The sequence below is a fragment of the Stegostoma tigrinum genome, chromosome 9 (genome assembly GCF_030684315.1).
Source record: "Stegostoma tigrinum isolate sSteTig4 chromosome 9, sSteTig4.hap1, whole genome shotgun sequence".
Classification (NCBI taxonomy): Eukaryota; Metazoa; Chordata; class Chondrichthyes; order Orectolobiformes; family Stegostomatidae; genus Stegostoma; species Stegostoma tigrinum.
In genome coordinates, this window is record NC_081362.1 from 15,370,196 (window position 1) to 15,582,947 (window position 212,752).

A 212,752-nucleotide genomic window follows, 5' to 3' on the forward strand; every position below is an offset into this window, starting at 1 on the left:
CCCGCTCAGTGTAATGACAATAACACAAACCCTTCAGTGTAATGATAATATCCCACCCCCACCTCAGTGTAATGAGAATATCTCACACCCCACCTCAGTATTAAGGCAATATCCGACTCCCCCCAGTGTCATAACAATATCCCACCCCCTTCAGTGTAATTTACAATATCCCTCACCCCCGCTCAGTGTAATGAAAATATCCCACACCCCCCCTCAGTGTAATGAGACCATCCCACGCCCCTCAGTGTAATGACAATATCGCTCATCGCCCCCCCAGTGTAATGAGACTATCCCACGCCCCTCAGTGTAATGACATATCCCACACACACCCTTAGTGTAATGACAATATCCCACACGCAATCCACTCAGTGTAATGACAATATCTCACACCCCACTCAGTGTAATGACAATATCCCACCCCAGCTCAGTGTAATGACAATATCCCACACCCCCGCTCAGTGTTTTGACAATATCCCACAGCCCCCTCTGTGTAATGACAATATCCCACACCCACCTCAGTGTAATGATAATATCCCACACACACAGCCTCAATGTAATGACAATATCCCACAGACCCCCTCAGTATAATGACAATATCTCACATGCCCCTCAGTGTAATGATAAAATCCCGCCCCCACCTCAGTGTAATGACAATATCCCACCCCCACCTCAGTGTAATGACAATATCTCACACCCCCCTCAGTGTAATGACAATAACACAAACCCTTCAGTGTAATGATAATATCCCACCCCCACCTCAGTGTAATGACAATATCTCACACCCCACCTCAGTATTAAGACAATATCCGACTCCCCCCAGTGTCATAACAATATCCCACCCCCTTCAGTGTAATTTACAATATCCCTCACCCCCGCTCAGTGTAATGAAAATATCCCACACCCCCCCTCAGTGTAATGAGACCATCCCACGCCCCTCAGTGTAATGACAATATCGCACATCGCCCCCCCAGTGTAATGAGACTATCCCACGCCCCTCAGTGTAATGACATATCCCACACACACCCTTAGTGTAATGACAATATCCCACACGCAACCCACTCAGTGTAATGACAATACCCCAAACCCCCCCACAGTGTAATGACATTATCCCACCCTCCACCTCAGTGTAATTATAATATCCCACCCCCGCTCAGTGTAATGACAATATTCCACACCCCCCCTCAGTGTTTTGACAATATCCCACACCCACCTCAGTGTAATGACAATATCTCACACCCCCCTCAGTGTAATGACAACTTCCCACACCCCCCCTCAGTGTAATGACAATATCTCACACCCCACTCAGTGTAATGACAATATCCCACCCCCCACCTCAGTGTAATGACATATCCCACACACACCCTCAGTGTAATGACAATATCCCACACGCAACCCACTCAGTGTAATGACAATATCCCACACGCACCCCACTCAGTGTAATGACAATATCTCACACCCCCCTCAGTGTAATGACAATAACACAAACCCTTCAGTGTAATGATAATATCCCACCCCCACCTCAGTGTAATGACAATATCCCACCCCCACCTCAGTGTAATGACAATATCCCACCCTAACCTCAGCATAATGGCAATATCCCACCCCCCTCAGTGTACTGAAACTATCCCACGCCCCTCAGTATAATGACAATATCCCACCTCCCCAACTCAGTGTAATGACAATATCCCACATGCCCCCTCAGTGTGATGAAATATCCCAAAGCCCCCCTCAGTGTAATGAGATTATCTCACACCCCCCTCAGTGTAATGACAATATCCCAAACCCCTCAGTGTAAAGACAATATCCCACCCCCCATCTCTGTGTAATGACAATATCCCACCCCCACCTCAGCGTAATGACAATGTCCCTCCCCCCTCAGTGTAATGAGTCTATCCCACGCCCCTCAGTGTAATGACAATATCCCACACCCGCCTCAGTGTGATGACAATATCCCACACCCCCACCTCAGTGTAATGACAATATCCCACCTCAGCTCAGTGTAATGACAATATCCCACAAGCCCCCTCAGTGTTTTGACAATATCCCTCACCCCCTCTGTGTAATGACAATATCCCACACCCACCTCAGTGTAATGATAATATCCCACACACACAGCCTCAATGTAATGACAATATCCCACAGACCCCCTCAGTATAATGACAATATCTCACACGCCCCTCAGTGTAATGATAATATCCCACCCCCACCTCAGTGTAATGACAATATCCCACCCCCACCTCAGTGTAATGACAATATCTCACACCCCCCTCAGTGTAATGACAATAACACAAACCCCTCAGTGTAATGACAATATCCCACATCCCCCCTCAGTGTGATGACAATACCCCAAACCCCTCAGTGTAAAGACAATATCCCACCCCCCATCTTAGTGTAATGACAATATCCCACCCCCACCTCAGCGTAATGACAATATCCCTCCCCGCTCAGTGTAATGAGTCTATCCCACGCCCCTCAGTGTAATGACAATATCCCACACCCGACTCAGTGTGATGACAATATCCCACACCCCCACTCAGTGTAATGACATTATCCCACCCCCCACCTCAGTGTAATGACAATATCCCACCCCCCCAACTCAGTGTAATGACATATCCCAAACCCCCCTCGGTGTAATGAGAATATCTCACACCCCTCTCAGTGTACTGACAATATCCCAAACCCCTCAGTGTAATGACAATATCCCACCCCCCATGTCAGTGTAATGACAATATCCCACACCCCCTGTCTCAGTGTAATGACAATACCCCAAACCACCCCTCAGTGTAATGACATTATCCCACCCCGCCACCTCAGTGTAATGACAATATCCCACACCCCGGCTCAGTGAATTGACAATATCCCACCCCCACCTCAGTGTAATGACAATATCTCACACCCCACTCAGTGTAATGACAATATCCTACCCCCCATCTCAGTGTAATGACATATCCCACACCCGCCTCAGTGTAATGACAATATCCCACGCGCACCCCACTCAGTGTAATGACAATATCCCACGCCCCTCAGTGTAATGACTGTATCCCACACCCCACCTCAGTATTAAGACAATATCCCACCCCCACCAGTGTCATGACAATATCCCACCCCATTCAGTGAAATTTACAATATCCCTCACCCCACCTCAGTGTAATGAAAATATCCCACACCCCCCCTCAGTGTAATGACAATATCCCACACCCCCACCTCAGTGTAATGAGACTATCCCACGCCCCTCAGTGTAATGACAATATCCCACACTACCCCCTCAGTGTAATGAGACTATCCCACGCCTCTCAGTGTCATGACAAAATCCCACACCCGCCTCAGTGTGATGACAATATCCCACACCCCCACTCAGTGTAATGACATTATCCCACCCCCCACCTCAGTGTAATGACAATATCGCACCTGCCCAACTCAGTGTAATGACATATCCCAAACACCCCTCAGTGTAATGAGAATATCTCACACCCCCCTCAGTGTACTGACAATATCCCAAACCCCTCAGTGTAATGACAATGTCCCACCCCCCCGTCTCAGTGTAATGACAATATCCCACACACCCCCCTCAGTGTAATGACAATACCCCAAACCCCCCCACAGTGTAATGACATTATCCCACCCCCCACCTCAGTGTAATTACAATATCCCACCCCCACTCTGTGTAATGACAATATCCCACACCCACCTCAGTGTAATGATAATATCCCACACACACACCCTCAATGTAATGACAATATCCCACAGACTCCCTCAGTATAATGACAATATCTCACACGCCCCTCAGTGTAATGATAATATCCCTCCCCCATCTAAGTGTAATGACAATATCTGACACCCCCCTCAGTGTAATGACAATAACCCAAACCCCTCAGTGTAATGACAATATCCCACCCCCACCTCAGTGTAATGACAATATTCCACCCCAACCTCAGCGTAATGGCAATATCCCACACCCCTCAGTGTACTGAGACCATTCCACGCCCCTCAGTATAATGACAATATCCCACCCCCCATCTCAGTGTAATGACAATATCCCATTCCCCGCGCTCAGTGTAATGAGAATACCCCAAACCCCACATCAGTGTAATGACAATATCCCGCCCCCTCAGTGTAATGAAAATATCCCACACCCCACTCAGTGTAATGACAATATCCCACATCCCCCCTCAGTGTGATGACAATACCCCAAACCCCCCCTCAGTGCAATGACAATATCCCACGCCCCTCAGTGTAATGACAATATCCCAAACCCCCACTCAGTGTAATGAGATTATCTCACACCCCCCTCAGTGTAATGACAATACCCCAAACCCCCCCTCAGTGTAATGACAATATCCCACCCCCCTCAGTGTAATGACAATATCCCACACCCCCACCTCAGTGTAATGACATATCCCACACCCACCCCTCAGTGTAATGACAATATCTCACACCCCCCTCAGTGTAATGGCAATATCCCACACCCCCCCTCAGTGTAATGACATATCCCACACCCACCCCTCAGTGTAATGACAATATCTCACACCCCGCTCAGTGTAATGACAATATCCCACCCCCCATATCAGTGTAATGACAATATCCCACTCCGACCTCAGTGTAATGACAATGTCCCACACCCCCCCTCAGTGTAATTAAAATATCTCACACCCCTCAGTGTAATGATAATATCCCAAACCCCCCCTCAGTATAATGACAATATCCCACCCCCAACTCAGTGTAATGATAATATCCCACACCCACCTCAGTGTAATGACAATATCCCACCCCCACCTCAGCGTAATGACAATATCCCACCCCCCTCAGTGTACTGAGACTATCCCACGCCCCTCAGTATAATGACAATATCCCACACCCCCCCCTCAGTGTAATGACAATATCCCACATCCCCTCTCAGTGTAATGACAATATCCCACCCCCCTCAGTGTAATGACAATATCCCACACCCCCACCTCAGTGTAATGACATATCCCAAACCCTCCCTCAGTGTAATGAGAATATCTCACACCACCCTCAGTGTAATGACAATATCCCAAACCCCTCAGTGTAATGACAATATCCCACCCCCCATCTCAGTGTCATGACAATATCCCACCCCCCCTCAGTGTAATGAGAATACCCCAAACCCCACCTCAATGTAATGACAATATCCCACCCCCTCAGCGTAATGACAATATCCCACACCCCCCCTCCGTGTAATGACAATATCCCACCCCACCCCCCACCTCAGTGTAATGACAATATCCTACACCCCCCACTCAGTGTAATGACAATATGCCACGCACCCCGCAGTGTAATGATAATATCTCACACCCCTCCTCAGTGTAATGACAATATCCTACACACCCCCCCTCAGTGTAATGAGAATATCTCACACCCCCCTCAGCGTAATGACAATATCCCAAACCCCTCAGTGTAATGACAATATCCCACCCCCCATCTCAGTGTAATGACAATATCCCACACGCACACCCCTCAGTGTAATGGCATATCCCAGACCCCCCCTCAGTGTAATGAAAATATCTCACACACCCCTCAGTGTAATGACAATATCCCAAACCCCATCTCAGTGTAATGACAATATCCCACACCCCTCAGTGTAATGACAATATCCCACACCCCCCCTCAGTGTAATGAAAATATCCCACACCCCCCACCTCAGTGTAATGATAATATCCCACACCCCCTCCCCGTGAAATGACAATATCCCACACCTGCTCAGAGTAATTACAATATACCACACCCTCCTGAGTGTAATAACAATATCCCACACCCCCGCTCAGTGTAATAACAATATCTCACGCTCCTCAGTGTAATGTTAATATCCCACACACCCCTCTCAGTGTAATGACAATATCCCACAGTCCTTCCTCAGTATAATGACATATCCCACACTCCCTCCTCAGTGGAATGACAATATCCCACACCCCCCTCAGTGTAATGACAATATCCCACACCACCCCTCAGTGTAATTAAAATATTCTACCCCCTTCAGTGTAATGACAATATCCCACACCCACCCTCAGTGTAATGACAATATCCCACACCCCCCCCCTCAGTGTAATGACAATATCCCATAACTCTTCAGTGCTATGCAACGACAGTCTACACTTTCCAATGCTTTGCACTGTTTGTTTTTCTTCGAAGACTCTTTATTCAGTCTGTCTGGTGGATTATCACAGTACAGTTACTTGTAACAAATGTGAAAATTCAGAAGGACATGACATAAATTTTCATTTTGTTTTCGATTAAAAGGGAGCTCATGGGAACCTCTCCCTTTAACAATAATTACCGCTTTCAAAAAAAATGGAAGACATCACATTGATATTATGTGAACAAAATCATGTTCCTGTTTCACTTCTGCGGTTTCACTCTTTGTTGTCAGTAATCTCTCAAACTGATTGTCCCCACTGTGTTTCCTGTTTATTCAGCATTTTACAAATCTCCTTATAAAGTTTCAATTGAGCCTGCTTTCCTCTAATTCTAAACAACCATGTTACACTGGAAATAAAGGACACCAAATGTGGGAGCATTGATGGGGAAAGGGAAGGGACGAGGAGCTGTAAGATTGTGTTGAAATGATGGTGCTGAGTTTAGGGATTTATCAAGGTCTCAGCCACTGCTCGTCTGAAATGTTCAAATCTTAACAAGAAAATCCTAAGCATAATAGACAAGCGATAGTCAAGGAACTACGTAGAAAGGGAGCAGGAGATATCTTTCGGCCTTGCTTTCTCTTTACTTTCTCATGCCGGGGAAACCTGGATTGTGAAAAGTTAACACAAGTGTACAACCCAATCTATTTATTGTGAGATTCCATGAACCAATTGGATCATCAGTCCTTGACCTTTGACACTGAGATTCAATTAGATAATTGGCTGCTTATCAAATTAGTAGGTTCCAATTGTTCGCACTGTCCTTTTTTTCTCTCAGAAGACCGTTCACTCGATCTGGTGCATTAACGCAATACAATTACTTATAAATAATGTGAAATTTCAGAAAGATATGACATAAATTATCGTGTTGTTTCCTGATGGCTGCCCTTAATAGTGCCCTGTTGCTTGCCATACAAGTTCTTAATGATAACCACATAAAACTCAACGTTGCGCTATACTGAGGGATATCACAGGGACCACCACATCCGAAGCTTTGTGGAACATAAATACTTGAAAATATGGTGAAAGGCATTTTGAGAAATCACAAAAGTGATCGGAGTTAAAGATGCACAGGGACTCATTTCTCAACAACTTTATTTGTTAGCTACATTTCAGAATTCAAGACCTTGGTCACACTTTGGTTTCAATTTCCTTCTTCCTCTCTTGTACTATCGGCATCTGATTTAATAAGTGGAGATCAATGCAGTCTGTATATTCCATGAACTCAAGAGTGATCCATAATCCAGTGCAGTGTTCCCAAAAGAAAGTCTCTAAAAACCTGTAGCTTACTTTAGGAAAAGAGAAAAAAATGAATCAATGATTGGCCCAGTACCCTGTGTTTAAAAGAATGCATCTCACCACCCCAACTCCAACTTATGTGAAGCTATATATATTAAGCAGTGGCTGATTCACCTTAGTTTAGTTGTGCACTATAAACATTTACCAAAGCATTAACAAGTTCACATCAGCAATTACGGCTTTCATTCAGTTTTTTAAAACGTAATAATTCTGTTCAAATAAAAGGATAAATTTGAGGTTTACCAACCCACACGTTAAATTGTCAAGCATTTGAAGCACATCCCTGCTTTTCCAAACCCAGAAGCGGGTTTTTCCTCCAATTCCCAGTGTCGTCTTGGTTTGGGCTTACTCAAAATGTAACAGGATTCAAAGTGCACAGCCCTGCAGTGCAGTCTTTCACTCCATTTCTCCAAAATGCAAACCAAATCATCCAGCACACAGCACAAAGCTTCTCCAAACATTTCACATTTTGGAATTTCAGCAACTGGTTCATGTTTTCTTTTTTGCCATGAAGCCGCAAGACATAACACTGGCAATTTAATTAAATCGTTATTTAAATAAATAAATAATACACTTTTCGAATAGGAACGAATGAGGCTTGTGAATGGCTGTGTTTTTTTTGTAAATCATTCGTAAGATGAGGGCGTCACTGATGTAGCCAGCATTTTTTGTGAATCCCTAATTGCCCAGTGACACTTAAGAGTCAACCACTTTGCTATGGCTGCGGAATCACATAGTTACAGTCATAGTCAGTGAGTTATACAGCATGGAAGCAGACCCTTTGGTCCAACCAGTCCATGCTGACCATAATCCCAAACTAAACTAGTCCCTCCTGCCTGTGCTTGTTCCATATCCCTCCAAACACTTCCTATTCATGTACTTATCCAAATGTCTTTTAAATGTTGTAATTGTACCCACATCTGCCCTTCCTCTGGAAGTTCATTCTACACACAAACCTCTCTCAGTGCAAAAATGTTGCTCCTCATGTCATTTTTAAACTCTTTTCCCCCTCACCTGAAAAAGATGCCCCCTGATCTTGAAATCTCCCACTCTAGGGAAAAGATACCTGCCATTCACTCCTCATGAATTTATGAACCTCTACAAGGTCACCCCTCAACCTCCTACACTCCAGTGAAAAAGGTCACAGCCTATCCAGCCTCTCCTTATAGCTCAAACCCTGTATTCCTGGCAACATCCTGGTAAATCTCTTCTGAACCCTCTCCAGCTTAATAATATCCTATCTAATAACTAGGCAACCAGAACTGGACACTGTACTCCAGAAGGGACCTCGCCAACATCTTATACAACTTTGACATAACATCCAAAGCCCCGTACTTAAGGGCTTAGCAATGAAGGCAAACATGCCTTCTTAAGCATCCTATCTAAATGTGATGCAAACTTCAAAGAATTATTTTCCTGAACACCTGGATCTCTCTGTTTGTTCAGTATCACTTCCACTGTATTTGTAATTTCACTAAGTTCCTCTCTGTCAACCACCCCCTTGTTTACAGGTATTACTGGAATGCTTTTTGTGACCACAAAAGTTTGGACAAAAGCAAAATACTGTTATTTGCAATACACTGTTCACTTTTCCTTAATATTTACTATTAACTCACCATTCTTACTCTTTGAAGACTAATACTCACCTTACTTACTCTTTTCCTTTTTGAAATACCTGTAGAAACTCTTGCTATCTGTTTTTACATTCCCAGCTAGCTTCCTCTCTTACTCTATTTTTTTTTCCCAACTAAGTAACCTTTTCATCATTCTCTATGGTTCTCTATATTCTGGCCAATCATCTGGTCGAACACTCAGTTTACTGCTTTTTCTGTATGTTTGATGCTTTTCCTAACTTCTTTAGTCAATCACAGACAGTGAATCCACACTTTAAACCTTTTCATTACTGTAGGAGTATACTTACTGTGAAGGATTTAGTATTTCCTCCTGGGAATTCAATGAAAGGAAAAGTTTTGGTAAACAGGATAGGTGGAGAGTATAGTTCAGTTCCATTGTAGAAGGTCCAGCTGGAGGGCAACTTCTTATCTGACTACCAGCATTTGAGATATTTAAGAAATCACCTGTAGATGTAATTGATTTTCTGCTGGGGTAAGATTTGGCAGGAGTGAAAATTATATCTTTGCTTATAATCAGAGAAATCCCAGATTAGTTTAAAGAGATGCAAGAGTTTAGATTAGATTAGATTCCCTACAGTGTGGAAGCAGGCCCTTCGGCCCAACAAGTCCACGCCGCCCCTTGGAGCGTCCCACCCAGACCCATCCCCCTATAACCCACACAGCCCCGAACACCACGGGCAATTTCGCATGGCCGATCCACCTAACCTGCACATCTTTGGACTGTAGGAGGAAACCGGAGCACCCGGAGGAAACCCACACAGACACGGGGAGAACATGCAAACTCCACACAGACAGTCGCCCGAGGCTGGAATCGAACCTGGGTCCCTGGCGCTGTGAGGCTGCAGTGCTAACCACTGAGCCACCGTGTCACCCCGTGCCATACCAGGTAAGGATGGTAATTTCCTTCCTTAAAGGACATTAGTGAACCAGATAGGTATTCATGGTCATGGCTATTCTAAGATTTTTAATCACATATTTTTATTAGATTTGATCGCACCATCTGGTGTGGTAGGATTTGAACCCAAGTGTGTGTGTTTGTCTGTAATCTCTGTGTGTGTGTGTGTGTGTGTGTGTCTGTGTGTGTGTGTGTGTGTGAGTGAGTGAGTGGTTCTGTGTGTGTGTGTCTATGGGACTGGGGGTGAGGGAGGAAGTAAATGGTGTTCTGTTAATAATTTGTTTCTAGCACAATGTATGTGGGGATGTCAGCTAGCTCACTTAGTTAGATACTAGAATGCAGTGCAGAGTAAAGCTGAGAGTACAGGCTCAAACTCTAATGCTGGCTGTAACAGTTCATGGAGGCGTTGATTCCTTACCATATGTCTGTGGAGTGATTACCCTCAAGCTTTATATAACACATTGACTGTCTGTCTCTCTCTCTCAGGGACAGAGACACCTGTGCGGGCTACAGCTAATTACCTCAACACAGAGTAGTTATGGATGTTTGCTTGCTACGTTTTTTTCAAGACTAAGGTGATAAGTGAATCAAAAGAAAATGGAGATGGGAACATGGAGTTGAGCTGAAAGATCCGTCAGAATCTTACTGTATGGAGGTGCATGTTCGAAGGACTTTACAGGTAATACATGTTCCTATTTCTTATGTAATTTACACCGTTCACTTCAATGTTCCCAAGGGTCTTTTATTCCAATGCAAGGAGGTGAAATGTCACTTGGAACCAGTTACTTTACTGTTTTTCTGAGGAGTAAGATTAAGGAGAGGCAATGAGTTTTCTGCACTTCATCTCACTGCATCAAAACATCCTCGGTGCTTTTACCTGATTTCTTCTTTAAATTATGTAGAATATGTATGTTACAGCGAAGGAGGAGGCTATTCAACCAATCGTGTCTGTGCTGGTTCTCTGAGGCAATAATTCGCTTGATGCAACTCAACCCCAATTCCACCTCGCCCTGCCAACTATCCAACTCCGGGTGGAAAAGACCCTGCCTCCACCATGCTCTCAGGCACAGCATTCCAGTCCCAGCCACGCACTGAGTACAAGCTTTTGCTTCAAGTCACCATTGTTTTTTTTTTTGGCCAAACACTTTAAATCTCTGCCCTCCGGCTCTCAATCCTTCCACCAAGAGGAGATGCTTTCCCACCCCACATCCTCTCTCCCGCCACCCCTCTCTACTCCGTTCAATCTCTTCAAGCTTTCAAAAACTTTTATCAAATCTCGCAACCTCCTCCTCTCCAAAGAGACCAGTCCCAACATCTGCAATCTTTCAACGCAGCCAAAGTGCCTCATTCACGCAAGCATTCCTGTAAATCTTCTCTACACCCTCCCCAATGCCTTTGTACCCTTCTGGAAGTGTGAAGAAGTGGGCACAATATGCCAGCTGAGGTGGAACCAGGGTTATACACAGGGCTAGCAACACCTTTTTGTTTCTTTATTCTATGCCACTAATGATAAAGCTCTGGGTGTCATGTTCTTTATTAACTGGTCTCTCAACCCATCCCATGCTGCGCTGTTCACCTCAATCCTTTTTATGATCATGGGTCCCACACTCTACTCATTCTCTGAGTTTAAAGAAAACGCCTTCTTTTGAATTAGTGATAATGGGAACTGCAGATGCTGGAGAATCCAAGATAATAAAATGTGAGGCTGGATGAACACAGCAGGCCCAGCAGCATCTCAGGAGCACAAAAGCTGACGTTTCGGGCCTAGACCCTTCATCAGAGAGGGGGATGGGGTGAGGGTTCTGGAATAAATAGGGAGAGACGGGGAGGCGGACCGAAGATGAAGAGAAAAGGAGATAGGGGGAGAGGAGAGTATAGGTGGGGAGGTAGGGAGGGGATAGGTGACCTGATGACAGTGAACTGATAAGGCATCAGTAAACAATTTGCTTCAAGGCTCTTGCTATCTTACCAGCTGAATTACCTCTACAACCAAATGAAATGTTCTTCAAATGAATTTTAAGATTTAGGAGTATTCTTAACAGTTTCAACAACCTTTCTGAAGAAGGGTCTAGATCCGGAACGTCATCCTTCCTGCTTCTCTGATGCTGCTTGGCCTGTTGAGTTCATCCAGCTCTACACCTTGTTATCTCAGATTCTCCAGCATTGGCAGTTCCTACTATCTCTGAAACAACTACAGCCCCCATTTCACTTAGCTTGCTCGCTCTCCATTGACGCTACCTGACCTGCTGTGACTTCCAGCACTTTTTGTTTTCACTCCATTTCACATATGTCAGACATGACTTAGTGAGACGAAAATCATGCTCTCTACTCAAGGCCTGTTGGTAATGGCTACAGTACACTGAAGGGAGCGCAAGGTGCGAAGGACAGACATACAGCATACCTTTTAAACCATCTATTCAACTTAACTTCATTTGATATACAAATGATTTCTGACTGGGGAATGGTCTGTCCAGAACGCAGATCTATCTATGCCAATGCACTCACCAGATTCTGCAGAAGTCAAGTGTTTTGCTGAATGGCTTAACACAGATGTCCCAGTTCTGCAGGCCCTCAGAGCAACTGAACACTTATAACATGTCATTATTTAACGTTCTGTGCTCAAATTAATGAAATGAAGTGAAGAAATGCAGAACCAATCAAACTAGGGCACAGGCAATTCCAGCTGAATTATCCCCTACCCCGTTCACTGACTTAGTTATGCTGACCTTGGGTACCATCATTGAGTCATAGAGCTTCACAGCACTTCAGTCCACTGTGAATGCTCCAGTTATCAAGCTCCTATCTACTCTAGTCCCAATTGCCAGCACTTGACCTGAAACCTTTACAATCCAGATTTCAAATGTTCATCTAAACTCTTTTTAAATGTTTCCATGGTTCCCACCTCTGCCCCTTTTCAGTCAGCGAGCTCCAGATACCCACATGCCTCTGGGTGAGCAAAAGAATGTCCTCAAATCCCCTCCAAACCCCCTGCTCCTTACCTTAAAACTGTGCCCCGTAGTTAGCGATCCATCTCTTAAGGGAAAAATATTCTTCCTTTCTACCTATCTATGCCCTCATAATTTTGTACGCCTCGATCAGTGCCCCACTCCCCACCTCAGCCCTCTCTGCTCTAAGGAAAATGACCCTAGCCTGTCCAGTCTCTCTTCATAGCTGAAACACTCCAGTCCAGGCAACATCCTGGTGAATCTCCTCTGCACCTTCTGTAATGCAATCATGTCCTTCCTCTAGTGTAGCGATCAGAACTATGCACAGTATTCCAGTTGTGGCCTAACTAACGTCTCATGCAGCTCTATCATAGCCTCTCTGTTCTTGTATTCAATGATTAACCAATAAGGTATGCCATGCACCCTTTCAACCACGTAATCCAAATGTCCTTTTCTATTCAAGGATCTGTGGACATGCACACCAAAGTCCCTGTGACCCTCTGTACTTGCAAAGATCCTACCATTCAGAGTGTAATCCCTCTCCTTATTGTACAACTCAAAATCCTTGACCTTGCACTTTCCAGACTGAAATCCATTTGCCACTGGTCTGCCCCTCTGACCAGTCCATCTAGATCATCCTGTAGCATAAAGGTTTCCTTCTCAATCTGTAGCATACCTCCAATTTTTATTGTCATCAATGAACTAATGGATCAAACCTCCTGCATTCATATCCAGATCAGTAACATACAGGACAGACAGCAAGAAACCTGTCATCTGTCAAGAAGACCCAGCATCAAACCCTACGGTACTCAACTCAACACAAGCTTTCAGTCACAAAACACAATCTGCGGCCTTCTGCCCACTGCCACCAAGCCAATTACGGATTCAATCTTGCATTGCTATGTTGAGCTCCAAGAATATTGTGATGCCAGTCCTGTTACTGCATAATAAAACACATTCGGTTTTATCCAGCCCAGTGGTTCTCAACGTGTGGTCAACAGATGGTACACAGGCAGGCTCAAAATGTAGGCACAACAACACGACAGCCAGAGCTGTCCAAGAGAACAGGTCAGATCCCTCACTCCCAACACCCAAGTGGCATCACGCAATGCCAGGCTGGGTGCCATATGCTTGGCTCAAGTGGCCGTCAGCAACGTTCCACAAGTAAGATTTATTCCTGTCTAAACATTAAACTGCAATGTCAGATTTTCAACAATGGCTGAAAACAATGAACAGGAACCAGATGAATGTGGGGCCACACTTGAAGCGGAACTCCATGGTTTGGAACCACTTCACTGATGCCTCACCAGTAACAGTGCCCTTCTCTCCAACCATGGAGAGGTGATGGCCTCGTGGTGTTACTGCACTGTTAATCCAGAGGCCCAGGTAATGTTCTGGGGTCTAGGTTCGAATTCCACCACGGCAGACAGTAGAATTTAGATTCAATAAAAACCTGGAATTAAGAATCTAATGATGACCATAATTCCATTGCCAATTGTGAGAAAAAACCCATCTATATCACCAATGTCCTCTAGGGAAGGAAACTGACATCCTTAACTGGTCTGGCCTACATGCGACTCCAAACCCACAGCAACATGGTTGAGTTTTAACTGCCCTCTGGGCAATTGGGGACAGGTAATAAATGCTGGCCCAGCCAATGACATTCTCATCCCATGAAGGAATTAAAAAGAAAATTACCCGCTCCAACGTAGCAAGTGAAAGCTGCAGGGGGTGGGACAGCTGGGTGGTCTGTGGGGAGATTTAGTTCCACCCAAGCGATCTGTGGATGGAAAAATCTCAGACAGCACAGACCTAAGCAGGCCCGAATTAAACTCTCACCCATATTTCCCCAACTACCACATCACACTTCAGCCCTCTGTACTGGCATTGCCCTGCAGAAGGCGATTTGTGCAAAGTTATAGGACACTGGAAGTGGGTCAGGCCGTCCAAAATAATTCCACTTTGGACCATGAAGGAAAAGTTTGTCATTAAGTGAGTAGGCTACACTTCAATCCACCCAGTCCTAAGGATGCAATAACAGTGTCAAGTACACTTAGAGTCATAGAAATGTACGGCAGGGAAACAGACCCTTCGGTCCAACTTGTCCACACTGAGCAGATATCCTAAATTAATCCAGTCCTATTTGTCAGCATTTGGTCCATATCCCTCTAAACCCTTCCTGTTCGTATACATATTCAGATGCCTTTTAAATGTTGTCACTGTACCAGCCTCCACCACTTCCTCATTCCATACATGTACCACCCTCTGGTCCCTTAGGTCCCTTTTGAATCTTTCCCCTCTCACCTTAAACCTATGCTGTCTAGTTGTGGGCTCACCTACCCTGGGGAAAAAGACCTTGACTGCTCACCCAATCCATGCCCCCCACGATTTTATAAACCCCTATAAGGTCACCCGTCAGCCTCCGACACTCCAGGGAAAATAGCCCCAGCTTATTCAGCCTGTCCCTATAGCTCAAACCCAACAACCCTGGCTACATCCTTGTCAATCTTTTCTGAACCCTTTGAAGTTTCACAGCCTCTTTCCTATAACCTGGAATTGAATGCAGTATTTCAAAACATTCACCGGAGATATCTACCCTGAAGAGTAACCAAAGTAACCCTTCATTTTCACTGATCATAAAATTGCACTGAAACAATATTTAAAGTCAAACTTGATGCATTTTCCTAACTGTAGCAGCTGTAATTGAAATATATATTTAGTTCTTGGGACTGGTCAGGCTAATAGAGTCTGAAGGTCTTAACCTTTATCCAATAAAAACTATCAATAGTGCACCTTAAACTAAACGCTAGTCACAAGTTGGTTTTGAGGTCGTTTATCTTTCTCTCCAAGAAATGATTATATAAATGATGAGTCAGACATCACTAGAGAAATCACTTCACATCAGGAATCCTGAAGTTGTGTCACACTTACAGCGGTCAGTAGATCAAATATTTATTTTAATTTATTCCACTTGAAGAAATGAAATGACATTTACGGGACAGATGCACACTGGCTTCAACAGACAACATCACAGCACGGTACGGAAAGGTTCAGATGTGGAAAATTAACCCCCTTGAAGGAAAGCTTTGACACAACCTGTTGTCTTAAAATAGATAAAAGAAGTGAGACTTTGAGGATACTTCAGAAGATCCCACCCCAATAAGGAAGGCCATGTCAAGGAGGCAGCAATTAGGTATCTGTCCTCCCTCTACCCATCTCTGAAGGAGGAGAGTCAAAGCTGTCGACAGCATGGAAACAGGTCCTTCGGCCCAGCGAACCCATGCAGCCCAGTTTTCACAATTAAATTAGTCTCGTTTGAATGCATTTGGTCCCGAAACCTCCACACCCATCCCCTCCATGTACCTATCTAAATGTTTCTTAAGTGATGAAATTGTACTTACTATATCTGGTAGCCCATTTCAGACACTCCCCATACACTGTGAGAAACAAAATTTCCCCTCTGGACCCTTTTGTATCTCTCGCCTCTCACCTTAAACCCATGCTCTTTCATTTTAGACTCCCCTACCATGGGGGAGAAGGCTATCTGCCTTATCTATATCTCTAAATTTTATAGACCTCTATAAGGTCACCCCTCAGTCTCCTACCTCCAGGGAAAAAAGACAGCCTATCTGACCTCTCCTTATAACTCAAACCTTCGAGTCTAGAGTAAATTGATTTACTTCAGCATTGCCAAAATCTGCAAACCTCAGGACTCCATATCCAACACTAAACGCAATTCTGTGGTTGGGTAACATTTACTAAATAGTCCTGACTGGGCTGGTTACCCTGGAAACCAAGTGAAGACAATCATTTGGGGCTTGCGTTTGAAATAATCGTGTGTGCCAGAAGCTACATGTATTCACAAGGGCGCTGTTAGTTGTGGAATACATCCACATGTTATGCATTTTTTAATAGGAAAAAGTTATGGAGACAGTGCTGCAGTGCCCATGGCAATGACCTAACCAATCAGTCTACTGATCAGATCGGATCTGATGTACAGCCTAATCTGAGTCTATTCACCTAACTAAGACTGACAATTCCTGCTGCATTTCCATCCCAGTCATGGTAGGACCAATTAGCTTCTGTTCTCATGCTGTATAAATTGGTGTTCCCTTTCTAAATTTTGTCTCCTTATGTCACAGCCCTGAAGAGAGCAAAACAAAAAGCTTTGACTTTGCTTCTCCTTTTAGTAACAAATAAGTTCTGTACTACTATCCAATTAATTAATTTCCCAAGAGAATTGAGAAGAAAAATAGTGGCTGTTAGGGTCTTCTGTTGAATGAATCTATTTGGATCATTTAACCACTTGCAGACAGACCTATGACCTCCATGAATTCTCTTGCCTACCACTCCTTACCTGCCATTGGTAGTTGCATCGTAGCTGTGTATTTCTTTGGGCATCTCCCACTTGGAAGGTGTTTGGTACGCTTGCCTTTATTGGTCAGTGCACTGAGTGTAGGAGTTGGGAGGTCATATTGCTGCTCTATAGGACATTGGTTAGGCCACTTTTGGAGATACTGCGTTCAATTCTGGTTGCCCTTCTATACGAAAGATGTTTTGAAACTCAAAGGATGCAGAGAAGATTTACAAGGATGTCGCCAAGGTTGGAGGGTTTGAGCTATAGGGAGGGGCTGTACAGAACCCCTACAGTGCAGAAACAGGCCCTTCGGCCCAACCAGTCCACACTGAACCTCAGAGCATCCCACCCAGATACATCCCACATAATCTCCACATCCCTGAACACTACGGGCAATTTAGCATGGCCAATCCACCTAACCTGCACATCTTTGGGCTGTGAGAGGAAACCAGAGCGCCCAGAGTAACCCAGACAGACACGGGGAGAATGTGCAAACTCCACACAGTCAGTCACCCGAGGCTGAGATCAAACCGAGCCACCATGCTGCCCTACTAGGGTGGGGCTATTTTCCCTGGAGTATCGGAGGCAGAGGGGTGACCTTGTAGACATTTATAAAATCATGAGGGGCATGGATAGGGTGAATAGCGAAGGTCTTTTTCCCAGGGTAGGGGAGTCCAAAACTAGAGGGCATAGGCTTAACGTGAGGGGGGAAGATTTAAATGGGGTGAAAGGGGTAGTTTTTCACGCAGTGGGTGGCGTATGTACGGAAGGAGCTTCCACAGGAAGTGGTGGAGGCTGGTATAATTACAACATTTAAAAAGCATCTAGAGGGGCACATGAATAGGAAGGGTTTAGAGGATCAAATGCTGGCAAATGGGATTAGATTAATTTAGAATATTTGGTCGGCATGGGTGGACTGGACCGAAGGGTCTGTGTTCATGCTGTACATCTCTCCGACTCCATGATCTCCTCATTTACAGTTTCCCTTTAAAATTCTTTGACACAGAGCCCTCCTGCTTTGGCCTGGCACCCACTGGCATCTTATTACCTGTGTGAAGATTTGGGAACACCTTTCTACCATTAGGCGCTTTACGAATGCAAGTTATCATTGCTCTCACTCCGGTACCTAGTGAACTGTCTTCTCTGATTGGAAAATTTCCTCTCTTTGGGAAGAGAAATATTGATTTGACCGAGGTATATAAAATCATAAAAACCAAAAGAACTGCGAATGCTGTAAGTCAGGAACAGAAACAAAGTTGCTGGAAAAGCTCGGCAGGTCTGGCAGCATCAGCGGAGTAGAAAACAAAGTTAACGTTTCGGGTCTGGTGACCCTTCCTCAGAACTGATGGTGGCTGGGAAAATGTCAGTTTATATGCAGAAAATGGGGAGGTTGGTGGGGAGGGAGTAAACGATAGGATAGAGCCCAAACAGAGAGAGAAAGACAGTTGGACAAAGCAGTTGCTAACGATCAGGCTGGGAGGGTGAGTAGTTGTTAAAGGGGACTGTAAGTGACTAACAACAGGGGGCCTGTAATGGCAGGCTATGTGGTAACAAGGCCTGGTGTGTGGGGTGGGGGGGTGCTGGGACATGGGAGAGTTTAGGCCCTAAAATTATTGAACTATTGAATTAAAATCATGACGGGGTTCTGGGCCAGTAAACTAATGCGACATACTTTCCTTTCAGTGAAAGGGTGAGGGGCTAGACGATCCCAATTTAAAACGATCAGAAAAAAAAACGAAAGAGCCAGATGAAGGAAACCTCTTTGGGGCAGCAAGTGGTTAGGATCTGGAATGCATTGCCTGAGTTCACACACTTCTCATCCCCTTCACCCAGTGGTACTTCCCCTCCTTAAAACAAAAGATTCCCCTTGCTTTTGGTCTCCGTCCTCTACATCGTGCTGACAAACTGCAATGTTTCCTAGCACTGGCAGGATTTCCCCCCGGCTTAGCCAAATGCAATCACAGTACCTGCTTGGTCATTTTCATGTCTATCTCCCGTGCCACTACAGTTCAAACTGGGCAGGTAAAGACGGCATTTGAAACGAGATGGTTTCAAGTCCTCACTGCTCAGCAGTATTTGCCAGATGGTTGTTTTAAAATAATTAATTATGGGATGTGGATGTCGCTGTCCTTTGAGAGGGAAGTGTTGTTGCATTGCCTCACTGCAGTCAATATTTGTTTCTAACAAATAAAGTCACAGACTTAACATTGACAGTGAGATTTAAGAGATTACTTTTCCATTTGCTAGTAACTTTATCAAAACATTGGTTCCTCAGAGCAAAGTCCACTCGCGGAGTATAATTATCAGATTTATGAACGGATCCCTCATATATTAGAATTGATCTTCCTCTGCACCTTCTCTGTAGCTCTAAAACTATGTTGTGCATTCTTGTCTATTACCCTGATTCCTTATGTAAGGTATTATTTGTCTGGTTACATGCAGAAGAATGCTTTTCACCGTCAGAAGCAAAAACAGAAGTTGCTGGAAAAGCTCAGCGGGTCTGGCAGCATCCGTGAAAAAAAGAATCAGTGTTAACGGTTTGGGTCCGGTGACCCTTCCTCAGAAGTGATGGTAGCTGGGAAAACATGGGTTTAAATGCAGAAGACAGGGAGGGGGATGGGGTTGGGAGTAAACAATAGGATAGGCTCCAAACAGAGCGAAGGGCAATTGGACAGACACGGGAGTTGATAACGATCTGGCTAGAAGGGAGAGTAGCTGTTAATGGGGACTGTTGGTGACTAACTGATTAATAGTGCATAATGGCAGACCATGTGATAACAAGGGCAGAGGGGCTGGGACATGGGAGAGTTTAGGCCCTAAAATTATTGAACTCGATATTGAGTCCAGAGGGCTGCAAGGTCCCCGAGCAGAAAATGAGGTGTTGCTCTTCCAGCTTGCATTTACAGTGCAGCAAGCCAGAGACAGAGAAGTTGGCCAGGGAACACGGTGGTACGTTCAAGTGGCAGGCAATGGGTAGCTCAGGATCTTTTTTGCGAGCGGAACATAGATGTTCTGCGAAGCAGTTACCCAGTCTATGCTTCATTTCCCCAACGTACAGGAGATCACATTGTGAGCAGCGAATGCAGTAGGCTAGATTCTGAGAAGTACAGGTGAAGTACATGTTTGGGCTCTTGTATACTGGGGAGGGAGGAGCTATATGGGCAGGTGTTACACCTTCGCTGGTTACCGGGGAAGGTGCCATAGGGCTGTGTGGGTTTGTTGGGAGTGAAGGAAGAGTGGGCCAGGGTGTCCTGGAGGGAACGGTCCCTGTGGGAGTCAGGCAAGGGAGGGGAGGAGAATATAGTATCTGGTGGTGACATCTTGCTTTTAACTGTACCTTGGTGCTGTGACAACAATAAATCAAATCAAATTAAAATTGCCAGGGCTCTCTACTCTATCTCTGGGTCTTGCTAATTGTTTATTATTGTATAAGATGATTGGATGCAGCAGCAGAAGTAGGTCATCCAATTTATTCAGTCTGCTCTGCTATTTAATGGGATTGTGGCTGATCTGATAATCCTGAGCTCCACTTTCCTACTGTCTCATCATTTGGGGGAGGTGACTGGTGGTGGGCATCACACCTCAGGGGAGGGGAGAGGTTGAGATGGAGAATCTTGCAGTTGATGCTGGATTTGAACCCAGGCTGTTGGGATCGCTATGAATTGCAAACCAGTCTTCCAGCCAACTGAGCTAACCCTCCCCCCACCGATAAAAAAGCTGGCCACGTCACCTTTGAATGTATTGAATGGCCCAGTCTCAATAGCCTTCTATGACAAAGAATTCCTCAGGTTCACACCCATCTGAGAGAAGAAGTCCTTCATCATCTCTGTTTTAAATGGGCAACCCCTTACCCTGAGATTATACCCTCTGATCCTAGGCTCTCCCACAAGGGGAATTACCTTTCAGCATGTACCCAGGCAAAGCCCTGATGATTCTTGTATGTTTCAGTTAGGTCACCCCTCATTCTTCTAAAAACTCCAATGAATACAAGCCCAACCTACTCAAGCTGTCCTCATAAGACAGTCCTTCCATATGCTAGAATCAAAAAACTGGGCAGGTAAGAGCTGGGTGATAGAGCATCTGAGGTCTATTTGTGGACTTGTCATTAATGCTGCACAGGAGGAGAACACAAAAGAACCCCTATAGTGTGAAAGCGGGCCATTCAGCCCATCAAAACCAAACTGACCCACCTCCCTACTCTTTCCCTGTAATGCTGCACTCCCCATGGCCAATCCACCCTAACCTGCACATCTTTGGATCGTGGGAGAAAACCGGAGCAAACCCACTCCGACACAGGGAGAATGTGCACACACCACAGAGACAGTCGCCCGAGGGTGGAATCGAACCAAGAGCCCCTGGTGCTGTGAGGTGACAGTGCTAACCACTGAGCCACCGTGCCGCCAAAGCATGCAGTTCAATATGTTGCTCAAAGCACAGAAATGGCAGATGAACCAAAGCCAGCCTGAGGAAAACGGTGCTTTCAGCGGTGAGTGGTTAAGATCTGGGATTTACCTGGCACAGTGGTTTGGTCATCAACTAGGGCCAACAACACAGGGCAGCAGAGCTGGCAAGGTAAGCAGCACCTTGGCCTGCTTCATCACGAGTTGTAATCCAAGAACAGAAGTGGTTGGCAATGGTGCAGTTTAAGGATGCGAACAGTCTGCAGTGCAGTAAAATGCATTATCCACGTTACCTTAGTTGAGGGTCTTATTTTATGAAAATCACCAAAGATTGACCACTTTAGGCCAGACCTCGAGCTACCAAGCGAGTCGTAGGTTGGCAGCTCAACTGAACATTAGTGCCACTGGGCGGGTGAAGGATGTTGCCGGTATGACACCTACCCAACGGTTCCAGAAGTCATAGAGATCGACAGCGCAGGAAAAGGCCCTTCAGCCCATCAACTCTGTGCCAAGTCAAACGCAACCAGCTCACTATTCCATTTTCCATCGCCTGGCCCATGACCTTGTATGCCTTGGCATTGCAAATGTGCATCTAAACACCTCTCAAACGTTTGAGGGTTTCCACCTCGAACACAACCACAGGCAGTGAGCTCCAGATTCCCAACAAAAGGTTTTTCCTCACATCTCCTCTAAACCTTCTAGCCCTCACCTTAAATCGATCCCCTCCTCTGTTCAAAGAGGCCTGCAGGACAGAAAGAAAATTCACTCCAAAATGGCAGGATCCAAGCACATGACCTCGAAACTCCCATTTAATTACACAGTTAGCAGACTAACACAGATACAGGACACATTCGGGAGTGAATGCTGCAGGATAAATACTGTCCTAGTTACTTACTTCATTTAATAAAGTGTTTGCTGCTAATTACTTTGATAAAACGTGCAATAAAGGACTGCAAAACAATTTCCAAACTGTCAAAGCCTCAACTTTACCCTAAATTAATTCACATAAATAAATCTTTCAGGCAATGCTTGCTCATAAAATCAGCAGTCCCAAGGCTCGCTAATGTTTTATTTAATTATTTCACACCCAACAGTTTATTGTTGAATGATTCTTAAATTCAATCAAAAAGACCTCCGTTTCAAATCTTTCTTATTCCCCTTTATTCATTAACAGGATGAGGGCATCACTGGCTAGGCAGCATTGATTGCCCAGGGGGCAGTTAAGAGTCAACCACATTGCCGTGGGTCTGGAGTCACTTGTAGGCCCAGGCCAGGTAAGGACGGCGGCTCCCTTCCCTAATGGACATTGCTGAATCAGCTGAGTTTTTCCCCAACAACCAATTCATGGTCATCATTAGATTCTTAATTCCAGATTTTTTTTAAATTGAATTCAATAGTGGTGGGATTTGAACCTGCATCCCCAGAATGCTACCTGGCTCTCTGGGTTAACAGTCCAGCGATAATACTGCTAGCCTTTCGCCTCCCCAGTCACTAAAGGGCAGGGAATTGTGAGACAGAATAAATGGCAAAAGGCATTAAGAAATTATGTTGGACCATAATATTGTAGAATTCTTCATTAAGATGAAACATGACACAGGTGATTCTGAGACTAGGACCCTGAATCGAAATAACACAAACTACAATGGTTACAGAGATAGTAGGAACTGGCAATGCTGGAGAATCTGAGATAACATGGTGTGAAGCTGGATGAACACAGCAGGCCAAACAGCATCAGAGGAGCAGGAAAGCTTGAGAAGATAGGGTGAGAGGAGACAGGCAGATCAAAAAGGTGGGGTTAGAGCCAGTGAAGGTGGCCTGGTTCTGGATCATCAAGTTCCTGCACTGCAGTGTTGCTGTATACTCTAATACTCTGCAGCTGGTGAAGATTTAAGGAGCGATCCCCAATTTATCATAGCCAGGTCACAACCTCATACCATTGTAGTTTGGGATAACACGGTGTGAAGCTGGATGAACACAGCAGGCCGAGCAGCATCAGAGGAGCAGGAAAGTTTGACGTTTCAGGTCGAGATCCTTCTTCAGAAATAGGGGAGGGGAAGGGGTTCTGAAATAAATAGGGAGACAGGGGAGGCAGATAGAAGATGGATAAAGGAGAAGATAGGTGGAGAGCAGACAGACAGGTCAAAGAGGCAGGGATGGAGCCAGTGAAGGCGAATGTAGGTGGGGAGTTATGGAGCTGATAGGTCGGTCCATGGAAGACAGACACATCACGGAGGTGGGATGAGGTTACTGGGTAGGAGATGGGAGATGGGGCTGAGCAAAGCGGTCCCCAAGCCTCTGCGGAACACCTACACCCAGTTCACAACAAACAAGCACACCTCCCAGTCGCAAACCACTTCAATTTCCCCCCCGACTCCTCGGACGACATGCCCATCCTGGGCCTCCTGCAGTGCCACAATGACGCCACCTGAAAGATGCAGGAACAGCATCTCATATTTCGCTTGGGAACCCTGCAGCCCAAGGGTATAAATGTGGACTTCACAAGCTTCAAAATCTCCCCTCCCCTGACCTCATCCCAAAACCAGCCCAGCTCGTCCCCACCTCCCTAACTGTTCCTCCCACCTCAAGCCCCAACCCCATCTCCTACCCACTAACCTCATCCCGCCTCCGTGACCTGTCCGTCCGCCCTGGACCAATCTATCACCTCCCTAACTCCCCACCTACATTCACCTTCACTGGCTCTAACCCTGCCTCTTTGACCTGTCTGTCTACTCTCACCCTATCTTCTCCTTTATCCATCCTCTATCCGCCTCCCCCTGTCTCCCTATTTATTGCAGAATCCTCTTCCCCTCCCCTATTTCTGAAGAAGGGTCGCAACCCGAAACGTCAAACTTTCCTGCTCCTCTGATGCTGCTCGGCCTGCTGTGTTCATCCAGCTTCACACCATGTTATCTCAAACTACAATGGTATGAGGTTGTGATCTGGCTACAATGAATTGGGGACCGCTCCTTAAATCTTAACCAGCAGCAGACTATTCGAGTATACAGCAACACTGCAGTGCAGGAACTTGATAATCCAGAACCAGGCCACTCAGCCCATCATACCTGTTCTGCTATTCAATTAAATATCTTAACTCTAGCTGCTCACTGTGTTTCTGTAACCTTTAACGATGCTATTGAATAAAATCTTTCAGTTTACCAAAATCAAAACTTATTGTCAGTGAACATCTCTTGTTTATTAAAAAAAAAGCTGATGACAATCTATGGACACTAATAATTTCCAAACTAAAGGGCTTTGACTCAAAGCAAAATTACCAGTCAAAGATGATTAAATTGTTGTTGACCTGGTAACTCGCCTGTGGCTGTTGTGAATCTTAACTGATAACTGAAACTGACAGAAAAAAAACGGGGTATTACATTTGCCTAAATGTTGAACCTGCCAGGAAGGACCTTGCGGCTTGCATTACTCATAAACCGGCTAAATATGATGACTGCTCGGCAGCTTCACAGTAAGGACCGTGGTCTCAAAGCAAATACATGCTCCTTTGGCTCCTTGGTTTGTAGGAGCACTTGGTGAGCTGAGCAAGTCAGATCAGGAAAGCCCCAGCTTCCATCGCTGGCCTGGCTCTTCAAAGTATCGTAAATGCTGTTCCATCTCTTTCCCATGTCAACATTCACAGAAATGATGCACAGAACTGAGAGGCTTCGCTTGTCAGGGAAGACTGAACAGGCCCGGAATTCCTTTCTCTGCACTAGAAAGGGCTAAAAGGTAGCCCGGAGAGGACCAGAGCTGTTATCCGAGGAGGAGTATTCGCTAGCGCGGTTGGGGAAGGTTTACATTAAAATGGCAGGGGAATGGAAACCTTTACAGTGAGACAGAATAGACCAAAACCTCAAATGGGCAGACCATATCAGAAACAATGCCATGAAAGTAGGATTCCTGGGAAGTATACAAGTAGCATTCTGGATTAACACATTGAGGAGCCAACTCAAGGACAGGCCTGGGTTTTGTCCAATGAGAAAAGAATAATCTTCTCCCTCGGGGAAGAGTGTCCATAATATTACAGAATCCTTCATTAAAATGAAACATGACACAGTCGACTCTGAGACTAAGGACTGGAATCTAAATAAAACAAACCACGATGGTATGAGGTCGTGTCCTGGCCACAATAAATTTGGGAACGCTCCTTAAAGGGGTGATGGTGTCTGGCAGACATTTAAACAGTGCATGGGGGGACTGCAACAATTATTCAGTCCTAGATAACAAGGTGTTGGGCTGGATGAACACAGCAGGCCAAGCAGCATCAGAGGAGCCGGAAGGCTGACGTTTTGGGCCTAGACCCTTCTTCAGAAATTATTCAGTCCTGCCTGGCTCATAAATAAAATGTGGCAAACAAGGAAAAGTAGAGACAACATTAGATCCAAAGAAGGGGCATTCAAATTGGCCGAAAATAGCAGTAGATCTGAGCACTGACAGCAGTGTTTCAATTTCAGCAAAGTAAATGATTAGGAAGGGAAAATTGGGGATAAGAGTAAGCTGGCAGGGAAGGTATAAACTGACTGTAAAAATTCCTATTGATAATGAAAAGAAAAAGATTAGTGGAAACAGGTGTCATCCCTTATAGTCAAAACAGAGGAGATTATAATGGCGAACAAAGGGATTGCAGACCATTTAAATTGGGGGTCTGTCTTCCCAAAGAAGGACATATATACTATCCAAAACACATTGGGGATCACAGGGTCCAGTCAGAGATAGCAACTGAGAGAAATCAGTACGAACAATGACATGGTGTTAGGGAAATTGTTGGAAGTGAAGCCTGATAAATCCCCAGGCCTCTACATCCCAGGGTACTTAACGAAGTGGCCCTAGAAATTGTGGACGTATCTTTCACGATTCTACACACTTTGGAACAGTTCCTATGGATTGAAGGGTGACTAATGGAACCCCTCACATCTAAAAAAAAGGAGACAGAGAGAAAACAGAGAATTATAAACCAGTCAGTCTGACATCAGTGGCAGGGAAAATGCTCAGCCATTATTACAGAACAGCAGAGAACTTGGAAAACAGAATTTACAAAAGGGTAATCATGCGCGACAAATCCATTGAAATTTTCTGAGAATGTAACTCGTAGGGTTGATAAGGGAGTGCTAATGGATGTGATTTACTTGAACCTTCAAAAGCCCTTCTCAATCAGGCCCCTCTCAATCTTCTCTGCTCTCAGGAGAATAACTCCAGTCTGTCCAATCTCTCTTCAATAAGTGAAACTCTCCGGCCCTGGCAACATCCTGGTAAATCTCCTCTGCACCCTCTCCAGTGCTATCCCATCGCTCCTATCATGTAGATTCCAGAACTGCACGCAATATTATAGCTGTGGCCTTACCAATATTTTATACAGTTCCAGCATCACCTCCCTTCTCTTAAACTGAGTGAGCAAATGCATGGCAGATGACTGATAATGATAAACGTGATGTTATCCACTTTGGTGGCAAAAACAGGAAGACAGATTACGATCTGAGTGGCGGTAGACTGAGAAAGGATGAAGTGCAATGAGACTTGGGTGTCCTTGTACACTCAAAGCATGTAGCTGCTACAGGCAGAGTCGACCAGTACCTTTATTCCGAGCTATTATTGGCTTATCCCTCTGGATTTCTAAATCAGGTCTATATATTCCTTCATTCAGCTGCTCAAAACAAAAATGACTGATCCAGAATAAGTGCAAAGTGTTTTTGCTCAAGGCACTTAAAATAAAATTCTATTCTTCCTTATGTTTGACCTAAGTTGGTCATGTTGGTGCCAGCATATTGTAAGTGCAAGCCATTTCTAGGCCAACAGCTTCTGCACTACTGAGGCTTGAATAACAAAGGGAGGAGTGTGTGTTCAAACAGGCTGAGCTCTCTTAGACATGTGATGGAAGATATACAGGCAGGCAGATAGGCAGACAGACACACGCGCGTGCACAAACACATACACACGCGCGTGCACAAACACATACACACGCACACCTAAAGTGCAGGGGGGTGCTCTGAAAGCTCATGTATCTGAAGCGGGAAACTGAGAGACAGCCCCTTTTATATCCTACAGATAATGGGAACTGCAGATGCTGCAGAATCTGAGATAACAAAGTGTGGAGCTGGATGAACACAGCAGGCCAAGCAGCATCTTAGGGGCAGGAAAGCTGACATTTCGGGCCTAGATATATTCTGGTTTACTTCTCATTGTCAATGCCAAGTTGGGCTTGTAATTGGATTAGCTCAAGCTTACCTCACCTGCTCCAGTTTTAAATTAGAGTAACACAGCTGATGGCTCGATATTTAAGTGTCCCCTCTTACAATGCATTTTCTCTTTGTCTGAATTCAGAAAACCCCACAGGGCTAATCCTGCTTGCCCCGCAAATCCCTCTCTGAGCTAGAGTTGCTGGGACAGCTTTACGGTCTGGGTTGCTGGTTTTGTGGAAACACTGCTCATTTGAGTCAGCCTTTCTCAGCTGTCACGGTTAAAGCGATGGGCCAGCTTGTGGTGATGGTAAACGGTGGCAGGGCACCAGAGATCTGGTGTTAACACTCGGACGAGGAGGCTGCATAACAGAAACTTGCTGCTATCAGTCAAGTTCAAACTGTAGGCTGGGCATAAAGTGCTCGGGAGGACTAATGGTAACATACGGAATGGAATGAAATCAGAAGACATACAGTGGAAGAGCAGATACATACCGGTGTTCCACACTGTACATTTAGGGCTCTCTTTCTGATGAAACATCTCCATCAGCACCACTGCTAGCACTGGGGTCATCTTTGCTGCGTGAGGCACTTTTCTCCTTGGTGTATTCTGAAGGTACTTTAGTCCTTGTCTTTTCCTTTCGCTGCTGCTGTTTTTCCAGTTTTGTCAACTATAAGTACACAAACAGAATCTTCATTCGATAAACATAATGACACCATTGTCAGCAACAGCTTGCTGTGATTCCAGGCATCACCCGCTCCTCCCTAAAGAGGCAGGTGGGAGCTCTGGGGATTCCTGCAGCGCTCAGGCCTGCAGTTGCCACGGTGATTGCCTTCCAGACCACACCCACCAACACCCCCTCCCCAACTCCCCCACAGCCCATCCCCACCAACCTCACAGAAAGTGAAGACACCATTCGAACCATGTGGCTCGCTCTGCCATCTAAACAGACCGAGTCTTCTTCGATTCTCTCCCGCCCCGTCATCATCAACAGCAGCGACTCGTAAACCAGTAACACCCCACGATCTGCAAGGACATGGGCAGCAGGGATACGCCACCACCTCCCACGGTCTGCTTTACACATCACACCTATCGTCGCTGGATCGAAATCCTGGGCCTTCCTACCACAGGGGCACATGTGGACCAGCACATTCTCAAAGGCAAGCAAAGGGGAAGGGGTGCTGGATATTCTGGACTGTTCCATCATGGCCGAAAGAGTAGAAAAGCAGTTACAATACTTAAACGGGGGAAAGACTGCAAATCTCAGGTTGTAAGCCACTCGGTGTGAAGTGTGCTGCTGTAACGAGTGATGAGGAAGGCAAATGGAATTGCTGTCATTTATTTCACGGGGAATGGAAAATAAAAGTGTGGAGGAGTTGCGTCGGGCGTTAATGAGACCATATCGAGATGTGGTTTTCTGACCTGAGAAAGGACACGAGTCTGAACAATGAATGCTGGCCAGTCAGCAGGGCCCGTGCTCTACAAGTGAATAAAAAAAAGTAACTCCAACAGAAGCAGTTCAGAGAAAGTTCACTCGACTGATTCCTGGGAGAAAGGGCTTATCTTATGAGAATAGATTGGATCTATATCCTTTGGAAGAATGAGAGGCAATCTCATGGAAACATTAAGATCCCGAGGGGATATGACAGGGTGGATGCCAAGAGGAGGTTTCCACTTGTGGGAGAGTCTACAATCAGGAGACACATTTTAAAAATTTAAGATGGAGATAAGAAAAACCTTTCTTTTTTTCTCTCAGAGGATTGTTGGTCTGTGGAATTCACTTCCCCTGAGAGCAAGGGAGGCAGGGTCACTGAATGACCCAGGGCTTCCAATTACCATCTGGAACAGATACCTCGAATAGTAATCATATCAAAAGGGGCCTGGTTGATTTTGCATGTTTTTTTTATAATGGGCAGTCTTGCCCAAATGCCCCCATCACAGCCTGCTGTTCAGGCCATAACACAGGCAAAGCTACGCTGTCCATGATGCCCCTGAAGGGCAGCACCCAACGCTCTACAGATGAACATAGAGAAAAGTGTATTGAAGTATATCTGTAAGTGTTACATAGCTTATCATATTTTCAGTTCCTTTTAAAGATCTAATGCTAGTTTTATTCATCAATTGTAAATGTAAAGGGTTTTAAATTTCTTTTAATTATTTAATGTTATCATTATTGAGTAATTTTAAGTGCAATTAGTTCTCTTGTTCATTTAAACACTCAATGTTGTTTAAAAGTTCCTGAAGGATGGGTTTGGATGAATGAGTTCAGGTGGTAAGGGGTTCGGGGGTGAGGTTTGTGGCTAAGGGGTTGGGGTTGTCAGAACGGCAGATTAGGAATGCTGGTTGGTGAGTACTGTGGCAGCTGGATGTGTTGGGGGTATGGGGGGAGTTGGAAGAGATGGGGTGTTTTTTTGGGTCTGGGATCCATCAGCTGTTTTTACAGAGTTCAGGAGTGGGGTGGTTAGTTTAACAGTTAACCAAAACTTACAGTAGATTTTACCCCTCTAACTCTTCCTGGGTAACTATTGAGCTAAGTACATTGAAACAGATCAAAGACTCCAAATCTAATTCAGAGTTAGGGACCATTTTGGACAGGGTTCCAGGCATGAGGAAAATGCTTATCAAACATTTTCTGGGCAATTCCTTGTGGAATTAGCTGGTTTGGGACTTCCACGTTGTCGTGGTGTATAACTCCAGTCTACACTGCTGCGATGATAATCTTTCTCTCAGAAGGTCTGGGCCAATGTTTTTTAAGGACAAGTGAAATGTTTGATGACATGGACATGAAAGGCTATCAGGGGCAAGTGGGAAGGTGGAATCGGAATCATTATTGGATTAGCCAGGATCTTGTCAAATGGCAGAACCAGACTGAGGGGTCAAATTGCCAGCTCCTGATCCTAATACATAATTTTTTTTATAAAAGTCTCTCTACTCACTTCTCAGTCAGGAAGTATCCCAATTCCCTTAGCTTTGGTTGAACAGAAACATTATTTATTGCACTGGACAGCAACCCATTCCATATTAATTATTCACAGGTTACATTTGGCTTCGATTGGATGGCATGATGGCTCAATGGTTAGCACTGCTGCCTCACAGCACCAGGGACCCAGGTTCAATTCCAGCCTCGGGTGACTATCTGAGTGGAGTTTGCACATTCTCCCCGTGTCTGCATGGGCTTCCTCCAGGTGCCCTGGTTTCCTCCCACAATCCAAAGATGTGCTGGCTAGATGGATTGGCCATGCTAAATTGCCCGTAGTGTTCAGGGTTGTGCAGGCTAGCTGGATTAGCCATGGGAAATGCAGAGTTACAGCGATGGGCAGGGGGAGGTGTCTGGGTGGGATGCTTCTCAGGAGGTCAATGTGGACTCAAATGGCTTGCTTCCACACTGTTGGAATTCTATGATTCTCCCATCTTGGTGTTGTACTAAAGACTTCTCAGAATCTGATCACTGATTTCCTTTCTCAAACTTCTAATCATTTTTGTTTTGAGAAGAAACTTGGCTTCTACCTTTACCACCAAAGATAAAGTCATCTATCTCTGGCGATCAGGATGAAGAACTGGGAAACAAGTTATGGTATTACAGACATTCATCAGTTCAGGTCATCAATACAAGCCATTCACACATGGTGAGCAACAGTACCTCAAGAAACAATTCCCCATACTGGTAAAACTTCTGGTTTCTACAAATAAAATATAGTGAGTCAGATTTTGTTTTAGCCGAGTATCAGAAATTTTTTTGGTGACAGTTAGAGCTGCCTGTACTTTGTAGCTACAAAACTTTTGTCTGTGAAGTTAGTTGGTGAATTGTAGGCAGGCAGAACCAGGCTGCACATCAGCAAGTTCTTTCCAGTTGAAATTGCAAAATTAAGAAATCAATACTCTATTTCCAAAGGTGGAAAATGAAGTCAGTTGCCCCACCAAATTTGGTCTCTTTGGAAAACTGTGATAACTGTTTCAGTTGCTTTTTGTCAGTACATTTACACTCAGTGCAACTGAGATAAATAAGCAAATGCAAACAATGACAGGGTTAACAGTACGCTCTTCCTGAATTAACTATTTGTACAAAAGTTCACGGATATGATCACTAATAATTCCTGTGGTACAACATAAAAATTGTCATGCAGTATTTCATGGTTTTAAAAAAATCACAATAGAAGGAAAAGAGAATTATTTCAAGTATACTGCAATACAATCACGATCATTAATGTGTCATTGACATGATGATATTGAAACATATTGAGTTGGATATACTGTTCAAAACACAGCAATAAGTGAAACATCTTAAGAAATGGCTTCGTTTGATACCAAGCTGAGAACCATCCCTAGCTAGGAACAGAATACTTTCTTGAACCCTTTTGAAGAAAACCTTTCTGGACAGTGTTGAAGGCTTGTTGACTGTGCACCAGGGTTCAGGTTCCAGGATATCGGGATCGTGAGCTTCTTCTGCTGTCACAAATTTATGCCTGGATTTCTGTCTCCAAGATTGACTGGGATTCAGAAGAAATGTTTGTGGCTCAGAGTAACATTGAACCTAATGCTAACAGAATTGCCACCTGCAAAAACCCCAATCTGTACACCATGGGGAGGGACTTGGAAGAACAGACATTGATCCAGACCTTGTCAGTTTGTGTTGCCACGCAGCTTGTGGTCAGGGTTCATTTCTGCTGTCCAAATCTTGTAGATGTCTCCAAACTTTTTTATTGACACCATCATATATGTTGCTATTCTCTTTATGTGCACCTGCTGCTATTTCAGACTAGTCCTTCCTTCCTTCACAGTTGCTTGTATATGACAGCTGATATCAGGGTTACCGTAAGCCCATTAGATATTGGACCACAATTAGGCCATTCAACTCATCTAGTCTGTTCCGCCATTCGATCATAGCTGTTATGTTTCTTAACCCATTTTCCTACCTTCTCCCTATGACCCATGATGCCCTTAATGAGTGAGTACCTGTCTTAAATGCACTAATGGCTTGGCCTTCTGAGGCAATGAGTTCCACAGACTAACTACCCTCTGGCTGCAGGAATTCCTCCTCATCTCAGTTCTAAAGTGGAGTCCTTTCACTCTGGGTCTGTGCCCTCAGGTCCTGGTCTCTCCCACTGCTGGAAACATCTTCTCCATGTCCACTTTATCCAGGCCTCTCAGTATTCTGTAGACTTCAGTCAGATTTCCACTCCCCCTAATCCTTCCAAACTCCAACACGTATGAAATCCCCAACCGCTCCTCGTATGACAAGCCCTTCATCCCCGGGATCATTCTTGTAAACCTCATCTGGACCCCCTCCAACGCCAGCAGCTGCTTTCTTAGATACGGGGCCCAAAACTGCTCACAATATTCCGAATGTGGACTGACCAGAGCCCTACACAGCCTCAGCAGTATATTTCTGCCCTTGGTTACATTATTATACGTACACGGTGGCTCAGTGGTTAGCACTGCAGCCTCACAGCGCCAGGGACCCGGGTTCGATTCCCTCCTCGGGCGACTGTCTGTGTGGAGTTTGCACATTCTCCCCGTGTCTGTGTGGGTTTCCTCCGGGTGCTCCGGTTTCCTCCCACAGTCCAAAGATGTGCAGGCTAGGTGGATCGGCCATGCTAAATTGCCCGTAGTGTTCGGGGGTGTGTGGGTTATAGGGGGATGGGTCTGGGTGGGATGCTTCCAGGGGCGGTGTGGACTTGTTGGGCCAAAGGGCCTGTTTCCACACTGTAGGGAATCTAATCATACCGAATCCATACCCATTATACCATATTCCCAGCCTCTGGGTAGTCAGAAATCAGACCTATAAACCAAAATGCCTACTGGAGTCCACAGGAGGCCACTCCCACTAACTCCACAGGAAAGATCCAGGAAATTGGAACTTCCAATGGCCAATTCCCAGTTCCACCAGGATAAGATCTAATTGAAACTAGGGAAAGTTCCAATATACTTACCTGGACTTACATGCTTACCCCAAAAATGTTAAAACAACGGCTAGTGCCTGAGGGAGTACATAATCACCTATGTTAATTGCCACTCTGACTTCAACCAACAACCCTCTCCCCAATGGGACCCACCTCCTGACTCACCCCAGATGTGATGTGACTAGCCACCAGCCCCGACAACACATTCTGTTCTGTCCCAAGTACCACTCCTCTTGAGATTCAAACCACAGTCTTTAATTCTTTACCCTGCTCCATCCCTCTGGAAAGCTAAGGGTGGAAGTGGAAAACAGAGGTGGAAAATTTGCAACAATGATACTGTGCTTTTATGCAATATTTATTCTGATGCTTTCCATCAAAAGCTGATCTGAGTGTGTTCATTCATGTTTAAGAACAAGCTTCTAGAATTTATTTTGAGAGGGATAGAATTAATAAGTAGGTAAGTTATGTTAAGCCAGCAGTGAAATTTGGTTAGGCCACCTTTGGAATGTTGTGCACTGTTCTGGCATTATGAATAAGGAGTAGAGACACTGGAGAGACTGCAAAAAAAAATTCACAAGTATATTCCAGAAATGCAAGGTTTCGCCTACCAGAAAGGGTGAACAGACTGGGTCTCTGTCACATAATTGAAAAGGCAGCGTGGTGGCATGAAATTATGACATGTTTTGATAGATTGGATATGAGGAGAGAGGAGCAAAGCTCAAAGTCATCAATATAAGACATTCACCAATAACTCAACGAGGAATTCAAAAGGAAGTTCATCACCCAGAGAGTGGTGAGAATGCAGAAGTTGCTACTTTGGTGAATGATTGATCTGAATAAGGAGGAAACATTGAAAAGAAGACTAGATTAGCAGAGGAGCCAGAGAGGAAGGAAGGAACAGGGGTCATGCTGTTAAAGCTGGATGAAGAAGAACAGATGGGGAGTTCGAGTACAATATGGGCTAGTTGGGCTGAATGTCCTGTTTATAAGCTGTATGCTGAATATAATTGTGTATATATTATGTGATCCACGTTAATGGGAAGAGCAAGGAGATGTAACATGAGTGTGTGTTCCAATTTTGAAAAAGGAGACAGGATCAGAGAGACCTGGGGCTGTTTATACGCAAAGTTGAGGAGGCTGTTAATAAAAATCACATGAGATCCGTGGCTTTAGTAACAGAGTACAAATGAAAGAAATGTTTGCAAGGGACTGCTTCAGCCTTTGTTGATGCAGTATGCTCACTACACTGTGCAAAAGGTTTCAGGACCTTGGAGAGGATACATAAGAAATTTATTAGAATGGTGCTGGATATGTGAGACTTCAGGTATGTGCAGTGACTGGAGAAACTAAGGTTGTTCTCTTTAGAACAAGGAAGGTGAAGGGAAGATATGACCAGGTTTTTAAAATCACAGACAGTTTTGATAGCATAAAGTCAGAGAAATTGCTTCCAGTGGGAGAAGGATCATTGACAAGAGAACACAGATTGAAAAGATAGACAAAACAGGCAGCATAAGTGAACTTTTATGAATACACACAGCAAGTTGCTGGGATCTGGAATGTGCAGCCAGAAATCAGATACACAATTCACATTCAAAGGAGAATTGGGTGAATATTTGAAAGGGAAACAATTTACCAGGCTAGAGGTCAGAGAGTATGGGAACAGTATAAGTATATACCTCTGTCAAGGAGCTGGTATGGACATGATGTCCTCAATAGTCTCCCTTGTGTTCACATTCTATGCACAATTATGCTGACTTGTTTTTTGAAGATTTATTGCAGCTAGCAGTCAGTTTTAGCACTACGAAACTGGAGGTGTTCAGCAATTATGCTAAAATAAATACAGTCTTGACACAGATAGCACCAGGGACAATCACATGGCGCGTGGTGAGAAATTAATAACGTCAGCAATCTACAAAGCCTGAGGTTTGACCAGAGTTTGAGTAACTGAAGTTGATCTGTTGTGTCAGGAAGAATGGTTGAACTGAATTTTGAAATCCAGCCTAATTGTGAGTCACTTGTTGTATTTATAGCGTCATATAATATTTGGTCATGACCACTGAATTAACCAGACAGATGTGACTTACATTGCAGACATGGCAAAAATATTACTTTGCTCACTTGGTCATTCAACTGTTCATCTGTCAAATTGCTTGTGTTCTCTAAATCCAAAAATATTTATTTAATAGGTATGCGACTACAGATGGGGAAAGACTAGTGACGTTAGGAGTGCTCTCCTCAGGGCAGGGAAGATCTAAGAGAGATTTAATACAGTTGGCCAAATAATGAAGTGTTTTGAATCAGTGACTAACTAGAGGACACAGAATTAAAGTGACCGGCAGAAGAACAAGAAGGTGACACGAAACAACGTATTTTAGTTTTATATGCAGCGAGATGTGTACATCTGCAAAGAACTGCCAGAAGGGAATGGATGAGTAACTTTCAGAAGGAAAATTAGTTAATTCTTTACAGCACTGTAGGAGAAAAAGCAAGACAGGGAGACTAATTTGAAAGTTCTTTTGTGGAGTCAGCACAGAGTTCAATGCTCTCTTTCTGCACTGTAATTCTGCTATTTTGGTATTCTGATAGTAAGAACATTCCCAGTTGTAGATGAAAGACAACCTTCAGAACTTTTCTGACCTGCTTTTGCAAAAATAAATCCTCCACTGAATCAATCACCACAGCAACATAAATAACTTCTATCCGGACAATCAGGACACTGAGAGTTCAGCTTTAAATACTGAAATTGTTGGCTTGACTTTGCAAATCGCTCTCATCTTCTTTCTGCACACTTGGCAAGCAAATGAAAGTGCCATTCACTCAGCAGAGTGCAGAGTTCCCAAATACTCCAAATAAGGTTAACAGTTGCTCGTTAAAAAAAAATACAGGAAATTGCCAGATACATTGTTAGATGCAAGAACAAAACTCTCACAATCAAAGGTTGTCCATTTTCCTGGAGCAGCTTGAGTATTTGAGGACTTTCCAAATGCATTTATAAACAGGAACAGGCCATTCGGGCCTCTTCCCTTCAAGCCTGCTCTACCGTTCAATTAGATCCTCACTGAGCTGTGAGCTATACCTCAATCTCATTGACTCTGCTTTGACCCATATCTCTAAAATGCCCGAAGGTATTAGAAATCTGCTGATCTCTGTCTTGAACATTTCTGGGGGACAGAAACCCAGGTATTCACTCAGTTTGTGTGAAAAGCTGCCCCTGACATTTCTCCAAAATGGTGTGCTCTCTTGTTCAGAATTCTGCCACCAGAGGAAATGGTCTCTCCCCGCTGATTGACTGAATCCCTTCAACTCTCCAAAAACCTTGGCGAGATTGGCCATTAACAATCTATGTTCAGGGAAATGTAACCGAGCCTACTCCATCTCTTATCATAATTTAACATTTCGAGGCCGAGTGTGCTGATGATTCCCGGCTTCCAATGACTCCCAGTCTCGAGGTGATTCCAGAACAATCTGCCAGCCTCATGAACCTTGAGGCGGAGCCCAGTGCAGTTAGGAGCCAAGGTCCAGCGCCAACAGGTGTCTAAATACCAGCATGGTCTGTTTTGGAAGGGCGTTGTTCTGAATCTTTACTTCTGTAATACTGGGCCTCTTTATTTCTCTATTTTTCTAACATGTTGTAACTGAAGGAACTGTACTTAGGTACCTTTGTACATAAGATACAGCTTTTCACTGTACTCTTTTGAGTAATTACGACAATAAAGCTAATTCTAATTCTACTATTCTGATGAATCTACGTTGCGCCCCTTCCACGGCCAATAGATGGTCTCTGAAGAACAGTGTTTAAAAAAGGGTGCACAGTACTTTAGTTGAGCCCTAACCAAGACTCTGCATAATCAAAGCATCATCTCGTCTCTAATAGCAATAAACATTAAAGAAATAATTTTTAAAAATAAGGCCCACGTTTCAACGGAAGACAGAAATGTATTCACTTCAGTACGCGGTATCAATAAAACATTTAATGCAAATGAGATAGAAGTCCTAAACCTCTTGAATAAATCCTCAGGGATCAACGGTACTGACCCCACTGTCAAGCCAGTCTATTTGCAAAGCCCCATCAGCATGAGGAAGTCAATCAACATGAGGGAAATCTCAATAAATTAGGAGCAGACCAAAGTGGGAGTGACACTTCAAGTGAATGACAAAACAAACATAAACAACTACAGTTCTATCAAACCTACATCAGAAAAGAGAATCAACAAACAGGAGCAAAACAAAGAAATCCCTGTGCAACAACACCCTGATAAGGAGTAGCTGACAAAGCTCTGTCTGACCATCTCCTGCCCTGTTTTGAAGAATGCAGTGCGCAAATTAATTGTGGTTAAACATTTCTTTTAAACTCATTCGTGGGATGTGGGCATCACCTGCCAAGACCAACATTTACTGCCCATCCCAAACTGCTCTTGAAAAGGCAGCGCCGAGGCCATCTTCTCAAACAATTATAGATACAGCTATAGTCCTGAACAGGGAGGGAGTTCCAGGGTTTTGACCCAACAACAAAAGAACCGTGAATGTGCTCCAAGTCAGGATGGTGTGAGGCTCAGAGAAGAATTTGTAGTTGGTGGTTTCACCAAATCACAAAGAGCCTTTATCCTCCAGATGGGAAGTGGCTAGCTTGGCCCATCATCGACAAGGCTGTAGTGGACGCCAGCTGAGTTTCGGTCCTGTTCGAGAAAGCGAGGTTTTGTAAACAGTTAAGGACTGTGTTGATTTGTTCAAGGGATTTCAGCGTTGCTGGCGAGACCAGCATTTTGTAATGAGCTGCTGCACTGAACCACTGCTGTCCATGTGATGTTGCTACCCTGAGGCTGTTGTTATTACCCAGTGACAGTGAGGGAACGCTGATAGAACTCCAAGTCAAGATGGTATGTGACTTCTAGGAGAACATGGAGGTGGTGGATGTTTGCACATACCTGCCATCCTCATCCTGCTAGAAGGTAGTGATTGCAGGTTTAGAAGGTGCTGTCGAAGGAGTTGCAGCATTGCATCCTATTGATGGCGCTGCCACAGTGCGTTGGTGATGGAGGAAGTGATGCTGAAGGTGGCAGATGTGGTGTCAATCAAACAGGCTGCTATGACTTTGATGATATCCGGCTTCTTGAGTGTTTTTGGAGCTGCACTAATCCAGGCACTTGGAGAGTATTCCGCTTGTTTTTCTGCATCATGAGCAAACTTCAGGGAGTCAGGAGATGAATTACTCAGCAGCACAGTGGCTCACTGCTGCCTCACAGCGCCAGGGACCCAGGTTCAATCCCACCCTCGGGTAGCTGTCTGTGTGGAGTGTGCACATTCTCCCTGTGTCCGCCTGGGTTCCCTCCGGGTGCTCCGGCTTCCTCTACTGTTTGGACTGAAGGGTCTGTTTCTGTGCTGTATGATTCTATGTGTGGGTTGAGTGGACTGGCTGTGCTAAATTGCCCACAGTGTCCAGGGACTGGCAGGCTGGGTGGATTGGCCATGGGAAATGCAGGGTTACAGGGATAAGGGTCGGGCGGGGGTGGGGGGGGGAGGTCTAGGTGAGATGCTCTTCAAAGGGTTGGTGTGGACTTAGTCGGCTGAATGGCCTGCTTCCACACCATAGGGGTTCTATGATTCTATTTAAATGTTGAGAGGATGCAGAAAGATACCCGAGTGCATGAAACACAAGAGATTAGTGCTTAGGTGTGGCAGTTATGTAGGAAGTTAATAGCATTTGATCATTTATCCAAGGTGGAATATAGAAAAGTGGAGAGGTTATGTTGCAGTTAGAAAGGGCACTGGTGAGACCCTCTCTGGAGTGTTGTATACTGTACTGGCTTTATTAAATAATGACAGATGTCAATGCATTGGACGCAGTTCACAGAAGTTTCACTAAACTAATACTGACAGTCTATCTAACAGGGAAAGGTTGGACAGGGCATGCTTATACCCTCTGGAGTTTTGAAGAGTAAGAGATGACTTGATTGAAACATGTGAGGTCCTGAGGGGTCTCGGCAGGGTGGATGTAGAGAGGATGTTGACGACGGTGGGAGAATCTGCAGCTAGGGAACCACTTTACAGAAAATAAGGAGTTGCCTTGTTAAGACAGTGATGAGGAAATCTATTTTTTCTCACTGAAGGCTATGTCTTTGGAACTCTCTTCCCAAAAGGAGGTGGAAACAACATCTTTGACTATTTTTAAGGCAGAGATAAACAGATTCCTGGTGAGCAGGGAAGTGAAAGGTTACTGCAAGCAAGCGGGAACATGGGATAATCAGATCGACCATGGTCTAACTAAATGGCAGAGCAAACTCGAGAGATCAAGTGGCACTATTCACCTTGTAATTTATATGTTCAGTGTCGTAAAACCCATTTGGTTCACTTTAGGAGAAGAAATCTGCCCACTTTACCTGGTCTGGTGACTCTGTGCCCACAACAATATGGCTGCCTCCAAACTACACTCTGAACTGACCTGACAAACATTACAAAACTTAGCGAGAAAAGCAAGCAGCTTAGCTTCCATTGACCTCGGTACCCAATTTAGTCTAACAACCGGGTATTTGTATGAAATTTAAAGAGATATCTTACTGAGACATCAGAAATATATCTTAAAGCTAACATTTAAGGTTCCTCCATCACCGTCATCCCTGGGAGCTCCTGTTCCACCATCCTGTGGTATCCAGTCAGGAGTGGTCGGTCTTGGGAATCCTCAACCTTGACTTGTGTCCCAAAATGTCACATGGTGCTTGGTCAAGCAAACAAAATAAAAATTATTTGGAGGAAGCACTAAGAGTGGCAAGAGCAGAGAATGTATTTCAGGTTGGTACATCAATATCTGCTTCACTACTAATTGTTGAATCATAGAGGCACACAGCACAGAAATAGACCTATCGGTGCAACCAGCCCATGCTGACCATAATCCCAAACTGAACTAGTCCCACCTGCCTGCACTTCGTTCATATCCCTCCAAACATTTCTTATTCATGTACTTATCCAAATGTCATTTAAACATAGTAACTGTGCCAACATCCACCACTTCCTCTGGCAGTTCATTCCACACATGAACCATTCTCTGTGTAAAAAAATTTGCCCCTCAAGTCATTTTTAGATCTTTCTCCTCTCAGCTTAAAAATATGCCCCCAGGTCTGAAATCCCCCACCCTAAGGAAAAGATACCTGCCATTCACCTTGTTTACAGCCCCCATGATTTTATAAACCTCTATAAGGTCACTTCTTAATCTCATATGCTCCAGTGAAAAAGGTCCCAGCCTATCCAGCCTGTCCTTACAACTCAAACCCTCCATTCCTGGCAACATCCTGGTAAATCACTTCTGATCTCTCTCCAGCTTAATAATGCCCTTCCTATAACAAGGCGACCAGAACTGGACACAGAATTCCAGAATAGGCCTCACCAATGTTCTGTACAACCTCAAATGTTGTTAAAGACATTGCCAGGCTAGGACTTCAGCAGTTGGTGCGAGAACTAGCACAAGAGCAAAACCATCTTAATCTCATCCTCACTGAACTCCCTGTTGCAGATGAATCTGTCCTCTAAGAACTGTTATGACCCACTTGTGAATGTGCACCAGTTCCCCAGCCTCTCCTGGTGTTGCCACATATGTTACCGGTTTAATCAGAGAACACAAAGCTCCCAGTTTACCTGCCAAATAGAATCAGGCTAATAGAATATACCATTTGTTTTCCTGAACTATGAACTAACAACAGTACAACTCTACTATTTTAAACCCCTGCGTACACATACAATCAAATAAACACTGGTGTCACAGATGAAGGAAATAAAGTACCAGGGAAGTACAGTTCAAAAGCACCAGTCCACATGATGAATAGATTTTCTTTTCACTTCCCAGGACCTTCTGCTATCCAATCCACTTCCTAAATTCTTCTGATTCTTCATAGGAGGCACAGAGCAATGGCACACTAATTGTACTGTTTCTTAATTACTGGTTAAAGGCACAGCTTACAGCAACCGGTGGGACAAAACAACTGTCTTTCTTTAAGTGTCAGTCATTTATACTGCAAAGAGATAGAGACAAAGAACCTGAGATAACAAGGTGTAGAGCTGGATGAACACAGCAGGCCAAGCAGCATCAGAGGAGCAGGAAGGTTGATGTTTCAGGCCTAGACCCTTCTTCAGAAATGGGGGAGGGGAAGGGGGCTCTGAAATAAATAGGGACGGGTAGGGGGTGGAGGCAATGATAGAAGATGGATAGAGGAGAAGATAGGTGGAGAGGAGACAGACAGGTCAAAGAGATGGGGATGGAGCCAGTAAAAGGTGAGTGTAGGTGGGGAGGTAGGGAGGAGATAGGTCAGCCCAGGGAGGACGGGCAGGTCAAGGGGGTGGGATGTGGCTGGCAGGTAGGAGATGGGGCTTGAGATAGGAGGACGGGATAGATGGGGGGGAAGGACAGGTTAGGGAGGCGGGGACAAGCTGGGCTGGTTTTGGGATGCAGTAAGTGGAGGGGAGAAAACCTGTCCCCTCCCTAACTCCCCACCTGCACTCACCTTTCCTGGCTCCATCCCTGCCTCTTTGACCTATCTGTCTCCTCTCCACCTATCTTCTCCTTTATCCATCTTCTACTCGCCTCCCTATTTATTTCAGAACCCCCTTCCCCTTCCCCATTTCTGAAGAAGGGTCTAGGCCCGAAACGTCAGCTTTCCTGCTCCTCTGATGCTGCTTGTCCTGCTGTGTTCATCCAGCTCTACACCTTGTTATCTCAGGTTCTCCAGCACTGCCCTCTGGACAATTGGGAATGGGCATTAAATGCTGCTTAGCCAGCGACCCCCTCACCCTGTGAATGAATAAAGGAAAAAAAAAACAACCAGCAGCTTGCCATGAGATGAATCTCACTGTGTAAACACAACCCAGCGCCATGCCAAATTATCTCATTTTCCCCCATATTTTGCAAAGCAATAGTGTAAACACAACCCAGCGCCATGCCAAATTATCTCATTTTCCCCCATATTTTGCAAAGCAATAGTGTAAACACAACCCAGCGCCATGCCAAATTATCTCATTTTCCCCCATATTTTGCAAAGCAATAGTGTAAACACAACCCAGCGCCATGCCAAATTATCTCATTTTCCCCCATATTTTGCAAAGCAATAGTGTAAACACAACCCAGCGCCATGCCAAATTATCTCATTTTCCCCCATATTTTGCAAAGCAATAGTGTAAACACAACCCAGCGCCATGCCAAATTATCTCATTTTCCCCCATATTTTGCAAAGCAATAGTGTAAACACAACCCAGCGCCATGCCAAATTATCTCATTTTCCCCCATATTTTGCAAAGCAATAGTGTAAACACAACCCAGCGCCATGTCAAATTATCTCATTTTCCCCCATATTTTGCAAAGCAATAGTGTAAACACAACTCACAAATAGCTTCAGTAAAAGATAACAAGGTGCGGAGCTGGATGAACACAGCAGCCAAGCAGCATCAGAGGTTCATCCAGCTCCACACCTTTGTTATCTCAGATTCTCCAGCATCTGCAGTTCCTACTATCTCTGAAATAAGTTTCAGTAACTTGTCTTTAAAATTGCAATAATTGCACAGTCCTTGGTTTTAGAACAGTCCTTTCCCCCTTTTCATAAAATCTGTAATCAAGGATAAAGATCACTAAAAAGATCTATTACTTAAAGTATGCACAGTCCTTGCAGAAATGAAGACTCGTCTTTACAGTGAGGGCACTATCCATTGTATTGTGGGGAACTAACACCATGCAAAATGGATATATTTCAAACAGATCTAGCAGCTCTAAACTGGGAACCAATGAGACATCATAGGCCATCAGTAATCCACCACAACCTGTAAACTCATGGCCCTGCATATCCCCTCACTTTACCATCACCACCAAGACAAGGCTTAACCCCATTTCAATATGGGAAGCATTCAAATAAGATAAAGTTACAACATGGGACTATTCGGAAGCCAAACAGCAAGCGCTACCTGCTAATAAACAGAACAAAGTGATTCCAGAATCAACAGATGAGATCAACGCTCCATAACCTTGCTACATCCAGTCATGAATAGAAGGACAAGGAGGTTCCACAAACATCCCCCATCCTCGATGAGGGGGTGGGTATGGAGCAGGAGTCCAGCATGTTAGGGCAGAAGGTAAGGCTGCAGCATTTGCAACTATCTTCAGTCAGAAGTGCCAAGTGGATGGTCCATCTTAGTTTCCCTCTGAGGTCCCCAGCATCACAGATGATAATCTTCAACAAATTTCATTTGCTTCATAGGGCATCCAGAAGCAGTTCAGTGCATTATGTGCAGTGAAGCCTACAGCTCCAATGCTCAACTCTTGTGGCTCCAAAGCTATTTTGGCTTTCCAGTACAGCTACAATCCTGCCATCCATCCAACAATATGGAAAATGGCTATCCTTTAATCTAACCTGGCCAATGATAGAATATAGAACGTTAATCATAGATCATAGAACATTACAGCACAGTACAGGCCCTTTGGCCCTCGATCTTGCACTGACCTGTGAAACCAATCTGAAGCCCATCGAACCTACACTATTATTATCCGTATGTTTATCTAATGACCATTTAAATGCCCTTAAAGTTGGTGAGTCTACTACTGTTGCAGGCAGGGCATTCCACGCCCTTACTACTCTCTGAGTAAAGAACCTACCTCTGACATCTGTACTATATCTATCACCCCTCAATTTAAAGCTATGACCCCTCATGCTGGCCATCACCATCCGAGGAAAAAGGCTCAATGTCCACCCTATCTAATCCTCTGATCATCTTGTATGTCTCCATTAAGTCACATCTTAACCTTCTTCTCTCTAACAAAAACAGCCTCAAGTCCCTCAGCCTTTCCTCATAAGACCTTCCCTCCATACCAGGCAACATCCTGGCAAATCTCCTCTGGACCATTTCCAATGCTTCCACATCCTTCCTATAATGCGGCGACCAGAACTGTACACAACACTTCAAGTGCAGCCGCACCAGAGTTTTGTATAGCTGCAACATGACCTCATGGCTCTGAAACTCAATCCCTCCACCAATAAACACACCATTAGCCTTCTTAACAAACCTATCAACCTGGGTGGCAACTTTCAGGGATCTATGCACATGGACACCGAGGTCTCTCTGCTCATCCACACTGCCAAGAATCTTACCATTAGCCCAGTACTCTGTATTCCTGTTACTCTTTCCAAAGTGAATCACCTCACACTGTTCCGCATTAAACTCCATTTGCCATCTCTCAGCCCAGCACTGCAGCTTATCTATGTCCCTCTGTAACCTGCAACATCTTTCCGCACTGTCTACTATTCACTTACTCACAAACTTCAGCATGATGTTGGGTGTGGTGTTAACAATTGGCACTAACAAGCTGCTCACCAATGCTCAGTGGGTCCCACCAGAATTGGTCTATTTTATAGATGAAACGAGAGGTACTGCCCTGAATATTAAGGTGGCATTCATCTTAAGTTGTGCGTGCTAGGTGGGTTGGCCATGGGAAATGCACCGCTACAGGGTAGGGTTGGGTCTGGGTGGGATGCTTTTTGGAAGGTCAGTGCCAAATGGCCTCTTTCTGCACTGTAGGGATTCCATGACTTGGGACTCGGTGCCCACAAGAGGAAACAATCGATGATGAGAAATGGGAAACAGACAGGCACTTGAAGTAAACAAATCCACATGGATATGCATTGAGTGGGGGTAGTGGTTCTGGATTACTTAGCAGAGTGATCAGGCCAAACTGGCCTCCCCCTGTAGTGTAAACATCCCTGTAAGAGGCAGAATGATGTCAGTACAGGAGTCAATGCGATGACAACACATTGTGCGATTGGCTGAACTTGGCTTGAAAAGGACCATTTGCAAAACAGTCAGGGGTGATGAAACGTCACCAGCCCAGCAGTGGATCGCAGTGTTTAAACCATGATGGATAAGCTTGGCTTAGAAGGAATCAGTGACACAAACTTCAAAGATACAACTGCCATAGGACTGAAGTGCTGGTGACAAGGGAAGTAAATGCATTGTTGCACAGCAATTTATTATCAAGGCACGCTTCTGAGGCCTGAAAAGTTTCCATGGTAACACGTTGATTTACTTGCTGTAGGAAATAGGGTGAATTTTACTTGCAAGAGGAATGTTATAACATTATCCAACAGTTATCAGACTGTACTGTGGTAATCACAGCAATAGTTGATGAGGCTTACCACTGTATGAACGGTATCCATCACAACAAAATATGAATATCTGACTTGATTTATTCCAACCATGAATAAACTGCACTTGTGCAGAGTGGGAAGGTTCCTGGAAGTGGGAAATCTCTGGGAGGAAAATCGACGTACTCAAATATTGCAGCATCGAGACTGATGTTTTTGTTCCAATGTAGGTATGTCCAGTGTTGGAAGAAATAAAATGTTCGACAATCGAACAATCACTAGACAATACAGTGCCAATCACAGTCATTTAATCCACATTTTATTCTGCTCTACAGAGTCTAAGGCCAGAGGTCTGCTCTCACTGATGAAGGGACACTGACTGAGCCAGAAATGAGATAAGCTTTGCTATTGGAACCTCTTGCTACAAAGCATCTGGGAACTGTCTCCCCTGTATTCACAACACTCATGACATTTCAATCAATTCCTTGCCTTGGCCAGACAATGGTCACTCCATAATTCTCAGCAAATAGATATTAACAGCAGCAGTTTTGATAGCTGATTTAGTCTGTTGGGCCATCCCTGATCTTGTGACCTCTGTCAGCGCCTGGGCACACCCGAGTCATCAGCCAATCGGGATTTGGACACCAGGAGCTCTCAGTGGATTGGTCGGCTTGGCCTGGAGCCTCCATCAGGAATGGGAGCCTCCTCGCTGGTGTGCACTCAAGGAGTTTAGATCGGGGACAGATGCATCGTTCATGGATAGTTTCATTCTGTCGCCATCCCTACGGTGGTTTGGAGGTAGGGAGAGCGTTTAACCAGGTGGGACAGTGGTAGGTATGGACTCTGCTTCCTCTCCAATTAAGTCAAGGCAAAAAGGCCCCTGGATGGTCTACCCACTCTGCTGCCAACTGAGCTGCATGAGTGGGCAACGAATGCCTGACTAAAGGTCTCTTCCAGCAGCCATCGATATCTATTCGAAGATGAGATATAAATGCCCGCCAAGGGTGGTGTTGGCCCAGTGGTATTATCACTAGGATATTAACCCAGAAACTCAGTTATTAATATGGGGACCTGGGTTCAAATCCTGCCAAGGCAGATGTGGGTTTTGAATTCAATAAGATGAACTGTTTTTCACTGGGGCATACGAGTTTGAGGGGTGGCCTTACAGAGGTTTACAAAATCATGAGGGGTACAGTTCAGGTGAATGGCCAGTGCCTTTTCCCTAGGGTGGGGGATCTCAAGAGTGGGGGCATCTTCTTTAAGGGGAGAGAAGAAAGATTTAAAGTCATGAGGAACAATTTTTTTTACACAGAGATTCATGTGTGGAATGAACTTCCAGAGAAAACTGAGTGCAGATACAGTTATGAAATTTAAAAGGCATTTGGATAAGTATATTAATAAGAAATGTTTGGAAGGATATGGGCGAAGCCCAGGCAGGTGGGGCTAGTTTAGTCTGGGATTATGGTCGGCATGGGCTGGTTGGGCCGAATGGTCCGTTTCCATGCTGTATGACAGTACGTCTAATGATGACCATGAAAGCATTGCTGATTGTCTGGAAAAGCCCACATGGTTCACTAATGTCCTTAAGGGAATCTGCCATCCTTAGCCAGTCTGGCCTACATGTGACTCCAGACCCACAGCAATGTGGTTGACTGTCAACTGCCCTCTGGGCAATTAGGGATGGGCAATAAATGCTGGCTTAGCCAGTGATGCCCTTATTCTGCGAGCGAATAAAAAAACTTTCACTTGACAAGGTGGAAAAGGTGCCGTCCCTGTGAATCGGGACTCAGCGGTTGGGGGGGGGGGGGGGGGGTGGTGTGCGCGGCGCGGTGCTGAGCTCCAGGATTTGGACCCAGCGACACTGAAGGAACTTTGACCTAAGTACAAGTCAGGAGGGCTTAGGGAACAGCTTCCCAGGTAGTGATGAGCCCGAGTTCTGCTAGCCTTGTCCTTGTGGATGGCAGTAGTCACAGATTTGGAAAACGTTGTTGAAGGAGCTGCAGGGAACTGCTGCAGTGCATCTTGCAGATGGTACACACCAATGATACTTTGTACCAGTAGTGGAGGGAGTGAATGCTAAAGGTGTTGAATGGCGTGCCAATCAAGAGGGCTTCTTTGTTCCTAGACGGTGCTGAACCTCTTGCATGTTGTTGGCACTGCACCTATCCTGGCACGTGGAGAGTATTGCATCGTCTTCCTGGGGAGTCAGGATGTGAGGTACTTGCACAAAATTTCTTGTCTCTGGCCTGCACAATTAAGTCAATGCAGCAAACGCGTAAAGATCATTTCAAAGATAGCTTACAAAGCATTAAAGACAACATTACATGTCTTTGCTACCTCTAGATCATTGTGCTTTCATGTCCTGTTTCTCACCTTGCTATGGCCATCATCCCCATACTGCTACTCCGACTGAAATGGCCTGGTTTGTACAGTTAAATTCCACACTATGGAACACATTTACCCATTGAAGGAGTGCGCATGGTTATTATTGATATGTATGACATGCAAGTTGGCTAAGACAACACAACTGCACATTAGAACAGTGTAGATTTTGTGAAGAAGGGATAATCTGACTTCTTTTTTAAATAGACACAGAATCTTAAAAGGCGGTTGCAGGAAGTCACATGGCAGCTTGCTGATTGACTACAGCCAAAAAGCAGACAGATTGATGTCTTTTCTCAGCATCAATCCTAAAAAAAGAGGCATTTACAAGTCAATCAGTCCTTACACAGCAATACAGATCCTCCTAATGGCGTCAGAATTCAAAGTTTCAGCGAAGACCAGAAGGAAACCACAGGGAATTCAGCACAATTGACATGCTCTTGTAGAACGATGGTACATCTAAGTTAGCTGAGGAGCCATTTTGCTTTAGATATTACAAAACAGACTCTGAGATGCTATTTTGTCAGAATTCCAAAAGACAGGCAGCATCAGAGAGGGTTCTCAACAGGGAAGACCAATTAAACTGTCCTGAGGAAGGGTCACCGGACCCGAAACGTTAACTCTGTTTTTGCCTCCACAGATGCTGCCAGTCCTGCTGAGCTTTTTCAGCAACTTTGTTTCTGTTCCTGATTTACAGCATCTGCAGTTCTTTTGGTTTTTACACCATCTAAACGGTTAATTGCTGAGTTACACCACAATCACTGGAATTAAAATAAAGATCCCTCACTTCCTCCCAGAACCAGTTCTTCTCAGGCCACCTGGACAAGTCAAAATCCAGCTATTTGACTACAGAATCCATCACAGCCACAGAATTCTGACTTCAGGTTTTTAAACCCCTCACTTTGGAGTGAAAATCTTCAGGATGTTTACATTTCTGCAACGAAGACAAACTATTTGTGGTGTCATTTTTATAGGCATCTTTTATCCATAAATACTTTTAATCCTTATATATAAGTACACTTTAACTAATAACCATCACTTTTGTAACTTGATTAACTATAGGAAATATATTACAAATTTGGAGAGGGTTCAGAAAAGATTTATCAGGATGTTGCTGGGAGTGCAGGGTTAGAGTTACAAAACTAGGCTGGGATTTTTTTCCCCTGGAGTGTAGGAGGTTGAGGGATGACCTCACAGAGCTTTACAAAAGCATGAGGGACATAGATAAGGTGAACCGCAAGGTTCTTTTTCCCAGGGTAATGCAGTCCAAAACCAGGGTGCATACTTTTCAGGTGAGATGAGAACGATTTAAGAAGAACATGAGGGGCAACCCTCCTTACACAGAGAGTGGTTTGTACGTGGAATGAACTGCCAGAGGATGTGGTGGGTGCAGGTACAGTTACAACATTTAAAAAGACATTTGGGTAAATACATAAAGAGGAAGGTTTGGATGGAAATGAGCCAAATGCAGGCAAGTGGGACTGGTTTAGTTTAGGAGCATGGTCAGCATAGGCTGGTTGGACAGAAGGGACTGCTTCCATGCCGTACTGACTCTATAACTTACAGCAGTAGTTTTGCAATCAGCAATCCTCCAAGTTTGTTTTCTGCCATATGTTTTTAAATTTGAACATTCAAAAAACGAAAAAGGATCTAAAGGAGCGACATAGATTTGCAGTTCGTAGATCAGCCTGCAGACAGGCCTGGTGTGGTTTTGATTCAAAGCTGGATAAGCATTTATAATGCAAGCCTGACTTCTTCCGAAAGGCGATAGAAGAGGAATTGGGGCATTATTAGCAAAACAAAAGTGAAAGGGGCATGTCATTTTAGAAATAAGAAGGAAGCAATGGACAATCAGTTAAAAAATAATATTTGCAAATTTTGTAGAAAGAACCTCAAAGCTGTTTAAAAAGATTGAGGCAACGTTGCGATGGAGTCTTCTTTGAATCAATAGCTTTACAAAGCGTATTTAAAAGATTCAGTCAATACTGGGACCAAGATTAATTGCTTTCTGACCAAAGGCACTAATTTCATTGCAACTGAAGAATTGTTTATGCAGTCAGGGTGATAGAGTGCAAAAGTGCTAAGATTGTACTGGAGTTTGTTGAAATTCTGACCCACTTACCCAAAATAAAGAATTCCAACCAGGCAAATTCATAATTAAGAAAGTACATTGAATTCAGAAGATAGAACATTGCTATGCAGAATAAAGCGCTCTATGTTCCTGCATTTTATAAATTGTCAATGTCTGTCATTTTCATGTGGTTCAGCGATCTCTAATATATTTCTACTGAGTAACATTTCGCCTCCTGTTCCTCAATTCTGACACATTGATGTAACTTTTTTACCATGTCCTGAATTAACTTTGTAATTTCAAGTTCCACATCTTTGTTACTGTTCTCCTATCAGGTCTATAAAGCCCTTTCTGCAGCAATTGCTATTCCTTCAATAAAAGGTAATGGGCCCAGCCCTTTCTATGCAAAACCTCATCCATTTATACAATGTGGTGATCCCAGCTGATGACATTGTCGGACAGTTTCCAGACTGAAAATGGCTTGATAGATCCTTTTTTTTTCATTTAAACACAGTTTCTCACCGAAGCATAGGCATACAATGTTACCAATTTGGTTTTAACAATAAAACTAAAGATTCCAAGCAAAACATGCGAAGTGAAAATAGAACAGATCCAATTTATTGATATACGGCACAATCTTAAAAAAGCTTTTAAAGGGTGGCATAGTGGCTAGCACTGCAGCCTCACAGTGCCAGAAGCCTGGGTTCGATTCCAGCCTCAGGCAACTGTCTGTGTGGAGTTTGAACATTCTCCCTGTGTCTGTGTGGGTTTCCTCCAGGTCCTCTAGTTTCCTCCCACTACCCAAAGATGTGCAGGTTAGGTGGATTGGCTGCGCTAAATTGCCCGTGGTGTTCAGGGATGTGTAGATTAGGTATGTTTGGAGAATGGGTCTGGGTGGGATGATCTGAGTGGACTCGTTGGGCCGAAGGGCCTGTTTCCACACTGTAGGGATTCCAGAATAAACACACAGTAAATGTGTAATCCCATTAATCCTAAAACATTCCCTTATAGATCTGAAACAAGCCTCCCTGCTTCTATCTTATCTACTCCCTTTATAATTTTACACGTTTTTTACACGTTCCTCCCCCCGCCAGCCATTCATCAAAATTCAAACGGTTGTGGGGCTGGAAGAGATAGGAAAGATTTGGAAACAAGGATTGAAATTTTAAAATCAGTTCAGTGCTTAACGGAGCGCCAATGTAGGTCAGTGAGCAGAGTGGTCCTAAATGAATAATGTACACTGTAGGCTAGTGAGTTAGGACACGGGCTGCAGAATTTACTGGGACCGCACATTTACGCAGGGTCGAACATGGGAGACTGGGAAGGATTGTGACAGAACAATAAACAGGAAAAGAAGCAACAAGTGAAGGTTGCAGCCCCAGATGAGTCAAGGCTAGGGTGAAGTTTTTATGTGGTGTGCCAAGGTTGAAAAGGGTTATTTTAAACAGGGCAGGAATATGTAGTCAGGAGCTGAACTCCAAAACCCAATTATGCAAAATGTCTAGATTTGTCTCAGATAGCTGCTGAGAGACGAATGGAGTCAACTGGAGATAGATAAATCCTTTTGAAATGCTGTCTCTGCTGTGTACATGAAATACCATTTGTTCACAGCTAGCTCACAAACAGCATGCGAAAAAATAAGCAGTTTTTTTTTAAAAAGTGATGCTCATTGAGGACTACATATTTAATAGCGGAGTTCTACCACCTGCCCTTCTTCTAAACAGTGCTGCAGCATTTTTGCAGCCAGTTCTGAGGACAGCGTTACTTTTTATCTAAGAGAGACAATAGGAACTGCAGATGCTGGAGAATCTGAGATAACAAGGTGTGGAGCTGGATGAACACAGCAGGCCAAGCAGCATCTTAAGAGCAGGAAAGCTGACGTTTTGGGCCTCGACCCTTCATCAGAAAAGGGTCTAGGCCCAAAACCTCTCCTTTTTATCTAGCTCTCTATCAGCAACGGGCGGATATAATAATAAAATTTCTTCAGTTTTGCATTATAGTAAGAGCTAACGGCTGCAAGTTGCAATTCATCAGAGACGTGGTTCAGCTGCGGTAATGACGGGAGCAAAAAGTACAATAAATATTTACCACTTGCAAAGCTTACTTCTATTAATGAGGGTGAGAAATGCAACAGTGATAATGAGAGTGTTTCAGCAGTCCCTACAGGATTTACAACTCAACTGTTTAAAAATATATGCACGGATTGGAAACTGAGCTGCATGGCGTAGACAGAAGTTTTGCATTCATATAGCATCTTACACATCTTCGGAATATCCCAAACTGTTTTACAACAACAAACGACATTCATATAGAGCTTTTAATGCTGTAAAACATCCCATGCATGAAATCAAATACGACACCAAGCCACATCAGGAAATATTAACTCCAGCGATCAAAGGCTGAGTCAAAGGGTAGGTTTAAGGAGTGTCTTAAAGGACAAAAGTGAGGGTGAAGGAGGTGCTGAGTCAGTGGGAAGGAATTCCATAACTTAAGGCCTAGGCAACTGAAAGCCTGGCAGCAATGTTCAACGATGACAAGTGGGGAGCTCCAGAGGCTAGAATTAAATGAGCACAGGTACCTCCAGAGGCTTAAAAACATAAGACATCCGGCCGTCGAACCTGCTCCGCCATCCGGTAAGATCATGGCTGATCTTTTCATGGTCACTCACTTATCCATTTGCTCACCATAACCCTTAATTCCTTTACCGTTCAAAAATCATCTCTCTTTGCCTTAAAAACATTCAACGAGGAAGCCTCAACTTCTTCACTGGGCAGGGAATTCCACAGATTCTCAACCCTTTGGGTGAAGAAGTTCCTCCTCAGCTCAGTCCTAAATCTGCTCCCCCTTATTTTGAGGTTATGTCCCCTAGATCTGGTTTCAGCCACCAGTGGAAACAAGCCTCCCTGCTTCTATCTTATCTACTCCCTTTATAATTTTACACGTTTTTTACACGTTCCTCCCCCCGCCAGCCATTCATCAAAATTCAAACGGTTGTGGGGCTGGAAGAGATAGGAAAGATTTGGAAACAAGGATTGAAATTTTAAAATCAGTTCAGTGCTTAACGGAGCGCCAATGTAGGTCAGTGAGCAGAGTGGTCCTAAATGAATGATGTACACTGTAGGCTAGTGAGTTAGGACACGGGCTGCAGAATTTACTGGGACCGCACATTTACGCAGGGTCGAACATGGGAGACTGGGAAGGATTGTGACAGAACAATAAACAGGACAGCTGGGGCCTCAACTCAATGTTTCATCTGAGAAAAGGCACTTCAGATACTGCAGCACTGCCTCAGCAGCGCATTGGGAATCTATGTGGATTTTTATGTCGGATTCGCTGGATTGGGGGAGGTTAGCCTTCTTTCTCAGACAGTGGCCCTACCAACTGACACTGAATTGGGGGAAGACAAAGCCTTATGACAAAGGAACGGATTTCTTTTAGTCCTGTAGTGCACTTCTCAAACTGTGGAAAACCTCTCACCTGCTGCACCACCTCAGCTTTGAGCTTGTTTCACAGTCCCTTCTGATTTTGTTCACTAACTGTTATTTTAACACAACACATTGTTAAACCAGCATCCAGTGACAACAGGGGTAAAGGGTGAATGGAAAAGAAGCAACAAGTGAAGGTTGCAGCCCCAGATGAGTCAAGGCTAGGGTGAAGTTTTTATGTGGTGTGCCAAGGTTGAAAAGGGTTATTTTAGACAGGGCAGGAATATGTAGTCAGGAGCTGAACTCCAAAACCCAATTATGCAAAATGTCTAGATTTGTCTCAGATAGCTGCTGAGAGACGAATGGAGTCAACTGGAGATAGATAAATCCTTTTGAAATGCTGTCTCTGCTGTGTACATGAAATACCATTTGTTCACAGCTAGCTCACAAACTGCATGCGAAAAAATAAGCAGTTTTTTTTTAAAGTGATGCTCATTGAGGACTACATATTTAATAGCGGAGTTCTACCACCTGCCCTTCTTCTAAACAGTGCTGCAGCATTTTTGCAGCCAGTTCTGAGGACAGCTGGGGCCTCAACTCAATGTTTCATCTGAGAAAAGGCACTTCAGATACTGCAGCACTGCCTCAGCAGCGCATTGGGAATCTATGTGGATTTTTATGTCGGATTCGCTGGATTGGGGGAGGTTAGCCTTCTTTCTCAGACAGTGGCCCTACCAACTGACACTGAATTGGGGGAAGACAAAGCCTTATGACAAAGGAACGGATTTCTTTTAGTCCTGTAGTGCACTTCTCAAACTGTGGAAAACCTCTCACCTGCTGCACCACCTCAGCTTTGAGCTTGTTTCACAGTCCCTTCTGATTTTGTTCACTAACTGTTATTTTAACACAACACATTGTTAAACCAGCATCCAGTGACAACAGGGGTAAAGGGTGAATGGAACTTAGCGCACGCTGGACATAGAAATGTTTTGGGACTCATGTTTACGGAGAGCAGAATGGGGGATGTGGGGCATTGGAAACAATCCTGGTAGGCCATTTAGCTTGCGCTGTCATTCCACTAGATCAGGATTGATCTTCCATCTCAATGCTACTTTCCCACACATTCCCCATATCCCTCGGTGCCTTTACCATCTAGTATCAATCTTGAACATACTCAATGATTGACCCTGTATAGCCCTCTGGTGTCGCGAATTCCAAAAGATCCACCTCTCCTTCCTCATTCCCCCGGGAGAAGAAACTCCTCCTCATATCAGTCCTAAGTGGCCTACTCCTTGTTCCCAGATTACACCCCCTGCTCCTAGAACCCATCCCAGTAACAGGAAACATCTTTGCAACTCCTTGCCACAGACAGCTGTAGCTGGGGTGGGAGGCAGAGTCCTTGTGCATATTTAAACCCAACAGAGGATTCTTGATCAGTTGGAGAACCAAGGGTTATGGGACAACAGCAGGAGAGTGGACATGAGGGACGTCAGATCAGCTATGGTTCAATTGAACAGTGGAGGAGGCTCGAGGGGCCGAATAGCCTACTTCTGTTCCTGTATCTTATGGTCTTTCCCTGGATCTACCATGTCAAGTCACTGTTCAGAATTTTGAATGCTTCGACAAGATCATGTCTCATTCTTCTAAACCCTAGAGAATGTAGACTCAATCTCTGCTCATCAGGCAATCCTTGGGGTCAGTTACTTTGGATTGGAGCAGGCAGTTCTAGAGATAACAGCGAGAGCTTCCACAGTGATTGTGGACGTAAAAGGCATGCAGCTCAGAAAGAGATCCTTCATAAGACCATAAGACATGGGAGTGGAAGCAAGGCCATTCGGCCCATCGAGTTCACTCCACCATTTAAATCATGGCTGATGGGCACTTCAACTCCACTTCCCTGCGCTCTCCCCGTAGCCCTTGATTCCTCGTGAGATCAAGAGTTTGTCGATCTCTGCCTTGAAGGCATCCAATCTTCAGCCCATCATGTCTGTGCAGACGTGACCACGTTATTTCCTTCTACGGTGTTACATGCTTGGTCCGTGAGATCCACTTCACTATGACAGCCTCCCCATTAGGGAGATGCAGGGCTACAGTTGAATGGTCTCAGAGCCAAAACTCACGTGTGTTCATCAACACAATCAAAAAGGCTCTAACACACCAACAGCTGGCTGGCAGTATGACGGTCACTGAATGACTCTGCCTGTTGACAGCCGCGGGCTATTGCTGCCTGTTCACAGGTTGATGGGGTCCAGGCTGATGTCAGAGCATTTTATGTATGGCTTTGAGCTCAGCTGAAACCTCCACTGAGAACAACAGTCTGTGCAGTTCGGAGAGACTGCAGTTCCTCTGTGAGTTCGCTGTAAATCCAGCGGCTCCACTCATGTTATATTCTCACAAAACTGTGAAAATGAAACAACACTGAAAGCTGGGCATAAAGTGTCAGAGCGTCCTGGGTCAGTCCAAGCTGCAATTATTGAATTCCACAGACTACTGCATAAGGCAATGCAAATGTGGGTCTTCCATTATTAAATTAGATATTAAATATAATTTTCTTAGTTTAGTGATGACAAAAAATCCAAGACCATTATTTCCAAAGATGAAATTAATAAATATTACAGACTAGACACAGTACCGTTTTTCCAATAAATATATTGGCTCATTCAAACCTTGTAGGCACTTCCAACAGTATTAAGTACAGCAGCCTCAACTCAAGTTGAAGGTATGTATTACAGGAGTGCACTTCCTAATTGCACTGCTCTTTATGTAATAAAACTCAATAAAAATCACAAGAACTCCTGACTGAATTAAGATCTCTTTACCATGAGATATTTAGAACTCCGTGCAACATTTCCTAATCGAAATTTCACGATGCCCCTCCGAAAGGCTTGGCACAGACCAACAAAGTACCAGCACAGGTAAGACCTGATGAATGGCTTCGTTCTGTGTTGTGTATAGAAACAGACCCTTCGGTCCAACGTGCCCGTTATGACCAGGTTTCCCAAACTAAACCAGTCGAATTTGCCTGCATTTGGCCCATACCCTTCGCAACCTTTCCTATTCACATGCCTGTCAAAATGTCTTTTCAGTGTTGTAACGGTAACTGCATCTACCACTGCAGCTTAGTCCATGCACAGACCATCCTCTCTTGTGAAAAAACTGCCCCTTAGGTCACTTTTAAAACTTTCCCTGCTGACCTTAAACCTATTCCCGAGAGTTCTAGGCTCCCCTACCCTAGGAAAAAGACCTCGGCTATTCACCTTATCTAAGTCCCTCATGATTTTGAATACTTCTGCAAAGTCACCCCTCAACCTCCTGCGCTCCAGTGAAGAAAGTCCCAGACTATCCACCTCTCCTTATAACTCAAACCCTCCAGTCCTGGCAACATCCTGGTAAATCTATTCTGCATCCTCTCCAATTTAATAATATCCTTCCTACAGCAGGGTGACCAGAACTCTACACAGTGCTCCAGAAGTGGCCTCACCAATGTCTTGTACAGCCACAACACCGAGGATTACGTTTCAATGAGCAGACAATTTCAAAAGTCTTCTGATGCTGACAGTTAAGTGATTTTCAACTTTAGATAACTACTGCGCATGTGTACAATGTTTAAAATACTAGAAATGCTTGGGGACAAGGTCTCAAATCACTGTCACATTCTCTACGTTCTAATGGCCATTTCAAAGCAAAAACACTGACTGTGAGTACATCATCCCTCAGTCTCATGACAAGGGAATGATCTCCAGCTGACCACAGTTTTCCCTGAACAGCAGTAGACCATTCAGCCCATCGTTCCTGTGCCAATCCTGAAAGGGTCAATCCATTCAGTCGGTTGATCTTTCACCATATTGTTTTACTTGTTTCTAAAATGCATCCTCCTCTTTTAAATGCTTTAATAGTTTCTCTGACTATCAATGCTTCCAACAGGGGACCTGCATAGCTTAACAACCCTCTGCGTAAGCAACAGTTTCAAAACAGTTACGTACCACTGTACACTAACACTGCTGGCGTCTATGCAGCGGTCAGTCCCATAAAAAAAGGGAGATGCACATGCAATACTCCAGAGACAGAGATTAATGCCAAGGCACAGCATTCAAATCCCGCATAGGGCAAATGGATGACGTTATATTCAATTAGCTATTAGTAATGGTGACCTAGAAGCTTATTGAGGATTGTCATAACTAAAACCCTTTAGTGAGAGAAATCTGACATCCTCACACAGCCTTGCAAGTGACTCCAAACATGGTTGATTCTCAAGTACCCCTTGAAATGTAGGTTACTTAAACCACTCAGGTTCAAAGGAAATGAGGGATTTGCAACAAGTGTTGTCATTGGTAATACCTCCCACGTTCCAGTAAAGATTGAACACAGTTAGAAAACTTTCATCTTGCAAGCACCTGGACGGAATCGCAAGAATCCCACCATACACTGCACCTTTTCTCAACTCACTAAAGATTTGAGGGACTGCATTCTCCACACTAATGCCTTGACCAATCAGAATCGACTGGCCTGTTATGAATTTAGATAGGAGCTTTGCTGCATCGTCCATAGCAACATCTTTACCAATCGGAATCCATTTGCAAACCAGTTAACCGATCACTACCCTCGTTTCAAGCAGTATAAATTATTGTTTTCCTTGAGGTTTGGAATTCTTGCAATTCTGTCCTGATAATTACAAAATGAAAAAGCTTAAGGCTTGTCTCCTTTTACAACAACAGTTCTTTCAGTATTCAGTGACCATTAATAAATAAAAAGTTATTGCTTCAAGGTGATTAAGTGAATTCAAAATTTCCTTTTAGCAATGTCTGATCATCATAAGAGCTAGTATCTCCAGAATCCAGTGGCAGGAATCAGGGGATCAGCAGAAATGGAGACAATGTGAATTAGAGAACCAGGCCGGTCATAGGATCATAGAATCGTCACAGAGTGGAAGCAGGTCATTCAGCCCATCAAGTTTGCACCAACCCTGTGAACAGCATCCCACCTAGAAGCAGATTCAAATCCTATCCCTATAACCCCGCATTTACCATTAATCCACTGAGCCTGCACATGCCTGGGCACTACAGGCAATTTAGCATGGCCAATTTACCCAATCTTTGGAACTGTGGGAGAAAACAGGAAGACCCAAAGGAAACCCACACAGACAACAGGGAAAATCTGCTAACTCCACATAGTTGCCTGAGCCTGATATTGAGCCCAAGTCCCTCGGGCTGTGAGGTGCAGTACTAACCACTGAGCTACTGTGCCACCCATACAAAGCCAGGAATGGGATGGTGTCACAGTTTCTTTTCCTGTTGCAGTTTGGCGAAAACAGTCACCGCGCACCCTTCAACTCTCCTAAATAATTAGTGATTGGCCATCATACATGAGGCATGGTCATAGGCACATTCAATGTGACCCTACCATTTAGTTGAGATTTTTACATAGCCCAATATGTGCTCATGGTTTAAAAAGTAACTTGTATAATTGGAGGCGAATGTTAGTATGGTGTAAATGCCATCAGGATGGGTTCAGTCCTCGTATTGGCTGTGGTAGTTCATGAAAGACTGACTCCTTACCTAATCCTGGACTTGATGCAGAGTGGCGTTCCTATAAACCTATACAAGCAGGTGCTGCTGTCTAACAGAGGGAAATGCTGCCAGCCCCTGGTGAGCTATGGCTCATGGCCTTGCTCAGATGCTAGTTGCTAAGAATTTGTCTCACTTCAGCACAATATATTGGGTTTGCATTGTTGGCTACTTGCCATGTGCAGATGTGAATGTAGGAATGGTTCGGGTATGGAAACGTGGCGGGGGCAGGTTCTGCTGAAGCATATAGAGGGGGGCATTCAATGGCTATTTGAACAGAAACAAAGAGCTCGGATATGGAAAACAGGCAGGAAAGTGGCACTACATCAATTTCCTCACTTGCAGAGCTAGTGCTGATGCGATGGGCTGAATGGCTTCCTTCTGTGCTCTAGCAATTTTGAAGATTTCTTTAATTTACTAAAACAAATGTGCTGAGGAATTGTTCAAAGTGATGTTGCAAGATAGGCCGTTTTATAAGGGCAGAAACACAGGGTCAGTGGACCGTTCAGCGCACCACACCTGCCCACCATTCAATATGATCATGGCTGATTGAACACTTCAATGCTTTTTATCCACATCGCTCCCATAAGCCTGTATGCCATCAGTAATCAGAAATCTATTAGTTCCTACCTTAAAGATACTCACTAACACTGACCTTCCACAGCCCTCTATGCTAGAGAATTGCAGATATTCACAAAACCTCCAAGTAAAAAACTTTCATGTCACCTCGACCCTAAGCGGCGCCCCCTTTTTTTAAACTGTGCCCCTGTTGCTGAACTCCCCAACCAGGGGAAACATCTACCCTGTCTATTCCTTGAAGTATCTTGTATTTTTTTCAACGGGATCCTCTCTGATTCTTTGGAAGTCTAGAGAATTCAAAGCCGGTTGGTCTAACAGAGGCAAAAAGTTTGTGGGTGCTGGAAATCTGAAGCAAACACAGAGAACACTGGAGAAACTCAGCAGGTCCGGCAGTATCCATGGATAGAAATCAGCGTTAACATTTGAAGTTCAACATGACACTCTACAGAACTTTTTGTCCCATCTGCCTTCATAGCATAGTCCTGCAATCCCAAGAAAAGGTATGTGAACTATGACTCAAGGATAAAATAGGGAACTTGTGCTTGGAGGCAGAGGATGTGGGCGAGATCCTACATGAGTACTTTGAGTCAGGATTCACCCAGGAGAAGAATATGGAGGATGGAGAGATTTGTGTGAAGCATGCTAATATGTTAGAGCATTTTGAAATCAAGAAAGAAGTGGTGTTGGATCTCTTGAAGAGCATTAAAGTGAATAAGTTGCCAGGGCCAGATAGTATCTGCCTCAGGTTACTGAGAGAGGCAACAGAGGAGATTGCTGGGGCTTTGACCAAGATCTTTGTATCTTCATTAGCCACTGGAGAGGTCCCAGAGGACTGGCAAGTAGCTAATTTTGTTCCTCTGTCAAGAAGGAAATAGGGACACTCCCGGAAACTACAGACCGATGAACTATTGGAGAGATTTAGACCATAAAATGTAGGAGCAGAAATTAGGCCATTCAGCCGATCAAATCTGCTCCACCATTCAATCATGGCTGATAAGTTCCTCGACCCCATTCTCCCGCTTTCTCCCCCTAATTCTTAGGGATAGGATTTACATGCATTTGGAAAATCACAGCCTGGTTAGGGACAGTCAGCGTGACTTTGCGCGGGTCATGTCTAACTAACTTGATGGAATTTTTCAAGGTGGCGACAAAGGTGATCGGTGAGGGCAGACCAGTGGATTTTGTCTACTTAGGTTTAGGAAGGCTTTCCACAAGGTCCCTCACAGTAGGGTTATCCAGAAGATTAAGATACATGGGATCCTCAGTGACTTAGCCACGTGGATTCAGAATTGGCTTGCCTATAGAAGGCAGAAGGCAGTGGTGGAAGAGTGTTTTTCTGGCTGGAGGTCCGTGACTAACAATGTTCCACAGGGATCTAAACTGGGATCTCTGCTGTTTGTGATATATATATAAGTGACTTGGATGAAAATGTAGATGGGTGGGTTAGTAAGTTTGCAGACAATACAAAGATCAATGGAGTTGTGGATAGTGTAGAAGGTTGTCAAAGGACAGAGTGGGATGTAGATCGATTACAGATATGGCTGAAAACATGGGAATGGAGTTTAATCCACGAAAGTGTGAAGTGCTGCACATTGGGAGATCAAATGGTGAGGAAAAGTATACAGTTAATGGCAGGACCCCTCACAGCATTGACATACAGAAGGATCTTGGGGTTCAAGTCCATAGTTCCCTGAAAGTGGTCACGCAAGTAGATAGGATGGTAAAGAAGGTGTAAGGCATGCTTGCCTTTATTGGTTGGGAATTGAGTATAAGAGTCAGGATGTCACGGTGCAGCTTTATAAGATTTTCATTAGACCACACATAGTATTACGTTCAATTCTAGTCACCACATTATAGGAAGGATAAGATGGCTTTGAAGAGGATGCAGAAGAGATTTACCAGGATGCCGCCTGGATTAAAGAGTATAAGCTATAAGGAGAGGCTGGAGAGACTTGGGTTCTTTTCTCTTGACTGGCAGAGGTTGAGGGGAGACTTATAGAAGTCTATAAACTCATGAGATGCGCTGAGAGGGTTGATGGTCAGAATTTTTTCCCCAGAGTTGAAACATCTAATACAAGGGGGGAATGCATTTAAGGTGAGAGGGGAAAAGTTCAAAGGAGATGTGAGGGGCAAATTTTTTTTTACACAGAGAGTGGCAAGATTCTGGAACATCCTACCAGGGGTGGTGGTGGAAGCAGATACATTAGGGGCGTTTAGCAGGCTTCTAGATAAGCATGTGAATATGTCAAGAATGGAGGGATATGGACCAAAGGCAGGCAGAAGGGATTATTTAATTTGGTGTCATGTTCAGCACAACACTGTGGGCCAAAGGGCCTGTTCCTGTTTTGCATTGTTCTATGTTCTAACTATTTTCTATATTCTATGCAACTGCAATGCATTGTTGATTATAATAATCTGAGCAGTGTTTACATCTCAATAAATCTTTTGCCAATTGCATTGAGGAATAATGTCAGCAGCTAAGATGGCAAAGTATTAAATTTACCCATACCCCCTTTTTTAAGGTCAGATGCAAAGTGTCAGATGCCTGCACATTCCAAAATTAATCATAAATTAATTGCTACTGCTAAAGGTGGGCTTGTTGCTTGAAAGACAGCTGCTGATAAACTGCTATCTCATCCATGCAGAGATTCAAAGGGAGGAATGTCAGTACAGACCAATGACGAACAGCTGGCTTCCTTTCATTTTATTTTTGTAAACAGTCCCTTGCGCAAAGCTATCATCGTTTTCTCAGTCTCACAGCCCAATGAGAGGTTACCAGGTCACCAATGTCATTATTGATCCAATCAGAGCATCACATAGGGTTTGCAAATTACGTGTAACACCTCCAAATGCGACAGGCTTCCTGATGCTGGGTGACAGGTTCAGTTGGATGGGAATGAATGCTGCATCAGGAAAAGAGAGAGCAGTCTCATGTCACTTTTGAAAGAATTTGAAAGCAATTTTTTTGGTTGAAAAAGGGTTCAGCCCACAGAAACAAAACATTCAGTTCCCCAGTGTTTTCTAAGAAACAAGTGGTCTGAATTTTTGCTATCCACTGCAGTTAGATAAATAGACAGATACTGTAAATAGATAGGGCACAGCCCATAATGTTAAAGGTTCTGACTCTGAAATGGAATAGCAGAGGGGCTGCAGCACTGAGCAAGGCAAGTCAGCCCGTCTTGTGCATACTGATCCACAGCAGGAGCCATTCACTGTGAACCATGGTTCGTATGTGTACTTGCAACACACTTAGTTCTAATTCTACACACTGGGCCAAAGCCTATGACATGACTGACCAGTCAGCCCATGTAATGCAATAATGGACAGCCTAGTTTTAAATAGAATTGCAGAGTTAAGAGTATTGATTTTGTGGGATCAGCTTGACTGAGATTGCAGTGCAATGTGTTTGATCCCTATCTGGAGATGTAAAAATAGTATGTGTCTGAAATAATGGCTGCATTTACCATTGTTATGAATACTGATTCCTTGCTAATTAGATTTCAGAAACATTAAACGACAATTTTCTACTCTAAAGCTGCAAACTGCCTCTGCAAATTATCAATTTGATTTTTGCATTGTACTGTTCCATTCTCAATAGAAACACTGAAGATTTTGTTTTTCAGTGAGAAGCAGATTCCCAATTTATCACTGTTAGACTACCACTGAATTTAAATATTTATCTCATTGGCAAGGAAGATAATTGTATAGTAGATACCAAAAAGTTTATAGTTAAAGGTTACAAGGAATGTGAAGTGAATTATTTTAGGAGGAAGAATGAGGAAAGGCAATATAATTCCAAACAGCGTGAAGGAGAAAGAGACCTGGAGGTCAGAGAGTCATAGAGCTGTGCAGCACAGAAACAGACCCTTCGGTCCAACTCGTCCATGCCGATCAGATATCCTGAATTAATCTGATCCCATTTGCCAGCATTTAGCCCACATTCCTCTATCCACATACCCATCCTTCTAAGTGGAACTAGCTAAGTTGCTTTTGAAGAGAGCTAGCACGGATGCAATAGACTGTTGCGCAGTGGAGGTTGGTGGAGCAGACAGAAAACGGACGAGAAACTGGAGGGAAGGATCCGCCATCTGGGTCAAGTGCAAATAGAAAATTACAGTATTCTTGACGTGTGAAAATATTGGGGGATAAAGATGTGTTACCGGGGTTGGGGGGAGGGTGTGGTGGTGGTTCCAGTTTGCTATCAGGTAATTATTGAGAAACAGACTTGTCCTATTCTTGCTTCTGATTTCTTTGTTACAAAGTATGAACTAGAGTTTCATTACTGTTAAATTGGACAGCAAAGGTGGAGGTCATTTGGCCCATCATACCTGTCCTACTGTAACTATGAAAATAGATTAAAATCTAAATGGGCCAGTTGAGGATAAATGACAGGCCTCCGTTCTGCAGAGAAAATATGCAAGTTTTATTGTGTGAGCAAGTTCATTAGAACTCAAGATACTTGAGTGGTGAGAAGGGTAAATAGCCAACATTTTGTTTTAAAAATGATTTTGAATGGCTTTGAAACAGTAATTGCTGGGAATACTGAACAAGTCAGGCAGCATATTTGTGGAGATGTCAGTGTTTTAAATCTTTCGTCATAACTGGGCAAAGGCAGAAGCTTTCACCGGTTTTTAAGCAGGAGAAATGGGTGACAGTGGAAGAACAAAAGGGAGCGTCAGTAGCAGGGAGGAAGAGATCAAATGACAGAAATTTTGGTGAGGCACAGCCAAAGGGACATGTCAAGGAGCAAAAGCTGTGACGGGAGGAGATGCGAATGGCAGAATGATGGTCACCTGCTGCCTGCAAGTGCGTAATAGGAATAAGATCATACCAAGTAAATGCTGAGGTACGGTTATTTTCCTTAAGTTGGGGCCCATTGGGTTTTAATCCCCTTTTGTAATTACATTAGAACCTGGACAGTCAGCAGATATTCAAAAATATCCAGAATTACGCTATGCATGTATGGTACGGTGAATGAGGTCATACAGTGAAAAAAAATTAGCCAAGATCTGGTTTAATGGTGGAATAGGCTTGAAGAGCGAAATGGCCTCTTCCCATTCCTACTTACTGTGTTCCTCAGTCACTGTGAGAGACACAAGCCTGGCAACAGCAGGGAGGCAATGGTCTAGTGGTATTATCACTGGACAGTTAATCTGTAGGCCCAGGCAATATCCCGGGGAACCTGGGTTTGAATCCCACGAGGGTAGATAGCAGAATTTGAATTCAATTTTTTTAAAAGTTGGAAATAAGAGTCTAATGACGACCATGAAGCCAACGTTGACTGTTGGACAAACCCATATGCTTCACTAATGTGCTTTTGGGAAGCAAACTGGCCCATGTGTGACTCCAGACGCACAACAATGTGACTGACCCTTAAGTGCCCTCTGGCCAGTCAGGGATGGGCAACAAATGCCGTCCAAACCATTGATTGAATTAAAAAAAAATTTGATGCGAGAGACAGAATCCCATGTGACACAGAACAGGATTGCGGTTTGTCCAACATCTGTGGAAGACTTGTGCTACCAACTGTAACTATGCCTTTGAAGGGAGAGTGGACATGCACAAATACGGACAGCTCTGGTTCTGCAGCTCCTGTCATCTGATAATGAGCAAAGACCAGGCCAGACAAACAAAACCAGTAAGTGCTGGAGAAACTCAGTGGGTCTGGCAGCCTCTGTGAGAGACAGAGACAGAAACAGAGTTTACATTTTGAGCCTAATATATCAACCCCAACTTTGCACAGTCTGAAATGTATCAGAGTGCAATTGCCATCTGAAGGCCCTGATGGAATAGGGCACAATAGAGAATACTCAGATGCAAATCAAAAAAAAGTTCAGTTCCCTGTTAAATAATTAAGACTAATTTTTAAAATGCATGAGGAGGAAAATGATGGCTGAAGGATTTTTTTTAAAGGAAACAATACAGATTTTAAACGTTTAATAATCAGGGTGCTGTACAATCTTGGCGCAAACACTTTGAACGATTACACATGAAAAAGATGATAATTGTCTCAGATGAGCACTTGAATCAGCAACTCCAGTGACAATCTCACGGTGTCCCATTAAGAATTGAGCATCTTTATTAGATGCTATCCCAGAAAATAGCTAAAATCACTCTGGACAGATACACTTGGAGATAATGAGGACTGCCAATGCTAGAGTCAGAGATAACACAGTACGGAGCTGGAGGAACACAGAAGGCCAAGCAGCATCAGAGGAGCAAGGAAGTCGACCTGATGTCCTGCTGAAGGGTGTAAACCCAAAAGGTCAATATTCCTGCTCCTCTGGCGCTGCCTGACCTGCTGTGTTTCTCCAGCTCCACACTCTATTGACTGGGCAGAAACACTGGTTAGGTTGTGAATCTGAGATAACAAGGTGTAGAGCTGGATGAACACAGCATCACAGCCAAGCAGCATCATAGAAGCAGGAAAGGTTGTGAATTTGTCTATTTATTCAGGCCAATGATAAAGATCATCTTCTCCCATTAACAGATTAGGAGTAAGGTCAGCTTGAGTTGGTTAAGGTGTTTTTCACGAAAAGATGCACCAATTGCTGATCTACAGGAGCAAAGATTGAAGGTGAGTTGCCAAAATGAAAGAACAGCGTTGCTGGAAAAGCTCAGCAGGTCTGGCAGCATCTGTGAAGGAAAAAACAGAGTTAACGTTTCGGGTCCAGTGACCCTTCCTCAGGGTTGGACCCAAAACGTTAACTCTGCTTTTTCCTTCACAGATACTGCCAAACCTGCTGAGCTTTTCCAGCAACTTTGCTTTTGTTCCTGGTTTACAGCATCTGCAGTTCTTTCGTTTTTTAATTTGAAAGGAGAACAGCACCTGGGTTACTCTTGAGAATGTTTCAGATTCACCCCAATAGGGCTATTTCTAACATGGTTTAACATGGTTTTGTTTTAAACTGATGTCGCAGGAAGTCCAGACCGAGTGAGGTGTCAGGAGCAAGTGAGGGTCAAGAAGCAGCTAAAGCTTTGAGATCAACAATCGGAACTGGGGAATGGATGTATCAAGGAGAGGGGAGACTGGGGAATGGATGTATCAAGGAGAGGGGAGACTGGGGAATGGATGTATCAAGGAGAGGGGAGACTGGGGAATGAGGGATCGGGCAGGGGAGGAACCTGGGGAAAGGATGTTTCAAGGAGAGGGGAGACTGGGGAATGGATGTATCAAGGAGAGGGGAGACTGGGGAATGAGGGATCGGGCAGGGGAGGAACCTGGGGAATGGATGTATCAAGGAGAGGGGAGACTGGGGAATGGATGTATCAAAGAGAGGGGAGACTGGGGAATGGATGTATCAAGGAGAGGGGAGACTGGGGAATGAGGGATCGGGCAGGGGAGGAACCTGGGGAATGGAGGTATCAAGGAGAGGGGAGACTGGGGAATGGATGTATCAAGGAGAGGGGAGACTGGGGAATGAGGGATGGGGCAGGGGAGGAACCTGGGAAATGGAGGGAATTATGGGAGAGCGGGAGACTGGGGAATGGGTGATCGGGTAGAGGGGGAGACTAGGGAATGGGTGATCAGGCAGGGGAGGAAACTGGGGAATGGAGGGAATAATGGGAAAGCGGGAGACTGGAGAATCGGGTAGAGGGGGAAACTAGGAAATGGGTGATCAGGCAGGGGAAGAAACTGGGGAATGGAGGGAATAATGGGAGAGCGGAAGACTGGAGAATGGGTGATCGGGTAGAGGGGGAAACTAGGAAATGGGTGATCAGGCAGGGGAGGAAACTGGGGAATGGAGGGAATAATGGGAGAGCAGGAGACTAGGAAATGGGTTGATCGGGTAGAGGGGGAGACTAAGGAATGGGTGATCGGGGAGAGGGGGAGACTGAGGAATGAAGGATCGGGGAGGGGGGAGACTAGGGAATGGGTGATTGGGGAGAGGGGGAGACTGAGGAATGAGGGATCGGGGAGAGGGGGAGACTGGAAAATGAGGGATTGGACAGGGGAAGAGACTGGGGAATGGGGGCTGAGCGGGAGACTGGGGAATAGTAGATCAGGGAGTGGTGCTGACTAGGGAACCGGGGATGGGTTATGGGGGTCTGTGAGATCCGACTCATATGTGTAACCCCTTCCGAATGGAAATAACATTGTACTATCTTAGTCTTAAATGAGTGATGCCTTACTCTGTGATGATGCCCTCTGGTGATAGATTGTCCTGCAAGAGAAAACAGCATCTATGATGATAAAGCCCCCTCAGAATCTTCTGCTTCTCCATAAGGTCACCTCTCACTCTTTTAAACTCCAATTAGTACTGGCCCAACTTAGTCAACCTCTTCTCATAAGAAAATCCATCCATACCTGGGAGGAGTCTTGTGAACCTTCTCTGGGCCTCCTCCAATGTCAATGTATCTTTCCTTAGATAAAAAGTCTGCTCACATATTCCAGCTGTGGTCTAATCAGTGCCCTATATAAATGTAGAAAAACGTCCCTACTCTAATACTCAACTTCCTTTGAAATAAAGGCCAACATGCCATTTACCTTGAATTTAGATGCTAGCTTTTTGTGGATCATGCCCAAGCACTATTAAATCTCTCCACTCTACAGCTTTCTGCAGTCCTTCCCTATTTAAATAATATCCAGCTTTTTATTATTTATCTGCCAAAGTGAATAATCTCACATTTTGACACATCATACTCCGTCTGTCAAGTTTTTGCCCACTCTCACAATCTATGTACATCCCTCTGCGGCCTATTTGTGTCACAGGAAGCCCATACAGAGCAGAAAGACGCCACTCAGCCCATCGAGTCTGTGCCAACCCTCCAAACAGCTTCCCACTCAGACCCATCACCCCACCCTATCCCTGCATTTCCCACGGCTGACCACTTAAGCCTGCACACTACTGCATAACTTAGCACGGCCCATCCACCCTAGCCTGCACGCCCTTGGACTGTGGGAGGAAACCCACGCAGACACAGGGAGAACGGGCAAACTCCACATAGACAGTCACCCGAGGATGGAATCGAACCCGGGTCCCTGGTGCTGTGAGGCAGCAGTGCTAATCCACTGTGCCACCGTGCCAGTCATCCTCAGCAATTGCTTTGCCAAATGTTTCTTGCGTCTCCACCAGCTTGGAGATTGCACATTCACATCCGTCGTTCAAGTCATGAATAAACACTGCAAGCCACTGTGGCCCCAGCAGAGCCGGGCAAAGATTAGCCTTGACTGAGGTTCCCGGTTCGGAGTTGACACCATCCCATAGTATACAGGTCCAAACCAGAATCCAAGCCAACAGTAGGGTGGAGTTGGGGGAGATGACATTCACAGGGAAGCCAGGCTATTCAGGGGATGTCTAGACATGATTTATGGTGAATATCAGCCAGTTATGGGAATAGTACCAGCTAGAGGAAGTCTGTGACTACCAATTAGACCATCAGCAATTGTTGGATTATTGTTGATCGGGTGAAGTGACTAGCAGCAATTAATGCAGAGTTTGTAAGCTGCCATTTATTGCTGGTGAAAGCAAATGTTTAACTCACCTCTGGCTGCTTCTGTCAATCTCTTTGTCCCTTCCTTTGGCCCCCTTTTCTACCCTTTTGTCCGACTGAAACAAGCACTGGAAATTCCAGACCATATACAAAGGGAATAACTGGCTTCTTTTTCTGGTCCAGTCTTTCACGTGAAGTACCACATTCCCATGTTGTCAAAAAATACAAATTTCTTTTTCTCACAAAGAAGTTTGGAAAGCTATTCTGCCTCATGTTATAATTCAGATCTGGCATTTGTTAACAGTTTAGGCATGTTTAGATAAATTTGGTTGACCCTAATTAAAACAATTAGTGGCACCAATACAGCACAGCCATCAAAGCTACTACATAGAAACACAGATGATAGGAGCAGGAGGAGGCATTTCAGCCCTTCGAGGCTGCTTCATCATTCTTCACAATCATGGCTGATTGTCCAACTCAATAACCTAATCCTGCTTTCTCCCCACAACCTTTGATCCCCTTTGCCCTGACAGCTATGTCTAGCCGCCTCTTGAATACATTCAATGTTTTGGCATCAACTACTTCCTGCGGTAATGAATTCCACAGGCTCAATACTCTCTGGGTGAAGAAATGTCTCCTCATCTCTGTCTTAAATTGTTTACCACGAATCCTCATAATGTGACCCCTGGTTCTGAACACACCCAGCATCAGGAACATCCTCCCTGCATCTACCCTGTCCTGTCCTGTCAGAATTTTATAAGTCTCTATGAGAACCCCCTCGTTCATCTGAACGCCAGTGAAAATAATCCCAATATAGTCAATCTCTCCTCATACATCAGTCCCGCCATCCCTGGAACCAGCCTGGTAAACCTTCGCTGCATTCCCTTGAGAGCAAGAGAATCCTTACTCAGAAAAGGAGACCAAAACTGTACACAATAGTCCAGGTGTGGCCTCGCGAAGGCCCTGTATAACAGCAACGACACATCCCTGCTCCTGTACTCGAAACCTCTCACAATGAAGGCCAACATACCATTTGCCTTCTCTACCACCCACTGAACCTGCATGCTTACCTTCAGTGACCGGTACACAATGACACCGAGGTGCCACTGCACACTCCCCTCTCCCCACTTGACAAATAACATCTTCTTCACACGACTGCACGTAAACAGAATTATTTGTTTGGAGCCTCTTCCTGATTTATGTGATAGTAATTTTAGTCCACAAACCAAACCATAAAACCGCAGCTATGATCAATCCAGCTCTCTATTGCTGTTCACATAAAGAATGGTAGAGCATCAATGACACTGGAACCATGTTGGAGTTTAGAGGTTATCCTATTAGGAAGGAATCGCCCAGGACGTGCTTTGTGAGCATTTTGTCTCGAGTAGGGAAACATTTGGTCTTAATACCCAACGTTAATGGTACAGAATACAGGGTAAGGGGTAGAGGGAGGAAAAACGACACTAATGACCAGAATATCTTCAGGACTTTGTTAGCTATGAGAAATAACATACAATGGTGAGGGGCTAGGGGAAATAATTTAAATGAGGCGAGAATAGATCTGGCTGAGGTCAATTTCAGACCTAGAGTCATACAGCATGGAAACAGACCCTTTCAGTCCAATTCATCTATGCTGACCAGGTTTCCCAAACTAAACCAGTCCCATTTGCCTGCGTTCGGACCATATCCCAGTAAACTTTACCGTTTCACTTACCTGTCCAAATATCTTTTATACGTTGTAACTGTACCTGCATTTACCACTTCCTCTGGCAGTTCATTCCTTACACTCACCACCCTCTGTTTCAAAAAGTTGCCACGATGTGGAGGTGCTGGTGTTGGACTGTGATGGACAACGTCAGAAGTCACATGACACCAGGTTATCGTCCAACAGGTTTATTTGAAATCACAAGCTTTTGGAGTGTAGCCCCTTTGTCGGGTGAAATCCCCTCAGGGTGCCCCTCAGGTCCTTTTTAAATCTTTCCCCTCTCACCTTAAACCTATAACCTCTGGTTTTGGACTCCCCTACCCTAGGGAAAAGACCTTTGCTACTCACCTTATCTACACCTCCCACGATTTTGTAAATCTTTGTAAGGTTTTATAAATCTTTAGAAGACTAAATCTTTATATAAGCTCCAGGGAAGAAAGTCCCAGCCTCTCCCTATAACTCAAATCTTCCAGTCCCAGTAACATCCTGGTAAATCTTTTCTGCACACTGTCCAATTTACTAATAGCCTTCCAACAGTGGGGTGACCAGAACCGTATGCAGTAGTCCAAAAATGGCCCACCATTGTCTTGTACGGACACTACATGCCATCCCAGTCCTTACACTCAGTGCTCTGACCAATAAAGGGAAGCATTCCAAATGCCTGTAACAAGACATTAAAGAAGGGTCTCGCAGATGCACTCCTATTGCATTCCCACATGGAGAAAAAGGTACACAATCTAAACCAGAGTTCCCTGGATCAACGAAGAAGATAGAAAGTCAGAGGACGCAGAAAAGGCGGCATATGATTTAAGTCAGGATGGTCACACAAGTGAGAACAAAAGTGAATAAGAAAGTTCAGAAAGTAATTGCAAAATGAGATCATAGAGGCAAGGACATAACATGAAAGATCAATGGCAGCTAACATAAAAGAACTATTAAAGTTTCTTTTACGAGTTTATAAATAATGAAAGGGTCTTAACAGGAGGGGATTGGAGTGAAAAAGGGATCTGTTTGCAGAAAGATTAAATGAGTCCTTTATTAAGGAAAACAAGGGCTGTCAAAATTATCGTGAAAACAGATGTAATTGAGATACTGGATGGGTTAGAAGTTGAAAAAGAGGGAGGTGGTAGAAATGCTGAGGAAGGGTCACCAGACCCGAAACGTAAACTCTGATTTCTCTTCACAGATGCCGCTAGACCTGCTGAGCTTTACCAGCAACTTCTGTTTTTGAAGTCGTAGAAATGTTGTCTGGATTCAACGTTGACAAGTCACCAGGACCAGAAGAGTGAATTTGAGAACGCTGAAGCAAGGGTAGAAATTGATGAGGGTCTGGCCATAATCTTGCAATCCTCCTTAAGTACAAGAGGTAATGCCAAATAAGTACACAATTTTTAAAAAACTACACCCTTGTTCAAAAAAAAGCAAGGATAGATCCACAAACTATAGGCAGTCAGACTAACCTCAATGGTTTGGAAATGTTCTGTTGCCCGACACGTAAAGAAAGACTGGTACTTAATTTTGCTTCAATTTAAATTGTAACAAACAGACTTAATGATAGAAGGCAAAGCAGAGGTCAGACTACATTACTGGATCCCAATTATTTCTTTAGTCCACATCGTTTGCCACAATTATATTCATTAAAACAACGAACTGCAGACATAGTTGGAAGCTTTGGCTAACTGTGACTTGTTTTTATTTATCTTTAGTTTTAAAAAGAAGTAATAATTGCAAAGATTGAAACCATTTGCTTTTCCTAACTTGAGTCCTAAATGCAATCACCAGGGCACATCAACACCAAGGAGACTCAGTAGTGCACACTTAAAGAAACTTATACTAATGGAAAGATATTCTGTACTCTGAAACTAATTCCATTCAAGGGGACACTACGCTGCAGTCTCTAGCCACAGCGTGAATTTTCATTGATCTGTTCAGAAAGCAATTGGGAACTCTTTAGTCATTTCAGTCTGCGTGCTTTGGTCAGAAATGATTCTAATCCTAGATTATTATATCTCTGATCTTTAAGAATGAGATGTTTTCACGTTCCATTGATTTGGAACAAACTGCAACTTGAAGTCAATTTGTTGAAGAGCTTCTCAATTGGAAAAGAACTCATATCAAAGAAAATCTAATTGCAGGTTTGAAACAAATAACAATCTGTATTTACATAGCTGCTATCATGACCTCTAGACTTTCTAAAGTGCATGATACAGTTTACTGCACAGGAACAGACTCTTTGGTCCAATTTGTCCATGCCAACCACATATTCTAAACTAATCTGGTCGCATCTGCCACCATCAGGCCCATATCCCTCTAAACCCTTCCTATTCATGTACCCAACCAGATGCTTTCTCAATGTTGTACCAGCCATCATCACTTCCTCTGGCAGCTCATTCCATACACGCACCACCCTCTGCGTGAAAAAGTCACGCCTTAGGTCCCTTTTAAATCTTTCCCCTCTCACCTTAAACCTATGCCCTCTAGTTTTGGACTCCCCACTCCTGGGGAAAATATCTTGGCTATTCACCCTTATCCATGACCCTCATGATTTTATAAACTTCTATCAGGTCACCCCACAGCCTCCAACGCTGCAGGGAAAATAGCCACGGGCTCTTCAGTGTCTCCCTATAGCTCCAATCACTGGCAATTTCCTTGTAAATCTTTACTGCACTAACCCTTACTGTCACTGCAGCAACGTAAGCAAAGTATTAACCAACTTGCATACAGCAAACTTTCATAAACACCAATGTGATCATGATCAGACCTTTGTTTTAAGTGGTGGAGATTACGGGAGAAATATATGCCAGGTCAGTGAGAAGCAGTCTCCACCTTCTCTTCCACAGCACTGTGCACCTGAGAAGGTAAGTGGAGCCTCTCTCAGTACTGCACTGAAACATCAAAAAATCTTGCAATTACATGGCACTATTCATAACCACTGTATGTCTCAAAGCACTTTACAGTCAATCAACTACCTTAGAAATGCAATCACTGCTGCGGTGCAAGAAATGCAGCTGCCCATTACGCACAGCAAGCTCCCACAAACAGCAATGCAACATTGACGCAGTTAATCTGCATTTGTGATACTGATTAAAGGAAAACAATGAAGCAGGGTTAACTACCCTTCTCTTCTGCACAAATAGCAACATGGCACTTATATGTTTCCCTGAACAGGCATATCACAGATCAGTTGGACGATCAGCAGGTGCTCGAAGGGCCGAATGGCCTCCTCTTGCTCCTATCTTCTATGTTTCCAAGCAGGCCATTCAGCCCACTGCATTCACACCAACCCTCTGAAGAGTATCCCATCCAGTACCCACCCCCTTACCCCACTTCTGTAACCCTGCATTTCAAATGGCTAACCCACCTATCCTACACAACTCACTGGCTCTCTGCTTGGCCTGCTGTGTTCATCCAGTTCTCCACTTTATTATCTCGGATTCTCCAGCATCTGCAGTTCCTGTTATCTTTAGCCTGCACATCCTTGGACTCAATGGCCAATTTCCCATGGCCAATCCACCCTAACCTGCACATCTTCGCACTGTGGGAGGAAACCGGGGCACTCGGAGGAAACCCACGCAGACACGGGGAGAACATGCAAACTCCACACAGACAGTCACCCGAGGGTGGGATCGAGCCCAGGGTCACGTGGTACCTCTGTCACTGCAACACTCTTTCAGCACTGCACCCAAATGTCAGCACCAACTTGTGGCCCCAAGCCTCAAGAGTGAGATTTGAACACACAACTTTGTGGCTGAGAGGGAAGAGTGATATCCATTGGGTTATTGAGATGAATGACACCAACGTCTGATGGAAAGGGGCGTCGGTTTAACAAACATAGAGGAAAAGAAAGACCTTGTAAGTTTTGTTTGAATTCATTCATGGGATGTGGGCATCATTGACTAATCCAGCATTTATTTCAGTAATTGCGGTCAAGAATCACCCACGTTGCTGTTGGACTACAGTCACATGTAGGCCAGGCCAGTTAAGGATGACAGGTATCGTTTTTTTTAAGGGCATTCATGAAGCCGACGGATGTTGACAACAACGGTTACATCGAGTGTGAGTGGCACGGTGGCTCAGTGATTAGCACTGCTGCCTCACAGCACCAGGGACCTGAGTTTGATTCCACCCTTGGGCGACTGTCTGTGCGGAGTTTCCCTGTCCATGTGGGTTTTCTCCCACAGTCCAAAGATGTGCAGGTTTTGTGGTTTGACCGTGCTAAATTGTCCTGTAGTATCTACGGATCTGAATGCTAGGTTGGTTAGCCATGGGAAATGCAGGGTCTTAGGGAGGTGGACCTACGTGGCCTCTGCTCTTTGGAAGGTCAGTATGGGCGCGAATGGGCTGAATAGCCTGCTTCTACACTGTGGGGATTCTTATCAGAGTAGCTGTTCCTGCCATATTTTTATTGAATTCAAAATTTCACCATCTGCCGTTTGTGGGATTTGAACCTACAACCGCAGGACGAAAGCCTGGGGGTCTGGGTCGCAAGTCCAGTAAAATTTCCAACAACACCACCATCTCCCCAGTGAACAACACAAGAGCCAAAATCTGACACCTAGCCAAAAAAAAGTTGTAAGTGCTTGAAGAACTGAAGGCTCCAAAATCTCTGGGCAGTATTCCTGGGCCTTAACTGAGATACAGTGGAGACTGAGGGGATGGGTGGTCCGAGGGTCTAACATTAGTCCAAAGAGACTAAAATTAAGTCTATTGACACCATCTGCACATGTGCAGGGGGCAGTAGCCATTTGGCAAAGCCCTACACCAAGTTCCCACCAGAAGGAAACTGCCTTCCATCCAAAGCCACATTCTGCCTGTCACACAACTGAGCAGCGCTGTGTATGAAATCTCAGTGCCAGGGCAATGTCTGGTGCGTGGGCTTTACGCACAAGCAGTTGGTTGATTGGATCAAACAGCACACTTGTGTGGTTGTTTGTAACAGGCAGAGTGCACACTGTACTCAACCAGCCCACACTTACAAAACCCAAAACAAAAATGACCATTAAGTGTACTATCCATGACTGAGTATTACTGGTTGAACAATCCTGAGTGTGCTAATAGCTGGACTAATAAAAAATTTAAGTTAATCCATTGAGCTCATAAAGTGACTAATGTAGTCTTTTACTCATTTAGAAGCAACGTACGCAGGGACCAGTTCATGACAAGCGCAAGGCCTATGCTTAAGCCTTGTGCATTCTCTGAATTATCTGGGTGCTCAGAAAGCCTGTAATCCTTCTTGCTCTCTCCATGGCAATCAATATCAACTTACCAACTAACCAGCATCCTTTCCTCTTACAGTTACTATGGATAGCTATGAACAAGTGGGAAACTTGTTCTGTTTCAGCAGGAGTTCAAATTCCCTCCACAATGTTTTCTGGACCAGCAGTTGACTTCCAACATCATATGGTGTTCAAATCTGGACCTTCCCTGCATCAAACTCTGGACCCTCACTGCATTAAACTCTGGACCCTCACTGCATTAAACTCTGGACCCTCACCGCATTAAACTCTGGACCCTCATTGTATTAAAATCTGGACTCTCGCTGCATCAAACTCTGGACCCTCACTGCATCAAACTCTGGACCCTCACTGCATTAAACTCTGGACCCTCATTGTATTAAAATCTGGACTCTCACTGCATTAAACTCTGGACCCTCACTGCATTAAACTCTGGACCCTCACCACATCAAACTCTGGACCCTCACCACATCAAACTCTGGACCCTCACTGCGTTAAACTCTGGACCCTCATTGTATTAAAATCTGGACACTCACAGCATTAAACTCTGGACCTTCGCTGCATTAAACTCTGGACCCTCACCACATCAAACTCTGGACCCTCACCGCATCAAACTCTGGACCCTCACTGCATTAAACTCTGGACACTCATTGTATTAAAATCTGGACCCTCACTGCATTAAACTCTGGACCCTCACTGCATCAAACTCTGGACCCTCACCACATCAAACTCTGGACCCTCACCACATCAAACTCTGGACCCTCACTGCGTTAAACTCTGGACACTCATTGTATTAAAATCTGGACACTCACAGCATTAAACTCTGGACCTTCGCTGCATTAAACTCTGGACCCTCACCACATCAAACTCTGGACCCTCACCGCATCAAACTCTGGACCCTCACTGCGTTAAACTCTGGACCCTCATTGTATTAAAATCTGGACACTCACAGCATTAAACTCTGGACCTTCGCTGCATTAAACTCTGGACCCTCACCACATCAAACTCTGGACCCTCACCGCATCAAACTCTGGACCCTCACTGCATTAAACTCTGGACACTCATTGTATTAAAATCTGGACCCTCACTGCATTAAACTCTGGACCCTCACTGCATCAAACTCTGAGCCCTCATTGTATTAAAATCTGGACCCTCACTGCATTAAACTCTGGACCCTCACTGCATTAAACTCTGGACCCTCACCGCATTAAACTCTGGACCCTCATTGTATTAAAATCTGGACCCTAGCTGCATTAAACTCTGGACCTTCACCGCATTAAACTCTGGACCATCATTGTATTAAAATCTGGACCCTAGCTGCATTAAACCCTCATTGCACTAAAAGCTAGGCTGTTGCTCCAAAGCCCAAGTCAGTGCTGCCCCTTCCTCGTACTACTCATCAAATTTTCATTACATTATACTCTCCAATCAATTTGTTCCCAACGCTCACCATGAATCTCCATTGCTTTCGGTTTGACTGAGGAACTTATATGATGGCATTCTGTCAAATCCCCTTCTGAAGCCTTGAATAGATTTTTTTCCGGGTCGGAAACCTGCAGTTCAGGAGCCACTTGCTACTCTTTAGCAATAGTGATAATGGGAACTTCAGATGCTGGAGAATCCAAGATAATAAAATGTGAGGCTGGATGAACACAGCAGGCCCAGCAGCATCTCAGGAGCACAAAAGCTGACCTGTCCGTCTTCCCTGGACTGACCTATCCCCTCCCTACCTCCCCACCTATACTCTCCTCCCCACCTATCTTCTTTTCTCTCCATCTTCAGTCCGCCTCCCCCTCTCTCCCTATTTATTCCAGAACCCTCACCCCATCCCCCTTTCTGATGAAGGGTCTAGGCCCGAAACGTCAGCTTTTGTGCTCCTGAGATGCTGCTGGGCCTGCTGTGTTCATCCAGCCTCACATTCTATTATCTTGCCACTCTTTAGCATCTCATTTGCAACTCCTAACCTTTTCCAGTCAGATCACATTTACATGAAAATAGCTTTTAAAAAGTCAAGAAAAGTGAGAGCCAGGTTGATATTGTTGCATTAAAGGTGAGTCAATGTGTTGCACTTTGCTGTTTCGAATAAGAATTTTAATGAAAATCATCATCACGCTCCAAATAATCCCATTCATTTGCAATAGTCACAGTTTATAATTAAATGATTATAGTTAGTGCCTTTGGTTCAAGGTTTTCTTTTAGTTACAACCAGCATTGTTTCCAATATAACTAAAATGAAAAACTACTCTGAAAATGTTATGAGAAGCTTTCAGTTTTACATTATGAGATTCATAAGCGGAAATACAATCTCTTAATTCTATACGCTTTATATTCAACAACGCAACTTCCACTGTGAGATAGTAAGAACTGCCGATGCTGGAGTCAGAAATAATAGTGTGGAGCTGGAGGAATACCGCAGGCCAGGAAGCATCAGAGGAGCAGGAAAGCTGACGTTTGGGGAAGAGAATTCCAAAGGTTATTTTGCCCCCCACCCCGAGAATAGAAACTCCTCAATTTCCTCTGCGCTGGTTGAAACGAGAGGCCTCATATTTTGAAACTGTGTCCCTCATTTTAAATTCCCCAGTCTGGGAATACATCCATATCTTCTACACTCCAATGCACCGCCCGTTTCCCCCCCCCCCACCAAACCCCCAACACCCCTCCACATCACCCCGGTCTCTTATACATTTCTGTAAGATCGTCTCTCATTTCCTAAACTCTAGACTACAAACTCAACCCGTTCCAACCTTATTGTCAGAAGACAATGTAAATCCAATCCACCAGACAAACATACAAATTAGGAGCATGTAGTAGGCTGCTTAGCCTGCTTCATCCTTCAATAAGATCACAACCATTCTGACTACTCCTCACGAGTAATAGAGTCATACCATATGTATCAGGCCCTTCAGCCCATTGAGTCAGTGCTAACCTACCTACATTAATTATCTACTACTTTCCATATCAAGAATGTAGCTACGTCTTACCTTAAAAATAATCATGTACTCTGCTTCCACCATCGAGTTCCAAACACTCGTGACCATGTGAGACAAAAAAACTTCTCCTCATCTCATTCATAAATGGGTGACTCCTTAGTTTTAAACGATAACCTCCACTTCTGATCTCCCCCAGAAAAGCAAATGTCTTTTTCACACTTACCCTGTCAAACATCCCCTGGATCTTATATGCTTCAGTCAAGTCACCGCTTACAATTCTAAGCTTCACTGGATACCAAAACAGATGCTTCAAGCCCAGTGACCCTCTGTCAGAATTAGAATACAATCATCAAGCCAAAGAAGTATATAGCACGGAAACAGACCCTTCGGCCCAACTAGTCCGTGCCGACCAGATATCCTAAATTAATCTAGTCCCATTTGCCAGCATTTGGCCCATATCCCTCTAAACCCTTCCTATTCATGTACCCATCCAGTTGCCTTTTAAATGTTGTAATTGTACCAGCCTCCACCACTTCCCCTGGCAGCTCATTCTGTACACACACCACCCTCTGTGAGAAAAATTTGCCCCTTAGGTCCCTTTGAAACCTTTCCCCTCTCACCTTAAACCTATGCCCTCCCCCACCCTGGGGAAAAGACCTTGTCTATTCACCCTGTCCATGCCCCTCATGATTTTATAATCAGCGGATACAGGTCTAGCGTATCTAGCCTAGACAACACATCCAGTCCAGGTATTAGCCTGGTAAAGCTTGTCGGAACTTCTTCCATTACATGTACGTCCTTTCATTTAATAAAGAGACCAAAACTGCGCACAGTCTCACCGGTGCTCTCTATAACTGAAGTTTAACTTCCCGAGTTTTACATTCAATTCCCCTTGCAATAAACAGCAACATTCTATTAGCATTCCTGTTTATTTGCTGAGGCCTCATACTAACCTTACATGATTTATATACTTGGACACTGAACATCGATACGTCCTGCTGCGTCCAGTGACTCTGTTATAATGATTAGCCATGCCCCATAACCCTCCCGCAGCACTCTATAGTTGGTAGCATCTATTCCCCAGTGGTTTCAGACTTCTCACACTAGGCTTGGATTTCCATCTCCAATTGGATATTTTACCTTCTATCAGAGATAATAGGAACTGCAGATGCTGGAGAATCCGAGATAACAAGGTGTGAAGCTGGATGAACACAGCAGGCCAAGCAGCATCTTCCTGCTCCTAAGATGCTGCTTGGCCTGCTGTGTTCATCCAGCTCTGCACCTTGTTATCTCGGATATTTTATCTTTTTTAATTCTCTGTCAGGAGAGGATTTACCGCTTGTCCCTTGTCAAGACTTGGGGACCAGCAACTATTCAGAAAGTTGCATTTTATATTTGATTATTTCTGAATTAGCTGCAGCGTTTGAAATGTTTCACTGTATAATGCGACCTAGGCCCTATGGAATGGCTCTATGATCCTTGGAATGTTGTCTAAATGTAGGGAAGTCTTACTAAAATGATACAGCACATTGGTGAGATCACACCATTTTCTTTACCCATTCATGGGATGTGGGTGTCACTGGCTAATTCAGCATTTATTGCCCATCCCAAACTGCCCAGAGGGCAGTTCAGAGTAAACCACATTGCTGTGGTTCTGGAGTCATATGGAGACGAGATTGGGGAAGGATGCCAGATTTCCTTCCATAAAGGACATGAGTGAACCAGATGACTTTCACCACTGTCAACACACTCTTAATTCCAGATTTTTATTGCACTCATCTGCTGTCATGCAATTCAAACCCAGGTCCAGACCTTCTGAGTTTCTCCAGCCATTCCTGTTTATGTTTCGATAGAACATTTACTGAGGTCTTTGGAATAACAGTCTGGTGACAATATCACTAGACTCCACTAAGAATTGGAGCACTCAGTGTAGTTTTAGTGTCCTTATTCAACGAGGGGCATACTTGTCTTGGACATGGCTCAGAGAAGGTTCACCAGGTCGATTCGTTGAGTGAGGGGGATTGTCTTATCAGGAAAGGTTCAGCAAGTTGACCCCATGCTCATGTGAGTTGAAAAGAATCATCTTATTGAAATCTGTCAAGATTCTGAGGAGATTTGACAGGTTGGGTGCTGAGAGAATGCTTCCCCTACTCATGGATGAAAACTGAACTAAAATCATGGGGTCCCTACCGTGCTGAAGGTGGCCATTCAGCCCACTGAGTCTGCACTGACCCTCTGAAGAGCATACCACCCAGATCCACACCCAATCCTATAACCCTGATTTCCTATGACTAATGCACCTAACCTACTCATCCCTGGGCACTATGGGACAATTTAGCATGGCCAATCCATCCTAACCTGCAGATCTTTGGATTGTGGGTGGAAACTGGAGTACCCGGAGGAAACCCATACAGACAGTCACCCGAGGGTGGAATCGAACCTGGGTCCCCAGCGCTGTGAGGAAGCAGTGCTGACCACTGAGCCACCGTGTTGCCTGGGAACAGGGGTAAGGAATCTCTTCTCTCTGAAGATCGTTATTCTTTAAAATTCTCTTTCCTAAACAAGTCTTGGGGGCTGGGTCATTGAACACCTTCAAAGCAGATTGAAACAGGAGCAAAAATGGATTTAAGACACAATCAGATCATCCATGATTATGGATGGCAGAGTCTGCTCAATGTGCTGAATGGCCTACTCAAATTTTTTGAGTTTTTTTTACGGTTTCTGTATTTGATAGATGTACAGCCACGAACATGTTCGATTACTTCCAATGATGGACAATTAATTCTCATGCTAATGCATCGTTGTGTAGTAAATTGAAGAGATTGACTGGCATTCTGTATTCACAACGACACAATCACTGGAAGCATTGAATTCCACACTGCAATGAAATTTCCAGTAATCACTCCATTGTTCACCAGTCACTAATGCGAAGATTAAGCTGCTGGCCTCAAACGAGGCTCACCAAATCACCCCACAAACGAGGTGACCATTGTGAAGGTAATGTCGCGGCTTAAGATAAAACTGTTTTACCCACTGGGTGCCAGGGAGTTCATTTCCAAAGTTACATTCCTTATCCTTTTCCATGGCACCAGGTTATCGTCAAACAGGTTTATTTGAAAAGCCTAGCTTTTAGAGCATTGCTGCTTCCTCAGGTGTTAATGAGAAAGGTGGCAACAAACACACAATTAAACTAAAATATCTGGCTGACTCCCTCCTGTTAAATCTACAATCAGTCAGAAAGGAAATGCAGGTTTAGATTGATTAAAATGCAAATCCCAGAATTTCTTTCAAGTCAACAAGATAACAAAGTGTGGAGCTGGATGAATACAGCAGGCCAAGCAGCATCTTTGGGGCAACTTCTTTCAAGTCACTGTCCCGAGATAACAAAAGGTTTTATCACTGTATACAAGAGGTGACATCTCAGGTCAGTCAATGCATCCTGGGTATGAGGCCTTGTTTAGAACCTGGCTGTGTTTTGACGTGGAGTCAGACTGGTTTTATTCGAAAGCAGGAATTCATAAAATGCCATATGGACTGACAGTGTCTACAAATTGTGTGCTTCTTCAACCAAATAGAATGTATCTACACATACAAATTTCTAACTGCAAATGGACCCCATAGATTTGTGTGTGTGTGTGTGTGTGTGTGTGTGTGTGTGTGTGTGTGTGTGTGTGTGTGTGTGTGTGCAGTGCGCACATGTGTGACAGAGAGATTGTGTGTGTTCAGTGTGAGGGAGGACATGTGTGTGAGAGAGTGTGCATATGAGCGTGTGTGCGCATAAATGTGTGTGTGTGTGCATGTGAGGACATGTGTGAGAGAGACAGGGTCTGTGTGAGTGTGTTTGTGCGAAACAGTGTGAGTGTGCATGTGTGAGAGAATGTGCACGTGTGAGAGTGTGCATGTGTGAGAATGTGAGTGCGTGGGTGCAAGAGATGATCTGTGTGAGTGTGTTTATGCGAGAGAGCATGAGTGTGCGTGTGTGAGAGTGTGTGTGTGCGAGAGATGGTCTGTGTGAGTGCGTTTGCATGAGACAATGTGAGTGTATGTGTGAGAGAGTGTGCGGTGCAGTGAGATCATTTGTGGTGCGGCATGAACCCAAGATCCCGGTTGAGGCTGACCTCATGGGTATCGAACTTAACTATCAGCCTCTGTTCAGTGAATCTATGTTGGTGTGTATCCTGAAGTCGACCTTGGTGAGATCTGAGGCTGAAAGCCCTTGACTGCTGAAGTGTTCCCTCGCTGGGAGGGAACATTCGCGAAGTGTTCCCCCGGTGGCAGGGAACATTCCCAAAGTGCTCCCGCATTAGGAGGGAACATTCCTGCCTGGTGATTGGTGCATGGTGTCCATTCATCTGTTGTTGTAGCGTCTGCACAGTCTCACCAATGTACCATGCCTCGGGGCATCCTTGCCTGCAGCGTATGAGATAGACAATGTTGGCTGAATCACATGAGTATGTGCTGTGTATGTGGTAGTTGGTGGTCGCGTGTGTGATAGTGGGAACCATTTCCTTTCTAACTAATTAAAGCTTTAACAGGAGGGAGTCAGCCAGACGTTTTAGGTTTTTTTCCATACATTGGCATCAGTTTTATGATCCTTTGGTCTTTTACTTTTTTACTTTTAAATTCTGTGTCTGGTTGCCTCCTCTCTCATCTCACCTGAGGAAGAAGCAATGCTCAAGAAGCTGGTGTTCTCACACAAACCTATTAAACTCTACCTAGTGTCATGATTTTTGACCAAGCGAGTCCCACATTGGCACCTCTGCACTATAAAAATTGGTAAGAGTCCTTGTGGACATGCCGAATTCCCTTAGCCTCCTGGGGACGCAGAAACACTGTTGTGCTTCCTTGCACAGTGCCTCAGGGGTTAGCACTGCAGCCTCACAGCACCAGGGACCCGAGTTCGATGCCAGCCTCGGGTGACTGTCTGTGTGGAGTTTGCACATTCTCCCCGTGTCTGCGTAGGTTTCCTCCGGGTGCTCCGGTTTCCTCCCACATTCCAAAGATGTGCAGGTTAGGTGGATTGACCATGCTAAATTGCCCAGATTGTCTCAGATGGGGATGGTGTAGGGGGATGTGTCTGGGTGGGATGCTCCTCAGAGGGAGTGTGTGGACTTGATGGGCCGAATGACCTGCTTCCACACTGTAGGGATTCTATGAAATGTTGACACGGGTGGGCCAGGACAGATTGTCGGGTGATCATCACTTCCAAAAACTTGACATTCCTGATTCCTGACCATCTCCATCTCACCACTGATACAGACAGGGCGTCCCCTCCACTCTGCTTCCTGAGATGTCTTGTCTAGCTAAGCTGGACTTTCTGGGACTGGCAGGAATCCACAGCTGATTCGGGATTTGGGCCTAGTGCGACGCGAGGATCACCACTTCCCAACTGACTGTCATTATAACAGCACAGCAACAAGATCAAAGTAAACTTGCCATATTCATTCTGTCATTTGCATCAATTTGCAAAAGAACAAAGAATGGGCACCCGCAGGCAAGAATTTAGCTCACAATCAGAATATTGAGCCCAAATTAAAGCATTCAATATGTCAGGAACTATACGTCAACATAACCTAGGACAAATGAACCTGGTCAAACGCATCCTGATTGCAGACAATATCAAAATTAAGTGGACCTTAGTGAGTTCAGAGCCCCACCATTCTCCATCTCCACACCGGAAAACACGTTTTCCCCTGCAACATTTTAAGAGAACTTTGTGAAGAAAATATTACGCTTTGGCCTACTTTCCCCGAAACCTTTTTCTTGCACTCTTTACCAATGCACAGTCTTGCTGCTGTAGCCAGCATTGTTTCTTATTTAAAGCGTTCTTTCTAAAAAGCGCATAACAATGTAGATATCTACAGTCAACGCTGCTCCTGGTTAGTGTTTCGTAAAATTCCTGTCTTCATAACACTATGTTAAGTGGGGTGACAGAAGAAAGGGTTGTCTGTTCCAGTTCAATTAGTGCTAAGTTCACTTTGCAGCTTGCAGTATAGAGTGATCCTGGGATCTGTAACCATGTTTGACAATAGGTGTCTGTTTTCCTTTTGAAACTGCGATGCTAAAATATACCAGTTTCCACGGGCTGCTGCAACTATTTGTTGTAAAATGTTCTTTCCTGGGATGGGGGTGTCTCTGGGAAGGCCAGCATTTATTGCCCATCCCTAATTGCCCTTAAATTAAGTAGCTTTCCGGGTAGTGAAGAGTTAACACACATTGCTGTGGGACTGGAGTCTCAAGTAGGCCAGACCAGGTAAGGATAGCAGTTTCCTTCCCTTCGGACATTAGGGAACCAGATGCGTTTGTATAGTTATCAATTGCAGTCTTACAGTCACCGTGACAACAACCACTTTTTAATTCCAGAACAAACAATTAATTGAATTGAAACTTCACCAGTTGCTATGGTGGGAATAAAACCTGTGTCCTCTCGTGCACTGGTCCATTGACATTGTCATAGCACCATCTATGGATTTGCATCCAATCATTTTTACACAACTCAGAGTACAACGGGGCCTTGATCAGATGGGCCAATGGACAAAGAAGCGGCTGATGGAGTTTAATTTAGATGTACCTGAGGTGTCGCATTTTGGTGAGGTAAATCAGGGCCGGGCTTAGTGGTAGGGTCCTGGGAAGCATTGCCAAGCAAAGAAACCTTGGAGTGCAGGTTCACAGTTCCTTGAAAGTAGAGTCACAGGGTGACAGGATAGTGAGGAAGGCATTTGGGGCGCTTGCCTTTATTGGTCAGTGCACTGAGTATTGGAGTTGGGAGCTCATGTTCCAGCTGTAACAGGGCATTGGTTAAGCCACTTTTGGAATACGGTATTCAGTTCTGGTCTCCCTGCTATAGGAAGGATGTTGCTGAACTTGAAAGAGTTCAGAAAGGATTTACAAGGATGTTGCCAGAGTTGGAGTGTTTGAGCTATAGGGAGAGGCTGAATAGGCTGGGGCTATTTTCCCTGGAGTGTAGGAGGGTTAGGGGTGAACTTACAGAAGTTTATAAAATCATGAGGGGCATGGGGTTGTCCCAGTATAGGGGAGTACAAAACTAGAGGGCATTGGTTTAAGGTTAGAAGGGGAAAGATTTAAAAGGGACCTAAGGGGCAACTTTTTCACACACAGGGTGGTGCGTGTCTGGAATGAGCTGCCAGAAGAAGTGGTGGAGGCTGGTACAATTACAACATTTAAAAGGCACCTGGATGGGTATATGAGTAGGGAAGGGTTTAGAGGGATATGGGCCAAACACTGGCAAATGGGACTAGATTAATTTAGGATATCTGGTTGGTATGGATGAGTTGGACAGAAGGCTCTGTTTCCCTGCTGTACAACTCTATGACTCTAATTGAACATTCAGTTAGTATATCCTATGCAAGCAGGAACATCTTTTAATTGTATAGTATAGTTGTATAGTGTGAGTTTTAAATGTTTCCTCAGTTACTTGAAAACTCTCACGGATTAGCACTGCAGCCTCACAGCGCCAGGGACCTGGGTTCAATTCCAGCCTTGGGTAACTGTCTGTGTTTTGCACATTCACCCTGTGTCTGTGTGGGTTTTCTCTGGGTGCTCCGGTTTCCTCCCACAGTCCAAAGATGTGCAGGCTAGGTGGATTGGCCATGCTAAATTGCCCATACTGTTCAGGCGTGTGTGGGTTATAGGGGGACGGGTCTGGGTGGGATGCTTCAAGGGGCGGTGTGGACTTGTTGAGCCAAAGGGCCTGTTTCCACACTGTAGGGAATCTAATCTAATCTAATGTTCTTTAGATTATCAATACAGACCTCTGTGACAAAACAGCCATTGAACGGATTGATTCAAGTTAAAACTCTTGCAGCATTCTTTTATAGATACATTACTGCCCTTTCCCTAGGCACCTGTGTCCACCTGCAGCTTCTCCAGTCACACAAACAAACCTACAACAAAATGTCACTGCAGCTTCTGCAATTCATCAAAAATAACCATCATTCCTTGACATTTCCCCTCTCTCTGGGATAATGAATAAATGTGTACGTATAATGTGCTCAAGGCTGATTGAAGTACAAGGTTAATCAGTTAAAAAAACTCTTATAATTTCAATTTGTGCAATAGGCTGCTACTCATCTGCAAAAATAAAACTCACCCTCCAACTCAAGCTGTGACTCCTAGCCTCCCAGCATGGTGCTTGCTTCAATTAAGCAGCTAAAAAGCGACATTCACCAAAATCACAATGTTCACTGTTCCACATTGTTTTCTTTCACGCTTTACATATAAACTGGCATTTCTGTAGTGCCTTTTCCAATGTCAAGCATTTCAGAATACAGTGCAGCCAAGGAAGCATCCTGCCTACCTAAACATCATTTGCAAATAACTCAACATTCCTGGGGTTAAATCTGCAATAAGGTTGAAATTCCCAAACTGCCTGCATAGAATCCCTAAAGTGTGGAAGCAAACCCTCTGAACAGCGTCCCACCCAGAGCCAACCCTCTACCCTATCTCTTAGTCCTGTAGCCCCCACCATGGCTAACCCACCTAGCTTGCACATCCCTGGACACTATGGGCAATTTAGCATGTACCTAACCTGCACATCTTTGGACTGTAGGAGAAAACCGGAGCACCAGGAGGAAACACACGCAGACACGGGGAGAACTCCAAACAGACAGTCACCCAAGGGAGGAACTGAATCTGGGTCCCTGGCACTGTGGGGTAGCAGTGTTAACAACTGAGCTCAATTTCAGGAACCGTTGCACATGTGCTCGATCTTCTCAGTAAGACTATGATGGGGCTAGGAGAACAGTCTGCACGCAGCAAGCCAGATCAAGGCAAACCTTCCGTCTGCCAACAGTAGAAATTCCATGGATTGGCATGTCTTACAAGAGTTAGGGTAGTGGCTGAAGGTCCAGTTAAAGGGATTTGCAAATGAGGGAATGTTCCGCACTTTTGAGATATTCACAGAAAGAATTCCAGAGCACAGCAATGTTATAAAGAGGGAGACGATGGCCAGACAGCAAGTGAGGACCACTGGAACAGAATGTCACCACAGGGACACAACTTCAGATAACGGTTGAAGACAAAAAAAATTCAACACACTTCCTAGCACCATCTGAAATATCTGCACGCGCTCTCTCTAATTCTGGCCTCTTGGAGCTTCTCTGATTATAATTGCTCCATCATTGGCAACTATGCCTTCAGCTGTGTCAGTCTTAAACTCCGGATACCCTCCCTATCCCTTTCCATTTACTGCTTCTGAAAGACCTACTACTTTGCAAAAGCTTTATGTGGCCTGCCCTAACATGACCCCACGCGGCTGGGTATTGAACTCTGATTTGCATCGCTCACGTGAAACACTCCGAGGCATCGCTGAAGATTCTGTAAAAATACAAGTTGTGAGAAACATAAAAAGATCTTTCCTTCCCAGTGCAGGTCCACCAAGACCCAAAGGACTGTGGCAGTTCAAGAACGGGCATCTAGGGACGGGCAATCAATGCTGACCCATCCAGCGAGACCCAGACCCATCAGGCAATAAAACAATACTTACAGCATGGATGGAAGCCATTTGGTCCGTCGTGTTCCATGTGGCCCAAAAAAAGAGCATAACTCCACCATCTAGCTCTTAGCTCCATAGTCCTGTCAGCTATAGCGTCTCAAGTGTACATCTGAGGTAACACAGTGTGGAGCTGAAGGAACACAGCAGGCCAAGCAGCAGCAGAAGAGCAGGAAAGCTGACATTTCGGGCCTGGACCCTTCTTCAGAAAATCTCATTCTCAAGTGTACATCCAAGTGTTTATTTCTTAAAGCGGTGAGTGGTTCTGCTTTATCATCCTTTCTAGTAGGCATTTCCACATACTCCACTGACAAGAGAGGCAGCAGGCTCGTGGTATAACTGACCAACTGCACTCTGTCTGGCAATCTTATTATCAAAGCTGCAAACATACACCAACCCCAAACTCTTAACTACATTTCTCCCATTCTCGTCTCATGAGCAACTGTGATTTTCAACATTTTACCATTGGCCTTCAATTATCTAGGCCCCAAATTCTGCAATACCCAGCCCAGCCTTCTCAGCTTTCCCCCCTTCCATGCACCGGTAATCCTCTACACCTTTGCTACCATTGTCCCCTTCCTTTCTTACAAGGGGCAGCAGATTTAGGACTGAGTTGAGAAGGAACTTCTTCACCCAAAGGGTTGTGAAGCTGTGGAATTCCCTGCCCAGTGAGGCAGTTGAGGCTTCCTCATTGAATGCTTTTAAGACAAAGATAGATAGATTTTTGAACAGTGAAGGAATTAAGGGTTATGGTGAGCAGGTGGGTAAGTGGAGCTGAGTCCATGGAAAGATCAGTCATGATCTTATCGAATGGAGGAGCAGGCTCAAGGGGCCAGATGTTCTCAAGCCACTCCTCAAAACAGGCTGTTTTGAGGCAGGTCTTTGTCACGTGCCTGGTATCTCCTCACATGGATCAGTATCTGCACTTTGTCCAGTATTGGTCCTGATAAATGCCTTGGAACTGTGAAAGGTATTTCCTCCATCCTGCCCGGAACTTACTGCGAACAAAAGTCATCTGTCATCCTTACTAATGAGTAATGAAGTCCCCATCCCTGGGGAACTGTTCCGCTTTCAGCACGCACTTGCACTTCACAGAATTAACTCCCAATTAGAGACTGAACAGAACACAAAATGATGGAGCTTGCTTTTTAGCCTGTAAGCCAGGTTTATTTTGGGCAGTGAGGTTCGCACGGCTGAAAAGCAAAAACTTACACAGCAGAGTTTATTCAACAAATACATACTGGGAATATTCAAGTAAAACACTGCAGATGCCGGCGATGCAAGAACAGCTTTGCCAATATAAGTGTAAACTTCCCAATAGGTTATTTGGGAATGATAGATTTCATGTTAGAGACATTGCATTCCTCCAAACTTCGATCTCCAGTTGCCGCATTGCAGCTGAGACGCGTTGGAGACCTCCCTGTGATCCACCATGCCAGGGGGCGCTGTTTTCTAGTTTTGCACAGAGTCACCCTTTGGAACTCTTCAAGCCTGGTCATTTGTCCTATCCTGGGACCATGGAACCAGGTCAAGTCCTCATCAATTCCACCACCACCACGCACCCCCCAACCCACAAAGTGGCCATCCCCTTAAGTACCTGCCCCCCACTAACATTTACACTCAAACCACTGCCTGATCATGAGCTCTTAGAACGTCCATGATGTGTCAAAAGCTCATTACAAGGACTAATTTCACGCTGCGTGCCTTACACATTGCACGAGTGCAAAGCAACATGTCATTCAAGTTACTGAAAACACCACCACAGGATATTACAGTTTTCTGTCATGTTGAATAATAGTCTACCGTTCATTCCAAGTTGCATAATTAAAGTCATCTGCTTGTTCAAACCAACATGAGCACCATACTCTCACTTCCATACGATATTTATGCTCCTCAATTTGCGTGATCGGGCAATTCAATTCTTATGGCGGAGGTCCAGTTGAATTATCAGGAACTCTCTGTATTTCAGACAGATATGGGATGTCACTGTTTTCTTTCAGGTTCATTGTTAAACTAGGCAACGTGCAAGAGAAATCACCTATGAAGTGCAAAGAAGCAGCACAGAAGGGGAGCTCTGCACTGATGAGCATCTACATCAGCAAGAAAAGGGCAGTAATTCTCTCCATTTCCCTGTAACCCCCCAAAACAATGACTAATTCACAAGTGGTTCACTCAGAGTTGCTGCGAGAACATTGCACTTACTTGTAACTTCAAGGTTACCATTGCTTTCACTAGAGTGATAGAGCTGCATAGCACAGAAACAATCCCTTCAGTCCAACTCATCCATGCCAACCAGATAACCTCAATTAATCTCGTCCCATTTGCCAGCATTTGGCCCATATCCCTCTAAACCCTTCCTATTCATGTACCCATCCAGATGCCTTTTCAATGTTGTAACCCTACCAGCCTCCAACACTTCCGCTGGCAGCTCATTCCATACACACATGCACCACCCTCTGTGTGAAAAACTTGCCCCTTAGGTCCCTTTAAAATCTTTCCCCTCTCCTCTTAAACCTATGCCCTCTAGTTTTGGGTTCTCCTATCCTGAGAAAGAGAGTTTGGCAGTTCACCTTATCCAACCAGGAGGGGAGGAAGAAAAGAAGTGGAATTCAGATTATAAGCCATGGGAACACTTCAACCAATTTCACCTCTTCTTGCAGACTCTTGGAATGAGGAGGATGCTTTTCACTGAGTACAGCCAAAGGTAACACAGTGTGAAGTCTTTTAATGTGGGAGGCTATTACATTGCTGTTGCCCCCGGGTCCTGACTGACCAAGCTCCAACAGGGTGTTTTATCTGATGGGGACAATGTTTTAAGTTATCTCCTACAACATTCAAAACTGAGCATGGATATCATGGTATTGAAGAACCCACCCGATATTTATTAGAGATAACTATTGTGCATGGACAGTACATTCCTCAGACATCACATTGTCTAGGCTATTATCCAATAGAATGTCATGCTTCAAGTGATTCAAGGCAAGATGGAATATGAGAACTTTATGTGCTGAGGCTCTGATACAGTGATGATATCATGACAGCACACTGAGGTATTGACCATGAGGCATAACACGCCACTTTCCTCAGCCTCATTCCTCAAATCAGAGAGGATTAAATGCGTGGAATTCTTTACCTTAGAGGGCTATTGTGGTTGGGTTGTTAGTTGCATTCCAAGTTGGGATTGACAATTTTTTTAAGTCAAGGATTCTGGGTAAGTGGAGTTGAGGACTATCAGATCAGCAATGATCACACTGAATAGTACAGCAGACTCAATGGGCTGAACGCTTGCTCATGCTCCTCTGGTCCTGCAAGTGAAACATGAACCTGAAGGTTCCGGCTCAGAGGAAGGGATGCACCCACTATACCACCATGCCTGTTACAGCCTCTGCATGTCCCTAACTGTTTTACATTATTTACAAAGCACTTGTGATGTAGGGAACAGGGCAACCAGTTTCTGCACTCTCTCTCTCACACACACACACACACACACACACACACATACACACACACACACACACTAACATGTACTCAGACACGCACACACACACAGGCACACACAAACACACCCATGCAAAAACAAACACACACAGATATACACATGCACACAGACACACTCACAGGTGAACACACTCCCTGCCTCTCTCACACACTCTCTCTCTCTCTCTCTCTCTCTCTCTCTCATAAACACACATACACTCACACACACTGAGAGATCCCTAATATTCTTCTTTGTTTCACATTGTTCCATTGTCTGGCTTTGAGACTAATTTTTCTCACTTTAATGACCAGCCAGAATAAGAAGTCAGAACTTGGTCATTGTCATTCAGTTACCCAGTTTGGGCATCAAGGTTTTTGAAGATCATTTTTGAATACCCGGTAGGCTGACGATCAATGGACAATATATTTCAACTAACTGTCAGATGCTGCGTATGACAGGCATTAATTGTAAAATTGTTGGCTTCAAGTACCTATCAAATATCAGGCTCTTTAGAAATGACAATCACTTCACAAAATTTATTTCTGTTACATAAGAACCAGCAGTAGGAGGAGGCATTTCAGTCCCTTGAGCCTGCTCTGCTATTTAATACAACCTTGGCTGAATTTATCTTGGCCTTAACTTCACCTTCCTGCCCGCTCTCCATATTTCTTCAACCCAGTACTACTTAAAAAGTTATCTCCTCCTTAAATGTAGTCAATGTCTCTGCATCTACCACACTCTGGGGGACTGAATTCCACAGATTCACAACCCTTTGAGAGAAAATCTGTTTTAATCTCAAATCTGTTTTAAATCTGCCATTCCTTATCCTGAAACTAAGAAGTCTCATTCTAGATTATCCCACAACTGGGAATATCCTCTCTCCATGTACTTTGTCAATCCCTGTTAGCATCTTCCGCATGTCATTTTAGATCTCCTCTCATCCTTCTAAACTCCAGAGACTATAGACTAAACTATTCAGCTCTCTTCATAAGACAAACCCTTCAGCTCTGTAATCAATCTAATGAACCTCCTCAGAACTATCACCAATGCAACTACATCGTTCCTCAAGCAAGGACCAAATCTGTGCACAAAAGGGAGGGAGACTCATAGCGATCTCAACAAATCGTTGCACAGATTAGAATGATCAATTAACAGTTTTCCCAGTTACAGTCATTTGTTCAAGAAAAAAAATCACTTTTTTTGTAAACAGTCTGCTAGACATATGATGACACTAGTCTGGAGCAGATGGGATTTGAACCTGGGTGTTTTTTTCCCCAGAGATAGGGACACTGTAACTGCATCACACAAGCCCTCGTGATAAATATTGCCGACGTGCTGACAGTACAGCCTACATTTACATTGAAAAGAAGGATCAAAACGGCAGAATGGATTCATTATCAGTTAATAAAATGTGAGGCTGGATGAACACAGCAGGCCAAGCAGCATCTCAGGAGCACAAAAGCTGACGTTTCGGGCCTAGACCCTTCATCAGAGTTTTCAGGCCCGAAACATCAGCTTTTGTGCTCCTGAGATGCTGCTTGGCCTGCTGTGTTCATCCAGCCTCACATTTTATTATCTTGGATTCTCCAGCATCTGCAGTTCCCATTATCTCTGGTACTATTTTAACCTCACTGCGAAGCCTCTTCCAGGGATGCCTAACCTGAAGAAGTTACCCTCCTCCCTCCGGACCAACCTCAGGGATTCCAGTTCCCTCTCCCCATCCCCCTCTCTGATGAAGGGTCTAGACCCGAAACGTCAGCTTTTGTGCTCCTGAGATGCTGCTTGACCTGCTGTGTTCATCCAGCCTCACATTTTATTATCTTGGATTCTCCAGCATCTGCAGTTCCCATTATCTCTGGTACTATTTTAACCTCACTGCGAAGCCTCTTCCAGGGATGCCTAACCTGAAGAAGTTACCCTCCTCCCTCCGGACCAACCTCAGGGATTCCAGTTCCCTCTCCCCATCCCCCTCTCTGATGAAGGGTCTAGACCCGAAACGTCAGCTTTTGTGCTCCTGAGATGCTGCTTGACCTGCTGTGTTCATCCAGCCTCACATTTTATTATCTTGGATTCTCCAGCATCTGCAGTTCCCATTATCTCTCATTATCAGTTAATTTGTGTCCATTTCAACAGACTTCATTGAAATTGTGACCTGCCCTAGGCCCGACTATCTTCAGCCACTTCATTCATCAATGACCTTCCCTCATAAGGTCAGAGTGGGGATGTACACTGATGATTGCACAATGTTCAGCACATTCACGGCTCCTCAGATACTGAAGCAGCCTGCATTCCTGCGTGGGGCTGGTTGACCTCAGTTGACTGGACGGTTGATCTGCAAAGCAGTGTGATGCCTACCGCGTGGGCTCAATTCCAATTAGAGGTTGGCATGGAGGACTCTCCTTCTCAACCTCTCCCCTCGTCTGAGCTATGGGGCCCTCAGGTTAAAGCACCACCAGTCATCTGTCTTGAGAGAGAGCAAGAGAGAGAGAGAGAGACGGGCCAATGGCAACTCACACTCATCCTGTATTGACAGAAAATTGGCAGTATGGTGGAAGCAGGTTCAAACGTGGCATTCAAGACACAATTGGGTCATTATCTAAAAATGTGTAGCCACGGGCTGGGGATTAATACCTGTTCCATTGCTCATTTGGAATACCAGCAGAGACTCAGTGGGCTGAATGGCCTCCTTCAGTGCTTTAAGGGAAGGTCGCCATAGTCCCAGCAGAACATAGGGCTGCTCTCTCGCTAGGACGATAGACACACTGGTGGTGAGTTTAACCTGAGGGTAAGGTGAGAAGGATAATACCTTAGGCAAGTAGCTCAGTCGAGAAGGTAGGATCTTCATGACATCGACAGCTGGTGCGGGAATTGTACCAACACTGTTGGCATGGCTCTGCGTCGCCCATCAGCCATCCAGTCAATTCAGCGAACCAAATAAATAGCCTCTGCACCAAGTCCAAGGAGTATTTTCCGTGTCTCACATACATTATCTTTTATTATTTTAGATCAAATGATCTTCTGTGTTAAAAACATCAAATTCCCAAATTGGTGCTCAAATCCACAGAGAAATTGATTCAACGCATTACTCCTTGAGATAAGCCCATTACAAAAATAATTTCTCACTGAATAGGAAATAAGTTATTAAAGCTCAGAACAAAAACAATCAAAATAGATGGAATCAAGCTCATTAATTGGCTCATTTTATCTTCTCGTTGAAAAGCAATTTGTAATCTTATTTAAAAGCACTGAACATCCAGAAGCCTGTTGCGAACAATAGTTAGATTAATGTCAATATTTGCAAAAGAACCAGGGGCAATGTAAAAATTATTTTCTTTACACAAAAGAACAGAGCAGTTTGGATTTAGAACTTAGGTGGAAACAGCCTCTGGTCAGATATGTGAGGAGACAAAAAGAAACAGAGATGGAGGGGGGGGGACGGAAAATGTAGGGGTACGATAACGTAACTGGTTGGGTCCTCAAAAGAGCCGCTGCAGAGCTTAGAGGAGTTGGGAGGTCATGTTGCAGCTGTACAGGACATTGATTAGGCCACTATTAGAATTACTGCATACAATTCTGGTCACCCAGCTATGGAAAAGATGGTGTTAAACTTGAAAGGGCTCAGAAAAGATTTACAAGCATGTTGCCAGGGTTGGAGGGTTTGAGCCACAGGGAGAAGCTGAATAGACTGGGGCTATTTTCCCTGGAGCATTTCAGGCTGAGGAGTGATCTTATAGAGGTTTATAAAATCATGAGGGGCATGGATAGGGTGAATCACCACGGTCTTTTCCCCAAGGTAGGGGAGTCCAAAACTAGACGGCATAGGCTTAAGGTGAGAGGGGAAATATTTAAAAGGGACCCAAGGGGTACATTTTCACACAGAGGGTGGTGCGTGTATGGAACGAACTGCCAAAGGAAGTGGTGGAGGCTGGTACAGTGACAACATTTAAAAGGCATCTGAATGGGACATGCATAGGAAGGGTTTAGAGGGATATGGGCCAAATGCTGGCAAATGGGACTAGGTTAGAGTGGGATATCTGGTAAGAATTAAACCAAAGAGTTTGTTTCCATATTGTACAACTCAACAGCCTATGACCTGATGGGCCAAATGGTCTTTTCTTCACAATGTGATGGACAGGCGGTCCTGCAATTTTGGGAATAAGAAAACTGATGGGAGAGAACTTGCCAGAAGTTACTGCTGTCCAGTTTTTTTCCCAGTGCTTTGGGAAATGCACACATTCCTGAGCACCACATGAAACAAAATGGATTTAAAAATTCATGACCCAGGTAGGAAAGAGACTCATACAAGTAGCCTCTGCATATTTGCATTTGAAAACAGGGTGGTGGGGGTGGGGGTAGGTCAGGCTATTAATTATGAACCTGCATATATAGAGATATCAGATACAAAGGGCATTCAGATTGTCTGTTACGCCCCTCACTCTGCCATTCACAAACTGCCTGGTGTCTGTGAGCTACAAGAGGGTGCTGTGCTCTGGCAACTGGATGTCCCCTCACAGGAGGGGAAGGAAATGAAAATATTCTTTATAGTGTCATACATAACACGGAAGAAGACTACTTGGCCCATCAATGCATGCTAGCATTCCACTCATTCCCACTCCCACACACTAATAAACATGGGGATAACAGTGTACAGCTGGAGGAACGCAACAGGCCAGGCAGCATCGGAGGAACTGGAAAGCTGAGGTTTTCGGTAGGGACCCTTCTTCAGAAAATAAACGTGGGGAACTTTATTCGTCATGTAGCCTGGAGCAATCAATGTGGGCTGCTTTTATGACACTTTCGAGGAACAATATGTCAAGGAACCAACTAAGGATACAGCTTTCTCTGATCTAGGATTGTGAAGGGAGATAGGGCTGTCGTAAAAATGATTGACAGAGAAATGGTAACGACAATCAGTTGAATTCCAGATTAAGTTTGAAAGGGAAAGTCCAATCACAAACAAGAATCTTAAACGAAAACAAAAAAAAAAGACGGTGCCAACAGTTCAGCTAAGTTTCTAGCACAAAGTGGCCTCAGACTACACCAGGTCAAATGTGGAGATGGTATTGGTCCAAATCAAGTGTCCACAGAAGCCGCTCACCACAGCCAAGTGATCTAAGCCCTGAGGTTACGCTGCTACTTTCAGCTTGACACTTCAGATTCCAGTCTCCTGGTTGTGAAGTGTCGCTATTTGAGTATTGAGATGTCTGTCGATACAACACGTACCCAGTTTTGCATGCGCCCTTTAGTGACCACAAACTCTTTACAAATTGGGCTCATGTGTTTTTAAGATTCTGTAAACACTCAGAAATGGAACAAGTAAATTGTTGAAATGGTTTACAGTTGGTTGCGGTCTCCCTGACTGGGGAACACTGCTGGCCATTTTGTGGGGGTGGGGTGGCGGGGGGGTGGTGGTGGTAGCCGGATGTTATTTTTGGTAGTCCGTAAGTTCACAATTTGCTCTGTGGTGGTCAATCCTGTGTTAACCAGCGCCTCGTCTGGTTCAGGGGCATCCCCACCCCAGCCCCACCCCACCATGGTACAGAGATCTCTGCCAGACTTGCTGCAAAGGGAGACAGTGGGTTCAGGAGGTACAGGATTCACCAGCCTCCCTGTGTCCAATAACCCTGCAGTCACTGGCTTCTGATGTTCCAAAGTCACACAATCCTCTGTGAGAAAGAAAATTCTCTCTGCCTCTGTCCTAAAACAGCGACCCTCGTTTTATAGACAGTGTCCCCTCAACTCACCCACAAGAGGAAGCATCTTTTCCACACTCATCATTACAAGACCATTCAGGACCTTACACATTTCAATCAAATCTTTCCCCCAGTCAGAACTGTGTGTAACAATTCCTCCGAAGTCACAGAGCCATACAGCATGGAAAGGGACCCTTTGGTCCAACTCGTCCGCACCGACCAGAGGTCCCAATCTCATCTGGTCCCATTTGCCAGCATTTGGCCCACATCCCTCTAAACCCATGTACCTGTCCAAATGTCTTTTAAATGTTGTAATTGTATCTGCCTCACCACTTCCTCTGGCAGCTCATTCCATACATGCACCACCCTCTGCGTGAAAAAGTTACCCCTCAGGTCCCTTTTAAACCTTTCCCCTCTCCCCTTAAACATTTATCCTCTAGTTGTGGACTCTCCCTCCCTAGGAAAAGGTCCTGGGCAATTCACCCTATCCAAGCCCCTCATGATTCTCTTAACTTCTACAAGAGCAGCCCTCAGCCTCTGATGCTCTAAGGAAAGAGTTCCCCAGCATTTTCAGCCTCTCCCAATAACTCAAACCCTCCAGTTCCAGTAATAACCTTGTCAATCTTTTCTGCAACCTCTCAAGTTTAACAACAGTCTTTTTACAGAAAGTCAACTCACTCATTCCATTCTTGTGAGCCACATCTAACACATTTACAACGTTGCTTCAGCAAGGAGAACCAAAGTGCACACAGTGCTTGAGATGTGGTCTCACTGAAGCCCTGTATAACTGAAGCAAAACATCTCTAATTTACATTCAATTCCTGTTTGTAATAAGGGATAGCTTTCGATTTGCATTCTAAGTATGTGCTGTACCTGCATTTTAATGTCTGTGATTTGTGTACAGGAAAACCTAAGTGCCTCTACAGCTCAGAATTCTACAGTCAGTCTCTGTGGAAGTGATACCTTTCCTTTTTATTCTTCGTTCCAAACTGAACAACTTCACATTTTCCAACGCTATGCTCCATTTGCCAGATTTCTGCCCACTCATATGTGACCTCCTTATGTCCTCTTCACACTATAATTTCCTACCTATCTTTGTGTCATCCACTAAATTAGCAACCACACATTTGCTCCCGTCATCTAAGACCTTCTATCTGTCCAGACCACACCAGTCAAAGCGATACCATTGCTCAAGAATATGGAATAGAAACTGGAGTAGGCCATACAAGGCCTCAATCCTGCTCTACCGTTCAAATAAGATGATAACAACGTCAAAACAACTCCACTTTCTTGCCTATCTCTTGCTTCCCTTTGGTGCCAAAAAATCTATTTATCCCCACTTCTGAATAAACCCAATGACCTGGCATTCACAGCCCTCGGAAAGAAAGGACTTCAAAGATTAGCAGCCCTCTTCATGGTTGGCTGCCCTATCCCCATACTGTGATCCTGAGCTTTAGACCCTGTAGTCGGGGAAGCGGCTTCTCAAGCATCAGCCCAGCCAAACCTTTCAAGAATATCAAAGAACACAGAACAGTGCGGCACAGAACAGGCTCTTTGGGCCACGATGTTGCGCTGCCCTATTGTCCTGCTAAGGTCAGTCTACCCTGCATACCCTACATTTTACTATCCTTCATGTGCCAAGAGTCGCTTAAAAGTCTCTAAAGTATCTGATTTCACCAACACCGCCAGCAGCACATTCCACATGCTCACCTCTCTCTGTGTGAAGAACCTACCTCTGGCATCTCCACTATACCTTCCTCCAATCACCTTAAAATTATGCCCCCTCATAATAGTCATTTCCACCCTGGGAAAAAGTCTCTGACTATCCACTCTATCTATGTCTCTCATCACCTTATACGCTTCTATCAAGTCACCTCTCATCCTTCTTCACTCCAATGAAAAAAGCCCTAGCTCCCTCAACCTTTCCTCATAAGACCTGCCCTCCAGTCCAGGCAGCATCCTGGTAAATCTCCTCTGCACCCTCTCTAAAGCTTCCACATCCTTCCTATAATGAGGCGACCAGAACGGAACACAGTATTCCAACTGTGGTCTAACCAGAGTTTCATAGAGCTGCAGCATATCCTCGTGGCTCTTAAACTCAGCTCCCCTGCCAATGAAAACCAACACACCATACACCTTCCTTGCAACCCAATCAACTTTGAGGGATCTATGGACCCGGACCCGGACCCCAAGATCCCTCTGTTCCTCCACACTGCCAAGAATCCTGCCATTAACCCTGGATTCTGCATTCAAATTCAACCTGGTCAGATATGGATTTTCTGATGAAGGGTCTGGGCCCGAAACATCAGCTTTTGTGCTCCTAAGATGCTGTTTGGCTTGCTGTGTTCATCCAGCCCCACACTTTGTTATCTTGGATTCTCCAGCATCTGCAGTTCCCATTATCTCTCATCTCTCTCTCCCATTCTACTCAGCCTTGACTTTCAAGTTAAGACCATAAGACGTGGGGAGCAGAAGTAGGCCGTTTGGCCCATCGAGTCTGCTTCAATTACATCACAGCTGATCTGACAATCCTTAACTCCGCTCTTCTGCCTTCTTCCCAATATCCTCGATTCCCTTATTGTCTATCTAAGCCTGAAATATACTTAATGACCTAACCTTTGCGATGAAGGATTCCACAGATTCACTACCCTCCGAGAAATTCTTTCTCAACTCTGTTTAAATTTGTGACCCCTTATTCTGAAATGATACCTTCTGGTCCTACACAGGGAAAAGTAATCTCTTAGCATTAGCCCTGTCAAGTCCCATAAGCATTGTGAAAGTTTCAACAGGTTGCCTCTCATTCTTCTGTATTCCAATGAGTATCTGCTGAGTGCATTGAGAATGGAAGGAGTTTGATTACCAGCAATTTTGCTTGGATTTATATAGCACCTTTCTCAGCTTTCAGGGTATGGTGATTGGGGTAGAGTACTGCCACCAATCCTCCTTCCTTTGTTAGATAAAGGTGCTATTCAGTCATCTGTGGTGGAGAATGGACAAAAGGTAAGTTTCAATAGAGACACTGTTGTCTGAGATAACAGGATGCAGTTTATCACAATACACAGGTTTCATTAACTCTGTATTTATTCATTCACAGAATAAGGGCTTTGCTGGCTAGGTCCATCCCAAAGAGCAGTTGAGAATCAACCACATTGTCGCAGGTCTGGAATCACGGGTGGGCCGGACCAGGTAAGGATGGCAGTTTCTTTCCTTAGAGGACATTAGTGAACCAGACGGGTCTTTCCAACAATCGGCAATGGATTCATGGTCATCATTAGTACTGTTAATTTCAGATGTTTTATAGAAGTCCGATTCCACCTTCTGCTCTGGCAGAACCTGCGTGCCCAGACTTTTCCTGAGTTTCTGGATTAACAGCCCAGCGATAACACTCCATCACTCCCACATCTTGGGGATAATAAACTATAAATAACAAGAGATAGTGAAGGCACAGTTTGAAGAAGAGTCATACTGGATTGGAAACGTTAATTCTGTTTTTCCGCTTCCCACAGATGCTGCCAGACCTGCTGCATTTCTCTAGCATTCTCAGTGTTTGTTTCAGATTTCCAGCATCTGCAATGTTTTGCTTTTATTCGCTCTCCATCCAAAGACTGGGCCAGATTGCTGTGTGCTTAAACTGTCTTCAACTTCACCCAGGGCCCCTTTTATAAATTGGAATGGGGGGGCAAGACCTCAGCTTAGCTCATGGATTAGTCTTTCTTGTCCATCACCACATTTTCCACTTGCAGCCTCACTTCATAGAATCCCTACAAGGAAGAAGCAGGCCATTTGACCCACAGTGACCCTCCAAAGAGCATCCCAACCAGCCCCACCCTATCACTGTATCCCTGCATTTCCCATGGTTAATCCACCCAGCCTGCGAATCCCTGTGGACTATGAGCAATTTAGCCTGGCCAATCCACCTACCCTGCACATCTTCGGACTGTGGGAGCAAACCCACAGGGAGAATGTGCAAACTCCACACAGACAGTAAACTGAGGCTGGACTTGAACCCAGGTCCCTGGCGCTGGGAGTCAGCAGTGCTAACCGTTGAGCCACCGTGCCACCTCTAATTTATCTATTCACAAGCCGAGATACTTAAACTTTCTAAGGATTGCCAATGCCCAGCTAGCCCATCGACTGCCGAGAAACTCTGCTTTATTTCATGTGTTGCCAATAATTAAAAGCACATGGTCGTGTGAGAAAGTATATTATAAAAACTGATGAAGGGGGGAAGTATTGGTGACCTGGTAACCAGAGCCAAAAGACTTTCTTTGACTATTATTTCTAAAAACATCATAAACCTGTTATGCAGGAATACTTAACATCTCCACAGAAATGGGAAATGTGAGGAATTGGCCGACCTTTATTACACAGAGCAACCAGGGAAGACCTTGTGCCAAATAGAAAATGTTTTTCCTTTACGTGAAGGAAACATCATTAAAATAAAAGGGAAGCCCAAAGAGAAAAGAAAAGACAGCAAATTAAAAGGGAGGAAAACAGCAGAGGATAAATTCAACCTGGAGAAAAAAAGGAGAACAAAAGTAGGATGGAGTGAAATGAAAAGAATGTAAAGAATTTTTTGAATCTTACAGCTCAGGAAGAGGCCACGTGTCATTTTGGGCATTTACTAGCTGTTTGAAGGAACACTCTCAGTTGCATACCCTCACAGTGTGTGTCCTCCTGTGATAGAGACAGTTCTTCATCCTCAAATACATTGCCCACCCCCGGTTTTAAATTTTACTTCCTGGGCTCTGAGAATTAATTCAGAGTTCGCACACATTTCACAGGAAATTCCTGCAGAGCAAGTGGAATGTAGCATGGGCTGCAGAAATGTCACGGGTGTGCAAGTTTTTTTTTCATTTCACAGCCTTTTACCTCGGAGGTATTCTCACACGCGCTCACAGATGCCAAGAAAACGGATGCCCCTTTCAGGGAGAGTTGGCAATTTAGTCACTCAACTGTGTAACTTTTGCTGAACACACTTTGCAAGCGCCTGTGTGTTGAATGGTTTATAATTAAACTCTTCCTAGCAAGAGCACTAACGTCCTCCTAAATTGACCGGATTCTGCCTGGTACTTCAACAGATTCAGTACTTTGCATTTTCCCCCAATTACTGTTCATTAATTATTGACGTTTGTCCAAAAAATTGTCAGCAGCAATTACAAGAAATCATTTCAATCTTGTCAAGTCCAATCTGATATCCAGAGTGAGCAACTCCATGTCCTTCAATTCTAATTGGTGTCTACCCCTTCACTCATTTGAACAATGGTCCCCAGCAATTTGGTAACCATTCACACACCCCCACCATCTTTCTGAGGCATCTTTCAGTACTTGCCACATTTAGTTTCCAGCAAGGACCGCCAATGCAATGCTGTTAGGTCGGCCTCTCCCTCAAGGCTGCATTCCATTTCTAAAGGGTCTATCCCCAGCAAGACAACTGGGACCTCTTCAGCCTACACAATCATCACATCTTGGACACGTTCATCTATCTTGATGTTCCGTCACAAGATAGGTCACGACAGTCTGGTGCAGGCAGCATCCCTGAGATGACTGGTGAATATAGTGGTTCATTAATAAGCACCTTCAAGGAATGCTAAATGATCACCATCTCATGTCCAGATTAATCCGTCTTTCATTTTGAATCATCCCATTTCTATTAATTGTGTGTGGTGCGGCATTCTGCCTTGCATCAACATTACTGACCACTTCATCTTATCTTTATCTCCCTTCAATCTTCCACCACACACCAGTTCCAGCTTGCTGCCTAAGCTTTGCCTAGTTTGGCTACAAGGTAGTAAATAAGAGAGTCCTTAAGTGCCTTTGCTTATTTACATCAATCAAGGAACTGAATGCAAGAGAAGAAGGTTATGGTGGAGCTGTGCATAATGTTAACAAACCAAAAAAAACAGAGAATGCTGGAGAAGCTTAGCAGGTCTGGCAGCATCTGTGAAGAGGAAATAGAGTTAACATTTCGAGTTCAGATTTAATTCTGAAGAAGGGTGGTCAGAGTGGGATACTCTGGTGCGGACTCAATGGGCCGAATGGCCTGCTTCCACTGGGTAGGGATCGTATGATTATTTTACTATACAGCAGTAGTTAGGCCACTGTTGGAGTACTGTGTGCAGTTCTGTTGTCACACTGTAGGAAGGATGTGATCGCGTTAGAGAGGGCGCAGGGGAGATTCACCAGGCTGCTGCCTGGGCTGGAGCATTTCAGCTACGGAGAGAGGCGAGATAGGCTGGGGTTGTTATCCTTTGAGCAGGAAAGGATGAAGGGTGAATCAGAATGAGATGTAGAAAACGATAAGAGGCATCAAAAGGGTAGATAGGAAGATACATTCAGTCTTGTTAGAGGAGCCAATAACCAGGGTGCGCGGATTTAAGTGAAAGGGGAAAAGATTTACAAGGAGATTTGAGGAAACATTTATTTTCACACGGAGCTTGTGGGTATCTGGAACACACTGAGAAAAGGGTGGCAGAGGCAGCAACATTTAAGGGCTATTTAGATGAGCACTTGAAAAGCCACAACACACAGAGCTTCGGGCCAAGAGCAGGATTCAGGAATTAGAGCCGATGCCTGGCACGGACAACATGGAAGGAAGGGCCTCTTTCTTTGTTGTAAAATCGCTATGTCTCTAACTCTCCAATCCAAAGGCAAGGTTTCATGTTTCACTCGGCCACCTCCTCACAGCAGATTGTTTTAGAACCTGAAAATAGTATGACGCAGCAGAAATTTTAAAAAATACCCGCCTTGAGCTGTACCCGACAAAAAGTTAAGCGACAATTACTTTTTCACAACACAAAGAGCCCCGACCTGGTGGACAGGGTGTTCCTTATCTGAGACTCACTTCAATCCACTGAGGAAGTTGAGAGCTTGCAGATTTCCAAAGAGCAGGAAATAAGTGGAAGCAATTACAGGGATCATTTCCTTTTTTGGGAATGAAAGTAGAAATGGAGAACCTAGAAGGAAATACGTGGTTTGGGAGGCCACTTGCAGAACTGATTCACGTTGTAAATATGGTGCAAAGATGAAGGCACATCTTCACCTTGCTCCCAATACCATTTATGTTTAGGATAACGAAGTGTGAAGCTGGATGAACACAGCAGGCCAAGCAGCATCTCAGGAGCACAAAAGCTGACGTTTCGGGCCTAGACCCTTCATCAGAGGGGGTCTAGGCCCGAAACGTCAGCTTTTGTGCTCCGGAGATGCTGCTTGGCCTGCTGTGTTCATCCAGCTTCACACTTTGTTATCTTGGATTCTCCAGCATCTGCAGTTCCCATTATCTCTGATACAGTTTATGTTTATTTCCTTTTTCTCTACTTCAGTTCACAGGAAAAGGTGCAGGCATTCGCTCTGAGGGTTGCTCTATACTGAATTACATCATGGTTGCTAGTGTACCTCACCTCCATTTCAAAACATTGGTTCCAGATTCCTTAATCACGTTGTCCACTAAATGAAGCTCAACTTTAACTGCGCCCCACTTTGTTGCACACTCCAGTTGCTGAATCGTCGGCCTTCTCTACTGAGATTAGATTAGATTCCCTACAGTGTGGAAACAGGCCCTTCGGCCCAACAAGTCCACACTGACCCTCGGAGCATCCCATCCAGACCCATCCCCCTATAACCCACTCACCCCTGAACACTACGGGCAATTTAGCATGGCCAATCCACCTAGCCTGCACGTCTTTGGACTGTGGGAGGAAACCGGAGCACCCAGAGGAAACCCACGCAGCCACGGGAAGAATGTGCAAACTCCACACAGACAGTTACCCGAGGCTGGAATTTAACCCGGGTCCCTGGCGCCGTGAGGCTGCAGTGCTAACCACTGAGCCACCGTGCCATTACAAACAAACGCTTGCCCACATTTCTGTATTGGTCTGGCCGAAAGCAGCCAAGAGCGTCCAGCTGGAGCTGCCACACAGTCAAATTAAAGGAGCTGCCAAGGTGTAAAAACCTTCCTTCTCTCGACCTATTTTTAAATGAAGATTTTTGTAAGCGCTGCAAACGCTTGAGCTTGTCCCAAAAAGGAGGCAGCAGAATTGTATCTTGTGAAAGGGGTTTTGAAATAGCTCCATTGAGGCCGGTTTCCTGTCACTGAGTCACCTTTTATTTACGCATGCATAATACATGACATTCATCCACGTAGCGCAGAGCTGACTCCTAGCGTGAACAGAACCCACGACACTCCTGTTTATACCTGTCAGCCAGGGCTCCCTGATTGGGCCAGTTTAACAGCCCCAATTGGAGAACTCATACTCTGTGAGGTCCATCTGGCTGACCTCGTTAAAATCACTACAGGTTTGTTTATCATTTTGTAACAGGGTTAGAAACATAACATCAGCATGTACTGGAGATTACTTGGTGTCAGGTATCACATGGAAGGAGAGGCCTAGTGGATATGGACACCATGCAGGGCGACTTTGACCCAAATGGACCTAAGGTGGTACTGGTTGAGCTTCCACTAATCCAGGTAAGAACTGGATAAAAGTGGTCTCACTGTCCTGACATTGAAATTAGGGAAGGGTGAAAATTAGACAGGGTCTCCACCAATAGTTGAATGATCACAGTGAACATTGCAAAAATAGGAATATCATGGGTAGACAGGATTGAGATTTCACTGTAATTTTCATTCATTCATGGGACGTGTGTGTCTCTGGTTCAGCTAGAGTTTATGGCCCATCTCTACTTGCCCAGAGGGCAGTTAAAAGTCAACCACATTGCTGAGGGTCCAGAGCCATGTGTAGGCCAGACTAGGTAAGGATGGCAGTTTCCTTCCCTAAACAACATTACTGAACCAAATGGGCTTTTCCCCACAATCGGCTACAGATTCATGGTTATCGTTAGACTCTTTAATTCCACATTTTTTTTGTCACTTGAATTCAATGTCCACCATCTGCTGTGGTGGCATTTGAATCGAGCTCCCCAGAACATTATCTGGATTAACAGTCCAGTGATAATACCACTTGGCCATTGCCTCCCCTATGAGTTTTTACCCCATGTGTTAGCCTGCTCAGAGTCTAACCAACCATCAGGCCCAGGTGTTTACTCACACATAGGATAGGTAGGAGAAGTGTAGTTTTGAGTGTCCCACTTCAGTCTGACAAGCTGCGCTTTGGGGGAGGTCTCAGCTATGTTTGACCGTGTCATAGGAGTCAAAGTTGGGGAGTGGAGTCATTGGTTGATTGCAGGAGGCCATGTTGTGGGAGTTAAACCTGTGCAGGCCAGAGGGGTGGCCCTCCTGTTGCTCTTGGCGACGCAAAGAGTGAAACAAAAACCTTCACCCACACAGGCTCAGCTTCTCTCACTCGGACCAGCTACTCAGGATGTCCTGAGGTGTGGATTCCCCACGTTAAACCTCAAAATGCAGTCATGGAGCTTCATGAAGAGGTCACATGGATTGCTGTAACTCAGAGTGGATTCAACACTCGCCACTGTGTACCCTCTGCCACTCCACAGCCCACCCGCACCCCCCCCCCACCCCCCGCCACTCCACTGCCATGGCCCTGTCTCATAAAAATCTGAAGGTGGATGGAGGGGCGGACAAGTTCGAGAGTTTTAAATTTCTTACCTTCCCATCAGCTCCGGCCCACAGCAAACACTGGGCCTTTAAATTCTCCACCTTTTCTAATGACTCAAATCTGCAGATAAGCAAGATGAGAAAAACCCTTTCCTCTTTATAAGTCAGTCAAATGTTCCTCCATTATTCCTAAATAAAAAGTGTTTCAGGGCGGCACGGTGGCTCAGTGGTTAGCACTGCTGTGAGGCTGCTGTCAATTCCACCCTCCGGGTGGCTGCGTGGAGTTTGCACCTGTCTGCGTGGGTTTCCTCTGGACACTCCCATTCCCTCCCGCAGTCCAAAGACGTGCCAGTTAGGTGGACTGGCCATGCGAAATTGCCTGGTTACAGGGACAGGGGAAGGGGATTGGGTCTGGCTAGGATGCTCTTCTGAGGGTCAGCAGGGGCATGATGGCCTGCTTCCATGCTGTAGGGATTCTCTGAGCCTAACAGGGGAAATTCTGGGCGCTGCACTTCACATGGACAGCAAGTGAACTGCTTGGTGTAAACCTCCATGAGGGAAGCCTAAAGAAAGAGGCAAAAAGATTGGCGAGCGAGTTTCTGAACTGTGTAAAGTGCTGACTTGTCAACAATAACAGCTGACTGTGCATCTAGCTCACACCCTGCAGCATAAGGAACTGCAGCCTATCACTTGTTGAAGTTAGCCTTATATCCAATTACATTAAATCCTGATCAAGGTGACCTCAGCCTGCTTTGCTACAGTGAGCGTTACAACTTATAAACCTGAATTTTAAGCAGTCAGCCAGTCAGTTAAATCTCTTCCAAAGTTTTAAGCTGAGCTGACAGCTCCTTTTCCCCACACAGGCAATAAACAGAGAGCCGGACCAGTTGTTTCAGTCCCACTTCCTGTACAGCTCCTCTTCTCTGATTTGGAATGGGCAGAGGCGGTGGGATTTGATCATGTGGACATCTTTCAGTGTCCCCAAAGTGATGACAACGAGCCGCCTCGACCCCTGTAACAACACTAGCAGCCAGCAACAGTGAGACATCTATCCTCCAAACTGTTACCGCTATGTTCAATCCCTGGCCACAGCAGACTGTTAGCTTGCAAATCTGTCCCACAAATGCTGAGTTGGCCGCCAACTCTAAAACTCCGGCTCAACTGGTCTCAAGACGTGATTCGCGCTTTGACGTTTGTAGTGGAATAAAGTGCGATGGGAGATGGGTTCAAATCCTGCAAGGATCCTGATCTCTTTGACCCGACTTGTGAGGGCTCTTGTGACGCATTGGCAGTATCCCTACCTCTGAGCGAGGAGGCCCAGATTCAAGTCCCCCAGCTGTTCATTACACCTCTGAACAGGGAGTTGTTTAAAAATATCTCTCAGTTAAGATTTGATTACTAGCGAGGAAACAATGAACTGTGGAGTTTAGGAGGTTATTGTTGCACGTTGTTAGGAGGCAATTATGTCCTGGTTTTTTTTGAAGAGAGGTTGAACTGGCTAATTAAGACTACTTGAGTAAACAGCTTGGGAGACCTTGGGTGTTTTTTTCAAAACAGCCCGAATAGATGTGTTCTGCTCTGACAGATCAAGATTTCTGCGCTTTTAGTCAATGAGGCACACAGTGTTTTAGCTTTTATTAATAAAGGCATACAGTGTTTTAGCTTTTATTAATAGAGGGATCAAGTTCCGGAACCAAGAGGTTATGGTGAAGCTGTACAAAACTCTGGTGCGGCCGCACTTGGAGTATTGTGTACAGTTCTGGTCACCTCATTATAAGAAGGATGTGGAAGCTTTGGAAAGGGTGCAGAGGAGATTTACTCGGATGTTGCCTGGTATGGAGGGAAGGTCTTACGATGAAAGGCTGAGGGGCTTGAGACTGTTTTCATTAGAGAGAAGAAGGTTGAGAGGTGACTTAATTGAAACATATAAAATAATCAGAGGGTTAGATAGGGTGGATAGGGAGAGCCTTTTTCCTAGGATGGTGATGGCGAGCACGAGGGGGCATAGCTTTAAATTGAGGGGTGAAAGATATAGGACAGATGTCAGAGGTAGTTTCTTTACTCAAAGAGTAGTAAGGGAATGGAACGCTTTGCCTGCAACGGTAGTAGATTCGCCAACTTTAAGTACATTTAAGTCGTCATTGGATAAGCATATGGACGTACATGGAATAGTGTAGGTTAGATGGGCTTGAGATCGGTATGACAGGTCGGCACAACATCGAGGGCCGAAGGGCCTGTACTGTGCTGTAATGTTCTATGTTCTACATGTTCTATGTCTCCTGGCTGCTACTCTCACTGAATTTTCTCTTGATATTATTTTCCTCCTGGATTGGAGAACTGCATGTGAGAGTCTGTGTCTAAATTCTCCTTTTTTTTGCCAAACGGGTGTGTTACTGGGATGTTCCCACGTTGGAACAGCCAATTAGTAATATTCACCGCATCTAATATTCTGTTAAGTTTTCTGATAGAGTTGTTATTCTAAATTCCTCTTTCTTTGATTGTGTTTTAACGACAGCGTTTAAATAAATTCTGTTTTGCTTCACGTCGAGTAGTTTGATCAGTCGCGTTCCATCTTGAACATTTGCCTTTAAAATAAAAAAATGTTAGGGTCCAGCCTATCTTCTTAAAATATTTTGAGGGGGTCTGGTCTGGTCCACAACAGAATCTTCCTATTTGTATGTGCATCTGGCCTGAACACATTAACCTCTCGTTTTGTAGCAAACTTCAATAATGTCTCATGTGTTGATGTAACAATAATATTGGAATAAACCCACACATGGTATTAAATACTGTCAACACCCTCCCCCGGTGCTGAGAAGTTGATAGCATCATAAGCATCAAATTTCTGATGCTTGCATGTTCAAGGGATAACTGAAAGAACTGAAAGAAAATGCCATTGTCCACTTTGTTGAGGTGTTGTTGGCATATTCACCCGTGGAATTTTGTTTACCCCTGCCAGTGGGCCTCAGGGCGTAGTGATGGATCTCTCCAAGCGTTGCCTGCGTGTCTCAGGATGAGGCCTTTAAGATACGGATTGGAAAACACAAGGCAATTCTTCCTAACTATTGACCCCTAGTGGGATCTGGTCCTGGTCCAGTGCTCTCTGGCACTGAGTAAGACAACAGGCATGTTGATCCAGCTCGTACAGTATGAATCACAGAATACTTACAGAGTGGAAGCAGGCCATACGGCCCATCAGCCTCGCACTAACCCTCCAAACAGCATCCCACCCAGACGTAGCGAGGGCCCTGTGAGTGAGGAGCCCCATCATGGATTTTGACCACGTGCACATCGTGCCAATGGGGCAGAGTAGAGAGGGCACTTCACAGTCTCCCTTCCTCCACTTTCTCTGGCCAAGGTAGTGATTAATGGAAAAAGCATTACATTTTCCACTACCAACATCCTCAACCTAAGTGAGCACAACACGAAATGAAGATACCAACAAAAATGAGACATCTCTAGACGTGGATTGCACATGTGATAACAACATTTCACAGCCTGGGGAGAAGTCTTACAGCTGACAAAAGCCCATCACAAAGTTATAGAACGAGAAGTTATTTAACATTTGGTTTCTGAACCAGTTGCCAGGTACATGTTGTTCCCTAATTTTCATGTCACATTTGAAATCTCTCTCCTGCTCCACTGGGGATCCAGCTGCAAGGGCTCTCCAACAGGAAGGTTATCCTGAGGTGGGGAGAAGTACAAGCAGAATACACCAGCTTAGCGGGGAAGCTACCAAAAAGCTAAAAAGGGCGGTTTACAGGGCAATTCCTGCAAAGTGCATCCCTGCACTGTGGGCCATTCAGTCCATCGAGTCCACACAGCCCACTCAAACAGCGTCACACCCAGCCCCACACCCTAACCCATCTCTGTAACCCTGCATTTCCCACCCAGCCTGCACATCCCAGGACACTACGGGCAATTTAGCATGGCCAATCCACCCTGACCTGCACATCTTTTGGACTGTGGGGAGGAAACCAGAGCACCCTGAAGAAACACACACAGACAGGGGAAGCATGTGCAAACTCCACACAGACAGTCACCTGGGGGTGGATTCAAAACCCGGGTCCCTGGTGCTGTGAGGCAGCAGTGCTGACCACTGAGCCACCGTACCATCCCACAGGTGCTCGATTTCCTGGAGAGGAACTTTGGACCTCTCCAAGCTATTTCATGTGAACAGGCACCAAATAACTCGAGGCACACAAAAGAAAGAGAACAGGTTTCACATTTAGCCCCAAAGATTAACTCATGAAGGCTGGTGTGCCATTTATATTCAATCTTCAGAAGCCAATGCAAATTGAAATCTGGCAGGCTGTAAAATAGCAGCCAATCTAATTCCTACAGCTCACTCAGAGATAGCAAGGACTGCATGCGCTGTAGTCAGGGAAAACACTGTGTGGAGCTGGATGAACACAGCAGGCCAGGCAGCATCAGAGGAGCAGGAAAGTTGACGTTTCAGGTCAGGACCCTTCTTCAGAAATGGAGGAGGAGGAAGGGAGTTCAGAACTAAACTGAGGGGGGAGGGAAGGGGCTGGGGAAGGTAGGTAGGATGGTGATAGGCGAGAGTATGTAGGCAGAGGTGGGGATTGGTCAGTGACAGAGGAGGAGATGATAGGTGGGAGAGATGATGAACAGGTTGTGTCAGGTCAAGGAGGCAGGGATGAGAGGGAGAGTTGGACGGGAATGAGGAGACTTTGAAACTGTTAAAGCCCACATTGAGACCATTGCGTTGGAGGCTCCCAAGGTGGAATATGAGGTGCTGTTCTTCCAGTTTGCAGGTAGCGTTGTTGTGACACTGGAGGAGGTCCAGGATGGACAAGTCACCCAGGGAGTAGGAGGGGGAGTTAAAATAGTTGACGATCCTAAGGTGTTGTCATTTGTTGTGAACAGTGCCTTCCAGTCACCAACCATTTTAACTCCCCCTCCCACTCCCTGGATGACATGTCCATCCTGGGCTGCCTCCCGTGTCACAATGACATCACCCGCAAACACCTCATATTCTGCCTCGGGATGCTACAAGAACATGGAATTCACCAGTTTTAAAATCTCCCCACCCCCCGGCCTCATCCCATGTCCAACCCTACCTCTTATCTCCGCCTCCTTGACCTGACACAACCTGTCCCTCTCCTCTCCCACCTATCTAGCCCTCCCACCTCAATGACTAATCCCACCGCTCCCTACCTGCACTAACCTATCACCCTCGCACCTACCTTCCCCCAACCCCACCAGTCCTCTCTCTATTTATTTCTGAGTTCCCTTCTACCTCCCCCTTTTCTGAAGAAAGATCCCAAGCTTAAATGTCAACTTTCCTGCTCCTCTGATACTGCCTGGCCTGCCGTGCTCCTCAAATTCTTATAGCTTCCTGACGGGTTAGTTGTGATAAAATCCAACCCCCATCCCAAATCATTGTGAAATCCCTTTGTTGTACTTAACACCATCAACCAAGACTGACCTCATAAGGCCAGGCCTGCGATCATAACTGCTGTCGTCCATCTTCTCAATGTTAACAACTGGCCTTAGATGTTTTTTAATCAACCTGTCCAGAAATGATACTACACACCACCGGAGCAGCTGGGATTCGAACCCAAGCCTCCTGGTTCACTCTGCTGCAAAAATGCCCTGACTTGCCTTCAATATCACTGCTCCATCTGTACCAGGCACGGTTATCAGCTGCACACAGTGAGGACATCGCAAGTTTCTTCAGGAAGGCAGGTTACAGTAAGTATGTGCTTACTACAAGGTTGAAGCGGAGTTCCAAGGAAACCAAATGTTTTGGAGGAAACCCACAACGCTTGGCCACACATACTGAGGCCCTCCACCTCAAATGGCATGAGGGAGGTATGGGGTAATCTCAAAGTACGTTGCACTGAAGAGTGTCAGTTCCATTCCATAACCTCCACGTCCCATTTACACTGCTGTAAATAGCAAAGATGCGGAAACCCGCACTGTGAAGAGGTGAGTAACTCTTCCCGTTCATGCACTGCCAGGTGACGAGACAACTGGCAGTAACTCCAGTCTGGTTTCTATCTGGCTGATTTGTCATTGGCTTTGGGTCGCTGACACTGCGACAGCAATTCTTGGCAGCAAAGGTGGATAGAACAAGCAGATGCCGATGTCTCTTTCACTCACACCCAACACATCACCATCTGCATGGCACCTTCAACATGATAAGAAATTGCAAAGGCTCTTCGCAGGAGCATTACCCGATCCCCTACGCCAGAAAAGGAAATTCTAAGAGCGTGGAGGAAAAGCACAGTCAAAGATGTCGATTTTAAAGGTATCGCGTAGGAAAGGACAGCAAAGAGGGGCAGAGATAACACGGTGTGAAGCTGGATGAACACAGCAGGCCCAGCAGCATCTTAGGAGCAGGAAAGCTGACGTTTCGGGCCTAGACCCTTCATCAGAGAGGCAGAGTGTTTTAGAAAGGAGATTCAAACGCACAGCCTAGACTGATGAAGGGTTGAGGCCCGAAATGTCAGCTTTTGTGCTCCTGAGATGCTGCTTGGCCTGCTGTGTTCATCCAGCTCCACACTTTGTTATCTTGGACTCTCCAGCATCTGCAGTTCCCATTATCTCTGGGCTCAAATGCTATTGCGTTTAATATGGACCACGCACAGCCTGCTGGAATCAGAGAGGCGGGGCTGGTGAAGGAGGGTGGGCGCTGGTGGGGATTTGGCTCAGTGATTAGCACTGCCATGCCACAGTGCCAGGGACGCGGGGTCAATTCCACCCTCGGGCAACTGTCTGCGTGGAGTTTGCACATTCTCCCTGTGTCAGCGTGGGTTTGCTCCGATTTCCTCCCATAGTCCAAAGATGTGCAGGTCAGGGTGGATTGGCCGTGCTAAATTGCCCCATAGTGTCCAGGGATGTGTAGGTTAGGTGGGGTTAACCATTGGAAATGCGGGGTTACAGGGATAGGATAGTGGGATGGGACTGGTTGGGCTGCTCCTTGGAGGATCCATGTGGACTTGATGGGCCAAATGGCCTGCTTCCACACTGTAGGGATTCTATTCTACGGTTTATACCAAGGTGTTGCATAAGAGCACGAGGAGCTAATGTTTAGATTAGATCAGATTAGATTCCCTGCAGTGTGGCAACAGGCCCTTCGGCCCAACAAGTCCACACCGCCCCTTAAAGCATCCCACCCAGACCGATCCCCCTATAACCCACATACCCCTGAACACTGGTGATCTGTAAGTATACAGCAGAAGGGATGTGGTGGAGAATTAGCATTCAGGCAGCAATGTTTGGTGATGAGTCTGGTTTTATGCCTGGTGGATGATGGGAGGCTGGACATGACAGCTCTGGAATAGGCAAATCTCGAGGGAGCAACCAGCATTTCGGCAGGATCCCGGCGCTGGGTGGAGCTCAGGCAAGGGTTGGAGAACAGCAGCGTTCTGGAATTGGAACCTGTTGGTCTTGGCGATGGGGAATATATGGCGTCAGAAGCTGGAAATAGGACCCCAGGTTGGCAAACAGAGGGTGTTCAGATTGAGACAGTGGCCAAAGATGGGAATTGCGTTGGTGAAGAGGGACCAGAGAGTGGGGGCAGGCCAAGGTCTGGGGCTCCGGCCTTCCCAACATTCAGCTGGGAAGAATTTTCCGCTCATCCAGTTCAGAAAAGCAGCATCCAGTTCAGACTAAGTGGACCGGAGAATGAGAGAAGCTGAGCTAGAACACAATACTGAAGCCTCTTCCTCATATTTCTTGGTGTATTTTTAATAGGGGGCCTTGATAACTGGAAGAACTGACTGAATATCAGGATGCCTATACCCAGAAACACCCGACATCAGGTTATAGTCCAACGGCTTTATTTCAAATCAGAAGCTTTCGGAGAGTCAGGTTCAGGTGACGAAGGGGCAGCACTCTGAAAGCTTGTGATTTTGAATAAACCTGGTGGGCAACAAACTGGTGCCATGTGATTTTTGAGTTTGTCCACCCCAGTCCAACACCAGCATCTCCACATCATGGTCTTTACCCAAGATAGGCTCACCTCAATATCCCATCAGAGTCAGAATGGGAACAGTTAAACACAGCGAAACAAGAGTCAACAAGATCTGGTGAGATTCCCAAGCCACAAAATTCAACACAGGGGATCAACATAGGAAGGCATGTTGTTTTGTGTCATACAGGCATATTTCCAGATCATTTATTGCTCAATATTGCGAAGCAAAACTATTTTTCAGACATTGTAACTTGTTATGAAGTTGGAAAGGAAATGCTGATTCACAATGGACCAAACTACGCTTCTTCAGCAGAAAACCTGACCTCCTTCTGTCAACGTAGACAAACCTCATTCAATTAGACCGATTCCTTTAGGGAACGTGGATGGAAATGTACCCACTGCCATTATTCAGAATATATGACTCAAGACTAGCAATAATTTTTATCTACCTCATAAGGTGCTGCACCACAGCAGTCGTAATTCTATTTGACAATAAATTAAGAATACTGTAGCTTATGAGAGGACAAGACAGAAACACAAGCTTCCGAACAAGCTCCATCCATTGGGGAAGTTTGTATAGAGTCATACCACACGGAAACAGACCCTTCGGTCTGACTTGTCAGTGCCAACCAGATATCTTAAATTAATCTGGTCCCATTTGCCAGCATTTGGCCATATCCCTCTAAACCCTTGCTATTCCTGTACCCATCCAGATGCCTTTTCAATGTTGTAATTGTACCAGCCTCCACCAATTCCTTTGGCAGCCCATTCCAAACACGCACCACCTTCTGCGTGAAAAAGTTGGCCTTCAGGTCCCCTTTAAATCTTTCCCGTCTCACTTTAAACCTATGCCCCCTAGTTTTGGACTCCCCTACCCTCAGAAAAAAGACCTTGGCTATTCGCCCTATCCACGTCCCTCATGATTTTATAAATCTTGATAAGGTCACCCCTGAGCCTCCAACACTCCAGGGAAACAGGTCCAGCCTATTCAGCCCCTCCCTAAAACTCAAACTCTCCAATCCTGGCAATATCCTTGTAAATCCTTTCTGAACCCTTTCAAGTTTAACAACACCCTTCCTATAGCAGGAAGACCAGGATTGAACTCAGTACTCAAAAAATGGCCTAACCAATGTCCTGTACAAGTACAACATGATTTCCCAACTCCTGTACTCCATGTTACGACCAATGAAGGCAAGCATGCTGTTATAGATTTTTCTCCCCCGATTCCATCCCACTGTCCTCACAAGGGATACAGCTATTGAGTGACCAAACCTATCAATCTCACCGAGATCCAGGCTCAAGCTCCAGCCCATATTGAGTAGGTTGGTCTCACTGGGAACTGGGAACTGGCCACAAAAGGTATTGGGTGAGGAAGAGGATCCCATCTCGCAATCGCTTTCCATTGAACATCAGCAAGTGCTGGTGCAGACGTTGTGTGAGACAAAACTGAGCACTCCTGAGAAGAAACTGTAGCGTAGCCACAAACTCAGTCCCTCCACCACCAACATTCAATAAGGAAAGGGTGTACTACCTACAAGATGCACTCCCATAACACACAACGCTCCTTAAACGAACTCACGATCACTAGAAGGACAAGAGCTGCAAACACATGGGAATACCATCACTTACATGCTCCCCTCCAAGCCACTCTGACTTGAAAAATATATCACCATTCCTTCACGGTTGCTGGGTAAAAATCATGGAACTCCCTCCTTAATAGCACTATGGGTCTACCTACAGCACATAGGCTGCAGCAAGTCAAGTCGGCAGTTCACCACCACCTTCTCAAGGTCAGCTTGGAATGGGCAATCTATACTGGTCCATCCAGCAAAGTCTACATCCCACCAGTGAAGTTACAAAAACTAAAAGCTTATTTGGACGCCTCTACCATTAGAACATAGAACATTACAGCACAGTACAGGCCCTTCGGCCCTCGATGTTGTGCCGACCTGTCATACCAACCTGAAGCCCATCTAACCTACACTATTCCATGTACGTCCATATGCTTGTCCAATGACGACTTAAATGTACCTTAAGGTGGCGAATCTACTACCGTTGCAGGCAAAACGTTCCATTCCCTTACTACTCTCTGAGTAAAGAAACTACCTCTGACATCTGTCCTATATCTTTCACCCCTCAATTTAAAGCTATGCCCCCTCGTGCTCGCCGTCACCATCCTAGGAAAAAGGCTCTCCCTATCCACCCTATCTAACCCTCTGATTATTCTCGCCATTCTGGGTGACCAGAATCCACGGAACTGCCAGCAATGAAGCAATGGTTTCTGGAGGGAACAGGAGCGGAACATCACACAAATAACTGCTCACTGACATGACCAGAATCTCATAACATTCAGCAATTATCGCTTACCTGTGGTGAGCCTTGTCGTGAGGTGGGGTAGGAAAACAGGCTGCCCTGTGAGGGTGGATAGACCAGCAAGCTGGTCGCTATCTGTGTGTATTAAGTTTCCCTGGTCTAACAAAACATTCGTTACAGTTACAGCCTGCTAATGAGTACATAATGTCATGAGCCGCTGGCACAAACCCCCACTGCGCAGCTGACTGGCAAGCCCAATATTGTCAATACGCGCAAATACTTGCCACATAAATGTGTGGCATTCACACTGCTGCTTCACACGAAAAGCTGTCGTGTAATCAGAATGCTGGGAGATGAAAGTAAATAAACGACACAGTAACCAAGGTGTCGTTAGTTTTAAGAAGCTGCATGTTGGCTGCAACATGGAGCTGAAAGAGAAGTGCTTGCAGTTGGGGCTGAGTCTGAGAGGGAAAGGCAGGACAAGTGTGACACCTTCTCAACCAGGATTGCTTCTGCTGCTGCCTTCCTCAGGTACTGTTTACTACAGTCCTCACCCCCACCTCTCAGACACTCGAAAGGAAGATGTTCGGCTCAGATTGGATTATTTCCCTCCGCGCAGTGGTCGTAACAAAGTCAGCCAGCTGTATGTCATAAGATATGGGTTCCCAGATTGAGGCTGTTAATCTGGTCCAATTAGGGAGCCCTGGATGGTAGATAAAAAAGATTGAGGATCAGGGATACTGACACTCTGGTGCCTGACTCTGAACGAGGCAGCACTCTAGGGAAGGATTGTTCATATTCAAACAAAGGGAGACTAGGTGATGGGATACTAGCCTCTGTGAAGTTATTTCACGCTCCCCTTTTCTACCGTCCTCTTCCATTTGGCTTGGGTTGCTAATTTTGCCCGAGCAGTACAGCTTCCATTTGTAAATCTTGGCTTGGTGCTCAAATTACATTGAGATCCATTCACCTGTCAATCTTCTCGGCTCCATATCCCACATGATTCCCTGTGCTGCAGCATTGTCATCTTAAAATCCTCATAGAACACGGAACAAAGAATTGCGGGTGTTGGGGATCCAGGACACCAGAAAACAGAAAGTATTGGAGGAGCTCAGTAGGCCTGGCAGCATCTGTGGAGAGAGAGAGAAAAACAGAATTAACGTTCTGAGTCCTGTGACTCTCGAAACGTTAACTCTGCTTTCTCTCCACAGCTGCTGAGTTTCTCCAGCACTTCCTGTGTTTTGTTTTTCCATACCTCTGAATTCACCTCCAGTCCCACAGCCCCACAAAGCTCAGTGCTCCTCCAGTTCGAAATCTCTGGCACATCTCCATTTTACACACTGCACAACTGCCATCTGAGAACTGCCAAGCCTCTGAAATTCCCTGTCTACTCCATCCTCCTTTAAGATGACTAACCTCTAACCAGATTCTGTACTCCAGAAGGGGTGAGGAGCAATAAATGGTTTAATAATACTCCAGTGAAACACCTCAGATGCTTTGTTGTATTAAAGGCCCTATGTAAAGGTATGTAGACTGCTCTACCAGTGAAGAGTATACCAGCCCTATCCTGTCCTCACACATATAAAGGCTGGATTTTTATCCCAGAGAGGCAGGAAGCAGACCTGGGGACAGGATCCACCCCTGTGAGGAATTCAAGTACAAATTTTTTGTAAGTGGGGTATCCACACATTTGATGGTGACAGGTTCCCTGTCCACTTTGAGGCAGTGGAGGGACAGGGTCAGATAAAGGGTCCTTTAGATGTAACTGATGTGCTGTTGACCCTGAAGGAAATCCAGACTTTGGCAGGTGACGCCGAAGACTTGGATGAGGGGCCTGGGGGTTGGCACCTGGGGGGGGCCTCACAGAGGGTCGCAGGAGGAGCGAGGCTGCCCACCGCTTTCACTACCCTCACCTTCCACTCCCTCCCCGAATGGCTGTCTCCTTCCACGATCCCACCGTCCTCAAAGTCCGCAGCTCTTTGGAAGAGTGTAATATGGAGATCACAGGAGACCCCAAAAACAGCAAGACCCCATTGCAGAAGGATATAGGAGGTAGACAGCAGGATCAAATCCAAATGGTCTGCTCAAAGCTTGTGCTACTGAGCAAGCCCCTTAGGTTGTACCATCCCTGGCTTCTGACTGGGATTTCCAAATAGGATCATTAACTGTCCCTTCAATGGGATACCCCCATATTTCCCAGGATCCATCCTCGTACACAGAGAAGACATTTCTCTTGATTCGGAAGTCCAGAATCAGGGGTCACAATTCCAAAAGTAAGCGGGACATGATGGAGGTGAAGAGGAATCTTTTTGTTCAGAGCTACACAGTCATACAGCACTGAAACAAACCCTTTGGTCCAATTCATTCATGCCGACCAAGTTTCCCTAACTATACCAGTCCCATTTGCCTGCGTTTGGTCCAAATCCCTCTAAACCTTTTCTATTCCTGCAGCCGTCCAAATGTCTTCCACGTGCATTTTTTTAAAATTTCACTATAAGTAACTGAGTTCACTACACTTCTATCGCCTTTCACATCACTGAAGTTTTTAAGACACTTTATTTATTTATCTTCAGACTCTTCGATTTATGTGGAATAAAATTCTTTCGGTTTAAAACGTCAATCTTGAGTCTTAATTCTTTTACCACGTACACGGGTTTTTGGATGCTTAAAGTAAAGTTATTGGTCTCTGCCAAGATTGCAGCAAAAAGGACCCTGTGCAGTGTTGGAACAAGTCTGAACTGGAAAAAAACAAGGCCAGAGGTGAAAGGTCAGTTTCTGAACTTAGATGCCAATTGTCTCCTACAACAATGATGAAAGCATTTTGCCCCCAAATGTTCCAGTCTAACAAAGTTTAAAGGGTGTTGAAGCTGAATCTGACTGTTGAGCACTTGATCTTCAAAACAGTTACAAAATGGAACAAAGAATGGGCTCTTTATTTTGATAATCAAACCATGCTATTTCTCCTCCACCACCCCTTTTAAACCTGCCTATTTTGTTACATTGAGTGTGTTTGGAAAACTTATTGGTTTGTGGCTCTCATACAGCAAAAATGCTTCATGAAATGTCTTGCCAATTCCCCAAGGACACGCTATCAATGACCAAGACAACTAAATACATCTCACAGATAGTAGGAACTGCCGAGAGTCTGAGATAACAAGGAGTGGAGCTGGATCAACACAGCAGGCCAGGCAGCATCAGAGGAGCAGGAAAGCTGATGTTTCGGGTCTGGACCCTTCTTCAGAAATGGGGGAGGGGAAGAGGGCTCTGAAATAAATAGGGAGAGGGGGAGGCGATGATAGAAGATGGATGGAGGAGCAGATAAGTGGAGAGAAGACAGACAGGTCAAGGAGGCAGGATGAAGTCAGTAAAGGTGAATGTAGGAAGGGAGTTGAGAGTTGGTCAGTGAGATGGGAGGAAAGATGGACAGGTCAAGGAGGCAGAGATGAACTGGGCTGGTCTTGGGATGAGGTCGGGGGTGGGGAGATTTTGAAGCTTATGAAGTCGGCATTGAGACCATTGGGCAGTTGGGTTCCCAAGCGAAATATGAGGTGCTGTTTCTCCAGCCTTCGGGTGACATCATTGCGGTGGAGGAGGCCCAGGATGGACATGTTGGCCAAGGAGTGGGAGGGGGAGTTGAAGTGGTTCGCAACTGGGAGGTGTAGTCGTTTGTCATTAACCAAGCACAGGTATTCCACAGATCAGTCTCCAAGCCTCCGCTTGGTTTCCCCAATGGAGCAGAGGCCACATCGGGAACAGTGGATACAGTATACCATATTAGAGCAGATGATCAAAAGCTCAATGAAGAAGTTGACATCTTAAAGGAGGAAAAAGACAGGAAAAGAGGTTTGAGAGGGAATTTCACAGTCTAGGTAGCTCAAGGTACAGCTACCAATAGTGGAATGATTAAAATCGAGGATGCACAAGTATCCAGTATTATTGAAGATTAAGAGTAAGGACAGATAGCAAAGGAGGGATCTGAAAACAGTTTTGAGTTTCAGTATTAAGGCATAACGTCAGGGCAGCATGAAAGCAACACCATTAGTTTTCAGCTTGCATCTGTATGGGAATCTACTTGTGCATGTTCAATATATTTGAATATCTATGACTTTGGGGATGAAGAAAGATTTCAATGTACCCAGTTATGTAATGGTTATGCTGGAATCTCATGATGTCTCTACAGAAAAGGTTCATTTTCATAACTCTTTGGCATTAAAGTTATTGTGAAATCAGACTAACCTTTCATTTCTCTAGCTAGAAAGTGATGAACAAACAAAATGGGGGAAGAGAACAAACAGTTGTACAATCATCCTTCAATCAGGCTAAGTTATGTCAGGATCAATCCCCATCTCCAAATGAGTTCTGTCTTGTGTTTCTCTCCTGAGTTCTTCATTGGACCATCTATTCTTCAGGTGTCCAAGAAGCATCCTCTTTTTAATCCTCATGATCTCCTTCTATCCATCCATCCTTCTATCAGTGCTTTAACATTGCAACCTCTTAATACATTCATTTGTCATGGTGATAGTCCAAAGCTAGTTATGCTCTCCTTGTATCATCAGTAAGACCTCCACATTACTTTCCCTTTCCATCACTTTCTCCATTGTTGTTCTTCGTCTGGTATACTTATAGCTTATCTGGTATATTTATAGCTTATCTGGTATACTTATAGCTTATCTGGTATACTTATAGCTTATCTGGTACACTTATAGCTTATCTGGTACACTTATAGCTTATCTGGTACACTTATGGTTTCTATGGTAACCTTAGGATTTATCTGGCACATTTACAGTTTATCTGGTACACTTGCAGTTTATCTAGCACACTAAGTTTTATCAGACATCAATCTTGCTCAAAATGTTCGCTGTCCTCTCTCCACAGATGCTGCCAGGTCTGCAGAGTTTCTCCAGTATTTTCTGTCTTTGTTTGTTTCAGCATTCATAGTTCTTTAAGTTATTACATCGGTCTTACTCATCCCTGTTGTGTTATGTCTCACAGTCAGCACATTAGCATACCTGTAAGAGATATGCTCATGATATCATTATTACATCATTTCACATGTCAGGAGTCTATGATACTCCATCTTACCTCGGATCACTCAAAGCATGATGCTCCACTGCAGCATACTCTTCTATTGTATGCTAGTAGCTTAGTGCTAGCCTAGACACTTGTGTGCCTGAGCAGTGCAATGTTTCTACATAATCTGTAGTTGTAAGCAATGTCTGTTGGGTTCTTGAATACCACAAAATCTAGAATAAATTTGTCATGTTACAGGGAATAACAGAAGCGTCACCACAATAGGTAAAATATCCTGTTGGAGGCAAATTCACATCAATATCCACTAATATTACTTAACCATCTCCTTTGGTCCAAATCAGTTCACTCAAACAATGCCTTTTCCAAATCTACAAAGCTTCCAGCTTATATTCCATACTCCTCACACAAAGGATTCTCCTGATTCCTTTAACTTGTTTCTTTTATATCTTTTGCAAACCTCAAATAGATCTTTGCCGCAACAAATATTCCATTCTTTTACTTCACCATCCTGTAAGTAATCCGGTCATAATCCACATGCAACCAGACTGACCACAGGAAACTCATTACACTTGCTAAAATTTCATTGCCCATCCCTGGATAGCACAATAATTTATTTGTAATCATCTGGCCAAAACGTTAAACAATGTTCTTCATAACCCCTGCCAAGTTTTTAATTCAGTGTGCTTGAATGCTATATTAAATCACTACAACAATGCCCTCTCACTGTCACATACACATTATAGATAAGTCAGTGTGGAGCACTGGCTGCTTCCCCCACCTCCCTGACCAATGCCCCCACGCGTGGTCTGTCTCTGAGAAAATGGCATCATCTCTAATTGCCCACGAGCCCTGCCAACCAACTGGAAGCAGCCTCTGAGCAGAGATTTCAAAGGACCACTTGACACTCATGCTCCGGCTGGCTACCCACTGCTTGTGGGTGGGTATCCCACATCTGGGGCAGACGATGCCAATGTGGTGGCACATACCTTCATGCCCACTTGCCTCACTGAGTCAAAAGAGGGGTTGGGTTAAATTCCTGCCCAGGGTCCTTCAGGAGTTTCCCGTTAGAGTCAAAAAGTCATAAAGTTGTAAAACAGACCCTTCAGTCCAAATCATCCATGCCAATCAGACATCCTAAATTAATCTCTTTGCCAGGATTTGGTACACAGTCTTCTAACCTCTTCCTGTTCATATACCCATCCAGATGCCTTTTAAATGCTGTGATTGTACCAGCCACTACCACCTCTTCTGGCAGCTCCTTCCACACATGCACCATACTCTGTGTAAAAAATTGTACCTTAGGTTCCTTCTAAATCTTTGCCCTCTCACCTTTAACCTACACCCTCTAGTTTTGGACTCGCCTACTCTGAGAAAAGGACCTTGGCTATTCACCCTATCCATATCCCTCATGATTTTACAAACTTCTATATGGCCACCTCTTTGCCTCCGATGCTCCAGGGAAAACAGCCCCAGTCTATTCAGCCTCTCCCTATAGCTCAAACCGTCCAAGCCTGGCAACATCCTTGTCAATCTTTTCCGATCCCTTTCAAGTTTCACAACATCCTTCCTATAGCAGGGAGACCAGGATTGAACGCAGTGTTCCAAAAGTGGCCTAACCAATGTCATGTACAGCCACAACATGACCTCCTAATTCCTATAGTCAATGCACTGACCAATAAAGACGAGTACCAAACACCTTCTTCACTATCCTGTCTACCTGAGACTCCCCTTTCAAGGAACTATGAGACTGCACTCCAAGGTCTCTTTATTCAGCACACTCCCCAGGACCTTATCATTAAGTGTATAAATCTGGACCCGATTTGCCTTTCCAAAATGCAGCACCTCACATTTATCTAAATTAAACTACATCTGCCACTTCTCAGCCCATTGGCCCATCTGATCGCAGGGGCTGTAGCAGGGTCTCTTCAGAACTGAATGGCGGGTATCTGAATAATTCACTGAGAAAATGTCGCCACAATGAGTTTTCTCAGTTTCCTTTTAAACCTAGTTGATGCTAGAGGAAAACTATAGCGTGTCCAACATTTATTGATTCTTTGGAGTGTTATTTCTGCAACGGTCTTTCTGCAACATGACCTTACTCACTTTTAGACCACAGCAACTTCCCATAAGCTAAAGAAATTCCAGACTTCGACATCTTGTAAGTCACCTATAACTTGCAGGGTTCATGGATAAAGAGCAGGGGTGTGGGACCAACTGGAGACCCCTTTCAAAAAGAGCCAGCGTAGCATTAGTGGGTCGAATGGCCTAGATTTATGTTGTAAGATTCTATGTGCGCAATAAACAAAAGCTAAAAATAAAGTGTCCCGTATACTAAACTTATTTGACCATATCTGCAGCAGCCAAGCCCTAATAATAAATGAACAGATAAAACACAGCAGTATATTTATTTGAAGAATTGGCATCCTCAGGAGCCGACACCCATGTTGTCAATCACTGGGTTCATTTTCATCAAAGGCCCTTTTTCCCATCAGCCCCATCCTCGCTGTCTGCCCAATCCCCACCCCAGCGCCAGCAACAAGACCCCCATCACAGAGATTCTGGGGGCTGAAGTTTACAAGGATCCCTGGACAGGGAAGGACCAACAGACAGACAGAATACCTCAGAAAATGATGTCCAAAGGCTAAAGGAGAGGGGTCTGAGTGTTGACCCAGTGTCACTGATATTCTCGGGTGCAGGAATGTCCAGCCCTTGCTGGCAGGCTATCAGAGTCAGGAAGGGGAGACCATCAGGTAAAGACCTGGCTCCCACTGACTGAGACCCGGCCTCCTTTCCCCTCCTTTCTTTATTGTTCTACTTTGTACCTAGATACATTGTACCTCAGAGTATCTTGAGTTCACGAAACAATAAAAACTGATTCTAATTCCCATTGAATCCTCCCCTCTCGGACCTCCCTTCTCTCAGGAGAACAGTTCCACTTGCTCCTGGCCATCTACTTAACTGACATTAATGAGAGAGTTAGGAACAAGAGACTTAAACAAAGAAGATAGGAAAGAAAGATAAAATAGTGTGTGAATTATAGCCAGACCATGAGAGAAAGGTATATAGACAGATGTACACAGTAGACAGAGAGTGGGAGAGATTAAATGGAGCAAGGCAGTGAGATTGTCAAGAGAAGAATGATCCAGAATATCTTTCTCAGTTCTCCATGAGAATCCCAGTGGATTTACACGTCAATAACTAAAGGAAGACACTGGCTTACACTGAACACTCCATTAAAGCTGGAAATATTCCTTTATATAATCTTGCAGTCCTCACATGACCTCCTGCACAAGGCAGCATCAGTGTGCTGACTGCACGGTGTGCTACTTCCACATTCTGTTCACACCTTCCAGGTCAGCTCAGAAATCACTTTTATCAGGGACTCAAGTTCAAATACTGGCCTTTCTGATACCTAAAGAACCATCACAGCGATGATGATCCAACACTCTGAAATGCTTCTCCCTCTCTCGTTTCTTCACCCCCCAAGGGAATTGTACAGAAACAGAGTGTTAGGATCTAGTTATTTTGATGTGCCTGGGGACAGCTGAGACCTGCTGTATGGCAGTTACTTTAATGAATGAGACAAGTCCCTTTTCGCAGGGTGAGGAAGGCACGGTAGAATCAAACTGAAACTGGTTGTCATCCAAGTATATTAGACACAGACTGAATCACAAGCGTCAGATTTTGTTCCAATATTTCTTGTCTCACACAAACAGATGGAGCTGCTCCCTTTGAGCATCTGCTGTGCCAAGGGAACAGCTTTGGTATAACATCCTCCCAACTGCACAGTGTGACGACAAACTTCTACAAGCGTGTAACACACAGGGGTGTGTGGTGCAAGGCCCAGAATCAGTGGCATGTGAGTCCACACCAGGCGGTCAGCGCGATCCATATGCAGGAGTGCCATTATCCACAGTTTGGGAATGAATCCACAGTGCTGGGGTGCCCAATAAAGGCTGGAACTTGCCCATATGTTGGCACAGCACACTGTGCATTAGAGTACCAGGTGTCCACTGGTGTACCAGCCTACCTGCCAGTGTACCAGGTCTCCACTGGTGTACCAGCTTACCTGCCAGTGTACCAGGTCTCCACTGGTGTACCAGCCTACCTGCCAGTGTACCAGGTCTCCACTGGTGTACCAGCTTACCTGCCAGTGTACCATGTCTCCACTGGTGTACCAACATGCCTGCCAGTGTAGCGCACTGTCTATCATGATTTTAACGCAATGACTGTGAAGGGACAGCAATATATTTCAAAGCCAGGATGGTGGTGTGCCCATGTATCTGCTGCCCTTGTCCTTTCAGATCGCAATGGTTGTGGTTTCAAAAATGCCGTCTCAGGAGACTTGGTTTGTTTCTGCAGTGTGTCTTGTCACTGGTACACACTGCTGCTAGTGACTGTCGGTGGTGGAGGGAGCGGATGCTTGTGGATGTAGTGCCAATCAAGTGGCTGCTTTGCCCTGGATGGTGTCAAGCTTCTTGAGTGTTGTTGGGGCTGCACCCAGGCAAGTCGGGGGTATTCCATCACAGTCCTGACTTGGGCCTTGTACATGACGGACAGGTTTGAGTCAGAAGATAAGTCACTAGCCTCTGGCCTGCTGTGGTAGCCACTATAGTTATATGACTTGCCCAGTTCAGTTTCTGGCCAAAGGTAGCTCCAATCTTCAGCAATGGCAACAGCAGTGAATATCAAGGATTGATGGTTAGATTGGAGATACTCATTGCTTGGCATCTGTGTAGCATGACTGTTAATTGCCAACTGTCAGCCCAAGGCTGGATATTGTCCAGATCTGGTTGGATTTGAACATGGGCCACTCGGCGCTTCTGGTTGAAAATTGCTGCAAATGCTTCAGCTCTACCTCTTGCATTGATGTGCTGGGCTCTTCTATCATTGAGGATGGGGACATTTCTGGGCCTTGCACCACACACCCCTGTGTGTTACACGCTTGTAGAAGTTTGTCGTCACACTGTGCAGTTGGGAGGATGTTATACCAAAGCTGTTCCCTTGGCACAGCAGATGCTCAAAGGGAGCAGCTCCATCTGTTTGTGTGAGACAAGAAATATTGGAACAAAATCTGACGCTTGTGATTCAGTCTCTGTCTAATATACTTGGATGACAACCAGTTTCAGTGCCCGAGTAGTGAGTGGTGCTGAACATTGTGCAATTATTGGTGAACATCTCCCACTTCTGACCTTGCAATGGAGGAAACGTCATTGATGAAGCAGCTGAAGATGGTTGGGCCTAGGACACTACCCTGAGGAACTCCTGCAGAGATGTCCTGGAGCTGAGAAACTGACCTCCCACAACTACGACCATCTTCCTACGAGTCAGGTATGACTCCCACCACAAGGCTTGTTTTCTCCCTGATACCCATTGATCCCAGTTTTGCCGGGGCTCCTTGGTGCCACACTCGGTCGAATGCAGCCTTGACATCAAGGGCAATCACTCTCACCTCACCTCTGGAATTCAGCTGTTTTGTCCATGTGTGAAGCAAGGCTGTAATGAGGTCAGGATCTGAGTGGCCCTGGCAGAACCCAAACTAGGCGTCCCTGAGCAGGTTATTTCTGAGCAGGTGATGCTTGATAGCACGTTGGTGCCACCTTCCATCACTTTAGTGATGATCGAGAGGAGACTGATGGGGCAGTAATTGACTGGGTTGGATGTGTCCTGCTTTTTGTGTACAGGACATGCTTGGACAATTTCCCACATTGGCGGGCAGATACCACTGTACTCGAACAGCTTGGCTCGGGGAGCGGCTAGTTCTGCAGCAATAATACTGTGCTCCAATGTTGTCATGGCCTGTAGCCTTTGCAGTATCCAATGTGTCAACCATTTCTTGATGTCACATGGAGTGAATTGAATTGGCTAAAGACTGGTATCTGTAATGCCGGGAACTAGTGGAGGAGGCCGAGCTGGATCATCCACTCGGCGCTTCTGGTTGAAAATTGCTGCAAATGCTTCAGCTCTACCTCTTGCATTGATGTGCTGGGCTCTTCTATCATTGAGGATGGGGACATTTCTGAAGCTAGTACCTCCTCTCAGTTGTTTAATTGTTCAATATTATTCATGCCTGGAAGGGACAGGACTGCAGAGCTTAGATCTGGTTCATTGGCTGTGGAATCACTTCGCTCTGTCTATCACGTGCTGCTTATGCTGTTTGGTGTGCAAGTAGTCCTGTCTTGTAGCGTCACCTCATTTTTAGCTATGCCTGGCGCTGCTCCTGGCATACCTTCCTGCACTCTTCATCTTCAATATCCCTGGTTGTATCTGCCCCTGTCCTCAATTCTGTAAATTGGTGGGGAAGAAACTGACGGCATTGCTTCTGCTTATGATTATTCATAGACCCGTTGATGCTTAGAGTGTATCAGGAGGCTATTTGGCCCATCATGTCCATGAAGACTAACACAGTTTTGTCTACAATAATCCCAGTTTCCAGCTTTTAGTCCATAGAGTTGGAGGCTATGAAGGCACAAATGAATATTTAAATACTGCTGATATGTTATGAGATTTTCCCTTCAGGCAGTGTATTCTAGACTCCCATCACCTTCACCCTTGAAGCAAATATATGTATATAAATCATTGTAAACACTGATATAAATGCGCAGTTTTGTGTTCTAGTTTAACAGTTCAGTGGCTGAAGGATGCTAGCCCTGATATGAGAGAGAAAATATGTACCACACCAAGGAATTTCAATCTTTTGGTGTTGGATTAAGGTCAAAGCAGAGTTTAACGTACAGCCTAAACTCGAATACACATCCAACATGACTCAAATTAAGATGGCATTAATAGACAGACTGAACTGTTCACCTGTGTCAAACTAAAATGGAGCATGCCCTTATCAAGAGCACTTGAGCAAAAGGATTCTGTGATATATTCCAGTTCACTTTCACATCGGATCAATTTTACCCACTCATTTCAGCTCCTTTCTCACTACGTTTTTTCCAAAAAAAAATTCAGTGTTGTTAACAAAATTAAGAATATTGGAGCTTGATAGCAGTATCAGTAAACAAGAAAACTGACTCTACAGCCCACTGTTTTATTTTCCAATATCTTGACAAAATACTGCACTCCCCCCAGAAACTCTCACACATCTTCTTTCAAACCTTTCAATGATTTCTTCAAATACAAAATGCAACCAAATTAACAACAGGCATGGAACAGATAAGCTCATCATTAAAATTACTGCTGATTGGAGCCTATTTAATTGTTTTTAAGTGCTATATCTGAAATGAATATCAAATCCAACAGTTGGGAATCGAAGAGAAACTACAGGGCTGAGATCCGCAAAATGCAATGTGTCATGTTTATCATCATTTCCCCTTTTTTTTATTTCTCCTTGAGGAGTCTCTGAGCTCCTTCAAGCCACATGACATAAAATGACAGGGGCGAGGTTTGGCCAGGCCGGTGGAGGCAGGCTTTTGAGGTTGGGGAAAATGGGAATTTGTACAAAATCCTGTAGATCCCAAACTCCAAACGGCATCTGAATTTCTCAAGCACACGCTTGATGCAGAAGTCAGGAGCCCTGTGGCTGAGATAGAAAGGCTGTCCTAGGGGAGGTAACGAAGAAGGCTATTCCCATGAAAAATTCCTTGATGCCCACAAGGAAACTGCCCCACACAATGTGTCACTGAGCCCGCAGCTCAGAATTAAATGACAGCGCGGCAGGTTAGGGCTTTAAAGGCATTGAATTATTGCAATGTAGAGCTGAAAACATGGCCAACTGTTCAAAATGCTCCTTCTCTCAGAAAGCGCTATCATTGCTTGGCGACTTGAATATCATTTGGCAACTTGGAGGCCCCTTTACCTGACCAGCTTCCAGAATAACCTCACCATCCATCTCTGCCTGAGGTGTAGAACAAGGAACACCTTCCACCAGTTGCGCTGTGTCAATAGCCTGATGCCCTTCCACACAGGGTGGGCAGTGAGATGCCAACTGTAGGATGCCAAGTCTCAGCACTGATTGACTAGAAGGTGACCAGTAATCCATACACACGTGGGCACCAATGGCTCAGAAGATCCAGGTTCTCACAATCTGTGCTGTACTGTTCTATGTTCTAATGGATCACTGCTGCCCCCTGCAGCCTCATGGTTCAACAGCACATTCTTCAGTGGACCAGACAGGCGTTTTGCTGAACTGAACAACTTTTAAGTACGCACAAAACAATCAACATTCAACAAAGAAGAGTTGCGAACAAATTCAACACAACAGAACACAGCCACATTAGCGATGCTACTGGAGTTTCCGATCAGTACTGACAATGACATTAACTCCAGTCTATATTGCAGTTATCATGACATGAATCAGATCGACTGCTCAGTAGCATTTATAAGTCAACAAGTTAATCACAGATAATAAAATGTGAGGCTGGATGAACACAGCAGGCCAAGCAACATCTTAGAAGCACAAAAGCTGACGTTTCAGGCCTAGACCCTTCATCGGAGAGGGGGATGGGGTGAGGGTTCCGGAATAAATAGGGAGAGAGGGGGAGGCGGACCAAAGTTGGAGAGTAAAGAAGATAGGTGGAGAGAGTATAGGTGGGGAGGTAGGGAGGGGATAGGTCAGTCCAGGGAAGACGGACAGGTCAAGGAGGTGGGATGAGGTTAGTAGGTAGATGGGGGTGCGGCTTGGGGTGGGAGGAAGGGATGGGTGAGAGGAAGAACCGGTTAGGGAGGCAGAGACAGGTTGGACTGGTTTTGGGATGCAGTGGGTGGAGGGGAAGAGCTGGGCTGGTTGTGTGGTGCAGTGGGGGGAGGGGACGAACTGGGCTGGTTTAGGGATGCGGTGGGGGAAGGGGAGATTTTGAAACTGGTGAAGTCCACATTGATACCATTAGGCTGCAGGGTTCCCAGGCGGAATATGAGTTGCTGTTCCTGCAACCTTCGGGTGGCATCATTGTGGCACTGCAGGAGGCCCATGATGGACATGTCATCTAGAGAATGGGAGGGGGAGTGGAAATGGTTTGCGACTGGGAGGTGCAGTTGTTTGTTGCGGACTGAGCGGAGGTGTTCTGCAAAACTTGCAGAACACCTCCGCTCAGTCCGCAACAAACAACTGCACCTCCCAGTCGCAAACCATTTCCACTCCCCCTCCCATTCTCTAGATGACATGTCCATCATGGGCCTCCTGCACTGCCACAATGATGCCACCCGAAGGTTGCAGGAACAGCAACTCATATTCCGCCTGGGAACCCTGCAGCCTAATGGTATCAATGTGGACTTCACCAGTTTCAAAATCTCCCCTTCCCCCACCGCATCCCAAAACCAGCCCAGTTCGTCCCCTTCCCCCACTGCACCACACAACCAGCCCAGCTCTTCCCCCCCACCCACTGCATCCCAAAACCAGTCCAACCTGTCTCTGCCTCCCTAACCTGTTCTTCCTCTCACCCATCCCTTCCTCCCACCCCAAGCTGCACCCCCATCTACCTACTAACCTCATCCCACCTCCTTGACCTGTCCGTCTTCCCTGGACTGACCTATCCCCTCCCTACCTCCCCACCTATACTCTCTCCACCTATCTTCTTTTCTCTCCATCTTCGGTCCGTCTCCCCCTCTCTCCCTATTTATTCCAGTTCCCTCTCCCCAACCCCCTCTCTGATGAAGGGTCTAGGCCCGAAACGTCAGCTTTTGTGCTCCTGAGATGCTGCTGGGCCTGCTGTGTTCATCCAGCCTCACATTTTATTATCTTGGATTCTCCAGCATCTGCAGTTCCCATTATCTAAGTTAATCACAGATGTGCCTCCTCGAATTGCATAATACCCAACACTATCTGCTAGTGCCCCTGATGGAGAGTTTGATGGTATCGTCCTAAGAAGGTTAGCTGGGACTCAAGAATTCATCTTTAGCTATTATTGAGGCAACACTCTATATCTTCTATGCATCCAGTTATTGGCTTTGTCCTACTGGTAGAGAAAATATTTTAGACAGAGACTTAGCTAAATGCCAGCAAATTATGTTTGGTCCAGAAATGTGGTTGCTGTTCAGGAATCATGTGATGAAAAGAGGATGTTATCTTAGGTTACTGTCAGATTTGGGGTACGTCAGAAATGTCACACCTCAAAAGTTCAGCTGAAAGTTTCACTGTCTTTTCAAGTGACTTAACTCCCAGCAACCCACTGGCACCCCCTGGTGTTAGGAAGAATATATGACAGTAGCATGGATTTTCCAACACACTTATTAGGGAGCAAAAGTATTCGATTAAAACCTTTTAAAGATTTTGAACTCCTGGGTGGTAAGAGTCAATTTTGACGTTGCCATATATCTTAGGAAGAACTCTTTAATGTCAGGGATGTTTAAAAACTGCCCAAATATTGCAAGGTCACCTGAGAGCACAGATGCCCTGACCTTTCATCAATTGCCTGGGTTATGATCACATATTCAGGATTATGAGCTAGAGCGAATGGCAGAACCGGCGAATTCGCAACAGTGACAGTAGAGGAGCTAGAATTCTGAGCAGCAATGGCTGACAGGAGGCCAATCTTTCAGGAGGAAGACTTGCGTTCCTCAGTGGTGCACTGGAAGATAGTAACAGGAAATCACAATATGTATCTTGGCCTACTGCTCACTGCAACTGGAAGTGGGTGGCTCCAACAAGGAACAGAGATGGATGGGTCATGACCACAAAAAAATGAACGGAGTGGCTGCCCTTGGGATAGATATCATGACTTCAATGGTGAAACATCTTTGCACAAAGCACATCTCTGGCAGTGTAAACTGGCTAATCAAACGGAAAGCCCACTATTTCACAATGAATGCAAAACAGATAAGTCACAAAATAGGAGCAGAAGTAGGCCATTTGGCACTTTGAACAACTGTGTTCCAAATACCACATTCCCATCTATTCCCGCTAGCCTTTGATTCCCTAGTCTAACAGGGATTTAAATACCTCTGTTCTCAAAACATTCATTGACTTGATCTCCACTGCCCCCCCGCCGTGGCATGAAGTTTCAAAGTCAAACAACCCAGAGGGAGAACATTTCCTGTCAGCTCTTGTCTTCATTTTAAAACAGTCTCTCCCAGTTGTGGGCCCGTCCACAAGAGGGAAAATTGTTTCTACGTCCACCTTGTCAAGACCAATTGCAACCTTACAGGGCTGGATCATGAGGTGCATGAGTTTTTTGGATCGATTCTCTCTGCAAAACCCCAGTTGAGATTTCTCTGACCAAACATGCGGTCATTAACTACGTATGCTACCTTCATGTTTGCTCCCATCCCCAAACTGCAGTTGTTCTCAGCTCACCTCACCACTCATCAGTCAGCCGCTGACAGACCAGAATCCCTTGCACATGCAGCTGATCTAAAAGGCCACTGTGCAACCAGACTGGCATTCCAAAGCTACCCTGATTGGTCAAGGCTAGGAGACACTAAGTCAGTGAGCGCTAAGAGAGTAAGTGAGCAGCCCTGCGATGCAGACTGGTCCTAATATATGGACTGGTCACTGGTCTATCATTGAACCAAACTTTCAACGCTAGCTGCTAGTGCACCCCATAATTCAAGCCTGTGCTTCCTAAGCATCCTGCAAGAGTATTAAGGAGGTGTTATGATGGTCATTAGGGGGCGCTGGATACCAATGTCCATGGCGATATGCCCATAGATGGTGCCTTGAGTCGCTGCCATTGGTCCTAGGCGGTATGGATGTCTTTCAAAGCAAGTGGTGAGCTGGGACCACTGCTCTCACTTCCAAAGCTTGATGTCTAGATTTCTCAACTCGCTCGGTGAAACAAGAACTCTGAACGTTAAAGTCGGAGCTGAGGAGTTAATGAGGTATTTAACAGAGCTCTAATTCCCCTTAACAGGCAAATCATTGGTGCCTAGTGAGAAATTCACCTCATCGCTCAGCAAAAGCATACAAGATAGAGGGAGATTCTCTTGGTGTTGAGATAGACCTGACCAATCTTCTTCTCATCTGATTCTGCCACAGATCTCACCTCAGCCCCAGTCATTCAGGCCCCTGTAGAATTCCACCCATACATTTCAATCAAATTGACCCTCACTCATCCAGATGCCAATTTTTCCTCATAAGCCAACAAGGTATCAATCTAGCAATCCTCCTGTGAACCACTTCCAATGTATTTACTTTCTTAAAGGCAAAATGTGGTCTCACCTCTGAAGCAAAAGGGACGTGAACCCGCGATGGACCAAAGGGCATTTTTCTATGCTGTAAATAATTATGGACTCTAAGAAAAAGCCTTTCTTATTACAAATTCATTGGGCTTAGACTTGAAAGATTGTTTCTTCCTACAGGCGATACTAAATAAAATTTGGTGGGTACTACATTTGTCTGTGTGCCTATCCTTAAGACAGTTCATCGTTAATGACTCCATATGTTAAGTGTATATAATGTCGATACCCTGTTACCGGTTAGTCTGCTTGGTGTCTGGAAGCTGCCTGCATAAAAAGCAATCAGTTGCTATACTGTCTGCTTCAGAACACATAATGTGTTCTACTATTTTAAATGAACTAGCCCACAGAGTTAATCAACCCTGGTGAGCACTTATTATTAAATCATTATCATTAACAACACAAGCACAAGGTAATATCAATGCAGAAGGCAAGATGTACAAGTGGGGGCAAGCATGGAGTTTCAATTCCCTTAACGGGCAAATCGTTGGTACCTAGTGAGAAATTCACCTCATCGCTCATGAAGGCAATTGGAAAAGAGCAAGTTAGAGCTCTCTCTCTACTTCTCCACTTCCTTGAGGTGATCCTGCAAAACCTACCTCTTTGATCAAATTTTTGATCTCTGCCTTCTGCGATTTAGTGTCTAATTTTGTTGATCATGTAAAAGTAGCTGAACTTCATTTACCTCATTAAAGGCATGATATGAATAGGAAATAGGACACTATCCAATTGGTCTCGGTGTCAACCAAATACAAAGTTGCTGCCACTCCCTGGCTTTTATTTTCCACATTAGGATTTTACTGTTCTGTTTGACTCCATCCCTTGATTTGTCACTGGTCTCCAAATTTGTTGCCACCCAAGCCCACTCCCCACTCTCTTGTTTAGTTTAAAGCCCTCTCTATTTCCCTAGTTAAAATCACATTGACAGACTAGCTTTCAAAATAGCTCAGACAGTCTAAGGGAGCTACAGTACAAATCCCAGGGAGTATACACTTTACTCACTTCCAGCTCCTTACCAGGAAACGGTTGCTTTATCCAGCTCTGAAGCTTTGAAAGGTTGGCTCATCTTGACAGTCACAGTATGTCAGGATAATATTGTATTCCATGGTCTTGTCAGCCCCTCAACTTACAGAATTGATTGACTCCCTGCTGTGGCCTGTTGAAGTGTGGCGTTATTCACTGTAAACACCAACTGTAAGCTACCACCTTGGCTTTGCGCGCTACATATTGAACTCTGTCATTAATCTAAAACGTCAAGCGGTTTTGACTTGGGGGCCGGGGTGGGATCATTCAGGGTTCACCCACCTTAGGACATCCCAATTCATGTCAGAATTAAGACTGCTGGAAAAGCCAAGGACCTAGTGAGACTCAGAATGAGCGAGTGGGACAAACAAGCTGGATAATGCATTGCCCAGCATGTCTCTCTGGGCTAAATCATGGTATCACACAGCAAAGAAACTGACCCTTCAGTCTGACCAGTCCATGATCCCAAACTAAACTAGTGCCACCTGCCTGCTCCTGGCCCATATCCCTCTGAACATTTCTTGTTCATGTACTCATCCAAATGTCTCTTAAATGATCTAACTGTACCGACATCCACCGCTTCCCCTGCAAGTTCATTCCACACACGAACAAAAAACAAAAATTGTTCCACGTTCTTTTTAAAAACTCTGCTCTCACCTTAACAACGTGCCCCCTAATCTTGAAATCCCCCCGTCCTAGGGAAAAGATGACCACCATTAACTCTATTTGTACCTCCCCATTATTTTATAAATTTCCACAAGCTATTGTTGAACCTGCCCAAAGTTGCCACCTCGTGTGGGGAAGTGCAGGCTGTGGTTCATGGCTTGGTGATGTGCCATCAAAATGGTTACTGTGTTTTACAGCATTTGCTGAGGGGTGGGTGTCGAACAGAACAGAATGAATGAAGGCATGCACATCCCTTTGTTATACAATGCTTTCAACATTCATGCAATCCCCTCTTTCAGGGTAGGCCAGATGAGTGCATGGGGGAAAGTGGGAGGATAGGTAGCGGTATGTGATGAACTATTACAGGGTCAGCTCATGTGGAGTCCGACACCAGCCTCAGGTCCTTGCGATTTTAGTCATTCAGTGGTTGTGGGCGTTGCTGGCTTGACCAGGATTAGCCCTCACCGCCCTGAGGGCAGCTGAGGGACAACCACGTTGCTGTGGGTCTGGAGTCACATGTAAGCCAGACCAGGTGAGGACCATGAAGAACATTCGCGAGCCTTAGCCCACTAAGATGCGAGAAATGAACCATATTTTCCATCTCTGTGCAGTGACGTACAGTGTGGAGAGGTCAGCGCCAGCTTACTTCCATTCAAATGGCCTACAGGAGCCAGCCTCAGCATGTTACTAAGTGGCCTATCCTATCACAGGCAGGTCAGGTTGACAGCTGAGGTCTGCTGCTGGTTAAATACAGCGGTATTTGAGATACAAGCATCCAGTGTTCAGCTGGACTAGTTTTGATCAGCTAGTGGTGTCGGAGAGGAATTCCAAAGACGACTTATATCCCTTTGTCCAGTCTGTTGCCTCTCCCAGCAGAACTCAGCATGGTAATGATTTTAGTGCGATACCCAAAGATCGCAACGGGGGGTACATCAGAAGGAAACATCAGTAAAATCTGCGAATGACACATACTGGTTCCAAATTGACTATTGTATCTCAGAACGCGCTGCAGTATCCGCAGTGTGTTCATTTCCAGGTATCACTGCTTTTGTTTTGAACTGTTTTTTTTTTCCGTCTGGGGCACATGGAACAGGGAGGATTAGCCAGGCCATCTTTTCCAATGCAATCAGTGTTCCTCTGGTTCACAACCAGAAGGGACTGTGTCAATAGAAACATCAACAATAATTCCGGTGGATTGAAATAACCAACAATTACTGTTTCTGGAATAAATTGTTTGCTGAGATGAAGGGGACAAGGAGAAACAGTTAGAGGGGAGGCGATTACCTAACAGTATTATCACTAGGCTGTTAATCCAGAGACCCAGATAACATTCTGGGGACCCAGGTTCAAATCCTGCCACAGCAGATGGTGAAATTTTAAATCAACAAATATCTGGAATCAAGAATCTAATGATGATTGTGAATCCATTGTTGATTGTCAGAAAAACCCATCTGGTTTACTAATGTCGTTTAGGGAAGGAAACTGCCATCCTTAGCTGGTCTGGCCTACATGTGACTCCAGACCCACAGCGATGTGGGTGATTCTGAACTGCCCTCTGGGCTATTGGGGATGGGCAATAAATGCTGGCTTAGCCAACAATGCCCTCATCCTGTGAATGAATTTTAAAATATGTTATAAAGGAATTAAAGGCAACATGTTAATCATCTCTGGGAAGAAGGAATTGTAGCAACATAAACAAATTGTTTCCTGGGAGGGAGGTACTTGATAACATGCCACCTTTTGACAAATAGGCAATTCAGACTGTCTGCAGAAGGAATGTCCTGAGGTAAGGGCATTAATTGCAGGACAGGCCATGTTTTAAATAGACAGCTAACCCCAAATGTAACATAGAACAGGGGAAGCTACTTCTGATAAGAAAGCAAGCTACAGACGTGAGGTCTCCAGAAGTGCAATTGATGTTGGGGGATGAGAGAATCTGTCGAATCATCAATAATGTCACACCACAAACTTGAAAGAGAGAAAATTGGATAAGAATCCAGCACCAGAATGATTCAGCAGCAGACCTTTGAAGAACGACCCTGCAATAGGATCGAACCCTGGGCACTTACAGACTGTTGGTCGGAATTGTAGCTATATTCCACCATTAATTAGACAAAATTGGATTTCACACAACAACAGAGCATAGTCTGACAGGTTTATTTTAAATCACAAGCTTTTGCACAGCTGCTCCTTTGTCAGGTGATCACAGAGCAGCGCTTCGAAAGCTTGTGATTTCAAATAAACCTGTTGGACTCAAACCTGGTGCCCTGTGACTTCTGACTCCGTCCACCCCAGTCCAACGCCAGCACCAGCACATCATGGCTACTGTTAATTGGGTAATAGCCAGGTTGCGTTGTGAGGCTTAACTTGCTTACCTCAGGGGTCTTATTTTGGTTGCTACATGCAGTAAAGTTTAAATCATTGTTTCAGCAGTCCATTGTGAGATTTCTTAATAAGTAGCTGAATTAAAGGTAACTTGTGGTGATTTACCCACAATGGAAATAATAGCACTCAACTCTTTAGGAGCAGGCAAGGGGTGGGTAGAAGTAGGGAAGCTGAATGGAGATGGAGGAGCAGTGTGTCCTGTCCTTAAACACTGGGAATTTCCTTACTCCACATTTCAGGGATCTGGGTTGCAGCATGATCAGTCAGACAAAGGAAATTCTTGTATTTACACACAATCAAATAAGAATGAAAACATTTTTATTTTACCTGAAGCTTCCTGTTTTTCCCTCTTTAAAGGTATTTGGACTGAGCAATCAATTAACTATGTCAATATCTCTTTTTCCGACTCGGTGGCAACGTTTATCTGATTAAACTCTGAGAAGTGTTATATTCCAGGAAGCTAGGCGGCAAAAGACAGAACTGAAGCTGATCTTTATACACTTCTATGAGCATTTTTCTACAGGCCTACATGTCCAAATTGCAGTTCCAGGGCAATTTCTGGGTAGGATGCTCAGAGTCAATGGGCTGAAAGGCCTCTATCTGGACATTCTATGATTCTATTTGCACCTCTTTTAGTACCAGCAGAGCAGTTAAACTCCCAATGTGAATTACCTCACATTGAATGAACTTTGAATGAAGTTCATCAGGTTAAAATATGCACTCTTATCAGAAGTAGCTCCCCTATTCCTTGGTACATTTGGGGTTCGTTATCTGTTTGAAACAGCCCATCCTGAAATTAACCCCTTTACTTCAGGGCATTTCTTCTGCAGGCAGCCTTAACCGCCCATTAAAATATCCTTCTGCTGAAGATGCATCGTACCCTCTCCATCGGTGCCTGCTAATCGCAAAAGGTTTGAAGGGCGGGTACTGCAGGCTTTGTCTCTGGGGACACCCCGGCACAGGAATAACGGCAGAACAGAGGCAGGCAGTCAGGCTAAATGACCACCTCAAATGTCCATCGCTTGGGCCCACAAATAGGTTCTCAGGCCTGCCCACTCACTGGCTCTCCATACCCGGCAGACAATGACCAGAGTCCAGGTTTGAAGTGCATCCAAAAAGAGTTGGAGCTGCACTTTCAGACAATAGGATTACAACTGACTGTCCATATATAGCCAGCACCTACATACAGTTAAACAATTAACACAAAATTAACGTAAAGTGCTTTGGGATAACTTGCCGGGGTAAAGGCAAACTGCTGTTTTTCTTTGCTTAGAACCGTTACATCAAGCTCGCAATGCCTGCTATAAAAGGCGGCTTTTGATAATACAGGGCACGGACTATTTATGGAGCAGTGAACCAGATGGCAAACACAGACCAGCGATTGCTTTGTTAGGAGGTAAACTGAGATAGCAAACAAACTCCCAATTGATTTAAGCTAAAAGGCAGACAAATTAATCAGCATTTTCTATTCCTCTCGGAATATATTTGCTGTTCGTTGAAAAGTAGAGGACACTTAATTCATTTAAAACAAAACATCATTGCTAAACATTTCAGCAAGACTGCCAAGAATTAATCACCAAGCTATAGGCAGGCTGGGTGTCAAAAGCTCAAGGAGTTCTCAGCTAGGTGCCTTGACCAGTTTCCTTCAGGCAAGATCTGCTGGGCTATATGGCACCTAAGGGGCATAACAGACAAAGATAAGGCAAGATTATCAGGTCAAGGAGTTGGGAAAGGGAGGGAAGGTTGGGCAGGGGCGGGGAGATTTTAAAACTGGTGAATTCCATGTTTAGGCCATTGGGCTGTAGGGTCCCGAGGCAGAATATGAGGTGCTGCTCCTCCAGTTTGTGGGTGATGTCATTGTGACACTGGAGGAGGTCCAGGATGGACATGTCACCCAGGGAGTGGGAAGGGGAGTTACAATGGTTGGCGACTGGAAAAGCAGGACTACTTTCCTGCCAACATTGACAATATACCAAGAATACCTTCATCAACAGTTTACTAAGAATACCCCGTATTATCTGCGTTAATAATATGTCAGGTTGACGGGTGACCTTAAAGGGCTTCGTAAAATCGTGAGGGGCACAGATTAGGCGACCATCGCAGGCCTTTTCCCTAGGGTGGGCGAGTTCAAAACTAGGGGGCATGTTTTTAAGGTGAGAGGAGGAAGATTTAAAGAGGTCATGAGGGATAACATTTTTACACAGACATTAAATCATGGATGGAATGAACTGCCAAAGGGAGTGGTGGATTTAGGTACAGTTACGATGTTTAAAAGACATTTGGATAAGTACACGAAGAGGAAAGTTTGGTGGGATATGGGCCAGAAGCAGGCAGGCGGGACTAGTTTAATTTGGGATTATGGGACCGAAGAGTCTGTTTCTGCGCTGCATGGCTCTACGAATCTACATGAGGAATGGACACGGCCTTCAGAAGAGATAAAATTCTAAGATCACTGGCCCATAAGCAAACTTCCTACAAGCAATTGTGTCCCAAGCAGATCAACAGTTTTGTTTCCGCAGTGTTCAACTTTTCACAACTGCAGAGTTTACTTTTCAATACAGTTTGATATGTAGACTGGAGACAGACAAGCTGTAAGAAATTTTATGTAATAAGGACAAAAATGCTTATTTTCAATATTTGATTATTTAAGCTTTCAAAATAATGCAAAAGTCAAACAAGTGGCTCGATTGTTACATTAATGGCTTAACAGACGAGACTTTTACCAAATGCAGCATTTGAAAAGCGACCGGTTATGACAAATTTTCTTTGTAACCAACCATGAAGTCTGAAGATATGAGAACGCATTTTAATCTAAGATTCTGCTAGGAGTCAGAGACCAATGCCTGAGGTTGAATTTCCTATACATCATGTTTTACAGGGATTTCAGTGGAAAGCTCAGAATTAGGGGAATTCTATGCAGTCATGCTGCCCCCCAGTGAACATTAATTGTCATAACAGCAATGCAAATAGCAAGACTGATGTAGTGATAATCTGAGTATGCCTGGATTTAAAAAAAAGGTGAATATTGTGGATGCTTCAAATTTGGAATAAAAAACAACAAATGCTGGAACAACTCAGCAGACAAAGCAAATATAAGGTTCGACATCTAGACTGGAGGCAAACAGTGAGAAATGCGGTGAAACAAGGACGAAAAAGACTATTTTCAATTTTTGATTATTTAAGCTTTCAAAATAATGCTTTCAGTACGGTATCTTTTTTTCTGATGCAGCAACATTTATATTATCCCTCATGACGTAAGATGGTATTGAAAGATCCAACAGATGCTTATCACAGCTCACTAATATATACTAATATTGCATTCACCAGCACATCCATGTCTAACCAAACTTATTGTATTCAACTGCAAACAGTAACACGTTTTCAACAGCTTTTATTTTATTATTTCACGCAATGTGGCTGTCACAGGTTAGGACAGCATTTATTGCCCGTCCCTAATTATCAAAAGGACTATTGAGAGTCAATCACATTGCTGTGAATCACACATAGGCCAGACCAGATAAAGATGGTAGCTTTCCTTCCTAAAGGACAATAGTTAATCAGATGGGTTTTTTTCTGCAACAATTGACAACTGTCATCATTAAACTCTTAATTATAGATTTTTATTGAATTCAAATTCCACCAATAAAACATCTGTTTCATTGCTAAAACCGAATCTGTAGCTTTGGGCACTTGTGTTTCCAAAAAGGTCCCACATCATTTTCTTCCTTTTAAAAACAAAATATGATCTGTTGAGGAGAAAGATTTAAAAGGGGGTCTGAGGGGCAACTTTTTCACACAGAGGGTGTTTCGTAAGTGGAATGAACAGTCAGAGGAAGTGGCAGATGCAGTTCGAGTTATAACATTTAAAAAACATCTGGACAGGTACAAGAACAGGAAAGGTTTAGAGGGATATGGGCCATACATAGATAAATAGGGCTAGTTTAGTTTGGGAAACTTAGTCAGCGCAGTTAAGTTGGACTGTAGGATGTGTTTCTGTGCTGTGTGACTCTATCAAACTCGAGTTCAGCCTCAGCTCTGACCTGTTCACTAATAACATCAACTGGAATCATAACATCTAGTCAAAGCAGAGGACATTGTCCAGGGGAGACAAAACAAGAGAAATTTAAAAGAGGAAGAAATAAAAGAATGGCAAAGCGCTCTCAAAATAAGTAACAACATTAAGCTTTTCAAGCAATTTTCCAAAGACAAGAGAATAGCAGAGTGCATCTCAGTAATTGCTGTAACTGAAGTTTGATTGATATAGTGCCACAGATTTAACACAGTTTGGGAGCAGTTCATTAGATTTGAGAGCTATATAGTGCCCTGATGGCGTAATCCTGACTTGATCACCCACATCAGTTCACACTGACAGTTATAGCTAATTCTCTGCAGGAACTCAGCTCTCGCAATAACTCTCCTCAGGTACACCATTAACGGGTTTGTTGAGACGATCGGGAATTAAGCAAGTTCCAGTTCAGCAGTCCATGTTATTACACTCATGGCCTGGCTGTGCTGCTGGGTACTGCTTACGGAGGTGAGGAAAGGATGAATTTTATTCGAGAAACATCTTCCTGTGACTTTATTTTGCCACAAGGCCACAAGTGTGAGCAAGATCATGTGACATTTTGTCACTTCCTGTGACGGCGCCATGTCTCGTTAGCAGCTCAGATGTAACCCCCTGATGGTCACCAGGTGAAGGATTTCCATTGCCATTTCCACTGTGTGTATAGAGGCTTGCAGGAGGGTAGGTATAAAGATTCATGCTATCAGCCAACATGGCAGTACCATTTGGCCTAGTCCACTTTCCAGAGAGAGTAGACCTGCAGTTGACGGGGATACCCCTCTGGGTAACCAATGATACCAATGAAAAGCCAAACCCAGGCCTGTCATCAGAGGTTGACTGGATTTTTCACCCATGAGTAAATACTAGGCCACAGCAGGCTGGCAAGTGGCTTCCCAAGGGCCCAGGCCTCCAGGTTTCCCAAGGGCCTGACACGCCAGACTTCCCAAGGGCCTGGGCTTCCAGGCTTCCCACAGGCCCAGGCCTCCAGGCTTCCCAAGGGTCCAGGCGTCAAGGCAGGCTTTAGAAGCCAGGTTGCTGGCTCATTCTGGCTAAGTTTGCAGACGACACAAAGATAGGTGGAGGGACAGGTGGTATTGAGGAGGTGGGGAGGCTGCAGAAGGATTTGGACAGGTTAGGACAGTGGGCAAAGAAGTGGCAGGTGGAGTACAATGTGGAAAAGTGTGAGGTCATGCACTTTGCTAAGAAGAATAAAAGCATGGGCTATTTTCTAAATGGGGAGAAAATTCAGAAGTCTGAAGTGTAAAGAGACTTGGGAGTTCCAGTCCAGGATTTTCTCAAGGTAAAATTGGAGGTTGAGTCAGTAGTCAGGAAGGCAAATGCAATGTTGGCATTTATTTTGAGATGACTTGAATATCAAAGCAGGGATGCATTCCTGAGGCTTTATAAGGCTCTGGTCAGGCCACATTTGGAGTATTGTGTGCTGTTTTGGGCCCCATATCTCAGGAAGGATGGAGGGCCTGGAGCGGGTTCAGAGGAGATTCACGAGAATGGTCCTAGGAACGTTTGCAATCTTTGGGACTATACTCATTGGAGTTTAGAAGGATGGGGGGGATCTGATTCAAACTTTCAGAATACTGAATGGCCTGGACAGTGTGGATGTAGGGAAAGATGCTTCCATCAGTAGACAGTCTAGGACCCTAGGGCACAGCATTAGTGTAAAGGGAAGACCTTTTAAAACAGAGATAAGGAAACTTCTTCAGCTAGACAGCGGTGAATTTATGGAACAGAAGGCTGTGGAGCCCAGCTCATTGACTACATTGCGTTTTAGACTGAGGTAGACAAGTTCTTGATTATCAAGGGGATCAAGGGTTATGGGCAGAAAGCAGGAGAATGGGGTTAGGGAAACTATCAGCCATGATTGAATGGCTGAGCAGGCCCGATGGGCCGAATGGCCTAATTTCTGCTCCTATGTCTTATGGTCTTCTCCTCCAACCATTGCAGGTTGGAATGATCTGCTCCCTGGATCTGTTTCAAAATCTTCTCAGCTATTCGCTTCAACACTTTTTGTCTTTACTGCACTAACGTTCTAGTGAGGCAGATTTGTGGCCTTGTAGTCATGTGCTGCTGTTTGTCGGCTCATTGTGATGCCTGAAGCACTGCAAATCTCTCCTGGAACACTCGGATCATTAGTCTGAGCTTCCAACCTACTCCTACTGAGGTGGGTGGTTAGGGTCTGTGTTCAATATCCGGAATTCCAAATCTTCAATCTTGTCAATGACATTGTGCTTTACAAAAGTTTACACAGCAAGAGAAAGACCTGTGTCTATTTGTCATGTATATGCGTTTGATGGGGGTCAGTTGGCTGGATGGCTGGTTTGCGACACAGAATGCCGCCAACTGTGTGGGTCCAATTCCCATCCCGGCTGAGGCTATCACGAAGGACTCTCCCTCCCAACCTCTCCCCCAACTGAAGGCACAGTGACCTTCAGGTTAAACTGACCACCAGTCATCTCCATCTCTCTCTCCCTCTCTCTCTCTCTCTCTCTCTCTCCCCGAGAGTGGGAACACGGCAACTTTACCTCTTAGGGGCTAATCTGATGTTCTGATTCCACCGTCTTCATTGCAGTGGTTACAATCACTTTTCTCCTTTACACTTGACATTGCCAACCTGTTGGAAGGTGTGGATTGAATCATCTAACATCCCTATCCTCATGCTTGATTTATCCAAACCATCATCCGACACAGAGTCAAACAGCACAGAAGCAGGCCCTTCGGTCCAAATAGTCCACCCTAACCAGAATCCCAAATTAAACTAATCCCACCTGCCTGCAATTGGCTCATATCCCTCCAAACAGTTCCTATCCACATACTTGTCCAAATGTCTTTGAAATGTTGTAATTGCACCTGCATCCCTCACTTCCTCTGTAGCAATCACCTCTAGCTTTTACAGGCCTGTCTCCAACCTGAAAACTGGTTCAGCTTCTTGCAGTTAAAACATTACTTCCTGCACGCAGGGCATGCTTTCTTTTGTTTAGTGTGACAGCCTCCACAAATATCTACAACTTGTCCCTTGTCCTTGGTCCTTTCACAGATAGATTGGTGCTTTTCTCCATGTTGTTCAGATGTAACACCATTGGCCACATTTCAATATGGTGGACAGGTCTGAGCTGCTCACCAATGTATAGGCTGCAGCTGTTGATTTCCAAGCTCAGAGTTTCTATGAATGTTTGGAAGCTAGGATAAACTTTCTTTTGTGGTTGCGCTGTTGTTTTGAGATCTCTTACACCTAAGATAATTCTATCTTTGATTTTAGCTGCTTGCGTCCATATGGTTCTGTGAGCTGTATAAAGTTATGTTCACTTGGAGTTTAAAGCATGCCTTCAAGCCTATCAAAATGTTTGCAATCTTTTATTTCTATTCTTTGGAGAGATGTAGCACAGAATACACCTTGAGGTACTCTTTCCATCAACAGTGGTAAAGGTGTCGTTACCCAGGCTTATTAATTAAACCTGTCACAATCTCTATTTCATATTACCCTTCCCTTTGAATAGAGCAGAGGAGCGACACTGTGAAATGCTGTGTTGGGGGTGGGGGGTGGTGTGTGGTATATACTCTGTAGATTGCAAATAATCTCTAGAACACTATAGTGACCAATTGGGTCTGGGAGATGTTACCACAATACCTCCAGCCTTCAGCCACCCCACGCCCAGACTCCTACTATTGGTCATCCAACATGTCAATCACCATGCAGCCCCAAGGTTACAGTCTAATAAAGGAGGAGCAAATTACTGCAGATGCCAATCTGTGCTGAAAACACAAAAATGCTGAAGATCACAGAGATAGTAGGAACTGCAGATGCTGGAGAAACTGAGATAACAAGGTGTAGAGCTGAGGTTGGTTGGTTCACTGAGCTGGTTTGTTGTTCCGCAGACGTTCCATTACCATGCTTGGTAACATCCTCAGTGCAATGTCTGACGGAGCATTGGTGTGTTTTCCCGCCTGGTTTTTAAACTCTGAGGTACGTTGCAATTGATTGCCTCACTTCTGGGTTTCCTCCGTAGTGGAATGTAAATGGGGTCGAGTTCAACGTGTTTATCAATAGCATGCTTTGTGGAGTGCCATCCTTCCAGGAATTCTCGTGTTTGTCTCTGCCTAGCCTGTCCCAGGATTTTGGTGTTGTCCCAGTCGAAGTGGTGGTTCTCCTTGTCCATGTCGATTGAGATGAGTGAGTATGGGTCGTGTCTTTTTTGTAGCTAGTTGATGTTCATGTACTCTTGTTAGATTCCTTCCTGTTTGTCTGATGTAGTGTTTCTCGCAGTCTCTGCAGGGGGATCTTTTAGATTGGTCTTTTAGACATTGGTCCTGTCCATGGCAGGGAGTGGGTTTTCAACACTGAACTCAACCTATATACATTCCACGGCTGAGTAAACTCGGAAGTGAGGAAATCCATCACAACGTACTCCAGAGTTTAAAAACCAGGCGGGAAAACACACCGACGCTTCATCAGAGGCTGCACTGAGGATGTTACCAAGCACGTTAATGAAACGTCTGCGGAACAACAAACCAGCTCAGCGAGCCAACCAACCTCAAACATCCACAACCTGAGCTACAGATCCACTCCAAAACCTTAAAGATCTAGAGCTGGAAGAACACAGCAGGCCAAGCGGCTTCAGAGGAGCTGGAAAGCTGACATCTTGGGCCTAGACCCTTCCTCAGAAGGGTTTTCTGAAGAAGGGTGTAGGCCCGAAACGTCAGCTTTCCTGCTCCTCTGATGCTGCTTGCCCTGCTGTGTTCATCTAGCTCTAGACCTGGAGATCACAGTGAGTCAGGCAGAATCCTTAGAGAGGGAGGGGAGAGGGAGGGGAAGGCAATGTTTCTAGAGCTCTGGTGGCCAGTCAGTTCGACATGAGACGTTGTCTTCCTCTCTCTCCATGGTTACAGCCTATTAAATATGTTTTCACTCATGACAGTGCTTGGAAGGTCACCCTTGTCCTGTACCAGTCACTAAATCTTATACCAACTCCCACTGAGAGGAAACAGGTCTTTCAACTGCACAAAATTAGTCCGTTTACATTCAATTGCAAATTAGCTTAGAAATATGACTCTCACTGCAAAGCCACTCCATTCTCCCAGCGCTGTGGAAGTTAAACACTCCAGGGGTTAAATGTTGGTTAGGTGAAAGTCCAGTATCATTCTAATCCCACTTTTATTCCAATTCATGCATCACAAAACACTAACATTGTGGACTGTTCATCGCCCATTTGTGGGCAGTTCTGTTCAACCTGTTCAGAGATGTTTTGACACACCTCTGGAGTGAGACGTGAACTCAGGGCCTCTTGCTTCAGAGGTAGGGACACTACCAGTGAGCCACAAGGGGAAGGTCAATATTTTTAACCAACTTGTTCAGGCTCACTTTGGCACATCTCTGAACCAGAGCCTCCATGCCCAGAGATAAAGACAGTACCACTTTGTCGCAACAGCCCCGTCCCCCATACACACAACCAGTCATGTTCAGGTCCAATTATCCCTTAGTTACCAGATCAACATTTCCCTAGTTCCATTTGGTCACAGGCATCCCTGCCTGACCCTGTGAGATGGTAACATCCCCGTGGCATATGAGGGAGGGAGGAAGGGAGGACAAGCAGAGCCACGGAGATAAGGTGGGTAAATACTGGTGGCATCAAAGAGTAGGACAACACTTATCTCATCTCAATGGCCCATTCACTAGGAAACTGTCATCTAAATTTAGGGCGGCACGGTGGCTCAGTGGTTAGCAGTGCTGCCTCACAGCGCCCGAGACCTGGATTCAATTCCAGCCTCGAGCGACTGTCTGTGTGGAGTTCGCACATTCTCCCTGTGTCTGCGTGGGTTTACTCCAGGCGCTCCAGTTTCCTCCCACAGTCCGAAGATGTGCAGGTTAAGTGGATTGGCCACGCTAAGTTGCCTGTAGTGTCAAGGGAATCTTTAGGCTAGGTGGACTAGCCATGGGGAAATGCAGGGTTATAGGGTAGGTCTGGGTGGGATGCTCTTTGGAGGGATAGTGTAGACTTGATGGGCCAAATGGCCTGCTTCCACACTGTTGGGATTCCCTGAGTTACATGGGAAATTTGAAAAGTTGGAAGATAAGGTCCCTTCAACCTCTACTTCAAAACCAACCAAAACACTCAATTCTTACAGAGTGGAAAAGCCAAAACATTGTCTAACCACTTACAGAAGGTGGTCACGCTTCTACAACATTCTCCCCCTTAATTAAAAGGCATGCAGTGTAATGGGTGTTAACAATCAGGAGATAGGCACTTCTTCAACACCTTAACATTCAGAGCACAAGTTTAATAATGATTACAATTCAAAAATACCAAAACTCTGAAAAAGGACTGATGCTCAAAATCAGAATGGATATTTGTCCATAGTTTCATTCAAATAATGACTGTAGGAGAAGAAACAAAAGCTTGCATTTATGTAGCATGTTGCTTGAGAGTTGGATGTTTCAAAGTGCTTTACAACCAATGAAATATCTGTGCTCAAAATGTAATTGTTATAATACAGCAGGCAAATAATAACATGAACAGATTCCAATGGTGGTCCCAATTTAGGGTAAATTAGGGATAACTCTCTATTGTCCTTCACAGTAATGCCATGGGATCTTAGACATCCACCCAAGCAGACAGGGTCTCGTTTCGAACATCTCACTGGAAAGTTGGCAATTCCAACAGTGCAGTGCCCCCTCAGTAAGGTTACCTCAGTAAATAAAGGGAACCTGTTTTATTGGGGGTGCACGACACACTGGGTTGGAGGCTGGCCTCGGACCTAAATTCACATTTAAGCTCAGATACATCCGCTCTGTCCCATGCCTGAGAAAGTGCCAAATGCAATGCATTTGAACAGTCTCTGTCCATAAGTCCACTGTGTGAAGCTGCCCTGAATTCGGTACTCACTTACAATCTTAGAAAAGACCACCAGATGATGGGTGTAGTTGAAGAAAATGGCCATGCTGGGGCTGAGGAGAGGTTGGAGCTTATTGAGAAGTCAGATTATTCAATTCCACAACACGTCACTTCACTTACCTTGACAAACATAAAAAGGATTCCAAGGGAAACCAGGCACAAAAGAAACCTGTACTCAGAGGTAGCAAGAACTGCCGATGCTGGAGTCAGAGATAACACAATGTGGAGCTGGGTGAACACAGCAGGCCCAGCAGCATCAGAGGAGCAAGAAAGGTAACGTTTTGGGTCGGGAACCATCTTCAGAAAACAAATTTGCCGACCCGAAACATCAAACCCCACACCTTGTTATCTCTGTACTCAGAGACAATTTTATAGTTGCTTATTAAAATATTCCCTGACATTGAAAGGGAAATGGCCTAAGAAATTAAGATTTCAGGGAGCTGAAAAGAAGGGCACAAGCATTTTGAATGCCCTGTGTGGAAGATATGGGATATTGTTTGTGGTTCTGATTGTCTGTGGGTGGCCTTGCAGAAGAAGCTTGAGGAGCTCACTGATATGCTCAAGGCCCTCTATCACTGGTGCACCTTTAAGGGGCTGTGAGTTGTTAAATTGGTTTAATCTTGTTTCATTGCAATAGAATCTACAGTGTGGAAGCAGGCCATTCAGCCCATTGAGTCCACACTTACGCTCTGAACAGAGACCCACCCACTCCCACATCCTCTGCCCCATCCCTGTAACCCTGCATTTCCCAAGATTAACCCATCTGGTCTACACATCCCTGAACACTATGGGACAATTTAGCACGGCCGGTCCACCTAACCTGCACATCTTTGGACTTCGGGAGGAACCCGGAGCAACCCCACACAGACATGAGGAGAACGGGCAAACTCCACACAGACTCTCACCCACGGGTGGAATTGAATCTGGATCCCTGGCGCTGTGAGGCAGCAGTGCTAACGCTGAGCCACCGTGCCACTCCTTACATGGGCTTTCAAAAATCATATGTTGGCCCGTTTCAGGACCTGCCATATGTTTAATCAAGTGTAATTATTTTAATTTGGAGTTCATTGTTTTAATTGATTTGTCAAAATTATATTAATAAGAAAGAGACTGTTGAGGTACGAGATAGATGGTAGGTAGGAAGCTGAAATAAAGGATGCTACATTCTGTGAATAAACCTATTATCAAGAAAAGTATTAGTGTCTAATTTAATATGCTACCAACAGACTTGGGGTCATTACAATATTGTGCTGTAATCATTCTTAGGGCAAGTGCATACATACAGAATAATCAGCAACAAATCTGAAATCATATAGCCTCATTTTTTAGGTCACGGTGAGTTTGCCTAATCAGGCATTATAAAAACTTAACCACTCAAACACGGGGAACGGACAAGCAGTCTCCTACCTGCTTAGGGTCAGAGGGACCTGTAGGCGATTCTAATTCAATAGTGACCGGACCATCATTCTGTATATGAACTTGCATGTAGGCTCCAAATTTGCCATCTAAAATGGAACAGATGGTGTAAGTTAATCAGTTCACTACAGTCAGCTCCATTCTTAGATAACCACTTTTAGTCTCGCCACCTTTAAAGTTTTCAGCTCCCACTGACCAGGCATTTTTGTAACTTTACTGTTAAGCTAAGCAGCGTGTGAACAGTGACAACTCCAGAATCTGATCCAAATGACTATTCTCTCTGAAATGATGGGATGTATTCGTTGGAACATGGGTTCTGACAGATCAGACATCATCCTCCATACCTGGGCACTTTCACTGGAATTCCCCATCCCCACTTGTCTGGAAATATAGGGAGTAACTATGGGGTTCCTTCTCCCCCTTCCATCACTGAAGGATCTAATCTCCCTTCGCTATAAAACGCCTTTACCTGGCTTATCAGGTTGGAAATCAATCCCGACATGGCTTTCACTGAGGAACGTACCAGTCAAGCCCAAAATAAGCAGCCCTTGGTTTTCTATACCGTCTGCAAGTGTAACTCTGTGTTGACAGTCCCTTGTCGTTTTATCCACCACCTCACTCCCTCTGTGTCCTCTGTCTCTGACACTGCTCTGATGAATCTCACCAACAGCGAAGAACGGTACCTCCTATTTCACTTAGGCACTTTACAACCTTCCATGGCCAACATTGTAACTTCTGTGACAGTGGGAACCACAGATGCTGGAGAATCTAAGATAACAAGAGATAGATGAACACAGCCAAGCAGCATCAGAGGAGCAGGAAAGCTGACGTTTCAGGCCTAGACCCTTCTTCCGAAATGGGGGAGGGGAAGGGGGTTCTGAAATAAATAGGGAGAGAGGGGGAGGCGGATAGAAGGTGGATAAAGGAGAAGTTAGGTGGAGAGGAGACAGAAACGTCAAAGAGGCAGGGATGGAGCCAGTAAAAGGAGAGTAGGTGGTCATTCCAGGGAGGATGGACAGGTCAAGGGGGCGGAATGAGGCTAGTAGATAGGAGATGGGGGTGAGGCTTGACGTGGGAGGAGGGGATAGGTGGGAGGAAGGACCTGGAAACCGATATGCATTTCAAGCCCAGCGAGTCACACAGCTATCTAGAAAACACCTCCTCTCGCCCAACTTGCCACAAAAAGGCCATCCCCTATTCCCAATTCTTTCGCCTCCACTGCATCTGCTCCCAGGGTGAGACATTCCACTCCCGTACATCTCAGATGTCTTCATTTTTCAAAGACCGCAACTTTCCCCCAGCTCAGTGGTCAAGAATGCCCTTGACCATGTCTCCACATTTCCCACAACTCATCCCCCACACCCCCTCCCTGCAATAACAACCAAAACAGAATACCCCTCATCCTCACGTACCACCCCACCAACATCCGGATCCAACGCATCATCCTCCGACACTTCCGCCATCTGCAATCCGACCCCACCACCAAAGACATCTTTCCCTCCCCACCCTTATTTGCCTTCTGGAGGGACAACTCTCCCGGGACTCCCTTGACTGCTCCACTCCCCCCCCAGCCCCACCACACCCGGCACCTTCCCCTGCAACCGCAGGAAGTGTTACACCTCCTCCCTCACCCCCATCCCAGGCCCCAAGAAGACTTCCCGCATGAAGCAGAGGTTCACCTGCACATCTGCCAGTGTGGTATACTGCATCTGCTGTTCCCGTTGTGGCCTCCTCTACATCGGCGAAGCCAAGCGGAGGCTTGGGGGCCGCTTTACTGAACACCTACGCTCGGTTCGCACTAAACAACTGCACCTCCCGGTCGTGAACCATTTCAACTGCCCCTCACATTCCTCAGACGACATGTCTATCCTGAGCCTCCTGCAGTGCCACAGTGATGCCACCCGAAGGCTGCAGGAACAGCATCTCATATTCCGCTTGGGAACCCTGCAGCCCAATGGTATCAATGTGGACTTCACAAGCTTCAAAATCTCCCCTTCCCCCTACCGCATCCCAAAACCAGCCCAGCTCGTCCCCGCCTCCCTAACCTGTTCTTCCTCTCACCTATCCCCTCCTCCCACCTCAAGCTCCACCCCCATCTCCTACCTACTAACCCCATCCTGCCCCCTTGATCTGTCCGTCCTCCCTGGACTGACCTATCCCCTCCCTAAGTCTCCACCTACACTCACCTTTATTGGTTCCATTCCCGCCTCTTTGACCCACCTGTCTCCTCTCCACCTATCTTCTCCTCTATCCATCTTCTATCCTCCCCCCTACTCCCTATTTATTTTAGATACCCCTTGCCCTCCCCCATTTCTGAAGAAGGGTCTAGGCCCGAAATATCAGCCTTCCTGCTCCTCTGATGCTGCTCGGACTGCTGTGTTCATCCGGCTCTTGTTATCTCATTGTAACTTCTGGCCCGGTTTTACCCAGACAGCAGTCACCGGTAATCGCTGCGATGTTCATTCAGTCCCTCCGGCCTTCCACACTGTCAATGACCTTCTGGTTCGGTTTATTGATTCTTCTTAGCCCTGCACTTGCTTAGAGTCTGGAACGGCTGTAATGTTTTTTAGGTCCTGCACATACATTAACTGAGCTTCTTGGAACAGGCTCTGCTGCATTTTACACTTAAGTTTCAGATGTTTGGCGTCCACAGTGTATTAATCTCTCCTTACTTTCCCTCATGGCATCTGACTGTGTCACATCGTTGTGACTGACCACATGTGAAAAACTGACGGATGATCAGACGGACCTCAGAGGGGGACCATGCCATGTTTCCACCTCTGTCTCAATCCCAATGTCTTGCTGCTTAATTCTTGGGCTCCTCTTTCTTATCACTGTTTAGGTTCATCCTGGAGAGTCTAGGATGAAGGGCATAATCTTGGGGTAAGGGCTCATTTAAGACAGAGATGAGGAGAAATTCCTTTTGCTCAGACCTTGGCGAATCTGTGGTATTGTTTACTACAGAGGGCAATCAAGACTGGTTTCCTTAGGGCATTAAAGGCTGAAATAGATTTTGAGGGAATTGAGGGCGATGGGGCTCATGCTGGAAAGTGAAGTTGAGGATTATCAGAGATAATGGGAACTGCAGATGCTGGAGAATCCAAGATAATTCCGCCATCTACAATCCGACTCCACCACCCAAGACATTTTTCCATCCCCACCCTTGTCTGCTTCCGGAGAGACCACTCTCTCCGTGACTCCCTTGTTCGCTCAACACTCCCCTCCAACCCCACCACACCCGGCACCTTCCCCTGCAACCGCAGGAAGTGCTAAACTTGCCCCCACACCTCCTCCCTCACCCCTAACCCAGGCCCCAAGATGACTTTCCATATTAAGCAGATGTTCACCTGCACATCTGCCAATGTGGTGTACTGTATCCACTGTACCCGGTGTGGCTTCCACTACATTGGGGAAAGCAAGAGGAGGCTTGGAGACCGCTTTGCAGAACACCGCCGCTCAGTTCGCAATAAACAACTGCACCTCCCAGTCACGAACCATTTTAACTCCCCCTCCCATTCCTTAGACGACATGTCCATCCTGGGCCTCCTGCAGTGCCAAAATGATGCCACCCGAAGGTTGCAAGAACAGCAACTCATGTTCCGCTTGGGAACCCTGCAGCCCAATGGTATCTGTGTGGACTTCACCAGCTTCAAAATCTCCCCCTCCCCCATTGCATCCCAAAACCAGCTCAGCTCGTCCCCTCCCCCCACTGCATCACTAAACCAGCCCAGGTCATCCCCACCTCCCTAACCTGTTCTTCCTCTCACCTAGCCCCTCCGCCCACCTCAAGCCGCACCTCCATTTCCCACCTACTAACCTCATCCCACCTCCTTGACCTGTCCGTCCTCCCCGGACTGACCTATCCCCTCCCCACCTCCTCTCCACCTATCTTCTCCTCTATCCATCTTCGGTCCGTCTCCCCCTCTCTCCCTATTTATTTCAGTACCTTCTCCCCATCCCCCTCTCTGATGAAGGGTCTAGGCCCAAAACATCAGCTTTTGTGCTCCTGAGATGCTGCTTGACCTGCTGAGTTCATCCAGCTCCACACTTTGTTATTGAGGATTATCAGAATCAGCCAATGATCTAATTTGCAGACCATCCCTACTCCTATGGTCTCAAGTTTCCTCCTCACTTACTTCTCACATCTTTGCCTTGTTCTCGTCTCAAGAGTGAGGGAGTTCAAACTGATACATGCAGTGGGATGATTAAACATCCTCTGTTTTCCATGGACAGTTTCTGAGTGAATGACAGTAGCCTTAGTCAAATTAAGTCCAAGCCACCCTAATTGGTTTCTCTTCCCTTTGGAATAAGGCTAATGCATGAGAGGCAGCACACAACTCAGCTCGAGAGCCATGGTTTGTCCTAAAAGTCTGAATACTAATAACAATAATGAATCAAATCGTGGCTTGTTGTGCAGAACTTGAATATTGCTGGAAAAAAAGGACACAAATAGACAATGCTTGATGTCTCACACTTATTCCGGCAATTCACAAGAACACAGAGATTCAACGGGAAACTCAACATTTATAATGAATGAGAGTGTTGACTGGTTGGCAGGCGGACTCTGATTAGTAGAAGAGTTGCCATGGAGGGTGCACCAGTTGTTGACGATTGACAGTTAACTTGCTGGTTCTGTTTAAATTTTAAATCAGGCGCGTTGATTCCGATTGGTCAAGGCATTTCCCTCAGCAATAATCAATTGAATCAATTTGCATCCTGCGCTTATTATTCATGATATTCCTGTTAACTGTCGCATTAATAATTCAACACTATTGCAGCTGTCATGTTGACTGAATGGTGTATGATTTGAATTGTGGTTTAAAGTGAGATCATTGTCGTCAAGAAAGCAGAACTACTGTACCAACAATAATTTTCAAAGGGGTGTTCTTCTCTCAGTAATGAGTAATGAAGCAACGCATTAAAACACCAGTCAGTATTTTCCAATTCCAGTGGAAGTAGTACATCAATAGAAGAAAACACTGAACAGACTGACGCTCGTAGAGCACCTGCTGGTTTATCTCAGAGGCCAATTCCTTTCGGACAGCACAGCTGGCACAGGCCAAGCTGTGTAGACAACAAGTGCTAAAGTCGATGTTCCTGAATCGCCTGAATGTCACTGAATGAAATAGACGGCATCTGAGTGAGTTTCAATATCGTGGTGTAGACCCAGTCAATTATCTCCTCCACTCTTTTATATCAGTTGTCCAAATGTGGTTAAAAAAAAATAGATTGCTAAAACCTTTGCCTTGCCAGGTTGAGCAATTACATTTACTGTTCACATTACTTTTACTGTGATCCAGCCTGGTATGTCCACTGCATCGAACGTAGAGGAATGGCCGCCCAAACAGATAGGACGCTATGGGGATGCCTGGTGAGAAAGTTTCAATGATCTCTGCAGTTATTTCACGGCACATTAAAAACATTTGAACTGCAAAAATATAAAGTGCGCCTTTATTATTCGGGAATTAGGAAGAAAGGGAAATTATTGAAGTTCATCTTTCCTCTAATTCACTATGCCATGTTAATAATTGCAGCCATCATGCAGTGCTCTTCTCTAAAACATGTTTTACTTCTTAATTGCAAATTGGGAGAACTTGAGGCAAGTAGAGAGATCAAGGTGTAGAAACAGGAGCTCACACCAATCATTTAATGGGTGGAAGATGGACATGGCGAGGGTTGCTGCATGCACAACAGAATTATAGAATCCCTACAGCGTGGAAGCAGGCTATTCAGTCCACACTGCCCCTCCGAAGAGCATCTCACCCAGGCCTGACCCCGTACCCATTTCTCGTGGCTAATCCACCTTGGGCTGCACGTCCCTGGAAACTGTGGGGCAACTTAGTATGTCCAATCCACCTTTACCAGCACATCAATGGAAACCCATACAGACATGAAGAGAACATGCAAATCAAGCCCTGGTCCCTGGCACTGTGAGACAGCCATGCTAACGACTGAGCCACTGACCTGTTGACTTGGTTTTGCCAATGGAAAATGTTCAGGCATTTATGGCGACTGCCTAAAGCATTAGTAAATGAAGTCCCCAGGCCAGTATTAGGCCCCCAGCACCTTCTACTGAATCAGAGTGAAGAAAGAGGTCGGTCAGCCTACTCATCTGAGGATTTTTCGATGAATGGAGACCACTGATGAAATCCACATTGTTAAAAACAAAGGTTTTCTTTTCTTTTGCAACATCCTAATCATCGGCACTCTGTCGTCTCCAATCTACTCTGATTTTACTGGCCTCAATCCTGGGGCCTGCCACTCGGTTGGAATGAGCGGTGTGCACTCTGTGTTGAAAGGCCACTCAGTTCTAGGCCTGAACAAGGGCCTAAAGAAGCTTGCAGCCTGGTGTCCTCAAAGGGTGAGGGTAACACGACAAGGGGGAGTATCACAATAGATGGAACAAGCTGAAGGATGGAAAAAGGAGTGGTTTAATTCCAAAAGGAACAAGCTGAACATCCATAACCATCCTGACAGCAGACGAGTAAGTGAGCGGGGTCAGCTGGCGGTGACACGAAGAGGAAATGACTGCAAACCTGTGAAAGAAGAGCCAGCAGTGGGATCTGCCACCCATGAACTGTACAAGTTTGACCCAATATGCAAAACTAAACCTTAGGGGCAAGCTTTTTTGGAAAGTTTTGCTTTTAAAACTTCACCTGGAGGCTGGAAGATACAGTTTCGGCCTAGTATCCAATCGCAGCCTTTCAATTAGGCTGGCACGGTGGCTCAGTGGATAGCACTGTTGCCTCAAAGAGCCAGGGAGGCAGGTTTGATTCCAGCCTTGAGCTGGTTGTGTGGAGTTTGCACATTCTCAGTGTCCAAAGTGCAAAGATGTGCAGGTTAGGTGGATTGGCTGTGCTAAATTGCCCTCTGTGACCAGGAATTCACAGGCTAGGTGGGTTAGCCACGGGAAACACAGGGTTACAAGGATGGGGTATGTCTGGGTGGGTGAGATGCTTGAGGGTTGGTACGGACTTGATGGGCCGAATAGCCTGCTTCTACACTGTAGGGATTCTATGATTCAATTCTGCCTGTCCCACTAAGCATTAACCTTCAGACCGAAGCAGCACAATAATGTAATATTTGGGACAGAGCAATGGAAAACCTTCCTTACAATCATTGCTTCATTGACCTGCAGTCTGCAAAGAAAGTTACACAAGCACATTGCTCACCCAGTCAGTTCACTCAGCTGACATAAATTTTGGACGGTCAAACGATATTAGTTGAACTCACTGAGTTACTATTCATTTCGCACCACGGCTGGTGCAATACTGCCTTGGCTTGGAAGAAAGGTATAGACGAAAAAGCAAAGAGATCAGAAAGAAGAGCAACAAGACTCAGTCTTTTCACGACCAGGAGATGTTCAGCAGGAGATCTCACCACGATTTTCACCACTTGTGAGCAGCAGAAACAACAATCAAGGGGACCGAAATCTGTGATTAAAAATATAGACAGCTAGAAGGTCTGGTGGCATCTGTGATGGGTTGAGGGATGTTTCTGTGGACCCTGTCTGGATTCCGATGCTGCTTTCTCTCGGCTGCACTTACAGGATTGTCTCCAGAGTGCCGCCCATGGTTGGCATGACCCAATTTCAGTGTCCAATCCAGGGCACAGGACCAGGAGACAGGAGCTAAATGCTTTGAGAGGATCCTTATGGTAATTGTGCCTCGGATTGCCACAGTCTGTCTACAGATTGTGCACATCCCAGAGCTTCTCACCTACTGGCTGTCCTTTCATGGATTCCCTCCTCATTCGGTTTCTCTGCAGGGTGTCCGCACTTGTTCTGTCCCAGGCTGTGCTGTCTGACGAGGCTGTTACTATTCTGTCCTAATCCTAGAGTAAGCCTCTCTCTCACTCTCTGAATGACTATAAACTCTTCAGTTATCTAAGACCTTAAAATGGGGGAGCAAAAATAGGCTGTTCGGCCCATCAAGCCTGCTCATCCATTGTGTGCGATCATGGCTGATCTGATCATCCTCAAACCCATTTTCCTGCCTTTTCAATATAACCCTTGATTTTCTTACTGATTAAAAATCTGTCTACATCAGCCTTTGTAAACCATTATGCTAGAGTAAGCCCAGAAGGGTAATTTAATAGGCAAACAGCAGCCATGTTTGGGCTCGCTGTGGAAATGGGTAAACAGTTAGGGCACATGGCCTTCATGTCATTCCCTCATCAGTATAACGGCAGGTATAAAGTACACCCTCTTCCACAATCTTCTCGTGAATTTACCACTGTGCTTCAATTTGGAATAGACAACGCCCTTTTCCCTCGCTCCTGATATAAAATTATGAAGGCATTTATCTAAAATATTCATATCATAAAATCCCTACAGTGTGGAAACAGGCCCTTCAGCCCAACAAGGTCCACACCGAACGTCAGAGAATGCCACCCAGAGCCATCCCCTTATAACCCACCTAATCTACACATCTCTGAACACTACGGGCAATTTAGCATGGCCAACCCACCTAAGCCTGCACATCTTTGGACTGAGAGCGGAAACTGGAGCACCCGGAGGAAATCCACACAGACACAGGGAGAATGTGCAAACTCTGCACAGAGAGTCGCCCGAAGGTGGGATCGAACCCAGGTCTCTCGTGCTATGGGATAGCAGTGCTAACCACAGGGCCACTATGCCACCCAAATATTCATTTAGAATATCCTCCAAAGATGTGCGGATTAGGTGGACTGGCCATACTATCTTGCCCATAGTGTACCAGGGTGTGTAAGTTCAGTGATTAGCCATGGGAAAGGGTAGGGGAAAGGGTCTAGGTGGGATGGTCTTCAGAGGGGCTGTGCGGACCTGTTGGGCCGAATGGCCTGTTTCCACACTGTGGGGATTCTATGATTCTATAAATATCATTGACTGGACAAATCTACGTTATCTTGTTTTTTTTTAAAGAAGGACATTTTGTGAAACAAAAGACAATGATTCACCAACAAAATTTTGTACCAGCAATTAACAGAAGTGACTTGACTGGAGTCATGGGGACTACAATAGTTTCAGAAAGCTGGTTTGTGGGTGTATTAAAGTTATTGGAGGCAAACCGGGACAGTCTGAGATCACCTTTTTCTGCAGTCCCTATCTGGGGCACTTTTCCCCCACTCCCTGAGCTTCAGTGTGGTTTCCGGAATTGACAATGAGTTTGACCCTCACCTTCCTGCTACTTCAACGTACCACCCTGTTCCCTGGCCAACATCTCTGTCTCAGGTTTACTGTAGTGCTCCAGCAAAGCTCAAACACAAGCTGAACTGAACCTCATTTTCTTCTTGGGAATTCTACAGCCTTCTGGACTCAATATTGAGTTCAACAATTCTAGGGCTTCAGGCACCTTCTCTCACAAGTCCCTACCCCAACACTCACACACACGGGACTTGTCATCACATGATCTGTTATTACACACTACCCACTGTTAGCCACTAACAGTCCCCATTCGAAGCTAGTCAATCTCCCAGCCAGATCATTATCCACTCCTTTGTCTGTCCAACTGCTCTTCTCTCTCTTTGGGGTCTACCTTTACCGATCATTTACTCCTTAACCCCCTACCCCCTAACCATCTTCTACATAAAAACCATCCTTTTCCTAGCTACCATCAGTTCTGAGGAACAGTCACTGGACCTGAAACGTTAACTCTGATTTCTCTCCACAGATTAGATTAGATTCCCTACAGTGTGGAAACAGGCCCTTCGGCCCAACAAGGCCACACCGCCCCTTGAAGCATCCCACCCAGACCCATCCCACTATAACCACACACCCCTGAACACTACGGGCAATTTAGCATGGCCGATCCACCTAGCCTGCTGCCAGACCTGCTGAACTTTTCCAACGATTTCTGTTTTTGTGACAATTCTGAATGTTTAACTGTTGAAACCTTGTGCAAAACACAGACCCATTGTGTCGTACTATTGCAGGTGACGAAGTCTGTGGAATATTTAAAATATGGTGTGGGGGAAGACTTCTGTGGCATTGTCCCACTGTGTCCACATTGGTGACACATTGAAGAGATAAGCTCTATAGTCTAGCCTTGGTCTATAGGCTATGATCTATATTCCAGCCAATCACAAGAAAGAAAACATGTCATTGAGGGGGTTGCTAATCTATTAACCCCTCCTCCCTCCATCCCCCACCGCTGATGAAGTTAAATCTTAGCCCCACTGACATCTCCTCCCCACACCTTAGGGCCAAAAGGCAGAATTCCTGCATACCTTTCACCAGCTCAGGTTTGTAGGCCTTCCTGATGTGTTGTAACAAGCCATTGTAGAAGGTCTCTGACTGCTCCGTTCCCATTGCCAAGTGGAAATCCGGCTTGTTACCCTTCAGGATGCACTGCAGTGTGAACTGACTGACGACAAGAACCTCATACTGCTTATCCATCACACTCTTACACCAGTGCTTTCCATTTTCATCCTCAAATAACCTTAAATTCAGGATCTTGCGAACCCTAATGCAAAAATAACGGAAGATTTAAGAAAACATTCCATCAATTTACATTTGGCAAACCACTCCAAACCATTGACACTAATTCCATTGTCATATAAATGCCTTAAACTTACTATTTCTACACACATAACCACACAGAAGCACATACATACACACTCTCACACACACACATACATACACACATTACATCCCCCACACACACATGCGCGCACACACACACACACACACACACACACACACACAGAAGCACATATATACACACACACACATACATACATACACACACACATTAAGCCCCCCACTCACACACACACACAAACACGCACACACGGAAGCACAGCCACACACACACTCAAGCACACACACACACACTCACACACATACATACACACATTACCGCCCCCACCCCGCCACACACACACACACACACACACACACACACACACACACACACACACACCGCCCCACCCCCCCACACACACAAAAACACACGTGCACATTAAGCATACAGCTTCTGTGAAATGACTTGGGCCCTTAAGCGCACACACAGAGGTGCAGAGTTAATAAGGGACAGTGCGCAATATAAAGGGGAGTAAGGCAATGGACAGCTTAAAGTTCTTCGGATGTCATTGAGGTGTAAGGCTTCAACCTAAGTCCACAGTTAGTTACCTGGTGCCTTGGATAACCCACCCAAGGGTAACAGACTGGGAGTGGGGCACGACCTGGGAGTCCTTTTTGTACATCAGTCACTACAATTGTGCACACAGGTTCAGTAGGCAGTGCAGAAGGCAAATTGTACATTGACCTTCATAGCAAGAGGATTTGGGAGCAGCGACGTCTTGCTGCAATTGTACAGTGCCTTGGTGAGACCACACCCGGAGTGTTGTTTGCAGTTTTGGTCTCCCTATTGGAGGAAGGACGTTCCAGTTATGGAGTGTCACAGAGTTTACCAGGCTGATTCCTTGGATGGAAGGACTGATATATGAAAGAGCCTGACTTGGTTGGCACTTTATTCACTGGAGTTTAGAAGAACAAGGGGGATCTCATAAAACCTATAAAATTCTAACAGGATGTTCCTGGTGGTCAGCGAGTTGAGAACCAGGGTCAAAGTCTATATGTGTGGCATAGATCATGCAGGGCCACAATGAGGAGAAATTTCTTCGCCCAGACAGTGGTGGGCCTGTGGAATTCACTGCCACAGAAAGTTGTTGAAACCAAAACATTGAATGTTTTCAAGAAGGATATAGATATAGAGTTGTACAGCAAGGAAACAGACCTAATCCCTTTTGTCAGCATCTGGCCTATTTCTCTCTAAACCCTTTCTATTCATGTACCCATCCAGAAGCTTTTTAAATGCTGTGACTGTACCAGCCTCCACCACTTCCTCTGGCAGCTCATTCCATACACGCACCACCGTCTGCATGAAAAAGTCACCCCTTAGGTCCCTTTTAAATCTTCCCCTCTCACCTTAAACCTATGCCGTCTAGTTTTGGAGTCCCCTACCCTGGGGAAAAGACCCTGGCTATTCACCCTATCCATGCCCCTCATGATTTTATAAACCTCTATGAGGTCACCCCCTCAGCCTCCGACATTACAGGAAAAATAGCCCCAGCCTATTCAGCCTCCCCCTAGAGATTAAAAAAACCTGCAACCCTGGCAACATTCGTGTAAATCTTTTCTGCACCATTTCAAGTTAGACAACATCTTTCCTATAGCAGGGAGGCCAGACATCTTGCACATTCAATGTCAGTTCATCCAGCTGAGCAATAGTAGCGAACCAAATAGAGTTTCTAACCATCATGCTAGAACCACATACATATTTTTTTGTAATAAATATCGGAAAATGGAAGATTTGAACAAAACCTGAGCTGCAAACTTCAAACATGGAGCTGTGCAGTGCTTCACTTATTGTTTACAAATGGTCACATGACCTTTGGACGGGAACAGCTATCACAGAATAGAGCAGAATCCCCACAGTGTGAAAACAAGCCATTTGGCCAACAAGTCCACGCCGACTCTCTGAACAGCACCCCACCCTGGTTCACTCCCCTGCTACCTTATCCGCGTAATCCTACATTTCCCACAGCTAATCTGCTTAATTTGTACATCCCTGGATGCTATGGACGATTTAGAATTGCCAATCCACCTAGCCGGCACATCTTTGGGCTAGAGAGTTAAGATGGATCGTTACGTTTGCTAGACAAACCTTTAGAAGAAGCTTTGAGATGGAGGTTGCCTGAAAATAGCTTTAGGGCTGTTAGTTTCAGTTTCCTTTCTCTCTTGGAAAAGTTGCAATTAACTGTTACAGTTGTGGACACTAATGCACTGAAGCAATGCTCTCTCCCTATCCACCCCTCTCTTTGTAAGTAAAAGGCTAAGACTCTGAAAACTTAAGCGCCAACTCAATAAAAGATCTACGTCTAAGTAACAGGCTGCCTCAGCTGAGGCTTTTAACAGCGCACTGTCACTGACAGCAATGTGATCTCCCTGATGTCGACAGGAGGAAAAACACCCATGGGAAAGTCAACTTAATTCCCCCTTTGTGGTCTGGACTCTTCATCCACAGGATTTTCAGCCTTTTCTTCTCACCTAACGAATTCCTGCATAGTCTCATCACCTCTTGGTTAACGTTTCGGGTCCGGTGACCCTTCCTCAGAACTGATGGTAGCTAGGAAACGTCGGTTTATATGCAGAAGAACTTTTATCTTTTTATTTGCCCTTGATAACAAAAGTAAAGCATGTTAACTATTCAATTTTATACTACTTAGACATCTCGTCGACTACTGGGCCTTAATTGTGAGGACATTCCTCCCATCAGAGTTGTAACAATGGTAACACTATAGCAGTGAAATGCGTAGAATGGGTGGAATCTTCCCATCCCCATGGGGACATTCTTGGAAGCGATGGGGAACAGAGATGGGCATATGGAAAAGCAGGTCAAGGAGTTATGTGGATCTCAAATCAATAGTATAGTATAAAATTAGACATGGATCTGTTTCATTTTTGGAAGCAGTCTTTATGTGAAAAGCCAATGTTCTTGAAAATGTCAACATTTAGGGATACAAAGAATTCCAAAGTTGCCGGGGAGGAGGAGAAACTTTCAGTAAAGTTCTAAATTAGGGGCCAGGCTTATTTTTAAGAGGCCACTCAGGGCAATTCAGGGGTCACAGAGAAACACTTCTAAAGTGACACATCATTGAAAAAGAGACAGAGACAAGAATGAATTTCCAGGATAACAAGGCGTACAGCTGGACAGACACAGCAGGCCAAGAGTTATCAGAGGAGCAGGAAGGCCGATGTTTCGGGCCTAGGCCCTTCTAGGCCTGAAACGTCAGCCTTCCTGCTCCTCTGATGCTGCTTGGCCTGCTGTGTTCATCCAGCTCTGCACCTTGTTATCACGGATTCTCCAGCATCTGCAGTTCCTACTATCTCTGAATGAACTTCCACTTTGTTTTGTAGGAACGTGGCCACAACTGGACTGTTGGCAGTCCAGCTAAAATGTAGAGTTGAGAGCAGTTGCTTGGCTCTGCGCGGTTAGAACAAACTCAGGGAGAAGCCCTAGCAATCAGTAAGCAGCTAAGTGTTGGAGTCAGGCCTTAAAAGCTGTCCAAGGGAGCGGAGGGATTTGCCAGGAGGCTCGATAAACTTATAGGCATTAATATTTTACAGTAGCTGAGAGGGTCGACCTTTCAAATTTCTATTTTTATTACTATGTGGGAGTCACTAACTTGCCATGTACACGTGTTCCTTGAACTAAATAGCTTCATAGGCCACTTCAGAGGGCAATTAAGAGTCAATGACATTGCTGTAGGTCTGGAGTCACATGTAGGCCAGACCAGGCGAGGATGGCAGATTTCCTCCCTTGAAAGACATTCGTGAACCTGATGAATTTTTAACAATTAATGACGATTACATGCTCTCTCTCCCTGAAAGCAGCATTTTAAAAAATTATTCCAAATATACACAAAAAAAATTTTAATTCCATCAGCTACGGTAATGGGATTTGAGCCTGTATACCCAGAATGTCACCTTCATCAGGACTGGGGAGGGGACAGGGAGCTCGGAAATAAATAGAGAGAGGAGGGGTGGGATGGTGATAGGTGAGTGCAGGTAGGGATTGGTGTGATCGGTCAGTGCGGTGGGAGAGGCGGGTAGGTGGGAGAGAAGATGGACAGGTTGTGTCAAGCGAAGGAGACAGGGATGAAAGGGAGGCTTGGACATGGGATGAGGCGGGGGATGGGAAGATTTTGAAACTGGTGAGTTCTACGTTGAGGCCATTGGGCTGTAGGGTCCCGAGGCAGAATATGCGGTGTTCTTCCCCCAGTTTGCATGTGGAGTCACTGTAACATTGGAGGAGGCCCAGGAAGGACATGTCACTCAGAGAGTGGGAGTCGGAGGGAGAGTTAAAATGGTTGGTGACCGTTAGGTGCTGCTGATTATAGCGTGCGGAGCGCAGGTGCTCCGCAAATCAGTCCCCGAGTACCCTCTTGATCTCACCAATGTACAGCAGGCCTCATTGGGAGCAATGAATACAGTAGGCCAAGTTGGAGGATGTGCAGGTGAATCCCTGTCGGATTTCCTTCCCACTGACCAATCTCCACTACCTGCCTCCACCTATCATCATCCCACCTACCTTCCCCTAGCCCCACCCCCTCCATTTACTTCCGATCGCCCTTCCACCTCCTCAGTCCTGATGAAGGGTGTAAACACAAAACGTCAGCTTCCCTGCTCCTCTGATGCTGCCTGGCCTGCTGTGTTCCTCCAGCTCCACACTGTGTTATCTCTGACTCCAGCATCAGCAGTTCTCACTATCTCCCCAGAATGTTTACCTGGGTTCATGTTACATCACACTGCCTCAATGCTACTATCTCACAAGGAGATGGAGGTAAGGTTGATGGGGCAGGTGCATTTTCTTGATGCAGTTAAGCAAGATTAAAGCTCAGGAAAAACCCAGTGGAGGTTTTAGCTTGGTAAAGTTAATGGTCTGTGAAGAGTGGGAGTTGGGGCGGTGAAGAGCTGCTGGAGTACAATTTCAGAACCAAGGGGAGTATGAACCCGTAGCAGGACGGTGAAAGAGTGGAATAGAAGCACTTGTTGGGGTGGTCCATGGCTAAGCAACTCTTGATAAGGATTTTCAAGGGCAGATCAGCAAATGTGAAGAATGGTGAAAGTTACTGAGATTTAAAGGTCCATCATATTGATAAAATCTGGGATTTGGGGAGTTGCTGAAAGATTCATCGAATCGGTCCTGACCGCAACTGCTATTTTTATGTGCTCTTGGGGTGTTCGATTACAATATATTACCAATGTTTGCCACATGTTAAGTCTGGGCAATGGAAGTGAGTTCCTTTATTCATTCACAGGATAAGGGCAGCACTGGCTAGGCCAGCATTTATTGTCCATCCCTAATTGCGCCCGGAGAAAACCCACACAGACACAGGGAGAACATGCAAACTCCACACAGACAGTCGCCCGAGGCTGGAATCGAACCCGGGTCCCCAGCGCTGTGAGGTAGAGGGCTAGCCACTGAGGCACTGTGCCGTTATGTTAGTTGTGTTACCAGTAATAAGGATACAGAGGGAACGGCATTGATTGATTGAGCATTTTGAACACATAAAAGAAAGATTTTTGTTTTAATTTGGTGAGGTCCTGTTGGGGTTTTATTGGTTCTGTTACAACAATGTGACGTGCCTAGTTCATTGTTTAATTATTTTCTGTTCATTGGCAGTTAAGAGTCAACCACATTGCTGAGGGTCTGGAGTCACATGTAGGCCACACCAGGTAAGGATGGCAGTTTCCTTCCCCGAAGGAACATTAGTGAACCAGATGGGATTTTCCAAACAATCGAAAATGGATTGACGGACATCATTAGACTCTTAATTCCAGATATTTATTGAATTCAAATTCCACTATCTGCCATGGTGGGATTCAAACCTGGGTCCCTAAAACATTATCTGGGTCTCTGATAATACCACTAGGCCATCATCTCCCTTAGCCCTGAAGTTGTACCCCTGAAATTGATTACGTTCTTGTTCTAACTAGTATAGGTTGCTTTTTTGTTCAAATCCATGGTATCTTGGACGTTTAATGTCTAAGAAAGTCCCCAGCGTCTCACCTTTTACCTGCTTTAAAAATAAGGGCATTAGTCCCACGTTGGATCATAGTGTAAAACTGGTGGTCTAGTCTGCAATCATAACAAAACCTATTCTTCGCTTAATTTACAGGATGCTGCATTACATGTGTGTGCCTCCTTTCTGTTAGCACACAGTGTCCCCACAAGGCTTTCTTTACACTCTTTGGAGAGAACCAATGAACAGAAAATAATTAAACAATGACCAGCACTTTAGGAAGCACTTCACAGTGTTGTAACAGAAGCAATAAAACTCCAACAGGGCCTCAACAAATTAAAGCAAATCTTTCTTTATGTGTGTTCAAAATACTTAATCAGTCAATGCCGTTCCCTCTGTATCCTTAGTACTGGTAACACAAATAACATAACAGCAGGGTGGCTCAGTGGTTAGCACTGCTGCCTCACAGTGCAAGGGACCTGGGTTCAATTTTAGCCTCACGTGACTGACTGCACATTCTCCCCGTGTCTGCGTGGGTTTCTGCTGCCTGCTGCAGTTTCCTCCCACAGTCCAAAGATGGGAAGGTTAGGGTGGATTGGCCATGCTAAATTGCTCACAGTTCCCAGGGATATGCAGGTTAGGTAGATTAGCCCTGGGAAAGGCAGGGTCACAGGGATGGGGGTGGTAGGAATGAGGCACATCAGCTCCACTCCGTGATATATTTCCACCTCATGAAGACTTTTCAGGGGGCAGGGTGGGCTCCTTTGACAGTAACTATCCACATGTCCAAAGCAGTTATCCAATTAAAGGTATTTAAAAGGGAAGCCAATCCTTAATTTTGCGCAGAAATTAAATGCTATTGAAAGCTCAAAAACTGCGTCAGGAATCCAGAAATGCTTTGTGGTGGGAGTTTGAGGAACATCTGTTGGAGGCTTTGGTGCGTGACACTGAGACAAAACCACATGGTTGGAATGGAGCATAGTCAACAGGCACAAGCATTCTCCACATTGATGGCACCCCCAGCACTGGGCTTGTTTTATTGACCAGCCACGATGGAGCCTTTTGAATGCACCTTCAGCCTGAGACAGAGCTCTGCTTTCCATCCTCCTCAGCTGCATCTTCCTCTTCCAAGACCCCACCACCCTCTCTCCACTTTTCATTTTTAATTAGACAGTGAACATGCCGGCAGCCTGACTGCGCGTAGGTTCATGGAACCAGATGCAGCTTTGACGCGAGCAGGGCTCCATTTTGCCGATGACCAAAGATCCTAAGAACGGAAGAAAATTCAGCCCAATATTTACAAAATACTTCATCCCAAATACCTGCCAATTACAGATTGCAAATGCAGATGCAGACAGAAAGCTAGCATTCGGAGACTTGTTACAGGAGGTCTAGGGATTTGCAATATTATAAACTGCAACGTCTGAGGTGACTTTGATGTCCTTTTGCAGCAACTGAGACAGATCTGCAAATCTCTTTCAAAACATACACTGGCTGACCACCCACCTTCTTCCCTGGCAATGCCCATGAGCTGGGCTGTGACCCCACACAAAGGAAGACTGCAAAGTTCACCAGCTCACCTGAGGATCTCTGCAACCAGTGAACCCTTGGAGCCCAGTGCATAGACATATTTCGTCAATTCAATTTGATTTATTATCATCACATGTACCTAGGTACAGTGAAAAGCTTTGTTTCGCATGCAGTACAGGCAGATCATACCATGCAAAGTGCGTTAGGGTAATAGGACAGAGTGAGGAATACAATGCTACAGCTGCAGAGAACATGCACAGAGAGCGAGATCAACATTAAGAGTGAGAGGTCCATTCAGAAACCTAATTAGAGCAGGGAATAAGCTGTTCTTGAATCTGCTGGGACTTGTGTTTAATTTTGAATCATCTGCTTGACGGAAGAGGCTGGAAGAGATTATAATCGGTGTGGGACGGGGTCTTTGATGATGTTGGTTGTCATCCCGAGGTAGTGAGAAGCATAGATGGTGTTAATGGATGGAAGATTGGCTTATGCAACGGACTGGGCTGGGTCACAACTTTCCGTAGTTTCTTACGGTCCTGGGCAGAGCAGTTGCCGAACTATGATGCATTTGTATCAGTGATAATGGGAACTGCAGATGCTGGAGAATCCGAGATAACAAAGAGTGGAGCTCGATGAACATGGCAGGCCAAGCAGCATCTCAGGAGCACAAAAGCTGACGTTTCAGGTCTAGACCCTTCAGCAGAGAGAGGCTCTCTGCTGAAGGGTCTAGGGCCAAAACGTCAGCTTTTGTGCTCCTGAGATGCTGCTTGGCCTGCCACGTTCATCCAGCTCCACACTTTGTTATCTATGATGCATTTGTCCTTTGTTTTATGGTTAAACTCACTATTAGTTGTTCCCTTCTGCTGAGGACTGTTAAGATTCAGCTCTAAGTGTCCCTTTATAGCTTTATTATTGGAAGGGCACTGCAAGTGAAAAAAAATGAATGAATAAAAGATTTCTCTATAGCCTTGCTGTCTGGAGGAAATGACTCCTTACACACAGGAGATTAGCTACATATAATGCCTATTGTGCAGCAGAAAATGTGATTCAAAGCTACTTAATTTCATACCTTTTGCCCAGTAATTGCAATATATTGCATAAATTATTATCAAACACATTTTCAATCAAAAAGCTTGCTGGTAACAGGGTCACTTTCTATCAAAAGCTATTAAAATGATGAACAATAATTACTTTATCAGGTCTGTTCTCCAATAGCACATTTCTATCTTGAACAAGAGCATTTTCTGTTTAAAAGTGCACTCACATATACTCCATGTCTTTCTGGGTGTCTTCCACCGAGATGCCAAGCAGCACACAGATACCTCGTCCTATTGAGCTGATTTGTTCCTCACCCACTGGGAAATAAAAAAAAGAAACCTTTGTGAAATCGAGTGAAATACATCCTTAAAATCCTGACCATAACTGGGCACACAGTGGACACTGTTCCATCTTTTTCATCCCTTTCTGGTATCTCTTTGATATTGATTGCTATCTTTCATTGGTCCTACTAATTTTGCAATGTCAGAGCATCACCATTACCTGTTTTAAAAAAAAACCTGCATTTAATTGCATAAAACAAGCCCCTTTCCGGTTCTAAAGAAGGGTCACCGGACCTGAAACATTAGCCCCTGGAGGGCTATGGGCCAATCGCAGGCAGATGGGGCTATTTTAGTTTGGGATTATGTTCGGCACAGACTGGTTGGACCAAAGGGTGAGTTTCTGTGCTGTATGATTCTATGACTTTTGCTGCCAGATCTGTTGAGATTGTCTAGCAATTTCTGTTTTTGATTCCGTTTATTCATATATGGGATGTGGGCGTCACTCACCAGACCAGCATTTATTGCCCATTGCTCTCTGTCCAGAGAGCAATTAGGAGTCAACCACATTGCTGTGGGTCTGGGCTCATATCGACCAGACCAGGTAAGAATAGCTGTTTCCTTCCCTAAAGGACACTAATGAATCAGATGAATTTTTCCCAACAGTCAACAATGATTTGATAGTCATTGTTAGATTCCAGACATTTATTGAATTCAAACTCTATAATGTGCTGTGGTGGGATTTGAACCATGTCCCTAGAACACCACCTGGGTCTCTGGGTTAACAGTCCAGCAATAATACCACTAGGCCATTCTTTTGGTTTTTACCTGTACTTATTTCACAATTATCACAGGCCCCAGACATTTCATAGCACTTTCCAGCCAATAAAGTACATTTTGAATTGTATTTACTCTTGTACTATAGGAAATAGCACCCAATCTGTACACAAAAACTCCCACAAACATCCACTCCCTCCACCACCGATGGTCAATAGCAGCAGTATGTACCACCTGCGAGGTGCACTGCACAAATTCACCAAACATCCTCAAGCAACACTTTCCAATCCCAAGACCACTTCCACCTCGAAGGACAAGGGCAGCAGGTACATGGGAACATCACCACCTGCAAGGTCTCTTCCAAGCCGCTCACCGTCCTGGCTTTGAAATAAATCGCCATTCCCTCACTGTCAATAGGGCAAAATCCCGGAATTCTGTCCCAAACAGCATTGTGGGTCAACCTACAACACATGGACTGCAGCAGTTCAAGAAGGCAGCTCAGCACCACCTCCTCAAGGGAAACAAGGGCTGGGTAAGAAACATTGGTTCAGCTAGTGATGCCCAAAGAGAATAAAATAAAGCCACACTGACTAGGTTATCTGTGTTCTCGAAGTTTGTTGTGGGATAAGTGTTGACCTGGACATGGACACTGCAAAACTTCAGTGGTACTGTATCAGAGTGTCGGTATTCTATCCCTAGAATGGGACTTGGTCCTTGGACCTTGGACTTTGAAGCAACTGACTCAATGCCTAACAGAGAAAAGTAGGAACAGGAGCTGGCCATTCAGCCCATCAAGCCTGCCCTGCTATTCAGTGGATGGCTCTAGAGGGAGCCACATCATTCTGATCCCATTGAGATCTCATTTGGATCTCAACGTCAACTAATAATTACGGTTGACTTTCACAGTCTTTTCAGTCATGCATTAAATTTGTTTGCCCACTATTTATGGGAACAACAACTTGCATCGGTAAAGGAGTACAGAGGTTCATTGCTTGAGGATCACTATCTCTGAGCATTGAGCAATTTTGAGTAAATGTGTTAATGATGATTGAATTCGCTGTTTTCTTTTCCAATTACTAACCAGGGATTATCTTGACATGTTAAATCTTACAAGCCTCCTTATACGCTGTACTTTGTTTTTAATTCGACAATGGTTTCTGCTTATTGCTTACTCAGCTGTACTACCACTTCATACTGCCATATGTTAATAAATGAAAGTGTAAATTGATGTAACTGAGCTCACCGTAACACCACACTGTCACCGCTTGGTCCCTGGCAGAGCTTAGCATAGCAAATGTCAGACTTTCAGTAACAACAGATTGTTATTTGCACTTTGTTAGCTACTCTCCGCAAAAGCAATTAGGAACAAGGAAGCCGAAAGCATGAGAGTTAATGGCAGAGCTTGCAATAATTGAGATTGCACAAGGGACTAGAATTAGGGTTGCCAGTACTGCTGTGATCATCAGGGATTCAGTTACATGGTATATTGCAGTTGGTGCTGGAGAATTCTCAAGTCGACAACTAACCTGACTCAGAGATAGTAGAAACTGCAGATGCTGGAGAATCTGAGATAACAAGGTGTAGAGCTGGATGAACACAGCAGGGCAAGCAGCATCAGAGGAGGAGGAAGGCTGACGTTTCAGGCCAGGACCCTTTTTCCTGAGATTACGAGAGAGTTGCAGTGGGAGAGAGATCCACTGAGGAAGAAGGGTCTAGACCCAAAACGTCAGCCTTCCTGCTCCTCTGATGCTGCTTGGCCTCTGATGCTGCTTAGCTCATCGAGCTCTACACCTGGTTATCTTAAACTAACTTGACTGTTGCTCCTCATCCTGGTTATCTCAGATCTCGATAAGGCAGTAATCCAAGGCAGAGTCACCTAATATTTCGCCACCTCTTCATCGCTACCATGTTTACTCATTGAGGCTTATCACCTTCAGGACTTGAGAGATACAGACTTTAAATATCAGGGAATTGTAAAGACCTTATCATTTTATTTCTATGTTGTTTTTGACTGTGCACTGAAATGGGAAAAGGACTGCTTCAGAAAGTAAGGAGTGTGGAAAAGATAGCTACACTTTTAGAAACAAGTCACATGATGCTGACTCTTTTGTTTGCAGTAAAAATCACCTCAAGCTTGAAGAAAGCCAACATATTTTTCCTCATTCATTACTGTAAGCTGTACAAGAAGTAAAAAACTTTACAACTGTGGCCACAAGTATCTGGAGAAGGCAGATCAAGGAACAGAAACTGCTAACAAGTCAAAACGATCATCTCAGCAAACATTGTGGACTGGGATCACTGAACTACCTTCCCAGTCCTTCCCTCTGCTCATAGCATCCATTTTATGTTCATGCCTGTCCGAGTTTGTGCGTGTGTGTGTGCGTGTGCGTGTGCGTGTGAGTGTGTGTGTGTTTAAGGAGAGGACTTAGAAGACATCATAAAGGTTTATAAAATCATGAGGGACAAGGATAGGATGAAAAGCCAAGGATTTTCTGCCTCCAGGGTTGGGGAGTCCAAAGCTGGAGGGCATAGGTTTAAGGTGAGAGGGGAAAGATACAAAGGGGCAACTTTTTCACGCAGAGGGTGGTGTGTGTATGGAATGAGCTGCCAGAGGAAGTGGTACAGGGGTGGCACAGTGATTAGCACTGCTGCCTCACAGCGCCAGGGGCCCAAGTTTGATTCCACCCTTGGGCAACTGTCTGTGTGGAGTTTGCACATTCTCCCTGTGTCCGCATGGGTTTCCTCCCACAGTCCAGAGATGTGCAGGTTAGGTGGATTGGCCATGCTAAATTTCCTGTAGTGTTCAGGGATGTGTAGATCAGGTGGGTTATAGAGCGATGGGTCTGGGTGGATGCTCCAACGGTCAGTGTGGACTTGTTGGGTTGAAGAGCTTGTTTCAACGCTGTAGGGATTCTATGATCTACGAGGCTGGTACAATCACAACATTCGAAAGGCATCTGGATGGGTAATGATTTGGAAGAGTTTCAAGAGATATGGGCCAAATGCTGGCACATGGGACTAAATTAATTGAGAAAATAAAAACAAACAGTTCTGAGGAAGGGTCACTCGACCTGAAACATGAACTCTGATTTCTCTCCACCAATGCTGCCAGACCTGCTGAGCTTTTCCAGCAACTTCTTGTGTGTGTAGGTTCATTTAGGATATCTAGTCAGCATCGATGAGTTGCACCAAAGGGTGTTTCCATGCTGTGTAGTTCTTATGATCCTATGACCCTGTGATAACTAGTACAGTTAGATGTTGATGGCTCATGAATGTTTACCAGTATCTAGAATTTAATCATTTGCAGTAAATAGTCATTTTTGTTAAGTACAGAAACCTGGTTTGTGCTTTATTCCGATAGCAAGAGACCAGAATTACACGCAATTTTCCAAAAGTGACCTCACCAATGTCCTGTACAGCTGTCACATGACCTTCCAGCTCCTGTACTCAATGCCATGACCAAGAAAGACAAGCATACCAAGCACCATCTTCACTATCCTATCTATCTGTGACGCCGCTTTCAACAAAGTATGAACCTGCACTCCGAGGTCTCTTTGTTCAGCAACACTCCCCGGGTATTTACCATTAATTGCTGAAGTCCTGCCCCAATTTGCCTTTCTAAAATGCAGTACCTCATATTTATATAAATTAAACTCCATCTGTCATCCTTGGCCCATCTGATAAAGATCCTGTTGTACTTTGAGGTATTCTTCGCTGTCCACTACACCTCTATTTTTGGTGTCATCTGAAAACTTACAAATGATACTTCCTGTGTTCACATCCAAATCATTTATACAAATGACAAAAAGCAGTGGACCCCGCACGGATTCTTGAGGCACACCGCTGGTCACAGGCTGGTCACAGTCTGAAAAGCAACCCTCCACCTGCACCCTATGTCTAACATCTTTGAGCCAGTTCTGTATTCAAATGGTTAGTACTCTCTGTATTCCATATGATCTAACCTTGCTAACCACTTAGTTCCTGACCTCACTACTGCCTGGGTTCAAACATGGGGAACCTTGCTGAACCCTTGCTGAGATCCATATAGATCATATCCACTGCTCTAGCCTCATCAATCCTCCTCATTGAATTTTTTGAAGAAGCAATCAAGTTATTGAGACACAATTTCCTAGACACAAAGCTATGTTGACTATCCCTAATCAGTCCTTGCCTTTCCAAATACATGTAAATTCTGTCCCTCAGGATTCCCTCCAACCACTAGTCCGCCACTGATGTCAGGCTCACGGGCCTACAGTTTCTTCACTTTTCCTTACCCACCTTTCTTAAATAGTAATGCCACGTTAGCCAACCTTCAGTCTCCCGGTATCTTCATTTGTATCAGGTCTGACTCCTATCAGCAGAGAGTTTTCACCATGAGTCCCCCTGGCTTGTTTCACTTGGATTCCTCAATACCACACGGTGTCAAATGTGGACTTGATGTCCAAGCAAGGCACTCTTAGCTCACCTGTGGAATTAGCACTTTGGTACATGTTTGACCCTAGGCTGTAGCGAGGTCAGGAACTGAGTGGCCCTGGCAGAAATCCAAACTGGCATCAGTGAGCAAGTTTTTGCTGAGAAAGTGATGCTCGGTAGCACTATTGATGGCACCTTCCATCCCTTAACTGATGGTCAACAGTAGACAATCGAAGAGGAATTGGTTGGGTTGGATTTGTCCTGCTTTGTGTACAGAATATACCAGGACAAATTTTCCACAGGAATGGGTAGATGCCATTGTTGTAGCTGCATTGGAACAGCTTGGACAGGAATGCGGGAAGTTCTGGAGCACAAATCTTCGGTGCTATTGCTGGAATGTAGCCAGGGTCCACAGCCTTTGCAGTATCCGGTATTTCCAGCCATCTTGTGATACCGCGTGGAGTGAACCTAGTTGGCTAAAAGCTTGCATCTGTGATGCTGAGGCCCTTTACAAGGAGAGCTAACAACTGTTGTGAATGCTTCAGCCTCGTCTTGTACTGTGTAGTTAAACATCATGTTGGAAGTCATTCCTGCCTCGTATTTGTGCAACCTGAACTTTACCTGCCTGTCAGCCTAAGACCAAATGCTTATCTAGACTATGCTGCATGCAACACTGCTTAATCATTTGAATGGCTCTGCGCTGAAGTCCTTGAGCTCTCTCACTAAAATCACTGGTGAACTATATCATAGAAAACAGCTCACCACTACCTTCTTGAGGACAGTTAGGGATGAGCAATACATGCTGGCCTGCCTAGCAAAGTCCACATTCTGTAAATTAATAAAGACTAAGGTATACATCAGGCTATGAGGTGGCTGGTTCTGGGACTTGATGGCCTCCAACACATGGATTTGTTAAATTGTCCTAAGGCTATCTCATTTAGCACAATGGTACTGTCATATGAGGGCTTTTGTGCAACAGTGGTTACCGAAATGATGATTCCCTGCAATTGACAACTGCATCATCATCGACAACATTGAAATCATCGCCGAAAACAAAAGAGACGGAATGGTGAGAAAGTACATCATACCAACCTCGTGGTTTTGTTCTCTTGATTCGCAGAATTTGTTTCATTTTGCCTGTGTTTTCCACCCATGATATTTCTGCAGGGCTCTTTGCCTTGCTTATCCTATTGCAGCCAGGCGGCGTTCAATTCAAACAGTACTGACCTTTACAGGAACCTCCATGGGGCCATTAGAGAGGCCAAGAGGCAATACCAGACTAAGCTAGAGACCCGAGCTAACCACATAGATACCCGTTGTCTGTGGCAAGGCCTAGATGACATAACAGGGTACAAATTGAAACAAAACAGAATAGCGGACAAAAATACGTCCCTCTCTGATGCGGTACCTGTATTTTCGCTCGGGTTCAAACAGAAGGTCAGTGAAACGATGACAGCCTCGGGGGTGAACCTGTTCCCTCAGCTACCTCTACAGACATCAGTTCGGCCTTTCTGAGAGTGAACCCACGGGGAGTGACTGGCCCAGATGGAGTCCCCGGCCGCACACTCAGATCCTATGCGGATCAGCTGGCGGGAGTACTCGGTGACGTCCTTAACCTCTCCTTACGACAATCTGAAGTCCCCATCTGCTTCACCACTATCCCAGTACCAAAGAAAACACATGCAGCGTGCCTCAATGGCTACAACTTGATGGCTCTGATCCCCATAATTATGAAGTGCTTCGAGAGGTTAGTCATGGCTCATATCAACTCGAGCCTCTCAGCCTGAGCTATTCCGTTGCAATTTGCCTACCAGCACCACAGATCCACAGCAAACATCATCTCCCTGGCCCTATACTCAACCCTGGAACATTTGGATAACAAGGATAGCTACTTCAGGCTCCAATTTATTGACTACAGCTTTGCCTGCAACACTATAATTCCAACAAAGTTAATCTCCAAACCCCAAGACCTTGGTCTACGTTCCACCCTCTGCAACTGGATCCTGACTTCCTGACCCACAGACCACATATCAGTGAGGATAGGCAACAGCACCTCCTGCATAACAATCCTCAACAATGGCACTCTGCAAGGCTGTGTGTTCAGCCCCCTACTGTACTCCTTATACACCCCTGACTGTGTGGCCAAATCTCATTCAAACTCCATCTACAAATTTGCTGACGGACCTCAAATAATGACTTCGGGAAGCAAGGTAGAGAGCACGTTCCTACCTACGTCAATGGAGATGGTCAAGAGAGAGCATCAAGGTCCTAGGAGTGGCGACCACCAATAATCTGTCCTAGACTATCCATGTTGATATGATAGTCAAGAAGGCACAACAACACCTCTACTTCCTCAGAAAGCTAAAGAAATTCGGCACTTTTATAAATGCACCATAGAAAGCACTCTATCCAGATACATCACAGCTTGGTATGGCAACTGCTCTGTCCAGCACTATACAAAACTACAGAGAGTTGTGAACACATCCCAGTCCATTACACAAGTCAATCTTCCTTCTATTGACTCCCACTACACTTGTTGCTGCCTCAACAAAGCAACCAACATCAAACACCCCTCCCACCCCGGTTGTAATCTCTTCCAACCTCTTCCATTGGGCAGAAGATACAAAAACTTAAGCACACATACTGACAGATTCAAGAACAGCTTCTTCCCCGCTGTTATTAGACTTCTGGATGAACATGTCAAATATCAAATGTAGTGTTGATATCACTCTTTGTGAACCTTCGCTGGAGCCATAATATTGTATTCCTCACTCTGTTCTATCATCTCAAACTTTTTTTTGGCATGATCTGTCTGTACTGTACGTAAAACACAGCTTTTCATTGTACTTCGGTACATATGGCAATAATAAATCAAATCAAAGGAATGAATGTGTGTGTTAGGGTTAAAGAGAATATAGTTTCAGTTTGCATATTATGAATTAATAATCTGCTTTGCCATTTTTAAAGGATGAGTTTGTTAACAATAAATATATTTTTGTTTTCTTGTTTATCGCTTAAACATGGTGTGAGTTTTTTTAAACTTTGGTAGTGGTCAACATCAGACAAATTAACTCTATTCGTGATTCAATTGACCATTTATATGTTTGTGATGGCTTGTGGAACAGTGGTGTATAATTAACAGCACTTTCTTTACATCAGAGTCCTGACAATATGATCACTCTATTGTTATACGCAATCTGAGTGGATAAAAGTCTCAGACTCCATCATACCCAGGGTGACTTGAAGCATGATATGCTACTGGGAGCATGTTGCTCAGTGTAACATAATAGGTTAATATTAACCCATACACTTAGGTGTCCAAGCGGGATAATGTTTACCTTTGATAGTTAGCTATAATAAATGTCAGTCTGATTCATCAGTACCTCAAAATTCATGCTCAGTTGATGCAACAGGCAGATAAGATAAATATGGCAGTATAAATATAAATATGGCAGGAGCAGGCCAATCACCCTGCCAGAGACAAATGTCACATCACCAGCAACTAAGCCTAGGCCTTTCCAATCAAACGTCAACACACCGAGCGGGATAGCTGGTTTCATTTTACAAAAAAAGACAATGAGCACAGACTCAGAGCAGGATGTAGTGTAGATATTTTCACAGGCAAGATCGGGATACGGTGAAGGCTGATGAGACAAAAAGTAACAGCTGGCTGGTAGATTTCACATATTAAACAGTTCATTTAAATTCAGATCCATCTCTATAAATATTAATAAGTTAACAACATTCCCATTGATTTTCCATTGTGAACGCCCACCGTCTCCACCTCCAGCTTCTGGTGTACATGCCGAGACGAGCCAAACACCATCCAATTGTGTTTCATGAGTCCATCTCTCCATTCATTTTGCTGGGGTTGTTAGCCAGGCTCTTAAACTCCAAAAAACCCCCACCCCCTCTCCAACCCCGCACCCCCCCCGCCCAACCATTTACATACCTGCCCCCTTCGTGGCACACCACAATCCTGGTCATAAGCTTTTCTATGTTTTAGACCACAAACCCTAATGGAATCCTTCTGACTGTTTTAAGTGCGTCTGTTACTTCTCAAGTCTCTCTCACTGACTTTCTGGATATCAAAATAACAATCTATTTCATGCACAATAGCATTTTAAAAGAGGTGAAGGAACAAGAGAGACCCTGGATATAGTCTCAGGTGGGGTCAGTGTTCATTGGGAAGACTGTGGACATCACTGGCTAGGCCAGCATTTACTACCCATCCCTAAGTGTTAAGAATCAACCACATTGCTGTGGCTCTGAAGTCACAAGTAGGCCAGGCCAGCCGGGAACTGCAAATTTCCTTCCGCAGCGGACATTAGCGAATAAGATGGGTTTTTACAACAATCAGCAACGTAGTCACTATTAGACCAGATTTTTTTTTCTGCGACTCTTCAATTCATGCAGTACAATTTTAAAGGAAGTGCAGTAATAAGAGAAATTGTTGATAAATCCTTAGATGGAGTCAATACAGGCTAAGGAAGCTGTACGAAAGGAGCAAAGAGCACAAAAACAAGTAAATTATAATAAATTTATATTAAAATACTGGCTAGGCTATAGCTGGTGTATCATGGACGATTTCTGGACAGGTGGAGTCTAATTTGGATAAATGCGAGGTATTGCATTTTGATAAAACAAGCAAGGACAGGACTTATACAATTAAAAGTAGGGCCTTGGGTAGTGTTGTAGAACAGAGAGACCATGGGGTTCAGGAACATAGTTCTTTGAAATTTGTGTCACACACAGACAGATTATTAAGAAGGCATTTAGCACACTTGCTTGCATTGCTCAGACCTTTGGGGGTTATACGAGTTGGGACGTGATGTTGAGGTTGTACGGAATGTTGCTGAGGCTTTTTCTGGAATATCGTGTACAGTTCTGGTCATCCTGTTACAGGAAAGGGTGTTACTTAGCTGGAGAGGATTCAGAGAAGATTTACCAGGATGTTGCCAGGAATGGAGGGTTTGAGTTACAAGGAGAGACTGGATAGGCTGGGACCTTTCCTCACTGGAGTGTAACAGATTGAGGGGTGACCGTATATAGGTTTATAAACTCATGAGGGGCATAGATAAAGTAGATGGCAAGTATGTTTTCCCTAGGATGGGGGAGTTCAAAACTAGGGAGCATATTTTTAAGGTGAGGGGAGAAAGATTTACAAAGGACATGAGGTGCAACTTCTGGTTTTTTACACAGAGAGTGGTTCATATGCAGAATGAGCTGCCAGAGAAAGTGGTACACATGCAGGTTCAGTTACAACTTTTACAGGAATTTGGATAAGTACATGCATAGGAAAGGTTTGGAGGGACATGAGACAAGCACAGGTAAGTGGGACTAGTATAGTTTGGGAACTTGATCAGCATGGGCTGGTTGGACCAAAGGGTGTGTTTGCATGCCGTATGACTCTAAGTCTCTACTCTCCTTCACGAAGAAATCCTGCTGCCCCTGGCCGGGTCTGGTCTCCATGTGCCTGCAAATCCACAACAATGTGGCTGATTCTTAAGCACCCTCCAATTTGATGGCGATTACAGATTGTAACAAATGCCAGTGACACCCATATCCTGTGAAAGAAAAAATAAGAACTACACTCTAGGAAGGATATCAAAGTCTTGGAGAGGATGGACAAGATTTACTGGAATGGTACCAGGGCTGGGGTATATGAATAGGAAGACCTGAGGGGGATACAGACCAAATGCTGGCCAATAGGACAAGATCAATTTGGGTCAGCACGGACAAGTTGGGCTGAAAGATCTGTTTCCGTGCTGTTAAAAACTCTATGATACAATGGCGGGATTCAATTATGTGGACAGACTGAAGTTGGCTGGCATTGTCTGCCCACGCAGCGCAGACGACTGAAGTGAATTTTGAGAAAGACATTCAGAATCATGAAGGATTTCGAAAGGGTAGATATAGAGAAACGTGGATGGTCAGTTTGTTAGCCAGACGCCACAAACTGAAAGGGCTTGGCAATAGAGCCCACAGTGACATACAGGTCATTTTTGGAGGGATGGGCGTAATATGCAGCTTTGTACTGATCTGGGTGCCCAGTCTAAAAGAGCGGGAAGGAACTGATTCAATAATACCTTCTAAGAGGTATATGTACTTGACAAACACGTGATGTTGGTAGTTTGTCGACAGGAAAAGAGCCAGAGAATGGATCATTTTTAAAATTTATTTTCAGGGTGTGACCGTTGCTGGCTAAGCCAACATTTAGTGCCCCTCCCTGGCTGCCCTTGAGTGGGGGACGGTGGGCTATCTAGTACAGAGTGACTTGGTAGGCCATTTCAAAGAGCAACTGAAGACTCAGCCAAACTGCTATCAACCTGGAGTCACATATAGGCCAGACCCGGCAAGGCAGGCACATTTCCTTCCCTGAAGGGAGCAAAATAGTGAACCAGGTGTGTTTTTAACGACAATCTGGTAGGTCTACGATCATCATGAATAAGATCACTATCATTTTATTCCTGAATCATTACTTGATTGAGTTGAAATCCAACCCTCACCACCACCAGTTAGTGGATTTCAGCTCATCTCCAGAACATTAAACCTGGTCTCTGTATTACTGACAACATTACCACTAATGTTCCCGCTGGACTGCTCTCTCAAATCACCTGCACAAGCACATTTCACTGAATGATACTTGTACAGAGGGAGCCCATTTTATGAAATGATGGGAAAGATGAGCGATGTTGTTCCAAGATTGACTTGGGCCGCAATTTATGCAAAAGTAAAAACTATGAGTTTACATGTCAACGTTCAAAATTCTGAATTGTATTAACACCTCAGCATAGTTAATGTCATAAGACTAATAACTGAGTGGCATATTAAAAATTCAGATAATTACTAGAGTTTAAACCATTACAGCACAAATGTCAGTTAAGTGGATTGTAATATCATTGCATTGTCTTATAACAGTATAAAAATATGTTGTGTCCAAGATTACTACACTATTAGCAAAATTAGATTTGCAGTTTGCATTCAAGTTGACACTGATCAATTTTATCCCTGTTCTCAATTCACATCTGTCACGATAGATAGTGCATGAGCATAGAGAAATCCTAGAACACCAGTAAGTTACAATACTGGCACTGTTTTCATATTTGCAAGACTCCCATCATTAATGGCCTCTTGTACAGTAATAAATCTTTCACACTTTCCTCTTTCCCTTCGAAATATGTACTTTCCCCAATTTGCACATTCTAACTCCTTATTCCCATCAAAGGGGCTCATGTGGTGCAGTGGTGTCCCTACCTCTGAGGTAGGAAGCTAGGGTTAAACTCCCATCTCAGTTAGAAAATATGAGGAATAAAAGCACATGTGGAACATATTAGGGGCAGCGCAGTGGCTCAGTGGTTAGCGCTGCTGCCTCACAGCACCAAGGACCTGGGTTCAATTCCAGCCTCGGGCGACTGTCTGTGTGGAGTTTGCACGTTCTCCCTGAGTCTGCACGGGTTTGCTCCAGGTGCTCTGGTTCTTCCCACTGCCCACAAAGATGTGCGCGTTAGGGTGGATTGGCCATGCTAAATCGCCATTGTGTCTAATGATGTGCAGGCCAGGTGGGTTAGCCATGGGGAATGCAGGGATTGGCGGGGAGGGGGTTGGTCTGGATGAGACGCTCTTTGGAGGGTTGGGGTGAATTCAATTGGCTGGAGTGCCTGCTTCTGCGCTGTAAAGACTTGATGGTTTACAACATCTCCAGTGCAATCAATAGGAAAACATCCCGAATCCTCAGCATCACGTTTTGTAGCTCTTCCTCCAGTTAACAAACCAGACTCAAAAACCTGTCAGCAATTCCACCATCACAAACCTCACTCCCACCACCGTGTGCCTCATCAGGATCTCTCTTTCACAAGGGCACCGCAGCTGTTCTTTCACCTCCATCCCCAGCAAGGTTACTTGAGTACATCAATAACTGGCTAACACCAGACACAGCAATAAATGGTCGGGTGGTAACGTCTCAGTTCTTGAATGTATCGCGTTCAACTCGAAAATTCAACTCTGCTCCTCTCTCCACAGATGCGACCAGACCTGCTGCATTTTATTTCAAATTTCCAGCCATCCAGAGTACTTTGATTGCAATGGAATCCCAACAGTCCAGGAAAATCTACACCAGATCAAATAATCTCAAGGGCAGAATCTTAGTCAGGACAAGATCCTTCAATACCACAAAAGTGGCCATCATCCTTAGTACTTGATGAATTCTGTGGAATGCCTATTTCAGTAGGTCCATCATTCAGACGCTCAGTAATACATTTTAATTTAAAATCATGTCCTTGTTATATACACAGCAACAGAGTAAGGTTTTGATCCCATAAATTTGCCCGTGTATACACAAAGTGCCTAAATGGTGTCAACTATCAACCTCTACTTTCTAAATGCCATGAGATGGAAGCAGAAGGAACTCAGATCACCACATCACTGAAGTGGGCACGAGCCAGGGCCAAGTGACCCTGTCTGTGGGAGCTTGCTGTGTGCAAGCTGTTCGCTACGATACAACAGTGTCTATGTCGCAAAAGTGGCTTCAAGGAGCGCTGGGGCTTCCTGTGGTCGTGAAAGGTGCTATGCAAATACAAGACTTTTTCATTCCCTCTATCACTCCACCACCACCACCCACCCACCCCCAGACCCCACCCAAAGGCCTTGCGTATCCTGGAATCCCTCATATTTTCCTTCTTATTTTCTCCTAATGAGTTCAAAACTAAAATGGGGTGAGGCGCCCCTGTGGTTCACACGATAATGTCCAAAGAGTGTGAGTGGGATGGTTTCAAGCTGTCAGGAAATGCTTGTTGCATACCCCAATTTGGCCGGCAGCTGCAAAGTGGAAATCCCCATTAAACAGTAGAGATCATCCCTATTTTTTTTGTTGGGTGTAACGGTAAATGTCAGTAGACCTGTGTTCAAATCCTGGAATGTGTTGGAGTATAATAACATGCCCAGCAGGCTGAGTGGGGCAAATGAATGCAAATCCACCCATGATGGCCCAGAAAGAGCACGTTTCTGATCAGAGAGTGAGCCTCTCGTTGTCGGTGCGAATGGGAGTGTGTTGCAGTTGGTGCTGCTGAACAATAGGTGCCAGACATAGGTGCCTCTCTGTGATATATGTGTGTGTGTGTGTGTGTGTGTGCAGGCTGCAGTTTGTAAATACAGGCTCTGCCCGGAAGAGACAGCAGCTCCCCTGAACGCGGAAGGGACAAGCGCTGCGCTTTGAAATGTAGCGAGCTCTGTCTGTTACACACGCAGCGGACCATCCCAAATCCACCTCCCAGCACCGAACCCCGGCCTTTGCTTTGTGCCTTGTGATGAATTAATAAATGCTAACCAAATAAAACAAAAACCCCACTCGCCACCTTCCCTCTCCCCCCCCCCGCAAAAGGACAGAAATAAAAAAGCACACCGACCTGTGACACTGGCCTTCGCCACTCTCTGAATAATAGCTTTCATGGTGTTCAGCAACTGTGTTTCCAGGCGGTAGCTGGAAGCCGGGGATTTAAATATATATATAAATATATCTCTCTTGGTGCAGTCACAGCTATGAAAGAAGCAGACAGAGAGAGGGGCACAGGCTGTTGAAAGGCAACGCAGTGATTCCCCTACAGGACAGGAGCAGAGCTGCACACTTAGACTGCAATTTAACAAAATATTAACCCAGGAATATAGTGGAGCAGGGCTCACCTCTTTCTCTCACACACACCCACCACATGTACCTGCAAGAGCAAGGATGCTCATAGGGCGAAATAAATTGGGGCAAGAGTTCTACTCTCAACCCATTCTACAAGGTCATGGCTTGAGACTGTCACAGGCCTCAACACTTCATCCATGTCAGTTCCTCCCAGCCCTCAGTGTTTCAAAACTTCAAATGGCATCATTGATATTTCAAAAGTCTATCTCTGTCCTCTTTAAAAACTTTTGGTGTTCCAGCCTCCGCAACGCAGGGAAGTTCTTGAACCTGATCATACATGTGTTTAAGCTTCTGTATCTTCTGCCTGACAGAGGAGGTTAAAAGAGAGTACAACCAGGGTGGGTGGGGTCTTTGTTAGCTGCATTCCTGAGGCAACGTGAAGTATAGATGGAATCAGTGGGTGGGAAGTTGGCTTGCGTAATTGGACTGTGCACATAACCTTCTGTAGTTTCTTACTGTCCTGGGCTGAGCAGTTGCCATACCAAGCTGTGATGTACCCAAATAGAGTGCTTTCTGTGGTGCATCTGTAAAAGCTGGTGAGGGTCCTTATGGACATACTGAGTTTCCTTATCCTCCTGAGGAAGTAGAGGTGTTGTTGTGCCTTCCTGACCATCGCACCTCTGTGGGTGGACCAGAACAGATTGTTGCTTATTGTCACTCCTAGGAACTTGATGCTGTCAATCATCTCCATTGCCACTCCATTGATGTAAATGGAGATGTCGTCCTCCTTTCTTCCTGAAGTCAATGATTAGCTCTTTAATTTTGCAGACATCGAGAAAGAGACTATTATCTTTGTACCATGACACCAAGCATTCTATCTCCTTCCTGCATATATTCTTGTTTGATATCTGGCCAGAGAGTAGTAAGGGAATGGAACGCTTTGCCTGCAATGGTAGTAGATTCGCCCGCTTTAGGTACATTTAAGTCATCATTGGATAAGCATACGGACGTACATGGAATAGTGTAGGTTAGATGGGCTTGAGATCGGTATGACAGGTCGGCACAGCATCGAGGGCCGAAGGGCCTGTACTGTGCTGTAATGTTCTATGTTCTATGTTCTAACACTAAGGCATACAGAAATCCAGACAATCATTACCTTCCCAGAGAAGAAAATCCTGCACATCAGGGACATCTCTTTTCATATAAGACTCTTACTATTCCCAGACAATCTGAAAATATAAAGAAATTCCCAGCCTTCTTTCCTTCACAATTACCTTTCCTGCCTCCTTTATGCTCCCTGCCTACTCCGCACTTACAACACTAAATGCGGGGAACATCTAGCCTTTTCAACTGCACATTTGAGACCATTAAAAACTTAAACTGCAACCTTTCCACATATATTTTAAAATCCTCAATCCTTATCTGTAGGTTCTTCCCCTCAATGTCTCCAACCTTATCTCTATATGAAAGAAAATGTAAAAGCTTGCATTCATGTAGAACCCTGCGTATCTTCAAATTTATGTGAGATTGTTACGATGACAGATGTACTTACCAAGAGTGGTAAAAATCGTAAGAACCCATAAACCAGTTGAATAAGTAGCAAGTTGCCGGATTGGGAAAAAAAATTATTGACCAAGACACCACCTGAATATTAATACTGCTTTTCTTCAAATTCAAAGAAACAATTAAAAATTATTTGCACTGACTAAAGAAGTTGAAGCCATAATTGCAGTTTAGAGATTGAGACACTCAGGTGCTGGGCTATCGCTTATATTAAATATAGAGCCAGCCTAGTTACCTCATTCTGCTTTATGTTGAAACACTATGAAGCCAGACAGTCAAAGTCATACTTTACATCTGTACACATGCAAATTGTTGTTATATTGCTGACTTATTTGCCTCGATTTCAAGGAAGGTCTGCAGCCAGCAAATTCAAGATGCAATTGTAAAATACATTGGGCGGATACTGGCTCCTGTGGAATCAAAATCCCTGTAACTAGGAAAAGAAAATAAATGTCAGCCCAGCCAGAGATTCCCACAAGCAATGAACGAATTTAAAAAAAACACAGGAATTGGGTCATTTGAATTGAATTGAATTGAAATCATGTACCGTTCTACCACACACTGTTCCAGAACTAGGGGTCACAGTCTAAGAATAAGAGATAAGCCATTCGAGACTGAGATAGGGAAGAATTCTTTCACTCAGATTTGTGCATCTGTGGAACTCTCTCCCGCAGAAAGTTGTTGGGGCTAGTTCATAAGATATATTCAAAGGGACCAAGGGATATGGAGATGAAGCAGGAGCGGAATACTCAAATTAAATGATCAGTCACGATCATAGTGAATGACTCAAAGGGGCGAATGGCCTACTCCTGCATTTATATTCTATGTTTCTTCACTGACACTCCTGTATCAATAAGCATCTACATGTTTACAGGTTTTTTTTCTCTACGCTTGTTCCTACTCTTACCATATATATTTTCATAGACATTTCCAAATCAACCATCAAAGATGTTTGCAATTAAATTTTTTCACAGTATACCTGCCATCCAATTTTGAAAATAACTGGAATCATGTTAAAACAGAACTCACAAGTGTCTCCTGTTTTCATTTTTAATACCTTGGCTGCATTTCTTTTGTCTGGTTTCACAGACAAGGGGCTTTATGGTTGGATATTTCTAAACTATACCAGGGTACCATGAGCTTGTGAATTGGATACAAAGTTGGCTTTATTCCATCGGGATCGGTACTGAGCCCATTTTTGTTCGTCATTTATATAAATAATTTGGAAGGGAACATGAGAAGCATGGTTAGTAAATTTGCAGATGACACCAAATTTGTGGCATAGTGGACAGTGATGAAGGTATAATGGCATCTTGATCAATTGGATCAATGAGCTGAGGTGTGGCAGATGGAGTTTGGTTTGGATAAATCTGAGGTACTGCATTTTGTTAATACTAATGAAGACAGAATTTATACAATTAATGGCAGGGCCCTGGGTAGTGTTAGAGAATGGAGAGACCTAGGGGTTCAGATATATAATTCCATGAAATTTGCATCACATATAAACAGGGTGGTTAGCAAGGTGTTTATAGTACACTTATCTTCAATGCTCAGACCTTTGAGTACAGGAGTTGGGGCATCATGCTGAGGTTGCACAGAATGTTGGTGAGGCATCTTCTGGTGTGCAGTTCTGATCGATCCTTACAGGAAGAATATTATAAACTGGAGAGGGTTCAGAAAAGATTTACCAGGTTGTCACTGGGAATGGAGGGTTTGAAATATAAAACGCTGGGACTTTTTTCACTGGAGCACAGAAGGTTGACAGTTCACATTATTGAGGTTTATAAAATCATGAGGAGCATAGATAAGATGAATGGCAAGGGTCTTTTCCCTAGGGTGAGGGAGTTCAAAACTAGGGGGCATATTTTTAAGGCGAGAGGAGAAAGTTTTAAAAAGCACATTTGCGAGAATGTTTTTACACAGAGAGTGGGTCGTGTGTGGAATGAACTGCCGGAGAAAATGATGGATTCAGGTACAGTTACATCAAGACATTTGGGTAAGTATATGAATGGGGAAGGTTTAAGGGGATTTGGGCCAAGCGCAGGCGAGTGGGATTAATTTAGTTTCAGAATGTGGTCAGCATGGACTGGTTGGACCAAAAGGCCTGATCATGTGCTGTAAGACTCTATGGCTTTATCTCAAATTTGACGACCCCTTGTTTGAGATTATCCCAGTAGTGGAAACATCATCTCAACATGTACCCTGTCAAACCTCCTCAGAACTTTGTATGCCTCAATAAAATTATCCCTCATTCTTCTAAACTCTGATCGATAAAAGCTTAACCTGTTTAGCCATCCTTGATAAATCAACCACTTCATCGTAGGAAGAGAGCAGGGGAATCTCTTTTGAACAAACTTCAATGCCAGTATATCCTTTCTCAAGTTCAGAGACAAAAACTGTACACAGTATTCCAGAGAGGGACGCACCAACACCCTGTACAGTTTAACAAGGCTTTCTGATTTTTAAGCTCAAACCCCTCAGCATAAAGGCCAAAATTCCATTTTGCCTTCGTAATTACATGTGACACCTGTGTGCTAATTGTTAGTGTTTCATGAACAGGAACACGCAGATCCCTCTGTACTACACTTCTATGGAGTTTCTCCATTTTGATTCTTCCAACTACACACTTCACTGCCAGCTTTTGCCCACTCACTCAACCTGTCTTCGACCCTCACAGATTTCTTACATCCTCATCACAATATGCCCATGTATTGTCAGCAAATTTGGATACACTATACTTCACCACTCCTCCAAGTTATTAACACAGAGGGTAGTTAATCAAAACACCAGGACTGATCCTTGTGGCATTCCACTTGTTACATCTTTCCAACCTGAAAACAGATCATTAACCCTGACTCTCTGTCTTCCGAGTGTTAACCAAACCTCATTCCCTGCTAATACATTATCCCCAATATTGTGAGCTCCTACCTCTTATAATACCTGTTATGCGGCATCTTTTCAAATGCCATCTGGAAATCCAAATACCCTACATCTACCAGTTCCTCCTTACCAGGTCTGCTTGTTATATCCTTAAAGAACTCAAGCAGATTTGCCGAACATGATTTTCCTTCCACAAAATCATCTTGAGTCATTTTCTAAATGTCCTGTAATTTCTTCCTGAATAATGGATCTAGCATTTCTCCAAGGACATACAGGCTAACCAGGATATAGTTTCCTGTTTCCCTCGCGTCTTGAACGGTGGGTGGGGGGGGGGGGGGAGGCAACCACATTGTTGTCCAATCTGCTGGAACTCCCCCCCCCAGAATCCTGAGAGTTCTGGAATATTTCAGCCAACACTACTTCTGCAGCCACTTACCTTATAACATTTGGATGGTGGCCATCAGATCCTGGTGAGTTATCTGCCTATACTTCATCATATACTCTGCTAGAGATTGTTATGAGATCTTTCCTCCCATTAGAACCTTGCTTTTCTGCTATCTTTGAGATGTTCACGGTATCCTCAATCATGAAGTATGATGCAAAGTATTGATTTAAATTATCTGCCATTTCCCTGCTCCCCATTGTCAGTTTCGTGGTTGCATCCTCCATGGAGCTCACACTCACTTTAGCTACTCTCTTTTTATATATCCATTGAGGTTTTAACTATTTTTATATTTCTAACCAATTTGCTTTCATGATCAATTTCCTCCTTTAAGAACAGGAGTAGGTCATTCATCTCCTTGAGCCTGTTCTACCATTCAATGAGATCGTGGCTGATCTGTGGCCTAATTCCATTTACCTGTCTTTGGCCCATATTCCTTAAACCCTTTGCCAAACAAAAGAATTATCTCAGATTTAAAATTAAACAACTGATCTCGCATCAGCTTTCATTTGTGGAAGAGTTTTAAACTTCTACCACCCTTTATGTGTAGAAGTGCATCCTAATGTCTCTCCTGAATGGTTTGGCCCTTATTTTTTAGACTCTTGCCTCTAGGTCTAGAATCTAAAACTAGTGGAAATAGTTTTTCTTTATCTAGCCCATTTTTTCTTGTTAATACTTGAAGACTTCGATCAATCATCCCATAACTAATTTCAAGAGAAAACAGGCCTAATTTGTATAATCTCCCCATACAACTTAACCCCTGAAGCCCAAGTATCATTCTTGTAAACCTGCATTATACTCTCTCCAAGACCAATGTATCCTTCCCAAGGTGCAGTGCTCAGATCTGCTCACAGTACTCCACATGGAATCTAGCTGTGGCATAACTTTTGCATCCTTGTACTACAATCCCCTCAGTATAAAGGACAACATTCCATTAGCCTTCTTGATTACTTTCTGCACCTGTTTATAGTAGTTTAAAGATCTATGCACCCAAAACTCCAAGTCTATTTGGACATCCACCGTATTTAACTTGATGCTATTCAGAAAGTACCCTCGGATAACCTCACCCTTGCTTACATTGAAAACCATCTGCCACAGTTTTGCCCATTCACCTGGTCTATCTATATTCCTTTGAAATTTTATGCTACTGTCTACAATGCTGCCTAACATTGCAATATCAGCAAATTGGGATATATAACTTTATATGCCATTATCCAAGTTGTTAATAAATAATGTGAATGATTGAGGCTCTAACACAGGTCCTTGTGGGACACCGCTGGTTACATCCTGCCAATTTGAGTACCTACCCTTTATTCATACTTTCTGTTGCTTGTTACTCAACCAATGTCCCAGCCACGTCTGTAATTCACCCACAATTCAATTGGCATCTACCTTAATTACCTTTTTTTTAAAAGCTTAGCTTTTTAATCATCCACTACTGATTCCTACAGAAAACCCAATCCTATCATGTTCCAAAATTTCGAACACCTTAAAGTTTGACCGGATACGCTCCTTGGCTGCTTCGTTAACCATGAGAGGCTTACCTTTCTCACCCAGCTTTTCCCTTCAATTGGATACGTTACTTTATTTAAGAAAAAAATCTACCCACCTCCTTTACCTTATTTCCTATTCTGCCGAACATGAAATACCCTTGAATATCGAGTTTCCAGTCCTGGTCACCTTGCAACCACTTCTCTAGAATACCTATCAAGTCATATTCACTTATTTCTATTTGTCATATCAACTCATCTAACTAATTTAAAATGCTGTACACATTCTGATAGAGAGCCTTGAGCTTTGACTTTTCAACTATTGTCATTCATTCTGTTTCTAATTTCTGGTTATATTTTCAGCCTCTTCCTATCTCACTTTGAATGTTGTTCACCTCCTCAGTATGCTGCACCTCAGCTTTCTTTCCCTTCTGATTTTTTAAACATTCCTTCAACTGAACCCTACCCCCGGAAATAAGTTTAAAGCCTAAACTACAACCTTAGTGACAGGATTCACCAGGATACTGGCCCTAGTCAAGCCCATCCCAGTGCAGCAGCTCTCTTTTTTCCCAGTACCCCATGAATCAGAATCTATTTCTCCCACACCCATCTTTGAACCAAACATTTACTTCTCTAATCTTTGGTACTGTATGCCAATTTGCACACGGCTCAGGTAGCAATCCTGAAGTTCTAACTGTGTTAAATTCCTTTATGATTTAGCCCTGTGCTGCTCATTATCGCTCAGCAGCAATTTTTTCCTAGTCCAAAATATGTCAATGACTCCTACATGGCCAGAGTGTATAGAAACAGACCCTTCAATCCAACTTGCCCAAACTAAACTAGTCCCACTTGCCTGCATTTGGCCCATACCCCTCAACCTTTCGTATTAACGTTCATGCCTTTTAAGTGTTGTAACTGTACCTGCCTCCAGCACTTTCTCTGGCAGTTCATTCCAGACACGGACTACCCTGCGTGGAAAAAGCTGTTCCTCAAATCCGTCACCTCTCACCTTAAAAATATGCCCTCTAATTTTGAAACACCCACCTGAGCAAAAAGACCTTTGCTCATTTTATAAACCTCTGTAAAGGTTACCCCTCAAACTCCTACGAAAAAAGACCCAGTCTTTCCAGTCCCTCCTTGTAACCTAAACCCTCCAGTCCCGGTAACATCCTTGTAAATCCTTTCTGCCCCCTTTCCAATTTAATAGTAACCTTCCTGTAGTAGAGCGACCAAACTGTTCACAGTACTCCAAAAGTGGCCTCTTCCTCAAAAAAAATAGTTGAGCAGAGTCTTTGAATATTTTTAAGGCTGAGGCAGGTTGGGGCTTTAATGGGAGTAGGCAGGAATGTGGAGTAACCAGATTAGCTACAATATTAATCAATGGCACAACAGGGTCGAGTTGAGTGGTCTATTTCACCTTTAGTTCTAACGCTCATAACTTCAAAACAGAAAATCTCACAGATCTAATTCAACCCCAGTAACTTAAGAATCAGTTACAGTATTAGACTGCTTCTCTCTGCCCTCACCAAACCCTTGTGTAAACTAAAAAAAAACCTGTCTGGTTATGTTATGACATACTACCACGTGAGGTGGGCCACGACGCCACCCTTTCTGGCTCAGAGGAAGGAATAATTCCGCTGTGCCCCAAGATTCTCTGATTTCTCACAGCTTTACATCCACAAGGAGAGATTCTCAATAATAATTCAAAGGGCTGGCCAGCATACTAGGACATTTCAGTGCCTACTGCTTATATAATGCGAGCCATACAGAGCAAATATTTGTGGGCCCTCCACAGCTTCAGAAAAACAAGGTACAAAGCACAAAGCTCAGACTACTACAAAATTAAATGCTGCAATCCAAGTGTTTGAGGAGCCTTCAGAGGCATAATTTCATATCAAGTTCTTACCAGTTGTATCACAGACAAATAACAAATGAATAGATTGTAAATGATTGTATTATCATTTCAAACTTAGCATCACTCCAACTTTATTAGGTAACAGTATATCAACACAGAAATTTTACATAATCGGATCAAATTTCATTCCAGAGCAGGTGGAATCTAAACCCAATGATTAATCTTCAAACTCCCAGAACAGGATTAAGTTTATACAGTGCTGTATTAATGAGCTGCAATTATTTAAAATTCCCACGTTCCTTGCAAAACCATTATAATCATATCAACTCTTCTTTCGAAGTTTTATTATGATGGCAGTAAAATGCATGTTGCTTTAGTTTTAATATGCTCATCTGCTGATTGATACATCCAACACACATGAATTATACAAATTCATTTGATGTTTACATGCATGATCCAAGTCATGAAAAAATGCATTAGACCCAGAAGAACACTCCTTCTCAATCAGGCCTTTATTGTTAATCGTATGCAGTTGGTGGTCTGCAACTGAACACATAGAAAGAGGCTTACTCAAATAGTGCGTTGTTAAATTTGGAGAAGAATGCTCGATGTGCTTGCCCATGCAAAATGCATTCTGGAATTGATTATTTGACCACAACAATTTGGCATGGTAAAGCCTTCAACTGTTTAGAAACAGCTCTCCTCCATTATTTAAAAATAGCTGAATTCTCTCAAAATGCTACTGAAGTCCCACTCTACAAAAGATGCTTGACTGTGCCATGTAGATGTACAGACACTGTCCATAAGAAATCAGCATAATGTCTTCAAGATAATAGATCAAACAAGGGTCACTGGATCATAAACACCAAGCATTAAGAACAGTTTGCACTGTCTTAAGCAACTGTAGAAACAGAGGGCACATTTGTTTGAGAAATCCTCAGAGTCCACAAAAAGACTGAAGCATGAGCTCTTAACAATATCACCTAGACTAGCCATTGTTCTGAACTCTATTTCTCTATTGAAGTATCAGGCGAAACACCAGACAGAGACTTCCCATACTTGTAGATTCTGGATGAAAAGGGAACAAAACCCTCCTTTGTAACAACTTTTGTCTCTACAAATTCTTTGGGAGCTTGCTTTTGAGGTTCAAAGCTGATCTCCTCTTGGTAAGTGACTGCTAGAAGAAAAAGAAGCAAAAAAAAATTAACCTTCATTTAGTGTAGAAGCAAGGCTATGAACATCAAAAGATGTTTGGAATAATACAATTTGAACAGTAAGTATGGAGCCAATATTTTACAAACGATAAATTGGGGGGGGGGGGGGGGAGAGAAGAGGAGGAGTGTGATCTTTGCCTGCACAGTCAACTTTTATCCTGTCAGATATATCTATACTCTGTACAGGGTAACCTTTAGCCGGGGGGCAGGGGTGGTGCAATTACTATCCACAAGGTGGGGACATGGATTTATGCACAGACAGACCCTTACCCTGCACACAATGACCCTTACTGTACAAGGTATGACTTTACCCTTCAATGTGATTGGGGGAGGGGGGTCTTAACCCTGCATAGAGTGACCCTCACCCTGCACTGGGGGTGGCAGGAGGGGGTGACCTTTACCCTGCACTGGGGGGGGCAGGAGGAGGGGGTGACCTTTACCCTGCACTGGGGGGGGCAGGAGGAGGGGGTGACCTTTACCCTGCACTGGGGGGGGCAGGAGGAGGGGGTGACCTTTACGCTGCACTGGGGGGGGACAGGAGGAGGGGGGTGACCTTTACCCTGCACTGGGGGGGGGGGCAGGAGGAGGGGGTGACCTTTACCCTGCACTGGGGGGGGCAGGAGGAGGGGGTGACCTTTACCCTGCACTGGGGGGGCAGGAGGAGGGGGTGACCTTTACCCTGCACTGGGGGGGCAGGAGGAGGGGGTGACCTTTACCCTGCACTGGGGGGGCAGGAGGAGGGGGTGACCTTTACCCTGCACTGGGGGGGCAGGAGGAGGGGGTGACCTTTACCCTGCACTGGGGGGGCAGGAGGAGGGGGTGACCTTTACCCTGCACTGGGGGGGCAGGAGGAGGGGGTGACCTTTACCCTGCACTGGGGGTGATATTACCGGCCGAGTCCGGAGTTCCATTCCCGAACGCCGCCGGCTCTCGCTTTTTCTTCAGGTGGAAGAAACTATAGGTACCGAGCATGGTCCAGATGCCAACAGCATAGAGAAAAGACACCCGGACATTCCAGCGGACAATCTCCTTCAGCTGCATCCTACCACCAACAGGCATGTCCCATGTATCCCAGAGCTCAGTACCACCTCTTCCGGTGACCGTCATGGCAACAAACCCCGCCCCTTGGTCACGGGACACGGCCCTTACATACGGACTAAGCCCCGCCCTTTCGATTCTGAAACGGCCCCGCCCCTTCTGTGCTCCACCTCTTTCGTTCGGACCTGACTGTCGACTCCCAGGAGTCTCTCTTCCTCCCCGTTCCTCGATTTATTTCGAGGAAGAATCCGATTAAAATTGGAAATATTATTATTGCAGGAGGCGCAGCCTCATTTAATAGGTGTCGAACACCGACATTCTAGCCGTAGTAGCACCCCCCACCCGGTCCTCCGACAGCAGCGCTCCCTGCCGCCCGATCCTCCCGCACCATCTCCCTTTCGGTCCTCCGATAGCCACGCCTCCTTCCACTGCGTCCTCCCAATCGGCCCTCCCGAATTGGCGCCCTCTCTCGCCCGGTCTTCCAACAGCAGCGCCACCTCCAGTCCGGTCCTCCCGGGGCACCGCCGCCTACCGCCCGGTCCTCTAGCAGCAGCGCCACCTCCAGGCCTGTATGTCTGTCTCCCGGTGAGCACTGAAGGTGGAATTTACAAAGCTGACTACTTGACTTTGTAAAGTTTTACTGTGAAGCAACCTTGAAGGGGGCCACTGAAAACTGTCAAATCCATGTTCGCCCCCAGTAGAACAATCAGTTTAGATCCGTCATTTTGATGTGATCCACCCTGAGAATTTCCACATATCCTCTACATTGGGGAGACAAATTGCAGACTGAGTGACCACTTTGCAAAACACTATATTCTGTCTGTAAAAATGACTCCATGCTTCCTGTTATAGAGTTATAGACTGTCGCCTGTGCACCACCCTGTTCCCTGGCAGTGCTGCAACAAATCTCAGCACTAGCTGGAAGAAAAGCACCTCATTTTCCGCTGGGTAACTCTACAGCCTTCCTGACTCAACATTGAGTTCAACAATTTTAGGGCTTCAGTACTTTCTCCCGTGTCCTTACCTCAACTCCCACACACTAGACACTGCCATTGCAAGGGCTGCTTTCACATACAACCCCATTGTCAGTCAATAATGGTCCCCATTAGCAGCTGCTCATTTCTCCAGGCTGACCTATACCCATTCCTTTGTCCGCCTAGGCAGCATCAGAAGAGCAGGAAAATTGACATTTCGGGTCAAGACCCTTCAGATTTTTTCTAACCCAAAATGTTTCTGCTCCTCTGATGCTGCCTGGCCTGCTGTGTTGCTCACTCCACACTGTGTTGTCTCTGACTCCAGCATCTGTGGTTCTTACTATTCCCTTTGTCTGTCTAATTGTTTTTCCTCTCTCGGCTCCTATCCTTTATTCTTTGACCCCCTTTCCCTTCCCCTTCTTCAGTACATATACCAAGCTTTTTCTAGCTGCAATCAACTCTGAATGGTCACTGGATTTGAAATGTTTATCAAAATGCTTTATTTCCATAGATGCTGCCAGACCTGCTGAGTTTTCCCAGCAATTCCTGTTTTTGTTTTTCACATTATACAGGTTGCATTCAGCAAAGCTAATCTATTTTCACAGTCTTAACTCTTACTATGTCTTATGCAGCTTTACTTCTGTCCTGGTCTGAAATCCAATATCTCCTTGTTTACCAAGATAATAAAATGTGAGGCTGGATGAACACAGCAGGCCAAGCAGCATCTCAGGAGCACAAAAGCTGACGTTTCGGGCCTAGACCCTTCATCAGAGATCTGATGAAGGGTCTAGGCCCGAAACGTCAGCTTTTGTGCTCCTGAGATGCTGCTTGGCCTGCTGTGTTCATCCAGCCTCACATTTTATTATCTTGGAATCTCCAGCATCTGCAGTTCCCATTATCTCTCTCCTTGTTTACCTACCACTTTGAAATCTCTCTCTCCCTCTCTCTGGGCTCCACCTCCACCTATCTGCTCACCTCTCTCTTCCCTATCCCCTCCCCACCACTTGGGTTTCAACATAAATACCAGTTTTTCCTAGCTATTTACAGTTTTAATGCAGAGTCACTGGAGTTGAAACATTAACTCTGCTTTCTCCCCACAGATGCTCCGAGACCTGCCAAGTTCCTCCAGCAATTACTGTTTTTGTTGAGGGTTTGATTTCCCTCAAATGGCCACCCAATTTTGTTTATAAATCATCTATGTGCATTTTTACAATTTCCCCAATAAAAATTTGCCATTGTGTTTGGTTGGCTTGCTGAGCTGGTTCGTTGTTTCGCAGACATTTCATTACCCTGCTGGGTAACATCATCAGTGCAGCCTCCGATGAAGTGCCTTTGTGTTTTCTCACCTGGTTTTTAAACTCGAGAGTCCATTGAGCTGGATTACCTCACTTCCAGATTTCCTTCGCAGTGGTGTGTATATGGGGTTGAGCTCAATGTGTCTGTTGACGTACCATGCTTCCAGGAGATTTGCTGTAATTATGGAATTAATTGCTTCATCATTTATTTCCTTTCTGAACCAAAATCTTATTTTCCATGCCATTTTCTGACTTTTGGGTGGCACAGTAGCTCAATGGTTAGCATTGCTACCTCACAGTGCCAGGGATCTGCATTCAGTTCCAGCCTCGGGCACTGTCTGTGTGGAATTTGTATATTCTCCCTGTGTCTTTGTGGGTTTCCTCTGGTTTCTTCCCACAGTCCAAAGATGTAGAGGCTAGGGTGGATCGGCCATGCTAAATTGCCCATAATGTGCAGGCTAGGTGGATGAGCTATGGGAAATGCTGGGTTACAGGGATAAAGTAAGGAGGTGGGTCTGGGTGGGATGCTCTTCTGAGAGTCGGTTTGAACCCAATGGGCTGAACAGCATGCTTCCACACTGTAAGAATTCCATGCCTTCTTTTTCCAATTGTACTTGTACAGTGGGCTTCAGGGTTGAATGATCGCAACAACTATCCCCCCCCCCTCCCATCCTTTGACCCTTTTCCAATGTAATAGCTGCAAAGGGCTGGATGGCCTCTTTATTCGATCATGGGGCTGAATGACCCTCTGCTCCTATGTAACATCTGGAGATGCTGTATGGCCTCCACCTGTTTCAATTCAACAGCTCATCCTGTACCTATATTCCACTCCTGTGTAAGCAACTCAATCAGTCCCAAGCCACTCATTAATTGGATCAAAGCAGAAATGAGTTGTACTGACACTGGAAGAGAAAAGCCCTGCTTTTTAACTTCTTGGTCCAGAGATTTCTCCCACTGTCAGCTAATGCCCCTGCCCCTGTCCACCGTACTCCCTTATTCAATGACCTGAATTAACAGTTCTCTAAATCTGAAATCATCATTACAGCAGTATGTAAACTTGAATTTTGAAATAATAAAAAAGGGCATTATTAAACGTGAAGGACACAAGGCAGATGAGATTCAGTGCAAAAAGGTGATAATATTTTGGTAGGAAATACACATCATCATAAAGAGGATGCAAGGACAGTGAGAGACCCTAGGGGTGTTTGTACACTAATCTCTGGAGTTGGCAGGACATATTTTCAGGGCAGTTCTAGGTTTTATGAATAGGTGCATGGAAAAATACTGGGAATTTGTGCTGAATTTTATACAAAACACTGGTTAAGGCCCAAGCTAAAATTTTACATCTAATTCTGGTTGCCACTGAGAGGATGTCAAAACTCTGGAAAGAATAAATCTCTCTAATAAATCTCTTCTAATGATTTCAGGGATGAGTTGCGTGTATTATTCACCATAAACAGAGAAAGGTAGGTGGAGATAGATGGAAGGGTTCAGCTTCAATAACACTCAAGAAGCTTGACACCATCCAGGGCTACATCCACAAGCATCCACCGTCTCCACCACCGATGCTAGTGGCAGCAGTGTGTACAATCTACAAGATGCACTGCAGAAATTCACCAAAGATCCTTCAACAAACCACTGTCACGTAGAAGCACCAAGGCAGCAGATACACGGGAATACCAGCACCAAATTCCCCTCCAAACTGACTTGGAATTTCTATTGCCACATAAAAATCCTGGAATTCCCTCCCTAAGGGCAGCGTGGGTCAACCTCCAGCTTGTGGACGGCTGGGTTTTAAGGCAGCTCACCACCACCTTCTCAAGGGCAACTAGGGACAGGCAGTTTAAAAAAAATTGGCCAGATGCCCACAGCCCATGAGTGAATAAAAATAAAGTGATAGGATATGTTTGATATCACGAAGGGTATCAAAGTTAATGAAAGAGAATCTGTTTCTCATAACTGACGGGTAAAACACTGGAGGCCACAGATTTAAAATGTGGTAAAATAATCACATGAGACATGACGAACAGTTCTATTAAGCAACAAGGGTTTAGTGGTGGGAAGCTGGATGCAAATTCAATAGAGCCATTAAGAGGGAATTGGATAAATACATGAAGCGGGATACAGGAAGGAGCAAAGATGAATGCGACAAACAGGATTCATCTTGAAAACAGCAAGGCAGACTCAGTGGGCTGAGTGGTCTGCTGTCTTATTTTTTACTGAAAATCTATGATCAGCATTGTGTTTAACCATTGTGTCAATGACCTATGTGTTTTCCATGCACATCACTGTGTATCCTTGCTTTCCGTAACTTTCTTCAGAGGAATTTCTTCTCTCAGAGGGTTGAGTGTCTTTGGAATTTCTTGCCTCAGAGAGCTATGGCTGTAGCGTGTTTTGCGTATATTTAAAGTTGAGACAAATCGATTCTTGATCAGTCAGGGAATCAAGGGCAGGAACGTGGGTGCGAGGGATGTTGGATCAGCGATGATCTTATTGAATAGCAAAGCAGGCTTGAGAGATGCAATGGCCTGTTCCTATTTATATTTCAGTGCTATTTAAGAACTTCTTTTGCCTAAATATATCCCCGGGGTACAGCCTTCATTACTATCCCTATGTTATGCACATTTACAGGTGGATATTTATTTGCCTATAGGCCAGGAAATTTGAAAGGCTTATCCAACCTTTCTTTATACAGGTATTATACATTTTATAAACACCTACTTTCAAAATCCAATCACTTGCTCCTCAATCACTGTTCTTAAAGATGTTTACTGAAATCAGTTAATTGGGACTTCAAGCCAGCCCTTTGCTTTCTAGTGTGTCATTATGTGAATTAAGATCAGGAGTATATTTCTTGAAGGGATGGTGAAGCTAATTCAACAATAACCTTCAAAAGATATTTGGATGTAGACTTGTAGGGGAATGGGACCAATTGGATAAGCAACAAAAAAAAAAAACAGCCAGTACCAAACTGGCGCCTTCAGTACTTTTATTCTTTGATGACTCTGAAACAGTCTGACCTCATGACTGATCAGAGTGAAATAATGGTGTTTCCTAAGAGCACATAAAGGTCTAAACCTGGGACCCACAAATGGTGGCTTGTGTACTCTCTAAATTAGCAGAAAGCAGGTCAGCTGTCAGGCTTAATGGCTAAACTGGGGATTGGCTAGTTGGGAAACTAAATAAGGCTAGGCGTATCAAGCATTGAGGATTTAAGGGTGGTTGAACAGAGGATAGATAGGGCTGAAAGTACAAGTGGACACAGAATTGACCAATGTAAACAGCCTCTCATACACAGGCCACTCATTTCCCCACAGAGCTATGGTTGATTGGACCATTAGCAATCACTCAGGCTTCCTGAAGGATGACTGAAAGGCTTGAATCAGTAAACCACAGGGTTGTTTGTCCCTAGTAGCAGCACGGGATAGTTAGAGAATCACACTAACATTTCTGAACCGTGTCCAAAAACCCTGCAAGTCCTAGTAGGGATGCAACACAAGATTTGGCAACACCTAGACCCTGCCTGGTAACCTAAATGCAGCAGTTGTGTGTTTTTGCAGCCTCTTGGTTTTCTCCTGAACTTGCAACTGCTGTCAATTTTCAAAATTAATCCCCTGAGAACTGCAGCTGTATTTTGTTTCCTGTTTTTTCCCTCTATGGGGAGCTTTCAACCCAGCCTCCCAGTATTTAATTGAAACTCTCTATCTGAGATAATCTCCCAAGATCAAACCAGCATATTAAAGTAATCCCACTGGCTGCGTGGGCAGGCTGCAAATTTTTTTAGAATTCATTTTAAAATCGCAGGTGGGAAGATGTAATCCATTGCTATCACAAACAGATCTGGTCACAGATTTTTTAATCCAGCAACCACTACTAGAGTTGGCAATACCACTGAAGAGTGGCAACACTACCTAAAATGATCCAATCCTATCAGCAGAATTCTCTGTTCCTTACAGACACCAGCCAATCCCTGATGGGTGCAACATAAAGAGAAACAAAATCTCTGATATCATTGAAGGATGCAACCTCAGGATTACAGTGATGGGAGTGTCATCTCATGGACTGATGAATAAGATGCTTGCTTCCTTGTCTATAGAATTAGAATTGGGTTTTATTGTCGTATGTATTTAAACACACTGCAGTGAAAAATTTATAATGTCACCAGACACTGCACCATCTTAGGTTCAAGGCAACTAAGTTCAAAATTGGGGGTAAAAAGTAGAAAAAAATAAAGAATTAAGTTAGAAGTTCAATAGTACACTTTTTCTCAGTGCAAAGTAGTAAATAAGAAATACTCATCTTTGAAACTTATTCAATGAACTTAAAAACACTATAGTTAAAGTGAGCTTAGACCTACCACTATACAGTATAGGGCTGGATGAACACAGCAGGCCAAGCAGCATCAGAGGAGCACAAAAGCTGACGTTTCAGTTAGACCTACCTTTGTTGTAAATATTGACTTGGCAGGACCTGGTGTTTCTGTGGCAATGATGCACCAGCAGCTGATCTGACTCTATTTCTTGTTTGAGATTTGACAGAGAATTTCAAAATCGTGAGCAGGTACAAAGTGGATAGGCCGAAGCTGATCCTATTTGTTGAAAGTACAAGAATGAGAAGGTAGAGATTTAAAGTGGCACGAGAAAAATATTTTCACATAGGAAGTTGCAAGACTACAGAACACACTGCCCCGGAATGTTCCAGAGACAGTTTCAATTTAGGTATTCACTGGAAGCTTACTTTTGGATAGAATTGGTGTGCAGGAATATGGGGAAAGAGTTGGAGATTGGAACTAGGTGATAGAACCAGTATAGGCACAATGGGCTGAATGGCCTCCTTCTGCTCTGTAACTACTTTGTGAATCTATAAATGCCGATTATAGCTCACGACATCACAGATTAGTGGCAACATCAAAACTCTGGAGAAGGTGCAAGGATTTACTAGAATGATACCAGTGGGGCATGAGTCTAGTGATGGCATGGGGCTAAATAAAATTCAGATTACTCATGGGCTAGAGAAAGCTAGGGGATGATTTAACTGAGGTGCTTGTAATGAAGACAAATTTTGAGAATAGCAGGGAGTGGCAAATTGTTTTCACCGACAGCATAATCAACAAGAGGAAACCGATTCAAGTTGATGGATGAGCAGAAGGGAACTTAAGATTTTTTTTTAAAGGCAGTGAATTATTGTCTTTAAATGTACTGGCCGAGGGGGCAGTGTAATAGTAACTTTAAATGTAGTATTGTACATAGTAAAAGGAAGGCTTTGCAGAACTGTAGAGTCATAGAGCTGTACAGCACAGAAATGGACATTTCAGTCTAACTCGTTCATGCCGATCAGATATCCAAAATTAATCCAGTCCCATTTGCCAACATTTAGCCAAAAACTCTCTAAACCCTTCCTATTCACGTACCGATCCAGATGCCGTTTCAATGTTGTAACCGTACCAGCCTCCACCACTTCCTCTGGCAGCTCATTCTATACACACACCACCTTCTGTGTGATAAGTTGCCCTTTAGGTCCCTTTTAAATCTTTCCCCTCTCACCTTAAACTATGAACTCTCGTTTTGGACCCTGCCCCACCCCACCCTGGAGAAAAGACTTTGCCTATTTACCCTATCCATGCCACTCATGGTTTTCTTAAAATATAAATCTCTATAAGATCACCCCTCAGCCTGTGATGCTCCAGGGAAAAATAGCCCCAGCCTGTTCAGCCTCTCCCTGATGCTCAAACCCTCCAACCCTGGCTACATTCTCATAAATCTTTTCTGAACCCTTTCTAGTTTCACAACATCCTTCCTATAGCAGGGTGATCGGAATACCGCAAACATGGCCAAATCGATGTCCTGTACAGTTGCAACATGACCTCTCAACTCCTTTACTCAATGCACTGACCATTAAAGGCAAGCATACCAAACACCTCCTTCACTATCCTATCTCTACCTGCAATTCCACTTTCAATTAATTATGCACCTGCATTCCAAGCTCTCTTTGTTCAGTAACACTCCCCAGGTACTTACCATTAAATGTTTAAGAACTAGCCTGATTTGCCTTTCCAAAATGCAGCACCTCACATTTATTGAATATAAATTGAAGTCCATCTCCCACTCCTCAGCCCATTGGCCCATCTGATCAGAGATCCCGTCGTACTCTGAGGTAATGTTCTTCGCTGTTCTCTCCACCTCCAATTTTAGAGTCATCTGCAAATGTACTAACTGTGCCTCCTACGTTCACATCCAAATCATTCATATAAATGACAAAAAGCAATGGACCCAGCAGCGATCCTTGTGGCACACCACTGCGGTCACAGGCCTCCAGTCTGAAAAACAACCCTACACCAGCACCTTTTTCTGAAGAAGGGTCCCGAACTGAAACGCCAGCTTTCCTGCTCCTCTGCTGCTGCCTAGCCTGCTGCGTTCCTCCAGCTCCACATTGTGTTATCCTAGGCTGTGTGTGTTGTTGGCCAGAATTATTCTTAAAATGATGATTGGAAGGATTCTACATAAACGCAAGCTCTTCTAATTTTGTAGACAATGATCAAATCCGTCTAAAGGCATCTATGTGCTAGTAGCAGTCAGACAATGACTGCTAATCATTTGTTGAGCTTTCAGTGCACCACAGGCTGAAATAGCTGTAGCTATTAATTTGTTTGTGAGAAGCAGGTTATCTTATGGAGGTGTGGCTGCACAGCTGGCGAGAGACCTGTTTTGCCTCCTGCTGATATAAAATGGCTCCGGTAGGCCTTTTCCGGGATTGGGGATGGACCATCAACTGGCAAGCTTCCTGACCATCTACAGCCCCTTCAGGGCCTCAATTAATGGAACGTCATGGGAATGCCATCCACAGGAAGGAATGGGGTGCTTGCATGCTACCATCCTGGCTGGTTAAGTGGCTCCCCCCTGCCTCCAAAACGCATAAAACTGTCCCCAGCTCCCCAACACCACGCCCCCCCCCCCCCCCCCAACAACCCAGTGAAAAGCTTGCTGTTTTTCAATCTAATCAAAAAAGTCCAGTTAACAGTAATTTGGGGGGGGGGGGGGGGGGGGGGGAAGAGAAAACGAGCCAAGGAAATAGCTAGTTTGTTGAGGAGAGTTTCGAGAATCCAAGCATCATCAACACTGTCATTAGTAAGTTTGTGAACCCTTATCCTCTGCTATATTGAATTCACAATAATTAGGCATGCTCAATGAATTTGAAAACTGTTCAAGGCAGGATATGATTGGAAGTACAGGGACACTTGTGGTCCAGTTGCAATGACCCTACCTTGGGACCAGGAGGTCTGGGTTCAAAATGCCAGCTGGCACCTCCAGAGGTGCGCCACAGCCTATTGGAAGCTTGATTAAAAACATCTACAAATATCCTTGTTGTGTAGTGGCAAGGTCCCTACCTCTGGGCCAGGAGATCTAGGTTCAAGTCCTGCCTGCTCCAAAGGTGTGTGAAAGTATGTCTGAACAGGCTGATTAAAATTTTTGCAATTGATAATGATATTCAAGGTCCTGGATTTTAAATCAAGACGGATCATGATCATTCTCTGATCATGTCGACACTAGAACAAGACTCAGGAACATGGTTCAATAGAAGCTGCAAGTTATCGCATAGCTCCACAGTGATCCATGGACTATGCAACTAATGTTGATTACAATATTACAAAAGAATGGGATTAAAATGTAACTAGGGAACAAAATCCAGACTGGAACATTTATTGACAGAAAAAAAGAAGTGAAGGCGATGTAATAGAGTCAATTGTTGCTTCTAGTCTCTACCCAAATTGAATCCCTTAGCTCGTAGCAGAGGCTAGGATATGTATTTCCTCCTAACTGCAGCTCTTTAGTGAGCTATACCAAGGATATCAGCATGATCAGGCCCTGTGCTGGTCAAATGTATTTGTGACACCAAAGATGTTGGTTCATTTTATGAACTGCCCAGCCCCTTTAAAGCTGAACCAAGAGACACTCTTTGAAAAGTCACCACAGTCCTGGCCCAATTCCAGTGCCTTTTTGAAAGTGTGGGTCAAGATCTGGACTCCTTTCAAAAAGTGTAAGTGTTGAGCACTCTAGCAGTTGCAATTTTACACAACTCCTCTGGAGCTTTAATGGAATGGATCACAATCGTGCATTAACAAGGCAACACAGTGACATTTCAACAACTTGCTTCTTTTCAACTGTCAATCAAAAATAATTCATTATGTTAATCAAAATCCAACAGGAGACAAGGGCTGGTCGTTTTGCAGCTTGATTTGCCTTTACCACAGAAAGAACATACCGGACAGAGTGCAGCAAAGGACCACCAGCCTGATACTGGTATGGCAGGACTGTAATATCGGGAAAGACTGATTTGTCTGGGCCTTTATTTGGTAGAGTTTAGAAGAATGTGATGGGGTTTGTTTGAAAGACATAGAATTCTAACAGGCCTAGACAGACCAGTTGCCCCTGATTGAGATGTAGAGATCTGTGGTCATACTCTCAGAACACAGACAGACCATTTAGGACTGAGAAGAGGAAACATTCCTTCACTCAGAAGGTGGTCGCCCTGTAGAATTGTCTATCACAGAAGATTGCAGGCCGAGTCGTTAGTATATTCAAGAAAAAGCTTGATAAATTTTTAGATCTTAAAAGCATTAAAAGGGTATGAAGAGAGAGGAGGACTATGGCGGTGAAATAGGAAATCAAGCATGATCGTACTGAATGGTGGAACAGGCCTGAAGGGCAAAATGGCCTACTATCACTTCTTCTATCAATGTTGTTAAGCTTTAACCCCTGCTATTTTACAAAGTTTTATTGTTATGCCTCCAGGACTTTACCCAAAGCAATTACTCATGCATGAATGTTGACAATGTCAACAGGTCTTTTGGTTATGGAAGACTATCAATGCAGAGAAATGGGGCTATTTGCTGGATATGTTGTAAGACAAACTCCTTTAACAAGAATAAATGGAAATAACTGGCTTGGTAGAAACATAAGATTATATAGTGGTTTTTACGGGACTAATAGTCAGGAATCTAGATTTGAAAAAAGGAGTCAAAATCCCTGCACGGTTTAACAAAATTGAATTGACAACCTTTGATGCAGAAGCAATATAGTAAGGAAAAATCACTTCTTTTCACAAAAAAATCAGTGAAATCTCAGTTTAAGGATCTTTGTAAAGAACATGGGAATTGGCATCAGTTGTAGATATTAAGATATATTGGTGCAGGGGGACCTGGCAACCCTTGACTTGGAAGCAGTACGAACAAAAAATTCAGAGAGAAGCTGTATGATTAGATGCCCACGAACGCAACAGACACCAAGGGGAGTTGGAAGCGCAGGGCAATCAGCACCCAGATGAGAAAGTGTTGCCACAAAGTGCATTTATTAAACTGCAACAAGGTGTTAGGAGCAAACGGAATTCTCAACTATCTGTGTGGTAAGGAAAGTAGAATTCCGTAAGCTTTTGTAGACAAGATACACGGCAAAGCTGAATTGAATGCTAAAAACCATATAAATAGCATTGGCAAGGAAAAGAGCCAATTGCTTATATCAGAAGGCCAGACTATGAATTGGGTCTTGTGGGTCACTTAGTTGACAGGAAATTGGAGTCCCATTAGGACTTACATTACCTGAGAGACAGCTTCTACATGTGTGCCTTGTTGGTGTTGCCCAAAATCGAGGTAATCTCAGATGCAACATATCCACCAGCTGTAAAGACCTATTCTTTTTATTTTTCTCTATTTTTAAATTGTGGAGTGAAGTGGGAGAAGAACTGTTTCAAACACAAAGAATTGTTGGAAGGAAGGATTACTTCAATTTTAAAATCAAGTAACTTGACTCTCATCACATAACCACAGCAGGTGAAGTGTAGTTTACGGTTGAGCAGGAGCTAATGGATTGTGTATAAATGGAGATTCAGCCAGCAACATGTAGTTGATTGGTCTGTGGACTAGATACAAGTTATCAATGGCTAAGGCCTTCTGCCTGCCAACTGTTATGCAATTGATTCTCAGGTAGCTGAACAGTTGGGGGCTATGAAGAAGACTTCAGACCTCCAACAGCTCAAGAGCTGTCTCTGTTCTCTGCAGTAAAAGCCACCCTCACCATCAAAACCAATTTACTTTTCCTCACGCAGTTACTGTAAGTTGTGCAAGACATTATTATATCAACAATAAAGTAAAATTTATCTTTTTGTTCCAAATATCACCCATACATTGCTTAATATTTGATTTATGCTGGTGTTCAAGTTAAAATAAAACTTTTGTATAAAATGGTTGAATCTTGATGGTTTTTTTTTCAGTTGTGGGTGACTCGGTTTGGTTTATAGCTCCCCTATGGGAACCATAACAGACCATGATTAAAAACAAAAATCTGAATAAAACAGTGGTATATGCTAAAAGTGAGCTTTAAGCTGTTGGCTTGTCGTGCAAATCCTCTTGGTTTAATAAATACATATTAGAGAAAGGAACCAGAAGTTCTTCACCTACGTGAACCATGACAGGCGTTCCAATCCCATAACAAAGTGGCTGATTCTTCAGTGATTTCTTAAATGATACATCAAACCTCACAGATAAATAATCATGTCTTAAGGCAGCAAAGAGTGTACCATCACTTCACATCTTACCTGCAGCACCCTTATCTGGAGAATGAATTAAGAAATGGATCTTTTACATACAAGTGAACAGAGACGGTTCCTGACAAATAGCCAAAGACAGCCTAGCAGAAATGGCAGAATTGTTTTTAAAATAACTTGCAATTATACAGACCTTTTCACAAATCTCAGGAGATTAAGAATGTGTGTGTTATCACTGCAGAAGGTAATATGGTAGTCAATTTGCATTCAGCATGCTCCAACCAAAAAAAATCATAACAATTAGGAGAACCCACATTTAGGTGCCAAGGGGCGGCATGGTGACTCAGTGGTTAGCACTGTTGCCTCACTGTGCCAGGGACCCAGGTTTGATTCCAGGCTTGGTGACTGTCCGTGCAAATTCCACAGATTCTCCCCATGTCTGTGTGGGTTTCCTCTCAGTCCAGTAATGTGCAGGGTAAGCAGATTGGCCATGAAGAATTGCCCATAGTATTGAGGGATGTGTGGATTAGGTGGGTTATAGGGGGATGGGTCTGGGCAGGATGCTCTGAGGGTCGGTGTGGGCTTGTTGGGCTGACGGCCTGATTTCACTCTGTAGGGATTCTATGACGATGATGAAAGTATCAGATAAAGATTATCCAACATATTGGTGATAACAATAAAAACTAAAAGAACTGCGGATGCTGTAAATCAGGAACAAAAACAAAAGTTGCTAGAGAAGCTCAGCAGATCTGGCAGCATCTGTGAAGGGAAAAAGAGAGCTAATCTTTCAGGTCCAGTGACCCTTCCTCAGAACTGTGTGTTTTGAAATTGGTGATAACACCCTGACTTCTCTTTCAAAAGAGTACCACAGGAACTGGCATCCATTTCACCTTGTAATAACATGTTGGACATCATAAACAATGCAGCAGCATACTCATGGTCATACACTGGAGTCAGCTTAGACTATCTGTTCCTGTCTTTGGAATGGGCTGTAATCCCAAAATCTAATGTAGAGACACAAGTGACATTTATTCAAGATGCTATTAGGAATCCATATCACGCAACGTGCAGCAAAGATGATAGTGTTGGTGAAAACCTGATGCAAAAAAGGATAACTGTCTCAAGCTTAACCCTTGGCAATTACATATTTTAATCTCAAAGATTGTATCTTTGGGATGTGATTTAAAACCAGAGTCCTGTGCTTTCTTTCAGATCGATGTTAAATAAAAATCCTATGGCACTATATGGAAGCAGATTAGGCCAATTATCTTTGGTGTCTCAGCTAATATTTATTCTTCAAAAAGAGGAGCATCTGGGAAGGCATTGAGCACCATGAGACGGTCCATCAGGAAAATCCGGAAGCTAGGTGAAAATAGGAAAAGGATTGCATTGCCACACCACTGCTCCACCCTTCCCTTATGACGACTACCTTCAGCACCAAACGTGAGATAGCCTGAGGTAGCCCCATTGGTCTGTACCATCAGACATGGACTATCAACCTGATAGTGGAAGAAGTCATCCTCATCTGCAAGAGACTGCCAATGAATGAATTTTTCAGCAACTTTCCAAAACAAAGAAAAAAGATTCTGATTAGCACCACATTGTTGCTCATGGGAGCATGCTGCGTGCAAACTGGCTGCTGACATTTCCTACAACACGACAACATCCAATCATGCTTTGTAATATCGTAAAATGGCTTGGGTTTGGTTATCTAAATGCAAAAGAAAACAAAGTTGAAAATTTTCCGCAGCTGTTGCAGTATCTGAGAGAAGAGAAACAGGGTTAACATGTGAACATATTAATCAGGAGCAGAAAGCAGACCATTCAGACACTCCAGTCAATAAGATAATGCCTGATGTGATTGTAACCTCAAATACACATGCCCACCTACATGATAAGACCCTTGTTTAGCAAGAATTTATCTATCTCTGCTTTGTAAAATTCTAAGGACTCTGCTTCCACCACCTTTTTGGGAAGGGAGGGTTCCAAAGACTAATATATAGAACGTTGTGCCGACCTGTCATACCGCTCTGAAGCCCATCTAACCTACACACTCGGTAGGATTTCTAATACCTCTTCCTTATGAATACCTCAATCCCACCTAGTCTAGTAGCCTGTATCTCAGTATTCTCCTCGACAACATTGTCGTTTTCTATAGTGAATACTGTCGAAAAATATTCATTTAGTGCTTCCCCTATCTCCTCTGACTCCACACACAACTTCCCACTACTATCCTTGATTGGGCCTAATCTTACTTTCGTCATTCTTTTATTCCTTAAATACCTATAGAAAGCCTTCGGGTTTACCCCGATCCTATCCGCCAACAACTTCTCATGTCTCCTCCTGGCTCTTCTGAGCTCTCTCTTTAGGTCTTTCCTGGCCACCTTGTAGCCCTCAAGCACCCTAAATGAGCGTTCACATCTCATCCTAACATAAGCCTTCTTCTTCCTCTTGACCAGAGATTCCACTTCGTTCGTAAACCACGGCTCCCGCGCTCTACAGCTTCCTCCCTGTCTGACAGGTACATACTTATCTAAGACACACAGGAGCTTTTCCTTGAATAGGCTCCACATTTCTAATGTGCCCATCCCCTGCAGTTTCCTTCCCCATCCTACGTTCCCTAAATCTTGCCTAATCTCATCGTAATTGCCTTTCCCCCAGCTATAACTCTTGCCCAGTGGTATACACCTATCCCTTTCCATCACTAAAGTAAACATAACAGAATTGTGATCGCTATCACCAAAGTGCTCACCTACCTCCAAATCTAACACCTGGCCAGGGTCATTACCCAGTACCAAATCTAATGTGGCTTCGCCCCTTGTTGGCCTATCTACATACTGTGTCAGGAAGCCCTCCTGCACACACTGGACAAAAACTGACCCATCTATAGTACTCGAACTATAGTGCTCCCAGTCAATATTTGGAAAGTTGAAGTCCCCCATGACAACTAACCTGTCTCTCTCACTCCTATCGAGAATCATCTTTGCTATCCTTTCCTCTACATATCTGGAACTATTCGGAGGCCGAGAGAAAACTCCCAACAAGGTGACCTCTCCTTTCCTGTTTCTAACCTCAGCCCATACTACCTCAGTTGATGAGTCCCCAAACATCCTTTCTGCAACTGTAATACTGTCCTTGACCAACAATGCCACACCTCCCCCCCCTTTTACCATCTTCTCTGTTCTTACTGAAACATCTAAATTCTGGAACCTGCAACAACCATTCCTCTCCCTGCTCTATCCATGTCTCCAAAACGGCCACAACATCGAAGTCCCCGGTACTAACCCGAACTGCAAGTTCACCCACCTTATTCCGGACGCTCCTGGTGTTGAAGTAGACACACTTCAAACCAACTTCTTGCTTGCCAGTGCCATCTTGCGTCCCTGAAACTTTATTTCGGACCTCCCTACTCTCAACCTTTTCTATACTCGAACTACAATTTTGGTTCCCATCCTCCTGCTGAATTAGTTTGAACCCACCCGAATAGCCTCAGCAAATATCCCCCCCAGGATATCGGTGCCCTTCTGGTTCAGGTGAAGACCATCCTGCTTGTAGAGGTCCCACCTACCACAGAAAGAGCCCCAATTATCCAAGAATCCAAAACCCTCCCTCCTGCACCATTCCTGTAGCCACGTGTTCAACTCCTCTCTCTCCCTATTCCACGCCTCACTAGCACGTGGCACGGGCAACAAACCAGAGACAACAACTCTGTTCGTCCTAGCTCTAAGCTTCCATCCTAGCTCCCTGAATTTCTGCCTTAAATCCCCATCTCTCTTCCTACCTACGTCGTTGGTGCCAATGTGGACCACAACTTGGGGCTGCTCCCCCTCAAGGATCCCAAAAACACGATCAGAGACATCACGCACCCTGGCACCTGGGAGGCAACACACCAACTGTGAGTCTCTCTCGTCCCCACAGAACCTCCTATCTGTCCCCCAACTATGGATTCCCCAATGACTACTGCTCTGCTCCTCTTCCCCCTTCCCTTCTGAGCAGCAGGGACAGACACTGTGCCAGAGACCTGTGCCCGACTGCTTTCCCCTGGTAAGT

At 44.7% G+C, this 212,752-nt stretch overlaps 1 protein-coding gene across 1 annotated transcript; it reads right to left on the minus strand.

Annotated features, from left to right (window-relative positions):
- Positions 1-7,229: 7,229 nt before the first annotated feature.
- dtd1 (D-aminoacyl-tRNA deacylase 1) lies at positions 7,230-185,386 on the minus strand. Its single transcript, XM_048535466.1, has 6 exons — positions 185,195-185,386; positions 170,549-170,639; positions 161,452-161,687; positions 151,237-151,334; positions 28,348-28,523; positions 7,230-7,441 (listed from the first exon to the last, which is right to left on the minus strand). Exons 1-5 carry the CDS (start codon positions 185,235-185,237, stop codon positions 28,368-28,370), a joined length of 624 nt encoding a protein of 207 aa, XP_048391423.1. The 5' UTR covers positions 185,238-185,386; the 3' UTR covers positions 7,230-7,441; positions 28,348-28,367.
- Positions 185,387-212,752: the final 27,366 nt, after the last annotated feature.

Coding starts and splice junctions, on each gene's coding strand:
- dtd1 (XM_048535466.1), bottom strand. CDS start 185,237: ATGAAAGCTATTATTCAGAGAGTGGCGAAGGCCAGTGTCACAG. Junction 170,640..185,194: donor GGCGAAGGCCAGTGTCACAG/GTCGGTGTGCTT, acceptor TTTATTTCCCAG/TGGGTGAGGAACAAATCAGC. Junction 151,335..161,451: donor CAAACCTGAGCTGGTGAAAG/GTATGCAGGAAT, acceptor GTTCCATTTTAG/ATGGCAAATTTGGAGCCTAC.